At 44.4% G+C, this 288,358-nt stretch overlaps 2 protein-coding genes and 2 pseudogenes across 6 annotated transcripts; 3 read left to right on the forward strand and 1 right to left on the reverse strand.

Annotated features, from left to right (window-relative positions):
- Nucleotides 1-89,266: 89,266 nt before the first annotated feature.
- Nucleotides 89,267-214,363, reverse strand: LOC136115739 (CBP80/20-dependent translation initiation factor-like). Of its 5 annotated transcripts, XM_071801614.1 has the most exons (8): nt 214,194-214,363; nt 185,663-185,875; nt 180,539-180,622; nt 163,409-163,482; nt 161,989-162,093; nt 151,697-151,772; nt 148,888-149,078; nt 138,315-148,653 (listed from the first exon to the last, which is right to left on the reverse strand). In XM_071801614.1, exons 2-8 carry the CDS (start codon nt 185,840-185,842, stop codon nt 148,557-148,559), a joined length of 807 nt encoding a protein of 268 aa, XP_071657715.1. In that variant the 5' UTR covers nt 185,843-185,875; nt 214,194-214,363; the 3' UTR covers nt 138,315-148,556. The 5 variants fall into 5 exon arrangements, with proteins under 5 accessions (XP_071657718.1, XP_071657717.1, XP_071657715.1 ...); XM_071801617.1 differs by lacking the exons at nt 138,315-148,653; nt 148,888-149,078 and adding an exon at nt 89,267-89,586; XM_071801616.1 differs by lacking the exons at nt 138,315-148,653; nt 148,888-149,078 and adding an exon at nt 122,051-123,407.
- LOC139826298 (syncytin-2-like) lies at nt 105,949-123,085 on the forward strand (annotated as a pseudogene).
- Nucleotides 214,364-256,846: 42,483 nt separating the features above from the next.
- LOC136115738 (protein lin-28 homolog A pseudogene) lies at nt 256,847-257,335 on the forward strand (annotated as a pseudogene).
- Nucleotides 257,336-284,050: 26,715 nt separating this feature from the next.
- On the forward strand, nt 284,051-284,965 carry LOC139826304 (syncytin-2-like). The gene is given in 1 exon segment (XM_071801579.1): nt 284,051-284,965. A coding segment is annotated over 1 exon segment (915 nt).
- Nucleotides 284,966-288,358: the final 3,393 nt, after the last annotated feature.

The raw sequence follows: 288,358 nt of genomic DNA on the forward strand, positions 1-288,358 counted from the left end.
TACAACATAGAAACAACCTGTGGCTGTTGTGGGACAGCATGATGAGAATGCAAACAGACTGATACACCTGGAATGGATTTTTTTTCCCAATTCTTTTCGTAAAACTATTACTGAGCCCCTGGAATTGATTGTTACTCTCATCAAAAAAGGCAGAGAACGGATTCAGGCTTTAGTAGGCCGTGATCCATCTGTCATATATGTACCTTTTGTGAAAGCAGATTCTGATTATTTTTTATTCACATCTCTGTCCTTGCAAATTGCACTAGCTGATTTTCTTAACAGCATAGCTTTTGGCATGCCTAAATGTAAACTGCTTCAAAATCTGTGTGTCTTTGATATCAGACCACAGACCGTACTTGTATTCGATCCTATCCCAAATGCTCGCACAGTTTTTGTTGATGGTTCAGGGAAGTCTCATAAAGCTGTAGTGGTCTGGCTTGAAGATAACGATTGGCATCATTCTGTTACAATTGTTGAAGGCTCAACCCAGTTAGTGGAACTTGGTGCAGTTTTGCATGCCTTAGAGCTTTTTAGGGAGGAACCTCTAAATTTGGTTTGTGATTGTGAGTACGTAGTCAAGGTCCTACAGCGCATCCCCTCCACTTAAAGAAATCTCGCAACAGCAACTTTTTGATATGTTTTTATCATTGCAAACTGCATTACAGCTTTGCAAACACCCACTGTTTGTTATTCATATAGGGTCTCATACAACTTTACCAGGTCCCATAACTGAAGGTAATGCAGTTGTGGATTCTTATACTGTACAGTCGGTTTCCAGTCTGCCAGGGCTTCACATGCTTTCTTCCATCAGAATGCTGCTGCCTTAAAAAAGATGTTTGGTCTCACTCTCGAGCAAGCGATAGACATAGCGCGCTCTTGCCCGGAATGTCAAAGTCTGATTACAAGCTCGCCCTCCCTTGGAGTTAACCCTCGCGGACTGTCAGCTAATGACATTTGGCAGTCTGATGTTACACATGTTTCATCTTTTGGCTGTTTGAAATATGTACATGGTTCTATAGATACTTTTTCAGGTATACTTTGTGCATCTGCGCATACAAGTGAGAAAAGCAGAGATGTTCAGCGTCACTGGACCCGTTGTTTTCCCATACTGGGAGTACCACAACAGATTAAAACTGACAACGGTCCTGGATACACTGCTAGATCCACGCAATATTTTTTACAGCAATGGGGTGTTTCACATCTCACAGGTATTCCACATTCTCCCACTGGACAAGCTATCATTGAACGAGCACATTCCACATTGAAACAGATGTTATTAAAACAAAAAAGGGGGAATATGACACCTCAAGAACAATTAGACAATGTAACATATACCTTAAATTTTTTGAATCGTACTATGCCTCCCTCCTCTATCACAGCAGTGGAAAAACACTTCCGTGTTCCAGATTCACTGTCTCAGAGACCAAAGGTTTTATACCAGGATCCCCTGCACAACAGTCAGTGGCAAGGGCCTGTAGAACTAATCACCTGGGGGAGGGGGTATGCTTGTGTTCTTCTTCTAACAGGACCAAAGTGGCTTCCTGCGAAATATGTTAAACCTTTCTACGAGTTGGACAAACATGATGCAGGACCTAATGCCAGAGACAAAGCATCTGTCCCTGCAGCAGAGGGCAACAAAGAAACAGAAGAGACCAAACGAAGAGGCACTAGCATATCAGAATGATACAGATTTACATTACTTGGACTGGGGACTAACTGGCGAAAAAACTTTCAATGCATTTGTTTTCCTTATTAGTATGGCTAACCAGTTTTCTCCAATATTTGTTAATAACTGTAGTTGTTGTAGTTTGTATTGTTCTGTTCTATTGTAGGTTGATTTGCAACAAGAAAATGACACATAAGGTATGATGATCCACAGTGGACATTCAAACTCACCAACAGAATGCCCCCTTTTGACTTTGGAGGCAAGAGGTGACTGCACCACTACTCCAAAGTAGTTTGTCAGATGACTGTGGTCACAGACTGGATTGTGAGGCAGTTACACATTCCCCTGAAATCTGGAGCTTTCAATGAGGAGGTTGATGGCTCTTTAGCACCTTCTGTGCCCCACTGTGCCTGTCCCCACATGTATACACCTAGAATAGTACCAAGGTGTTGTCAATAAACTTCACCTCTACCAACTGATGGGTCAGGAGGGGTGGGACCCTCGGTCAATTGACAGGGTCCTTAACAAAGGAGGTGCCCAGACTAGCTGAGAAGCTTCTGGACTATGTTGTAATGCCCACAGCCACATCTGGCCAAACAATGAAACGGGCTTCCCGCCAAAGATCCCCTTTGAGTGGTTTTCTCGGAGCTGCAGGTCTGTAAACTGGAGTCCTTTCCTTAGACAGGAACACCATCTAAGGAAACTTTCTGGGATTAATGATACCTCACTTCTTTATTTGAGTGAGTGACTATTTCTTGTGAGTACCCTGAAGTAAAAGGCCTCTAGTTTTGTTTCTTGCGAGTGACTACATGCACATTGTGGATCCTCATTATTCTTATGATATTGTCTTTAAATAATCTCCTTAGCTGATATCTGAACCTGTATTTTCTGTTATCAGAGTGTTAAATATGCGTAATACCGTTGAAATTGAATTATAGTGTTTATGAGTGCTATGAAGTAAAATAACAGTCTTAGCTAATGTGTAAGGCCTGATTTAGGATTTAGCCAGTACCCTGCAAAATAATTACATAGTTTGTAAAAATTAGGACTGCAAGACAAAATGGCTAACATTATCTAATAGCATAAAGTGATTAGACCCTAAAACTTCATTTTCAGCTCTCAATCTGCATATATGGGTTTTTGTGGGTATTTGATATGCTTGTGTGATGCTTTTTCTTGTAGTTCTCCGAATCGTCTGGAGAATGGTACAGAATGCAAAGAAGAACAAAGCCGGGGTCGTTACTGCGCTCATTGAGAACCTGATGTTTAAAACAAAAAAGAGGGAAATGTTGGAAAGTAAAATGTGGGAAAGCAAGATGTGCGGTTCCAGCCACCTGGATGATAAAGGAAGATCAATACTAACATGACCATTTGGACGGTCGAAGACATAATACTAACATAATAACATATAAAGGGCCTTGGACAGATTACTTTGAAGTACATTTCCTGTAATTGTAAAAAGTTATAGCCCAGACTCATGAGAATGGTATCTCGGGACGGATAACCGCCCCCAAGTGCGTGGGATGTGTAAATGTCCTTGGGCCTGGTCTGTGAATGAGTGGAAAAACAAGTGAGAGAAACATCACATGAGTTTAGTGTGTTCTTAATAACAATTAGTGGAAAAGCACTTTTTTGTAAACATCTTAGTCCAGGCCTGTACCTGTAAATCCTATAAATCATCAATGGTGAATAAAGAAGGCGGCCTAGGCCTAGGTCAGCTCTCTGCTTGGCCAGGCTCTGTGCTCCTTCCTGAACAAGATCTCTGCCTCTGCGTGAATTTCTGTCTGCGTCCTGGTATGCATCGTTCCTAATCGCTGCAGGTACCTGCTGATGTGATAACAGAAGTCAGTCCTGTTTCACCGACCAAGAGCTCCTGTCTATTGCATTCCAGATATAATATTAGGGTCTTCAGCATTTTAATTATCAAAAAGGATTTACCATCTGTGTGAGAATAACGGAATATTTGGCAAGGAGGAGGATTGTAAATATGTTCAAGTGACTGCAGCTGGGGTGTAGAAAAACATAAATCACAAGTAGAACCTCTGTCTTTAGATAACAGGCCTGGGAAAAAGTCATAAAGGCACCTTATTGTACATCCTTGAGATTCCTGCATGCAAAGATCAAAGCAGTGTGGTAAACTGTACCTGTGTGAATCCCTATATACAGGCCAAAATGAGCAGGCTCATTGATCTTCAGCCAGGGCTGAATTCTGCAGCACCTGCGTCTCCACTTGTGTGACCTCTGCCTGGGAGTTTAAGTGCTGTTTCGGAGATCCCCCAGTAGTGAGGTAACAAAAGTAAATTTGCTCTTTGCTTTGCATCTGTGGCCTCTGGTTGTTCCTGCAATCTACCTGCACTGGCTCACACACCATCTTAATAATTTATCTTTTAATTATACAGTATTTGCTAATCTCTCAACAGCTTGACTTCAATAGTACTGCTTCTATCAAGTTTGAGGAGGAATCCAGATACTTAGGTGAGAATCCCAGCTTGAAAATGAGATGAGGGAGGGTAGTAATAAACAAGTACTAGTTAAAAAAATCTCTAAATTTTCTGTGAAGCACCAGAAATATATGATGCTAAATTTAGAATAATTACACCAGTAAAGACATACAGCTCAGCTAAGCGTTAGAAGAAAATATATCATGCCAGATCCAACAGCCTCCAATGCTGCTGCCACTCAATGTCCAACTAGTAGTGAGGCTAGAGATATATTCCCAGCAGGCACACACACATATACACTACATATATATATATGTATACCTATATATGTACATACTTGGCCAGCCACACATATCACAGACAGACACTCAGAGCACTCACACAAACACAGACAGCACCAATAACCTCATCCTGCTCCCCTCTCTGGTTGAGTAGAATGGAAACCCACTAGTGAGAATACGTATACACCCAAGTACAAGGTGGATCCCTCCAGCAACTGATCTCAGACAGTCAGTCTGCTCAGTAGCTTCCCCTAGATCCCAGTTTCCCCAGTTGCTGGCACTTGGACACATGAACCCCTAAGGCCACAGCCCTACTCCAGTGGCTGGTACAGACTATCGCACGCATGCACACACACACTTGCCAGGATTCCCCTGTGCTCTCACCCTTAGAGATACACAGGCACTCTCACACCCGGAACTGGCCCTTACAGACCCACTCACCCCTTTGCTCCCAGAACGCTTCATCTATTCACCAGTTAGTGTGGTTTGATCTTTGCTAGCAATCACACACTCACTCATGCACTTGCACTCAGTCCAGTTGCTGGTGCCACAGATACACAGGACCTCCAATCTATGGTCTAACTCCAGTTGCTGGCTCTAACATCCCCTTACACACATAGAATATAGAGCTACTCACCCAGGAAAAAGTTAGAAAGGAATTTAATAAGAAATCAGGACATAACGCACTGATCAGGCACAGGGCATAGCCAGACAAGTGTACTGACCAGCAGATTACTTACATGCAACTGGCCCTTTTTGTCCCCTTACCCCTCTATTTTCCCACTCTTGTTCCTCCCCAAATCACCTAAACCACTTCCTTTCTCCATCTTTGGTTCCTCCACTAAACATCCCATAAGTCCTCTGCAGTCCCATACTGCTTTTCCCCTGTATCCCATAATGTGTCCCACCCCTAGGCAGCAAGCCCCAAAAGGTGATCTGGAGAGCTGCTCCCGATGATTCATTGAGATGGGCTTCATGCCTGGACAGTGCGTCTGATGGCTTTCCTGAGACACTCCTGGGAATGGGCCCCAAAAAGGTGATAATTCATTGGGACTCTTTAATTTGGGTTCCTGCCTGTAGTTGTATGCCCGTGTTCCACTGGACCCATGCAGATGGCTCCTGTGATGGGCCTAGAGAGTAGCCCAGCTCATTGTCTCTCTGAGGTCCTTTGTGGATGTGCAGAAGAGCTTTCATCATTGCTCTCTGTTATCCCCTTTACCTCCCACCACCCCTTTCCTTTAGATCGGAAAGATGATAAGAAAGATAAGGGGAAAGGAAGAGAGACTTAGACTTCAAGTTGGAGAGTTTTAAAGGGTTTTACTAATGCTACTAATAAATAGAGAATATATACAAAATATACAAAACCAATCTCAAGTGCTCAATGTGGAGTTGGCGTCACTCCAGCAGCGGCAGAGCTGGGTGTGGGGAGCTGGCGTGGCTCCAGCAGGTGCAGACCAGGCCCCCGGAAGTCATGGGTGGGACTTCACAGCAAACCAGAACCTGGTTGCAGGGATGCAGGCCCTGAGGCCTGTGGATCACAGGCAGACAGGCAGGATCCTCTCTAGATGCCAGCCATGGTCGAAGAGACCTTGACCCTCATGATCACCCTCTTATATAGGGGGTATGACGATTATGGGATGGAATACTTCCGTTGGTCAGTTCTAGTCACCTGTTCCATCCACCCCTCCTCAAACACACCCCTCTCACAATGGGACGTGGGAAAACTTTTCAGTCTTTCTTAGCTACCATAGTAATAAATCTAAACACAAACTTCTTCAGCATTCCGTTGGTCTCTTATCAGCACCATGTACAGCATCCGAGGAAAAATATGCAGGCTAAAACTCAGAAAAGTACAGCCACCTAGAAGAACTTAGCTGAAAGAAAAATCACTAAAAGAGAACCGGTCTTGTTTTTAACAAAACCAGGACAATAACCTAACACTACGAATTTTAAGCTGCCCTGGGAGGAAGCAGAAGTGTCACACACCTTTCTAAAAATTGTTAAGCCATTAAGGTAACTGACCAGTTAACCTTGTCAGTATCCATAGTCCCTCCTAAATAAGTAAAGAAAAATAAGGCACAGAGAGGTTTCCTGTTTGTGCCTGGAGATTTCATACATGTGTTACCATCTTCTAAGTGTTCTTCATCAGTATGGGATTAGAAGCTAAGAAAAAAAAATATGCTGAAATGTAAACCAATATGACATGAACAAACAGATCACGTGTCCTTTGAGTGAGGAGAAAGAGAAATAAGGTAGTACAAACAAAAATTGGCAGACCACAGCTAAACTAAGTCAGTAAGGGCTAAATGAAGAGAAGCTGCTAAATTAATGTATACTGTAACTAAGTTATAAAAGTCGTACACATTATTAACCAATTGACATGAGATAAATGCTTTCTGACCACCTGCAAAATGAGGGGATATTTTTCAAGTTTTAGATCCCTCTACAAGACAAGGAGGAGACAGAAGTGTCAAGGTTTAAAGCAATGTGACAACAAACCATGGCAGATGCTCTCTGTTACCCCTTTACTCTTCCCCCACCCTTTCCTTAGATTGGAAAGATGATAAGGAAAGATAAGGAGGAAGGAAGAAAGGCTTAGACTTCTAGTTGGAAGGGTTTAAAGGGTTTTACTAATGCTACTAATAAATAGAGAAAATATACAAAATATACAAAACCAGTCTTGAATGCCCAGTATGGAGTTGGTGCCACTCCAGTGATGGCAGAGCTGGGTGGGCGGAGGTGGTGTGGCTCCAGCAGGTGCAGGTCAGGCCCCCGGAAGTCATGGGTGGGACTTCACAGCAAACCAGAAACTGGATTTCAGGGACTGCAGGGCCTCGGGCCTAGTACCACAGGCATGCAGAGAGGGTCCTCTTTAGTGCAGCAATTAGGAACGACGCACACCGGGACGCAGACAGAAATTCACGCAGAGGCAGAGGTCTTGTTCATGAAGGAGCGCAGAGCCTGGCCCAGCAGAGAGCTGACTTAGGCCTAGGCTAGGCTTCTTTATTCACCATTTACAATTTTTATAGGACTAGGATGTTTACAAAAGGTGTTTTTCCACTAATTGTTATTAAAAACACACTAAACTCATGTGATGTTTGTCTCACTTGTTTTTCCACTCGTTCACAGACCAGGCCCAAGGACATTCACACATCCCAGACACTTGGGGGCGGTTATCCGGCCCGAGATTCCATTCTCATGAGTCTGGGCTATAACGTTTTGCAATTATGAGAAAGATACTTCAAAGTAATCTGTCCAAGGCCTTTTATATATTATTATGTTAGTATTATATCTTCAACCGTCCAGATGGCCATGTTAGTATTGATCTTCCTTTATCATCCAGGTGGCTGGAACCGCACATCTTGCTTTCCCACATTTTACTTTCCAACATTTCCCCCTTTTTTGTTTTAAACATCAGGTGCAGTAAGGACCCTGGCTTTGTTCTTCTTTGCATTCTGTATCATTCTCCAGATGATTCGGAGAACTACAAGAAAAAAACATCACACAAGCATATCCAATTCCCACAAAAAAACCCATATAATGATATTACACATATTTAGCACAGAAAATACAGATTCAGGTATCAGCTAAGGAGATTATTTAAATCCAATATCATAAGAATAATGAGGATCCACAATGTGCATGTAGTCACTCACAAGAAACAAAACTAGAGGCCTTTTACTTCAGGGTCCTCACAAGAAATAGTCACTCACTCAAATAAAGAAGTGAAGTGTCATTAATCCCAGAAGTTTCCTTAGATGGTGTTCCTAAGGAAAGGACTCCAGTTCACATACTCACAGCTCCAAGAAGACCACTCAAAGGGGGTCTTCGGCAGGAACCCCGTTTCATTGTTTGACCAGATGTGGCTGTGGGCATTACAACATAGTCCAGAAGCTAGTCTGGGCACCTCCTTTGTTAAGGACCCTGTCAATTGACCGAGGGTCCCACCCCTCCTGACCCAACAGTTGGTAGATGTGAAGCTGGTTGACAACACCTTGGTACCATTCTGGGTGTATACATGTGGGGACAGGCACAGTGGGGCACAGAAGGTGCTAAAGAGCCATCAGTCTCCTCACTGAAGGCTCCAGATTTCAGGGGAATGTGTACTGCCTCACAATCCACAGTCATCTGACGAACTCCTTTGGAGTGGTGCTACAGTCACCTCTTGCCTCCAAAGTCAAAAGGGGGCATTCTGTTGGTGAGTTTGAATGTCCACTGTGGATCATCATACCTTATGTGTCGTTTTCTTATTGCAATTCAACCTACAATAGAACAGAATAATATAAATTACAACAAATACAAATATTGGAGAGAGCTAGTCACTCATCCTAATAAGGAAAACAAATACATTGAAGGATTTATTTTACCAGTTAGTAATCTATACAATTCTGATATACTAATACCTCTAATCTAAAAATATCTTCTATGGTTACTTTAGATACCTTATGCATTAAGACCCAAAACGGAAACAAAAGATAAATTACTCTGAACTACACCTCCATCCCCCCATTACTGATAAAACAGACAGAACTTTTCTGACAAACAGTTGTTAATAGGTTTTATTGCAATTTTTTAGCTGTCCCAGATAACATCACTGGCCTCCTTCTTCGGTCTCTTCTGTTTCTTCAATACTCTCTGCTGCAGGGACAGATGCTGCATCTCTGGTACAGGGTCCTGCATCATGTTGGTCCAACTCGTAGAAAGGTTTAACACGTTTCGCAGGAAACCACTTTGGTCCTGTTGGAAGAAGAACACAAGCATACCCCCTCCCCCAGGTGATTAGTTCTACAGGCCCCTGCCACTGACTGTTGTGCAGGGGATCCCGGTATAAAACCTTTGGTCTCTGAGACAGTGAATCTAGAACATGGAAGTGTTTTTCCACTGCTGCGATAGAGGAGGGAGGCATAGTACGATTCAAAAAATTTAAGGTATATGTTACATTGTCTAATTGTTCTTGAGGTGTCATATTCCCCCTTTTTTGTTTTAATAACATCTGTTTCAATGTGGAATGTGCTCGTTCAATGATAGCCTGTCCAGCGGGAGAATGTGAAACACCCCATTGCTGTAAAAAATATTGCATGGATCGAGCAGTGTATCCAGGACCATTGTCAGCTTTAATCTGTTGTGGCACTCCCAGCATAGCAAAACAGCGGGTCCAGTGATGCTGAACATCTCTGCTTTTCTCACTTGTATGCGCAGATGCACAAAACATTCCTGAAAAAGTATCTATAGAAACATGTGCATATTTCAAATGGCCAAAAGATGAAACGTGTAACATCAAACTGCCAAATGTCATTAGCTGAGAGCCCGTGAGGGTTAACTCCAAGGGAGGGCGAGCTTGTAATCAGACCTTGACATTCCGGGTAAGAGCGCACTATGTCTATCGCTTGCTTGAGAGACCAAACATCTTTTTTAAGGCAGCAGCATTGTCGTGGTTGAGACAGACAAATGACATAGACCAAGTTCTTCCAGGATGAAAGTAGTAGATGCCATTTATTGCCACAAGTGCATTTTTATACAGTTTTACCAATTCATGTGTCTCTTCACTATTGGTTACAAGTTACAGCAGTAACATCTCATTGGCTATTTTTGCTATCATCAATGTTACTCTTCTACTCCCTTCTCTCTCACAGGTACACCCTTAACATCTCCGGATACTCCTTTACTCCCATCTTTCTCACGGGTAGGCCTTCATATCTTCAAGGTTAATTTCTGTTCCCATGCCCTCCGTCAGGGAATCCACGGACCCACCGTAGTCCCCCACAATTCCCCCTTTTTGTTTTTGTGCTAAAAAAATTGCCTTCATTGTCCGCTGCAGGGCCCTTTGCAGCAGAGAAATCATGCATGGCAACATCAGTAACATAACCACAACAATCGTAAAAACACTGAATCCCGTTTTCACTACTGATAACAATCATCCTAAAAAACCCCCAAACACAAAGCAATTTATTTAACGAATCCCATCAACATCTTCACACCCATGTCCTTGAGCTAACAACGAAAAGTCTATTGCGGCTCTACTCTGCCGTGTGGCATGTCTTACAGAATCTACATCTAACAGAAGTCCACTTAAAGCCTTAGAAGTTCTATTAGTTTGCTTAACTAGCCAGCATCCTAATTCTTCTAAAGTATTTAAAGCTTTAGCTGTGCCAACACCAGACACAAGAGATCCTAAAACCCTTAACCCTGATCCCCAAAAGTCTACATTATCATCACGTTTTGACTCATATACATGCAAAAAGTGTTTTTCCCGTCTTGCTCTTCTGCGATCTATTATCATAGATACATTGGGCGTTAAGAGAGTTAATAGTCCCAAAATACACAGTCCTCCAACAGCATTAGAAGGAATTCCTGGTCAGGCTTTATCTCCACAGATCAGCAATACACCATACAGGAGGTTTTTGGGGTCGCTGTCCCACATTACCAATGACACCCCTTGGATTCTTCTGCGAGGCGTTACACCATCAAGTTTCATTTCTATAGTCACCAAGGGTAGCATTAACATTTTGCAGTTTATCCATTCATGTTCTCGTGTATTTTTCTGACACTTTTCACAAACCAGCTGGATACAAGTGTCCGTGGGCATAGATGCCAACAATTCCAGTTCCTGTGGTTCAATATCTGCTTCCAGGAGGCAATTAATCCAAAGTGCCATGTTGGTATTATTACAGTTCGTTGAAATGCCTCTGCACCGACCACTATTTTGAAACAGTTGTGTGATGCTGCTGTAGTCATCAAGGGGGATGCCAACCAAGCACGTGTGGAACGGGTTTTCTGGAGATGCCATAGCCAGGCATATGGAGTCCTGGTCAGTCATGTTGGTTGAAGTAATACACGTTAGTCTTTGTCTGTGCAGGCATCCAAAACACAGCAGCTGCAGCAGTCATTGTTGGGAAGATAACACAGTTTTCACGTTTCGTGCCAGCAACCATTGTGGCCCTTGATCTGTAATGACACAAGCATAGCCTCTCCCCCAGGTTATCAATTGATGTGGCCTTTTCCATTGACCATTAACTAGTGATTTGACCACAACTAATGTAGGTTCTTTCTGATTTAGCATGTTTTTGGGTCACACTTGCAAAGTGTTTCAACACAGGGCAAATTTGGGCTGCACCCCTTAGATATAAGTGATTCATCACATACAATGCTTTTGACAATTGGTTTTGTGGTTTTTTCCCTACTTCTCCCCGCTTTTTGTTAAAAAAAAAAAAAACAGAAACAAAAACAAAAAAAACCAGTTCAGAATCAGATACGTGCATTGTACCTTGACTATGTACTCAGAATCACAAATCAAATTTAGAGGTTCCTCCTTAAAATCTCTAAGTAATGTAAAGCTGCGCCAAGTTCTGCTAATTGGGTTGAACCTTCAATAATTTTAACAGAATGATGTCAATCGTTATCTTCACACCAGACCACTACAGCTTTATGAGACTTCCCGGAACCATCAACAAAAACTGTGCGAGCATTTGGGATAGGACCGAATACAAGTACGGTCTGTGGTCTGACATCAAAGACATGTAGATTTTGAAGCAATTTACACTTAGGCATGCCAAAAGCTATGCTGTTAAGAAAATCAGCTAGCGCAATTTGCAAGGACAGATATTGTGAATAAAAAAAATCAAAATCTGCTTTCACAAAAGGTACATATATGACCGATGGATCACAGCCTACTAAAGCCTGAATCCGTTCTCTGCCTTTTTTGATGAGAGTAACAATCAATTCCAGGGGCTCAGTAATAGTTTTACGAAAAGAATTGGGCAAAAAAATCCATTCCGACTATATCAGTCTGTTTGCATTCTCATCATACTGTCCCACAATAGCCACAGGTTGTTTCTGCGTTGTAGCTATAAATAGACAAATCTGCAAATCCATTCGAATGCGGTCAGCCTGTAAGTTTGTAATTTTGTGTGCTACCAGTTCTAATTCTCTCTGTGCCTGCGGCGTTAAAGTGCGAGGAGATGTTAAATCTGAATCTCCTTTTAGCAAATTAAACAGATGCTGGAGTTCATGGTTAGAAATTCCAAGCATGGGTCATACCCGGTTAATTGTACCCATCAATTTCTGTAAATAATTCAATGTCTTAATGTCATTATTAATTGTCAAAGGCTGGGTTTTGATCATAGTTTCTGTTAAAATCCAGCCCAAATATTTCCAGGGGGGCACAGTCTGCACTTTTTCCTGTGCAACTTGTAAGCCATGAAGTTTCAGAGTTTGAAGTAAGTGTGTTACCACACCTTGGAGGTAATCAGATTGTTCAGCACAAACTAAAATGTCGTCCATGTAATGATATATTATAGCCTCTGTAAATGCCTCACGTGTAGGCTGCAGAGTGGTATTCACAACAAGCTGGCAAATTGTGGGGCTGTTCTTCATACCCTGAGGTAAAACCGTCCACTGATAATGCTGCATAGGCTGAGCATTGTTAATGCTGGGAACTGAGAAAGCAAAATACTGACAATCGTTAGGATGTAGTGGAATGCTAAAAAAGCAATCCTTTAAATCAATAATCTGTAGTGTCCAATTACTAGGCAGCATAGTAGGATTTGGGACACCAGGTTGTAAGGCTCCCATAGGTTGCATTATTGCATTAATTGCACGTACATCTTGTAGCAAACTCCATTTCCCTGATTTTTTCAGGATAACAAAAATGTGAGTATTCCACGGACTCGTGGAAGGTAGTATGTGTCCTGCCTACAACTGTTCTTGAACTAGTGAATGAGCCTGCAGTAATTTTTCCCCTTTCAAGGACCACTGGTCAACCCAAACCGGCTTGTCTGATAACCAACTAAGTTTGAGCAGGGGTTTTAGATCAGTGACCCTTAAGATAAATTTGTGTCTGCAGTGGTTAAAGTAACGTGCCATTGCCGTAACAAATCCCTACCCCAAAGGCTGATAGCAGTCTGTAAAACATACGGCTGAATCCAAGCTGAAACTTTATCTGGGCCAAAAACCTGCAATACCCGAGCACTTCTCATCGGTGTTTGACTTCCTCCAATTCCAACAATTGTGGCCATAGCTACTTCCAGGGGCCAGTTTTCTGGCCATTGCTGTTTAGAAATGATAGAAACATCAGCACCAGTATCCACTAGCCCTGTAAAAGGTCTGCCCTGAATTGAAACAGTAAGCACGGGTTGCTGCATAGTAATCTCCTGGGACCACAATACTTGCAGCTGGCCAGAACTCCCAAAACCAGAATCACCTCGTCCAGCTGTAGCTGTCTGAGGGACCCAGTACGGCAAAAGCATCAATTGCGCAATTCGTTGATTAGCTAGAATTTTGCAGGGAATCCGAGTCGCTGTGACCATGATTTTAATCTCTCCAAGATAGTCTGCATCAATTACACCAGTAAGAACAAATATCACAGTATCACAGTATCACAGTATGTTTGGGATTGGAAGGGACCTCAAAAGATCATCTAGTCCAATCCCCCTGCTGGAGCAGGAACGCCTAGGTGAGGTCGCACAGGAATGTGTCCAGGCGGGCTTTGAATGTCTCCAGGGAAGGAGACTCCACAACCTCCCTGGGTAGCCTGTTCCAGTGCTCTGTTACCCTCACTGAGAAGAAGTTCTTTCTCAAATTTAAGTGGAACCTCTTGTGTTCCAGCTTGATCCCATTGCCCCTTGTCCTATCATTGTTTGCCACTGAGAAGAGCCTGACTCCATCCTCGTGGCACTCACCCTTTATATATGTATAAGCATTAATAAGGTCACCCCTCAGTCTCCTCTTCTCCAAACTAAAGAGACCCAGCTCCCTCAGCCTTTCTTCATAAGGGAGATGCTCCACTCCCTTAATCATCTTTGTTGCCCTACGCTGGACCCTCTCCAGCAGTTCCCTGTCCTTCTTGAACTGAGGGGCCCAGAACTGGACACAATATTCCAGATGGGGTCTCACCAGGGCGGAGTAGAGGGGAAGGAAGACCTCTCTCGATCTACTGACCACCCCCCTTGTAATACACCCAAGGATGCCATTAGCCTTCCTGGCCACAAGGGCACAGTGCTGGCTCATGGTCATCCTGTTGTCCACCAGGACCCCCAGGTCCCTTTCCCCTACACTGTGAAGGGGTTTCGTTAGAAGGAGATATGTTGTTGAATTAGTCAGGCCCAAAGGAATCTCAAGGCCACTTCGAGAAACTGAGAACAGAATCTGCTGTGAGAAAGAGGGGTGTTTCTTCATTAACAGGGCCTCAGCACAGCGTGAGTCGTCGGACCTATCATCAGTGGGGCTCCAGCGTGTGGACTGCCCATGATACTCATTTAGCGAATCCATGCTTGGAGCGTGGATTCGTGATTAGAGAATAGTTGCGTATATAAGGAGACGTGTCTGTAATAAATGGCTTTGGCGTGATTCACATTGAATCGGAGTGCTGAGTCCTTTATCGTTCCAACAAATGGTGACCCCGACGTGATACTCCGAACGGCGTCTCACTAAGGTCGGGGAAAAGCCTGGAGCGGCCCAGCCGGAGGCGGCTCAGCTGGACTGAGAGCCGGGCGGAGACGTACGGACGTTCCGCGGATAAATTTTGTTGAAGAAGACCCCGGGAAAGGTGAGCGGCTGGGAGCAGGAGGAGGGAAGAGTGAAGTTATGGGGCAGAATATATCCTCTGAGGAAGAAGCTATAGTTAAAATCCTCCTGCATATTCTCTCTATGAGAGGACTTAAATATGAAGAAAGTAACATACGTAGACTGTTGGTTTGTTGTAGAACTAACGGCTACCCGACAGAAGCTGAGAAAGCTTTTAAAATTGAACTTTGGGACGATATAGGGTAGAAATTATGGGATAAGGTTAGTGACGGAGATAAAGAAGCTAAATCATTAGCGACTACATGGAAGCTTATAATTTCCACCTTAAAAGAATTTAAGGCTGAGCGGGCTGCGGTTACTGGAATTTTTGCAGTGTTACAGCCTGATAAGAACTCTAAAAATAACTGTGAAGCTTACCCAGTTCGTGTTTTCGATACCCTCCTTACTCCATCCCCTGTTGTGCCTTCGGCACCCCCAATGATACAACAGTCTGGGGTGGAGGGAGGAAAATTACCGAGTGGATGGCCTCCTGTACCATCACACGACCCTGGAGAGACCAAGAAGTCCAAAGAACTGGAGTCAGATAATTTGTCAAAAGGACTGGTGAAAGTTGAGAATGCTAAAGTCCTAAATAAGTGTAATATCATTTCTTTTACTGATTTGTGTCCGCCTTCACCGCTTTCTATCCTTCTAACTCCTACAAGAGAACAGAAGGAGCCACCGGATAAGAACTGGGCAAAAGAACTGTGTGAAAGATCAGATCAGCTATTAGCGAGTGAATCCAACAGTCAGCAATATCAAGCTATGAGAGAGGTGCCTGAAACCAACAAAGCAGCCAAATCATTTGCAACTATTAATCAGGGTCCCAATGAGAATTACATGCAATTTATTGACCACCTTCAAGAGACCATCAATAAGCAGATTGAAAACTTAGAAGTTAAGGAAGCACTGGTGTTGAAATTAGCAGCAGAGAATGCTAATGTTTGCTATCAGCATGTTATTTGCGAGTTTTACAGTACATATTAGGTGTTCCTGTGTACCGTCTCTCTGAAAATCAAGCAGCTTGTCAGGAATGTGAGTTAATTGTTTCACTAGTTGTTTTTAAGTGCGCCATAAAACCTTCTGCCTGCTCTTCCCACTCAGGCTGCAAGCAGCCCTGTGCTTCCCCCCTGCCTCCCCCCCGCCCCTCAAGGTTTTTACTTGCAAGATGGGGTCAGGAATGATTGTTTTCAGTTGTGTTCCTAAAAAATCGGTATTAGGAGGTGTTTTAAAACATAGAAAAGCACTCGGACAAGAAATCATTAAATCTTTTCAGACAGTTTTACAGGCAGGGCGATTTGAACTTCAACAAGCTGAGAGAGACTTAACTGATAACACACAGGTCAGAAAACTTGTTAAAGTCTGCAAGATGCTTTCCTTATTAACCTGTTTTCTTTGTGGGTATCTGTTTAAGAATGTTGCAATTTTGATAGGTCTTTGTTACATGGTACGATAAGTTCACAGTCTGTTAAATCATGAGATTCCGTTGACTCAAAATGTGCATTTTGTGATAATACAGAAGAACATGAGTAATTTAGTTCTTTACTGCATGAATGTGATGTCTATCCATGTTTCTCTATTAGGACGGGATGTGTTAGGACAACTAGGAGCAACTCTGGTGACAAAACAACAGCATTTCTAGAAGCGGCCATTGATGATGGGCGACCAGTACTTAAATTACAGTGGAAAAATGATGATCCAGTATGGATAAATCAATGGCCGCTCAGTAAAGAAAAACTCGCCCATGTCGAAGAGCTAGTACAGGAACAGCTTGAAAAAGGGCATTTAGAGCCGTCTACAAGTCCCTAGAATACTCCTGTGTTTACTATTCAGAAAAAATCAAAGAAATGGAGGTTGTTACATGATCTTCGAAAAATTAATGATACCATGGAAGACATGGGAGCATTACAGCCGGGATTACCATCCCCTGTTATGATTCCAGAAAATTGGCAGATCTTAATAATTGACTTGAAAGATTGTTTTTTCACCATTGCTTTGCATCCTGATGACTGTAAACGTTTTGCATTTTCCATAAATTCTGTAAATAAGGCTGAACCTGCGAAAAGGTATCAATGGGTAGTTTTGCCACAGGGAATGAAAAATTCCCCAACTATGTGTCAAATTTATGTAGCTTGGGCCTTGCAATCAGTCAGAAAATCTCATCCTGAGTTAGTGATTTACCACTACATGGATGACATATTAATAGCTGGGGAAACTTTTTCGACTGATTTGTTGATAAATGAAGTATCTGATACGTTGCAGCATAGAGGATTGCTAATTGCTCCAGAAAAGGTACAAATTCAACCAGCATGGAAATATCTTGGTTGGGAAATTTCTCAGTCCACAGTGAAACCTCAGAAAATAGTATGTCGGCCTGTCATTCAATCCTTAAATGATGTGCAGAAACTAGTGGGTGATCTGAATTGGGTCCAGAGCATTTGTGGGATCACTAATGAGGATTTAGCTCCAATTGTAAAACTGCTAAAAGGGGATAGTGACATCAGCTCTCCTAGAACGCTTACTGCTGAGGCGGATGCTGCTCTGAAAAAGATTATGTCCAAACTTGTAAAAGCTTTCAACCATAGGTGGAACCCAGATTATGTAATCAGACTACTAATTGTACACAATACTAACTATCCTTTTGCTCTCATAATGAAATGGACAACTGGTAAGGAGCCATTAAAGATCTTAGAGTGGGTGTTTTTGCATTTTCGACTCAAATGAACCATTACAACCAGGGTTGAGGTCTTTGCTCAGCTAATAATGAAAGGTAGGCAGAGAATAGTCGAAATTTCAGGGGCTGAGCCTGCATATATCATTGTTCCCCTCGTTTCAGAATATTTACAGTGGGCTTTGCAGAACTCCTTACCTTTTCAGATTGCGTTATTAGATTCTCAAGCTTTAATTAAGACATTTTCCCCTCCACACAAGTTAATGTCAGTTTTGAATATGGGATCAATGGAGGAGGGTCCCCCTCTTCTCTCAGAATTTCCTGTTAAAGGACCCACAGTGTTCACTGACGCAGGGGGTAAAATGCAGAAGGCAGCAATTACATGGAAAACAGATGGAAAATGGCACGATGTGATACTAACTGACCTGAAAGGATCAACTCGGCATTTGGAACTCAGGGCTGTAATAGAAGTGTTTATCAGATTTGCTCATAGCCCAGTGAATATTGTTTGTGATTCTTTGTATGTGGTAGGTGTGGTAGCTCGCATTGAAAGATCATTGCTCAAAGAGGTTCAGGATGCACAACTGATGTCTTTGTTCAAGCAACTATGGTTGTTGGTTGAAGAGAGACAACACCGATACTTCATAACACATATCCGTAGTCATCTGACAATTCAAGGTGATTTAGCTGAAGGAAACCGCCAAGCTGATTTTCTTGTATCTCCTGCATGGGTTCCACCTCCAGTAGATAGGTTTGGGCAAGCAGTACGCTCTCATAGTTTCCTCCATCAGTCTGCTCAGGTCTTACAGCAGCAATTTTCATTGTCCGGAAGTGAAGCCTGAGGTATTGTTAAAAGTTGTACAGATTGTCAGCGCATCTCAGTAGGGCTGGGTGCAGGAGTCAATCCAAGAGGATTAGGAGCCTTGGAATTGTGGCAAATGGACGTTACACATGTCCCTGAATTTGGCAGGCTGAAGTATGTGCATATGTCTATTGATACATATTCTTTCGCCATATGGGCCACCGCTCAGACTGGTGAAACTAGTTCACATGTGCAACGACGTTTACGTTCTGCTTTTGCAGCTTTGGGAGTTCCTGCACAGGTCAAGACAGACAACGCACCTGGTTATATCGCCAAAGCTACTGCCACCTTTTTTCAATTGTGGGGTGTTAAGCACATTACAGGGATACCAAATTCTCCTACTGGTCAGGCCTTGGTAGAAAGGATGAATCGAACTCTCAAGCATCAGCTTGACAAACAAAAAGGGGGAACTGACTGTACTACTCCACATGACAGACTAAGCAAAGCATTATATGTCTTGAACTTTTTATGCCTTCCACAAGGATTCAACATTCCACCTATGATTCGTCATGGAACAAGCTTAAAAGGACACTTGACAGACCTTAGAGAAAATCAATGTCAGGTCAAAATACGCAGTGGAGTTACTGGTGAATGGGAGGGTCCTTTCCAATTAATAACTTGGGGAAAGGGTTATGCTTGTGTCATTACAGACCAAGGATCAAAATGGATTCCTGCGAAATGGATCAAGCCATGGCTGAATAAAGACAACAAAGATTCGACAGATGCAGAAGGACAGGAGGGAGATAAGTTGTGAGAATTGTCTCAAATGTAAACCATGAATTCTTATTCAGTGTTATAGATGCTCTTAGACCCAGTGGTCTAAAAGCTTATTAGTAAACAGATAAGGTACCTTCCACAGAGAATGCTAATTTGAACAGATGGTAAGAGTTCCAAAAGGGTGATATTACAATTAGATAATCTATGCATAGATAAAGTAAAAGTATAAGATATTTCTACCATGGTAACCTAATTTAGCAACTGGTAAGGTTTTAAAAGAGATATTGAGATTAAGCTATAGATCTTTTAAATAGGTTAATATAAGTTTTAAGATATTAAGTCAATAATTAGCATATGAATAGGTTAATATAAGTTTTAAGATATTAAGTCAATAATTAGCATATGCTGATGGTAATAAGTACGTTACTCTATAAACTGCACAGTTATAGATCTTTTAAGAATTTAAGAGAATATATTGTATTAAGTTGTCTGACTATTCTAAAATAGTGCGTTGGTAAGATTGTCATAAGTAGAATTAAGGTTTTATATATGATATGAAGGTTTGAGTATAAGCAGATAGTTGTTTAATCTTATTAAGTAAGGTTTACCTACATTATATGTAATTGTAATTATGCTGTTAATCACGTGTCCTATGTTGCAGTGTATTTCAAAGACGATTCAGCATGCTGTTTAAGGGGCCTGACTAGTTCAAGAACAAAAAGGGGGAATTGTGAAGGGGTTTCGTTAGAAGGAGATATGTTGTTGAATTAGTCAGGCCCAAAGGAATCTCAAGGCCACTTCGAGAAACTGAGAACAGAATCTGCTGTGAGAAAGAGGGGTGTTTCTTCATTAACAGGGCCTCAGCACAGCGTGAGTCGTCGGACCTATCATCAGTGGGGCTCCAGCGTGTGGACTGCCCATGATACTCATTTAGCGAATCCATGCTTGGAGCGTGGATTCGTGATTAGAGAATAGTTGCGTATATAAGGAGACATGTGTCTGTAATAAATGGCTTTGGCGTGATTCACATTGAATCGGAGTGCTGAGTCCTTTATCGTTCCAACACTACACTGCTCTCTAATAGGTCATGCCTCAACCTATACTGGAACTTGGGATTGTTCCTGCCCAGATGCAGGACTCTACACTTTCCCTTGTTAAATTCCATCAGGTTATCCCCCGCCCAACTCTCCAGCCTGTCCAGGTCCCGCTGGATGGCGGCACAGCCTTCTGGCGTGTCAGCCACTCCTCCCAGCTTAGTGTCATCAGCAAACTTGCTGATAGTACACTCAATTCCCTCGTCTAAATCATTAATGAATATATTGAATAATATTGGCCCCAGTACTGACCCCTGAGGCACTCCACTAGATACTGGCCTCCAACTAGACTCCGCATCATTGACCACCACTCTCTGGCTTCTCTCTTTAAGCCAGTTTGCAACCCACCTCACTACTCTATTGTCTAGACCACACCTCCTCAATTTAGCTGTGAGGATGCTGTGAGGGACTGTGTCAAAGGCTTTGCTGAAGTCAAGGTAGACCACATCCACCGCTCTGCCATCATCCATCCACCTTGTTACATTCTCATAAAAGGCTATGAGGTTGGTCAAGCATGACTTACCCTTGGTAAAGCCATGCTGACTGCCCCTAATGACCCTCTTATCCCTGATGTGCCTTGAGATGGCACCAAGGATAAGCTCTTCCATTACTTTCCCAGGGACAGAGGTGAGGCTGACCAGTCTATAATTACCCGGGTCCTCCTTCTTGCCCTTTTTAAAGACTGGAGTGACATTTGCTTTCCTCCAATCCTCGGGCACCTCTCCCGTTTCCCAAGACTTGGCAAAAATGATGGATAGCGGTCTAGCAATGACTTCAGCCAGCTCCCTCAGCACCCGCGGATGCATCCCATCTGGACCCATGGATTTATGGACGTCCAGACTACTTAATTGTTCCCTAACCCAGTCCTCATCGACTAAAGCAAACTCCTCCATTAACCTGGCTTCATCCGGGGTCTCAGGGGTACAGGGTTCCCCAGGACAGCCTCCAGCAGAGTAGACAGAGACAAAGAAGGCATTCAGCAATTCTGCCTTCTCTGTGTCTTCTGCCACCAGGGCACCCACCTCATTCATCAGTGGGCCTACATTGCCTCTGGTATTAGTTTTATCTGCTATGTATTTGAAAAAGTTCTTCTTGCTGTCCTTGACCCCTCTCGCCAGCTGTAATTCTAAGGAGGCCTTGGCTACCCTAGCTGCCTTCCTGCATCCTCTAACAGCAGCCTTATATTCCTCCCAAGTGGCCAGCCCCCGCTTCCATGACCTGTAAACTCTCCTCTTCTGCTTGAGCACACCCAACAGATCCCTATTCAACCACGCAGGCCTTCTGGCTCTCTTCCTCGACTTCCTACGTGTGGGGATGCTCTGATCCTGAGCATGGAAGAAGCAATCTCTGAATGCAATCCAGCTCTCTTGGGCCCATTTTCCTTCAAGCAGTCTTGCCCATGGGATTTCCCCCAGCAATTGCTTGAAAAGGCCGAAATTAGCCCTGCCAAAGTCCAGGGTTGCAATTCTACTTGCTATTCTGTTCCTGCCACACGAGATGTTGAACTCCACCATCTTGTGGTCACTGCAACCCAGGCAGCCCTCAACCTTTACTGCTTCGACCAGACCCTCCTTGTTAGTGAGGATGAGATCCAGCAGTGTACCTCTCCTGGTGGGCTCCTCCACCATCTGCATGAGGAAGTTATCATCAATGCACTGGAGGAACCTCCTGGACTGTGGCTGGCTGGCTGAATGGTCCTTCCAGCAAACATCAGGGAAGTTAAAATCACCCACAACAACCAGGGCCTGTGACTGTGAGGCCACTCTCAGCTGTGCATAGAAGGCCTCATCAACTTCCTCAGTCTGATCTGGTGGCCTGTAATAGACACCTACAACAGTATCACCCCTGCCAGCCTGTCCCTTGATCCTGACCCATACACTCTCAACTCGTTCCTCATCCGCTCCTGGGCAGAATTTAGTACATTGCAGTTGCTCTCTCACATAGAGAGCAACTCCACCACCACACCTGGCTGACCTGTCTTTCCTGAAAAGGGCGTAGCCATCCATGACCACATTCCAGTCATGTGAACTGTCCCACCACGTTTCTGTAATTGCCACCAGATCATAATCTCCCGACCGAACATAGGATTCTAACTCCTCCTGCTTATTCGCCATGCTGCACGCATTGGTGTACAGGCATTTCAGGGAGCGAGCAGAGCACACCAATTTCTCCCTAGGGGCACAGGAGGCCACCCGGTCCTCATCTGTTTTAGAATGCTGCCCCACTGGGGCAAGCCCAACTACAATCCCATCCCCCTTCGAGCCTAGTTTAAAGCTCTCCAAATGAGCCCAGCTAATTCCTGCCCCAGCATCCTTTTGCCTCTGCGAGATAAGCCTTTCCTGCATAACACTGTCTGGACTGGAGTCTTATAAAACCAGCCATTATCAAAAAAACCAAAGCCCTGCCTGTAGCACCAGTCTTGGAGCCAACCATTTAGAGATTGAATTTTCCCATTCCACCCCACATCGTCACTTGAAGAGGGAAGGAGTGAAGAGAAGATCACTTGAGCCCCTGAATCTTTCACCATCCTTCCCAAGACCTTGAAGTCATTCTTCATTCCCCTCAGACTACGGGAAGCAACTTCCTCCCCATCTGTCTGGAAGACCAGCAGCGGGTAGTAGTCTGTCGGGTGCACCAGTCTGGGGAGCTCTCTAGCAATATCCTTGATCCGGGCTCCAGGTAGACTACAGACTTCCCTAAGATGAGGGTCAACCCTGCATATTGGGCCCTCTGTTCCTTTCAGAACGGAATTTCCTATTACAATCACCCTTCTATCTTTCTTATCAGAGGTAGTCTTCAGTTGTGTAGTCAACCGCCTCTTCCTATGTGATCTTGTAGGCAGGCTTGGCACCACCTCCTCACCTACTTCTTCTTCAAGATCCAGGGCCTCAAATGTATTACGGAGGGGCACCTGGGGAGGAAAATCAGGCAGGGAGGGGGGCTGCCTGTGATGCCGAACTGGAATAAGCTTCCAACCCTCATCTTCTTTTAGGTCATTTACCTCTGCCCGACAGCGACAAGGGCCCTGTACAGTAGCACTAGAGCATCCAACAATGAATCCAAAAAATCCATTAGGTAAAGGTCCCCATACAGAGGTTCCTACCGTATATACCCGGGAGTCTGTAATTAACAATTCTGTTGTGGTTGCCAAATCCAACCCGGCACTGCCTGTGGTTGCAGGGGTGAGATCATAGACTGTGCGCCGGTTTGCGATACTGCTGCTGCTCCTGGGGAGAGATTGTTCTGCAACTGGGAAGTTAGATTCTGAACCCTGTTGGATTGCAGTTTGAGTGGCGGAGGAACATGCAGGTCAACTCAATATGAGTGATAAAGTATAGTTCAATTTATTAGCCCGAATAGCATATACTTATACAGTTCACGATAATTATGCATACCTGTCACCTACTAATTGGCTTAAGCTCTAACAGTCACATTTGCATGGTTCTCCTACTTGCAGCTGCTAGCTATGCTTATTCTACATTCTTGTGCTGTTGAAAACTGTTTGTGAAACTCTGCCAAGGTCTCAGTGACCTTGCTGATTTTACTGAAACAGTCAGCGGTTCCCACCATGGTCTAACCTTACTAATTGTGCTGAAGTCTTCAGAATGGGCTCTGCTCGTACAACTGGTCCGCAGATCCATGTCCCCCATTTCCAAGCCATTCTCCAACATTGCAGGGCACCGGGTTTCGCACTTTAATGTTATTCTTGAAGAGAGAAGGAAAATGGGATGAAGTTGTGTATGCTGATATATTTTTCACACTGTGAAATCACTGAGAGTGGCAGAAAAATGTGGTATTATTTCAGCACCACAGGATCCTTTTGTTTTAACATTGGAAAAGAAGCGGAACAAAGTGCAGGGGGAGCTGAAACAATGTTGTTCAGAGTGTAGAATAAGACAGAAAACTCCCCTGATGAGTGGGGAGGATAGGATATAAGATTATGTGCCCCCACAGGGTGGGGTAGAATTGAAAATTATGTGCCTTCACCTTCCAAGGTGGCAGATTATGAAGCTTCAGAGAGAGAAGAGGAAAACAGAGAAAAGAAAATGAGTTTTTAATTGATACTAGACCATCTTATTCGGTTTTGAATCGTGAATTGATAACATTAAATAAAGATTTTGTAACTGTAGTGGGAACTACTGGCCAACAAGAGAAAGCTTTCTTTTCACAGCCAATCAAATATAAATTGAGAAAACAAATTGGAATTCATAAGTTCTTATATATGCCTGGGTCTCCAAAACTGTTACTAAGACAAGACCTATTAAAACAATTGAAAGCAGTAATAACATTCAAATGAGATAAAGTGAGATTCAAGATAAAATAATTGAGATTTTAAATTTGGCAATGATTCAAACTTACAAGCAAAGCCAAATTCCTCAGAAAATATTGCATCAAGTATTTCCAAGGGTATGGGCTTCAAGAGTTCCTGGTAAATCAAAGCATGCAGAACCAGTGAAAATTAATTGGAAACCTGGATCTGGACCAATCAGAATCAAACAATATCCTCTGAAATTAACCGTAAAAAAAAAAAAAATCTGTAACTTCCTGCACTCTGGATTGCTGATAGAATGCAAGTAAAGAAACTAGATGATAAAAGCTAAAAAGTTAGTGCAGGATTTGAGAGTAATAAATAAAATTACACCAAAGAGTGGCTAACCCTTACACATTGTTAACCAAATTATGAGACAATCAGAAATAGTTTACTGTGTTGGATTTGAAAGATACCTTTTCTGTCTTGCATTAGAGAAACAGAGTCAGAAACATTTTGCTTTTGAGTGAGAAAATCCCGATACGGGCAGAAAAACCCAATTAACCTGGACAGTGTTATCCCAGGAATTCAAGAACAACCCTATGATTTTCAGAAACCAGTTAGCATGAGAACTTGAAATGTGGAAGCTCTTCCAGGAAATGGGACTTTGTTATCTCCTTATAGACACAAAAACTAAAGAAGATTGTATGCAATGGACTGCAAATTTACTAATTTTCTGAGAATAAGTGACTATCGAGTTTCCCAACAGAAAGCCCAGCTTATACAGCGCCAAGTGACTTATCTGGGATTCAAGATCTCTGGAGGACAGCGAGAGCTGAGGACAGAGCAAAAAGAAGCTATTTGCTGGGCACCAGAACCTGCAATGGTAAAAGAGCTCCGAGCATTTATTGGAATGACAGGTTGGTGCAGACTTTGAATTTACAGTTGTGGACTTTTAGTAAAGCCTTTATATGAACTGTTAAAAGAAAACACCTCCAAGTTGAATTGGATGGGAGAAGCCAGGAGGGCATTTTCACAACTAAAAAAGGAACTGCTGAGGGCCCCAGCCCTGGACCTCCCAGATGTCACCAAACCATTTTGCTTATTCTCACATGAAAGGCAAGGCATTGCTCTGAGTGTCCTAGCACAGCAATTAGGACCCTATAAGCGAGCAGTGGCCTACTTCTCTAAGCAATTAGATGAAGTAAGCAAAGGCTGGCCTGGATGTCTTTGAGCTGTGGCAGCTGTTGTACTCAATATACAGGAAGCTCGCAAGTTTATTATGGGACAGAAAATGACTGTGTTAGCGTCCCATACAGTCACAACAGTACTGGAACAAAAAGTAACCATCATTATCTCCCTTGAGATTCTTGAATATCAGGTGGTATTGATGGTGATGATGTGAATATTGTCATTACTAAGATTGTCAGTCCAGCATCTTTCCTAGCAGATCACTTTCAGAGCCTGTGGTCCACAATTCCTTGGAAACAATGGAAACTGTTTACTCCAGCAGGCCGAATTTAAAGGAACAGTCACTGGAAGATGCTGAAGACTCCTGGTTCACTGATAGAAGTAGCTTTGTAAAGCAAGGAGTACATAAAACTGGGTATTCTGTAACAACTACCCACAAGGTAATTGAAGCTAAACCTTTACCTCCTAGGACTTCTGCCCAGAAAGATGCACTCACACAAGCTTTAGAATTATCCAAAGAGAAGAAGATTAATATTTGGACTGATTCAAAGTATGCTTTTAGAGTGATGCATACCCATGGAGCCATTTGAAAAGAATGAAGTTTATTAACAGCACAAGGAAAACACACTAAACATGATACTCCAATTGTTGGAAGCTGTGCTGTTACTAGAAAAGTTGCCATCATGCATTGCGAGGGGCATCAAAAGAGAAACACTGATCAGAAAATTAGAAATTAATTGGCAGATTATACTGCGAGACAAGCTGTTGAAAGGACAGAGACAGATATGGAAGTGATGCCTCTGATCCTGGATGGCTTTCTCCTCAAACCAACATCAGTAAACTATACCTTGCAGTATGTTATGGGAAATGGTATTAGAAAACAACAAAACTCATTGGGGAGCTGATGCTCTATACTAAGATTTGATTAAAAGGTAAGAGTGAATTTATATACTACTTGGAAACAAATGACCCAGCAATGTGAAAGATGTCTGAAAAACTTAATACTGTAAATAGGATACAAATAGGAACAATTAGAAAAAGGAAATGTTCCAGGACAACACTGGCAAATAAATTTCTTCAAACTCCCTAGAAAAGGGGGGGCATCAGTATTTGCTGGTATTAACAGATCCCTTCTCAGGTTGGCCAGAAGCATTCCCCTGCCGAACTAGTAAAGCCAGAAAAGTAACTAAAGTTTTGTTAAATGAAATCATACCCCAATTTGGGGTACCTACTGTGACGTCCTCTGATAGAGGGCCCCATTTTGTTGCATGGGTAGTGCTGCAAGTCAGTAAAGCATTAGAGATTGATTGGCGATTGCATACTGCCTACAAGCCTTAAGCAAATGAGCAGGTAGAAAAGAAAATGAATCATTTAATCAAACAGAAGTTAAATGAAATTTGTCAGGAAACTATTTAGAAGTAGAATCGAGTACTACCTTTAGCACTGCTCAAAATTCGAGTAAAGCCTCGAGCCAAGGAAAACTTAAGTCTTTTCTTTCAAGCCAAGAGATTAAGTTTATGTTAAACATTTTTCAGGTCCACCTTTAGAAGAAAAGTGGAATGGACCGTTCCAGGTGTTGCTGATGGCCTTTACTGTAATCAAGATTAAAGATCGACCTGCCTGGATTCACTATTCAAGAGTGAAGAAAGTACCAGGTAAGAAACAGAGGTCGTAACCAGTGGACCTACCGCTTTACAGATCTCCAGTCTTAGTGAAATAAATAACTTACGCTTTTTCTATGGATAAACAACGTTTAATCCAATTCCTTAACTGTAATCCTTAAACACGTGTTCATTAGAGCATAAGCAAAACAGCGCTGGGTGCGCAGGGGATTCACTCTGCCCATCATGCACACCTTTTAACAATAAGAAGTGTGCTTAAATACAGTAAGGTATTACATATTCGTAATGACCCCAGGAATGCCTATACATATTCATAAAGTGAGTCTCAGATAACCATTTCCATAGTCCCCTCCTTGACCCTCCCCTGTTGTGCCTGCGCAGTGTCACTTGGTGAATTTGAGGAGGGGTCTTTGGGGGTCTTTGGATGAAGGTTCCTTCAGCTTCGTCACAGTGAACTTTTTACCTTTGGCTCATTATGTTGAATTGACTGGGACCCAAGCCGCCAAGTCGATTGAAACCAGACTGGCGCCCTCTTTTGCTGTAAATCTTCGTTATCTTGTCTCCTCAAGTTTACGGCTAGGTGCAGTAAAACTTCTTATCTTGGCATCCGATGGGGTGCTGTTTTTCTTAGCATAAGTTTACATAAAACTCTAAACTAAGCATTTATTGTGTGGCTAAGCCTTAAAGTGTTAGTTCATTAGTAGGCACCCATTATATGTTTAGTTAACCCTTAAAATGTTAGTTCCCTCTGTCAATATAACTTCATAAACAAGTTTCATAACTTTTTACATTGAACTTAACCACCTTCCCTTTTTCCAGGTTCAGAGCCTGTGCCTCATTTGGTTATATCTGTAAACATTAAACATTTCAGCATGAATCACAACTGCATTTCTCACATTAGTAACTTTAAACAGTATAACTGCAGTAACAAATGTTTTTACTCCTATTTAGCTTTTACATGAATCTTTAGTGAAAACTATTATAGCCCAAAATGAACAAAAATAAATGTCTGAACAGGTCAAATCTGAAACTGCAAAATATACCTTGTTAGCATTATTGGTGATAATTATAATCTTTATGATAGTGAATTTTGGTTTTGTTACAAACTAAAGACTCTTACAAAGTGAATTTGGGCTTTGTTTACAGTATTGAAAAAATTTTAATGTGATTAAGTTATAGAAGATGTACCCATTATTAACCAATTGACATGCTTTCTGACCACTGTGCTGCCATCCAGCAGGACCTGGACAGGCTGGAGAGTTGGGCGGGGGATAACCTGATGGAATTTAACAAGGGAAAGTGTAGAGTCCTGCATCTGGGCAGGAACAATCCCAAGTTCCAGTATAGGTTGAGGCATGACCTATTAGAGAGCAGTGTAGGGGAAAGGGACCTGGGGGTCCTGGTGGACAACAGGATGACCATGAGCCAGCACTGTGCCCTTGTGGCCAGGAAGGCTAATGGCATCCTGGGGTGTATTACAAGGGGGGTGGTCAGTAGGTCGAGAGAGGTCCTCCTTCCCCTCTACTCTGCCCTGGTGAGACCCCATCTGGAATATTGTGTCCAGTTCTGGGCCCCTCAGTTCAAGAAGGACAGGGAACTGCTGGAGAGAGTGCAGCGTAGGGCAACAAAGATGATTAAGGGAGTGGAGCATCTCCCTTATGAAGAAAGGCTGAGGGAGCTGGGGCTCTTTAGTTTGGAGAAGAGGAGACTGAGGGGTGACCTTATTAATGTTTATAAATATATAAAGGGTGAGTGCCACGAGGATGGAGTCAGGCTCTTCTCAGTGGCAAACAATGATAGGACAAGGGGCAATGGGATCAAGCTGGAACACAAGAGGTTCCACTTAAATTTGAGAAAGAACTTCTTCTCAGTGAGGGTAACAGAGCACTGGAACAGGCTACCCAGGGAGGTTGTGGAGTCTCCTTCCCTGGAGACATTCAAAGCCCGCCTGGACACATTCCTGTGCGACCTCACCTAGGCGTTCCTGCTCCAGCAGGGGGATTGGACTAGATGATCTTTTGAGGTCCCTTCCAATCCCAAACATACTGTGATACTGTGATACTGTGATCTACTTTTTATTACGTGGAAAAAATCTGAGCAAGTTGGCCAAGTTCAGGCTTTTACATGTTGAATGAGAAGTGATTGAGTCAAGAGAACACATGTTCTTTTCCATTCTCCTCTCACTTTCTTGGGGAGTGGTAAATCAGCCTTATGCTAATTTAGTGAAAGACCACTTTAGCTTGTGCTGCAAGTCTCTGTCCTATGGATCTAATTCAGAAAGAGACATCTCTAGAGCCAAATGACAGTAGGTATGGAGTGTCAGCCTTCACATAGACAGTTATCAGGCTGCCATGTAGAAGGGCTTGTATCCAAACTGAAGATTTTAAAGGATTACTAAGACTTCTGGAACAAACTACTGCCTCTTCTGGAAAAAGCATGTTTTTACCTACCCTGATTTATTCATAGGAAGTAACCATTTAGAGAAAACACTGGAAGGTAAATATCCCCAGTAGCTTTCTCTTTCAAAGGCAGTAATTCTTTAGGTAATGGCATATGGATGAGAAGACAAGTAAGAAGTCAGGCTTGCTTCCTCCCCTTGTGCTGAGCACCTCTGAAAACTCACAGTAATAAGAGACTCTTGCAAATGATTTAATGAGCAGAAATTAATATGTTTCCTCTTGTTAGATGAGTCGCATTAATTGACTGTACTCCCTAGTTCCTTGCCTGTGGCAACTGCAAAATAAAACACATTAGTTTAGGCTACCTTCATGAAGGTACACAGTTGCCACAGGTAAGGAATGCACAGATGATCAGTTAATGCAGCTCAATGAAAAGGTAACTTAACTGCTTGTAGTTGCTGGTCTACATCTTCACTGAGTTGTATATGGCTACACCAGTGTCCTGGTTTTGTTAAAAAACAAGTTTCTCTTTTAGTGAATTTGCCTGTCAGCTAAAGCCTTCATATTAGCTGCATTTTCCTGGAGAACAGGATACATGTTTTCGTAAATATAGCAATGGAATGCAAAGTTACTGATAAGCATGGATGGACATCTTGCGAGAGGGGCAACGAGAAACAGGTGACCGAGAAACAGGTGACCAAGAAACTGACCAAATGTGTATAACATTCTATTCACGTGAATACTTCATATAAAAGTGGGAGATCACGAGGATCTCAGCCCTTTTCCCTTTTCCTTATGGCCGACATTAGGAGAGGACCTTGCGAGTTGTCCCTCCGAACTGAGGCCTAGTGACAGACTGAATCCAGCTCCAGTTGGCTGCAGAGTCCAATCCAGGACTTTGGGTGCCGGCTCTGCAGTTGCTGAGACTTTCAAGATGGTTTTTGTATATTTTGAATTATTTTCTCTATTCTTATTAGTAGCATTAGTAAAACATCTTTAATTTTTCCAACTCTCTTCTCTCTGTCCTTCTTTTCCTCCCAATCGCCTGTCCTGAGTGGGAAGGGGGAAGGGGGAGGGGTAAAAGGGGGGAAGGAGAGGAGGTTAACAATACATCTGCCAGGGTTTTATTGTCACCCCACAATCTAAACCCTTGACAGATAATTGGCGCCCAACGTGGGGCAAGAGAAAGGGGTAAATTTGAAGATTTTTGGCTTTTCTACTGCTCTGACGTACCTTTCAATTTTCTTGGCACGGTGCCAACTCATAGAGTTGTGATACTTGTGCGTCTGTTTGCTTCGGACACTATTTAGTGGTATTAAGGCAAAGTGAATTACACTGATTTAAAGATGTTATGGCATAAGTTGTATCAGTTATTTTCTACATTGTACTTGGTGATACCATACCTGTGTTGGGTCTTCTTCCTGAATCGAAGTATTAATCATATAACAACAAGAAACTGGACGATGGTTATGATGATACTGTGTGGTTTGGCACTGGTTTATTTCATTATACTGCAGCCGCTAATGAATTTCTACTCGTTTCTGTTTTACCTTGAAAAACCTCCAGGAGAGATTAAAGAGCAATACGGCTATGTGTTTGCTAATTGGTCGAGCAAATCTTTAGAAAGGCTGACTAACAATACTTTAATTTTTTCGCTAGGACAGTTTGCAAATGTTTTAGAGAGCTTTGAATATCCTTGGAGCTTTGATAGAACTGTGATGGTGTTATCTGGTTTGCTGAATGTGTGTCAGTTTGTGTTACTGTTAAGAGAAATGAGGTTCAATAGGAGGTTTGCGTCTCGTTTTAGTTCTGAGATTTGCGGTGCGTCTTTGGAAGCTTTAGCAAAAAGCGCTCCTAGCCACTCGAGAAAAGGCAAAACAGCAAAAGCTGCCGCTGCAGCCACTGCCCCCCCAATCCCGGCTTCACAGGCTGAAGCTACAGCTCCTACGCAGAGCTCCTCTGCCAAGGACGCTGCAGATAATGTTACTTCTCCAGCCCCAAAGGCTAACAAGGCAGCCCCCACTCGCTCACACACTGGACACTGTTGCTGCTGTAACCACAGCAATCACTGTGACAGTCATTCAGACTCTGAAAATGAATCAAATGATGGTGAGCCCATATCAGCATCAGTTGCTGGTTGTAAGAAAGTCACTAGAAAGACTACTCGTGCAGCAGGTGATGGCACAGGGGCCACAGGGGCAACATCAACCCAAGAGGCATCATCAGTGCAGGGAGGATATGAAGTGACCACCACTAGGTCCTTTTCTCCAGGTGAGCTGAGAGATCTGCAAAAAGACTTCAGCCGTCGTGAAGGCAAGAATATTTTAACCTAGCTGCTCTGATGCTGGGACAATGGGGCAGAAACAATTGAATTAGAAGGTGGTGAAGCCAGGCAGCTGGGATCTCTGTCAAAAGATTCCACCATTGATAGGGCAATTTCAAGAGACCCTAATGCCACTCCTCTCTGGACCCGACTCCTGGCAGCTATGAGAGTAAGATTTCCCTACAAGGAAGATTGCATATGCACATTAGGGAAATGGAATACTATGGAGAGAGATATCCAGTTCCCGAGAGAATTAGCTGTGCGAGAGCATCTATTTTGGACCAAACAGCCAAGAGGGGACAGACCCAGATAGAATCAAGTGTACACGACCTCTGTGGCGCGGATTTGTACAAAGTGCACCACCTGCATATGCTAAGTCATTGGCAGGAATGGTCTGGTCATCTGGAGATGTACAAAATATTACTGAAGTGATTGAGCAGCTCCAGGACTTTGAGGACAGCCTTCCTGGTTCCCTACAGGCTTGTGTCTCTGCTGTGGAGAAACTGTGTGAAAAATCTGACGACTGGTTTGAAAAGCTGTTGCAAGAAATCAAAGAACTCAGAGAAGACACATACCATTCATGACCTGCACAAAGCTATGTTTCAGCTATTAGGAGAAGGCGTTTCCTATCTCGAAAGAGAGGACGGAAGCCATCCACAAAAAGAGGTTCACTGTGGTTCTTCCTACGTGAGCAGGGAGAAAACACGGATAGATGGCATGGTGTGGCAGAATGCAAACCCCCCTCTCTCCCTCCCCCCCTCCTTCAGTATGGAAGGAGTAGGCACATCCCCCTCTCTCTCTGTGTGAGGCTAACAGCTTCTTTTGTTTGTCCCAGAGCACTCTGGCCAGGGCCATTAGGAGAACGGAGTGCCGAGGCCCAGTGAGCCACTGGGCACCTGTGACCAGCGTGGGGGATGTTTGGAGGCTTCAGGGGCACCCCACACATGGTGTGGGGGTGCAGAGAAGCTTCTAGAATGCCTACAGTCAAGTCTGATCAGTCAGTATAAAAACGGGACTCTCTCGTCGAGACTGGGCCCATTGACACCGGTCTCTCGGAGCGCAAGCTGAAGATGCTGCCGCCGAGAACCCCCCCTCCCCGGGACAGAGACTCCGCTTGCCTTGCCGCCACGTGTGTGAGTAAAACTTCTCGCAAGATTGCGAGTATATTTATCCTTTCCGTGCACATATGCACGTGTAACTTCCCGTGCTTAATACAAGCACGTATAAAATTATTTCCTCGCACAATTGCGAGTGTATTTATATTCTGTGCACATTTGCATGTGTACTTTAAATTATTTCCTCGCACAATCGCGAGTGTAACTTTATGTCCTCGCACAATTGCGAGTGTATTATCAATTTATCCTCGCACAATCACGAGTGTATTTTCCTCCCATGCTTCCATATAAGCACATGTAGTATTTTCCGTGCACATTCGCACGTGTAAGTAAATTAACCCTCGCAGGATTGCGAGTGTATTATAAATTTACCCTCGCGGAATCGCGAGTGTACACTTTCCGTACTCACTACGAGTACCTATATCTCTTTAAGAATAATCCCGCACCGTGTTCAGGCAAGTGTGTACTCCTCTGGGACTCAGGGGTGGTTCCGCAATTGTTTTGGGTGAAGCCACGTGCATGCACACTGTGGACCTCCTGTTGTACTAGTTGTTGCCCTTTAATAATTTTCCTCAACCAATACCCGAACCTATATTTAAGTCACTTTGGGAGTGCTAAAACCCTGTTTCTCACCAGTTTAATAAAAGTTGTTTTGGACCCTGTTGTCCCTTAAACTAGCCTCGGGGTAGCTCCGTGACACATGGAAAACCTACCTCAGAACTTCAAGAACGAGTACGTGGGATAAAAGGAAAAACTCTTAGGAAAATGGCTGCTCCAGTTTACAAAAGAGGCAGAAGAGATTCTGATGTTCTTGAAGGAACCTCTAATTCACACCCAGAGACTGTGCAAAACAGGAATTAGAGGTGCCCTGCCTCCAACCAGGTGGAGGAAAGGGATAACAGAGTTTATTGGACTGTACAAATACGATGGCCTGGTATAACACACCCCCAGGAGTACAAAGCTTTAGTGGATACTGGTGCTCAGTGCACAATAATTCCTTCTAACTATAAAGGAACGCAATCCATCAATATTGTTGGAGTGACTGGGGGATCCCAGGAACTGACTGTTGTAGAGGCTGAAATGAACCTAACCGGAAAATACTGGCAAAAGCATCCCATTGTGATTGGTCCAGATGCTCCGTGCATCCTTGGCATAGACTACCTCAGGAGAGGGTATTTTAAGGACCCAAAAGGGTATAGGTGGGCATTTGGTATAGCAGCTGTGGGCCCTGAGAAAATTGAACAACTGTCTGATTTGCCTGGTCTTTCAGATGACCCTTCTGTTGTAGGACTGCTGATGGTTGATGATCAGCAGGTGCCAACTGCTACCATGACAGTGCATTGCTGGCAATATCGCACCAATCGAGACTCTTTGATTGCTATCCAGAAGTTGATCCGTCAATTGGAAAGCCAGGGTGTGATCAGTAAGACTCGCTCACCTTTTAACAGCCCAATCTGGCCAGTGCGTAAGTCTAGTGACGAGTGGAGACTAACTGTAGACTATCGTGGCCTGAATGAAGTTACGTCACCACTGAGTGCTGCTGTGCCTGACATACTAGAAATGCAATTTGAACTGGAGTCAAAGGCTGCTAAGTGGTATGACACAACTGGCATTGCTAATGCATTTTTCTCTATTCCTGTAGCAGCAGAGTGCAGACCGCAGTTTGCTTTCACCTGGAGTGGCATCCAGTACACATGGAGTCGCTTGCCTCAGGGATGGAAACACAGTCCTACCATCTGCCATGGACTGATCCAGACCACGCTGGAACAAGGTAAAGCTCCAGAACACTTGCAATATATTGATGACATCATCGTATGGGGTGACAGAGCAAAAAAGTCTTCGAGAAAGGAGAGAGAATGATTCAGATTCTTTTGGATGCTGGTTTTGCCATAAAACGAAGCAAGGTCAAGGGACCTGCACGAGAGATGCAGTTTTTAGGAATAAAATGGTAAGATGGCCGTCGTCAGATCCCAATGGATGTGATCAACAAAATTACAGCAATGTCTCCACCTGCTGATAAAAAGGAGACACAGACTTTCTTGGGTGTTGTAGGTATTTGGAGAATGCATATTCCTGACTATAGCCAGATTGTGAGCCCTCTCTATCGAGTGACTCAGAAAACGAACCAATTTGAGTGGGGCCCGGAACAATGACAAGCCTTTGAACAAATTAAGCGTGAGATAACTCATGCGGTGGCCCTTGGACCAGTTCGGACTGGACTAGATGTTAAAAATGTGCTCTACACCACAGCCAGAAATTACTGACTCACCTGGAGCCTCTGGCAGAAAGCACCAGGAGAAACCCGAGGCTGACCCTTAGGTTTCTGGAGTCGAGGATACGAAGGATCTGAGGCCAACTATACTCCAACTGAAAAGGAGATACTAGCAGCATATGAAGGAGTTCGAGCTGCTTCAGAAGTGATCGGTACTGAAGCACAACTCCTCCTAGCACCTCGACTGCTGGTGCTGAGCTGGATGTTCAGAGGTACGGTTCCCTCTCCACATCATGCAACCGATGTTATGTGGAGTAAATGCATTGCATTGATCACGCAACGAGCTCAAATTGGAAGTCCCAATTGCCCAGGGATCTTAGAAGTGATTACAGACTGGCCAGAAATCAAAGACTTTGGGATGTCTGCAGATGAGGAGGAAATAACACGTGCTGAAGAAGCACCACACCGTAAAATACACTTTCAGAGACTGATAAGCAGTATGCACTGTTCACAGATGGATCCTGTCGTCTTGTAGGAAAACATCGAAGGTGGAAAGCTGCTGTGTGGAGTCCCACACGACAAGTTACAGAAGCCACTGAAGGACAAGCTGAATCTAGTTGATTTGCAGAAGTGAAAGCCATCCAGCTAGCTTTGGACATTGCTGAACGAGAGAAGTGGCCAATAATTTATACTGACTCATGGAGGGTAGCAAATGCCTTGTGGGGGTGGCTACAGCAATGGAAGAAAAGCAACTGGCAGCGCAGAGGTAAACCCATTTGGACTGCCACACTGTGGCAAGACATTGCTGCTCGACTAGAGAGCCTGCCTGTGAAAGTTCGTCATGTAGATACTCATGTGCCTAAAAGTCGAGTCACCGAGAACCATCTAAACAACCAACAAGTCGATCAAACTACTAAGATTAAAGTAGCTGAGGTGGATTTGGACTGGCAACATAAAGGTGAACTTTTCCTAGCTCCATTGGCCCATGATGCTTCAGGGCATCAAGGTAGAGATGCAACATATAAATAGGATCGCGATCGAGGGGTGGATTTAACTATGGACACTGTTTCACAGGTTATTCATCAATGTGAAACTTGTGCCAAAATTAAACAAACTAAACAGTTAAAGCCTATATGGTATGGGGGGGCAATGGTTAAAGTACGGAGAAGCTTGGCAGATTGATTATATTGCACTTCCACAAACACATCAAGGTAAGCGTTATGTACTTACAATGGTGGAAGCAACCACTGGATGGTTGGAAACATATGCCGTACCTCATGCTACAGCTGGAAATACTATCTTGGGCCTTGAAAATCAAGTCCTTTGGTGACACGGTACGCCAGAAAGAATTGAATCAGACAATGGTATTCATTTCAAAAACAGTATTATAGACAATTGAGCCAAAGAACATGATATTGAGTGGGTATATCATATTCCATATCATGCACCAACCTCTGGGAAAATTGAAAGGTGCAATGGTCCTGGTTTTGTTAAAATTAGGAGAATGGTCATTATTTAATCAGGAGGACACTAAATGCTTGGAAAGTAGTAAAGGCAACATGACTGTGCTCTTGAGGAACTAGCTGTAATAAAGCAGAGTAAAAACTGTTGATCAGAGCACATTTGTCCAATTCACTGCAATCTATTGATGGTTTCACTGATTTTATTACAAGTATGGCTGGTGTTGGAAAGTAAAACGTGGAAAAGCAACATGTGCGGTTCCAGCCACCTGGATGATAAAGGAAGATCAATACTAACATGACCATCTGGACGGTCAAAGACATAATACTAACATAATAATATATAAAGGGCCTTGGACAGATTACTTTGAAATACGTTTCTCATAATTGTAAAAAGTTATAGCCCAGACTCTCAAGAGTGGTGTCTCGGGCCGGATAACCACCCCCAAGTGCATTGGATGTGTGAATGTCCTTGGGCCTGGTCTGTGAATGAGTGGAAAAACAAGTGAGACAAACATCACATGAGTTTAGTGTGTTTTTAATAACAGTTAGTGGAAAAACACCTTTTGTAAACATCTTAGTCCAGACCTGTACCTGTAAATCCTATAAATTGTCAATGGTGAATAAAGAAAGTGGCCTAGGTCAGCTCTCTGCTTGGCCAGGCTCTGTGCTCCTTCCTGAACAAGATCTCTGCCTCTGCGTGAATTTCTGTCTGCGTCCTGGTATGCATTGTTTCTAATCACCTCAGCTGGCTCTATACACAGTTTGCTCTCACACACAACATGATTAGCACTTTTTTGGTAACCATGTAAGATAAATATGCACCATCCCCATCAAAAGTAACCTGGCACATGACTGTCTTTTGACAACTATTTGGCGTGTTCTTTTGTAATACAGATGAATCTCATGACTGTGCTGCTGGACCTGGTTTGGAGAGGTTGGCTTCTTATGGGTTTATGCTACTGGGGCTACTCTGTGTGCCTTTTGGCACCCTAGTGCGTTAGGAAATTTTTATTGTACCCCTGAGGTGGTTGCCAGATAGACCAAAAGACTTGACCATGAGGCCTACTAGAAAGTTAATATTAGACGAATGCTGTATGGGAATTGCACAAGTATGGTGAGAAGGTTAAATGTAAATACGCTCAAGTGAATTGCAGTTGTGGTGTAGAAAAAGCACATACATCACACTAATTGTTTTACTGACTTTGTGTGCTTGACAAGTAGAACCTCTGTGTTAGGTAACATAGGTCTGTGAGAAACTCTAAGGCACCTTATCATTGTGCCTGAGATTCCTGGATTGTTGTGAGAAAGAGCCATCCAGTGAAACCTGGATAGGCTGGAGAGTTGAGCGGAGAGAAATTTAATGAAATATAACAAGGGCAAGTGTAGACTCTTGCATCTGGGTAGGAACAACTCCAGGTTCCAGTATAAGTTGGGGAATGACCTGTTGGAGAGCAGTGTAGAGGAAAGGGACCTGGGGGTCCTGATAGACAGTAGGATGACCAAGAGTCAGCACTGTGCTCTTGTGGCCAAGAAGGCCAATGGCATCCTGGGGTGTATTGGAAGGGGTGTGGTTAGTAGGTCGAGAGAGGTTCTCCTCCCCTTCTACTCTGCCCAGGTGAGACCGCATCTGGAATATTGTGTCCAGTTCTGGGCCCCTCAGTTCAAGAAGGACAGGGAACTGCTTGAAAGAGTCCATCTCAGAGCCACAAAGATGATTAAGGGAGTGGAGCATCTCCTGTGTGAGTAAAGGCTAAGGGAGCTGGGTCTCTTTAGCTTGGAGGAGACTGAGGGGTGACCTCATTAATGTTTATAAATATGTAAAGGGTGAGCGTCGGGAGGATGGAGCCAGGCTCTTCTCAGTGACAACCAATGATAGGACAAGGGGCAATGGGTGCAAACTGGAGCATAGGAGGTTCCACTTAAATATGAGAAGAAATTTCTTCACAGTGAGGGTGACAGAGCACTGGAACAGGCTGCCCAGGGGGGTTGTGGAGTCTCCTACTCTGGAGATATTCAAAACCCTCCTGGACACATTCCTGTGTAACCTCATCTAGGTGTTCCTGCTCCAGCAGGGGGATTGGACTAGATGATCTTTTGAGATCCCTTCCAATCCCTAACATTCTGTGATTCTGTGAAGGCTGCACCTACTTGAAGCCTTGAAATACAGGCAAACGCAGCAGGCCTAGTGATCTACCAGGGCTGAATTCTGCAGCACCTGCGTCTCCACTTGTGTCACCTCTGACTGGGAGCTTAGTTGCTGCTTCGGAGATCCCCCGGTAGAAAGATAACTAAAATAAATTTGTGCTTTGCAATTGCGTTCGTGGTCTCTGGTTTCTTCTTGCAACATGCCTGTGTTGGTTCACACATTTGGCATTAGTTGGCAGTCGCTAGAAACAACCATGCTGTGGTTTGCAAAAACACCAGGGACAGGAGAGGTCTCGAGGGTGGCTCCTCATATTCTGAGATGGCCCAGTACAGAGTACTGGGCCTCCATGGCTGCTCTACTGTCTGAAATGGCTCTGTTGGAGGCATGACCTGAGATTGATGATGGGGTGGTGATTACTCCCCAAATAATTGAAGTGGCTATCCTAAAGTTTCCATGGAGAGCAGTGTCTACTTCTTCTTACAAATTAGCGAGGAGATTGGGATGGTTATTTGTTATTGGTCTTAGAGCTCTTGACCACGAAGTTGTTGCACTGCAGAATAAAATAAAAGAACTGAAAAAGGAGGCTGGGATTTTACAGGATGCAAAGGTGTGGTGGATGCACTTGACCCCCCCAGTCAAACCAGCAGCAGTTTGGTCCAGGCTCCAGAGGAGGTAAGGGCCTGAGCCTCAGCCAGGACAAGAACTCCTTTCAGGAGACTCACAAGGAAGCAGAACGGCACACTTGAATGCCGGTGGCTTGTGGGTGCGGGGAGTCTTGTGCAGACTCTTCCTACTGTATGCAATCTGACTATGAGTCAGCCAATTCATTCTACGAATGCAACAGCCTGGATGCGCCCACTTTGAGCTCTCCCTGCTAAATAAGTGAGCTGTATGGCAATGGTTTTACTACTCAGAGGTCAGTGGATGAGTCCAATTCAAGTTCAATATTAGTCATTTAGCTTAAGTAGATGCACACCAAATGTAATGGATTGTTTAGAGATATAAGGTTATATGATTTTTAATATACTCTTTGATTCACGTTACTTAGTAGACTAGATTTGCTAAAATTTTAAGCTGTAAGGTCCTACTTGTATTTACCAAAAGTAACTGCAGACTACACTAAACGCCTGCAAGATAAAGTCTAGCTTGCATTTTGCTGGGAAAAACGGAATTGACTGGGAAAACAATGATCCAAGGCTAAGGCAGAGACATCACAGACATCTGCAAAGTGGCACCTATTTTGCAGTTTACTGAGAAGAAAGGATTTATCCAGACAAAATGGCACCTTCAAGGATATGGACCAAAACCAATGTCTACAACTGAACAAAACAAAGGCCCACATGGAGTCAGAGAAAAAGTGTCTCCCCTGAAAGTTTGCCTTCGGAGCTCTAAGTACAGGCTCCGGAGTGAATGGTTATCACAGTATCACAGTATCACATTATGTTTGGGATTGGAAGGGACCTCGAAAGATCATCTAGTCCAATCCCCCTGCTGGAGCAGGAACGCCTAGGTGAGGTCGCACAGGAACATGTCCAGGTGGGCTTTGAATGTCTCCAGGGAAGGAGACTCCACAACCTCCCTGGGCAGCCTGTTCCAGTGCTCTGTCACCCTCACTGAGAAGAAGTTTTTTCTTAAATTTAAGTGGAACCTCTTGTGTTCCAGCTTGATCCCATTACTCCTTGTCCTATCATTGTTTGCCACCGAGAAGAGCCTGGCTCCATCCTCGTGGCACTCACCCTTTATATATTTATAAACATTAATAAGGTCACCCCTCAGTCTCCTCTTCTCCAAACTGAAGAGACCCAGCTCCCTCAACCTTTCTTCATAAGGGAGGTGCTGCACTCCCTTAATCATCTTTGTTGCCCTACGCTGGACTCTCTCCAGCAGTTCCCTGTCCTTCTTGAACTGAGGGGCCCAGAACTGGACACAATATTCCAGATGGGGTCTCACCAGGGCGGAGTAGAGGGGAAGGAGGACCTCTCTTGATCTACTGACCACCCCCCTTGTAATACACCTGAGGATGCCATTGGCCTTCCTGGCCACAAGGGCACAGTGCTGGCTCATGGTCATCCTGTTGTCCACCAGGACCCCCAGGTCCCTTTCCTCTACACTGCTCTCTAGTATGTAATTTCCCAACCTATACTGGAACCTGGGGTTGTTCCTGCCCAGATGCAGGACTCTACACTTTCCCTTGTTAAATTTCATCAGGTTATTATCAGGGAAATTATCTGGGAAAATTGAAAGGTACAATGGTTTGTTAAAAACTACACTAAAGGCACTTGGTGGTGGAACCTTTAAAAACTGCGATTCACATTTAGCAACAGCCACTTGGTTGGTCAACACTAGGGGATCAACCAATTGAGCCGGGCCTGCCCAATCAGAAATTCTACGGACCGTAGAAGGAGATAAAGTCCCTGTAGTACACATGAAAAATATGTTAGGAAAGGCAGTCTGGGTTACTCCTGCCTCAGGCAAAGGTAAGCCCATTCGTGGGATTGTTTTTGCCCAGGGACCTGGCAGCACCTGGTGGGTGATGCTTAAGGATGGAGAAGTCCGGTGTGTACCTCAAGGGGATTTGATTTTAGGTGAAAATATGCAATACTGAACTACATTATGTGAATTGCCATGCTAACAATGTTTAATAAGTTTTTTTCAGATCAAGACAGTGACGATGAAACCAGAGTTAGCTTCTTTGAGTGGCGCCTGACAACTTCTTCAAAGTTGGTGTCTTTAACCCACAAACATTGGTCATGAGATGTACTTGTACCATTTTTCTGCCCTGGGAGACTGCTGTGACAAAATGAACTTAATGAACTTTTCAAAGGATTAAGATCAATTACTCCTGTGTATATATGTACATATGTATATATATATATAGTAGTAGTGATTAATTAGATTGTATAAATAGATTGTATTGATAAGGTTTAAGTATTCAGTGAATGGCATATTATAAGGGGTGGAATGTCCTGGTTTTGTTAAAAACCAAGTTTCTCTTTTAGTGAATTTTTGCTTGTCAGCTAAAGCCTTCATATTAGCTGCATTTTCCTGGAGAATCAGACACATGTTTTGGTAAACCTAGCAATGGAATGAATACTTATTGATAAGCACGGATGGACATCTCGTGAGAGGGGCAACGAGAAACTGGTGACCAAGAGACTGACCAACGGTGTATAACATTCCATTCATGTGAATACTTCATATAAAAGTGGGAGATCACGAGGATCTCGTCCCTTTTTCCTTTTCCCTTCTGCTCATGGCTGACATTAGGAGAGGACCTTGCTGGTTGTCCCTGCGAACTGAGGCCTAGTGAGAACCTTCTTTTCCTCCCAATCGCCTGTCCTGAGTGGGAAGGGGGGAGAGGGAAGGGCAAAAGGGGGAAGTGGGGGGGAGAGGAGGTTAACAGTACATCTGTCAGGGTTTTATTGTCATCCCCGCAATCTAAACCCTCGACAGGTAAACAAGGTTAACTGATAACAGAACATATTTGCAAGGAGGGGCAGACACAACAGGTGACTAACACTGACTGAGTATTCCATCCCATCCATGTCATACACCCTATAATAGGGGGAGATCACAAGGGTCTCACCCTCTTCGACCATGGCTGGCATCTAAGGAGGACCCTGCCTGTCGTGCCTGCGATCCGAGGCCTGGTTCCAGATCCTGCATCCCTGAATCGAGTTCCAGTTTGCTGTGAAGTCCTGCCCAGGACTTTTGGGTGCCTGCCCTGCAGCTGCTGGAGCCACACCCCAGCTCTGTCACCGCTGGAGGCACGCCAACTCTGCGTGGGAGGGGTTAAACGCTGCTCTACCCTGGGACATTCAAGATTGGTTTTGTATATTTTGTATCTTTTCTCTATTTATTAGTAGCATTAGTAAAGCCTTTAACACTTTTTCCAACCTTGCAAGTCTAAGCCTCTCTTCCTTCCTCCTTATCCTTCTTATCACTTTTTCCTATCTAAGGAGAGGGTGGGGGGAGGGCGAGGGGGTAACAGAGAGCATCTGCCATGGTTTATTGTCACCTTGCTTTAAATCTTGACAAAAGGTGATCACGCAAGAAGTAACTACTGTTCAAGCAGAGCGGTCCTATGAGCTGCAAGCTAATGTAGAACGGTTGGTAGCGCATATTGCTAAGAAGCAAAGGGATAAATATGGAAAAAGTGAGTTTTTGAGTTCTCAGATTTGTGCTCTCACCACAAAACAATCTTGGAATCCCAAGGAATGGGATGGAAATATTTGGAGTGAATCCTCATACTCAGTTTGAATTTGATCCTGACTTAAATGGCAGGGACGTGGTGGGAGCACAGCCCCCCATACACATGATGTGCCAGCAGGAACAAGCAGATGAGGGGAGGCAGATCATGGTGTACTCACACTCTGAAAGAGTTAATGATATTTTTGGAGATCTCTCAGCAGAAGAGTGGGGAAGGAATACCGGCACAGATTTTTCCAGCTTGGGATAGTGAAGTTGCATCAATCCATTTATTAACAGATGAAAAAGATTTATTAAGTCCTATAGCCAGTGATGATCAGATACAACAACGATATGCTCATCTGTGAAATATCAGAGATCCTGACAGGCAAGATATTATTGCGCCTACGCTATATCAGTGGTCATGTGCAGCAGTTTTAACAGCATATGCTGAACCCGTTGAATTTGTGTTGTCCCTTGGAAATTGGTGTATAATGGAGAAAGGTATTGATTTAGTGTGGCAGATGGGGATGGTTTATGCATTGATTATGGGGTCTGATCTGGATGGGGTAGCAGTGACAAGAAGTAATAAATGCAGCTTTTGAAAAGAGTGTCTGCCTTGTTGGCAAACAAGACATATAACCATGGACATAGTTATATGCGGTGCTTTTATTTCAGCACTGGGAAACCAGGGGTTCGCACCCAAAGCTGGTTTCTAACAACTGATTCAAACTACACCATGTTTATACAATTTGGTCACATATTCATTACAATTCTTGAAAACCATTAGCATATTCCACACCTATTCTAACACAAACTGTCTATCTAAGCGATGCTAAGTAACATTTGCATGTTTATCAGTTATTTCTAAGTTACCTGTTTTAAAAGAATATATCATAAATCTATGTCAATTTTAAGAATAGGGTTTGGTTACTAAATACAAGAATTCTATGGTTACAAGGTCTGCTTATACAAAGATTCTATGATTGCAAGGTTGGTTGCTACCTTAATGTTCTCCTAAACTTGGTAAGAACCCTGGATACAGCGTCTTAGATTCAGCATCCCAGATACAGCATCCTAGATACAGCTTACAAAAATTAATTCAACTATAACAGCCTCACTAAAACACATGATTCTGTCAGTGGTGACAAATGCTACAGGTAATGCAAGCACTCTAGCAAATACCTTGAGGGAAATTTGGGCTGTAGTTTCAGAATCCTCTGTTTGGGTGGTGCATAAAGGAAAGCTGGCAAAATTGAAAGGAGTTACAGCACAGGTGATGCGAACATAAATGTGGAATGATCTTGTTCAAACTGGTATCCCATGATTAGAAATAGGTGGGATCACACCATCAGAAATGTTTTGCCACTTTCAAAAGTTAATGCTTATGCAAAAAAGCTAATCAGCCCTAGCCCCACCACCAACACTGCACCTACCCTCCACCCCGCCTGTCACCTCAATGCAAGAGCAGTTTGCCTTTACCTGGCAACAAAAGCAATATACTTGCTGAGTATTGTCTCAGAGATACAAACACAGTCCTTCCATTTGCCACCAAATGACAGTAGCTGATATAGCACTATGGTCGGGTACCATTACTGATTGCCATTGTACTGATGATCTGTTGATTATGGCAGTGTCATGTGGGGGACTACGGTGGGTCCGTGGATTCCCTGACGGAGGGCATGGGAACAGAAATTAGCCTTGAAGATATGAAGACCTACCTGTGAGAAAGATGGGAGTAAAGGAGTATCCGGAGATATTAAGGATGTACCCGTGAGAGAGAAGGGAGTAGAAGAGTAACACTGATGATAGCAAAATTAGCCAATGAGATATTACTGCTGTAACTTGTAACCAATAGTGAAGAGACACATGAATTGGTAAAACTGTATAAAAATGCACTTGTGGCAATAAATGGCATCTACTACTTTCATCCTGGAAGAACTTGGTCCATGTCGTTTGTCCATCTCAACCACGACATATGGTGACCCCGACGTGATCCTGCCTGAAGAGGATCTCGCATGAAGAGGAGACAGCGTGAAACTGTGACAGCCGAAGAAGAGCTGTGGAGACGGAACCCGGTACGGCTGATAGAGCAGCCGAGGAGAGCTGCCAAAGATTCGGATCATTGAAAAGACACCACACTAAGAGTTGGTGAGCTACTGGGAACAGGGGGGGTGGAACTTATCTAAAGAAGAGGGTATTATATTATTTACATGAAAGTTGCTTCTGAAGAAGCAGGGTATTAGCCCTCTGGAACTGACTTTACGAAGGAAGGACTGTGTTACTATGGGGCAAAGCACTAGTGAAAGATGCAAAGAAACAACTGAACTATTAACAACATGTCACTTTTTGCTAGAGACTTTGAGAGGATTAAAAGAGCAACGGGAACATGCAGAGACAGCGGGGAGGGATGGTCTTCCTGGCTCTCCTGGGCCAGATTCGGAGGAAAAGGCGAGATTAAGTACTACTCCAACCTCCCCTGTTACTAAAGGTTCGTCAACACCGCCCAAGTCCATATTATCTGATACGGATAAGGATCCGCGACACTTTCTTGGAAAGTTAAAAGGAATAGAGGAGGAGCGTACGTATGTGTGGTCCTGAGATCAGATAAAAGCTATGAAAGACTCACATGAAAAAACAGCGTTGGGTTACATACGATCTCGGGAGGGGCCCCCGGAGCACCGGTCAGAGCAGTGCGTTCAACCGACTGCTCTGCCGTCATCAATCCTGGCTCAAATGTCTGCTCCACCATCATCAATTGCGTTTCCGCCGTCTGCGTCACCGTCATTGGTCACAGTTCAACCTTCTGCCCCGCTGCTATCAGTCGCGGAAGGAAAAAGTGGACATTTTTTTTCCTATCCCCCCTTGCCTGGAGATTTAGGTGGGGAAGATCCTCCCGTGGTGAGCCAGACTGAGCCAAATAACGTAATTTCTATAAATTTGGGTCCCCCCAACCTGCCCCCGCCCCCCTCCCACGCTGCTGCAGAGCAAATTCCTGAGGGTGGGGATAGAGTTGCAGAGCGTAAACCGAACTTACCAAAAAGCTGGGATTTACCCCCCAACTCTTGGAAGAGACACTAATTGGCATACCACAACTACAGGCACGAAAAATTCTTGAAATCCTGAGGCAGTCAACAGACCTCGCATATCAAACTATGATAAAGGTGCCTGAAACCGACAAAGCAGCCAAATCATTTGCAACTATTAATCAGGGTCCCAATGAGAATTGCATGCAATTTATTGACCATCTTCAAGAGGCCATCAATAAGTAGGTTGAAAACTTAGAAGCTAAGGAAGCACTAGTGTTGAAATTAGCAGTAGAGAATGCTAATGTTTGCTATCAACATGTTATCTGCGAGTTTTACAGTACATATTATGTGTTTCTGTGTGTTGCCTCTCTGAAAATCAAGCAGCTTGTCAGGAATGTGAGTTAATTGTTTTACTGGTCATTGTTAGAATTTTGTGGTATAAGTGCACTGTAAAACCTTCTCCCCACTTTTCCCACTCACGCTGCAAGCAGCCCTGTGGTTTCCCCCCCTCCCTCCCTCTTCTCGTAGTTTCTACTTACGAGATGGGGTCAGAAATGACTGTTTTCAGTCATGTTCCTAAGAAATCGGTATTGGGAGGTGTTTTAAAACATAGGAAAGCACTTGGAAATATGAGGAAGGAAGATCTTGTGAAATATTGTAATAAATGGTGGCTGCTGTGTAAGTTTGATGATTGGGAAAAGTGTCTGGAGAATAGAACCTTGAAGTATAACTCTTTGTTGTTTCTAAAGCGAGAAGAGCAGGACAAAAATAAAACTCTACAAGAGATCATTGAATAATTTCAGACAGTTTTACAGGTGGAATGGTTTGAACTTCAACAAGCTGAGAGAGAGTTAACTGATAACACATAGTTCACAGTAAACTTGCTGAAGTCTGCAAGATGCTTTCCTCATTAACCTGTTTTCTTTGTGGGTATCTGTTTAAGCATGTTGCAGTTTTAGTAGGCCTTTTGTTGTGTGGTCCAGTGATTTCACAGACTTAAATAATGAGAATGAGACTCAAAATGTGTGTTTTGTGATAATACAGAAGATCATGAGTAATTTAGTTCTTTACTGCGTGAATGTGATGGTAAAATTTTGTGTGTAGTAGCTGTTATTTTTCTTTCTAGCATGCTAACTTTATTCCAGCATTCAGACTTGCACAACTCTGTGATTGGCTGTGTTTCATCACTATGTACTAAATTTGGCTCTTGTGTATGCACACCAATTAAAGAACCCTGTTTTTGGGATAACAGCTGTAGCCCACCAGATGAGACACTGATAAAAGCCTTGCCCAGTCCAGCTTGTGTGGCGGCGAGGGGGCGGGTGCTGAAGGGGCTCCAGCGCGCACTGACCTGTTTTGTCAGGGAGACACAGCGGCACCGCTACCTGGCTGGGCAGTAAGCGGTCCAAAGGTGCAATGCAAAAATTGAGATATTGTCTTGAATAAGTGTAACTCTGATCTATCTGCATATTTGAACTTGGTATTTCGTTTTCATATCTGAGCTCAGTATTTTAATTTGCATATTTATATTTGGTACCAAAAGAATTTTGTTCGGGGAGATAATTACAAAATGGGAACCGGTTCCACTGCTAAAATTCCACCTTGCTCCCCCTTAGGATGCATCCTTCCACATTAGAGTAATTGCTTCTATTGGTATCTAGTAATTTTGAGACCAGAAAATAATTTAAATTGTTCAACTCTGCTTTGCATTGGGGAAAAAAAAAAAAAAAAAGAAAATAAGACAAAGACTTAAATGCTATGATGGATGTGAACTTGGTATTGTATGAAGATGTATTTAAAAGTTGCTAGAATATGAACTGATTTGGATCTAAGAAAATGGAATAATGGATTGATGTTTAATATACTGGTTTTTGACATCTGTAACTTGTGAAAGGTAAATGGGGCTGAGGAATGTAACTATTGCTGAGCTACTTGGAATTGCATATGAAGTGTATTATGTTTAGAATGAAATGGGAAAACAAAAAAGCAAAACATCCCAGGCTTGTGTCGAGCTGCGAGGAGTTTGCCAGAACCTCCTACTTCATACCAGCGATTATGTCAGCTGCGTGGTCTTGGTACATCTGAACTGCAGCAAGAAAAAAAAAAAAAGGAAAAACCTGTTTTCCCACTGCTAAACAGAGAAAGGGGGGCTTTACTCTCCCCGCTCTGTCTTTTTTTTTTTTTTTTTCTTGGAGTATTGTCATCCATCCTTGTTGTGGCACTGCGTTGCTTCTCGGCTTTGAATCAGGGGTTGTTGGTGCTGTTTATTTTTGGTTCTGTCTTGTTTCTTAGGTTTTGGCACATCTGAGGAAAGAGCTCATCATTTTACCTCCTTGCTGAAGTCAGTCTTTTCACACTGGTCAACTTTTGGGGGTCAGAGCGCTCAGTGCTTCTTTGGGTCAGACTGGTACTGATTTGGGTGTGGAGTGGAGCCAGGCTGGTTTAATGTGGAGTTCAAACTGATTCGTTTTCATGCTGAGCTGGACGTCTTGCCATCTCAGATAGGGGTGAGAGGGAGGTTTTATTCCCCCCCTGCGCCCCTCCCCTAAGCAATGTTACTGCTAGAGACCTGTAATGCTGCATGAAGGAGTCTGAGGGTGAAATTTAAAGGCATCACCAGTGGATCTATAGTTCTAATGAAGCTGGGAAATTAAAAATATTATATATATATATATATATGTATATATAGACTCATTTTGTGGTAACTGGTTGTAAGAGACTTCTTAGTAAATTCACTGTGCTAGTTTTTGAGGTCATGGGAGAGAACGAAAGAAAAGCTGTGTTTTGAGACCAATAGAATGCCAAATTTGAAACAAAGTTTTAATACATGAATTCTTGTATTTGCCAGAAAACCCTGTACCTTTCTTGGGTCAAGATCTGTTAAGTAAATTGTAAGCTGAAGTAACGTTTTCTGAGAATTCTGTTTAGTTGCATGTCCTACAAGAAGCTGCTTAGATGGTGCAGATGTACTTGTGTAAGTGAGAAATCTCCAAGGAAATTTCGAATGCTGTATTTCCACTAATATTAAGAGCCAATGTTTCGATAAAGCAAACACTGCACTGATAGATCTGGAGCAGGACTTCGATCCGGTAAGGGAAAACAATATCCAATAAATATGACAGCCAAAATGGAGTTAGAGGAATAAATTTATGACAACCTTACAGGCTGACTGCATTCGATTGGACTTGTAGATTTGTCTGTTTATAGCTACAACATAGAAACAACCTGTGGCTCTTGTAGGACAGTATGATGAGATTGCTAACAGATCGATACACTGATTGTTACTCCGATCAAGAAATGCAGGGAATGAATTTAAGTCTTAATAGGCCATGATCCTTTTGTCATACATGTACCATTTGTGAAGTTTAATTTTGATTTTTTTTTATTTGCAATCTATGTCTTTGTAAATTGCACTAGCTGATTTTCTTAACAGCACAGCTTTTGGCATGCATAAATGTAAAATGTAAATTGCTACAGAACTTGCAATTCTTTAACATCAGGTCATAGGCCATACTTGTATCTGGTCTGATCCTACATACTTGCACAGTTTTTTGCTGATGGTTCTGGGAAGTCTCATAAAGCTGTAGTGGTTTGGTGTGAAGATAACAATTGGTATCATTCTGTAAAAATTATTGAAGGTTCAACCCAATTAGTAGAACTTGGCGCAGCTTTACGTTACTTAGACCTTTTTAAGGAGGAACCTCTAAATTTGATTTGTGATTCTGAGTACATAGTCAAGGTCCAACACACATATCTGATTATGAACTGTGTTTTTATTTTTTTCTTTTTTTAAACAAAAAGGGGGGAGAAGTAGGGAAAACACCACAAAACCAATTGTCAAAAGCATTGTATGTGATGAAACACTTTGCAAGTATGACCCAAAAACATGCTAAATCAGAAAGAACCTACATTAGTTGTGTTCAAATCACTAGTTAATGGTCAATGGAAAAGGCCACATCAATTGATAACCTGGGGGAGAGGCTATGCTTGTGTCTTCACAGATCAAGGGCCGCAATGGTTGCCAGCATGAAATGTGAAATCTGTGTTATCTTCCTGACAATGATTGCTGCATCTGCTGCGCTTTGGATGCCTGCACAGACAAAGACTAACATGTGGATTACTTTAGCCAACATGACTGGCCAGGACTCCATATGCCTAGCTATGGCATCTCCGGAAAACCTGTTCCACACGTGCTTGGTTGGCATCCCCCTTGATGACTACAGCAGCATCACACAACTGTTTCAAAATAGCGGTTGGTGCAAAGGCATTGCAATGAACTGTAATAATACCAACATGGCACTTTGGATTAATTGCCTCCCGGAAGCAGATATTGAACCACAGGAACTGGAATTGCTGGCATCTATGCCCATGGACGCTTGTATCCAGCTGGTTTGTGAAAAGTGTCAGAACAATATACGAGAACATGAATGGATTATCTGCAAAATGTTAGTGCTACCCTTGGTGACTATAGAAATGAAACTCGATGGTGTAATGCCTCGCAGAAGAATCCAAGGGGTGTCATTGATAATGTGGGACAGCGACCCCGAAAACCTCCTGTATGGTGTATTCTTGATCTGTGGAGATAGAGCCTGACCAGGAATTCCTTCTAATGCTGTTGGAGTGTAGTAATAATTAATTCAATGAATGCAGACGCCGGCATAAGCTCTTTGATCGAACGGGCGGGCCAGGCGAGAGTAGGGAGTCTCATTCAATATAAATTTATCATCTGTACTCTTTAATGAACTCTTAACAACACTGAATATGAATGTCCCCGAGACCACATTTTTCCAAGCCTTATATACTCTATACCAAAAGACCATGCGGCAAGCGCAGGTTACAGTTGGTTACACTTACAGTCACTCATCCCCCCCCACTATGGTGATTAGCTGCAGGGCACTGTTCACAGACTATTCATGCGCAGCAGCGACGCCCCTCCTGCAGCCTGGGTCGAGGGCAGAGCAGTTTCTGTTTACTTTCCTTCTGTCTTTGGTGTCTCAGGGAAATCCTTCCGTGTAACACAGTCGCATCAAACTCTGGCTTGTTCACAGCACACAGCCAGAAGCTCTCCACAATTCCTCCTTTTTTTTTTTTTCTTTTTGGACAAGCCAGGATTGATTAGCTGTGTGTTCTAATCCTTCTTTGATATGTGATAAAAAACAACTTATACATAACATATCAATAACAACAACAATCAACTTAAACAGTGCACTTTGCAATAAACCTGAGGTATTCCATTGCCATTAAATATCGCAATGGATTGATTAAGCAAATTCCAAGAACTTTGGTTTAAAGATACTCAACTTATAAAAAACAATGTGCTGGGTGTTGATAAACTTACTCAAGAGGTAGTGGTGTTTAAAGATCTACTTATATAACTATAGTACACATACATGTCACAGCTAAATCAATGCAAAGGTTACGCCTCACTCTGTGACCTCTGAAGGTTCTGCTGCAGGGAGTTGACTTGGTTGAGTTTGTCTCAACTCTGGCTTTACTGCTCGACTTGGAACCCATAATGGACCTTGATCTGTGCAGAGACACATATACCCTCTACCATTAAAAATAACAGGTACTGGTCCCTTCCACAATCCAGTGGTGGGATCACGATATCTCACCATGAATTCCGGTAAAGTGTTTTTCCTTCCTAGTCTGATCTGATAATGATGAATGATCACAGGAGGCTCCTCATGATCTCCAGTTAAACATAAATAATTCAAGGTAAACAACACCTTTGCTAAACGCTGTTGACAATCTAACTCTTCCTGCTTCTGTTTGTTCAAATACCCTTTAATCATTTGATGTGCTCTCTCGATGATTCCTTGGCCCATTGGGGAATAAGGTATGCCTGTAACGTGTTTCACTCCCCATTTCATTAGAAAAGTTCTAACTTTCTGGTTAACATAGGCAGGGTCATTGTCTGTCTTAATCTTTTCTGGGACACCCATTACAGCAAAACAAGCTGTGAGATGTTTACATACATGTAGTGCTTTTTCCCCTGATAAAGCAGTAGCCCATATCATTTTTGAAAAAGTATCAATTGTGACATGTACATATTTAAGTCTTCCGAGTTCTGGCACATGTGTCACATCCATTTGCCATACTTCTAAGGCTTTTAAACCTCGAGGATTGACATCAATTCCTATACCTAACATCTGGCTTCCACACTGAGGACATGCCTGTACAATACTTCTTGCTTCATTTAAAGTTAAATCGAATTGTCTTTGGAGACCTCTGGCATTTTGATGAAAGCTCTCATGACTTTGTCTCGCTTGTTGGAATTTATCTGTTGGAGGCATGTGCTGTACTGAACTTACTAAACTATCTGCAATTTTATTTCCTTCACCTAGACCAAGATTCCATTGATGACTGCGGATGTGAATCACACAGCAGGGTTCTTTTCTTTGATTTAAAATGGCTCTCAATTGTATAAACAATTTTCCTAATCGAGGATTATTCGATTGTCTTAGCAGAGCATTTTCCATTCTGGGTATTACACCTGCTACATACAAAGAATCTGTGACAACATTTAAAGCAGATTTCAGCCAATTATTTAAGGCCCATATTACTGTTGTGAGCTCTAAAGTCTGCAATGAATCCTCTTTTGAACCTTCAATTAAATGCTGTTTCTATTGACTATTCTCTTGCCAGACACATGCTGCCTGGTGTCTTCGTTTTCCTGCATCTGTATATACTGTAAGGCCTTCAACAGGTTTTGCTTTTACTTTGCTTCTCTCTAACCACTGATTTGTTCTAAGGAATTGCCATAGTTTACCTTTTGGTTGTCGTGAATATACCTTGCCTACAAATCCTAATAGTGCATTCTGAATAGGCACAGAATGTCTCAGCCACCATTCTAAATCGGCTCCATTTATCGGAATACTGATGTCATCTGGTTCCTGACCGCTAATTTCTAATATTCAAGATCTTCCTTTTCGAATCAATTCTCCAATTGCTTCTGGTCTCGTTTGAATACTGAATTTTGGTTGGACACTGAGAAAAATCCACTCTAATAATCGTAAATAATTTTCTGTTTTCAATCTGACAGTGGCACAAACGGAAGAATCTGTAGCAAGATCTATGGGGAATTCCCCGTCTTTGTTTTACCACTGGCAGATGATTGCACACGGATGTTCTAGATTGCTAATAAGAAGGGAAATTGGTCGATCAGAAAGTCTTCGGCTAGACCAATTTGTCTGTACTTTTTGTATAATATCAGAAAGACATTTGAGATGCACGGACTCTAAGCTTATTTTCTTAGCTGGATCACCTCCTTTTAGAAGTGAAGTAAGAGGTGCTATATCATTGTTAGTAATGCCTACGCAATTTCTAATCCATTGTATGTCCCCTAACAATTTTTGGACATAATTTAATGTTTGTAAATCAGTATGTAATTCAATTTTTTGTGGACGAATCTGTGCATCACAAATGGACCAACCAAGGTATTTCCAAGGTGCAGACTTTTGAACTTTCTCTGGAGCTATGACCAACCCCTTTTCTTTGAGTCTGATCGTAATTTGGACTATGGAACTTTCTGTGAACTCAGCTTGTTGACAGAACAGAATATCATCCATATAATGATAAATAATTGTTTGTTTCCATGATGCACGAATAGGTTGAAGTGCCCATGCAACATACATTTGGCACAGTGTAGGAGAATTTTTCATACCTTGCGGTAGCACTACCCACTCATACCTTTTAGTTGGTTCCGCTTTGTTTACAGAAGGCAGTGTAAATGCAAAACGCTGTGTATCTTGTTCATGTAAAGGAATGGTAAAGAAACAATCCTTTAAATCTACAATTAGAATATGCCAATTTTCTGGTAACATTACAGGTGATGGTAATCCAGGCTGTAAAGCACCCATGGCTTGCATTTGATCATTTACCTTTCGCAAGTCATGTAATAATTGCCACTTTCCACTCTTTTTTGGTATTACAAAAATCGGGGTATTCCATGGACTAGTAGAAGGCTTGATATGACCTGCAACTAATTGCTCTTCTACTAATTCACGTGCTTTTTGCAGTCACTCTTCCGTTAATGGCCACTGGTCAACCCAAACTGGGCTATCTGTTAACCAGGTCAATGGAGGGTTGGGCAACTGCTTTCCAGTGACCACTAAGGAAAAGGTGAAGTAGTTAACATGGCACCAAGTTGCCCCAAGACGTCACGGCCATAAGTGCCTCAAGGCTGCTTGGCAATTCCATTACATACACCCTAAGGGTAACACATTGACCTTCAGGGAAACTAATGGAAATGGGATCAACACTTATATTTGGAGTAGTTTGACCCCCTACTCCAGCTACAGTGGAAGAGATTGATTTTTGAAGTTTCCAATTTCGTGGCCATTTGAATTGACTAATGATGGAGACATCAGCTCCAGTATCAAGCATTGCATTTACATCTACAACAACAGTAGAATCAGATCGAAATAGTTGCACAGGTAACATGGGACGCTGAGTCATTGATGAGGTGAAGCAAACTGCAGGACCTGTCGATCCAAATCCTTTATCACGCCTTTCTGTTGAGAATGCTGGAGGAACTCCTGGAAGCATTGGTAGGCAGTTTTTCAATGCTACTACCTGAGCTATTCTACTCCCAGAAGAAATAAAAATTGGCGGATGCAGAGTGTAGGCCAAGATTTGAACAGTTCCTGTGAAATCTGCATCAATTATACCTGGTATTACTATAAGACCTTTGATACTAGCAGAGGAACACCCAATCAATAGGCCTCCAATGAGACTATCTTGTCGAAATAAAGGTCCTTTAGCATTAGTTGGTATTCTATGAATTGCATTATTGGTCAATGTTATATCTACTGCTGTCTCCACATCAACTCCGAGGCTTCCTGCAGTGCTTGGCTTGTTGAGGTGAAAGAAGCCTGGTTCATGGTTGGTCACTGATTGTGATACAGGTTCGGAGATGTTCTTTGTGTCCGCGCGCGTACTCCGTTCGCGCTCACTTGACCGTTTCCCGATCTCTGGTAAATTTTTGTAGCATGAGTGTTAGACTGGCATCTGTCACACGAAACTGCTGCAGTACAGTTCGTTCAGACGTGTTCTTTACTTCCACAGCGATGACAGGAATTGTATGATGATTTATAGAATTTATTTGTTGATCGCTGAACTGCTGCTACAACTGGTTGCATTGTAGATGAGACTTGCTGGCTAACTTGTTGAAGAGATCTCTGCATGACCCCTTCAAAAGTGGCAGCCATCACCTCTGCACTTCGGTGTTCTTCTGATCTGGCTACTCGTGTCAGCATTTGTTCTACTGATGATCCTGGTGGCAGAGTTGCTAATATTTGTTTAGTCTTTGAATTTACATTATCAAAAGCTAGCAGCCGAAACATTTGATTTTTCATTTCTTCTGATAAGTCCGGATTTTGCATTACTCCTTCATGTAGCCGGTCAATAAAATGCGAGAAATCTTCTGTGGTGCCTTGGCGTATTCCGCTGAATGAGGGAGCTAATGGTCCTGGTAAGGTTAAGAAGGCATCTAGGGCAAGTTGTGCAGCTTTCCGGTGAATCTCAGCTGTAAATCGCAGTTGAACTTCTATGGTAGCATACTGTCCACGACCTGTATAGGCATCAGGTACCACATTGGTTAATGGGTCATTTGGACTGGTGTGTTTTGCTGTTTCTTGCTGCGCTCGTTGATACCAGGCTGATTCCCACAGGAGGAATTGCGCTGGAGTTAATAATAGGCGCATTAAATTTTGACAGTCCATGGGACACAATAAATCAGCGGTAAAAATCCAATGCAGTATTTGTCTGGTCACTTCTGAACGTATACCATAGTTGGTGATTGTTTGTTTTGCTTGTTGCAAAATTTTCCAATCGTGTGGTTCCCATACCGCTGTCTGAGTGTTCATGTTTTGAATCACCGGTAGGGCTAATTTTGCTGGAGACCAATCACCTTCTAGAATGGCATCTTTGATGACCCCTGACCATCTGCCACGTCGGGGCTGTGGCTGGTCAGTAGAATCTATAGGTACCTTTGATTGCATTGTTTGTGAAGGGCAAGCTGGTTTTCGAAACTCAATTTGTTCCTTATTTTTCTCTACATTTGACACTCTTAAGTTGTTCAAGCTTGTTGGTAATAACTTGCAGTAACTGCTCTACTGCTTGGGGTGAGCCCAATGATGTAGAAGGAGGCTCACAAAAAACTTCCGCGGATGCTTGCGGAGGCAAAGTTTGAGGCGGCCCCGGCGGTGGCGGCGGCCTGGCCGGTCGGGGCCCGGCCCTCACGCTTTTCTCGGAGGGAGAGGGGTGTCCGGTTCGGGGCAGGGTAGAGGCGGAGCGGTAGGAGGAGGGCGGCACTCAGGGCCTCCCGCATCCGGACAGTCGACTAGTTGCACTTCCACTTTCTTGGCACATTGCCCCAGAGACTCGGAGGGGGAAACTTCTGGTTCTTTGTTTAACGGCCGCAAGGTTTCCAGTTCGCACTGGAGATCGGATTGTGAAAGTATTGGCTGAGCCGGGACCCCGCGACCACCCCGAACGGCAGGCAGACCCCACAGAGTAGCCCACAGGCCCCTCTTTTCTTTTGGACGACAAGTTTTATCAGTCCAGGTTTGTTCTGGGACAAGTGCCTGCGCGGTTCTTAGGGCGGCACGTTGTTCCGATTTCGTAACTTCTAATGATTCTAATACGGTTTTCCACAATTCTCTCAAAGCTTTAATTTCTTTCTCTTCTTCCCCTCTGATAGTTTTGTCCCACATAGTGTCCCCCACTGATCTCCATTCCGTTGGGGAAAACAAAAGTGGAACTTCTCCAAAGTGTCCCCACTTCTGAGCTAAAAAAATCAATGTGATTAGCTTTTGCTGTGACGATTCAATACCTCTCTTAGAGAGAAGAGTTGTCAGCAGTCCCGTGGCTGTTTCAATATCCATTATCTTATCAGCGCGGTCTTAAAGCAGGAGGTGAGTGGCCAGCTCGTCTGGTGCTTGTTTTTTTTTTTATTTCGGACTGAACACACACTCCCACACCCCGGCTTGGCTCCGTTTTTATGGACGCTGCTTACCGCAGTAATTTCGATCCAGAGCCTTATGCTTTGCTAACGATCCATCCTTCTGCTACCATTTGTAGTAATAATTAATTCGATGAATGCAGACGCCGGCATAAGCTCTTTGATCGCACGGGCGGGCTGGGCGAGAGTAAGGAGTCTAATTCAATATGAATTTATCATCTGTACACTTTAATGAACTCTTAACAACACTGAATATCAATGTCCCCGAGATGGAGGACTGTGTATTTTGGGACTATTAACTCTCTTAACACCCAATGTATCTATGACAATAGATCACAGAAGAGTAAGATGAGAAAAATACTTTTTGCATGTATATGAATCAAAATGTGATGATAATGTAGACTTTTGGGGATCAGGGTTAAGGGTTTTAGAACCTCATGTATCTGGTGTTGGCACAGCTAAAGCTTTAAATACTTTAGAAAAATTAGGATGCTGGTTAGTTAAGCAAACTAACAGAACTTCTAAGGCTTTAAGTGGACTTTTGTTAGATGTAGATTCTGTAAGACATGCCATATGGTAGAGTAGAGCTGCGATAGACTTTTTGTTATTAGTATTGCTTAGTGGTTGGGGGTTTTTAGGATGGTTGCTATCAGTAGTGAAAACGGGACTGATTGTTTTGATGATTGTTGTGGTTGTGTTACTAATGTTGCCATGCATGATTTCTCTGCTGCAAAGGACCCTGCAGCGGACAATGAAGGCAATTTTTTTTAGCACAAAAACAAAAAGGGGGAATTGTGGGGGACTACGGTGGGTCCGTGGATTCCCTGACGGAGGGCATGGGAACAGAAATTAACCTTGAAGATATGAAGGCCTACCCATGAGAAAGATGGGAGTAAAGGAGTATCCGGAGATATTAAGGATGTACCCGTGAGAGAGAAGGGAGTAGAAGAGTAACATTGATGATAGCAAAATTAGCCAATGAGATGTTACTGCTGTAACTTGTAACCAATAGTGAAGAGACACATGAATTGGTAAAACTGTATAAAAATGCACTTGTGGCAATAAATGGCATCTACTACTTTCATCCTGGAAGAACTTGGTCCATGTCGTTTGTCCGTCTCAACCACGACAGTGTCACAACAAGAAACTGAAGCAGCTGCTGAGTTTCTGAAGGTGCATTTGCAGGATCAAGGCTGGGCAATTAATCTGACTAAAACACAGGGCCCTAGTGCTACTGTACTATTTTTAGGAATAGTTTGGCATGGACAGCTTAGAGAAACACCAGATAAGGTACAGCACACAGTCCAGCAGTTTTCTGTACCAACTGCAGTAAAAAAATTTCATGCCTTTTGGGGATTTTTAGGGCATTGGAGAACTTTTATCCCTACATCTTATGTGGAGGAGGATTCCCCTTGTGAAGGGTTAATAGAAGAGCACAATAAAGTTGATTCACTTGAGTCACAAAACAGTAAGGAAGTCAATAATATGACCTCTGCCAAGCTGCATGCTCAAGCTCTAAATGTGCATATAGCTTGTGGACATGGATCAGCTTATACTGCACACACATGGGACATGGCTTACAATCAAACTCCTTTGCTGTTATATACTTATAAAACATGCGCACGTCATTGTGCTTCTTATACACAGTTACATTTACGGGCATTATGTAGGCCATGGGGAAAGATAAAATGGGGTCAGTGGGCCTTGAATATCTGTCAGGTTGATTATATTGGCCCCCTACCCCCATCTAGGGGGTGGCAATATGTATACACTGCCTCAGGCTACCTGCCTGTGTTGGTTCACACAAATACTAAAGAGATGTCTAGCAGCAATTAACTTCTAATTGTACAACACAACCCATCCCAGAATTGAGCAGTCAACCATGAACAATTGATTGAGTACCTAGTGATTATCACCAAATTTTGTGGACATGCTTAACCTAAAGTAAACCATGCTCATTATAATATCATTTTAATACAAAACCACAATTCCTTGTTGAAGGCTACACCCCTCCAGGAGAAGCCCACTACTCACTGAGCATGCATACTAAGAATAGTGTTATATGACTTGTATGCAAATACTGTAACCAATCAGCCCTACAGGATTCGAGACAGTCAGCATGGCTTCACCAAGGGCAAGTCCTGCCTGACCAACCTAGTGACCTTCTACAATGGTGTAACTACATCAGTGGACAAAGGAAGGGCTACGAATGTCATCTATCTGGACTACTGTAAAGCCTTTGACACAGTCCCCAACAACATCCTTCTCTCTAAATTGGAGAGGTATGGATTTGATGTTTGGTGGATGAGGAAGTGTCTGGATGGTTGCACCCAGAGAGTAGTGGGCAATGTCATGGTTTAACCCAAGCTAGCAATATAACCACGATAGCTGCTTGCTCACTCTCCCCCTCCCACTCGCAGAGAGGGGAGAGAATCGAAAGGGAAGGGAGAAACTTGTGGACTGAGATAAACAGTTTAATAAAATAATAAAATAACACTAATATACTACTTCTACTACTACTACTAATATATTTAAAATGGAAAATACAATATAAAATAAAAGATACTGAATGCAATTCCTCATTAACTTCGTCTGCACCAAGCAGCCAGTCCCAGAAAGTAGCACCCTGGTCCCAAATAGCCGATCCCAGAGAGAGAAGACAGAAAAGAGCAGAAAGGCCCAGAGGCCTCTGCAAAATGGCAGGATGGTCAAAGGTCAAATCAAAGAAAGTCCTGAACAGAACTCTCCTGAACAGGTCTCCATCCCGGCTCTGAAAAAAAAGCTAGCTGTAAGATCCCAACTCTCCTTAAATATGAATCATGATGCTAATGGCATGGAATATTCTTATTGATAAGTCTGGATGACAGCCAAGGTCTGCCCCATCTATGCCCCCCTTACTAGCTGCCTCACACCTGTGTGCAGAGCACTCAGAAGTCCTTGGCTCTCAGACCAGAGCAATTAAAAACATTAACTCTGTCCCAGGGTGTTATCTTACAATGTCTGGATGGACACCAGTGACAAGTGGTGTCCCTCAGGGGTCCGTTTTGGGACCAGTACTGTTTAATATCTTCATCAATGACATAGACAGTGGGATGGAGTGCAGCCTCAGCAAGCTTGCAGATGACACCAAGCTAAGTGGTGCATTTGACATGCTTGAGGGACATGATGCCATCCAGAGGGACCTGGTCAGGCTTGAGAAGTGGGCCCATGTGAACCTCATGAGGTTCAACAAGGCCAAGTGCAAGGTCCTGTATCAATACAGGCTGGTGGATGAAGGGATTGAGAGTGGCTCTGCAGAGAAGGACTTGGAGGTACTGGTGGATGAAAGATTGGACATGAGCCAGCAATGTGCACTTGCAGCCCAGAAGGCAAATAATATCTTGGGCTGCATCAAAAGGAGTGTGGCCAGCAGGTAGATGGAGGTGATCCTGCCCCTCTGCTCTGGTGAGACCCCACCTGGAGTAATGCAGCCAGCTCTGGAGCCCTCATTACAGGAAAGACATGGACCTGTTGGAGAGGGTCCAGAGGAGGGCCACCAAGATAATCAGAGGTCTAGAACACCTCTCCTGTGAGGACAGGTTGAGAGAGTTGGGGTTGTTCAGCCTGGAGAAGAGAAGGCTTCAGGGAGACCTTATTGCAGCCTTTCAGTATTTAAAAGGGGCTTATAAGAAAGATGGGGACAGACTTTTTAGCAGGCCCTGTTACAATAAGATGAGGTATAATAATTTTAAACTGAAGAAGGGGAGATACAGGCTAGACATGAGAAAGAATTTTTTTACAATGAGGGTGGTAAAATACTGGAATGGGTTGCCCAGAGAGGTGGTAGATGCTCCATCACTGGAAACATTCAAGGCCCGGCTGGATAGGGCTCTGAGCAACCTGATCTAGTTGACAATGTCCCTGCTCATTGTAGGGGGGTTGGACTAGGTGACCTTTGAAGGTTCCTTCCAACCCAAACTGTTCTATGATTCTTTGCTCGACCGTGAGGCCCACAGACCTTGTGGCCACCCCGCCCCACCCCACCCCATCCCATCCCATCCCATCCCATCCCATCCCATCCCACCGCCGCCGGCAGGGCTCCTGCAGTTACCCACCAGTGCCGACTGCCTCTCCAGCTGCTGGAGTCGCGGCTATGTTTGGCGGTTGTTTGAAAGTGTGGCAGCGGAGGAGCGGATTATTTATAAGGGCTGACAGGCTAGAGCAACTCTTCTAGTTGCTGCTTGGTCTCCTTTGTTCTATGTCTTTCTCGTCGTGCTGAGTCCAGCCGGTAGCGTGGAGTGAGCCAGCCTGGTGGATCTGTTTCCACCGTTGCACTAGCGCCACTGAGGTCGCCATTTTTACCTCCTTCCTACCCTAGACCCTTTCGGCCGGGCTCGCTGCACCACGGAGTGAAGGCGCTTCGGCGGTGGCAACAGGCAGTGTTCGGCGCTCAGCTGCGGCAGGGGAGTCGGCCGGAAGGGCAAAGAGAGGCTAATGCCGCTCCTGTTTGTTGCGTGTGACTACCCGGCCATCACCAGCCTCCTCCATTGATTTCGTCTTCATTCTCTTCTACCCCTCCCCAACGTTGTGAGGAAGGGGCACGGGACTCCCAAAAGGAGGGGAAGAAGGTGCTGAGGAGAGGTAGACGAGGAGAGACTGCCACTGCGGACAGCGGTGAGTGACGGGGGACAGGGATTTGGGTTCCCTGGCGGCCCAGTCAGAGTAACCAGTGTCTTTTACCGTGACTTGCCCCCCCCCCCCCATTTTAAAATAATGGTATAGCTTATTGTACAACGGTGTGAAATGCAGAACGTCACTCTGAAGAAGAAAATCCTTGAAGCTACCCATTAAACCAAGTGTCTAAATGCCACTGGGGATGTAACAGTGATAAACGAATTTTATATCTGAAGAGCTAAACTCTTATTTTAACATGGTGGCTTGAAATGTGAGGCTTGTCTTGGTTAAGCATTTAATTTTTAGTCTGTAGTATATGTAATTTAATGCTTTTTATCAAAATTACAAATATTTCATAGGCACATCAGTTTTTGAGACTTCTAACTCTGAAGTCAGATGTACAATAAATCATAAGTCTTCTGATCTTGTTTTTGAACTTGGATGAATGGAGTAATTTTTATTTTTACTTTTTTTGTTTTCAAAATGAAAAACTTTTTACAAGCAATTGAAACAAAACCCTGAACAGACCTTTCTCACACTCCTTCCAAATATCCTTCCTGTCCTGTCATAACTGCTTAAAAAAACCCAAATCCTAAAACTAAATATGTTTGTAAAGTTGGGGAGGTTGCTCTAGTTTTATTTCTTTTCTGTGTATGCGAAGGATCTTATTTATCATGCAAGGACTGAGGTGTGGGTTTTGTTTTTGTTTTTTTTTTTCCCAACCTGAATCAGTGTATAAGGAACTCTTGTAAATATAAGGTAACATTAGTATTACAGTTGAAAGAAGTTATTTGGGTTAGAATTTGTTCTTTTTGCACTCAAGGCATAGAATCATAGAATGTCCTAAGTTGGAAGGGAGTTACTGATATTTACTTAAGTCATCTGATTAATATTAGCTCAGTGGAGATGTGGATCTGTTTCTGAAAGTTCCATTTTTCACTTTGTCAAAACAGATACAACAGTAATTTATTTATTTTAATGTGTTTTTCAAAATTGTAATGATTGATGTGGTTTTTTGAGGGGAGAAAGGGAATATTGAAGATGAAATTACAGAAAGTGATCTTGCAAATACTTATGAATACTAATGAATTAAGTAGCAATTCAAATAAGCAATGAGGTTCTTTTCTGTGTATAAATTCTAGTATGTTGTATTTGGTTTACATGACAAGGTTTTGGTAGTGGGGGTGGGGCTGCAGGGGTGGTTTCTGGGGGAATGCATTTGGAGCTGCCCCCATCTCAGACAGAGACAGTTTAGGCCAGCTCAAAAACGGACCCACCACTGGCCAAAGCTGAGCCGATCAGCAACTTAGGTAGTGTTTCTATGAAAACATTTAAGAAAGAGTAAAAAATGCTGAAGAAGGAGGGGGAGGAGGTACTCCAGATGCTAGAGCAGAGATTCCCCTGCAGTCTGTGGAGAAGACCACGGTGAGGCAGGTTGTCCCCCTGCAGCCTGTGGAGGACCCCATGCAGGTGGATGGAGAGCCCACACTGGAGCAGACTCCTGGCAGGAACTGCAGCCCATGAAAAGGAGCCTGTGCAGGAACAGGCTTCCTGGCAGGACCTGTGACCCCATGGGAGATCCCACTCTGGAGCAGTCTATTCCTGAAGGACTGTACCCCATGGAAAGGACCCATGCTGTAGTGGTTCATGAAGGACCCATGGTGGAGAAGGGAAGGGTGGAGGGAAGGTGTGTTTTAGCTTTATTTCTCACTATCCTACTCTCTTACAATTAATTGGCAATAAATTAAATGAATCTTCCCCCAGTCAAGTCTGTTTTGCCCATGATGGTAATTTGTGAGTGATCTCCCTGTTCTTTTCTCGACCAATGAGCTTTTTATTTTTTTTTTTCCCCCCTGTCCTGCTGAGGAGGGGCAGTGAGAGAGCAGCTTGGCAGACACCTGGCATCCAGCCAAGGTCAACCCACCATGCATGGGCATAAATTTGTGTGTGAATATTTGCATTGTCCTCTCAAATTTAGTTTACCCTATTAGGTTGGGTAAGAAGCTATAATATGTATATACTTGCCTGGATAACTAACTTTTTTTTTTTTTTTTTTTTGGCTAATGGGTGATTGTTTTCTACATGCTTTCCACTTTGATTTTTTGCTTGGAAAGGAGACCACTCTTGTTCAATTATGCTATATTGAAGGTACTTCCTGGTGAAGTTTATGTAACTCTATACCAAAGATGCATATATCAGACATATAAAAAAGTAGCGTATGATCTGTGAAATATTTTAATTCATTTGTACACCAGCTGAATGAAGAACACTGAAGCTGTAGTTTGTAGTCCAGAAATGTTGCAGCTGTATTGTATGTTATCTTTGATTTAAAGGGTGTTTCAAATGGTTTGGTGACAAACTATCATATAACAAGGCAAATTAAATTATTTTGAAGCATGCTAGTAATTCTGATTGTGTCAGCTCTGTGGTGGTTTGCAGTGTAGCAGTTTGAGCAAAGCTTGTGGAGGAGGTGGCTTTTTACAGGAGAGAAATGAGATGGAGATGTTTTGAACATCCTTTCATAGTTACTTCTGTCCAAGAACAGTTGAGTTGCTTTAGAAACTGGAAGGAGGGAAATTCAGAGTGTGTGTGTTCTGAGTGACTTTCTACATTTTTTTGTTGCTTTTTTTTTTCCTAGGTATCAGAGCATTGAGTGCACTGATTGAATCATTACTCATAGAGTATATCAGGTCATATAGAGGTGTCACAGTAAATAAGAAATGTTAAAGGTGTCTTTTTTTTGGTCTTTTTTTTTTCCCTCCCTAACAAGAAGTGTAATTAACTGTTTTACATCTCTAGAAGGTGTAATGGTTTGTGGTGATGAAATAATGTTAATCAGCATTTGCTGCTATAATTCATTGCCCACTGAGGAGCACTTAGTGTAATACCTGTTAGGCTGAGCAAACCTTTAAGAGGTTGTGAAGTCTATATACCAGACCTTTTGACCCCCCCAAAGGTGGTGCATATGGGGTTGTGGTGGATGGTTAGCTGCCAGAGGCTCACCCAGATATTCACACTCCCCAGGATGGGGGAGAAAATAGGATGAAAAAGCTCCTGGGTTAAGACAAAGAATCACTTATCAGTTACAGTCACAGGCAAAATAGACTTGGGGAAAATTAATTTAATTGGTTGCCAATTGGAGGGAGAAAAAGAAGGAAAATAACACTTCCCCCTGCCCACCCCCTTTCCCTAGGCTCAACTGATGGACTCCCTGCTTGCCTGCCCTCTCCCCCCAGCTGTGCAGGGGGAATAGGGGCTGCTGTCCTTGAACTGTAGAATGATTCAAAACTCTGCTCAACCTGACCTTGAACACTTCCAGCAATGGTGAATCCACAACTTCTCTGGGCAACCTGTTCCAGCATCTCACCACACTCATTGTAAAGAACTTCTTCCTTACTTCCAATCTAAATCTACCGTCTTTCAGTTTAAAATTGTTACTCCTTGTCCTGTCACGGGCCCAGGTAAAAAGTCTCCATCTTTCTTATGAGCCCCCTTTAAGTATTGAAAGGCTGCAATGTGGCCTCCCTGGAACCTTCTCTTCTCCAGGCTGAACAACCTCAACTCTCTCAGCCTTTCAGTTTTCCTCTTTCTCTCTCTCTCTGTCTCTTTTCTTTTTTTTTTAAGGGAGGCTCTGGTATCTTTCTTTACTTACCTCAAATATTTGGTGGTTGAAACTGTCCTGCACCACTGTCTCACAGACTGTCAATGCATCTAGGCGATTCCCTGCTGCCTCTTTGTGGAGAACCCTGCAACTTTTCCCTCCTCTGCCCCCTTGTAATTGTGTGGTTGAGCTTCCCTCTTCGGGTAGCCAAAGTATAGCTGTTTCTTGTCATATAATTTTGACCACATGGTGGGTGGATGTGCTTAGTCATGTGAAGGTGGTTCTACATTACAGTTACTATATTCCTCATCTAGCTTTATGAAATATTGATAAATGTTCTTCCCAACTAATGACAGCAAACTTGGAACAATCTGAAAAAAAGATAAAAATAGTTTTTTTCCTAAGTTTTTGTTGTACGTTAGCCCCAGTAGGCAGCTAAGCACCACACAGCTGCTTGCTCACTCTGCCTGTAGTGGGATGGGGAAGAGAATGGAAAGGGTAAAAGTGTGAAAACTCATGGGTTGAGATAGACAGCTTAATGGTTAAGCAAAAGCTGCATGTACAGACAAAGCAAATTTTAAGGAATTCTTTTGCTGCTTCCCATTGACAGGCAGAAGATAGTTAGCTGTTTCCAGGAAAGCAGAGCTTCATCACATGTAACAGTTACTTGGGAAGACAAATGCCGTAACTCCAAACTCCCCCCTTTCCTCCTTCTTTCCCTCAGCTTTTTATTGTTGAGCATGATGTCATATGGTGTCTAATATCCCTTTGGTCATTTGAGGTCAGCTGTCCCAGCTGTGTCCCCTCCCAACTTCTTGTGCACCCCCAGCCTACTCACTGGTGGGGTAGCATGAGAAAGAAGGCCTTGATGCTGTGTAAGCACTGTTCAGCAATAGCTAAAACATGGGTGTTATCAACACTGTTTTGGTAACAAATGCAAAACATATCACTATATACTGCTATGAAGAAAATGAACTCTGTCCTAGTCAAAACCATTACACTTTTCCATTCTAATATCACTACATATCACTGCATTCACTAAAGGTCTAGAGTACTGGGGGGGGGGGAGGAAGGTGGAAAAACTTTTTTCTCTCTCTTCTGGAGATAAATGCTTTTAGACCAACAAACAAGTTTATTGAGGAAACCCTTATTCTGTTCACTTCTGGTACTGAAAGCTTCTCTCATATTTCTGCAATAGTCTTACTGCCAGAAGCATTAGCCTAAGATGTTAGCAGATTGTGTTCATGGTTGTGTTTGTTTCTGGATCACAGAATCACAGAATGGTTGGGGTTGGAAGGGACCTCTGGAGATCACCTAGTCCAAGCCACCTGCTAAAGCAGCTGCACCTGGAGTAGGTTACACAGGAATATGTCCAGGCGGGTCTTGAATATCACCAGAGAAGGAGACTCCACAACCTCTCCAGGCAATCTGTTCCAGTGTTCTGTAAAGAAGTTTTTCCTCATATTCAGATGGAACCTCCTATGTTTCAGTCTGTGGCCATTGCCCCTCATCCTATCATTGGGCACCACTGAAAGGAGTCTGGTCCCATCGTCTTGACATCCACCCTTGAGATATTTATAAACATTGATGAGATCTCCTCTCAGCTTTCTCTTCTCCAGGTGGAATAGACCCAGCTCTCTGTCTTTCCTCATAAGAAAGGGGCTCTAGGCCCCTCATAATCTTTGTAGCCCTCTGCTAGACTCCCTCCAGTAGTTCCTTGTCCTTCTTAAACTGGGGAGCCCAGAAATGGATGCGGTACTCCAGATGCTGCCTCACCAGGGCAGAGCAGATGGGGAGGATAACCTCACTTGACCTGCTGGTCACACTCTTCTTAATACACCCCAGGATACTGTTGGCCTTCTTGGCCACAAGGGCACATTTTTGACTCATGGTTAACCTGTTGTTGACCATGTTAGCAATCAGGACACATAACCACGGACGTAGTTATATGCGGTGCTTTATTTCAGCACTGGGAAACCAGGGGTTCGCACCCAAAGCTGGCTTCGAACAGCTGATTCAGACCATACCTTATTATACGAGTTAGTCACATACATATTCATTACACCCCTGACAACCATTAGCATATCCCACACCTATTCTAACACAAACGTCCTATCTAAAAGATGCTATAATTATCAGTTTTTTCTACGGTACCAACTTTAAAAGAATATATCATAAATCTATGTCCACCTTAAGAATAAGGCTCGGTTACAGTTACCTGCCTTATAAGAATATACCATAAATCTATGTCAGCTTTAAGAACAGAGTTTGGTTACTGATTACAAGAGTTCTATGGCTACACGGCTGGTTGTTATCCTAGTATTAATTCAACTGTAACAGATCCAGCGATATTCAGGGAAGATCCATTCTGTCCTGTTCCATGGAAAAAAACATTTTGTAAGGTTGATTACTATCAACCAGAACTCCCAAGTCCTTCTCTGCAGTGCTGCTTTCCAGCAGGTCAATCCCTAACCTGTACTGGTGCCTGGGGTTATTCCTCCCCAGGTGCAGGACCCTACACTTGCCCTTGTTAAACTTAATTAGGTTCTTCTCTGCCCGGTCCTCCAGCCTGTCCAGGTCTCACTGAATGGCAGCACAGCCTTCTGGTGTGTCAGCCCTTCTTCCCAGTTTGGTATCATCATCAAACTTGCTGAGGGTGCACTCAGTCTCTTCATCCAGGTTGTTGATTAACAGGTTGAACAGGACTGAGCCTAACACTGACCCCTGGGGAATCCCACTAACTACAGGCCTACAACCAGACTCTGCACTGTTGGTCACAACCATCTGAGCTCTGCTATCCAGCCAGTTCATGATCCATCTTGCCCTGCATTCATCCAGTCTGCCCTTCCTGAGCTTACCTATGAGGAGGTTGAGAGAGATGGTGTCAAAAGCCTTGCTGAAGTCAAGGTAGACAACATTCACTGCTCTCCCCTCGTCTACCCAGCCAGTCATGCCATTGTAGATGGCTATCAGGTTGATCAAACATGATTTCCCTTTGGTGAACCCATGCTGACTACTCCTGATAACCTTCTTTTCCTCCACGTGCTTGGAGATGACATCCAGAGTGAGCTGTTTCATCCCCTTTCTAGGGATGGAGGTGAGGATGATGTCCTGGCAGTGTAGAAATTAACCCCATCTTGACCAACCCAGTACAGAAGTGTAATTAAAAATACATCTGCATCATGTTCAGTTAATGTAGTCTGAAATATTGAATATATACAGTCTGAGAGATCTTCCATTTTTATATTTAGACTTCTTAAGTAGCTATAGAATGTATTTTGTCATGATATTATAAGTATCTCTAACGGATGGGAAAGTTCTGCTTTTTCTTTATGAATGTAGGGTCCTATGCCACAATTTTTCTCTTAAATTGGCTAAGATTATATATAGTGTGAAACATGACATCCTGAAAAAAACCTGTACATTTTCTGCTCTTTTTTCCCACAGTGTTCTTTGCAATCATTTTTTTTGTGTCTTACATTTATTTTTTGTGAAGGAAAAAAGTCTGCCATTTTGTAATCAAGCCACAAAAATTTGGGAAGCCCAAGAGTAATTCTGGCTTCTACTACCATGAATAATCACATCCACAAAAAATGCCCCAAGTGTATGTGATGTGTAATGTTCAGGACAAAGTGCCATCTGCAATTAGAATGCTGAAGAAGAATGTACAGAGACTGCTTCAGTGCTGACATCCTGTTTTCTGGGAGAGGCTGGGGGGAGTGTTAATAGTCCTTTAAACAAATTTTTTAGTGCTTGCATCCAACTACTGATGCTAGGATTGCTCCAGTAACTGACACAACAGGCCTGAGGCTACTGTGCCCCCAGTCTGATTTCAGTTGCTGGCCCCATATCCCCTCGAGCTGGTCCCTCCAGTAGCTGACACTTAGTCCTTGCAGCACACACACACAGGACAGAGAGTGAGATTACGCAGGGAGAGAGTAAAGAAAGGATTTAATAAGAAATATAAGATAGGACAGACAAGCATACTGACTGACCTTATTTTACATGTGACCAATCCCTTTTATACCCCTTTCCTTCTATTCCTCCTTCGTTCCTCCCCAGTCCCTCTTCCCCTGCACATTCCCTCATCAGTTTGCATAGGTCCATCCACTCCCCCCCATCCTGGACCCTCACATTTGTATCCTTATCAGTTGCAAAGTCTTGGTTTGCTTTCGGTTACTTGATAGCCCATCAATTAGTGATTTATGAGGTTTGTTTCTTGTCTTTGTCTCCATTTTGTTAGCCTGTTAGATTTGTGTATTCTGTATATTTTGTTTCTGGATTTTCCCTTTTCCTTAGTATCCTGTTTAACAAGGTTCTCTAGATAATTTACTGAAATAAACATTACCACATATCCTTATCGATTAGTGTGACTGACCAGGTTTTATAGGAAACTATCATCCTGCCAATAGGTTCAGGCAGGACCTCTTAGCAAAGCATATTTTATTAACGATTTTGCAAAACCGGGTGTCCTACCTAATGGTAAGCACACAGAATAGGGCAAAAAGCCCCTGCTTATATTGCCCTAATCCTGTCTGCAAATTCCCTCCTCTGTTCCCCATTGGTTGAGTACTGCAGGGTTTACAGACTACCTGACACCTGCCTCAGTTTACCTATCTCATGAATCTAATTCTAACAACTCCCTCCCCTTGTTGATTTATTTCTACTTAAAGTATGGATTCCTGGTGTAATAGACTTAACAATATATTTGTTAATCAAACCGGTCTAAATGGATATGTTATCAGCGGCTGTGAAACCTGAGCATATAACATGATATTAGTACATGCTGCCATTAAACAATGCAACCTGTATGTAGTCTTTGTAAAAAAAACTTGTTCCACAGATATGTGTAAAAGCCTAATTTAGTGTACCCTGCAGAACATTCAGGAAGAGACTGACAGAGATAAGGGCCCAGTTGCATCCTTGTGTGAACGAGATAATGGGGGTCTTCAACACAAAGTGGAAGGAAAACCAGCTCAAGCCGTTGGAGCCTTGGCCAAACCCAGCGTGCTAGGCCAAAGATAAGAAATGCACAACAAAATAGACTGCAGCCTTCATCCAAAAGACCCCTGCCCGTGACCACCCAGAGACACTGCGCGGGCACAACAGGAAAGAACCAAAGCTGAAGACTATAGATATAATTCTTTGGAACTCATTTTAATAAGAACGGCCTTTTCGAGGAAAAGTTATGAATATGTATAGGCGTTCCTGGAATAACCATGAATATGTAATCCCTTACCACATTTAACCAAGCTTGCTGCTACTGGAAAGGTGCACCGTGGTGGAGCGCAGAGTCCCCGGTCGCCCGGCGCTGTTTTGCCCGCTTGCTACAATAAATTCTAAGCAATTTATTCTGACGAGTGTGTGCTATTTATCGTGATCGTTTATAACACTGGCTCTCTGGCTACCCTTCCCCCAGCTTAACTTGTTAAACACATGAATCAGCTTGCATTCTGAGATTAGTTCAAAGAGACTTTGTTTTACATTCAAGATTGATAGTCAGATGTCTCTCAGTCCTCCCCCCGTCTCTGGGGTCAGGCACCAGGTCCCCAGTTGTAAAAACAACGTTCTTCCTTCAATGGCTCCTTACAGTTTGGTTCTTGGCACTGCCTTCCCTTACCATTTGTCTGTCATGGTGTCTCTATATGTTCTTGTTTATGCTTTTCCCCTTTTTTTATTATCCCTTTTTGCATTTAAAAGGCTCTTGACCAGATACCCTTAAAGGAGCAGACACTCTCCTTCCACATACCCTTACACTGCATAGCCTGCTTCTCAGAAATCTGGCAGGCTTTGAGGGAAGTTGGGTACTTGGCACTTATGTTTTGAGAAGCTTCTGTCATAAGGCTCCAAATGCTGCAAGAGACTGGATGGTAGATAGATACCTTCTTTGTCTTGGAACGACCTATGATAATTGCATGCAATTTTGTAAGGCCACAGGATTCCTTGTGCAACTGTTCATATGTAAAAAGTCATGACTGTGTGGCTGGTATTGTTGAAGTACTTTCTGGTGGGTGTGTGTGGGAATGCTCTATTCTCACTATATGTGCTCTGATGAAAAAGATAATTGAACCATTTATGTCCCTCTCCAAAGACTCATGTTTCAACAGGAGTTGGCCATGCAGCTGTAACCCTAGCAACAAGGCCTTGGGGAGAAGAATTAGGGCAGCTTTCCAAAAGAGAGAATCTACACATTTGGAGATGATCAAATGAAATTGGTAGCATGGTATTTAGAAATTAAAGGAAGTATAGAAGAACATATGTATCTGGTTTTGTTCCTAGGTTTATTTTTGGAATTATAACATTTGAACTGAAATCCCCATTTATTTATTTATTTTTTTAATAAACAGGTAAATCAGTGACTTAAGACTTGGCAGGGTCTTTATTGTTGTTACATTTAACTGTATCCTAATTTCTGGTACTGAACATAACACTGTAGGTATGTTTTCATAAAAACCAGTAAAAATACTTAATTTTTTTTCAACTTCAGAGTCTTCACTTGAGAGTGTATTTGCTGAAGCATTCATAGTGTTGTTTGATACAGTACATAATTCATTGTCACCAGTTGAAATAATATGGAGGATTTCAGTTGGAACTGATTTTTGTGGTATGCATGCACATTTCAGTGCATTTCAGAAACTAATTTATTGTAAAAATTTGCAAGACTATTTAAGAGACTTGTATTAGTGCTTCTGAAGGAGTTATACTTATTGTAATGCGAGAAATGCAGTTGTGATTCGTGCTGAAATGTTTAATGTTTACAGATATAAGCAAATGAGGCACGGGCTCTGAATCTGGAAAAAGGGAAGGTGGTTAAGTTCTATGTAAAAAAGTTATGAAACTTGTTTATGAAGTTATATTGACAGAGGGAACTAACATTTTAAGGGTTAACTAAACATATAATGGGTGCCTACTAATGAACTAACACTTTAAGGCTTAGCCACACAATAAATGCTTAGTTTAGAGTTTTATGTAAACTTATGCTAAGAAAAACAGAACCCCATCGAATGCCAAGATAAGAAGTTTTACTGCACCTAGCTGTAAACTTGAGGAGACAAGATAACGAAGATTTACAGCAAAAGGGGGCGCCAGTCTGGTTTCAATCGACTTGGCAGCTTGGGTTCCAGTCAATTGAACGTAATGAGCCAAAGGTAAAAAGCTCACTGTAACGAAGCTGAAGGAGCCTTCATCCAAAGACCCCTCCTCAAATTCACCAAGTGACACTGCGCAGGCGCAACAGGGGAGGGTCAAGGAAGGGACTATGGAAATGGTTATCTGAGACTCACTTTATGAATATGTATAGGTGTTTCTGGGGTCATTATGAATATGTAATACCTTACTGTATTTAAGCACACTTCTTATTGTTAAAAGGTGTGCGTGTTGGGCGGAGCGAATCCCCTGCTTATGCTCTATTGAACACGTGTTTAAAGAATACAATTAAGGAATTGGATTAAACATTGTTTATCCATAGGAAAAGCATAAGTTACTTATTTCAGTAACAAATGTTTTCTAGAAAAATTAACCATAAATGTTTGATTTGTAAGGTGTGGCAATCTATTTGCATGGAAGGTACTGAATGAGTTGGGGGTAACACTACTGATGTGACTGCTGTGGAAAGTGATTCAGCAACCACAGTTCTCACTGCTTATTTGGAAGAGAAGGGACGTTTGAGACTGAAAAATGAATACCTTACACAAAATGATCTATGACTGAGTGGTAGACAAAGAGGGCTTTGGGGAAGTAACTGCTTATTGTGTGTGAAAGGACAGCAGTGACATCTGACCTTCACACTGAACATATCACTCCTGTTTTCTTAGGAGAAACAGGGGAAATCAAATCCATATAGGAAGCAAGTATACCTTGCAAGTGAAGGTGCTGTTACTATATCATGTTTATCTAGTTGCTGAAGAAAGGTGACATGAAAAGATTGGTTATTTCAGTTCCGTTTTCCGGCATTTTGATAAATGCAGTACCCATTTTTTGGCAAGATATTTACCAAATTTCTTGGTTTTTCTTCTGCTCTCTTACCTCTTATATGCAGTCTCTAACATCTATGCTACAATCTGATGGTAAGTCAGAGCCCATAGTAGCAGATCTTATGATTCCTGGATGTTCTTTGGTTTGACTAATATGCTGACCTGGGGCAGCAAAGTCAGGAGCACATTCCCTTCTGCAGGCTCTGCTTACAGATGCAATGATGTCATGCACAGGAGCAGAGTGGAAAACTGGAACAGCAACATCTTAAATTGTTTGAGCAAGATTTAATGGAGTTTGATTGTAGATGGGATGAGTTACTAATTTATTGTTTGGGTGTTGTTTTTTGTTGGTGTTTTTTTTTGTTTGTTTGTTTGTTTTCTTTTAAAACCTCATCCTTGGCTTGTTCTGTACTAAGCCTGTTGTCCTGGTTTTGTTTAAAACAAGACCAGCTCTCTTTCAGTGAATTTTCCTTTCAGCTAAGTTCTTCTAAGTAGCTGTATGCAGTGGCAGGGCTCCTTCTGGGGGGATGGGGTCGTCGCCAGCCTGGTTAGGAGGTGAAGCTGGAGACAAAAGGAATCCTATAAGAAGGTACCAGCCAATGAGCAATCGCCAACACACGCGTGCAGAGCATGTGGACAGTGCATGCAGCCAATCATGTTACTGTATAGCGTGTGCTGTAACCAATCATAATGTTGCAAGGCTGTGGAGGGGTTTCGTTAGATGGAGATATGTTGTTGAATTAGTCAGACCCAAAGGAATCTCAGGGCCACTTTGAGAAGCTGAGAACAGAATCTGCTGTGAGAAAGAGAGAGGGGCGTTTCTTCATTAACAGGGCCTCAGCATGGCGTGAGTCGTCGGACCTATCATCGGTGGGGCTCCAGCGTGTGGACTGCCCATGATACTCATTTAGCGAATCCATGCTTGGAGCGTGGACGTGTGATTAGAGAATAGTTGCATATATAAGGAGGCTTGTTTCTGTAATAAATGGCTTTGCATGATTCACATTGAATCGGAATGCTGAGTCCTTTATCGCTCCAACACAAGGCGAGTGGACAGAGCAGCTTTTGGTATAAAGCTAGCTCGGTCGGACAATAAAGTTGAGCTCTGTGAACATCGTATTGGTGTGTCAGGTTTCGTCTCTCGCATGGAAAGCAACAACTGTACTTTCCTGAATTTGGCTGCATGTTTTTTCAGACACTGTTCGCTCTGGAGCTGATAATGGCAACAATGGTATGCAGAAGAACCCCAGGTTTAGACTTATTGCTATGGCAGCCAAGGTTACTGATAATTTTGCACATTCCGTACATGAGAGGGGTGTATTTGCAAGGAGGGGTGAACAGAACAGGTGAGCAAAATTGACCAACTAAGTATTCCATCCCATACATGTCATACACTCTATAAAAGTGAGAGATCACGAGGGTCTCGCTCTCTTTGACCATGGCCAGCATCTGAAGAGGACTCTGCCTGTCGTGCCTGTGATCTGAGGCATGGTTCCAGACTCTGTATCCCTGAATTCAGTTCTGGTTTACTGCAGAGTCCAGTCTAGGACTTCTGGGTATCAGCTCTGCAGCTGCTGGAGCAATGCCAGTTCCACTGCAGGTCTTTGCACTACACTGGAAAATTCAAGATTGGTTTTGTATATTTTGTATTATTTTCCCTATTTATTAGCAGCATTAGTAAAGCATTTTTAATTTTTCCAACTTGTCTTTCTCCCTTTTCCTCCTATTGCCTTTCCTAGTGGGGGAGCAGGGGGTTAATAGAGAGCATCTACCACGGTTTATTGTCACCCTGCAGTAAACGGTGACAGGTTTATTGGTGCCTATATAGTGTGGGGCAAGTGAGAAGGGCTAAGAGTGGTCTCTGACAGTTTGCCTAAACAGCTTCCCAGGTAGTGCAAGTGAGAGAACATCAGATTCCTGATTTGAGCAGTCAGAGTTCTAATCCTCTGGTGGGAGGAGACCTTGGAAAACTCACTTGAGAGAGTATCAGCTTTTTCTTTGGAAGTTTCAGAGGGGTGAGAAAAAGATAGATCTGTGTGCTTCATGGGTCATATGGTGATGATAAAGCAGATTGCAGTTATCTTGATTTGAAGGATGTTGTTGCAAATCCAGTTTTATTTGTATTATTTGCTCACTTGGTTTTATTCAATGATGCCTTTTTTGGGGTCGATGCTTCTTGTTAGTGTTTATGTGCAGAACATCATCTCTGGAAGTTGGGATAAAGTTGGTATAATAGTTTTGATGCTGGGTTGTGTTGCATTGCTCTGTATAGTTATAGATAAGCTGATGGTGTATTTCTATTAATTGTTGTCATATTCAGGAATATGTATTTTTGGAGCCCCCTGGTAGAAGCAAAAGAAATTAAAGAGAACTGTATCATTTGTTTTTTCAGTTGCAGAAGTGATCTTTTAGGAGAACTATTCAACTACTCTTTGCCTTTTTCATTAGGGCAAATTACAGATGCTTTTGGGAATTTTGAATCATAGAATCATTTCAGTTGGAAGAAACCCTCAGGATCATCGAGTCCAACCATAACCTAACCTAACTCTAGTACTAAACTGTGTCCCTAAGAACCTCATCTAAACACCTTTTAAATTCCTCCAGGGATGGTGACTCCACCACTGCCCTGGGCAGCCTGTTCCAATAACTGACAACCCTTTCCGTGAAGAATTTTTTCCTAATATCCAATCGAACCCTCCCCTGGTGCAACTTGAGACCATTTCCTCTTGTCCTATCATTTGCTATTTGTGAGAGGAGACCAACACCCTCTGTACTACAACCTCCTTTCAGGTAATTGTAAACAGCAATGAAGTCTCCCCTCAGCCTCCTTTTCTTCAGGCTAAACAGGCCCAGTTCCCTCAATCATTCTTCATAAGACTTGTGCTTCAGACTCCTCACCAACTTCGTTGTTCTCCTCTGCACTCTCTCTAGTACCTCAGTGTCCTTCTTATGAGGGGCCCAAAACTGAACACAGTATTCAAGGTGTGGCCTCACCAGCGCCGAGTACAGTGGCACAATCACTTCTCTTGAATATCCCTGGATGATTGAGTGAAACTTGTTGGTATTACTGGGTCTCTGGAATGTGTGTTAGTATTTACTGGTGGTAAAACTATTCAGGAGGATTGTAGAGATTCTAACTTCTACGACAGGTGTTGTGGCTATTGAAGCCTCAGCAATGTGCACTGCAGCCACTCAAACTCCCTTGACAGATTCTGCAGCCACGTCAATTCTGACAACAGATACAACAGCTACTGCAACCCCCTTGACACGCACTGCAGCCACTCCAATTCCCATGCTAGTGCCCATGACAGTTAATGCTGCTGTTGCAACTCCAACAGCTGGCATCGCAGCCACACCAATGCTGACTACAGCTACTGCGGCCACTACAACTTCAAACAACTGTCACTGTAGCAATGTCAACTCCAAAACCAGTTACCGCATCCACTCAAACCTCCACAATACGTGATGTGGCCATTCAGACTTCAGCAATATTAGTTGCCACTTTGAGGAGGAAGCAAAAGGAAACACAGTTGTGAAACTGTGAAGGAACAATGTATGAAAGAACAACCATGATGAAAAAACATGTTAAAGAGCAACTATGACAGTGATCTAAATGCATGTTTCTTACACCTTAATCTTTTAGGTAAAAATTGGTATTCCAGATAAAGGAATTTGTTTGTGTTTTGTGTGTGTTTCCCGACCCCCCCCCCCAATGTGTGTATCTTTCCTTGAATCTGCTGACAAAGAAATCCCATGTACATTTGGAAACAAGCAGTTGTGTGGCATTAGGACGTGATCTCAATTAGGAAAACATTGCATAGTAAACTGAATTGTCACATGATAGCTGTTTGACAATTTACTCAAAGTAGTTGCTGCTCACTTTTCATTTGAGTTGACTTAAGTTGGTTCTACAGGCAGGTTTGATTGTACCCTCCAGCAAAACCCTAGTGACTATCTTCAGACCTTTAATTGGAAAAGATTATACAAATGAAATATTATGTTATTAAATTATTTACAAAAAAACAGAAATAAGAAAAATATGAAGGTAACACAGACCTTTTTTTAGCAGAGAGGATTTCATTGAATTTTACAGCCTAAATTTTCAGTAATTATGGAATTTTCCAGCAGTTCTGTAGTGTGCAGAAAGACTCATCAGAAATTTGTAAAGGTCAGCATGAAGACATTTGCTAAGTGTATATACTTGAAAGCAGTTACAGTGTCTTCTTTAAATGTGGCTGCAAAATTCTAGGAGCTTGAGGTAACTGGGGAAAGGGGCAAAAGTATCCATAGGACCTGAGGAAACAGTGCATCTTCGCTCAGAATCCAAAAATGTGCAGTTTTGCCTTTTACAAAATCAGAGTGCTAGTTTGGGCTCTCTTTATTTCTCTAAAACCTTTTTCTGCTTCTTAGTCATTTACCACAGGAAACTGTTTCTAAAAGGAAATGAGGCTGTTGTACTGATTATTGCTTAGGGTCTCCAAATCGTTGCGATCCCTGCAAATGATAAAGTCCTGCTGTGTTTAAATGAGACCATGCTTGCGTGTTGAAGTGAAATATGTTCCAGACCATGCTTATGTTTTAAAGTAAAATCGATACCAGGATGATCCTTCTGAATAGCTAATGTATATTTATCTTGTGGTGTAGGGAATTAAGTACTTGCCAGAACAAATAACTCTGATAATTAAGTTTACCTGTTAGAAGAATAGAATAAGACAATAGGCCATGGAGAATGTCTTAGGTGATGTTGGCAAAGCAATTTGCCAGGCTTAAACTGGGAAGCATCTGATGTTAAATCTATCGTGACCTATGCCTTGTAATTCATTTCACTGTGTTGTCTGTGGCTTGTTTTGCAGTCTTCATCAGTGTAGTTCACAAAAGTCTTGGAGGAACCCGAGGATACTTCCTGATGTAAAGAGCTACAGTGGTTGCTGCTGCCATTTTCCTTATAAATTCTTGTGTGAGTAACAAAAAGATTGCTGCTTGTGCTGGCTGTCAAGAAAACTTCTGTAGCTGATCTTGAAAAAGAAACTTGCATTTCTCTGTTTCAAGTAAACAAATGGTTTTAAGCAATGTGAGAAACACTTGAGTCTTCATGCTTATATTTATAGAAAATCTTGTTTGATGTGGCAGCAGCATTCTTTTCATATTGAGGAAACATAAATATTGCATTTGATGTATCTGTGTTATTCAGGACCTTTAAAGTTTATCAACAGAAGTACTGTATGTTTAATGATTGTTTTAACATGAGAAATACCATGCTTACAGCATTGTTTATTTTTCATGTTTCCTTAGGTTTCTGGCTGCCTGCCTTTAGGATAGAAGGTTGAAGAGGTAGAGAGATGCAGCCAGTATTTTGATGTGTGTGTTTTGGTTTTGTTTCCCACAGTGTATGAGAGCTTGCTTGGAGATAATGCCTCTGATCTGTACCGCACTTGTTGACTTCTTGTGATATTTCTTTGGGGATTAGTAATTAGGATCATAGCAGTATATTAGTGTGTTGCCAGAGGTTCCAAGTACCTTGCCAGTCTTGTACTGAAGTTTGTAAAGCTGTTGATAGCCAGCTTGCAGTCTGGTTACACCAGCTTCAATTTCTCCCAAGAATGACAATTTATTTGCTAAGGATTCAACCTAAAATGAGTTAAATATTCCTGTTCCTGTACCAATTCCACCTAACAAAGTTCGTATGATACATCTTTTAGTTCTATGTCCTGTTGTTCTATGACTCTGTAGCTACTTATCATAGAGAGGGGTCACTGTAAACAACACACTGGAGTTTATGGGAAAAATTGTCATATATTATTCTGTTGTTCTCATTGTTTACAGTTAGAGTGTAATTCTTATGAGTCACTAACATATGATTAGTTGCCTTACATGTCTGTGGTGCTCATTTCATTTTATTGTTAAAACCATTTGTGTTTTCCCATCTGGTGTTATTACATATAGTTAAAATCAAATTAACTTTAGATCTTAAAGTTAGTGTAACATTACCTACTATCAGTCCTTGACCTCATGCTAATACAGATGATATTCCTTCTGCAGTTTCAAAGATGGCTTGTGACTGATGTTCAGCACCTGAGTTGTTCCATAGACAACATGAAAAGGCAGATCCTGTTAGGTATAGGTTTAGGATGCATGTTCCTATGGTGATAAGGTAACACCACATTTTCCTGTAAGAGAAGACACCTAGGTCTTGGACATAATCCAAGCCTCAGTTATGGTTAACTTGTTCCCCTTAGTGTCTATAGCATGCCATATTCCCTTTCTGTAACAACAGTGACCCAGATCTCAGAGTTGGATGTTTAACCACGACCTAATCTCCAGGATTTAGATAGGGTTTCACCTCTGTTTTAACAGGAATTTGTGCAGCCATTGACATGAATCACTTATCTATGGGCCTTCCCATGGGGGTTTGTTACTTAGTTAACTGACTTAGAACTTCTCACAAATGGGATCCCCACTTAAAAGCAATAATTAACTCTTGTGTAGTAGTTGTTTTAGTAGTCCATTCCACCTTTCTACTGTCCTTTGAAGTTGATATGGTAGGTGGAAAGTCCATTGTACTCCATTTGAAGCACACCAAGTTTGCACTTATTTATTTTTAAAATGCAATCCATTATCAATTTTTATTTCTCTAGGCAAGGGAAAAGGAGCAAACAACTGGTTTAAACCAGCAATGGTTGTTAGACCAATTGCAGCCTGGGTGGAGTGCATGTTCCTTGTACCACCAACTATTTGTACTCCTGTTACCAGCCTTCAGATGTTTGCTTTAGAAGATCCACACAATCTACTTGCCAGGTTTCCCAGAGTAGCTTACTTTCCCTGATATTGACACTGTTGTTCTTTTAACATATACTGTACCATTGTTTGACAAAAATTGCATGAATCTACAGTTTGTTTTGCCAGAGCTTTTGTCACGGGCCATCCTTTCCTTTGCAGCCTGTTGAAACAAATCATAACTCCTGGTGTGTCCTAGCTGTTTCTGTAACCACTTACATAGCCATTCTGAAACAAAATTTCATAATACATCTAGCCAAATGATAAACCATCTGATACCACTTTGCCTCAGGGTTTTGGTAGGTAGATACGTGCCCTATGGATATGCTCTTAGACTGAGTTATATCATAAATCTTCTTTCAGTCTATTTTTCCCCATGCATGTCTACCATTTACTTGACAATTGTTTTTCACCCAATTCTTTAGCCACTGAGTGGCACCAGCTCACACATTTCAAAAGCTCTGAGCTCTGCCAGTTGTGCCAAGCCATTGATTGATTTCATCTGTGAAAGCTTTTCTAGCTGCAGCTTTACCTCTCTATAGTTTCTCCATTTGCTTGGCACTCTCATCCGTGAACCAAACTCATCTTGCTGTCCCAGGGTGAGGCATCAGTTATCAGGGAGGAGGGTGTCACGGTCCATTCGGTGATGGACTCGTGATGGTTCTTTTACCTTGATCTTGAAGTGCAAAATTAAGGCAACCAAAATGCCAAGGGGTTATAATTCAATCAAGCAGTGTTACTTTATTAATTTGCCTGTAAAGCAGCACGCGACAGAGAGAGTAAGAAAAAGAAAAGGGAAAAGAAACAGGGAAAAGTAAAAGTAAAGATGAGAAATGAGGTTGTGTTTATCACCAGTCCAGTTCCAGAAGCATCCCTCTGGTCTCTGGTCCCATGGAGTCCTACCGGTCCTCCGTTGTGGGTGGGAAGATCTTCAATGGTGTCCATTCGGGAGTCATCTCTTATGCTTCTTCACCCCCCCTCACTCCCATTGTTTGAGGCCAGTCTCCGCCTTGATTTCGCAATCCAGGTTTGTACTGCGCAGGCTCAAAAGATTCACGTTTTCTTTTGCCAATGCTTACGTGTCCAGCATTCAGGGGTCTTTCTCTGGTCCATTGAGTGACCTCAGGACCCTTGGCAAGCTACTGGGCATGCTCCTTTTTGTTGCCCATTGTTTGGGGGAGCAGGTGAGGGACACGTGTAACTGAGACTGTAGGTGAGAACACATCTTCTGGATGGCAGCTGTTGTTCCTGGGTCGAAGAGACCCTCATAACAATAACAATAATTTTCAGGAGACAGGGGCTGGTTTGGCTGAAGCTGCAGGCGAAGTCCACACAGCAGCCATTGTAAGCAGCAGCGCCCCCCCCCGTATTGGAGAAACCAGTGCAACACAATGCTTCTCTTCGGGCCTCTCTCCAAGTCATTGTCCATATATTTCTGTCAGGGCCTCAGTTCTCTAAGTTCTTGATGGAGCAATATTTGCAGTATTTGCCCGAATATCGCCATTTTCAGACTGACTCTCACAGAGGGCAAATAGGAGTATTCAATAGACATCCCAGTTTACTCTATGCTCTCTGATAATTTGTTTTCTGTATTCATCCCATCACTTGTTAATTGGTGATGTATAGAGAAAGCCCATTGCTGCACAGTAGTTTTCTGTGCTACCCTTAAGGGTAACAGCTTGCTAGCTAAAATTGTTTTTAAAGAAGGAATAGGCACACATAGCTTGATTTCACTTCGAGTCTGCTTTTTTTCTTCAGCAAATCATAGAGGTGTTGCCAGATACTGAATCCAGGAATATGACCTCCAAAACCCAAAAGTTCCTAATACAGTTTGCAATTCTTTCTTATCAGAAAGTGCTGGAAGGCTGTATAACTCTTCTAATGTAGATTGTGATACAGTTTTACATCCTCCTATCCATCAGTAACCTAAAAATGTAACCTCTTTACTTGCCATTTTGAGTTTGGGATGTTAAGATACAGTTCTTGTAAATGCTGGACAATAGCATTCACATTTTGGGAAACCCTTTCCTATTCTGGTCCTCCAATTAGAATACCATCTAAATATTCTAAAATTGTTACTTCAGGTGGGAGGATGATTGATTCTATTTCTTTAGCTAACATGGCATGTGAGGGCGAAAACTCATGGACTCCACACAATTCAATATGAATTCAAGCGAAGCCATTTATTACAGAGACAAGCCTCCTTATGATGCATGGAAACAACTTTACAACCTATAAAGTCATAAAACTTTATAACTCACAAAGTGATAAAGCAGGTATGTTTATTTCGACATCGGGCGCAAGGAGGATCGTTCCACCATTCATGTGCAACTTCTAACAATATGAGGTGTGTTTAAATACAGTAAGGTGTTGCATATTCATAATGACCCCGGGAACACCTATACATATTCATAACCTTTCCCCGCTAATCATTTCCATAGTCTCCGCCTTGACCTCGCCCTGTTGCACCTGCGCAGTGCCATCTGGTGGTCTTGAGGAGGGGTCTTTGGATGAAGGCTCCTTCAGCTTCGTCACAGTGAACTTTTTACCTTTGGCTCATTATGTTGAATTGACTGGAACCCAAGCTGCCAAGTCGATTGAAACCAGATTGGCGCCCCCTTTTGCTGTAAATCTTCGTTATCTTGTCTCCTCAAGTTTACAGCTAGGTGCAGTAAAACTTCTTATCTTGGCATTTGATGGGGTTCTGTTTTTCTTAACATAAGTTTACATAAAGCTCTAAACTGAGCACTTATTGTGTGGTTAAGCCTTAAAGTGTTAGTTCATTAGTAGGCACCCATTATATGTTTAGTTAACCCTTAAAATGTCAGTTCCCTCTATCAATTCCCCCCTTTTCAGGAAGGTTAGTAAATTCTTTTACTAATATGATGATGCCCTATTTAACATTTTCTCTGACCACAAGTAAGACGGCTACTTCTACCTGAGAAGACTTATCTTTCTCCCTCAAAGAACAAACAAATTTTAAAGTTCAACAAAACATTCGAGTTACTCTTTTGGGGCAGCTGATGACCAGGTGGCTGGTGTCCTGGCAGAAATGGCATCTTTTGGGCTGCAGTGGGAGCTCGCACTCTTTGGCATGGTGACCCCGCTCACTGCAGTTATAGCACTTTTCTTTTGGGTTTCTTCTTACCAATGTGATAAGCACCACCCAGGCTGGTCACCCAGAAGGACCAAAAGGTGATTGTGAAAAATATAGTTTTCCAGGTTGCACCCGGGTTACCCTCCATGGTGTTTCGCAGGCTTTCTTCACTCTAGAATGGTGAATCCAGGCATTCTGTTCTTTAATATTGGTAGCAGTGAAGGATATCAGGAGGTCTTGAAACGGACCTTCCTATTATGGTTCCAAAGTTCTCTGCAAAAGACTTCACATACACATAAATAAAATGTGGCCCTCTATCAGAGGATATAAGAGCTGGAACTCCAAACCTTGGTGTTATTTCATGTATCAATGTTCTAGTCACCTCCTAAGCTTTTGCTGTCCTGGTAGGGAATGCTTCTGGCCAACCTGAAAAAGTGTCAGTTAATACCAACAAATATCGGTACCCCCCTTTTCCTGGGAGTTCTGAAAACTCAATTTGCCATTGTGGTCCAGGCCCATTCCCCTTCCCCATTTGACCCATTTCTAGCTTGGGCATATTTTGGGATTAGTCTGGAGGTAAAGATCACACTGCTGTCACCTGTTTTACAGTGATATACAAATTTCTAGTTCCTGTTTCTCTAATCAAATGTTTGCATAGTGGTTCTACTCCCCAAAATCCTTTCTTATTTTCTTCCCTTATTAAAGGCCAAACTAGATGAAAGGGGACAATAAGTTTTCCCTGGGGGGTATGAACCCACCCTTCCTTATGATATGATTCCTCTAAATCTATGATGAGTTTCAATTCTCTTTAGTATACTCTGGCTTACCTTTTAAAGAGACCTGCTCGCCAAGGACTAGAGCACTTTCTGTTTTTACCTTTTGCTCAGCCATTTGTTTTGCCACTCTGTCCGCCAGCCTTTTCCAATTCTGAGCTCACTTTCTGGTGTGCCTTAATATGCATGATTGCCATTTTTCTTAGGAAGTTGAACTGCTTCCGGTAGTTTCAGTATCTCCTCCGCACGTTTGATATGTTTGCCTTGAGAGTTCAAAAGTCCCTTTTCTTTCCAAATTGCTCTGTGCACATGCACAACCCTGAAAGCATACTTGGAGTCAGTATAGATGCTAACAGTTTTACCTTGAGCTAGTTCCAGAGCAGAGTAAGGGCAATTATTTCTGCCTTCTGTGCGAAAGGATTTTTTAAACACAGGTCCGGATCACTTCATGGCTAGCTGCTTCTGTCCATAAACCAGTTTTTAGCGTTTTCAATAGCAATGTCTTTTAGATCTGGTCGACTGGATTATGTTGCTTTGACGGTCTCCAGGCAGCCATGATGAACTGGTTCTCCAAAGTTACCACTGAGGAAAGAAGCTGGGTTGACAACGTTAGTGACGATAATTTCTACACCATCTTGTTAGACACTGTGTGGGATACTAGCACAGTCATTTTCTGACCCATGGTAAATCTCCAGGCCTCCTGTATGTTCAGTACCCCTGCAGCAACTGCCCGCAGGCATCCAGGCCACCCCTTTGCAGTTGCCTCTAACTGTTTGGAGAAATAGGCCACTGCTCGTCAATATGGGCCAAGATCCTGTGCCAATATACCCAAGGCTATTCCCTGTTTCTCATGAGAGAATAGGAAAAATGGTTTATTCACATCTGGGAGTCCTAGAGAAGGGGCTGACATCAAAGCCTTTTTAAGTTCTTTAAAGGCTCGTGTGGCTTCCTTATTCCATTGCAGGTGTTTCTGGTCCATAGGGTCCAGGTCATGCACGTCTCCTTGGTTCTAGTAGCGATTAAAATGTCATCCACATATTGTAGCATCTGCCCCTCATCAGATGAGGTTTCCCAGTATTCAGAATCTTTAGCAAGCTGATTTCCAAATATTGTCGGGCTATTCGTCAATCTTTGTGGCAACACCATCCATGTGAGCCGGGTTTTACATTTATTTTTAGGGTTCTCTCATTCAAATGCAAATATTGTCTGGCTAGCTTCATGGAGAGGGAGGCAAAAGAAAGCATCTTTTAAATCTAAAATGATAAACCAAGTCAAATTAGGTGTTAATACTGTCAGAAGGGTGCATGGGTCTGCTACCACTGGGTAGAGGTCCTCAGCTATTTTGTTTATAGCTCATAAGACCTGAACCGCCCAATATGACCCATCTGGCTTGCAGACAGGCAATATAGGGGTGTTATAACTGGACTCACATTCCTTTAATAACCCTATTTGCAGGAATTTCTCTATTACTGGCCGAATTCCTTCCCTGTCCTCTTTTTTCAAAGGGTATTGTTTAATCCTTACCGGCTGCTGTCCTTCTTTGATTTTTACCTCGACTGCTGGGGCATTTTTGGCTCTTCCAGGTATGTCACTGGCCCATAATCTGGGATACACTTGGTTCACAACCTCTTCATTAATTGTGCCCTCTGTGGGAACAGTTACTAAAAGCAAGCTCATTATTTGCACATATTGCTGATCATTTGCCTCCAGAGTAATTTCTCCTTTTTCAAATCTTATAACTGCGCCCATTTGTTCCAATACGTCTCTCTCCAAAAGAGGATTCATGGAGTTAGGCATATACAGAAATTTGTGAATGCCTACTTGTTTATCCAATCTGTATTCCAAGGTTCACAAAAATATGCTCTTTCACTTTGGCCAGTGGTTCCCTTTACTACTATGTAGTCATTACTTATTGGCATTGAGAACAAGAATCTTGCTTTCAGTTTCTGTAACTTCCTCCGAATATCATTTGCTGACTGACTTGTAAATAACAACACTAACTGCTGTATCCCTCCTTCTGAACCCGGCTCCAAAGGTGTATATCTGAGGGGAAATCCGGGTGCTCTGTGCGCGTTACACACAACAAAGCAGCCCAGCAGGAACGGGCCAGGCAGCGGCGACTGCCCCCCCGCTTCATCCCCCACGGGCGGCGACCCCGGAGGAGAGGAGCTGCAGCTCCAGCTCCAGCAGCCGCCACTCTCCCCCCCCACCTTTTTCGCCGCTTATGGAGGGGGCGAGACATTTATGTTCAAACTTCACAGCATAGGCTTGCCTCCTCTTGCCCTTTTTCTCTCTTCATTTAATTCCTGCAACTATAAACTTTATATGCAATTTCAATTAGCTGAGCAATAGTTACATCCCTCAGCTCATACCTTTTGTAATTTCTTACAGATGTCAATAAACAGCATATTAAGCATCAGTCCCTTGCATTAATTTTAGATCCAAATCAGTCTATCCACAGAACAACACTAACTGCAATACAGCTAACCCAGAATTTCACGTTCAGATCACTTCCCCCACTAATTTACTCTCGTGTACAGATGCATCTTAAGGGGAAGCAAGGTGGTACTTTAGTAATGGAACCGGTTCTCATTTGGTAATTATCTCCCCAAACAAAATTCTTTTGGTACCAAATATAAATATACAAACTAAGATACTGAACTCAGACACGCAAACCAAATACCAGCCTAAAATATGCAAACAAATCACAATTACATTCATTCAAGACAATATCTTGATTTTAGCATCGCACCTTTAAGCCACTTACTGCTCAGCTGGGTAGAGGTACTGCTGGGTCTCCCTGACAAAACAGGTCAGTGCGTGCTGGAGCCCCATTGGCACCTGCCCCCCCGCTTCCTTCAGCAAGCTGGACTGGGCAAGGCTTTTATTAGTGTCTCATCTGGGGTATTACTACTGTTATCCCATAACAGGATTTCCTACCTGGTGTACATACAAAAAGCTAAATTTGGTACACTGAGATGAAACACAGCTTATCACACACAAAACCTTCTCACCACATGCACACAGTCAAAAGCTAAATTGCTCATTGTACAGATGGTTGTACTCTAAAGATTATTACAATAGACATGGAATGCCTGGGCACTTATAAAGATAACACACATGATTACCAAGCTAGCTATTAGTTCAACACACACTTATCATTCGCTTCATCCGTCTCTGGTCGGTCTCCTCGCAGAGAACACGGAACTGCGGATTGGGACTCCATCCTCGCTTCGCAGTCAGACTGCGTCTCAGACACTCATTCACACAAAGCACTCATTCACACAAAGCACGGTACCGGGCACAAAAACTTCTTGATCATACAACACGTAACTGTCACCATAAGTATTCCAGTTACAGCTACAGCAATATAAATTTCAATTCCCATGGGTTAAGATGTTATAAGGCGTCAATTGCCATGGGGACTCGAACCCCTGACTGGAAACTCTGTTTTACCCTTCTCCCGCTTCCATAACAGTCATTAGCAGGTCCATCCTGGCTCCCATAATCGAGACGCAACAGAAGTCTCAGGGTTACTCGATCTACCCCCAAGATCGCTAGAGGCTGACCCCCTTCTGGTCGAGTCAAGTCAGTAACCCCCTTAGGTACCCATTTACACCAATACAGGGAATTTGGCCATGCGCAGGCGTCCCTTGCGAGTTACTGGCCCCTCATGTTACAGGCCCGTGTTACAGTAAAACATAAACATACCTTATCCGATTAATGCAAAAGGTCATTGTCTGCCCCCGTGGTGACCAGCCGGAGCGGAGCGAAGCCCCTCCATAACAAAAGGTTCGGGACGCGTCTAGGAGGTCCATTTCTCTCAGGTGGTCCGCACAGCCGGGCAGAGCTTGTCCCTTCGTGGTCGCCAAAATTGACGCGCGGAAACAACTTTACAACCTATAAAGTCATAAAACTTTACAACTCACAAGGTTATAAAGCAGGTATGTTTATTTCGACGTCGGGTGCAAGGAGGATCGTTCCACCATTCATGTGCAACTTCTAACAATATGAGGTGTGTTTAAATACAGTAAGGTGTTACATATTCATAATGACCCCGGGAACACCTATACATATTCACAACCTTTCCCCGCTAATCATTTCCATAGTCTTCGCCTTGACCCCGCCCTGTTGCACCTGCGCAGTGCCATCTGGTGGTCTTGAGGAGGGGTCTTTGGATGAAGGCTCCTTCAGCTTCGTCACAGTGAACTTTTTACCTTTGGCTCATTATGTTGAATTGACTGGAACCCAAGCTGCCAAGTCGATTGAAACCAGACTGGCGCCCCCTTTTGCTGTAAATCTTCATTATCTTGTCTCCTCAAGTTTACAGCTAGGTGCAGTAAAACTTATCTTGGCATTTGATGGGGTTCTGTTTTTCTTAACATAAGTTTACATAAAGCTCTAAACTAAGCACTTATTGTGTGGCTAAGCCTTAAAGTGTTAGTTCGTTAGCAGACACCCATTATATATTTAGTTAAACCTTAAAATGTTAGTTTCCTCTATCACTTATATACGCAGTTATTTCTTGATCATGTGTCCACGTTCCAAACATGCATTGGCTGATCGGATATTGTCCATGTTCAGGTCTTGTTATTATAGGATTACCTCACTCTCATAACAGGTGTTGTTGTTCAGCCTTCGCGTCGGCCTTGGAGTTACTTTGTCTAGTTCAGAAATAAATCTCTATCTAACAGAAACCCATCCACACAACAACCTTATGAAAATCCCTCAAATCTCCCACAATTCCCCCTTTTTGTTTTTGAACCAGCCAGGCCTTGTTTACAACGCACAGAATCATCTTTGAAATACACTGCAGCATACAACATATGATTAACAACAATGATTACAGTTACATATAATATAGCTAAGCCTTATATAATAAGATCAAACAACTACCCACCATTTGTCAAACCCTAATTCTACTATGACCATCTTATTAACGTGCTGGGTTAGTTTGTCTAAAGTACTATGAATAGATCCAGAATGATTAAACAAGTTAAACAAGTTAATACAACATCTTTCTCTTAAGTTCATCACAACCATATCCTTATGATAGCAACAAAAATCTATAGCAACACAATTTTGAAGTGTAACATGCCTAATACCATCAATATCTACTATTAATTGAGTTAATATCTCAGAAGTTAGATTAGCCTGTTTAAAAGACCAATAGCTTAACTTTGATATGTCTCCTAAAGCTTTACCAGCTGCTAGACTAGGGAGAATACTAGATACTAGAGATACTATGGTAGGAATGTCTCATAATTTTACCTCATTTTTGCATTGACTCTCTAAGCGTAATATCACCCTTTTCACTCTCCTGCTGTTTGCTCAAATTGCCATTCTCCACAGAAGGTACACCACCTGCTTGCTAATGGGCTTCTAGACCACCATGTCTGTGAGCATCTATAACACTGAATTAGGATCCATGGTTTACATGTGAAACAGTCCTCACAACTTATCTCTCTCCTGTCCGTCTGCATCCGTTGAATCTTTGTTGAATCCACTTCAATCCTCGGCCTGTAATGACACAAGCATAACCTTTTCCCCAGGTTATCAACTGATGTGGCATTTTCCATTTACCATTAACTAGTGTTTTGACCATAACTAATGTAGGTTCTTTCTGATTTAGCATGGTTGGGGGTCATACTTGCAAAGTGTTTCATCACAGGGCAAGTTTGGGCTGCACCACTTAGATATAAGTGATTCATCACTTACAATGCTTTTGACAATTGGTTTTGTGGTGTTTTCCCTACTTCTCCCCCCTTTTTGTTTAAAAAAAACAAAACAAAACCAAAAAACAGTTCAGAATCAGATACGTGTGTTGGACCTTGACTACGTACTCAGAATCACAAATCAAATTTAGAGGTTCCTCCTTAAAAAGCTCTAAGTAATGTAAAGCTGTGCCAAGTTCTGCTAATTGGGTTGAACCTTCAATAATTTTTATAGAATAATGCCAATTGTTATCTTCATGCCAGACCACTACAACTTCATGAGATTTCCCAGAACCACCAACAAAAACTGTGCAAGTATGTAGGATCAGACCAACTACAAGTATGGTCTGTGACCTGCTGTTAAAGACTTGCAGGTTCTGCAGCAATTTACATTTAGGCATGCCAAAAGTTGTGCTGTTAAGAAAATCAGTTAGTGCAATTTACAAGGACACAGATTGCAAATAAAAAATCAAAATTAAATTTCACAAATGGTACCTGTATGACAAAAGGATCATAGCCTATTAAGACTTAAATTAATTCCCTGCATTTCTTGATCAGAGTAATCAGTCTGTTAGCGTTCTCATCATACTGTCCCACAATAGCCACAGGTTGTTTCTATGTTGTAGCTATAAACAGACAAATCTGCAAGTCCAATCGAATGCAGTCAGCCTGTAAGGTTGTCATAAATTTTTTCTTCAAAGTTTCTAACTCCATTTTGGCTGTCATATTTATTGGATATTGTTTTCCCTTACCGGATCGAAGTCCTGTTTCAGATCTATCAGTGTAGTATTTGATTTATCAAAACATTGGATGTTAATACTAGTGGAAATACAGCATTTGAAATTTCCTTGGAGATTTCTCACTTGCAGCAAGCAGATCTGCACCGTCCAAGTAGCTTCTTGTAGGACATGCAACTAAACAGAATTCTCAGAAAACGTTGTTTGAGCTTACATTTTTCTTAATAAATCTTGACCCAAGAGAGGTATAGGACTTTCTGGCAACTACAAGAATTCATGTATTAAAACTTTGTTCCAAATTTGGCATTCCATTGGTCTCAAAAAACTCCAGAGAAAAAAAAAAGACAGAACGGGGAGAGTAAAGCCCCCCTTTCTCCACTTAGCAGCAGGAAAACAGGTTTTTTCCTTTTTTTTTTTTTTCTTCTTCTTGCTGCAATTCAGATATAGCCAAGGCCACGCAGCTGGCGTAATCGCTGGTACGAAGTGGGAGGTTGTGGCAAACTTCTTGGTTACAATGACCTGAGTTTATCTGGCAACTTCACACAGGCCCGAAATCCATGTTCAGGCACAGGCCTGGGATATTTTGCATTTTTGTTCTCCCATTTCACTCCAACCATAACACACTTCATACACAATTCCAACCAGCTCAAGAGATGCCACACTCCTCAGCTCCATTTGCCTTTTACAATTTACAGATGTCAAAAAACAGTATATTAAGCATCAATGCATTATTCCATTTTCCTAGATTCCAAATCAGTTCATATTCTAGCAACTTTTAAATACAACCTCATACAATACCAAGTTCACATCCATCATAGCATTTAGGTGTTTGTTTGTTTGTTTGTTTGTTTTTGTTCTTTTTCTCTTTTTTTTTGTTTTCTCTCTTTTTTTTCTTTTTTTTTTTTCAATGCAAAGCAGAGTTTAACAATTTAAATTCTTTTCTGGTCTCAAAATTACTAGATAACAATATAAGCAATTACTCTAATGGATAAGGATGCATCCTAAGGGGGAGCAAGGTGGAATTTTAGCAGTGGAACCGGTTCCCATTTTGTGATTATCTCCCCAAACAAAATTCTTTTGGTACCACATATAAATATGCAAATTAAAATACTGAGCTCAGATATGAAAACCAAATACCAAGTTCAAATATGCAGATAGATCAGAGTTACACATATTCAAGACAATATCTCAATTTTAGCATTGCACCTTTGGGCCGCTTACTGCTCAGCCAGGTAGCATTACTGCTGTGTCTCCCTGACAAAACAGGTCAGTGCGCGCTGGAGCCCAGTCGGCACCCGCCCCCCCGCCGCTGCAGCAAGTTGGACTGGGCAAGGCTTTTATGTGTCCCATCTGGTGCACTACAACTGTTATCCCAAAACCAGGATTCTTTACCTGATGTGCATACAAAAAAGCCAAATTCAGCACATGGAGATGAGACACAGCCTATCACAGAGTTGTGCAAATCTGGATGTTGGAATAAAGCTAGCATTCTAGAAAGAAAAGTAACAGCTATTACACACAAAATCTTATCATCACATTCACGCAGTAAAGAACTGAATTACTCATGATCTTCTGTATTATCACAAAACGCACATTTTGAGTCAATGGATTCTCATGATTTAACAGTCTGTGAACTTACTGTACCATATAACAGGCAAAGACTTACCAAACTATAATATGTTTAAACAGATACCTACAAAGAAAACAGGTTAATAAGGAAAACATCTTGCAGACTTCAGTTTACTGTGACCTGTGTGTTATCAGTTAACTCTCTCTCAGCTTGTTGAAGTTCAAACCGTTCCACCTGTAAAACTGTCTGAAATGATTTAACTATATGTTGTAGAGATTTATTTTGTCCTGCTCTTCTCGCCTTAAAAAACAACATTAATTGCAAAAAAGTGTTATACTTCAAGATTCTATTCTCCAGACACTTTTCCCAATCATTTGACTTATACAGCAGCCACCATTAATTACAATATTTTACATGATCTTCCTTCCTCCTATTTCCAAGTGCTTTCCTATGTTTTAAAACACCTCCCAATACCGATTTCTTAGGAACACGACTGAAAACAGTAATTTCTGACCCCATCTCATAAGTAAAAACTGTGAGAAGAGGGAGGGAGGGGGTGAAAGCAAAGGGCTGCTTGCAGCATGAGTGGGAAAAGTGGGGAGAAAGTTTTACGGTGTACTTATACCACAAAGAAACAATTCTAACAACAACCAGTGAAACAATTAACTCACATTCCTGACAAGCTGCTTGATTTTCAGAGGGGCAATACACAGAAGCATATAATATGTACTGTAAAATTCGCAGATAACATGTTGATAGCAAACATCAGCATTCTCTACTGCTAATTTCAACACCAGTGCTTCCTTAACTTCTAAGTTTTCAACCTGCTTATTGATGGCCTCTTGAAGATGGTCAATAAATTGCATGTAATTCTCACTGGGACCCTGATAGTAGTTATAAAAGATTTGACTGTTTTGTTTGTTTCAGACACCTCTACTATAGCTTGATATGCAAGGTCTGTTGATTGCCTCAGGATTTCAGAAACCAATAGTGCCTGTAATTGTGGTGTGTCAATTAGTGTCTGTTCCAAGAGTTGGGGCATACCTGCCCCTTTCAACGGGTCCCCATTGTTCCATCCTAAATGATCTATAGCTGTTACATTGCATAGGTCTAATTTTGCTTGAGTCTTTCATGGTTTTTATCTGATCTTGGGGCAACATGTACACATACTCTTTTTCCTGTTAACTTTAAAGAAAATGCTGCAAACCCCCATCCTCATCCGAGTCATCAGATAACGCGGATTTGAACGGCGCTGGAGAATCATTAGTAACAGGGGGGTTCGGAACAGTGCACAGTCTCGCCAATACTTTCTAGCATCATAATTATTCGTATTACCTGAGTCCCCAGGAGCATACCCTTTCCCGTCACGATCATCATGACTGCATTGCCGACTGTTGAATTCACTCGCTGTTAGCTGATCTGATCTTTCACACAGTTCTGTTGTCCAGTTCTTATCCAGTGACTCCTTCTGCTCTCTCGTGGAAGTTGGAGGGTTAAAAGGTGGTAAAGGCAGATACAAATTGGTAAAAGGACTGAGAGTACACTTGTTTATGACTTTAGCATTCTCAGCTTTCACAGGTTCTTTGGGCAAGTTGTCTGACTCCAATCCTCTGGACTTGCCGTTCTCACCAGAGTTGGACAATGGTACAGAAGGCAACCCGCTTGGCATTTTTCCTCCCCCCGCCCTGGACTGCTGAGCTATCGGGGGTGCTGAAAGAACAGCAGGGGATGGAATAGGGAGGGTATCAAAGACACGAACCGGATAAACTTCACAGCGACTTTCAGGATACTTATCAGGCTGCAACACTGCAAAAATTCCGGTAGCAGCAGACTGTTCAGCCTTAAGATCTTTTAAGGTAGTGATTATAAGCTTCCACGTAGTTACTAATGATTTAGCTTCTTTATCTCCATTGCTGACTTTATCCCATAATTTCTGCCCTATATCGTCCCAAAGTTCAAGTTTAAGTTTTGAGTCACTAATGCTCGTAACAGTCTTTTCAGGTTTTAATTGCTTCACTGTAGTAATTACCAGTTTCCAGGTGGTTACAAGGCCGAGAATATCTTTTTCACTGTGACTAATTGCCTTCCACAACACAGTTCCCACTTTTTCCCAAGTCTCTATTTGAAAAACTCCTAACAGGTCAGCAGGAAACCCATTGCCTCTGCACCAAATTAATAGTCTTTTGAGGTTACTTTCCTCATACTTCACCCCTCTCTTAGAGAGAATATGTGGGAGGAGACGCAGTATTTCTTCTTCTTCTTTAAAAATATTCTGCCTCATCTCCTCTCGCCCCCAGCTGCTCACCTCTTTGGGCGTCCATTGCAACGATATCAGATCCTTTATCCCTCCTCTGTTGCTTCTGTAGCGATCAATCGGGAGTCACGCAGTTTGCAGACTGTGTCCCGGTCACGGTCCAGCCGAGCCGTTCCAGCTGGGGCTCGCTCCCCGCAGCAGTCATCCGCCTTCCGTAAATTCTCCTTATGGATCACGTCGGGGTCACCACTTGCGAGGGCGAAAACTCATGGACTCCACACAATTCAATATGAATTCAAGCAAAGCCATTTATTACAGAGACAAGCCTCCTTACATATGCAGTTATTTCTTGGTCATGCATTCACGTTCCAAACACGCATTGGCTGATCAGATATTGTCCATGTTCAGGTCTTGTTATTATAGGATTACCTCACTCTCATAACAGGTGTTGTTTTTCAGCCTTCGCGCCGGCCTTGGAGTTACTTTGTCTAGTTCAGAAATAAATCTCTATCTAACAGAAACCCATCCACACAACAACCTTAAGACAATCCCTCAAATCTCCCATAATGGCATGAACAACTGTAGGGCTATGTTTAAAACCTCGGGGTAGGTGATTAAAGGTACTTTAAGTAAAATGAAACTTTGATTTGTCTTGCTCTTTCAGTACTTAAAGAAGAGTAGCTATGAAGAGGATGGAAACTCTCTGTTCACAAGGAGCCAATCAATCACTGGAACAACCTCCCCGGGGATGTGGTAGAGCCCCCATCACTGGAGGTTTTCAAAATGCGTTTGGATAGGGCGCTAGATAAACTAATCTAGACTCCCTTTTCCGTGAAAGACTGGACCAGATGATGTTTTGAGGTCCCTTCCCACCTGGGCTACTCTATGATTCTAATTGTTTGACTAATTCTGTCACAGGTTTTATGGCACAAGTAGATAGCTTATACTGAGGAATGTTAACTGTTTTACTATTAGACAGGGGAGGGACTATTTGTAGCAGACTAATAGATTAAATCATATGGGCATTAGTTTTCCCTGTAACTGCAGGACTGCTCTACTGGGTTTACATGACAAGGTTTTGGTATCAGGGTGGCTTCTGTGGCAAGACACTAGAAGCTGCCCCCATGTCAGATGGAGTCAAGATGGACCTGCTGCTGACCAAAGCTGAGCCAATCACTAAAGCTGGCAGTGTCTTTTTGATAACATATTAGGTTGGTGCAAAATTAATTGCAGTTTTGGACTGTGAATTTTAAATCATTATAACTAGGATCAAACACGTCTTTATTAATCAAAATAGGAACCATTACAATCAACACGGTTTTGCCAATTAGAAATAAGTTATTCCTGTAGTGTAAAAATCTGTGCTTCGGGATTCAACAAACTCTTGGAAAGCATTTTCTGCATCCTGCTGGTTGTGGAAGTGTTTTCCCTGCAAAAAGTTGTCAAGGTGCTTGAAGAAGTTGTAGTTGGTTGGCAAAAGGTCAGGTGAAGATGTCAGATGATGGAAAACTTCATAGCCCAATTCATTCATCTTTTGAAGCATTGGTTGCGTGATGTGCGGTTGGGCATTGTCGTGAAGAAGAATTTGGCCCTTTCTGTTAAAGGATGCTGGCTGCAGGTGTTGCAGTTTTCAGTGCATCTCATCGATTTGTTAAGCATACATTCTCAGATGGAATGGTTTTGCTGGTATTCAGAAAGCTATAGCAGATCATACTGGCAGCAGACCACTAAACAGTGACCATGACCTTTTTTTTTGGTGCAAGTTTGGCTTTGGGAAGTGCTTTGGAGGTTCTTCTCAGTCCAGCCACTGAGCTGGTCGTCACCGGTTGTCGTATAAAATCCACTTTTTGTCGCACGTCACAATCCAATTGAGAAATGGTTCATTGTTGTTGCATAGAATAAGAGAAAATGACACTTCAAAATGATTATTTTTTTGATTTTCGGTCAGCTCATGAGGCACCCACTTCTCGAGCTTTTTCACCTTTCCAATTTGCCTCAAATGCTGAACGAGAATAGAATGGTTGACGTTGAGTTCTTTGGCAACTCCTCATGTAAGAGGATCAGCTTTGATTGCTCTCAATTGGTTTTTGTCAACTTCTGATGGTTGGCCACTATGCTCCTCATCTTCAAGGCTCTTGTCTCCTTTGCAAAACTTCTTGAATGAGCACTGCACTGTACATTTGTTAGCAGTTCCTGGGCCAAATGTGGTGTTGATTTTGCAAGTTGTCTCCACTTCTTTATGACCCATTTTGAACTCGAATAAGAAAATCGCTTGAATTTGCTTTTTGTCTAACATAATTTCCATAGTCTAAAATAAACAGCAAGTAATACGTCAGTAACAAAAAAACCCATAAAGCCAGAAAAGTGCATTAAAATTATGTGTAACATAACCACATTTATTTAAGAATGTATTCCAGTATCAAATGGCAAATTTAAACAATGCAAAAAACGCAATTCCTTTTGCACCAACCTAATTTTTAAGAAGAGGAAAAAGTGCTGTGCAGCAGCCATGAGAAAGAGGAGTGAGAATATGTGAGAGAAACAACTATACAGACACCAAGGTCAGTAAAGGAGGGGGAGGAGGTGCTTCAGAGGAGCTGAAGCAGAGATTCCCCTGTAGCCCATGGTGAAGACCATGGTGAGGCAGGTTGTCCCCCTGTAGCCTGTGGAGGTCCACAGTGGAGCAGATATCCACCTGCAGCCTGTGGAGGACCCTATGCCAGAGCAGGTGGATGTGCCCAAAGGAGGCTGTGACCCCATGGAGAGCCTGTGCTGGAGTAGGTTCCTGGCAGGAACTGCAGCCCATGGAAAAGAGACTGTGCAGGAGCAAGGTTTCTGGCAAGACCTGTGGCCCATGGAAGACCCACACTGGAGCAGGGGAAGAGCGTGAGGAGGAAGGAGCAGCAGAGATAAAGTGTTATGAACTGGCTGCAATCCCCATTTCCCCTTGTGCCACTTGAGGAGGGGAGAAGGTAGAAGAGTTAGGAGTGAAGTTGAGCTTGGGAATTAGGGGTGGGGGGAAAAGTGCTATTAGTTTTGGTTTTTACTTCTCACTATCCTACTCTCTTACAATTAATTGTCAATAAATTAAATGCATCTTCCTCAAGTCAAGTCTGTTTTGCCCATGACAGTAATTGGTGAGTGATCTCCCTGTCCTTATCTCAACCCATGTGCCTTTTGTTGTATTTTTCTCTCTGGAGGATTTTTGCCTTTATTTTTGACTGGAATCAAGGGTGGGGGGCATTGTGGCTGGCCTGTATGTTCCTAACCTTTACCTTAGAGCCTGATGCTTCATATAAGGATAAAGCAGACAGCATCTGCTGCGGAGCTATCTCCCATTGAGTAGCTGTGTTTATTATTTAAGGGTGAGTGGTTTCAGTACTCAGGCTGCTCACTTTAGGAGAATCCCTGGTCCTAGTAGTAAACCTTGAGCCTCATCCATGGTGAGGGTAACATAATTTGCTCCTTCCTCCCATTTATGGGTCATCCGTTCTAGTGGTATTTCTGCAGGCTTAGAGGAAAATTTAGTTTGAAGATCAGTTAACTCCATGAAGGTAAAACTTCTTACAGTTGTTTGATGGGGCACACCTGGTGTTTGCTTCCATGAGAAAAGTAGAACAACCACTTTCACATTATTTTCTTCTCTTGGATTACCTGAATCATCATTGTGAGGAAAGTCAGGAGGGTCAGGATCAAGCCAGATATATCTCCTGACCATTCACTGTTCTTGGTATATATAACAACCATTGCTTTAACAGGGTCTATTTGAATAGACTGTAGTAAGTGATCCCTACACATGTATTTGCTATGATCTAAGGCTGCAATTTTGATTCTAAGAACCTATTCTGATTTTCTATGTACATTGTGTTTTATACATCATATTATCTTTTATAATTGTTTATTTCTCTCTATAGAATGTTATACTTGCATGTTTCTTCCTCTAACTTCTCCATTACTGCTCACAAGCAACTTCCTACCAACCAGCACAAGCCTGCTTTCCCCTTTCCTTTCTTCAAATTGCTAGAACCTTTCATTTTTTCAAATTAATTCTAAATATCTCTGGGGTCAGTGCAATGTTGTTCTATCCATGAAAAATCTCAGATAGGATTTCTCCATCTCTCTTTTTCAAATTTATTGCCTAGCTTTTTTCAGTCTTCATTAGCACTAATAATGATTTATACCCTCTAAATCGTAGCAGTCCCATCTGCAGCCAGTCTTATCACTACCTTTCCTTACAGTATGTGTTTTCTCTCTTAGGCTCTTATTCATGGCTGTAATGCTAAATCAGAAATCCCATTATTGCTGAATCATTAGTAAATAACATGCACCCTTAGGAATATCCTGTGATACCAATTAGTATCAGAGTCCAATAATATCTGACAGGTACTTTTAGTTATTCCACATGAGAAAGGTTTAATGTTTAATATCAGATTTACTTATTTTATGTATTTGGTGTCACATGAGATTTTTATTTAGTAGAGTAATACAGCAGTATACTGAAATCACAACACAAGCATATTGCACCAATTGCAATATACAGTTTAATTGCAATACAAACATGATTCCTATTACTGGTCTCCATGTGCTCACTGTCATGATACTGGGCATCCTCGGTTACTGGGGAAGAATACATGGGTTGAAGCCAGCTCAAGTCTCTTGCTCTATTCAAAGCTCATTTTGTTGTTTGCTTAGTTTTTATACTTTATGTTGAGGTGAGCCATGTATATGCTTCCCCCTCATGCTAGTCTGTCTAGCTCAGGAAGACATTAATGTGTGCACAAGTACAGGCACGTCGCAAGAAGAGCCAGAGGCCATGAATGCAATTGCAAAGAACAAGTTTTATTTTAGTTACCTCTCTACTGGGGGATCTCTGTAGCCACACCTAAGGCAGAGGCGATGTAAGCAGGGACGCAGGTGCTGATAAGTTTAGCCCTGCTGGAAGATCGTTAGGCTGGCTACGCTCGCCTATATTTAAAGGCTTAGAGCAGATACAGCCTCTTGCTGTGCTCTGCTCTTTCTCACAACAAAGCAGGAATCTCAGACATGATAAGGTACCATAGGGTTTCTCTCAGGCCTATGTTATCTCACACAGAGGTTCTACTTGTCAAGCACACAAGGTCAGTAAAACAATTAGTGTGATGTATGTGCTTTCTTTATACCCCAGCTGTGGGTCACTTGAGCGTGTTTACCTTTCTCCTCCTCGCCCAATCTTCCACAATTCCCATACAATTACTCTCTACTAGTAATATTAGTGAAGGCCGATTATATTACCTGATGACTATATATATATGGTATATCCATATATCTAAACAAAGGTTATCCACTGTGGGGATGTGAGCATTGGTCACATTTTCTTGTAAATAATCTAATTTCCTCCCTTCCCCTTTGCTCCTTTCCCAACTAATTCTCCTAAACTAGGTCTTTGTGCTATTAACTCAGTGTGAATAAGCAAATACTGTAGGGCAACGTGATGGCAAAATTTAAATGTTAACAGTGTGAAAACATGTGACTTCATTACTGTGTTAGTTTACAGTAATAAGATTTTATTTCGCACTGTTGTTATCTGCTGTAAGTAAATACTATGCTGGTCATTTGAGAATGCAATACTAAGTGAGCCTTTTCTTCCTCACCATATGTGCATGGAGAAGTATAGATATTCTTGAGGAAGGGATGAGAAAGCAAGAGGTAAATAGGGGAAGTGTCTGAAAACTAAGCCAGGCTAGCATAGAGACCTGGACAATGCAAGGGCAAAAGCAGGAAGCATAGCTTCCCCTCTCAACAAAATGCCTAGGAATGGGAGTATAAATGGAGCTCTCTAGTAAGAAGAGCAGTGCTTTTGTCTTATTAGTTGTGATGGGTTGACTTTAGCCAACTGCCCAGTTGTTCTCTTACTCCCCTCCTCAACAGGACGGGGGTTGAAAATAAAATGAAAAACCTCATGGATTGAGATAAAGACAGTGATCACTTATCAGTTACCACCACAGGAAAAAACATACTCAGGGAAAATTTTAGTTATTAATTTATTTTGTTGCCACTTAAAATAGATTTGGATAGTGAGAAACAAAGACAAATTAATATAACACATTCCCCTCCACCCCGTTTTTCCCAGACTCAACTTCATCATTCCCAAATTCTCTACTCCCTTCTGCCTTAGAGCAGCAGTTTCTCTCTGCTGCTGCTTCCTCCTCACACTTTTCCCCTGCTCCAGCAAATGTCCTTTCCACAGACTATAGTCCTTCAGGAGAATCTGTTTCAGTGTAGGCTCTCCACAAGCCACAACTCTTTCAGGAAATATCCACCTGCTCCAATGCCTGGAGCACCTACTCCTTCTCCTTTTTCTCTAACTTAGGTATCTGTTCTTTCTCACACTTTTTTTTTTTTCCCCTTCACTGCCTGTGCAGTATTTTGCCCTTTCTTAAATATTTCACAAAGGAGCCAATAGCTTGACTGATTGGCTCAGTTTTGGCCTGCAGTGGGTCTGTTGCAAAGACAACTGGAACTGGCTCTGTCTGGCACAGGGCAGCTCCTTACCTCTTCCTACAGAGGTCACCTCTGCACCTCCCCCGCTACCAAAACCTTGCCATGGACACATTCATACTGGTTGATAACTATATTGCTATCCAATCACCTAGTTCAAATCACTGATATCCACAGTATGGATGAGGTGGATGCAGCAGAACATAATCAATTGGTTTGCCTGTGTCACCTTCTCTTTCTAATTTCTTTTTTATTTTTTTAAGTTCTGTCTCCTATCTGCATTGCTCCCAGGGTTCTACATACTCGCTTCACAGTGCAGTACTGCACGGAGAGCAGAGGTGACAGAAAGAAAAAGTACAAGAGCTTGAGTATCTGTCAGCTTGACACACCTTGAGGGTAATTCCTTTGTTTGTTTTAAATATGGCAGTAAGATGAAAAGTGCACAGAACTCTAGCTAATATCAACTTAAGCTTTAACAGCAAATAGCACAAGTTTACTGAATTAATGGGAGCGAGATGTTTACTGGCTTGTGGTTCGTTTCTTCCAAGTTACTTACTCCTCCCTTCCTCCCTATCCTACAGAAGCTAGATAAACAGACAAGACTGATTTTTTTTTTTTTTTTTTTTGTTAGCAAGTTGTGGCAGAATGCAAACCCCCCTCTCTCCCCCCCTCTCCTTCAGTATGGAGGGAGTAGGCACATCTCCCTCTCTCTGCTACTTGAGGCTAACAGCTTCTTTTGTTTGGCCCAGAGCACCCCGGCCAGGGCCATTAGGAGAAGGGATTGCCAAGGCGCCAGTGAGCCGCTGGGCACCTGTGACCAGTGTGGGGGATGTTTGGAGGCTTCAGGGGCACCCCACACACGGTGTGGCGGTGCAGAGAAGCTTCTAGAATGCCTACAGTCAGGTCTGATCAGCCAGTATAAAAACGGGACTCTCTCATCGAGACTGGGCCCATTGTCGCCGGTCTCTCGGAGCGCGAGCTGAAGATGCTGCCGCCGAGAGCCCCCCTCCCCGGGATGGAGACTCCGCTTGCCTTGCCGCCACGTGTGTGAGTAAAACTTCTCGCAAGATTGCGAGTATATTTATCCTTTCCGTGCACATATGCACGTGTAACTTCCCGTGCTTAATACAAGCACGTACAAAATTATTTCCTCGCACAATCGCGAGTGTAACTTTATTTCCTCGCACAATTGCAAGTGTATTATAAATTTATCCTCGCACAATTGTGAGTGTATTTTCCTCCCGTGCTTCCACATAAGCACATGTAGTATTCCGTGCACATTCACATGTGTAAGTAAATTAAGCCTCGCAGAATTGCGAGTGTATTATAAATTTACCCTCGCGGAATTGCGAGCGTACGCTTTCCGTACCTGTATCTCTTTAAGAATAATCCCGCACCATGTTCAGGCAAGTGTGTACTCCTCTGGGACTCGGGGGTGGTTCCGGCATTGTTTTGGGTGAAGCCACGTGCATGCACTCTGTGGACCGCCTGTTGTACTAGTTGCTGCCCCTTAATAATTTTCCTCAACTAATACCCGAACCTATATTTAAGTCACTTTTGGAGTGCTAAAACCCTGTTTCTCACCAGTATAATAAAAGTTGTTTTGGACCCTGTTGTCCCTTAAACTAGCCTCGGGGTGCCTCCGTGACACAAGTATTTGAAACAAGAATATGTGGATGACAAAAACATCAAAGTAGACTATAAAATAGCAAAAGTTTCTATCAAACCTTGATTAATTTATTTTAAGCAGCCCACAACAGAATATTTTGATTGTAATCTTGGAATACCATACATAATGAAAATAATAGTAAAACACAGGTGATGTTTGACTTTTCCCCTCTGGATGCTTTCTCCTACTGAAAGGATTAAAGAAGATACTCTTTCTGCTGTATCTTGCCTTTGGAAAATTGAGAGAGCTGTGAAAAAGTTGTTTGAGAAAGGGGAGGAAAAAGTTAACCTGGTGGGGGGGGATAAAGTTTATATACAACCCTGCTCTGAGTTATTACAGAAATAAAGATGCATATCTTTGACACTGAAATTAATTAATCAACAGAACAAGTTCCTAAAGGAAGTAATGGACTCCACATAATTCAGTATCTTCAAGGTACATTTGGGTGGCTATTTAGGAAAAGATTCCAAATCACACTAGAGATTAACTATCTTCATTTTCATTCCACTATAACTTTGTGTTTTGTGTACAATACTGGACAACAACATTGTACAGGTCTCATTAGACTAGAAAACTCTCAGTCCACTTATCATAAATGGTGTTTTGCATCTATAAGTTCTAGTTCTTGTTTAATTCAGCTGGCACTCGTCCATACAACAAACTTTCAAAATTCAAATTTTTTTTTGTTGAAGTTTAGAAACAAAACAAACACAAAGAAAACAAAAACAAGCAAGCAAACAATCCAACCAAAACAAAAAACAAAACAACAACAACCAAACAAACCCCCCCCAAAAAACCCAAAACAAACAAACAAACAAAAAAACTACAAAAAAAAACAAAAAACAAAAAACAAAAAACCAAAACCAAACAAACAAAAAAACCAAACCAAAAACCACCAACCCACAACTTGAGTTTGGCTAAATTAGAAATAGGAGAAGCATTTCAGTAAGGTCACTGATTAATGACTAGTATATATTTTTATTTGTTATTTTGACTGACTAAAAATAATAAACTACTTTCAACTCAGCAGTGCTTGACAAAGAGCAATCTTGCAAGGAAATGCAGATTTGCAACATGGTGACATACTTAAAAACATTTATATTCGTAAATAGGATGGTGGTGTTCATCCAGGTGTGGTGGGTTGACCCTTGCTAGCAGCCAATCACCCACACATCTGCTTGTTCACTCCCCGTCCAGTGGGATGGGGAAGAAAATTGGAAGAGCAAAAGTAAAAAATTTTTGAGTTGAGCAGTTTCACAGAGTCACAGAATGTTAGGGATTGGAAGGGACCTCAAAAGATCATCTAGCCCAATCCCCCTGCTGGAGCAGGAACACTTAGATGAGGTTACACAGGAAGGTGTCCAGGCAGGTTTTGAATGTCTCCAGAGAAGGAGACTCCACAACCTCCCTGGGCAGCCTGTTCCAGTGTTCTGTTACCCTCACTGAGAAGAAGTTTCTTCTCAAATTTAAGTGGAACCTCCTGTATTCCAGTTTGCACCCATTGCCCCTTGTCTTATCATTGGTTGTCACCGAGAAGAGCCTGGCTCCATCCTTGTGACACCCGCCCTTTACATATTTATAAACATTAATGAGGTCACCCCTCAGTCTCCTCTTCTCCAAACTAAAGAGACCCAGCTCCCTCAGCCTTTCCTCATAAGGGAGATGCTCCACTCCCTTAATCATCTTTGTGGTTCTGTGCTGGACTCTCTCCAGCAGTTACCTGTCCTTCTTGAACTGAGGGGCCCAGAACTGGACACAATATTCCAGATGTGGTCTCACCAGGCCAGAGAAGAGGGGAAGGAGAACCTCTCTCCACCTACTAACCACATCCCTTCAAATACACCCCAGGATGCCATTGGCCTTCCTGGCCACAAGGGCACAGTGCTGGCTCATGGTCATCCTGTTGTCCACCAGGACCCCCAGGTCCCTTTCCCCTATGCTGCTCTCTAATAGATCATTCCCCAACTTATACTGGAATCTGGGGTTGTTCCTACCCAGATGCAAGACTCTACACTTGCTCTTGTTATATTTCATTAAATTTTTCCTTGCCCAACTCTCCAGCCTGTCCAGGTCTCGCTGGATGGCGGCACAGCCTTCTGGTGTGTCAGCCACTCCTCCCAGCTTGGTTTAATAGGTGAAGTAAAAGCTGCACATGCAAGCAAAACAAAATAAGGAATTTATTGATTGTTTCCCATCAACGGGCAGATGTTTAGCCATTTCTAGGAAAGCAGGGCCTCAGAACACATAACAGTTCCTTGGGAAGACATACACTGTAACCACGAAGGCCTCTTCTTCCTTCTCCTTTCCTTGAGCTTTTATTGCTGAGGTATGACAGGGTGCAAGTGAAACGTATTGGTGCCCAAGTTATCTTTTCTTCCATTTTACATGTTAGAGGAAGGGGTGCAGCCAGAAATAGACATATAATGCAAATCAATTTGTGGCTGATGCTGTCATGAGGGTTTTGGCTTTTATGACAATGGGATAGTCTATGATGACTACAGTCTGTTAGGGAGGGATGGGATTCACCTGTCAAGAAGAGGTAAAGGAATCTTTGGCAGCAAGCTGGCCACCTTGGTGAGGCAGACTTTAAACTGAAGTACTCAGGGGGTGAGGTTCAGAGTGGTAATGCTCACAACATTGCAACCAACTGGGGAATAAACCAGAGCAGAGACAAATGTTCCTTAGCTGCCTCCCAAGAGGATAACCAAAAGGCCAACCACCTTAAGTGTATATATATAAACGCATGCAGCCTGGGGAACAAACAGGAAGAACTAGAGTTCTGTGCGCAGTCAGAAAGTTATGATATCATAGGAATAAATGAAACATGGTGGGATGACTCGCATGACTGAAGGATCACGATGGATAATTATAAGCTGTTCCCTAAGGACAGGTAGGGAAGAAGAGGAAGAGGAGTCGCACTCTATGTTAAGGAAAACCTGGAATGTATAGAAGCTGACTACAGTGATTGTGGAAGCCCTATTGAATGTCTCTGGGTTATCTCCAAGGGGTATCTTACAGTAGGCATCTGCTACTGACATTCAAACCAAGACAATAAGGCCGATAAATCAATATTTGAGTCACTTAAGCGAACTTTGGGGCAACAGAACCTGATTCTGATGGGTGACTTCAACTACCCAGACATTTGCTAGAAGAACAATACAGCAGCTCACCTGTCATCCATCAAGTACCTAGAATGTGTAGAGGACTGCTTCCTCACACAAATGTTAGATGTGCCAACCAGGAATGAGGCACTGCTGGACTTGCTACTCACAAACCAAGAAAACCTGCTTTTTAATATCTTGGCTAGTGATAGCCTTGGCTGCAGTGATCACAATATTGTGGAGTTTGGGATCCCACTGAGCACACTGATGGTTAGTACTAAGACAAAGGTTTTAAGTTTTAGAAGAGCAAACTTCAGCTTGCTCAGAGCACAGTTGGGAGGGATTCCGTGGAAAGCTTACATGGAGGATAAAGGAGCTAACGAGTGCTGGGAGTTCTTCAAGAATGCTCTCCTGGAAGCACAAAAACAGTTCATACCTTTTAAAGGTAAGGGAAGCAGATGGAGCAAGAGACCTCCTTGGCTTAACTGTGAGCTGCTGAGTCTGCTTAAAACCAAAAGAGAAGCATAACAGAGGTAGAAAAGTGGATGGATAATCATTGAGAAGTACAAGGGCATTGCCAGGGTGTACAGAGATGCAGTTAGAAAAGCAAAAGCTCAGCTCAAATTGAAATTGTCCAGAGATGTCAAAAACCATAATAAAGGGTTCTTCAGGTGCGTAAACAACAAACAGAAACAGAAGGAAAATATTGCCCTGCTGTTAAACAGCAGAGATGAAGTAGTTGCCAACAACACTGAAAAGGCAGAGGTTCTTGACACTTCTTTCACCTCTGTTTTTACCAGCACTGTTGGGCCCCAGGCCTTGGGAACAAAAATCTAGGTTGATGCTAACACAGACCCACTGTCAGTGAAGGAAGAGTTGGTAAGGGAACTATTACAGGAGTTTGTCCCCTACAAATCAATGGGCCCTGACAATGTCCACCCAAGCGTGTTAAAAGAGCTGGCTGATGTCATTGCGAGGCTGCTCTCTTTGTTGTGGAGATCTGGGGATGTCCCAGAAGACTGGAAGAAGGCTAATGTCACCCCTATCTACAAGGGCTTAAAGGAGGATCCAGGAAATTATAGGCCCATCAATCTTACTTCAGTCCCTGGGAAAAGTATAGAATGAATCCTTCTAGGGGCTATCACAAGTCAGTTGACACATGTGATTTGGAATGACCAGCACGGATTCACCAGGGGCAAGTCGTGCTTGATAAACCTGATCGCCTTCTATGACAAAGTAACATGCTCATGGATGTTGTCTACCTGGATTTCTCCAAGGCTTTTGATATGGTTTCCCACAGCCTCCTTCTAGGGAAACTGACACATTACAGTCTAGACAAGTAGTTTCTGAGGTGGGTGGGGAACTGGCTGACAGGCCACACCCAGAGGGTGGTGGTAAATAGCTCCTTTTCAAACTGGCAACTTGTCACGAGTGGGGTCCCCCAGGGATTAATTTTTGGGCCCAACACTGTTTATCATCTTCACAAGTGATCTGGATGATGGTACCAAGCGTACCCTGATGAAGTTTGCTGATGATACCAAACTGAGTGGGGAAGCAGACACTTCAGAAGGAAGACCTGGATAGGCTGGAAGAGTGGGCTAACAAGAACCTTATGAAGTTCAACAAGGACAAGTGTAAGGTCTTGCACCTGGGAAAACATAATCCAGGGGTGCAGCACAGGCTGGGATCTACCCAGCTGAGGAGCAGCTCTGTAGACAGGGACCTGGGGATCCTGGTGGACAACAAGCTCAAGTGTGCTGCTGTGGCAAAGGCGGCCAAGAGGATGCTAGGCTGCATTAGCAAGGGCATCACCAGCAGAGACAAAGAAGTCGTTATCCCACTCTACTTAACGCTTGTCAGGCCACACCTGGAATACTGGGTTCACTCTCGATTCCTGCTATGCAAAAAAGATGTGGACAGGCTGGAGAGGGTCCAGAGAAGTGCCTCAAAGATGATCAAAGGACTCAGAAGTCTGCCATGTGAGGAAAGGCTGAGAGAACTGAGCTCGTTCAGCCTTGAGAAAAGAAGGCTTAGGGGAGACCTCATCACTATGTTCCAGTATTTAAAGGGTGGCTACAAAGAAGATGGAGACTCCCTTTTTACAAAGACTCACATGGAAAAGACAAGGGGTAATGGGTACAAGTTACTCCTGGGGAGATTTCAATTGGATACACGAGGGAAATTTTTCATTATGAGAACAATCAGCCATTGGAATAATATCCCCAGGGAAGTAGTGGATTCCCCAGCGTTGGACACTTTTAAGATTCTGCTGGACAGGGTTCTGGACTGTGTTTTTGCCAAGAAAGGTTGGACCAGATGATCCTTGATCTCCCTTCCAACCTGATGTTCCTATGATTTTCTGATATGGTATTGAATATCTCTTTGGTCAGTTGGAGTTAGCTGTCCCAGCTGTCCCCTCTCCCAATTTCTTGTGTACCCCCACAGCCTACTCACTGGGGGGGGAGGTGATGGGGAAAAAGAGGAAGCCTCCACACTGTGTAAGCACTGCTCAGCAATAGCCAAAACACTGGTGTGTTATTAACACTGTTTAATCACAAATCCAAAACAGCACCATGTGGGCTGCTATGAGGAGAGTTAACTCCATCCCAACCATACCCAGTATACCAGATAATTGCTGTAGATTAGCATTGGTAAGTCAGCTGTCTTTCTAAATTGTAGTTTGTATTTCTTTAGCTTATTTTTTTCCACTGAATAATTTGTCTAATCTGTGAAGCGTTCACCTCTCATCTCATATAAAGTCCATGTCTTTAGAGAAAAGTGATTAGGCTTTTAAAAATCATGTTATGTGATAGGAAAATCCATTCAAAATAAAAAATGAAATTCCTAGTGATTTATGCAAACCTATTATGTATTAATTTTGATTGAGTAAGAAATGCAGTGCTATCTGGCATTGTTAGTCCTGTGTTGTTGACTGCTTTTAGTAAAGAAGGCAAATCTGTTTAGAGTATATTATCTGACAAGTAAACATTGACATATATAATCACTACATGTGGTATACTAATATTTTACATAAATAAAATTATTTAAAACCTCTAGTAGGTACAATAAAAGGTTGTACTTTTTTTTTTTTTTTTTATTCAAGAGCTGCTGAGTATGCTGCAGAACTTTTATAAATACAGAAGGCAATTCTGACATGGGTAAATGAAACTAGTGAAAGTACATAAATCTCAGTAGGTATCCCACACTAACTACCCATGTGGATACTAGAATTTCACATTTCTAGTGGAGAAGTAGCACTTGTGGATACTATAACCACTGTACATTATTTTCACTCCATATTTTATTACATTCACATAGCTGACTTCACAAATAATATCAATGAGTCACCATGGCCCAAGACAAAGAGTTATGCCTGTATTAGTGCAAAGGAATGCATTAAGATCAGAATGCAAAGTTGTGTTTCTTTTGCCTGTTTGATACTGATTCTCCACTAAATATTTTGTCCATGTCTTTAAATCGTTATTGAATTGGTTTTATTTTTTGTTAATATATATGTTTTTAAAGTACGGTAAAGACTATTAGATTTATTTTCTACAGAATCATGAAAAACAGGGATGGAAAAGAGCTGCTCATTCATCTGTTTTGTTTTTTTTTTTTTTTCTGAGGGTTCATCTGTCCAGTTTAGTGTTAAATTACTCACATGGTTGAACTTCCCTACTTGCCTTTTGAGACTGTTCTATAATTTAGAAAAAAAATAGGAAGTGTTTTCTGTAAATTATATATTCATTTAATTTAGGTTAAATTCATTAAATCTGTGTTAGAGAAGGAAGGGGCTATGGAGGCTGGGTGTCAGAGTACAAAAGTGCTCATTGGTAAATGTATCTTCAGAAGTGTAATTGCACAGTTCTGTTAACAATTTGATTTGTATTTTTGGACATAAGAAGTATTCTAATTAAAGGTCTGTTTTATGCTTCCATCTATCTTTTCAAAGTGTGACCATGCAAAGAAAAACCTTTTGTATTTGATGCATGTTCAGTAAATAAGCTAGATTAGTTGATCTCATTTATTTCTTGTTATTTAAATTGAATTTTAATTAGCTGATGAAAATGATGCATTGGTGTCTTAGTTGCTTTCAGTGATTAAAAATATTGACTTAATGGGTTTGTGTTGGGTTTAGCTACCATCAGCTAAGAAACTCACATCTATAGTAAGCGTAGGCACCTGTCTTTCCCTTCTAAAGTAACAACACATATATACCCTTTACTTAGTGGTCACGCGACAAACACAGGCTATGATTGGTTACTCTCTGCAGTCACGCATTCCACCCCCCCCATGGTGATTAGCTGCAGGGCACTGTCCACGAACTGTTCATGCACAGTGACGACAGCGCCCCTCCTGCAGCCTGGGTCGAGGACAGACCAGCTTCTGTTTACTTCCGTTCTGTCTTTGATGTCTCCAGAAAAACCCTCCGTTCAGGTCCTAGCCTGCACCACAGCCACATCATGCTCTGGCTTGTTCACAGCACACAGCCCATGTCCTCTTTCTTCCAAAAACTCTCCACACTAAAGACAATAGAGTCTTTCTGTGAAATAATTGAAACAATACTGTCATACAAAAAAGTCTGAGTTGCCTTGGAGCTTTGCTTGAGGTAGTATATGTTGGTTATTGGTAAATAAGTAAATGTTGTGGAAAAACACAGTACCCATTGATTATTTCATGCATGAAATTTCTAGAATAAAGAGGGGGGGAAGATTCAAGTCCAGGATTTTTTAGTTACTGGAACCTAGATATAGTTATTTTAGCTTTGACATGATGCAGCTTTGATTCCTTTATGAATTAGAGCAATATACAGCATTTTAGGGTGTGTCATAAAAACAAGGATAGTTGCAATTCTTGGTGCCATAGTGCATAAACACCCTTTACACAAAGATGCCCATGCAGAAGGATGAGGTACAAAGCACATGAGAGACAGATGGTGACATCTGGTGAAGGATTGTGTTCTGAGATTAGGTGAATCTGGGTCATGTCTATGTATGGAAGATGCAATAACTAGTCCACACTAATTCTTTGTAGTATGTTCAAATAATCTCCGGGTTGGGTACCCTATACTACTTGTGAAAGTTAGCTCCCTTGCACGTGGACACCCTCAACACTTCATAAAGTGTCTGCATGGAGGTGGATTAAGTGCAGAGTTGCTATTATGCAGTGAAATAATATCTCGGATGACAGCACACCAACCTCCTTGTGTAGACACAGTGTATGTGATGAAGGACTAATTCAGTTTCATATCCATTTGGTGGGGAACCAGTAAGCCGTGGAGAGACGTCTCACGTGTGGCCAGAGTTTCCACAGTGGGAAAGGTACCTGAATGGGAGTTGCTGTCTGTTTGTGGGTCAGCCACAGCCGCTAGCGATCTTGGGGGTAGATGGAGCAACTCCAAGATTTCTGTGTCTCAGTTCCGAGAGCCAGGATGGACTTTTGCTAATGACTAATCTTAAAAAGAGTGAAGGGTAATGCAGAAATCTCTCTTTTTGCAGCTGCTGAAAAAGGTAATAGTGAAAAAGGAATAATTGGTCTATAACTGCATGTTATCTTTTTTAAGTGCCCAGGCATTCCATGCATACCATTCTAAGCACTGTGTGAGATAGCTATCTGTCCTAAAACTAACTAGCCGGTAAAAAGTGTCTGTGTGTGTGCTGTGTGTGTGCGTGAAAGGCAGCTTGAATCTAACTTATTTTTATTGTTGAATCAGTAATTACTGTTTAAATTACTGGTACATTTTAGCCAGTGATTTGTATAAGGTGGAAAACGAACTTAAAACATCACACGGTGTGGTTCTTGGTTCCGGGACACGTTACTGAATTTTTTTCTCTTGCGAACTAAAAGATTTATTGATTGAGAAACAGTAATGGGTAACACTCAAAGTGGAGTACTAAAGAAAATCCCCCTTGGTTGCATATTAACTCACTGGAAGGAAATCATTGGGACAGGGGGTATGGAAAGCAAAATGACCCTAATTAAGTATCGTAATCACTGGTGGCCACTCTATAAATTAGAAGATGAGGAAAAATGGCCCATCAATGGAACTTTAAATTATAACACTCTACTACAATTAATGTTATTCTTAAGAAGGGAAGGAAAATGGGATGAGGTCACATATACAGATATGTTTTTCACCCTCAGAAATCACCACGAGTATCAGAGAGACTGTGGGTTAAAGCCTCCCCAGGACCCTATGGTAATAGCTTTAGAAAAGGAAAATAAGAAAAAAGAGAAAGCCAATAAGCCCCAGAAATGTTGTTTAGGATGCGATATAGGAGAAAGACGTGTAAACCCAGAAAAAGTAAGGAATCCTGGATCGGAGGATCTGCTAGAGTATTACAAGCCTTCAGTGGGGTGGCGGGAGGAACGCGGAGCGGCGGGGGAGGACGGGACCATGGGGGGATAGCCAGATACCTCTCAGGATATAGCACTGTATCCTCTCACACCGGAAGCAAGGAAACATTGCAAGCTCCCCTCAGAGAGGCAGTGGGACCAGAGGGGGAGCCAGTCTTAATAAGAGTACCCTTCTCTTCATTTGATCTTGAGACATGGAAAACAGTAGCCAAGAACTATCGGAGTGATTCTGTGGGGGTCGCTAGGCATTTCCAGTTTTTGATCAAACAACATAACCCCGATTGGAACGATATACAATTGTTATTGGACCATATGACAGAAACTGAAAAACAGCTAATATTGAAAACAACCCAAGATTTGGCTATTAACCAAATTGGCGATGCAGGAAGAGATGTGAAAAACTACTTTCCCTTACAGGACCCCCATTGGGTTCCAAATAGAGGAGCACACATGGGATTATTAAGCCAATATAGAGACTGGGTTGTGAAAGGGATGGAGCGAGCCGTCCCGCAAACGATTAATTGGTCAGCCTTGTACGCTATCCGGCAAGGGCCTAAAGAAACCCCCACAGAATTCCTGGATAAGTTGTGAGATACCATGAGAAGACACACACCTCTTGACCCAAGTTCAGAAGTAGGGATACAGCAATTAGTGTCATTATTTATAGGTCAGTCAGCAAATGATATTCAAAGGAAGTTACAGAAACTGAGAGTAACAGAAAGTAGAAATTTGGAACCATTGCTAGATGAAACTTGGAGAGTATTCAGTAACAGAGAACAGGAAGATCGTCGAAAGGATAGGCGTATGATAGTAGCAGCACTGCAAGAGAGTAGGGAAATTGAAAGGGTTGGAAGACTTCGAAAGCCTTTAGAGAGAGATCAATGTGCATGGTGTGGAAAAAAAGAACATTGGAAACATGAATTTCAGGAAAGACACAGAGGAAGAAGGCAGAAGGGGAATCGGATAGTAGCAAATGTTGAAAAAGATTGATGGGGACCTGGGGAATCTACCCTAGCAGATCCACTGGTTATAATGAAGCTAGGGAAAGAACAAAAACAAGTGGAATTTTTGGTAGATACAGGAGCAACATTTTCAGTCCTCAATCAAGCATTAATGCCAATAAGTAATGATTATGTAGTAGTAAAGGGAGCTACTGGTCAAAGTGAAAAAGCATATTTTTGTGAACCTTTAAAATACAAATTGGGCAAGCAAGTAGGTATTCATAAATTTTTATATATGCCCAATTCCCCGAAACCTCTTTTGGGAAGAGATCTGTTAGAACAGTTGGATGTGGTAATCAGATTTGAAAAAGGAGAAATTACTCTGGAGGTAAATGATCAGCAATATATGAAAATAATGGGCTTGCTTTTAGCAACTGTTCCCACAGAAGGCAAGATTAATGAAGAAGTTGTGAACCAAGTGTATCCTGGGGTATGGACTACTGATATACCTGGAAGAGCCAAAAATGCTCCACCTGTCAAGGTAAAAATCAAAGAAGGAGAAAAACCGGTAAGGATAAAACAATACCCTTTGAAAAGGGAGGACAGGGAGGGAATTCAGCCGGTAATAGAGAAATTTCTACAAATTGGGTTATTAAAGGAATGTGAGTCCAGTTATAACACCCCTATATTGCCCATCCGTAAACCGGACGGTTCATATCGGGTGGTTCAGGACTTACGAGCTATAAACAAAATAACCGAGGACCTCTACCCAGTGGTAGCAAACCCATACACACTTCTGACTGTATTAACACCTGATTTGACTTGGTTTACTGTTCTAGATTTAAAGGATGCCTTTTTTTGCCTCCCTCTCCATGAAGCCAGCCAGACAATATTTGCGTTTGAATGGGAAAACCCTAAAAGTGGACATAAACCCCAGCTCACACGGACAGTGCTGCCACAGGGATTTAAGAATAGCCTGACAATATTTGGAAATCAGCTTGCTAAAGATTTTGAATCTTGGGAAGCCCCACCTGATGGGAGACAGATGCTACAATATGTGGGTAACATCTTGATCACCACCCTAACAAAGGAGACGTGCATAACTTGGACTGTAAGTTTACTGAATTTTTTGGGGCTCCAAGGATACTGGTTATCACAGAAGAAAGCCCAGATGGTACAGCAACAAGTAACTTATTTGAGCTATGAAATTAGTGCAGGGCAGAGGACCCTGGGACAGGCTCAAAAGGAGGCTATATGCCAAACTCCAAAGCCTCAAACTGTAAAAGAATTACGGACCTTTTGGGGCATGACAGGGTGGTGCCGGCTGTGGATCTATAATTATGGATTGCTTGTCAAACCACTGTATGCACTAATAGCCACAGATCAGAAACACCTGCAATGGAATAAAGAAGCTACAAGAGCCTTTGAAGGACTAAAAAGAGCTTTGATGTCAGCCCCCGCTTTAGGACTCCCAGATGTGGGTAAACCATTTATTCTCTCATGAGAAGCAGGGAATAGCCTTGGGTATATTGGCACAGGATCTTGGCCCATACTGATGAGCAGCGACCTATTTCTCCAAACAGTTAGATGCAACTGCAAAAGGGTGGTCTGGACGCCTGTGGGCAGTTGCAGCAGTGATACTGAACATACAAGAGGCCCGGAAATTTACCATGGGTCAGAAAATGACTGTGCTAGTATCCCACACAGTGTCTACAGTCCTAGAAGCAAAAGGGGGACATTGGCTTTCCCCACAAAGATTTCTCAAATATCAGGCTATAACAGTGGAACAGGATGATGTAGAAATCATCATCACTAACATTGTCAATCCGGCTTCTTTCCTCAGTGGTAACAATGGAGAACCAGTTCATCACGATTGCCTGGAAACCATTGAAGCAACATATTCCAGCCGACTAGATCTAAAGGACAGTCCTATGGAAAATGCTGAAAACTGGTTTACAGATGGAAGCAGCTATGTCCTGAATGGTGAAAGGTGTGCTGGTTATGCTATAACCACTAGCCATGAAGTGATGGAATCTGGACCTCTACCTAAAAGTACTTCAGCACAGAAGGCAGAAATAATCGCCCTTATTCATGCTCTGGAACTAGCTCAAGGTAAAATGGTTAACATCTATACTGACTCCAAGTATGCTTTTCGGGTCATACATGCTCATGGAGCAATTTGGAAAGAAAGAGGACTCTTGAACTCTCAAGGAAAACATACCAAACATGCAAGTGAGATATTGAAATTACTGGAAGCAGTTCAACTTCCTAAGAAAGTGGCAATCATGCATATCAAGGCACACCAGAAAGTGAGCTCAGAATTGGAAAAAGGGAATGAGCTGGCGAACAGAGAAGCAAAATGGGCGGCTAAGCAAAAGGTAAAAGTAGAAAGTGCCCTAGTCCCCGATGGACAGGTTTCTTTAGAAGGTAAGCCAGAGTACACTAAGGAAGATTGGAAACTCATTATAGATTTAGAGGAATCATATAATGAGGAAGGGTGGGCTCACACCCCACAAGGAAAACTTATTGTTCCTTCTTATTTAGTCTGGCCTTTAGTAAGGGATGAGCACAGGAAGGTACATTGGGGAGCAGAGGCACTATAAAAATATTTGATCAGAAAAATAGTGGCTAGACAGGTGACGCAGCAATGTGATCTTTGCCTCCAGACTAATCCTAAGAATATACCTAAGCCAGAAATGGGTCAAATTGGGAAAGGAAATGGACCTGGGCAACAATGGCAAATTGATTTTTCGGAACTCCCAATAAAAGGGGGGTACTGATATTTGTTGGTACTAACTGATAGTTTTTCAGGTTGGCCAGAAGCATTCCCTAACAGAACAGCAAAAGCTCGGAAGGTAACTAAAACATTGGTACAAGAAACAATACCGAGGTTTGGAGTTCCAGCTGATATATCCTCCGATAGAGGGCCACACTTTATTTCAAAAATTGTACAACAAATCAGTCAGCACTTGGGAATAGACTGGCAACTACATACTCCTTATCATCCTCAATCTATTGACCAGGTAGAAACAATGAATCATCTAATTAAACAACAAATTGTATAATTGGGACAGGAGATGAACTTGGCTTGGCCTAAGTCTTTGCCTTTGGCCCTTTTGCATATACGAACAAGGCCAAGGGCAAAGGAAAGGTTGAGTCGTTTTGAAATCCTGTATGGGAGACCCTATAGTGTACAGAAAGGGATATCTGCACAAGTAGGGGATGAAATTATGACTTCTTACATGGTGGCATTGGGTAAACAACTTAACAAAATTGAGAAACGTGTTTAGAACTCGGAGTAGGGGTTTGCATGGGCCAGTACATAACATCTAGCTGGGAGATTATATGTATGTGAAGTCTCTTGCAGAAAACACTTTGGAACCACAATGGGAAGGTCCATTTCAAGTCCTCCTGACATCCTTCACCGTTATCAAGATTAAAGAACAGAATGCCTGGACCCATCATTCTAGAGTGAAGAAAGCCTGGAAAACACCATGGAGGGTAACCCAGGTGCAGCCTGAAAAATTATATTTTTCATGATCATAGCTTTAGGACACGGTTGGAATGCAAAAAATTGGCATGTAAAGCTCACCCAAATGATTTGGAACAATTTGAACCTTTCAGACTGTTGGATATGCACGGTCCTCCCAAGAGGAATGGAATTTCCACTGTTGGGAGTACCCCATCCAGACTGGAGTAGAGAAGGGGGTGGAGGGGGAAAGCTGGATGCGAACCAGAAGCAAGCCTGTCTTTATGGACAGGATCTGAATAAAACGATAGGAAGACATTTCAAATTGGTACCTTGGAATCAAACTGAAATTACAATTTATTCTAGATGTATGAACTCCATAGATAAAAGTTTCAAAATGGCAGTGAATGTAGTCAGTCACAGGGTATTGGAATCTTTGATATAACTAAGCTGAAAGAACTGGGGTTTAATTACAGCATGCAAAACATAGAAAACTTTAACTTCCCTTCCAACATAGCAACAAATTGTAATCTAGCTCCTGGGTGGTGGTGGCTTTGCAGAGACAGACGAGCCAGGAAAAGCCTACCCAATAATTGGCAAGGCCATTGTACAGGCAGATACATAGTACCTCAAGAAAAGGTATTTAACCATTCATACCCACCGCCAGGTATTGTTAGGACATTATGGAGAAAAACGCGTTCAGTGCCGAATAACCCTGTTGTAAAGAGGCCCTTGGGATTTCATAGTTTTGCTAGATGGTTGATTCCTCAACTAGGAGTTAGTGAACTAGAAAAGCCATAGTAAATATATCAGCCACAATCGAGAAAATCGAAAATCCCCCTCTTAAGGGGCTCCAGGAAGAGATATCATCACTAAGCAAGATAGTCTTGCAAAATCGCATGATCCTAGACCTCCTGACTGCAAAAGGAGGAGTTTGTGTGGTGATAAACCAAAGTTGTTGCTCATATATTAATCAGGAGAAACGGGTAGAAACAGATATTCAAAAGATATGGGAACAATCTCAGATCCTCCATCAAGTTACTAGAGACAATACAACATGGGGATTCTCTAATTTATGGGAAGGCCTCACTTTCTGGATTCCCAAATTAACCCGGTTACAATCCTTATTTGTAGCTTTAGTGGGAATATTATCTTTAGGGATACTGGTCTGTCTGATGATGAGGTGTTTATTGTGGTGTTGCCAGAGTACCAGGAATACTTATAGCAACTGGAAGAAACATCAACTAAGGCAGGAGCTAGAATCTAATAGGTACTTTGTAAAGACATTAGATAAAGAATCATCATATTAGTAAAAGAATTTACTGACCTCTCAGAAAAGGGGGGATTGATACAGGGAATTAACAATTAATTAACTAACAATTAACTAATTAACACTTAAAGAACACATAAATAATAATTAACTAACACTTAAAGACACTTAGAGAACTAACCCTTTAACCTACATCACTATTGCCTAGCCTTGCTTAGTTTTGTGTAACATATTGTACGAGAAACAGGACTTCACTGATGCCTTGCAAAGATAATAATCCTTGGGTGCATCCTTGATGAATCCTTGGGTGAACTAGATAACAGAAACTTGGGCACAGGACAGGAGATACGCCAGTTTTAACCAACTCAGCAGTCTGAGACCTAACCAACTCATCACACTGGACCAAAGGTGACCGTGTACAGAGAAAGAGGACCCAGGTTCACGATCACTGCGCAGCTGCAACCAGGAGGAGCCGGAGGTGGAGACTATGGAAATGGTCTCCCGGAACTCATTGTAACAAGAACCGCCTTCTCGGGGACAGGTTATGAATATGTATAGGCGTTCCTAAAAACTTCGATGAATATGTAACACTTTATTGGATTTAACCAAGCTCATAACTACTGTAAAATACACACCATTTTGGGTGAATTTATTCCCTGTGTGACCGACATCGTAATTGCATACCTTCCTTACAACCTTAAGGGTTGTAAGGTCATTTCTGTGCCTCATCAGTGGCAGTCTGTACCATCTTTGCTGTTAGATGCACTGGGTGAATTGAGATTGGAGCTTCAAAGTTAGTTTCCTTTTGTGTGACTCTTAGTGTCTTTTGATGTACTTCCCCCCCAAGTTTATGTTTTTTAGAAGGAAAAAATACAATTCTAATTAATTTTCAAGTAGGTCACATTGAATAACTGACACGAGACTGCAAATTTCATGTAGTAGTTCTGCCTCTTAATGAACATAATTTTTATTATGTAACATAAATTTAGTCTAGTATGAGGAAGAGAATAGGAAAGGTGTTTCCAGTGCAAAATATATTTAAGAGCAAATAAAAAGCAGTGATTTTAGGGAAGAGAATTAACAGCAGCAGATGCATGGGTACATTGAAGCCAACTGGCTGAAGCAGTTTCACAATCAGAAAAAATGAGTAAAATGTGCTGTAGGTGAATCGTTTTTTTACTGGGGAGTAAAAAGGAAATGTTAGTAATCTAAGTATCCATATGTTATCTCCTCTAGCTTTTAAAAAAACTTTCACTTATCTGTCAAATAGACAGTGAAATGGGCACAACTGAGAAGGTGAATAACCCATGAGCCAATTGTTCACCAAACATATTATGTACTTGTCTAGCTGTATGCTGGACATTTTGTCCAGAAGGATACTGTCAGAAAGTATTAAAAGCTTTGCTAAAATAAAAAAATACACATCTACTGGCTTCCTTTGGCCAACTAGCTGGGTGACCTTGTCATAAAAGGAAAAAAAAAGTTAGTTAAGCAGAACTTTCCCCTTGTTATGACCAATTACTGCATTGCTTCTCAAGTGTTTTTCAGTAACTCCCAGAATAACCTCCATAGGACATAGGAGATTGACAGGCCTGTAATTCTCAGGGTCTTCCTTCTTACCCTTCTTGAAAATTGGGACAGCATTTGCCAGCTTCAAGTCAACTGGGACCTCTCCAGACTCCCAAGACTGTCGAAAAGTAATGGAGAGAGGTCCCATGATGACATTGGCCAGCTCATTTAGTACCCTGGGATGAATCCCATTGGGCTCCATAGGCTTATGTGCATCCAACTGGAGCAGCAAGTCTCAAACAAGTCCAGAGTCGGCTGGGAGTTTATCATCCCTTCAGTTATGGTGTTCCAACACAGGGCTCTGGGGGTCCCAGGGCCTCATCATCAGTGTTAAAGACAGAGACAAAGACAACATTAAATGTCTACATCCCTATTTGTGAGGTGATTGACCTCATCAAGTAGCAGACCAATGTTATATCTGATCTTCCTTTTATTGTTAACATATTTTTAAAAGTCACTTTTTGTTGTTCTTCACAGTGCTGTTCAGCTTTAATACAGCTTTGGCCACACAAATTTTCTCCCTCCAGTGACAAACAGCATCTCTGTAGTCTTTCCATGTTGCCTGTCCTGGTTTCCAATGTCTACACACTTTCCTTCTCCACCTAAGTTCTAGAGTTCATCCAAGCTGGCCTTCTGCCCCACTTGCTTGATTTCCAATACTTTGGAATTGCCTGCTCATGAACTTGTAAGAGATAGTTCTTAAAAAGAAATAAGCATGTGACTTGTTTGCTAGTGTCTCTCCACTCTGTAGTTCAAGACATTATCAAGAAATCACAAGTGTGGGTGGCTGTCTGTGAGTATGAGATTTTGTATCTTCTTTCTTTCTGATGTAATGTACTTCTTTCTTTTCAGGTTCACATAACGCTAGGGATCAAAGAAGCATATGTAACACTTGTGTGGTGCTGGGACCAGTCTTCTGAAAGAAGACTCAGAAATAACTCTTCAACCTGTTTATTCTGGGACTGACTTTTCTTAGGAAAAAAGCTCAACAGAGAAACTTTTCACACTGGAACCATTATAAATAAATCTGTCTAAAGAACTTGCTACCTGGAGACACTTTTGCAAAGACTGAATCCTGTTTTTCATCTGTGTTTGCACTTCAGACTGTAAACAATGAGTGAGTTCTGGTTGTGTTTCAACTGCTGTATTGCAGAACAGCCTCAGCCTGTAAGTATGAGTATTGGAACTGTTTTGTGTATTATTTAATACATTGTTAATTTTTTTTTTTTAGCTTCTTAAATTAGTGCTGTTGGACTAAGCCCAGTGAGAATTAAGGAATTAACTTCCATCTTGGTTTAGCTGTAAAAGAAAAGAGTCTGATCTAGACGTCATAGAGCCATTTTCTTATCCTTAATCTTAAATCTGTTTGAAGCCTTTGAAAAGAACCTTTATGTGTTTGACCTGTAGAGAGGGAGAAAGGAAGGGGAAGGGGAATGTGAGAGTGAGGAAGACCTAAACTGTTGCTCTAACATCTGCCAAAAAGCAGATGGAAATCTGGAAATGTCATGACATCTGATACTGTTTTAAGGAGCTTTTCCTGTGTGGCTGGACAACGCTGAAGGAAGGAAATACAGGGTAAAATCCATTTCTCCTCTGCCTTTCTTAGCATTCATTTAAATGAAGTCAGAGAGAGGCTGGGTGAGAGGGAGAGCAAGAGAATGAGGAGGCAGGGGGGAAGGAAGAAGCACAAGCCAGAGAGAGCGGGTGAGACTGAGAGACTGGGAACGGGAGTGAGGGCAGGACAGTGGGAAAAGGAGCAAGGGATGGGGGAGTATTGTGTCCAGTTCTGGGCCCCTCAGTTCAAGGACAGGGAACTGCTGGAGAGAGTCCAGTGCAGGGCAACTGAGAGGGCGAAAACTCATGGACTCCACACAATTCAATATGAATTCAAGCGAAGCCATTTATTACAGAGACAAGCCTCCTTATATATGCAGTTATTTCCTGATCACGCGTCCACGCTCCAAGCATGCATTAGCTGATTGGATATTGTCCATGGTCACGAGCTGTCCATGCACCCGAGTCTCACTGCTGTTTTTCAGGGTGCTGTTTTTCAGCCTTCGGGCTGTCCTTGAGATTCCTTTGACTAGTTCAGAAATAAATCTCTATCTAATAGAAACCCATCCACACAACAACCTCAAGAAAATCCCTCAAATCTCCCACAGGCAACAAAGATGATTAAGGGAGTGGAGCATCTCCATTATGAGGAAAGGCTGAGGGAGCTGGGTCTCTTTAGTTTGGAGGAGACTGAGGGGTGACCTCATTAATGTTTATAAATATATAAAGGGTGAGTGTCACGAGGATGGAGCCAGGCTCTTCTTCTTCTTCTTCCCTCCTTGTTAGTGAGAATGAGATCCAGCAGTATTCCTCTCCTAGTTGGCTCATCTACCATTTGCATCAGGAAGTTATCATCAATGCACAGGAAGAACCTCCGGGACTGTGGATGTCTGGCTGAGTAGTCCTTCCAGCAAATACCAGGGTAGTTAAAATCTCCCACAATAACCAGGGCTTGTAATTGCGAGGCTGCTCTCAGCTGCCTGTAGAAGGCCTCATCAACTTCCTCATCCTGATCTGGTGGCCTGTAATAGACAACAGTATCACCCCTGCCAGCCTGCCCCTTAATTCTCACCCACAGACTCTCAACTCGCTCCTCATCCGCCCCTGGACAGTACTCAATACATTGTAGTTGCTCTCTTATGTAAAGAGCAACTCCACCACCTCACCTGGTGTCACGGTCCATTCGGTGATGGACTCATGATGGTTCGTTTACCTTGATCTCGAAGCGCAAAATTAAGGCAACCAAAATGCCAAAGGGTTATAATTCAATCGAACAGTGTTACTTTATTATTTTGCCGGTAAAGCGGTACACGTCAGAGAGAGTAGAGGAAAAAGGGAAAGGAAAAAGGAAAAAGAAAGAAAAAAATAGAAAAAGAAAAAGGGGGAAAGAGGATTCAGTTACCGTCAGAACGAGTCCCAAAGGCATTCCTCTGGTCTCCGGTCCCGTGAGAAGAGTCCTGCCAGTCCTCTGTCATGATCCAGGATCCTCTGGTGGGAAGATCTTTTGGTTTGTTTCCAGGAGACAGAACCCTCATCTCGAGTTTGGAGTGCTCTACGCCAAGGTGTGTGTGGTGTGCAGGAAATCTGAATCTTCCCCCTTGCGTTCTGGACACTTCTCACCGATCATGGTGTAAGGCCAGGTGCGGTTAAAGCGAAACGTCCTTCCCCTGATGCAGACCAAACACTACCTGCACCCCACTGTTTCCCAGAATCCTGTCCGTGATGCCAAATAAATGTCACAGTCCATTCGGTGATGGACTCGTGATGGTTCGTTTACCTTGATCTCAAAGTGCAAAATTAAGGCAACCAAAATGCCAAGGGGTTATAATTCAATCGAACAGTGTTACTTTACTATTTCGCCAGTAAAGCGGCACACATTAGAGAGAGTAGAGGAAAAAGGGAAAGGAAAAAGAAAGAAAAGAAAAAGAAAAAGGGGGAAAGAGGATTCAGTTACCACCAGAACAAGTCCCAAAGGCATCGCTCTGGTGTCCGGTCCCATGAGAAGAGTCCTGCCAGTCCTTCGTCATGATCCGGGATCCTCTGGTGGGAAGATCTTAATGATGTCCATTCGGGAGTCATCTTTTATGCTTCTTCACCCCCCCTCACTCCCATTGTTTGAGGCCAATCTCCGCCTTTGTTTCGCAATCCAGGCTTAACTGCGCAGGCCTGAAAAATCCCCGCTATGCTTGCCAGGCCCCATCTGCGCCTGCGTGGCCTCACATTCAGGAGTCTCTTTCTGGTCCATTGGGTGACCTCAGGACCCTTAGTGAGCTTCTGGGCATGCTCTTCTTCGTTGGCCTTTGTTTCAGGGAGGAGATCGGGGGCAGGTGTGACTGAGGCAGCAGGTGAGAATCCATCTTCTGGATGGCAGTTATTGTCCCCGGGTTGGAGAGACCCGTATAACACAATCCCTTTTAGGAGGCGGGGGCTAGTTTGGCTGAGGCAGCAGGTGAAGTCCATATAGCAGCCATTGTTACCGGTAACCTCCCGGGTCAGAGAGACTTGTGCAATACAATTCTTCTCCTCAGGCCTCTCTCCAAGTCATTGTCCATCTGTTCTTTCTGTCAGGGCCTCAGTTCTCCTAGTCCCTGATGACTATGTTTCAGGCAAATACTGTTCCATCTTCACACCGACTCTTCACCTGGCTGGTCTGTCTTACCTGAAACGGAAATAGCCATCCATGACCACATTCCAGTCATGTAAGCTGTCCCACCATGTCTCTCTAATTGTCACCAGATCATAATCTCCTGACCAAACACAAGTTTCTAACTCCTCCTGCTTATTCCCCATGCTGCATGCATTGATGTACAGACATTTCAGGGAGTGAGCTGAGTACACCAATTTCACCCTAGGGGGGTGGGAGGCCTCCCGGTCTTTATCAATACTAGAGCGCTGCCCCACTGGTGCAAGCCCAGCTACAACCCCATCCCCCTTCGAGTCTAGTTTAAAGTTCTCCAAATGAGCCCTGCTAATTCCCATCCCAGCATCCTTTTGCCTCTGCGAGATAAACCTTTCCCATGTATTACTGTTTGGACTGGTGTCTTAAAAAACCAGCCAGTATCAAAGAACCCAAAGCCCTGCTGTAGCACCAGTCTTGTAGCCAAGCATTTATGGACTTCTTCTATTCCATCCCACGTCATCACCCGAAAATGGGAGGGAACAGAAAATCACTTGAGCCCCAGACTCTTTCACCAACCGTCCCAAGGCCTTGAAGTCTTTCTTCATTTCCCTCAGACTACAGGATGCAGCTTCCTCCCCACCTGTCTGGAAGATCAGCAGTGGGTAGTAGTCTGTTGGGTGCACCAGGTTGGGGAGTGCCCTGGTGATATCCCTGATCCGGGCTCCAGTTAGACTGCACGCTTCTCTATGATGAGGGTCAACTCTGCATGTTGGGCCCTCTGTTCCTCTCAGAAGGGAATTGCCTACTACAGTTACCCTTCTTTCTTTCTTATCAGAGGCAGTCTTGAGACATGGAGTCAACTGCCTCTTCCTATGTGACCTCATAGGGAGGCCTTCCACCACATCCTCACCTACCTCTCCTTCAAGATCCAGGGCCTCAAACCTATTACAGAGGGGCACCCGGGGAAGCAAAGCAGGGAGGGAAGGGGGTTGCCCACGATGCCAAACTGGGACTTGCTTCCAACCCTCCTCATCTTTTTGGTCCCCTGCCTCTGCCCAACAGTGACAGGGCAGGGGCTGTCTCAGGTCTCCCCCCTCTACCTGACAGGGTGGGGGGTCCATCATCTTTTGGGGGGTATCTCCCTGGTGCCTTTCTGGCTGGAATGCCAGGGAGTTACTCCACCAGTCAATCTCCTTCTCACATTCCCTGATGGTCCTCAGTCTCTCAACCTCCTGCTTAAGTTTTACCACCATGCTGAGCAGATCTTCCACCTGCTCACACCTCATGCAGGTGGAATGCCAGCCTCTCTCCCCTGGCAACAGCAGGCTCTGGCACTCCCTGCAGCCAGAGACCTGAACAAGCACATGAAGCTGCAATGCATAGTCAAAGAGCGATCAAAAGACACTTCAGGGCCTTGGGACAGTTGGAAAGGGAATCTGGAGCACAGGTTATTTTTTCCTCTATCCTTCCAGTTGCAGGCAGCAACATTGGAAGAAACAGACCGACCCCTTCTATGGCTCTGTGACTGCAGTCACTGCCACAGTTTTGGGGTTTATGATAGTGGGATGGTCTACACAGCACCAGGTTTGCTGGCTTCAGATAGGATTCACCGTTCTCAAAGGGGGAAGAGGGTCTTTGCTCATGAGCTAGTGGGGCTTATTGACAGAGCTTTAAACTAGACATGATAGGGGAGGGGGACAATATCAGGCAAGCTGTGGGACAAGACATCAAGGTTAGAGGGGCAGAGTGCTAGTGACATGGCCCTGAGACGTGCTGGTCACACTGGAGCACACTTCAAGTCTTACGGAGACAAACCAGGGGCTCCTGAGGTAACAGAAGTCAACAGTGAAATGCTGAAAAGGAATTATGGGGTCTTCCTCTGAGATGGTGACAAGAGCGACAGCTCAGCTGAAGTGCCTCTACACAAACCCATGCAGCATAGGCAACAAACAGGAGGAGCTGGAAGCCACTGAGATGCTAGAAAGCTATGACCTAGTGGCCTGTCACCGTTTATTGCAGGGGGACAATAAACCATGGCACATGCTGCCCACCAGGTGCAGAGAGGAGCAACCAGCTTGTGCAGCGGGTGTGGTAGCTTGTGCAGCAGGGTGCAGAGAGCACTTGTTGCTTGTCAGTCCCTCTAACTTATTGCCAGCGTCCCTGACTGCTGATGACCATGGTCGTCTCCAGAAGGAGAGCTTGTCTCAAAAAGACTGTGGCAACGCAGAGTGAGGTTCTGTCCCGAATGGTGGCTGTTTAGGTCTCCGGCTGCAGGGAGTACCAGAGCCTGCTGCTGCCGGAGGAGGGAGGCCAGCATTCCACTTGCGTGAGGTGTGAGCAGGTGCAAGATCTGCTTGACATGGTTGTGAAACTTAAGGAGGAGGTTGAGATGCTGAGGTCCATCAGGGAGTGCAAAAGGGAGATCGACTGGTGGAGTAACACCCTGATGTGCCAGTTGGAAAGGCCCCAGGGAGGTACCTCCGAAAAGGAGATGTACCTCCTGCCCTCTCGGACAGAGGCGGAAGTCCTGAGACAGCCCCACCCTTGTCGCTGTCGGGCAGAGGTAGGGGACCTAAAAGACGACGAGGGTTGGAAGCGTATTCCAGTTTGGCATCACGGGCAGCCCCCCTCCCTGCCTGCTTTGCCTCCCCAGGTGCCCCTCTGTAATAGGTTTGAGGCCCTGGATCTGGAGGAGGAGGTAGGTGAGGAGGTGGTGCTAAGCCTGCCTACAAGATCACGTAGGAAGAGGCGGTTGACTTCACAACTTAAGACTGCCTCTGATAAGAAAGAAAGAAGGGTGATTGTAATAGGAAATTCCCTTCTGAAAGGAACAGAGGGCCCAATATACAGAGTTGACCCTCATCTTAGGGAAGTTTGTAGTCTACCTGGAGCCTGGATCAAGGATATTGCTAGAGAGCTCCCCAGAATGGTGCACCCAACAGACTACTACCCGCTGCTGGTCTTCCAGACAGATGGGGAGGAAGCTGCTTCCCGTAGTCTGAGGGGAATGAAGAACGATTTCAAGGTCTTGGGAAGGATGGTGAAAGACTTAGGGGTTCAAGTGATCTTCTCTTCGCTCCTTCCATCTTCAAGTGATGATGTGGGGTGGAATAGGAAAATTCAGTCTCTAAATGGTTGGCTCCAAGGCTGGTGCTATAGGCAGGGCTTTGGATTTTTTGATAATGGTTGGTTTTATAAGACTCCAGTCTGGACAGTGTTACGCGGGAAAGGTTTATCTCGCTGGGGCAAAAGGATGTTAGGGCAGGAATTAGCTGGGCTCATTTGGAGAGCTTTAAACTAGGCTTGAAGGGGGATGGGGTTGTAGCTGGGCTTGTCCCAGTGAGGCAGAATTCTAAAACGGATGACGACCGGGTGGCCTCCTGTGCCCCTAGGGAGAAATTGATGTGCTCTGCTCGCTCCCTGAACTGCCTGTACGCCAATGCACGCAGCATGGGGAATAAGCAGGAGGAGTTAGAATCCTATGTTCGGTCGGGAGATTATGACCTGTTGGCAATTACAGAAACATGGTGGGACAGCTCACATGACTGGAATGTGGTCATGGATGGCTATGCCCTTTTCAGGAAAGACAGGCCAGCCAGGCATGGTGGTGGAGTTGCTCTCTATGTGAGAGAGCAACTACAATGTACTGAGTACCGTCCAGTCATGGATGAGGAACGAGTTGAGGGTGTATGGGTCAGGATCAAGGGACAGGCTGGCAGGGGTGATACTGTTGTAGGTGTCTATTATAGGCCACCAGATCAGGCTGAGGAAGTTGATGAGGCCTTCTATGGGCAGCTGAGAGTGGCCTCACAGTCACAGGCCCTGGTTGTTGTGGGTGATTTTAATTTCCCTCATGTCTGCTGGAAGGACCATTCAGCCAGCCAGCCACAGTCCAGGAGGTTCCTCCAGTGCATTGATGATAACTTCCTCATGCAGATGGTGGAGAAGCCGACTAGGAGAGGTGCACTGCTGGATCTCATCCTCACTAACAAGGAGGGTCTGGTTGAAGCAGTAAAGGTTGAGGGCTACCTGGGTTGCAGTGACCACGAGATGGTGGAGTTCAGCATCTCGTGTGGTGGGAACAGAATAGCAAGTAGAATTGCAACCCTGGACTTTAGCAGGGCTACCTTTGGCCTTTTCAAGCAATTGCTAGGGGAAATCCCATGGGCAAGACTTCTTGAAGGAAAAGGGGCCCAAGAGAGCTGGATTGCATTCAGAGATTGCTTCTTCCATGCTCAGGATCAGAGCATTCCCACACGTAGGAAGTCGAGGAAGGGAGCCAGGAGGCCTGTGTGGTTGAATAGGGATCTGTTGGGTATGCTCAAGCAGAAGAGGAGAGTTTACAGGTCATGGAAGCAGGGGCTGGCCACTTGGGAGGAATATAAGGCTGCTGTTAGAGGATGTAGGAAGGCAGCTAGGATAACCAAGGCCTCCTTAGAATTACAGCTGGTGAGAGGGGTCAAGGACAGCAAAAAGAACTTTTTCAAATACATAGCAGATAAAACTAATACCAGAGGCAATGTAGGCCCACTGATGAATGGGGTGGGTGCCCTGGTGGCAGAAGACACAGAGAAGGCAGAATTGCTGAATGCCTTCTTTGTCTCTGTCTACTCTGCTGGAGGCTGTCCTGGGGAGCCCCGTACCCCTGAGACGGGATGAAGCCAGGTCAATGGAGGAGTTTGCTTTAGTCGATGAGGACTGGGTTAGGGAGCAATTAAATAGTCTGGACATCCATAAATCCATGGGTCCAGATGGGATGCATCCGTGGGTGCTGAGGGAGCTGGCTGAAGTCATTGCTAGACCGCTCTCCATCATTTTTGCCAAGTCTTGGGAAATGGGAGAGGTGCCCGAGGATTGGAGGAAAGCAAATGTCACTCCAGTCTTCAAAAGGGCAAGAAGGTGGACCCAGGTAATTATAGACCGGTCAGCCTCACCTCTGTCCCTGCGAAAGTAATGGAACAGCTTATCCTTGGTGTCATCTCAAGGCATATCAGGGATAAGAGGGTCATTAGGGGCAGTAAGCATGGCTTTACCAAGGGTAAGTCATGCTTGAGCAACCTCATAGCCTTTTATGAGAATCTAACAAGGTGGATGGATGATGGCAGGGTGGTGGATGTGGTCTACCTTGACTTCAGTAAAGCCTTTGACACAGTCTCCAACAGCATCCTCACAGCTAAATTGAGGAGGTGTGGTCTGGACAATAGAGTAGTGAGGTGGGTTGCAAACTGGCTTAAAGAGAGAAGCCAGAGAGTGGTGGTCAATGGTGCGGAGTCTAATTGGAGGCCAGTATCTAGTGGAGTGCCTCAGGGGTCAGTACTGGGGCCAGTAGTGTGGAATTAGAAGTCAGGGAAACTAAGCAACTAGGATCCCTGTTTAGCGAAAGGGGCATTGACAAGGTGATTGGAAGAAGACACAAACCCTCAACCTCTGGAGGTGACTTCTGTCAGGTGTGAAGGAAAGGTATCCCTTCAAGGAAGATGTTACCTGTCACCCAGGCAAGTGGACCACCATGGAGAAAGGTATCCAGTACCTGAGGGAGCTAGCTGTTCTGGAGGTGATTTATAATAACACCAATAATGACAATCTACCCACTGCTACCAATGAGATCCAGTGCATGCAACCCATGTGGTGGAGGTTCCTGTGGAGTGCACCATCATCCTACGCCAGCTCATTGGCAGTAATGTCATGGAAAGAAGGCAAGGGTCAAATGGTGGATGAATTGACTGGCCAGCTCTGTCAGTACAAGGGAAGTCTATCTCCCTATGGGCTTGTGTCTCAGCTGTGGAGAAACTGCCCGACGTACTAGCTGAAAAATTGTCCGAAGAGTTCCAGCGTTTTGAAGAAAAGTTCTGCTCCACACCTGCATGGCCTAGGGTTTCAGCTATTCAGAATGAGTGTTTCTCTGATCAAGGGAGAGAATACAGAGGATATACAAAATGGGGCATCCTTTGGTTTTCCTGTGTGACAATGGAGAAGACATGAGGAGATGGGATGGACAACCTATCTCAGTCCTAGAGGCATGGGTACATGAGCTGAAAGGGGAGACAACCACAAGAGGACATTATGCCAGGAAAAATGCTGCCCCAGTTTCCAGCAGGTAGTTCCCCAGACAGAGTAGAAGAGCTGACCTTGCCTCTGACCCTCTTGAAGGAGCTTCTAATTCATTCTTGCAAAAAGGAAGCAATGAGTACCATGACCAGGACTAGGGGGCCCTGCCTCCAGACAGGTGGAGGAGAGGGATAATATAGTTTATTGGACTCTGTGGATTCAATGACCTGGAACATCAGAGCCACAGGAGTACACGACTCTGGTGGACACTGGGATGGAATGTACTCTAATTTTATCAAACTATGAAGGGACAGAACCCATCAGCATTTTCTAAGGTGACTGGGGGATTCCAACAGCTAACTGTATTAGATGCTGAGGTGAGCCTGAATGGAAAGGACTGGCAAAAGCACCCCATTGTGACTGGCTCAGATGCTCCATACATCCTTGGTATAGACTACCTCAGAGGAGGGTATTTTAAGGACCCAAAGGGGTACAGGTGGGCCTTTGGCATAGCAACCGTGGAGTCAGACAATGGGACTCATTTCCGGAACAACCTCATAGACACTTGGGCCAAAGAGCATGGCATTCAGTGGGTATATCACGTCCCCTACCATGCACCAGCCGATGGAAAAATCAAATGGTACAATGGACTGTTAAAGACTACACTAAGAGCAACGGGTGGTGGAACTTTTAGAAATTGGGATTCAAATTTGGCAAAGGCCACCTGGTTGGGTTAACACCAGGGGATCTACCAGTTGAACTGGCCCTGCCCAGTCGAAGCCTCCACACACTGTGGAGGGGGATGAAGTCCCTGTGGTGTGAATGAAGAATATGTTGGGGAAAACAGTCTGGGTTACCCCTGCCCTGAGCAAAGGTAAACCCATCCGTGGGATTGCTTTTGCTCAGGGACCTGGGTGCACTTGGTGGGTGATGTTAAAGGATGGAGGAGTGTGATGTATACCTCAGGGAATTTGATGTTAGGTGAGTATGCTCCCATTACATGAATTGTATGATGGTAATTACTGCATAATACTATTCATAAGATTAACAGTATTCAATAAGTGTCTTTCAGGTTAATGAAGAATAACCTTCAACAAAATTCAGCAAAGTGCGGCAATGATGGAACCAAAGCTTGCTCCAACAACTGGTATTCAGCCACCTGCTCGAGGTCAGCGCTTCTGGCATGCAGGCTGTGAACAAGAAATAAACATTCCAAATGCAGCATGCAGCAATACAACACTCCAACATGGCACTCCATCTTTCCTGCTTGTCCTGATGGAATCCAAAATAATGGACTGTCCTGGTTTTGTTAAAAAACAAGTTTCTCTTTTAGTGAATTTTGCCTGTCAGCTAAAGCCTTCATATTAGCTGCATTTTCCTGGAGAACCAGATACATGTTTTGGTAAACCTAGCAATGGAATGCAAACTTATTGATAAGCACGGATGGACATCTCGCGAGAGGGGCAACGAGAAACCGGTGACCAAGAGACTGACCAACTGTGTATAACATTCCATTCACGTGAATACTTCATATAAAAGTGGGAGATCACGAGGATCTCGTCCCTTTTTTTCCTCATGGTCGACATTAGGAGAGGACCTTGCTGGTTGTCCCTGCAAACTGAGGCCTAGTGAGAGACTGAATCCAATTCCGGTTGGCTACAGAGTCTAATCCAGGACTTTGGGTGCTGGCTCTGCAGTTGCTGAGACTTACAAGATTGGTTTTGTATATTTTGTATTATTTTCTCTATTCTTATTAGTAGCATTAGTAAAACATCTTTAATTTTTCCAACTCTCTTCTCTCTGTCCTTCTTTCCCTCCCGATCGCCTGTCCTAAGTGGGAAGCGGGAAGAGGGAAGGGCAAAAGGGGGAAGTGGGGGGGAGAGGAGGTTAACAATACATCTGCCAGGGTTTGATTGTCACCCCGCAATCTTAATCCTCGACACTGTGACATCATTCTAGACAACTTTAGACATTCATTTAAGTTTTCAAGTGTTAATTGTAACATTGTACTAAAAATTCAAATTAAGTACATTTTATAAATTTAGTGTGTCTTTAAAGCTGATGTGCAAGCATTTAAATTTCCCCACTAAGAACATGACAGAGAGGTTTTGGTTTCCAGCTACAAATCTAAAAAAGTAAAAAAGTTGAAAGAAATACATTATAACTGAGAGGCTTAATATGCCCTCTTTGGAATCATTAAGGCAAAAAGTTTTGAAAAACCCACTCCCAGGTATCTACCTTTCTGTCTTTCCCAGTTCTGTTTTGCTGCAGGATTCATTTTCAGACCACTCTTTTTTGAGCTATTTGAGACTGCATAATTACAGGACACTATTGTTTAGGAAACTGAAATAAGTAAATTTGCATAAACACAATCTAAACCAGATATGGTTGTTTATTTACCTGGGGAACAGTAACAGCATAAAATGTACCAAATTTAGTGTCTCCTGCAACATTTCTTCCCTTAAACATTGCAAATACAAATGTCTGCCGAGTTTGGTCAAAAAAATTAAATTGTTAGTAATATTTCCCCCTATACTGCCTGCAGAGTCAAGATAGCTAAGAGTATAAGTTGATTTCTATTCATTCTTGAGACCAGCCCTGCAGAAAAGTACTTGAGCGTACTTGTGGATGTAAAGCTGGACATGAGCCCACAATGTGCACTCACAGCCCGGAAAGCCATCTGTATCCTGGGCTGTATCAAAAGAAGCATGGCCAGCAGGTCAAAGGAGGTGATTCTGCCCCTCTACGCTACTCTGGTGATAGCCCAGCTGGAGTATTGCATTCAGCTCTGAGGTCCTCAGTATAGGAATCTCAGAATCATAGATAAGTTTGGGTTGTGTCCTGGTTTTGTTAAAAACAAGTTTCTCTTGCAGTGAATTTGCAACAAGAAACAGGTGACCAAGAAACTGACCAATGGAGTATAACATCACGTTCACGTGAATACTTCATATAAAAGTGGGAGATCACGAGGATCTCGTCCCTTTTTTTTCCTTATGGCTGACATTAGGAGAGGACCTTCCTAGTCATCCCTGCGAACTGAGGCCTAGTGACAGACTGAATCCAGTTCCCGTTGGCTGCAGAGTCCAGTCCAGGATTTCGGGTGCCGGCCCAGCAGTTGCCGGGACTTTCAAGATTGGTTTTGTATATTTTGTATTATTTTCTTTTATTTTATCAGTAGCATTAGTAAAACATTTTTAATTTTTCCAACTCTCTTCTCTCTGTCCTTCTTTTCCTCCCAATAACCTGTCCTTAGTGGGAGGGGGGAAGAGGGAGGGGCTGAAGGGGGAAGCGGGGGGAGAGGGGGTTAACAATGCATCTGCCACGGTTTTATTGTCACCTCGCAATAAAAACCTCAGCAGGTTGGAAGGAGCTTCAAAGTTAATTTGGTCCAACCCCCCTGCAATGAGCAGGGACATGTTCAACTAGATCAGGTTGCTCAGAGTCCTGTCCAGCCTGGTCTTGAATGTCTCCAAGGATGGGGCACCTACCACCTCCTTTCTGGGCAACCTGATCCAATGTTTTACCACCCACATCGTAAAAAAATTCTTCCTCATGTCTAGCCTGAATCTCTCCTCCTTTAATTTAAAACCATTACCCCTCGTCCTATTCCAACAGGCCTTACTAAAAAGTTTCTCCCCATCTTTCTTATAAGCCCCCTTTAAGTATTGAAAGGCCACAATAAGGTCAATCTCACTGGAGTCTTCTCCAGTCTGAACAACCTCAACTCTCTCAGCCTGTCCTCACAGGAGAGGTGTTCCAGACCTCTGATCCTCTTGGTGGCCACTCCTCTGAACCCTCTCCAACAGGTCCATGTCTTTCCTGTAATGAGGGCTCCAGAGCTGGCTGCATTACTCCAGGTGGGGTCTCACTAGAGCAGAGGGGCAGGATCACCTCCATCGACCTGCTGGCCACACTCGTTTTGATGCAGTCCAAGATATTATTTGCCTTCTGGGCTGCAAGTGCACACTGACAGCTCAAATCCAATCTTTCATCTACCAATACCCTCAAGTCCTTCTCCAAAGGACTGCTCTCAATACTTTCATCCACCAGCCTGTATTGATACTGGGGGTTGCCCTGACCCAGGTGCAGGACCTTGTACTTGGCCTTGTTGAACCTCATGAGGTTCACATTGGCCCACTTCTCAAGCCTGACCAGGTCCCTCTGAATGGCATCCCATCCCTCAGGCATGTCAGCCTCACCACTCAGCTTGGTGTCATCTGAAAACTTGCTGAGGGTGAACTTGATCTCACCGTCTATGCCACTGATGAAGATATGAAACAGTACTGGTCCCAGTACAGACCCCTGAGGGATACCACTTGTCACTGGTGTCCATCCAGACATTGAGCCATTGACCATTACCATCTGGATGTGACCATCCAGCCAGTTCCTCATCCACCAAACCATCCACCCACCAAATCCACATCTCTCCAATTCAGAGAGAAGGATGTTGGCGGGGACCATGTCAAAGGCCTTACAGAAGTCCAGGTAGACAACATCCATAGCCCTTCCTTTGTCCACTGATGTAGTTACTCCATCGTAGAAGGCCATTAGGTTGGTCAGGCAGGACTTGCCCTTGGTGAAGCTGTGCTGGCTGTCTCAAATCACCTCCCTGTCCTCCATGTGCCTTAGCATAGCTTCTAGGAGGATCTGTTTCATGGTCTTCTCAGTCACTGCTGTAGTTCACTCTGCAACATAAGTGTCCTGGTTCAGGGGTCAGTACTGGGGCCAATATTATTCAATATATTCATTAACGATTTGGATGAGGGAATTGAGTGTACTATCAGCAAGTTTGCTGATGACACTAAGCTGGGAGGAGTGGCTGACACGCCAGAAGGCTGTGCTGCCATCCAGCGAGACCTGGACAGGCTGGAGAGTTGGGCGGGGAATAACCTGATGAAATTTAACAAGGGAAAGTGTAGAGTCCTGCATCTGGGCAGGAACAACCCCAGGTTCCAGTATAGGTTGGGAAATTACATATTAGAGAGCAGTGTAGGGGAAAGGGACCTGGAGGTCCTGGTGGACAACAGGATGACCATGAGCCAGCACTGTGCCCTTGTGGCCAGGAAGGCCAATTGCATCCTTGGGTGTATTACAAGGGGGGTGGTCAGTAGATCGAGAGAGGTCCTCCTTCCACTCTACTCCGCCCTGGTGAGACCCCATCTAGAATATTGTGTCCAGTTCTGGGCCCCTCAGTTCAAGAAGGACAGGGAACTGTTGGAGAGGGTCCAGTGTAGGGCAACAAAGATGATTAAGGGTGTGGAGTATCTCCCTTATGAAGAAAGGCTGAGGGAGCTGGGTCTCTTTAGTTTGGAGGAGACTGAGGGGTGACCTCATTAATGTTTATAAATATATAAAGGGTGAGTGCCACGAGGATGGAGCCAGGCTCTTCTCAGTGGCAAACAATGATAGGACAAGGGGTAATGGGATCAAGCTGGAACACAAGCGTTTCCACTTAAATTTGAGAAAAAACTTCTTCTCAGTGAGGGCGACGGAGCACTGGAACAGGCTGCCCAGGGAGGTTGTGGAGTCTCCTTCCCTGGAGACATTCAAAGCCCACCTGGACATGTTCCTGTGCGACCTCACCTAGGCGTTCCTGCTCCAGCAGGGGGATTGGACTAGATGATCTTTCGAGGTCCCTTCCAATCCCAAACATACTGTGATACTGTGATACTGTTAACCCCCTGCCCACCCACCCCCCCATTAAGGAAAGGGAATAGGAGGAAAAGGGAGAGAGACTTACAAGTTGGAAAAGTTCAAAATGCTTTGTTAATAATATTAATAATGAGAGAAAAATAATCTGAAATAAATAAAACCAATATTGAATTTTCTGGTGTAGCAAAGCGGCTGCAGACATCACTCCAGTGGAAGTCCTGGGCTGGAATTGGCAATAAACTAGAACGGGATTCAGGGATGCATTACCTGGAACTAGGCCTGGGATCGCAGGCAGAACAGGCAGAGTCCTCTTCATACCTGGCTTCTACAGGTATGTCAATCAGAAAAGGAAGATCAAAGGAAGTGTGTCGCCCCTGATGAGCAAGACTGGTAAACTGGTAACAACAGACGAGGAAAAGGCTGAAGTACTCAACAACTTTTTGCCTCAGTCTTCACTGGCAAGCTCTCTTCCCATGCCTCTTGAGTGGATGAACTGACAGACAGGGACTGGGGGAACAAAGTCCCTCCCACTGTAAGTGAGGATTTGGTTTGTGACCACTTGAGGAACATGAACAGATATAAGTGCATGGGACATGATGAGATACATCCCAGAGTCCTGAGGGAATTGGCTGATGTAGCAGCCAAGCCCCACTCTCAATGATATTTGAGAAGTCATGGCAGTCAGATGAAGACCCTGATGACTGGAAAAAGGGAAACATTGCACCCGTTTTTAGAAAGGAGGACCCCAGGAACTACCGACCTGTCAGTCTCACCTCTATGACTGTTGGTAGTTAGGGTCTTGCGTTCGGAAGATCTCACGCTGTACGGGAAGATAGTGGCCCCTCCCCTGATAGGTGTAGTGTTTCGTGTGTTATCTAAGCAGACGGATGTGACGTTGTAAAACTCAAGGTATATATTGCTTTATTACCTACCAATAAACGCCATTTGCCGTCCACCACATTGGTGTCTGCAAGCTGATGGACCGAGCGACCTGAGGGTGGTTGCCGTGCCGTTCCTGAACCAGGACACTTATGTTGCAGAGTGAACTGCAGCATATTCTGGTGCCGGAAACTCGGGAATATCTCCTGATTTCAGGTGTGAACAGTGGTCGAGGCAGCTGGACTTGCCATGGCGGAGGAGGACGCTGCCATAGCCACTAGGAAGATGGAAGCCCTAGTGAAGGTTGTATCTCAATTACATAAGCAGTGGGGAATTGATTGTAGGCCTAAAGATTTTACTCTTGCAGTTGTGAGGCTTTTGGAAATTGGGGTAATTGAACAGCCGGTGGAGATTCTCCACCCGGAGGGGTGGGACAAGTTCACCAAAGCACTGGCCGAGGAGACAATGTCCTCGGGTTGTGGGAAAAACCTGAAGTCGTGGGGGAAAGTCGTGCAAGCCTTGCAAAAAGCTATGCAAGCACAAGAGACTTGGAAAGTGGCTAAGGCTTGTTTAATGACCACCCCACAACTGGGAGTCGGGGCTACCACGCAGACCCCGCACCCCTCAGATAATAACAATCCTGTTGAGTCTAAGGATTTGCGAGAGGGCGACCCCCCTCCTCCATCCCCGAACCATGACCCACTCACGGAGGCGCAGGAGCGAGCTGAATCCAAAGATCAGCGGGAGGGCGACCCCTCCCCTTACTCCTCTGACTCCGTTTCATTCGCGGAAGCACGGGAGCGAGCTAAAACTTTCTGGGGCGGGCTAGCCGAGGTGGCTCGCGCCGCTGGGAAACCAGGGTCCGAGGGAGTCTGGGCACAACCCCCCCCATATGCGCTCCAAGATGGCCCCCAGGGAAAAGGCGAGGGGCGGGGGGAAGATGCCTTCGCGAGAAAGGAGAGATAGTGATGGATCAGGAGAACAGTAGAGCGGGGGATTGGGGGGGCGGTGGAGGCAGGGGCGAGGGGCGGAGAGCTGATGTGGGCGTCCATCTGGGGAGGTGCTGCTGTGGGGGAGACTCCTCCCTCAGCAGAAGGCAGGGTGAGCCAAGAGGGCGGGAACGGCCCGCCCACAGGGGTAACAGGCGGGGCCGGAGCAGAGAGTGGCCCGCCCGCAAGGGTAGTGGGCGGGGCCGGAACTCGTTTAAAAGGCACTGGAACCCGGAAGTAACCAGTCAGTCAAGTTCCGGTTCCGGATCAGATACGGAAGTAACTGACCACTCAAGTTTCGACTCCGACTCAGATACCGATTCAAATTCGGAGGAGGATGCAGGATCAAACAGAGTTAAAAGCAAAAATATCCGCATCCGAAATAAAGCGGAATCGCAAGGGGGAGAAATTCCTCTCACGGATTGGAGGAAAATTAAGATTGCGTGTGCCTATTAGGCTCCATCGACCGCGCTGGCGTTCCCGGTCCGAGTGACGGACGGGGGACAGAGGGTTCACACACCAATAAACGCTAAGGATGTGCAAGCGATTGTTAAAGCCATCGCGGATAAAGGGATTAATTCAGCCATGGTCTCCACCCTCATAGATGGTGTTTTCAGGGGAGACGACATGCTCCCGTTTGATATAAAACAAACTTGTAGGTTGATCTTTGACGGGGCAGGGATGATTGTTTTGAAACAAGAGTGGGAGGACAACTGTGCAAGACAACTAGTCCAAGTGGCTGGGGCGGATCACCCACTGCATGGCTCCAGCCTGCAGCGGCTCATGGGCACGGACCCAGCAATGATCACCCCCCAGGCACAGGCCCAGGGCCTGCGGGCCCATGAAGTTATGACAACCACTCGTGCGGCCAGAGAAGCCATTCGCACAGCCTCCAGAGTCATTGCCAAACCATCGTCCTGGTCAACAATAAAACAAAGCGATAGTGAGAGCTTCACGCAATTTGTAGATCGTCTCCAGGCAGCGGTCGACTCTTTGCGACTGCCTGTGGAGGCAAAAGGCCCAGTTGTGGCAGAATGCCTAAGCCAGCAGTGTAATTCGGCAACTAAAGAAATCTTGCAGTCATTGCCAGCGGGGTCCAGCATTGCGGACATGATTAAGCATGTCTTGAAAGAAGAGCACTTGGCCCCGATCCAGGTAGCTCTTCGCACCGCAATAGCTAGCGTGATGGCATGCATTAAGTGTGGCCAAGCAGGCCATGTCACATCAAATTGTCATCAGTATGGTGTTGCGGTTCACCCTACAACATAGGTGTCCTGGTTCAGGAACGGCACGGCAACCACCCTCAGGTCGCTCGGTCCATCAGCTCGCAGACACCAATGTGGTGGACGGCAAATGGCGTTTATTGGTAGGTAATAAAGCAATATATACCTTGAGTTTTACAACGTCACATCCGTCTGCTTAGATAACACACGAAACACTACACCTATCAGGGGAGGGGCCACTATCTTCCCGTACAGCGCGAGATCTTCCGAACGCAAGACCCTAACTACCAACATTTCCCCCCCCCATGCACAACTAAATTAGCTAAGATATAAAAGTCTTAAAAAAGATATATGCTTCTTAGTGTAATACTGTGTAAAAAATCTTTAGAGGTAGACTTCATAACATAAAATATAAGGCACAGTGAACAGGTGAAAACTATGAGGTAGTTATTAATAATGAGGTGTTAGTAGGGATAACTAGGGATAAGATTAGTAAATACTTTTCTTAAAGTAGTTGCTGGCGTTCAAGCAAAAGGATATTAACTTGCTCTAGCCGGCTCTTAACAAACAACATCAGCCTATTCAGTATGCAGGGTCCGAAAATCAGTGTTAGAACGATCATTATGATCGGCCCTGCTAGGGTGGATATCAGGGTTGTTAACCATGGCGAGTGGTTAAGCCATGAATCAAACCATCCTTGTTGGGCTTCTCTATCTCTTCTTCTCTTTTCTAGACCCTCCCTAAGTTTGGCCATTGTGTCTCTGACAACCCCTGTGTTATCTGCATATACACAACATTCTTCTCCTAAAGCTGCACAAAGTCCGCCTCGTTGTAAGAACAAGAGATCGAGTCCTCTACGATTCTGTAAAACAACTTCGGACAATGATCTCAATGACTTTTCTAAGGCGGTGATCGATTGTTCAATTCGAACCAAATCTTCATCTACTGCTACTCTGAGAGAATGAAATCTTTGGTTTTGTCCGACTAGCGAGGCTATTCCTGTTCCAGTCCCCGCGGCTCCTACGGTTAGCAGGGCAGCTATGGTCAGAGCAGTAATGGGTTCTCGTTTTTGTATGTGATTAAAAGTAGAAGGGGATAGATGTTCATATATGTATTCCTCTGGATGGTATATGATCCTTGGAACAACCATTGCTTGTATACAGAATTCATTGTTTTGATCAAATATGTTAAGGGATATGCACGGTGTGACTCCAGTTTTTGAACATATCCATTTGGTATTGCTAGCAGGAACTAACCATTTGGTTTTCGATTCTTTTTCTAGCCTGATCTCATTTGCGCATAACGCCTTTTTCCCAGGGGGTACCTTACCGACACAAGAGCCTTGCCCTGATATGTATTGCATTGTAATTCCTGGGATGTTGGTGGTGTTCCAAAGGCATTGCAATGGGTTAGGCCCGTTTACTAGTCCTGGTTTAGAGGGTACACCTACTGCTTCATAAAAGGGTGGCCTTATATCGAAGCAAAGCCAACAATTTGCTGTGATATTTGGATTGGTAGAATTCAATAGCTGGTATGACGAGTTCAACAACCTCCATAGGGGAGGCATTTCAATTTTGAAAGTATCGAGTGTCTTGGCGTTATTGGGAGCCGCAACCTTGGCATTGTTCTTGGTATTGTCTACCACAGGTTTAGATGTCTGTGGGTTAAGAACCCGGTTAGGTCCAAGTGTCTGAGGTGTTTGTAGCCTGACCTTGGTGATTTGTATTAGTGTTCCTGGATCCTTTAAGGTCTTACAAAGAAATACTGACCACGTTTTCCCTAAAAGCCAACCCACATTAGTCGGGTTTCTGATCTCTACGTCTAGACCGACACAATCACCTCTCCGATCCAGCATTTCATTGTACGCAAATATTGGAGGGATACATTGCACGACAAGGTGTCCACTCACACACTAATGCTCGGGGTATTTTTTTACCCCCTTTGCTCTTTCTGGCTGAAATCCCATTTTAGTGTGAGTTTGATCCCTCGCCTTTCTGTGTATCAGGGTGGAGACCTGTTTTGTGGGGACGTTGTTGTCACCGGGCAGCGATGCCATGGGGAGCACGGGGACCACATCGGCTCCCGAAACCTTAATGCACACGGGGCTGATTTGCACCGAAAGCAAAATAAAGCCCAAGTGGAAACATTTCCCTAGCAATCCAAGTATTAGAACCTATCACTGGGTTTCCAGATCAAAATTTGCATGCAAAGAGATGATTTTTTAGCACGCCGGTTGCATCTACAAGTCAAACCTTGATCCATGGTGACCCACCTTGACCCCAGGTTCTCTGCAGCCTTTGGGCTGAGGTGGTTGCATAATCACAGGCAAACCTATGCCTGGGGAAGGTTAGGTTGCACATGAGGAAAAGGTTCTTCACCCAGAGAGTGCTGGACACTGGAACAGGCTCCCCAGGGAGGTGTCACAGTCCCAAGCCTGACAGTGTTCAAGAAGAGACTGGACAACATCCTCAGACGCATGGTGTGAACTGTGGGGTTGTCCTGTGCAGGGACAGGAGTTGGACTCGATGATCCTTGTGGGTCCCTTCCAACTCGAGACATTCTACAATTCTGCGATTCCTCCATCCTTGACATCTCTCAGCACCATCTACACCAGAGATCTTAGCTGCAGGGCTGAACAAACCCCATGGCCACAGTGGTATGGACACAAACAACCCAAACGAGAAGAAAGTTTTAAAAAAGCCCAGCCTAGCCCTCTGCTTTTGGAAAACCAAGCTTTCATTGACTACAGACCAAATGGCTGGAGCAGACCAGCCATTGCCACCATGCCACAGCATGACCAGAAGGTCCAGCAGCAGTGATGGGACCTGCTGGTACCATCAGGCTGGAGACCTGGAGATCATCCTGGGTTCACATTTTCTTTTAAACGATGACAAATACAAATTTATGCTTCATATGTGAGTCTTAAAAACCAGCATCGGTCCAGATTATCGTTGCAGAGCAACCATGAAACAACAGGCTGGAGTGTCTCTCCTGCTGCTTTTTCAAACCATGTCCATGCAACTACCAACCCCAAACCTTTTCATTCTTATCTAGTAAACATGCAGCAACCCAAACTTGAAGAATACGTATTTTTATGCTGTATTTATTCACAGACCCAAGAGGAAGGTTGGACAAATTATGGCATATGCAGCTTTAAGGAATAATGTCACTCATGGGCACGTGATGTAAGGGTTGGCGATTCCCTCCCTAGCGCCAGCACGCAGAAGCAATTTATATTTTATGAGATATCTGCTTATTATGCCTAGCCAAGGGGTCTTATTTTGCTCAGGCAAAGGGAAACAAGCGGCTCCTATAAGCATAAGTATTTTCTTTCTGTTCGGACAAGGCGCCTAAAAAGAATATACAATGAGAAACTAAATAATCAAGAGGGTCACAAAAGCAGGAAGAAATGAAGCCTTATCATTCTCCAGTGGGTTCTCTGTTCATACGTTACAGGAATTAAAGACAAAAACAACAAAAAGCACCACAAAAGATAAAAATTAGAAAGCATGCCAACAATGAGGAATTTCCAGTAGATGAAGGGCAGAATAACCCTGAGAGAGAAACATGGACACCGGGGCAGCATCATGTGGCCAAAGTCATGGAGACCACGTTCACAGAACCACAGAATGTTAGGGATTGGAAGGGATCTCAAAAGATCATCTAGTCCTGCTCGGGCAGGGGGATTGGACTAGATGATCTTTCGAGGTCCCTTCCAATCCCTAACATTCTGTGATTCTGTGTAGTCCAATCCCCCTGCTGGAGCAGAAACACCCAGATGAGGTTACACAGGAAGGTGTCCAGGCGGGTTTTGAATGTCTCCAGAGAAGGAGACTCCACAACCTCCCTGGGCAGCCTGTTCCAGGCTCTGTCACCCTCACTGTGAAGAAGTTTCTTCTCATATTTAAGTGGAACCTCCTGTGCTCCAGTTTGTAGCCAATGCCCCTTGTTCTATCATTGGTTGTCACCGAGAAGAGCCTGGCTCCATCCTCCTGACACTCACCCTTTACATATTTATAAACATTAATGAGGTTACCCCTCAGTCTCCTCCAAGCTAAAGAGCCCCAGCTCCCTCAGCCTTTCCTCATAAGGGAGATGCTCCACTCCCTTAGTCATCTTTGTTGCCCTGCGCTGGACTCTCTCCAGCAGTTCTCTGTCCTTCTTGAACTGAGGGGCTCAGAACTGGGCACAATATTCCAGATGTGGTCTCACCAGGGCAGAGTAGAGGGGAAGGAGAACCTCTCTAAACCTACTAACCACATCCCTTCTAATACACCCCAGGATTCCATTGGTCCTCTTGGCCACAAGGGCACAGTGTTGGCTCATGGTCATCCTTAAGTCCACCAGGACCCCCAGGTCCCTTTCCCCTACACTGCTCTCCAATAGGTCATTCCCCAACTTATACTGGAACCTGGGGTTGTTCCTACCCAGATGCAAGAGACTACACTTTCCCTTGTTAAATTTCATTAAATTTTTCCCTGCCCAACTCTCCAGCCTGTCCAGGTCTCGCTGGATGGCAGCACAGCCTTCTGGCATGTCAGCCACTCCTCCCAGCTTGGTGTCATCAGCAAACTTGCTGACAGTGCACTCGATTCCCTCATCTAAGTCACTGATGAATATATTGAATAGTACTGGTCCTAGTACTGACCCTTGAGGGACTCCACTAGAAACAGGCCTCCAACTAGACTTTGCCCCATTGACCACAACTCTCCAGCCTGTTCTTCTCACTATTTCTATTAACCCTGATTAAATCCTTCAACCCCACCATCCAGCAAATGCATTTTGGGGATGGCACGGAGTATTTTTTTTCACTGACCAGCACATGTACAGCTCAGCGCTTGCCATTTTTACAGCTGGTGGAGAAGTTCATGGAGTATCTTCAAAAAACCCAAACAAACCCCAAAGGTATTTTTTTAAAAATCATAAAATGAGGGACAATATGAAGGTGGGACTAGGAAGGATCTCTGGTTTACAGAGCTACTGCAGGTGAGAACATAATTTAATTCCCTTCATAAACAGCCTTTATTTTCCCCATGGAAGAGATGTCCAGGCGTTGTGCGCAGCAATAAATTTCCCACTTAAAGGACGATCTTTGACCGAACCACCTTGAATTGCAATAAACACTTATCCTGTCACTAAATACCTATATTTACACCCACAGCTATATATATATCTCCCCAGGCTGGACAGGATTGACTTATCTGCTGCCTCCAGGCAGGAAATTTGCATTTTAAGAACTTCTGGTCTCATTTATTGTATCAGTTTCTATTCCCCTAACATCAGAGGAAAGGTGGGAGAAAGGGAGGGGAGGAGCATCTTGTGTTTAAAAAGAAATTTTTAAATGTGACAGGAAACATTAACCTTATAATTTGTCAGACAAGCAATGAGGACATCCCCCCTTCGCAGGATTTTTAGAGCGATGTGTGTAGGTCCCTCCACCAATGAGGACATTTGCACGTCTCTCTTCTCTGGTCCTGTGGTATGTCTATTTTTTTAGAGAGAAAATTCCTTCCTTCCCCTGATTTTATTAAAAATTCAGGTCTTTCATGGAGAGCGGGGAAGAGGATTAGGATGTGGAAATAGCCAAGCCAGCAGAAATAGCTGCTTGATCAAAGAGACATTGAGGTTTTATTCAGGATCTTTAGAAATCTGGATTTTTTTTCCTCTGCTACTTTTAATAACTTTTTTTTTTAACTTAATCATTACCCCACAATTGGCTTCAGGAAAATATTCAGCAAATTCAAGGGAGTGCAGCAAAAGCCCTCTCAGATTTCTAATGAATCCTCTGGGAAAACGAGGGAGAAAAAGATGTAACACTATTCAGAAGTTAAAATTCAGGCAGAATTTGGGGTGTCTGTGTGTTACAGTCTATAGAAAGGACTAGGAAAACAAAACAAAAGAAAACAAAACCTTTCAAGGCTTGTTTTAGCTACACAAAAGCAATTTTTTTTTTCAAAGGGAAGTCAGTTATAAGGCTGAGAAAAGCCCGTGTTGTTCTCTGGTGTGTTTAAGCCAAAGCTCAATGCAGTGACATTTCTGAGACTCAAATGTCTATTGAGTTATTATTTGTTCCCCATACCCAAATCAGTTAATTCTCCAGAAAACTGCTCTTCTCCAGTCTAAAACTACTTGTGAACTCCTTAAAAGCAAAATAGAGGATCTTTCTTCATCATCCTTCCAGGAACCGCCTTACACATCCAGCTCTCCCATTCTCTTGTCTCATCTCCTTGTGGTCCTAGGTCATAAGCCCAAAACCAACCACCTTCTAAGGATAATCCCAGCCTAGTCCGGCCACTCAGCTGCTTTGTGTCCATCCCTCCATCAGCCTGGCTCAAGGAAAAGCTGCAAAGCAGCCAAATTTCCATTCTTCATCTTTTTTTTTTTTTTTTTTCTTTGTAGCACAAACCAGTTCCTGGTAAACTGGGGTGTAAGGAACAGAGATGGTCCAGCGGTGGACACCATCATGGTCTTCATCTCCCTCCTGCTGAGGTTGGTGTGTCCTTCAATGTGGGGTGGGGACAATGGGGTAGATGGGGGACAGATGGACAAATGGAAACGTGGGTGTTCAGAGGAATATCCTACATTTGATGGGGTAGCATCTTCTGGAGAAAGGAAGGACCCCATAGCACATCTGACACCGCTCCTTGGTGTGAGGAGCATCTCTTCAGCCTGAGCCCTGCCAGAGCATCCCATAGGATGCAGAGTTAAGGATTAATTGTGCAAAAGTGGGATTTCCAAGAGGAGTCGGGGAGGTTTCAGGACATAAGGAAGACCTGGGCTGTGGGGCTTGTCCAACCTCTAGGAACCAGCTCCCCTCAGGGTTGTGCAGACAATGCAATGGTGATGATGACGGGAGCTTCACAGACACCTTCAGTTTTAACCCCACTCTGCTCAGGGTCTCCATCTGCTCTGAGGCACACAACAAAGCATGGTCCTAAATAAATTCAGCCCTGGGTGCAAATACCTTTCTCCTCCGCAAGCCCAACATCTCCCACACTTGATGTGCACCCTGAGGGACAGAGAGCAACATGAAGGAGGGTGTGAGACCAAGTCACCACCCAGTGAGGTTTCTGCTTGGAAAAAAGCCTTTGGAAAAAGCTTCCTCGGCACGGAGCTGTGTTTTCGGGGCCGTGCAACGAGGCTGCAGTGCCCTCTAGTGCTGTTGGAGGTTCCTCTGCCACCAGCCCTGTCCCCTCGGTCACCGAATGTCAAGCCCACCTTGAGAGCTGCAATGTTAAGTCATCCTTGTCCAACCCTTCTTGGACATCCCAAATCCATGTCTCTGAACCCAGCTGACCCAACCAGGGTGTGAGAGAACCCAAACACCTCCCATCCTGCCAGAAGGTCATCACACTCCAAACAACAGGGCAGCCTGGCCCTAACCTTGCTCACCTGACCAGTACCAGCTCCAGGAACCACAATTAAAAAAGCATCTCTGTGCCTACTGGGTTGGGAAGACACCCCCATAAATTACGAGTCAACATCGCTAAGTCTGCTTGAACTGGGTGACAGCCAGAAAAATAAAACCAGCTCTGAGAAGGGAGAGTCTATCTCATTTGTTACAATCAGAAACCAGCTCTGAGTAATAATAATAATAATAATAATAATAATAATAATAATGGAAATGTCAAAGCTCTTGGCCATTTCCCTGGTGTTTCCTTTGTGCAGTGATGTCTATCATATGATATGGAAGACCATTATAATCTGGAAAACCCACGCAAGTCTCATAAAAACCATCGGGTTTGTAACCTGGTTCGGGGCTCACAGCAACTGTGCTCTACTGTCAGAGCCCAGGCTTGGACTTTATAAAAACCTGTGAGCTGGTGACCTGCATGGAAGATAAGCCAGACTTAGTCTGGACCTCTCCTCTCCAGTGCTTTGGAGATGGCAACTGTCCCACCTGTCTTGGTCAACAGCAGCCTTAACTCTAACATGGGAGTGATACTAAAGGAGTCACAGGTGATCACAGCAATTTGCCCTCTCAGCCCAAGGTCACTGTCAGTTGGATTAAATGCAACAAAAAACAGGCCACAGCAAGACCATATTTTACTGAAAGTCACGGCAGAACAAAAGCTTTTTACTCAGCAGTGGAGATCTGACTCCCAATATGTTGTGACCTATACTCAAGTAAAGCTTGGCTCTTCGACAGGGGCTTTCCACAGTGGTTTTCACAGTTAAAGGATTGGAAAGACCCTTGGGATATGGGAAGTTGGCTTGTTAGATGAGAAACCTTCTCTGAAAGCAATGCTTACATGCTCTGGATGGAATCCAGCAGGATCTGGGGGTGGGGAGAAGAAATCCCCCTAGTTTGGGACTCCTGGGAGTCACCCCAACTTGTTCAGAAGTGTTTGGTAGACACGTAAAGGATGTCAGGGTTGTGATGCCACTATGAGAGAGGAGGGATCTGGGGTGGCTAAAATGAGAACTATCCAACCTTGTAGTGAAGAAAGAGAAGGCAAGAGAGGATGTGGAGACAATTAGGACTCTGTATGGTGATGGTAAATAACATCACCCCACCAAAGAGCTGTCCCTGAGCTCCAAAGAGACCTGTCCCTCTGACACCACTACTCTGGAAGGGTCAGTAGGATCCAGGACCAAACCCTCACATCAGCGCTGGTCACTGACCTCCTCTCCTTGCATGCAGAGTGACAGCAGAGGGGATGCTTACCCACAATCCACCTTTCTCCTCCTGGACACCTGGGTTGGTTTCATCTCTCTTTAGGCACCTCCCATGACTGAACAATCCACGTGTGAGCTGGTCCCTCTGGGCTCCTTGCAGAACCAACAGAGAAAGGACATGGGTGTCCTCATAGAATCATAGAGTCATTTTGGTTGGAAGAGACCCTCAAGATCATCGAGTCCAACCATTACCCCAACCCTGGCACTAACCCATGTCCCTAAAAACCTCATCTCCGTGTCTCTTCAACCCCTCCAGGGATGGTGACTTCACCACTGCCCTGGGCAGCCTGTTCCAATGCCCGACAGCCCTTTCCACGGAGAAATTGTTCCCAAGATCCAACCTCAACCTCCCCTGGCGCAACTTGAGGCCGTTTCCTCTCATCCTGTCGCTTGTTCCTTGGGAGCAGAGCCTGACATCCCTGGCTCCAACATCCTTTCAGGCAGTTGCAGAGAGCGAGAAGGCCTCCCCTCAGCTCCTGTTCTCCAGGCTGAACCCCCCAGATCCCTCAGCTGCTCCCATCGCACTTGTGCTCCAGCCCCTTCCCCGGCTCCGTTCCCTTCTCTAAACTCGCTCCAGCACCTCAAAGGCTTTCTTGGTGCAAGGGGCCCAAAACTGATCTCAGGATTCAAGGTTTGGCCTCCCCAGTGCCCAGTAAAGGCAAAAAAAATGATTCAGATGAGAATCACTCAGCCTTCTCTAGACCTCTATGCAAGACACAACAAATCACACCCCAATATGTTCACACCTCCCCTACAGCAGGAACCACAAGCAACCAACCCACATGCAGACCCCACCTTTACTCGCACGATCTCTGCACTGAATTTTAATGTCTGACTTGCAAGCACTTGTCAATGAGGAGAGGTTGCAAAGAGAGTAGGCAAGGACACCTGTTAGGTGCCTAAATTCAGATGGGATGCCAGCATGGTCAGGAATCCTGGTGCTTCTAAGCCTGTTTGGACAAAGTCAGAAGGACAATGGTGCTAAGAGGAACGTGAACGATTTACAGAGTCTGCCTTTTCCCTAAGGCGCTGCTCCCTTGTTTCTCATCCAACGAGGAAGCTGGATGACAACTGTAGCCAGAAGAGAAACAAGCACTTTATTGTAACTCTGAGCATATGATAAAAAGGGTCAAAAATGAGTACGGAAATGGAAGGAGATGAGCAGCAAATTATAAGACGCCAAACAAAACAATATCAATACAGTCTTCCAAGTTTATCCCATAGCACCAGTAAAGCCCAGTATGCCTTTTAAAAGTGCCACGTAATTTCTGTCTCCTAAAACACATGATAAGGAGCAGTTGGCCAGCAAAGTCACGGCCACACCATTTGGAGGAGGACGGACTCACCCTGAAGGCACAAATCCAGCAAATTGAAAGCAAAAAACTGCAAAATGTCAGCCAAGAAACCACTTGGGATGTGTCCCAAAACTCTCCGCTGGTGTCGAGCAGCATTCACGGTGTGAAATGCAGCCTCCTGTGCCCTTTGTGAGCTATAGCAGCTTCACAGGAAGGATGGGGGATATCTTGTAGGACATCAACCTTTGGGTTGTCTTCTCTGGTAAGGAGAGTTTGCCAAGGGCTTGCAGTCTGAAGACCATATGGGGTATTCGGCTGTGACACATCCAAGCCTGAAAATCTTCCCAAGCGTTTGCCAAAGGGAGCAAAAGCAAAATGTACTGACTCAGTCCTCCCCGTGATGTCCTCATGACATCAAGATGGTTACATGGTCTCCAACAACCCAGCTGAGGTGAGGATGATGAAGATGGGCTCTGCATCTGAGCTGCGTCTCTCTAATGTGGCAGACAACTGATCCTCCCTGGCATGCAATAAAAAAATCAGATCTTATGAATGGGGAATACTTATCTTCAAAAGATTATTTTTTTTCTAAACTCTATTTTTTTGGCAGCACTTAGGGGAATTAGTGTCCAAATCCAACTACAGACTCCTATGAGTAAGGAGAGATGAAGAGGTCACGGCTCACGAGTTGAGCCAAAGCAATGACCTCATGAGCTCCTAGCCATGAAGATTTCAACAAAAAAAGCCTATTTACCAGTAAAAACAAGCATCCCAGGTGAGATTTGAGACAGGGCAGGAGGAACCTTCAAAATACCAGTTGTCCCAAAGGAATTGTGTCCAGTGCTGAAGCGGAGCCGAATTCTCCTGCCTGTGTCCAGAAGATGGCAGAACACGCCATGCCACAGATCTCCATGCCACAGATCTTCGGAGTGATGCAAACATTCTCTAATTTCAAAATAAAAGTCTGCTGATGAGCATTTTTCCCTCATTTATAAAGAAAAAGGGATTTGGGGGAGGTTGTTTTTGGTTTTTGTTAATTTTTTTAACCTTTTCATTGCCAAATAGTCATAGGCTTTCCTTGCAATATTTTGTTAAAATCCTATTGATAGATTCCAGCAGCAAAACTCAAGTATATATATTAATGTCCAGATATCCAGAATATTCTGCTTAACCCATTAGGGGGGGGTCACTGTATCTTTCTGTAGAGATACATACGCAGAAATTAGTGCTAAATTAATGTCCTGTGTCCATCACACCATCAAAGGAACCTACATTTCCAAAGCAGCCTGCATGTAAGACTCATTAAATCTCTCAAATTTGGTGGTCTGAACCCAAAAAGCCTCTTCCTCAGGATATGCTGCAAACATAACCGCAATGTGGGAAAGCCCCATGGAAAATGATTTTTTCTTCTGTATGCTCAGATGAATATTTTCCCTTATGCCTCCACGCACTGTGCTCCACAGAGACATTTAAAACGAGGGATAAAGACCAGCAAAATCACTGTCGGCATCGCACGATCGTGTTTAAATCCAGTTAACAATATGTCAGGATTAAACCAGCTGTCTGCAAGAATTTCACTTGTCAATGCCAAACGAGACAAATCCTCACCCAGAACTACCCAGCTCCTCATTCCTACACACAAAATAATGTAGTATAAGCACAAATAAAACACCAAATCCAGCATTCCCACCAGGTCTTCCAGCTTAGAGCTGCCACACTAAGAATTAAGCTGGATACTAAGATGTATTTTGGAATTAATTCGCTGGAATCAATGGACTCAACCTGGTGTTACAACAGGACGAGGAGACAACCAGACCAAGAGGACCTGGCGTATTTTGTAGCTATCAATTATAAAAGACAAACCCTAGAGGAAAATGTCAGTTCCTCGCACCAAAGATTCATAGAATCATTTTGGTTGGAAAAGACTCTCAAGATCATCAAGTCCAACCGTTAACCCAACCCTGGCACTAACCCATGTCCCTGAGAACCTCATCTCCACATCTGTTCGACCCCTCCAGGGATGGTGACTCCACCACTGCCCTGGGCAGCCTGTTCCTGTGGGAGATTTGAAGGATTTTCTTGAGGTTGTTGTGTGGATGGGTTTCTATTAGATGGAGATTTATTTCTCAACTAGCCAGGCCCAAAGGAATTTCAAGGCCACTTCGAAAGCTGAAAACAGGACCTGCTGTGGGAGTGAGGCAGTTCTACAATAACAGGGCCTCAACATGACGTAAATCAACAGACCCATTAGCAGTGAGACTCGGGCGCGTGGACAGCTCATGAACATGGACAATATCCAATCAGCTAATGCATGCTTGGAGTGTGGATGCGTGATCAGGAAATAACTGCATATATAAGGAGGCTTGTTTCTGTAATAAATGGCTTCGCTTGAATTCATATTGGATTGTGTGGAGTCCATGAGTTTTCACCCTCACATGTTCCAATGCCTGACAGCTCTTTCTGGGAAGAAATTTTCCCTCTTATCCAATCTAAACCTCCCTTGGTGCAACTTGAGGCTATTTCCAATTATTCCTCAGGGAAGATAACCTTATTTTGCAGAATTACTGGAGTCTGTATCAGCTGACTGATGTTTTCTCCCTGTGACCTAAAGTCCAGACATACCAAGGATGCTGCCAAAATCAGCAACTCTTCTCCACTCCTTCCACTGGTTTGTGTATTTAGTGCCAGCTACCTCATCCAAAAGAAACAGTAAAGCGGATCATCACATGGTTTGCAGGACGAGCAAAGTTTTTCCTTCACACAGTGCATGAGCAAGAAGCCCAGTGAGCTCTTTGCTCATCACAGAAAAAGGCGATGCTGCCGCAGCATGTGAGACATCTCCATCCTTTCCTTCTGCAGGCAAAGGGGAGAATTCAGCAAAATCGTGCCGAGCACCCTCAGAAACTTGCCCATCAGCTACTTTGAGGACTAGGGCTCTGGAAAGTGAAAAATTATATGATTCTGACAAACTGACCTATTCAATAGGATTTCTTAACTGAAGGCCTCGTCCTGTCATTCCCCAACTTTCGAGCACCAAATGTCATTTAAGCAGAATTACTAAAATCAGGTTGTAGAGACAGACTTGGAGAAGAAACAGGATAGAGAAAACTTACAAGTCGATGAGCACTGCATATAAACATACACACACCCCATAGGGGAAACATATGGATCAGCACATCATCACCACTGGCTTCTTGGCCACAATTTATTTTGGAGCTTTCAGGAGCCTTGATGGTTTTCAGAACCTCCTTTCCTAAAATATATGAGCCCTGTGTCCATGTATGGGTATAAACATATGTATATTTGTCTGTATATATATACTGCCTTCAACGTTTTGCCTCCCAATGAAGTCTCTGCAGTAACTACCCTTGCCCAGTACTTGCTGAAATCACCGCAGAATTATCCATCACAAAGCCCAAAGAACCACAGCTCAGAGCATCCAGCCCAGGTTTTCCCACTTCGGGGAAAGGTTTTCCACTTCTGGGAAAGATTTCCTAAAGAAAAGTAAGGCAGAAAAGCTTCTGGTCTCCACCGTACTGTGAGGAGACGTCCTTGTCACCTACCTGCCACACTGGAAGGACTTTCTCTATGTCATTCAAGTTGATGCTGTTGCCGTCCTCGTATTTCCCTTTTCCAAGCCTGTGGCAGGAAGAAAACAAAAAGAAAACTGAGTGAAACCTCGCTGGAGGCAAAGTTCATTTTCTATTATGGCACATGAGGAAGATGAGTTCATCCTGCAAAGGACTCTCTTGAAAACAAAGTAGCTCTCAGAAGTGAGCGAGCTGTCTCTCTAAAACAGTCCCACGTGAGTGTAAAGCCATTAATACAAGATTAAATGTTTTTCCCAGTCCTCTCCATCTACACCATCCACCACAGCATTCAAATGCTTTGGGTAATAGTAGCAGTGAGAAAATCAAAAGCAGTTCCAAGCAGAAGCATTGGGGGATTTGATTCTCAGACCAAGTAAAACTGAAAGCTCAACCCACCTGGAAAAAACCAAAACAATACAATACAAAACAAATGAGGACACAAAAATGTAATGAAAACTGTTTCCTTTGAAGAATTGCTCATTTGTTAGTCTCCACGGGAGCTCCTGTTCCCCTGCTGAGAAAGGTGTCGGTGAAAAAGCACAAATGTCCATTGCGGACAGCAAACAGTGATCGATATAAAATACAAACATACAGTTTGAAATGTGAAAAAAAAGGGGGTGAGAAGCCGAGCACTGACAGACCAAACACATAGCTAGTAGATGAAGGATTTTCTTGTAACAAGAAAGGAAAAAAAAAAAATCCGAAGATAACTACTAGCTGGATGCAAGGAGTTTGTAATGATACAGAAGAAAAAATAGTCAATAAATACCCTTCTACATTTATAAACTATTTTTATAATGCAAGAATGATAATGTATTTTTTGGTCAATTAGTGACATATTATTAAATAATATATATTAGACAGAAACTTTGATAGCAGCAGGTCCAGGTAATTAGTGCCTTGAAGTCAGAGAACAACAGATCTTGGTGGAATTACAGCAAATGGGGTAATAAAAAAGGCAGAAAAATTGAATATGCTGAGGTACCAGGCTTGAAAAACCACCAAGCTGAATGGAAACGCTTAGTCTAACTAGTACTCTAATCAATTTATTGGAAATCAAAGGTGTTCAACGGTGGACTTGCCCTCACAGATGAAACAGTGACTTTGATTTGCAAAGACAAAAATGTCTGTGTGTATATGTGTGTATATATAGATATGTGTGTATATATATATATATATATATATATGTAAAGAAAAAAAATATATATGAGGGGGATGAGGAGGCACAGCTGAGCCTGAACTCAAAAGAGGTGGTTGAGAAATTTAATCTTAGAGTCCTGGGAAAAACTAAAGTGATAAACGGGGTTTGGGAGATATCTGGAATGAAGAGAAAAATATCAGCTACAAAAGCTGGTTTGAACTGGAAGAGGTAAATTACAGCAAGAGCTAATGCTGGAAATGAAAGGTGGATAAATTCAGGTCAGAAATGAGGTAAAGTTGTCTTGTTTTCCTTAACCACTCCACTTCATAGCACCAAACTCAGTATCTGCAAATAAAATCTAATGTTTTTCTGGAGGAAAATGCTTCAGCCCAGCAAAAGACACTTGAGGTCAATCAGCTGGATGCAATTACTGGCTGTCCTGGTTTTGTTAAAAACAAGTTTCTTTTTTAGTGAATTTGCCTGTCAGCTAAAGCCTTCATGTTAGCTGCATTTTCCTGGAGAACCCAACACATGTTTTGGTTAAACCTAGCAATGGAATGCAAACTTATTGATAAGCACGGATGGACATCTCGCGAGAGGGGCAACAAGAAACTGATGATCGAGAGACTGACCAACGGTGTATAACATTCCATTCACGTGAATACTTCATATAAAAGTGGGAGATCACGAGGATCTCGGCCCTTTGCTCTCTTTCCCTTTTTCCTCATGGCTGACATTAGGAGAGGACCTTGCTGGTCGTCCCTGCGAACTGAGGCCTAGTGAGAGACTGAATCCAGCTCCGGTTGGCTACAGAGTCTAATCCAGGACTTTGGGTGCTGGCTCTGCAGTTGCTGAGACTTTCAAGATTGGTTTTGTATATTTTGTATTATTTTCTCTGTTCTTATTAGTAGCATTAGTAAAACATCTTTAACTTTTCCAACTCTCTTCTCTCTGTCCTTCTTTCCCTCCCGATCGCCTGTCCTGAGTGGGAAGGGGGGAGAGGGAGGGACAAAAGGGGGAAGTGGGGGGGGGGGGGAGGAGGTTAACAATACATCTGCCAGGGTTTGATTGTCACCCCGCAATCTTAACCCTCGACAGATAATTGGCGCCCAACGTGGGGCAAGAGAAAGGGGTAAATTTGGAGATTTTTGGCTTTTCTACTGCTCTGACGTACCTTTCAATTTTCTTGGCACGGTGCCAACTCATAGAGTTGTGATACTTGCACGTCTATTTGATTCGGATATTATTTAGTCATGATGATGATCCTGTGTGGTTTGGCACTGGTTTATTTCATTATGCTGCAGCCGCTAATGTATTTTTACTCGTTTTTGCTTTACCTTGAAAAACCTCCAGGAGAGATAAATACGGCTCTATATTTGCTAATTGGTCAAGCGAACCTTTAGAAAGACTGACTAACAATACTTTTGTGTTTTCGCTAGGACAGTTTGCAAATGTTTTAGAGAACTTCGAATATCCTTGGAGCTTTGATAGAACTGTGATGGTGTTATCTGGTTTGCTGAATGTGTGTCAGTTTGTGTTACTGTTAAGAGAAATGAGGTTCAATAGGAGGTTTGCGTCTCTTTTTATTCCTGAGATTTGCAGTGCGTCTTTGGAAGCTTTAGCAAAAAACACTCCTAGCCGCTCGAGAAAAGGCAAAACAGCCAAAGCTGCTGCTGCAGCCACTGCCCCCCCAACCGCGGCTTCACAGGCTGAAGCTACAGCTCCTCCGCAGAGCTCCTCTGCCAAGGTCGCTGCAGATAACGTTACTTCTCCAGCCTCAAAGGCTAACAAGGCAGCCCCCCCGTCTTCACACACTGGGCACTGTTGCTGCTGTAACCACAGCAATCACTGTGACAGTCATTCAGACTCTGAAAATGAATCAGATGATGGTGAACCCATATCAGCATCAGTTGCTGGTTGTAAGAAAGTCACTAGAAAGACTACCTGTGCAGCAGGTGATGGCACAGGGCCAACATCAACCCAAGGGGCATCATCAGGACAGGGAGGAGATGAAGTGACCACCACTCGGTCCTTTTCTCCAGGTGAGCTGAGAGATCTGCGAAAAGACTTCAGTCGTCGTGAAGGCGAGAATATTTTAACTTGGCTGCTGCGATGCTGGGACAATGGGGCAGAAACAATTGAATTAGAAGGTGGTGAAGCCAGGCAGCTGGGATCTCTGTCAAAAGATTCCACCATTGATAGGGCAATTTCAAGAGAGTCTAATGCCGCTACTCTCTGGACCCGACTCCTGGCAGCTATGAAAGTCAGATTTCCCTACAAGGAAGATTGTATATCCAAGTTAGGGAAATGGAATACTATGGAGAGAGGTATCCAGTTCCTGAGAGAATTAGCTGTGCGAGAGATCATCTATCTAGGACCAAACAGCCAAGAGGGGACAGACCCAGATAGAATCAATTGTACAAAATCTATGTGGCGCAGATTTGTACAAAGTGCACCACCTGCATATGCTAAGTCATTGGCAGGAATGGTCTGGTCAGCTAGAGGTGTACAAGAAATTAATGAAGTGATTGAGCAGCTCCGGTACTTTGAGGACAGCCTTGCTGGTTCTCTATGGGCTTGTGTCTCTGCTGTGGAGAAACTGTGTGAAAAATCTGATGACCGGTTTGAAAAGGTGTTGCAAGAAATCAAAGAGCTCAGAGAAGACTCGTACCGTTCACGACCTGCACAAACCTATGTTTCAGCTGTTAGGAGAAGGCGTTTCCAATCTCGAGAGAGAGGGCAGAGACAGCCCACAAAAAGAGGTTCACTGTGGTTCTTCCTACATGAGCAGGGAGAAAACATGAACAAGTGGCATGGAAGGCCTACCTCAGAACTTCAAGAACGAGTACGTGAGATAAAAGGAAAAACTCCTAGGAAGGTGGCTGCTCCAGTTTACAAAAGGAGCAGAAGAGATTCTGATGCTCTTGAAGGAACCTCTAATTCACACCCAGAGACTGTGCAAAACAGGAATTAGAGGTGCCCTGCCTCCAACCAGGTGGAGGAAAGGGATAACAGAGTTTATTGGACTGTACAAATACTATGGCCTGGTACAACACAACCCCAGGAGTACAAAGCTTTAGTGGACACTGGTGCTCAGTGCACAATAATTCCTTCTAATTATAAAGGAACGCAATCCATCAATATTGTTGGAGTGACTGGGGGATCCCAGGAGCTGACTGTTGTAGAGGCTGAAATGAGCCTAACTGGAAAAAACTGGCAAAAGCATCCCATTGTGACTGGTCCAGATGCTCCGTGCATCCTTGGTATAGACTACCTCAGGAGAGGGTATTTTAAGGACCCAAAAGGGTATAGGTGGGCATTTGGTATAGCAGCTGTGGACACTGAGAAAATTGAACAGCTGTCTGATTTGCCTGGTCTTTCAGATGACCCTTCTGTTGTAGGACTGCTGATGGTTGACGATCAGCAGGTGCCAATTGCTACCACAACGGTGCATCGCCGGCAATATCGCACCAATCGAGACTCTTTGATTCCTATCCAGAAGCTGATCTGTCAATTGGAAAGCCAGGGTGTGATCAGTAAGACTCGCTCACCTTTTAACAGCCCAATCTGGCCAGTGCGTAAGTCTAGTGACGAGTGGAGACTAACTGTAGACTATCGTGGCCTGAATGAAGTTACACCACCACTGAGTGCTGCTGTGCCTGACATGCTAGAACTGCAATTCGAACTGGAGTCAAAGGCAGCCAAGTGGTATGCTACAACTGACATTGCTAATGCATTTTTCTCTATCCCTGTAGCAGCAGAGTGCAGGCCACAGTTTGCTTTCACCTGGAGGGGCATCCAGTATACATGGAATCGCTTGCCCCAGGGGTGGAAACACAGTCCTACCATCTGCCATGGACTGATCCAGACCACGCTGGAGCAAGGTGAAGCTCCAGAACACTTGCAATATATTGATGACATCATTGTATGGGGCGACACAGCAAAAGAAGTCTTCGAGAAAGGTGAGAGAATAATTCATATTCTTTTGGATGCTGGTTTTGCCATAAAACGAAGCAAGGTCAAGGGACCTGCACGAGAGATCCAGTTTTTAGGAATAAAATGGCAAGATGGCCGTCGTCAGATCCCAATGGATGTGATCAACAAAATTGCAGCAATGTCTCCACCTACTAATAAGAAGGAGACACAGACTTTCTTGGGCGTTGTAGGTTTTTGGAGAATGCATATTCCTGACTACAGCCAGATTGTGAGCCCTCTCTATCGAGTGACTCGTAAAAAGAACCAATTCGAGTGGGGCCCTGAACAACGACAAGCCTTTGAACAAATTAAGCATGAGATAACTCATGCGGTGTCCCTTGGACCAGTCCGAACTGGACTAGATGTTAAAAATGTGCTCTACACCGCAGCCGGAGATAATGGACTTACCTGGAGCCTCTGGCAGAAAGCACCAGGAGAAACCCGAGGTCGACCCTTAGGTTTTTGGAGTCGAGGATACAAAGGATCTGAGGCCAACTATACTCCAACTGAAAAGGAGATACTAGCACCATATGAAGGAGTTCGAGCTGCTTCAGAAGTGATCGGCACTGAAGCACAGCTCCTCCTGGCACCTCGACTGCCGGTGCTGAGCTGGATGTTCAAAGGGACGGTTCCCTCTCCACATCATGCAACCGAAGTTACATGGAGTAAATGGATTGCACTGATCACACAACGAGCTCGAATTGGAAGTCCCAACCGCCCAGGGATATTAGAAGTGATTACAGACTGGCCAGAAAGCAAAGACTTTGGGATGTCTCCAGATGAGGAGGAAGTAAAACGTGCTGAAGAAGCACCACCATATAATACGCTTTCAGAGACTGATAAGCAGTATGCACTGTTCACAGATGGATCCTGTCGTCTTGTAGGAAAACATCGAAGGGGGAAAGCTGCTGTGTGGAGTCCCACACGACAAGTTACAGAAGCCACTGAAGGACAAGGTGAATCCAGTCAGTTTGCAGAAGTGAAAGCCATCCAGCTGGCTTTGGACATTGCTGAACGAGAGAAGTGGCCAATACTTTATCTCTATACTGACTCATGGATGGTAGCAAATGCCTTGTGGGGGTGGCTACAGCAATGGAAGAAAAGCAACTGGCAGCGCAGAGGTAAACCCATTTGGGCTGCCACACTGTGGCAAGACATTGCTGCTTGGCTAGAGAGGCTGCCTGTGAAAGTTCGTCATGTAGATGCTCATGTGCCTAAAAGTCGAGCCACCGAGGAACATCTAAACAACCAACAAGCAGATCAAGCTGCTAAGATTAAAGTAGCTGAGGTGGACTTGGATTGGCAACATAAAGGTGAACTTTTCCTAGCTCGGTGGGCCCATGGTACTTCAGGGCATCAAGGTAGAGATGCAACATACAAATGGGCTCGTGATCGAGGGGTGGATTTAACTATGGACACTATTTCACAAGTTATTCATGAATGTGAAACTTGCGCCGAAATCAAACAAGCAAAACAGTTAAAACCTGTATGGTATTGGGGGCGATGGTTAAAGTATAAGTATGGAGAAGCTTGGCAGATTGATTATATTACACTTCCACAAACACGTCAAGGTAAGCGTTATGTACTTACAATGGTGGAAGCAACCACTGGATGGTTGGAAACATATGCCGTACCTCATGCTACAGCCCGAAATGCTATCTTGGGCCTTGAGAAGCAAGTCCTTTGGCGGCATGGTACGCCAGAAAGAATTGAATCAGACAATGGTACTCATTTCAAAAACAGTATTATAGACAATTGGGCCAAAGAACATGGTATTGAGTGGGTATATCATATTCCATATCATGCACCAGCCTCTGGGAAAATTGAAAGGTACAATGGTTTGTTAAAAACTACACTAAAGGCACTTGGTGGTGGAACCTTTAAAAACTGGGATTCACATTTAGCAAAAGCCACTTGGTTGGTCAACGCTAGGGGATCAACCAATCGAGCCGGGCCTGCCCAATCAGAAATTCTACGGACTGTAGAAGGAGATGAAGTCCCTGTAGTACACATGAAAAATATCTTAGGAAAGGCAGTCTGGGTTACTCCTGCCTCAGGCAAAGGCAAACCTATTCGTGGGATTGTTTTTGCCCAGGGACCTGGCAGCACCTGGTGGGTGATGCTTAAGGACGGAGAAGTTCGGTGTGTACCTCAAGGGGATTTGATTTTAGGTGAAAATATGCAATGCTGAACTGTATGATGTGAATTGCCGCACTAACAATGTTTAATAAGTGTCTTTCAGATCAAGACAATGGTGATGAAACTAGAGCTAGCTTCTTCGAGTGGCGCCCGACACCTTCTTCGAAGTTGGTGTCCTTAACCCACAAACAGTGGTCATGAGATGCACTTGTACCATTTTTCCTGCCCTGGGAGACTGTTGTGACAAAAAGAACTTAATGAACTTTTCAAAGGATGGTCCACTGATTAATTACTCCTGTGTATATATGTACATATATATATATATAGAGTAGTAGTGATTAATTAGATTGTATTGATAGATTGTATTGATAAGGTTTAAGTATTCAGTGAATGGCATATTATAAGGGGTGGAATGTCCTGGTTTTGTTAAAAACAAGTTTCTTTTTTAGTGAATTTGCCTGTCAGCTAAAGCCTTCATGTTAGCTGCATTTTCCTGGAGAACCCAACACATGTTTTGGTTAAACCTAGCAATGGAATACAAACTTATTGATAAGCACGGATGGACATCTCGCGAGAGGGGCAACGAGAAACTGATGATCGAGAGACTGACCAACGGTGTATAACATTCCATTCACGTGAATACTTCATATAAAAGTGGGAGATCACGAGGATCTCGGCCCTTTGCTCTCTTTCCCTTTTTCCTCATGGCTGACATTAGGAAAGGACCTTGCTGGTCGTCCCTGCGAACTGAGGCCTAGTGAGAGACTGAATCCAGCTCCGGTTGGCTACAGAGTCTAATCCAGGACTTTGGGTGCTGGCTCTGCAGTTGCTGAGACTTTCAAGATTGGTTTTGTATATTTTGTACTATTTTCTCTATTCTTATTAGTAGCATTAGTAAAACATCTTTAACTTTTCCAACTCTCTTCTCTCTGTCCTTCTTTCCCTCCCGATCGCCTGTCCTGAGTGGGAAGGGGAGAGAGGGAGGGACAAAAGGGGGAAGTGGGGGGGGGGGGGAGGAGGTTAACAATACATCTGCCAGGGTTTGATTGTCACCCCGCAATCTTAACCCTCGACACTGGCCAACCTTGGGCAAGCGATCAGGAACAAAATGGTCTCTGGTGTTTGAAGGGTCAAAACATGTTCTGAACAGCATCTTTCCCTTTTTTTTTCCTATTAAATTTTTCATTGCACAGTTAGTATGTTAAAAAAAAAAAAACAGAAATAACTTGAAAAGTTAAAAAATAAAAAAATTGGTTGTGTTCCCTCTATTCTAGTGTAAGTTACATACATGATCTGCATTTAGGAAGACACGTTGCTTGTTCTCGTGGCATCTGTTTAACTTTTCTGCACATACACTAATTATTATTGGATTTTTACAGATGTAATATCTAGGAATGATTAAGTATCTCCTCTCTGTCCTGCTTTTTCTATTTGTTTGCACCCTGGGCATTCACAGTACCCAAGAACCAGAGGCAGAACATAGAATTATAGAATCATTTTGGTTGGAAGAGACCTTCAAGATCATTGAGTCCAACTGTAACTGCCACTAAACTGTCCCTAAGACCCTCATCTCCACATCTGTTCAACCCCTCTAGGGATGGTGACTCCACTACTGCCCTGGGCAGCCTGTTCCAATGCCCAATAACCCTTTCCGGGAAGAAATTGTTCCCAAAATCCAATCTAAACACAAAGCAGACCCTGCTGCATCCTCCCTATACATAGCAGGTGTTGCTGGTAGGATCACCTGGCAAGTGCCATCAACCATGGAACACATTATATCTTATCTTACGGAGAGCCTTTCATCTCATTTTTCATCTGTAGAAATGGGAGCAAACATGACTAAGGCACTTAAGAGAGTTGGAAATTTAGCATTGTTTAGTTGTTCCAAATAGCCTGAAAATTGCTGTTTATGTACCTGCAGTAAATACTTATAGTGGAGAAAAAAAAAGCCTAATACAGTCAAGCGACCCTGCCTGTCCCTGTGCAGTACAGGAGCCTACTGCAGATGCTGAAGTTTTGGAAAAAAAAAACAACTTACCAACAGAAAAAACTTCTCAGAGAGAAAATTTCTAACCCTACATACAACATGACATGAGAAGTCACCTGCAATCTTCTCAGCCTCATCTTTTAGAGCTGTTCTGATTTATTTTTCCTTCCTCCACGGGCAACAAATGATCAATGATGAGGAAAAAATGTCAAAAATTTGATGGGGTAAAATGTGGTTATGTTGTTCTTATTCTGTTTTTTAGCAGAGATTTGGAGTGAGTTACATCAGGACCAAATTGAAGCCTCGTCATAACTTGGGATAACAGGACTGGTAATATTTGCCTGCAGCCCTGAACAGGCGCTGCCAGTGCATTAACCACCAGGATTGAATAATAAAGAGAAGAAAAAAATGTATTATGGTTGATTCGCAATCTGCAGAGAAATGGTGATGTCCATCTAAGCAACACTGGTGAAGGTCTTGCTCCCAATATACATTTATTTGGCTTGACTAAGCAACAACCAAAGAGGAATCTCCAGCTGTCACCACCAAAAGAAGCTGTTTAATATTTTCATGATTTTCTGGGTAGCAGATGGGGATTGAACACTTGGATCTACATGGATCATGTTGATGTTCTCTCCTTCCCTGAAGTCTTGCTGGAGAGAACTTGTGGGAACTGTAACTGGGATCAGCACAACACCAGGATCTTTCCTCCAGTATTCAGAGATATTTAAATCTAGAGGACTTAGATCTAAGAGACTTGGATCTAAGAGACTTAGAGCCAATGTGGTTTAAAGAATGAACCCTATCAAGCAATGCAAAATACAGCAAGCAGCTCTGCTCCAGCCCAAAATCAGATGACAGAAGAGCAAGACAGACTGATCGTGGCATCCTCAAACCCCAGACATGGTCCACAGCCTCTTCCCCATGTCCTCCATGAGCCATGAGACCAAGCTGGTGTTCCTAGAGCAAGGGAGAAGTTAGAAATGTTGCCAGAGAACACAGTATCTCACGCATGACACTCACCCTTCTCTGTCTATGTGAGGCAATGGGTGTTTGGAAGTGTTCCGCAGCTTCCTGTGAAACTGGGTGAAATCGAGTTTTTCAGGCTGCGAGTCCCACGTCACGCCACTAGGAGAGAAAAACAGGGAAAAAAAAAAACAAAGAAAGAAAGGGAAAAACAAAGCAAGAAGGTCCACTAGTGATTAAACACCACTGAGGTGAAGAGCAGAGGGCACACTGGAGCCTGTAGATGAGGAAAGCTGGTGCTTCTGGAAGCACCACTGCCTGCTGCAGAGCACATGAATGTGGAACTCTAACCTTCACGCTGCTGTATCGTGTTTCTTTTCATTTCTTCTGGGTTTTTTTTTTGAGATGCTGAGCTCCTGCTGCTTGCTCTAAACCCCAAGTTTTGATGTCTCATGCAGCACACACTTTGCAAGCTCTACATGCTCTCTGTAGCAAGGAGATATTGCAACAGGTAGAGGTCTGGTCCATGCCATGGAGATGTTCTCTCTGGTCCTGCACAACCTGCCCACTCCAACGGTCTGGAACAAGTCCCAGGTGGGAACTAAACCCCTGTAGACTCTTGCAGGCACAGAGAGATGCATAAAACTGGACAAAAAGCATATTCCACCACTTTCCCCACATCAGAGCAGCAGTTGAAGAGCTCTTCCCAGCAGCTGCAAAGCCAACACGTGATTGCACGGCCAATTAATGGAAGAGTAAAATCATAGAATGGTTTGGATTGGAAGGGACCTTAAAGATCATCTGGTTCCAACACCCCTGCCATAGTCAGGGACACTTTCCACTAGACCAGGCTGCCCAAAGCCCCGACCAACCCATCCTTGCCTTAAGTCTTGCCTGGGCAGCTACAAGTAATCATATTGATACTGTAAATCAGCTAATTAAAAAAAACCTCAACCTTCTAAAACCAAATCAATTTACAATTTTAGAAGCAAGCATCCTTTATTGATGCGTCGGCTCCCATGGGAATCGTTTTTGCCTAGTGGAGGCCCCGAACAATGCCCAGGCACAGGTTATATCCACACGGATCATACATATTCATTACATTTCCAATAAATCTTTTGCATCTGCATCACATCTCTTTGTTATTCGGCTTGTAACCTACTTGCATTGGTGTCACCACCTTGTCTTCTGAGAACAAAGGCATTGTCTTCTAACCTTCTCCTGCTTATCTTAACAAATACCATCCTTGTGACTTAACTCCTAGCAAGTGCCTAACACCTAAGAGCTGTGAACCTTATTCTTATTAACTTAGTAAATGCCTAAAATCTATGACCCTTATTCGCATAGACTTATTTTATTACTAGTTGCTGATTTTAGGTTGCAATATCGGTACTGGTTTCAGATGTCTGGACTGCAAACCCATCCTAAGCATGTAGGATGCTTGAAGTAGATTGATCGTGTTTTAAACCTGGCTTACCTGAAGGAGTCAAAGGTGTTGGCAGCCCAAATGTCTGTGCCCAGCATGTCAAGGGACGTCTCCTTGTTGCTGTTCTAGAAGGAAGGGAAAGGTGGTTACTCATGGAAGGTACGTGGCGCGATCCGGACCACGGCACAGCCTCTCCCACTGTCAGCCATGGAGATGTCCCAGCTCTGCTTCTCTGGGTGAATCCACACTCACTGCAACGCAAAGTCCCCTCACCCTCTGCAAAAATGCATCGTGAAGGCAAAGGGTGACCCAGTTTCAGCCTTGGGGACACAAAGCTGTGGACAACACGGAGCAGACAACATGTAGGTTCAGCTCTGATTCCATCCCTGTTCTCCTACCCCACAGTCCACAACTTCCAAGACCCACCAAGGTCTGGTGGGCAAGTTGACATCCCCATCATGAAGATGCCCAACTTCAGAGTCACACACCAATTGAGGTAGGAAGGAACCTCTGGAGCTCTTCTGGTCAAACCAGGTGCCCAAGATCACATCTAAATGGCTTTTGAATGTCTCCAGGGATGGAGATACTCTTTGCCAGCAGCTCCCAGAGCCTGCTGTCACCAAAAAGGATGGGGAAAGCCATCCTACTTCTTCAAGGAATCATGGTGGCATGACTTCTCCTTGCTCTAACAGGCAGAAGACATCAGAACCCCGCACCGTGCCATCTCAGTCATGTACACCAGCAAATGAGCTCACACGGTTATTCTGATACACGTCCCACCAACAAGAAGGTAATGGTTCCTTCCCCTGAGAAGCAAAAGCATTGTGGTATAATCAGGTAGGAATTCTGAGAAGCTTCCAGCCAACTGCAAAGCACCTTGAATTTTCCCATGGAGACTTGACTCATATGGGACAGACACATAAATGCATTACAAATAGGAAATCCTGTATTACCAATTTTCCCCAATATTTCTTACACATATTCAGATTATTAATAATCTTGCACATATTCAGATTATATAAGTATTTCTACCCAAAAGGTCCCACTCTGGCGAAACATGTGCTGGGGAAGGTGGCTTCTGTATACTCCCCATCCTATAATTACTGCCATTTTCAAACATTATTAATAGTAACCAAGACACTAAAAACTCATAAAAAATTGATCGTTTCTGACTGAAGTCCCAGAACTCAATCTGCCCATAAAATGAGCAATATTTTCCCAACGAGCAGGACGTATTATACATCCTCGCTGCACCCTACAGATGGTCACACTTCGCAGACATTCCCAACACAACAACAAATTTAGACACCAGATACTCCAAACACAACCACATTGATCCTTTTTTGTCTCCTCCAAGGGGTCTATGGATGATGAGTTTAACCTCTGAGGATCTGCAGGTCAACATGTCTCTGCAAAGAAACAAAATATCTAAAATTCTCATGATCAATCACTGAAAATTAGATTTTTCTTTGAGGCAAATGGAAGGGAAATTTTCTCCCAGCAAGGAGAGAAATTAGTTTTCTAACTCCTTAGAAGCATCCTTGTGTAGCATAATGAAAATAAACATGTGTAGGTCTTCATAGCTATAATCCAACAAAGAGATACCTCTTCTTGCAGACAAATCCATCTCTTTTTCTATTTCCTATGGATACTGGATATTGTAAGTACCCATCAACGAGCCATCTAAAATAGGATTTCCTAAGAATAAAGTATTTGGGTTCAGGAAGAAAGACCGGGAACATGTAACCAGTTGCAATGAAGATAAGCCGAATCAGCAATAAAGATATTAAATAGCAAAAATTTAAGCTAGCGTAGGTTCTTAATGCATCAGGTTGCATCCTAAAATTGTTGCTTAAATTCAGCTCGGTACAGGACTTCTCCATCAAGACGGCACCAGGACCAAACAATAACACCTTGTCATTAAGTTGCGAGTCACTACGGTAATTTGAAGATTTTTTTTGTCTTTGATGACCTGTTTTTATAACCAGTTTCTGTCTCAACACACAAGGCAGGAGGACGCTTGCTGCCCAAGTGAAGCTGCACAGCGGGGCGTACGCTAAAATGCTCACAGCACTATAACGAAACTTATTATTAAGACTTAAAAAAAAACAATTCTCATGTTTGGGGCTAAAAAAAATAATTTCATGTATTTAAGATAAGAAGTGACTCGTTTCAGTTCCCCCAGGACCTCAATTATAACCATCAGCAGTTTTAATGTGAAGCTCCCAATGACCAACCCTCAGCTTTAGATAATTATTTTTACCACGGAGGGGTTAGTACTGTTGAAAATTAATTAAGTCACTAGGAAAGATGATTAAGAGACACACTGACAAGAATAACAGCAATACTCAGAGAAATTTAGTTTTAGTTTGTTTAGTTTTTGTTCAGTTTTATGGTTTAGGCTACTATAGCAAGGACTTTAAATTATTAAGCTGGTCATCTCATTTTCGTTTAAGTATTAATGGTTATTTTATAGATGTCTTAGGAAGCATCATTAACTCACATAAAAGGAACTTACTGAAAATATCAAAACACAGAACTGTGTCATGCATCAGTTTGCTATGATAACATTATGGAATATAAATTTCATGGTATATATGAATATCAGTAACATTACGAATTGTTTTAAATGCTTTACAGAAGGTACGTTCAAGGTGAAACTGATGTAATAAATACCAACACTTCTCCATTTCTGAAACTTTTTTATACTCTTCCATGCATGTAACAAATGTTTCAGCATAGAATGGACACTCTCAACTTTTTATGTCACTATGGAGATACTGAGAATATAAAGTATTTTAAGATATGAGCCCTAGACAAAGGTTACATTGAGGAAAGATAGGAAATACACTCAATTTATTCTGGGCTTGATTACAAATAGTATAATAAAACATATAGTCTGTGTGTAGGAGAGATCAGAGATTGGGTAAAGCAGATCCTACACACAAATATGGTTTAAATTCATGTCCATAACCTCTGTCCTCCAACCACGTCATCTCCATCCAACGTCATCCAACCCCTGGAGTTGCCCCTGCAAACAGAGGGACGGACAAGGCCACTGGCCGCAGGGACTCTGACCGTTCACCTGCATCTGCAGCTTCAGCAAATTCCTCACCAAGGCAGCATTTGCAGCTTTGCAAAGCCCAGCTCAGCATCCCACCGGCTCCTCTCACCGCTCTTCGTTACCACTCTCCAGCAAACTGCTACAAATATAAAATTGCGCTCTTCATCGCATGATCGCAGAAGCGTTAGCTCATCACGGTGCTTAGAATTAATATAGAACAACATCAAGTGTTTGACTGAGTCCCTGGTATAAATTCAGGGATAATCCTGTGTCATGTGTTACTTGTTAAGCATTTTTTGCTTCTACATTTGAGAAGATTCCGCCAACTTTCCTACTTCTCAGCTGCCTACACCCCCCAGCTGCACTTTGGTAGAAAACAAAAAAGATAGATACCAAAGTGTCTGAAAAGGTTCCGATTAAAGCGTTTCTTGTTGAAAACTGCAAGTTTTCGTAAGAAAAATAAAGCTGTTTTGAGAAAAACAGTATTATCCCTGCTCAAAGAAAGAAAGATACGGTGAGTCTCGTTCCTACCAGAAAAAAGCGTCACTTTTCAGCAATGACACAGTTCTGTGGGTCCTCTCCCACCACAGCATTGCTCAGGAGGACAAATTATTTCTTCAGGATCTCCAGAATGGATGAGATGGATGAATGGACCAGGAATTTGACCACTGGATCCAAATCTCTCATAGTGTGTCCACCACTTGTGACCCAACCAATGCTCATGTGGGCAGAAGAAGAGGTCCCTGGTCTGAGTTTAAGGAATAGACCTAAAACCAAATCAAATCCAAATTCTGATAGTCTTCTGCAGGGGGGGAAGGTAATTCCTCATCTAGTCCTGTTGATGGTTCCCACAGAAAGCACTTGGACTCAAGGTCAACATTTAACACCACCTATGTGGTGTCCACTCATTTATCAACTTCTAATGAAGACTTGCCAAAAAACAATTAGAGACAGCTCTATTTCCTAAAATTAAAATACTAAGACTTTAAAAGAAGAAAAAAGTTAATTTCCTTTGCACTATATCAGCTGACTAGGGACTTCTTTCCCAATATTAAGGCACTCAGCACATCTCAAGAGAATTGTTGAGGCTGAAGGACAACTACAGCCACGTTACCATTTATGCACTAATTAAGTAGGTCTTTGAGGTGTCCTTCATAACTGACATGCACTCACACCGTACATGTCGACACACGCACAGAACATGTCATTTGGAGGATGCCTCCGGTAAACAGCAAGCAAAGGACACGACTTCAGCACGTGGCTACCAGACAGATATACCTTGGTCAATTGCCTGAACTGGCTGCTTCTCCCACAGCTGCCGGACCTGGATCCAGACCCACGTCTGGAGCCTGAACCCGGCCAGGATCCTGCGCTCCCACTGCTGCTGTGATCCCACTCTTCCTAGAAACAACAGACAGGTCACTTTAGTCAAGGGTAACGCCATCCCACACCCACAAAAAACACTGATCCGGTGAACCAGGAGAGCTCCAGCTCCCAAACCAAATGTGCAAGTTCCTACAAAACTATGTCCATTCACGGGGCTTTCTTGGAGTCTTTTAAAATGTTCTATTTACATGTTGCAAAGGGATGACATTGTGGGAGGTTTCAGTGAAGATAAGATTCAGCTCTAGTACTGTAGTCATAGAATGATTTGGGTTGGAAGGGACCTTCAAAGTTCATCTAGTGTGTAAAAAATTTCTTCCTCATGTCTTGCCTGAATCTTCCCACATGTGTTAAGGTCCGTGCTGGACCACCAGGTAGCATCACCTTAGGTGGCTTCATGTCTGCTGTGCAGTTGTGTCCCTGCCCCATCCAACCCAGGTGGCACTGGTGGAGCTGGGCCCTGGTCTGTGCCCCAAGATTAGTGACCTGGACTTGGTCATTGTGTGCAAAGAGGAGTTCACACCTTGTTCGACTTGGCTCTTGAAGTTCAAGGTGGTTCTGCCCTTGCCTTAGCCCATGGCAGTGTCCACAGAGACTCACATAGTCCTACAAGGACGTCTGAGACATGAGAAGTCCTCTTGAAGTGTCAACTCTCACGCCAGTCCTGAAACACTTGCTCCCCTTGGTATTTCCCAAATTTTCATAGTACTTGAAAGAGTCGAATATTCTGCGCTCCGTGATTTCATTTTTTTTTAATCATCTTAGGTCACTTCAAAGGCCTTTCCCAAGCCTCTGAGCAAAGTTTTTGGAGCAATTACCCTGACAATATTCACCTTACTCCCCAAGCACTTTGTGGGATGTTTGGGTAGATAGGGCTGGCTGGGTGAGTTATTCTGGTTTTCAGAGGACTCATCTTGCCCTGAGGGCTGCCGGTTGAACAAGAAACCTGCAGGTTGCTTGACAGCAGAACAAGTGTTAGGAGAATAAAGGAGAAAATTTGGACCAGTTCCATAATAGGTAAAAATAGTTATTTGTGTAGTATGTCTTCTGGTAAAATCCAATTGTTTTCAGGTACAAGCAGTTTCAGAGGATGTGGCATTGCTGAATATGTGTAATTAATCCTCATGAAAATAGAGGAGGTAAGTTTTATTTTTCCCCATGCATAGACTAGAGAAGAGAAGGCTCAGGGAGAACTTATTGTGACCTTTCAATACTTAAAAGGGGACTATAAGAAAGATGGGGACAGACTTTTTAGCTGGGCCTGTTGCGATAGGACAAAGGGTGATGGTTTTAAACTAAAGGAGGGGAGATTCAGGCTGGACATGAGGAAGAAATTGTTGCCCCTGAGGGTGGTGAGAGTCTGGCCCAGGTTGCCCAGAGAGGTGGTGGATGCCCCCTCCCTGGAGACATCCCAGGTCAGGCTGGATGGGGCTCTGAGCAACCTGATCTGGGTGAAGATGTCCCTGCTCATGGCAGGGGTGGGACTGGGTGAGCTTGGAAGGTTCCTTCAACCCAACCTGTTCTATGACTTTATGATTCTACATGTGAAACGTGGAAGTATTCACCCAACATGAGGGGCTGGAAGCAAAATGCATCAGTACCAGTTTCTGTGTTGCTCAAGCTTGACATTCTCCATCCTCAAACCTAGCAAGTCTCAAGTAAACTCAGTATTCCATGGTTCCTACAGCCTAAAATGAGTACTGACTTCAAAAGAGGAGGTCAGCTGGTTTTCAAATTATATATCGATTAAATTTGAGAGGTTGAGGTTATTCCTACACACCAACGGCAGAAAGCACCTTCTTCTCTCCTTGCCACACTGCGACTTGAATCTTCCAAAGAGAAATACGAAGTGGTACAAAGTTAAGGGAGTTGTTAAATTGGTGTGGAAGAAAAAAAAAACTTGATTGATGCCACTTGTTGGAGGTGGTTGCTTCAGGAAGCCTTGGGAAGAGCAAGTCTTGCAGGCATCCCGAGAAGCGCAAATAATCTTTGACATGGGAAAAGACGCACATCAACTGAAAAGGTGGTTGGGAGAAATGAACCTTCACCACCCAGTTGTTTAAAAGATTATAATAATCACCAATTTGCTCTGTCCTACACACTGAACATCTCGTTTGTATGGGAATATAGTGGAAGATTGGCAAGGAGGTTGGTTAAATGTAAATACGCTCAAGTGACTTGCAGCTGTGTGTAGAAAAAGTGCATATATCACACTAATTATTTTACTGACCTTGTATGCTTGATGAGTAGAACCTCTGTGTTAGATAACATAGGCCTGTGAGAAACTCTAGACAACTTATCACTATGTCTGAGATTCCTGCTTTGTGGTGAGAAAGAGCGGGAGGCTGTGCCTGCCTGAAGCCTTGAAATACAGGCGAGCTCAGCAGGCTCAGTGATCTTCCAGCAGGGCTGAACTTACCAGCACCTGCATCCCCGCTGGTGTTACCTCTGCATGGGAGCTTAGGTGCTACTTTGGAGATCCCCCAGTAGAGAGGTAACTAAAATAAAACTTGCTCTTTGCAAATGCATTCGTGGCCTCTGGCTCCTCTTGCAATGTACCTGCACTTGTGCTCACATTGTTCTTCTATGCATGGAAAATTTCTGTGCCAATGCTACCATGGGACCAAGTCAGTGTCTGCACCATTCCCTTTTAAAAAGACATTGAAAATAAATATCACTATTCAGTTATATTTGGTTGACCCAACTTTTGGTCGTGGTCACCTGCACACAAGCTGAGGCCACGCAAATTCCAGAAACATGGCTGTCCACAACAAAACCCTTGTGAGAAACGAGGAGATTGGTACCACCATGTATCAACATCCAAACTCAATGAGACAAGCCAACAGGTACGGCATGAACCAGTTAGATAAAAATCAGGGCTATCACTTTCATTAAATCAGTTTGTGTCATTCCCTGTTCACGTTCCTTATCTTTATCACTCCCTGTTAATATTTATATTTAAAAATAAATTATTTTAAAATGAACACTGTTGAACTAAAAACTGTTGAAACTTCTGTTGAAGATGAAACGGTCCAACCAAGTATGACCTAAATACACGCATGTTCAAACTCATCAGCACAGCCAGATGGTTGTGGTGCCTTTGTTTCGTCTAATAAAGCCCTTTTTGTGCTAAAATGACCCCTCTCTGCAGACTTCCTGTGGCACCGAAGCTCACACCAACCTCACGGGTGATGCTGGAGGAGTGGGCAAGAGTATGCAGGTAATGATCATTCCTTAAAAAAAACAATCAAGCAACAAAAACCCTCCACCAGCATCATCATAAAAACCCTGTCATCTGGCCCTACTCCATTGGGTCCTCAAAAGACCAAGACTCTCTTAGTCTCTCCCAACACCCCCAAAAATACCCTTGAACTCTTATTCCCAGCTCTTATTTGGGTTCATCCACCATCCATTCATGGTTTACACTCACCAGCAGGAGATGAGACCTTTGTGGCTTGGATGGAAATGTCACCCTCTCCAAAGATTGCTTCCTAGCAGCTCCTCTCATCCATGCCAATCCTCCTGGCCAAGCTCTTCACCCTCTTGGGAAGAGTGAGGCTTGTGCATGTTAACACTAGGAAACTTGCTGTCAAATCACACATTTGCATTTTAATTAGCAATAACCATCCGTTTCGCTTACACTGCAATTTTCACCTTCGCGGCTACCAGCTCTTTGCAGCGTGAACTAATAAATCTTGCTCCCTTCGCCAGCTCAGGAGCAAATACGTTCTGTTGCTTCAGTGCGAGTTCGAAAAAGATGATTTGTGGAAAAAGGAAATCGCTTTCCCCGACGTGCAGGCAATAAATGGAAACGTGGTGACCACCTATGTGGTTGCTCTCAGTGATGATAAATATGGATGAAGTTGGTAGAGGTCTAGACCAACTGTGGCGATACTGCAAGTTTTAAGTGGTATGAAGACATCAGTGGATTCTTGATGGGATTCACATTCGATTGTATGGAAAACAAATCTCAATATTCAATGTACAGTGTTCATAGGCAGAGGAAAAGGAAAGTCAACAGAAATCTAGAGGATTTCTCAGGACACAAAAGCCTCTGAGATATCCCCTAACATTAACAACTGTCCCACCATAGCATCTACAAGAAGTTCCCTGGAGTGTACTTCAAATGACTCCCAACATTTGAGTCTTAATCCTGGTCAGAAGAGAAGACAGCTACCATGTAAAAAGTCCTTTTTGAGGTTTTTCTGCAGCAGAGGTGGTTTTCACATGCCCACTTCATGCTGCAGCTAAATCTTCTAGTTATGCAGAATTTTGACGCTAGACTCCGAGCATTTGATGCCAAATCTTCCTGCTCTATTCAATCTATTCTAGAACAACCACTCAATATTTTCTATGGAACTATTTCTATAAAACCAGTTATTTTAATGATTTTAAAGTACCTTTTACAAAAAAAAAATCTAAACATTTTAGTAGGGGCATAATTCCAGCTTTTCTTCTCAATGTATTGCATAAAGCTATAAGAAAAACAGAAAACTTACCCTTATAAAAACATTATGCAGAAAAAACAAATAACTTTGACTCTGCTCCTTCCCTCCCCAGGTCCATGTCCACCTTCCCCAACCCTCTCCAATCTGGGACGGTATCTCCTCACTGCTTTGGTAAAGGAACAGCAGAAGAGACACCAAACGGGGCTCTGAGCAACCTGATCTGGGTGAAGATGTTCCTGCTCATCCAGGGGGCTGGACTAGATGAGCTTTGAAGATCCCTTCTAAACCAACTATTCTATGATTCTATGATTGGAGCTCTTGTCCCACCAGGAGAAGTAAGGTCTTACCCATACCTGTGTAACAGTTGTCAGAGACTGGAAAGAATTGTCTCAAACATTGTGCCAAAAACTGGTTCCTCCAGCCCCAGGATTGTCAAAGTCTAAAAGGAATCATGCCTCAAACATTGTAGCAGGAGACGGGTCACTCAGGATAAGGTGATAAGGTGAATTGCAATTTACATACCAACAACATGCTAAGGGGCCACAGACATAGGCCAGTTGGCTGGCTGTAGAGAGGTGGGGGACGTGCAGGGGGGCACATAGTTCCACCTTCTGACACACCCAGCATGGCACAAAAGGAAAAGACTAAACTCCTCAAAATGGCCCGAAACTTGCCAATTTTTCGCAATCACCAGCCCCCCAGACTTTTTGCAATAACACCTCTGCAAAAGACAAAAGAAAACTTATGCAAGCAAGTGACCCAGAGGGCTATAAAAAGCTCACCTAAACCAGCACTGGCAGGGAACCCACCACCCTGAGGACCTCTCTGCCCACCAGCCTCACCATGGGAACTGGACCAGATAGCGGAGGATGCTGCACTTCAGAACTACAAACCCCAGCACCCTCACTGCAGGACACCGGAGGCCACACATCATCAAAGTCCCATCATCCACACTGTGGAGCCATAAGAGTGGCTGGATCCCTCACTTTCTCTTTCTTCCTTTCTCTTTGCTCTTTCCTTCTCTCTTTCTCTTTTTTTTTTCTCCCTGTATCCCTATTTCTTTGTCTCTCCTTCTGTGAGTGGTATAATAACATAAGGTTCACAACTCTAACTGCGCCGCAAATTCCTTTATGTAAATCCATTCTCTGTTAAGCTATTCACTAATTAGACCTAAGTAAGGTAAATCTTTCTGCTGCCAAATCATCTATAAATTGAGCCACACTGCAAAATAAAAGGTGTTGCTTTTTTCTTGGGACCTTAAGTAATATGTGTACTGTTTTCCAACCGAGGGGGACCTACGAACCTGAGTCACCTTTCCCCCCCCACTCATAGCTCTGGGTGGGATGTGACAACAATACAGCACCAAAGGACCTAATGGGTTTAGAAGTACAGAAGATTAAGCTTACAAGATCTTCTGGACTCCACACAAAAAGGCCCAGTCTGTGTGGTTGTGTTCTCTTTGGACAACCTCAGAAAAGATGTGTTAGCCACGGATGTGTTAGATATCTCATTTATGCGCATGGATGAGGATGAGAAGGGGCACCAAGAGCACCCAGAACGGCACTGAGAACTTCAGACATGCCATAGAAACCCAGCAGTGATCCTCTGCCCAAACCTTGGAGGAAATCATAGAATAATTTTGGTTGGAAGAGACCCTTAAGATCATAGAGTCCAACCATAACCTAAATCTAGCACTAAACCATGTCCCTGAGAGCCTCATCTATACATCTTTTAAACACCTCCAGGGATGGTGACTCCACCACTACCCTGAAATGGTTCATATCATCCCTTTTCTGCCAAGAGCTTCAGCACTTGTTGACCTATTCAACCAAATATGGAAGAAAAAAGGATGGAGACCTCAAAGGTAATTTGGCTACTGCGAGTTTCACAAAACTAGAGCATGGGAGACTGGCATCTCCTTGTCTACTCTACACAAATTGAAACTGAGGGTGATGTGATGTTCTCCCACGTGAGTCACTAGTGACACCAGGCCCAGAAGATATCTTCCTCCATCCTCTGTGAGCAACAACAGTTCTAAATCAGGCAGCAAAGCAGTGAAGCATCTCACTCCCAGATCTTCAGACATCAAAGCTGGTGTCTGCTTCACAAGGGGTGGTGGTTCTTCATGAGATGTATCCCAAACAGAAGCCCCAGAGAAAGTTAAACCTATGTATTATCTAAAGGACTTGATTTCTTTCTCAGTCCTCTCCAACCATAATTGAACAGGAGGGGGTGACACCCAGCAATCACAGGCAGAAAACCATTAAGTGACTGGTTTTCTCAGAGCTGCTCTTTGACTGTGGGCAGGTCACCCCACTTGAAAAGATTTAATTTCGTCCTCCATCAGGCAGGGCTACACCAACCTGTATTCATTGGCAAGGCCTCAAAGTAAGTCTCTGTTTTTCACTTTTTCTTTTGGAAATGAGACAAAGGCGACTGCAGCATCTATCGTCACCCGCTTGTCCCAACAGGTCTTCATTGTGGTGGTCAACCTCAACTAAATTCAGTGTACAGACTGGTCCTGGGCTATGGCACAAGCAGATTGGTGAGATGGAGAAAATCGAACTGTTCCCGGGATCATCCTTCATGTTTTGCTGAGCAAGAAAAGTGGTGGAGTCACCACCCCTGGAGGTGTTTAATAGGCACGTAGATGAGGTTCTTAGGGACATGATCTAGAGGTGGACTTGGCAGTGTTGGGTTAACGGTTGGACTTGATGATCTTAAAGGTCTTTTGCAACCAAAACGATTCTATGATTCTATGGAAACCACCATGCTTCAGATTGGACCCAAGGATGAGCAACTAAAGCCAGACATGGGGAAATTACTTACATCTTCAGTGGGGAGATCCTGCCACCCTCTTCACAAACATCACCCACCCACTCTCCAGCGTTGACCTGGTTAGCAAAGGATTTGGGGTATTACACACTGCTTGCTGATGGCAGCGGATTTAAGCTGGCAAGCAGACCCCTTATCATCTTCGTAGCCCGCTGCTGGACTCCCTCCAGTAATTCTTGTCCTTCTTAAACTGGGGAGCCCAGAAATGGACACAGAACTCCAGATGTGGCCTCACCAGGGCAGAGTAGAGTGGAAGGAACAGCCTCCTTCGATCTGCTGGTCATACTCTTCCTCATGCACCCCAGGACACCATTGGCCTCTTAGCCACAAGGGCACATTGTTGGCTCATGGTCAATCTGTTGTCCACCAGATCTCCCAAGTCCTTCTCTGTTGAGTAGGACGGCAATAAGGATCATCAACCGGAGAAGACTCCGAGGACCAGCACTCATGCAACATGTTCCTTCTACACCTGGTGGGACATGGATATACATGCAAATCAGCAGTAAAATAAGTTGCAGTCCCATTTAGAATCATAGAATTATTTTGGTTAGAAAAGACCCTCAAGATCATCAAGTCCAACCATTAACCCAACCCTGCCAATAACCCATGACCCTGAGAAACTCGTCTCTGCATCTGTTCAACCCCTTCAGGGATGGTGACTCCACCACTGCCCTTTGCAGCCTGTTCCAATGCCTGAGAGCCCTTTCCACGGAGAAATTGTTTCCAAGATCCAACCTCAACCTCCCCAGGTGCAACTTGAGGCCATTTCTTTGTGTCCCTGTCTCCCCTCAGCCTTCTGTTCTCCAGGCTGAACCCCCCAGGTCCCTCAGTCGCTCCCTTCACACTTGTGCTCCAGCCCCTCAGCCTTTCCTCATAAGGGAGATGCTCCACTCCCTTAATCATTTTGTTGCCCTACGCTGGACTCTCTCCAGCAGTTCCCTGTCCTTCTTGAACTGAGGGGCCCAGAACTGTACACAATATTCCAGATGTGGTCTCATCAGGGGCAGAGTAGAGGGGAAGGAGAACCTCTCTGGACCTACTAACCACCCCCCTTCTAATACACCCCAGGATGCCATTGGCCTTCCTGGCCACAAGGGCACAGTGCTGGCTCATGGTCATCCTGCTGTCCACCAGGACCCCCAGGTCCCTTTCCCCTACACTGCTCTCCAACAGGTCATTCCCCAACTTATACTGGAACCTGGGGTTGTTCCTACCCAGATGCAAGACTCTACACTTGCCCTTGTTATATTTCATTAAATTTTTCCCTGCCCAACTCTCCAGCCTGTCCAGGTCTCGCTGGATAGCAGCACAGCCTTCTGGCGTGTCAGCCACTCCTCCCAGCTTGGTGTCATCAGCACACTTGCTGATAGTACACTATTCCCTCCTCCAAATCACTGATGAATATATTGAATAATACCGGCCCCAGTACTGACCCCTGAGGCACTCCACTAGATACAGGCCTCCAACTAGACTCTGCCCCATTGACCATGACTCTCTGGCTTCTTCCCTTCAGCCAGTTCGCAGTCCACCTCACTTATAGAGGCGATATGAGAGTATCTTGTGTACATCAATGGAGTGTTCTCCATCCCAGAGCTTCACATGGTGCTAAAAGATCTTCTGAGGGGTGTCACTGAAATGCCGTGGGGTTTAGTGGAGCACGGAGCAAACTCAAGTGTTCACAGTAGGAAACAAAGAGAATTATAAATGAGACAACAAAATTGGAAAAACAGCAATTTAGGACTATCTTGGACTGCAAGTTGCATCAAGACACCTTATTATTACCCTTAAATTGCACATTATCCAGGAATTGTTCTCAGCCTCACGCTTATACAACATCCCATGGATGCTTATATACACACATATTACATATAAATGTCTATATAAATATACACAAAAAATAAAAATATTTCTTTTACTTGCCTTAATCTCACTGGATCCTAAAGACAAGAATCTCAGAGGCATCGGGTTCTTAGGGATGCAGAGAAGGATTTTCAGCTTCACTCAGGCTCCTTTATAACCTTTAGGAAGCCAATTATTTTTGAAAATGTGGCCCTGGACTATTCTGCTTTCACAGAAAAGGAACCAGACACTGAATATATTTGCAGGACTAACCTGGATTTCCATTTTTCTGATCATCAGGTTAGAACTGTGTGAGGCATATCAGGGTTATCGATACGTAACTCACGTTTTCACAGCGGCTGACGCCAGCAGAAATCTCACATCTGAGTATTTTTCAACTAAGACCGGTGCGTATCGCACAACCGGCAACGCGGAAATCTCAGCTGGAAATAAAATGGGAAAAAGAGGAATTCGATTTTCCAACCAAACCCCTCAAAATCCATAAAAAACATCACAAAACAAAATCCCTTAAACATTCCTTGGGAAATAATTAACCATTTTTTTCCTTAGCAGGTTCGAAGAACGATTTATAATTTATGTTCAAGATAAACACCATATTAGTGATTTAAAAAAAAAAAATTAAAGCTACTAGTGAAAAATCAATACCCAGAAATGGTAATAAACTGAAGCTAATTCTCACCAGCGGCGTTTCACTCATATATCAGGGACGGAAACAGAAATTTTAGCCCAGACAGAAGAACAGTAGCTTGCAACTCTGCTTTGGTGCCAAGGAAAATTTGTTACTTGCTGTTAAAGGAAGCCCAACGTGGAGAGAGAGAATTCTGAGCTCTGCTGCGGGCTGGGAAAGAGCACAAACGCAGAGAAAAGAGATTGGGCATTGGCGAATGTTGTTTGTGTGTAGAAAACAAGCGCCATGCTGGAGGAGATCGAATGGGTTTGATGTGCAGGATAAAATGTAAAAATAAAAATAAATAAAAATTAAAATTAAAAAAAGAGTAAAAGTAAAATTTAAAACAATAAAAAGTAAAAATAAAATTTTAAAAATATAAAATAAAAAATAAAAGGAAAAAAGAAAAAGAAAAAGAAAAAGAAAGAAAAAGAAAAAGAAAAAGAAAAAGAAAAAGAAAAAGAAAAAGAAAAAGAAAAAGAAAAAGAAAAAGAAAAAGAAAAAGAAAAAGAAAAAGAAAAAGAAAAAGAAAAAGAAAAAAGAAAAAGAAAAAAGAAAAAGAAAAAAGAAAAAGGAGGAGAAGGAAAAGAAAAAGAAGAGGAAAAAGGAAAAGGAAAAGGAGGGAAAAAAAAGACAAAAAGAGAGAGAAAGAGAGAGAGAAAAAGAAAAAGAGAAAAAAGAAAAAAGAAAACCGCCAGAAGTTGAAATAAAAGAGAGCACAGTACAGGGTAGGTGGAAGCTGTCAGGGCTGCATTGACTGGAGCCAGGAAAGCATCACTCGTGGGTGATTCCTGTACCTTCCTGTGGTACTCACCAGAGACAGGCCTGTCCGCTGAGCCCTTGGCTGAAGAACCAGGGACCTTCTTCTCCAGGGAAGGTCCTGCACAAACATGCCAAGGAGGCTCAACGGAAACGACCAGCCACCCAGCTGAATTTCAAGCAGCCGGCTGGGACGGTGGGAAGGAGCCCAGTTGGGATTTTGCCACCGAATATGAGCAGATCAAAATGAGGAGAAATTAAATCCCCAAACCCATCTGGCACCTTCAGAAACTCATCTAAAGCGGTGTTTCCGTACAGCGTGTACCTTGTTACACAATGAGATCTTGTCTTTAGTGTGTGCAGGTGTTTGTACAGATGCTCCCAGCATCTTTGCATAGAATCATAGATCATTTTGGTTGGAAAAGACCTTCAAGCTTATCAAGTCCAACCATTAACCTAACACTGGTACTAACCATATCCTTAAAAACCTCATCTATGTGTGTTTTAAACCCCTCCAGGGATGGTGACTCCACCACTGCCCTGGGCAGCCTGTTCCAATGCCCAACAGCCCCTTCTGGGAAGAAATTGTTCCCAAGATCCAACCTCAACCTCCCCTGGCGCAACTTGAGGCCATTTCCTCTGATCCTGGCGCTTGTTCTTTGGGAGCAGAGCCCGACCTCCCCTGGCTCCAATGTCCTTTCAGGCAGTTGCAGAGAGCGAGAAGGCCTCCCCTCAGCTCCTGTTCTCCAGGTTGAACCCCCCAGGTCCCTCAGCCGCTCCCATCACACTTGTGCTCCAGCCCCTTCCCCAGTTCCGTTCCCTTCTCTAAACTTGCTCCAGCACCTCAAGGGCTTTCTTGGCATGAGGGGCCCAAAACTGACCCCAGGATTTGAGGTTTGGCCTCAACAGTACCCAGAACAGGGGGATGGTCACTGCCCTGGGCCTGCATGGATAGGCACACAGTGGGAGGGGACACGAGTCCCCATCCCACAGCCCAGCAGCTCCCAGCACGAAGTCGTGCTCAAAACGGGATGCAGGAGCTGCAATACACACCCCTAAGACTGGCACAGACTCTTGTACCACCCTGCAAGGGGCTCCCAGGCTTCTTCTCATGGATCCCACATGTGGGACTGAAGCCTGGAGGACATCAAGCAGGGCAAGAGCACCAAAACCATCAGCCTGAAGCTCCTTCTCCAGGTGGGACATCCATCGGTCACAGCAACTGCAAATGCCACTTCACACCCTTTCCTCCAGTCGGCTCGGTCTCATATCTCCTTGGGTGAACGTTGCTGTTAGAGGGTTGATGGTCTCATGGTGGCACAGCAGCTCCTCAACTACGTGACTGGTCCAACCCATGCCTTCACCATTGCCAACCTTCTCCCATGTCAGTGCTCGCACAGAGGAGGGACAGTCACCTCCAGAGATTCCAACTACTCTTCACTGATGTTCACACTCCGTACAACCACCAAAACCGACTCACACCTGGTTTCTGACATTGCAAACCCAACATGGGCTCTAAGCACATGCAATTTGGCTTCTTCTCCCAGTTCAACTTCTCAGCCATTTGATCCTCTTCCCTCCAACACCATCCTTGTGTGGCAGCACGTAACCAAGAAGCACAGCTACACAAGAGCATAGAATCATTTTGGTTGGAAAAGACCCTCAAGATCATCAAATCCAACTGTTAACCCACCCCTGGCACTAACCCATGTCCCTGAGAACCTCATCTATATGTCTTTTAAACCCCTCCAGGGATGGTGACTCCACCACTGCCCTGGGCAGCCTGTTCCAATGCCCGACAGCCCTTTCCAGGAAGAAATTGTTTCCAAGATCCAACCTCAACCTCCCCTGGTGCAAGTTGAAGCCATTTCCTCTCATCCTAGATCCCTCATCCCATCCTTACATCATACTTCCAAGTCAGCTTTGATGCTCCAAAGATGTCCCTCACACAGGTGGCAATAAGAAGCTCTTCAGGAATAAACAGGACACGCCATATTTATTTCCCTGTTATCCCAGAGCAACAAACTCCTGGTCAAAGCATCCACCCGCGCATCGGGATGTTGTCCATCTCCCATGGTTTCGGTGGGAGAGGGAAAGGGAAAACTGAAGCCACACAAGCATAAATGCAAAGTTTTGGGTGAGAAAGAGCAAAAAGCAACCCTTACCTGATTGTGTTCGTGAGACGATGAGCCCTTCCCTCGAGACGGGGAACAGCTGCCATCAAGCTGCTCACCACAATCTGCCGTCCACTGCAAAAGGGATAAAAAAAAGGGGATTGCTTAAAATAACAACCGAGCTGGGGAAAACTGCTGTGTCAGTCTGAAGCACACAGAAAACACTATCTGGGCACCGGCATCGGCATACACGTGCAGGTCACCCCTTTTTAGTGACGATCTCAAAGGCTTTGGCTCAAAAACGTTCCACCTGCTGACGGTGAGCAGAGGGAAGATGTAGGAATAATTTCAGGAAGGCACCTGAAATGATGCTTTGCAATAAAAAAACATCTCCGCTATTTCCTTACAGACTCCAAGGGCATTGGGTATCTCAGGTGTGTGGCAGATACCAGGGCGGCTCGAATCAATTACTCTTTTCCATAGAGTTTTCCATGAAAAGTTGGGAATTTTCTGCTTTTCCCACCTGTGTTCACTTCAGGGATAGGTATGAGTCCTGAGCTGCCACAAAACTGTGTTTTTATTTTAAAGAAAACAGAGCTCAAAGCTGCAGGTTTGGTCATTGCCACAGCTGTGACGTGCAGCCTGGTGGCAGCCCTGCTGTCACCCCACGGTGAAGGACATCAGGGGACTTCCCAGACTTAGGGGATCACAAGCTGTTTCGGTCAGCTTCCCCCAACGTTTGACAGCAAGGTGCTTCCAGAAAATAATTAAATTTGGAGTAATTTGTTGGGTTTTTTCCCCCTCAAAGAAACAAAGGGCTGCATCATACTGGGGGGAAAAAAGAAAAATTAGAAAAAGCAATTTTCACTAGGCAAATGTGAAAGATGCTGCTTAATCCTAAAGTCATTTTGTCACCCCCACAACAAAGTTGAGCCTGAACCTTGGTGACCAGCCCCATTACTGAGGTTTTTCACCCTGGAAGTGTTCAGTTGCTCCATGGACACTCACTACTAGGATTCCACCACCAAGACGGATGTTTTGAGAGAATGAAAAGTCAATTCCATACAAACAGCAACTACCTGAGAACTTCTTGGCAGGATGAGGCCACAAAAGAAGAGGAAGAGTCATCACTAGAACTGTTCACCATCTCTACGTAGCTCAACCAGATGGGAAACCTCAGCCTCACCTTTAATTAGCTCTTTAACGAGTTGCCTATCATTCTTCTGCCACCTCTGCTGACCTACCTGGAGAAGCTCATGGTTCTATCATGCTTGAGAACCTTATATTAGACCTTTGCATGTCTCCTTTAACAATTTTGAGTGTAGACCACATACTTGGAAAGGTCTCCCAAGGTAAATATCACCTGTTCTTACATCCACAGCCAAAGAAAATTGCATTTTCTCTCTTTTTTTTTTTTCTGGTGGGAACAAGGCTGGAGACACCCCCATCATGGGAACATCTGCACTTTGGGATTCTCTAACCTGGTGATGGATTCAGGTAAAAAAAAAAAAAAAACAAAACCACATTATTACGGCCATGAGGAAACAAAATAACTTGGCCAAAGTTAAAGATTACGTTGGTGGCAGAACCTCGCAGTTAAAACCAATGTTCTTGGTCTCAGCCTAGTGCCTTCACCATAAACTCATCCTTTTTCCTTCACTTCTTATTAAAATGAACATTCCACCTTCAATTGGGCTCGTTTCCACCAGGGTTACTCCAGTGAGCTGCAGGATATGTGCATGTTTATGGCTTTGATAGGAAGTGATCAGGAAGAGAAAACCAGAAATAAAAATTCCTGATTATTTCTTCTATAAATTTGAGGAACGAGGTGGGACAATTAATATCTTCGGGAGACGACAGATAAATTCTTCTTAACGTATCCTTTAAGACATGGCTCGATAAAAGTCGGTGACCTATCTAAAAGCCCATCCTCACTTCTAGTCCCACATACAGCCCTAAAAATCTAAAATATTGCATTTTGTTGGAGTTTCACATAGAAATCCTAGTTAAACTTAAACACCTATGGTCTGGGGTACAACCACATTTAGCTGCTTAGATGCCTCTAAGAGGTTTCGATGTTCAGATCTTTCATTATTATTCCTTTTTCTTTTAAAATGCAACCTAACCATCTTTAGAGGAAGCATCCCCAGAATTGACATAAAAAAACCCAGCAGCTCCTTTTTTTCAGGGTAGGCCAGCCAGGAAAGTTAAAATCCCATTTCCACAAGTGGAAGATGGATTTGGTTGTTGTAATTAAAGATCTTAAAGCAAAAATTGTACACAGGCTACCACGAGAATTAGAAGCTTTTGTCCTGAAGATGTGCAGAGGTGAGGACAGACTGCAAGGGGTTGCAAAACTCTGACTATTAATTTATTTCTATTTCTACTTCAATAGTATTTCTATTGCAGGGACATCTTCACCCAGCTCAGGTTGCTCAGAGCCCCATCCAGCCTGGCCTGGGATGTCTCCAGGGATGGTTCATCCACCACCTCTCTGGCCAACCTGGGCCAGGCTCTCACCACCCTCAGGGGCAACAATTTCTTCCTCATGTCCAGCCTGAATCTCCCTCCTTTAGTTTCAAACCATCACCCCTTGTCCTGTCGCAACAGGCCCTGCTAAAAAGCCTGTCCCCATCTTTCTTACAGGCCCCTTTTAAGTCCGGAAAGGCTGCAATAAGGTCTCCCAGGCTGAACACCCCAACTCTCTCAGCCTGTCTTCCCAGCAGAGCTGTTTCAGCCTTGGATCATTTCTGTGACCTCCTCTGGACTAACAGGTCCATGTTTGTCCAATTTGTCACCCACCAGTGTCCCCAAGCCCTTTTTTCCAAGGCTGCTCTGAACTCATCCATCCCCCAGTTTGTAATGATACTGAGGGTTGCCCCAACCCAGGTACAGGAATCACAGAATCACAGACTGGTTGGGGTTGGAAGGGACCTCTGGAGATCATCTAGTCCAACCCACCTGCTAAAGCAGGTACACCTAGAGCAGATCACACAGGAATGCATCCAGGTGGGTTTTTAATGTCTCCAGGGAAGGAGACTCCACAACCTCTCTGGGCAGCCTGTTTCAGGGCTCTGGCACCTCACAGGAAAGAAGTTTCTCCTCATGTTCAGATGGAACCTCCTGTGCTTCAGTCTGTGTCCGTTGCTCCTCATCCTGTCGTTGGGCACCACTGAAAAGAGTCTGGTCCATCCTCTTGACACCCACCCTGGAGATATTTATCAGCATTGATAAGGATAAGATCCCCTCTCAGCTTCTCTTCTCCAAGCTGAACAGACCCAGCTCTCTGTCTCCAGATGCGGCCTCACCAGGGCAGAGTAGAGGGGGAGGAACAACTTCCCTTGACCTGCTGGTCACACTTTTCCTAATGCACTCCAGGACCTTGGACTTGGCTTTGTTGAGCTTCATGAGGTTCACAGACAACTTCTCTCTGCTGGACTTGGGGACATAGGTTTTTGCATGCTAGGGTGCACAGGGCAGGAGACTTCTGGAACTAGTAGGAGAGCACCGTGGCCTCCTACCCCAACTACTACTCCTAATTTAAAGACAAAAACAAAGCCTTATGGAGGCAGGGCCTCATTTGTAAGCAATTAATACACTTATTATTCTTATTTCATCCTTGTAACAAGGCTCTAACCTAAATATTTTATCCTACCAGGAGCCCTGCAGGGTAGGAAAGCACTTCTGTCACAAATGGAAGATCACGGCAGCCTTACAAGCCCAAGGGCATGGAGCAGAGCTCCCTGTTCCCTGAACCATGGGCTCCTTATCCCTTTAACAGTTCACATCTTCAGCACACCATGGCACCAGAATACAAACCATTTCCCTCTGAACAACAATGACAGTTCAGGAGGTTTCATTTCTCCTTGTGTTGGACCTAAAATGTCCATTTTTAGGAACAAACCTAACTAGGACCACGTCATTCCTCATGATAACACCAAACCATATCCTCCCTAAAACCATCCCTCTGTTTGCTGGGTGTTCACATCCTCTGAAATACAGCACAAATAAAATCATAGAATCATTTTGGTTGGAAAAGACCTTAAGATCATCAAGTCCAACCATTAACCCAACCCTGCCAATAACCCATGTCCCTGAGAACCTCATCTCCGTGTCTGTTCAACCCCTCCAGGGATGGTGACTCCACCACTGCCCTGGGCAGCCTGTTCCAATGCCCAACAGCCCTTTCTGAGAAGAAATTGTTCCCAAGATCCAACCTCAACTTCCCCTGGTGCAACTTGAGGCCATGAACAACCTTCATGGCAAACAGTTTATCATATGTATTAAAATGCCCACAAAAACCACACTTTTGGGGAGAGAATTTGGGGTTTTTATTGACCTTCTGGTCTTGGTTGTTTCATGGACACCCCTGTGCATATGGATGGGAACACATCTCACTACCGAGCACCTCCCCACTGCGGCTCTTCCCAATCCCTCCAGGATTTTTCCACTCTGGAGAAGCAGCATGCTGTTTGGGATGGAGAGAGGTACACTTTATTTACAGATGAAATGTCCTTCATGTATAGGATCATAGAATCATCAAATCATTTTGGTTGGAAGAGACCCTCAAGATCATCGAGTCCAACCATAACCTAACTCTAGCACTAAACCATGTCCCTGAGAACCTCATCTAAACGCCTTTTAAACCCCTCCAGGGATGGTGACTTCACCACTTCCCTGGGCAGCCTGTTCCAATGCCTGACAACTCTTTCCAGGAAGAAAATTTTCCTAATATCCAATCTGAACCTTCCTTGGTGCAACTTGAGGCCATTTCCTCTTGTCCTATCACTTGCTACTTGGGAGAAGAGACCAACACCCTCCATGCTACAACCTCCTTTCAGGTAGTTGTAGAGAGCAATGTCTCCCCTCAGCCTCCTTTTCTCAAGGCTAAACAGCCCCAGTTCCCTCATACAACTTGTGCTTCCATAAATGGGAACCTTGGAGAACTCAAAAAGCTTCAGGGCACACACATTGAGACCATGAAAAAACAAAAAACAGTTGGCAGGAGACCTCTACTAGCCTCTACCAACCTCATGCCTGGTTGAACAAACAAGCTGCCCCAAATTTGCTCTTTTATGTCCCGGCTTTACACTCCAACACTAAAAAAGCTGCTTCAGCTGAATGTGCATCCCCAGCCTAGCCCTTTTCCCACCCCGTGCTATTCCCTTAGCCCACCTGCAAGATGTGGGACTGTGTCTTCTCGCTCTCTCTGTCCCCCTCGGTTTTATCCATCAGCAGCCCCTGGACCTGGTACTCCAGGACGTAGCTGTCGATGAAACGCTCCAGCTCCTCAATTTCCTGAGAACGGCTGCTCCCCGCCTCCGAGGAGGCCGATGCCACCGATGAGTTCTCCATCCCTTCAGGAGAGACACTGAGAACAGAGGGGGCCTGAGAAAGTAAAATTAAAAAAAAAAAAAGTCAAGAAATTATTTCCCAGTATTTATAAAAAGGTTTATAAAACAGTAGCCAAAGCTACTGTTATCATAGGTGGGATGCTTTTGCTGTACATCTAATAACATTTATCATAAACCTCGGTGGTCCATGTGTGTACAAACAAAAGTCACATTTCAGTAATATTCCAACATCTAAGGACAACACTGGACATTTTGCTTATCTTCCTTCTTAAAACCCAAACTACTGAAAACCTTCAGACACATGCATAAGAGGAAAAAAAAAACCATTTAAAAAGCTGCATTTAAAGAGTCCAAGGCATTAACTTGTGCTGGATAAAGAGTGATAAGCTTGGGTTGATGGACAAGAGTGTGAGGAAGAGGATGAGAATTGAAAATCTTGTCTAGGATGGCAGCGATAAATGATGATGCAGCAACGGTGCAGCTGTAAATGGTCCAGCGAGGTCTGCACGTGGGGGAAACAGAAAATCTATTTTCAAAACCTCTCTGTCTGCAGGAGAACAGTTCTAAAGAAGATTTACAGGCTTTATGATGTTATCCTCCTCCTTATTTCTCCATGGTTGAACGTCAATCACACCTTAAAGAAAATAAACCATCAGCTCCTGTACCTGGGCATGTTTGCACATGAATTAAGCTTTGGATTCAGTGTTTTGTGGTAAAACTCATATTCCTTCTTCCCTGCGCTTGGGTGGGAGAAGACACAAGACCTCCCATCATGTTGCAGGACACCAAGATTTCATCCTTCACCAGAAAAATTGTATTTACAGTCTGTTTTGAGACAAGTATAAAATTACCAAGCAAATTCTGAAGGGAAGGAGAAAAAAAACCCAAAAAATCTGTTCCCAGCTCGTGTAATTTCCAGCTCCTGAACTATTTCTCATCTGTCATTTCTGAACAATTGTGGCTTCGTCTGGAAACTGCCAAGAACGAGCAGTTCTGGCCTCAGGATTTCATCTGCTCAAGGATTTATTCCCAAATGTGCCCAGACTGTCAAAAAGGCTCATTATTTAGATCAATATCACACATTAGCTCCTGAACAAAAAATCATGTGGCGTATTAAAAGGGAGAAAAAAAATATAGAGAAGAAATAAAGAAGAGGAGCCCCAGAGAGCATGGAGCCCTGGAGGAGGGCATGCTTCTCCCTTTTTTGTTAATTAGTGCCAATTAGCAAATGCAAAGCACTAATTATTAAACAAAAAGTGCTAAAGAAAGAGCTAGGAGAATAGGTGGTTGCAATAAGTCCTGGACCATGTGAGGAAGGGGACAACTGATACAGGTGGATGAAGCATCTCAAGCATCCTCCATCCCTTGGGGCCAAACAACACAAATGTAAAGTCTTTTTTGCCTATTTTGCTTTTTTTTTTTATTTGAAGAGGAAATCAAGGCCAGGGCACTTTTTGGGGTGCTCACCCTAAGCCCAAGGAGCATTTGAGGATTAAGCAACAGGATAGACGGTGGACTGGAAAGGAATGGGTTTGTCAGAAGTCACCAGGTCCATCAAACGACCACAAACCATCTATTTGAGATATTTATGGATCTCTAGTAGGAAACTTTAGAACCAAATTGCCTTGTAGTACCTTCACCTCTCTCTAAAGGAAACCAAAACTCTATTTTTAAGCGTGATGAGTTCCCACATCCACCTGAGATAGGATCATCATCAGACACAAGGATCTCTAGAGCAGACATCCAAGCATGGACAACAAGTTGGTTGACATCCAACCCTCATAATAAGATAAAAAATGAACAAGTCATGGTCTGTAATTTTTATATGCTTAGTCGGTGTGAATCATGTAATGACACAGAGACTGGACAACCCATCTGTGCTGAGGCCACTGCCAATATGTCACCATCACCCAACCCAGGGCATCAAGAAAGAGGCTCAACAAGTAACATCTTGGCTTTGGGGCATCTCCTGGTAGCGACCAGCTCTGGGTTTTCTGAATTTGTCCTTTGAATTCCCCTTTCTGACCACACTCCTTTCCAATATCGGGGTTCATGGTTAGGACCACACGTGCCTGATGGCTACGGCAGCAAGGTGATGTCCAAACTTGATGTTGACACTGCTTTGGACAAGTGGTTGGAAGACTTCTCCAACCTGAATGGTTTTAGGATTCCATGAGATGATGTTCAAGCACTCATTGCTTAAAAAAGCCTCCTCTGCTCTCAGTTGACTTTCCATACTTCTTTCTGAGTAGTCTCATCCATTTTAGATGAGTCTCTCCCACTCATCATGCAACTGCCTTCTCCAATTCCACCAGCCTGCCCAGAGATGTCCCAAAGCTCAGATGAGGGTTGTTTTGGTCACCATCCTTTTTCAAGGCAAAGCTTTTTGAGCTATTACCCATTAATTTCTGGGCTCTCCCTAATTCTACCAAGTGTGAGACACATGTGCTTGACCAACCAAAACCATCACAGGCAAAACTGAGCATCAAAGCGGTTGTCTTCCTAAACTGAGCAAACACATGTTCTTGAGAGCTCTTCAGGGAGTGGTCAACCCTTGGATCTGTGTTGGCACAGCATCTACCACCAAGGATTCCCAGACCACAGATACATTCCTTAATGATAATTAATAGAGATCAACCTCAAATCTTTTTTTTTTTTTTTTGCTGATCCCTCCTCCCCCTGCTTCGTCAAAGCACAAAGTCTGTAACTCTTGGGGGTTTGAAAATCACCTTTCAAATGTTTCCTACGAAGCCCATGCCGTGCCCATTACTATGACCATAAAACAAAGAATCAGTAGCAGAAAAAGCCGATAGATGTGCGAAGTGCTTATTATAACTTAATAAATATCAGCATTACTGTAATGTGTAATTATTATTAAGAGTTGTTATGTTAAAGAGTGATCTAAATGGGGTTCTTGCTCTAGCAAGATTATACAGTTTATGGCAATTACACAGTTTTACCTTTAATCAGCAAATAAATTCAATAAGAATAAGCATTTTTAATGACATTTCTATGTTTATTCCCCTTCTCCCAAAGATGCTCCAGCCTTGTTGAACTTGTGGAGCCAAGTGGTGAGCCTGATACGTGAAGAGCAGCAATGGAGAAGGAACCCATTTGGGGCAAGATGAGTGAGAGGCAACAGCATAGGGGGACTTGCAAACAAAACGATGGAAGAAAATATGAGCTCATGATGAGAACGAGAGATATGTAGGAACAGAAATGTATTTCCATCAGCTCATTGAAGTCTGTGTGAGAGGACCCCATTCTTATGTCCTTCCTACAGGGAAGATGCTCCAACCATCTTCTCTCTATCACTCCAAGACAAAACTTCTCCAAAACCTGGACTGAGCAGCCCAGCCATGCCAGGGTGGGACCCACAACCATCCCAAGGAGGCAGAGACTCCAGCCACACACAAATATCATTCCCTGAAGTGAAGAACGGAGGTTTTCGGTCCAAAATATGCTGATCTGGCAACCTTGTCAGCAAGACTGCTGGTCCACAAAGTGATCTTCTTAAAATAGTTCTTGTTCCAACTCAGCAAGACAAACCAACATCCTAACCTACCATTAAGCCAATGACTACACAACTCCTCACTTCCACTCAAGGTCCAACCTGCTCAGGCATCAGTAAAGGAAACAAAATCAAGAGGTTGCTTTTGCCGTGTTTTCATTTCCATTGGATGGATGCTGAAAGGCGAAAACACTTTCCCACACATGACAAGTTTCTTTGAAGGTTGTGGTCCTCAAAGACAGGAGAACCACCCAAATATCAAAAGTTGGAAGTGGATTTAACTGACAACTACATTGCCAGGAGCTAACACTCAATGCTAACACTTAGGTAAGATGATTGGAAAAGATCTCTAAAATACAGAGTTCAGGCAGAAACGCAGCACTCAGCATCAGGTTTCTCCAATTTTAGGCACCTATATAAAAATTCAGTGATCAAAAGGTCCAACAGCCATCAAATTCCAATAAATGGCAAGCACCTAAGCCAATCTTTCCAACCACTTGGACTCCATCATTTAAATAAGGGTTTAAATTACTCACTTAAGGCATCCCAGTTGGTAAACCCGCATCTCTTCCTTATTTATCCTCCAGATAAACACTGAAAAAGTTCCCATGCCAATCCTCCCATGCGTTCCTCCGTAATTCCAACGTAGGGCAGGAGGAACGCAGAGCAGCCTCTCTCTGCAGAAGATTTATTCCCCAGAAATAAAGGCTGTGACAGGCTCCAGAGCTACCCTGACAAATCCTTGTAAACATTTTTCTCACCATACAGGATTTATGATCCCGTGTTTTGCTAAGAACAAGAGATGCTTCCTAGACAAGGCGGTCGCAGCACAAATTCTTCACATACCAACGAGGCCACCTCCTTCTGTGGTGGGTCGTCCAGCGTCCCTCTCGCATTTGCTCTCCCCGGGGAGTTTATAACAAATACATTTTAAATACTGCTGTAATCCAGCAGGTTCCTTCTGCTCTAAGACACTCAGGACATAAACTGAGAAGCACCTGAGTAGCCCACAGATTTATTTATTTGTGCCTGCATGATGGGATGATGGCAAAATCAAACGAAAAAGACCTCTAGGAGACCCAAGGAGAGGCTCCAGCCTGGTCCCATGAGGAACTATCATCAACTTTCACATCTCTTGTCCAGCCTCCAAAACCCAACCCATTGCTCTCCGCCCCCTCCAGTGAAGACCCGTTGGACATCACATCCCACTGAGATGACACCTCCTTCTGCTTGGTGCCTTCTGGGGCTGTGCAGAGAGGAACAGAACATAGTCATAGAATCATAGAATCGTTTTGGTTGGATGGACTTCCAAAATCAACAAGTTCAACCATTAACCCAACTCTAGCACTAAACCATGGCCTTAAGAACCTCATCTCCATGTCTTTTAGACATCTCCAGGCATGGTGACTCCACCACTGCCCTGGGCAGCCTGGTCAAACCCTCCATCAAGCCAACGCTTTGGCAGCAGGAAAGGCAGAAGGACCTTTGACCATCTACATTTGGGGTTTGAACTCCTGCTGATCAGCACAGCCACTTCCCCGCATCTCCTTTTAATGAGCTCCTGCAGCAGTAATATTTTCTCTCTCCTAACCCAGACGATTTCCAACAAGTAATTAGTGATGTGTCTTTCTAAAGCAGTAAATGAAAGGAGCGGTTTATTGCCAGTAGCCGCCTTTTGTACCCAGAAAACTGTTTGGACAATAACTACAGAAAACCTAAGCAATCGAGATGAACCACGACTCCCCCCATCCAGGTATTACTGTGAGCACATGTGGAGAGTTTTTGGAAGAAAGAGGACATGGGCTGTGTGCTGTGAACAAGCCAGAGCTTGATGTGGCTGTGGTGCAGGCTAGGACCTACACGGAAGGTTTTTCTGGAGACACCAAAGACAGAAGGGAAGTAAACAGAAGCTGGTCTGCCCTTGACCCAGGCTGCAGGAGGGGCGCTGTCGTCACTGCGCATGAACAGTTCGTGGACAGTGCCCTGCAGCTAATCACCATTGGTGGGGGGAGAGTGACTGTAGAGAGTAACCAATCGTAGCCTGCGCTTGCCACGTGGCCATTGGGTAAAGAGTATATAAGGGTTGTAAAAACGTGCTCTGGCAGACATTGATATTCAGTGTTGTTAAACGTTCATTAAAGGGCATTGATGTTAAACTCATACTGAGTCCGATTCTTTACCTTCGCCGGTCCGCACGTCGCATTCAAAGAGGCCTACAAAATTCTTCATTCTCCCACAACTGGTAGCAAGAGGATGGTTCGCAAAAGTAGGATCTCCAGAGTGCCATTTACTGTGGTAAGCAGCATTCATTAAAAGATGGAGCCAAATCGGGTTGTAGGAGAGTGTGCTTTGTCCAGTAACAAAAGACAAGCACCAGACGAGCTGGCCACTCACCTCCTACTTAAGACCGCACTAATTAGATAATGGAACTTGAAACAGCTGCGGCACTGTTGACGCATATTCTCTCTAAGAGAGGTATCGAATCGTCACAGGAAAAGTTAATCACATTGATTACATTAGCCCAGAAGTGGGGACACTTTGGAGAAATTCCACTTTTGTTTTCCCCAATGGAGTGGAGATTATTGGGGGACACTATGTGGGTAAGACTATCAGAGGGGAAAAAGAGAAAGAAATTAAAGCTCTGAGAGATTTGTGGAGAACCATGTTAGAATCATTGGAAGTAATGAAGTCAGAACAACACGCTGCCCTGGGAGCCACGAGGGCGCTTGCCCCAGAACAAACCTGGACTGATAAAAGTTGTCGGCCAAAAGATAAGAGCCTGTGGGCTACTCTGTGGGGTCTGCCTGCTGTTTGGGGTGGTCGAGGGGTCCCGGCTCAGCCAATACTCTTGCAATCCGATCTGCGGCGGGAGTTGGAAACTTTGCCCTCCTCAAACAAAGAACCAGAAGTTTCCCCGTCTGAGTCTCTGGGGCAATGTGAGAAGAAAGCGGAAGTGCAACTAGGGGACTGTCCAGATGTGGGAGGCCCTGAGCGCCGCCCTCCTCCTACAGCTCCGCCTCTGCCCTACCCCGAGTCAGACACGCCCCCCTCTGAGACTATCGCATCAGCCGGGCTGGGCCCGGCCGGGCCGTGGCGCCAGGGGCCGCTCCCCAACTTACCTCCACAAATACATGTGGAGGGATCCTGTGAGCCTCCTTCTACATCATTGGGCTCATCACAAGGAGTAGAGCAGTTACTGCAAGTCATTACCAGTAAGCTTGAACAACTTGACTTGCGAATGTCAGATGTAGAGAAAAATAAGAGACAAATCGGGTATCAAAAACCAGCTTGCCTTCCTCAAACAATGCAACCAAAGGTACCCATAGAATCTACTGACCGGCCCTCGCTCTGACCTGGCAGATGGTCAACGGTCATCAAAGATGCCGTTCTAGAAGGTGATTGGTCTCCAGCAAAATTAGCCCTACCGGTAATTCAAAACATGAACACCCAGACAGCGGTATGGGAACCACATGAATGGAAAATTTTACAGCAAGACAAACAAACAATCACCAACTATGGGATACGTTCAGAAGCTACCAGACAAATACTGCATTGGATTTTTACTGCTAACTTATTGTGTCCCATGGACTGCCAAAATTTAATGCGCTTATTACTAACTCCAGCACAATTCCTCCTGTGGGAATCGGCCTGGTATCAACGAGCGCAGCAAGAAACAGCCAAACACACCAGTCCAAATGACCCATTAACCAATGTGGTGCCCGACGCCTATACGGGTCGCAGACAGTACGCTACAATAGAAGTTCAACTGCGATTTATTGCTGAAGTTCACCAGAAAGCTGCACAACTTGCCCTAGATGCTTTCTTAACTTTACCAGGACCCTTAGCTCCCTCATTCAGCGGAATACGCCAAGGCACTACAGAAAATTTCACGCATTTTATTGACCGGCTACATGAAGGAGTAATGCAAAACCCGGATTTGTCAGAAGAAATGAAAAATCAAATGTTTCGGTTGCTAGTTTTCGATAATGCAAATTCAAAGACCAAACAAATATTAGCAACTCTGCCACCGGGATCTTCAGTAGAACAAATGCTGACGCAAGTAGCCAGATCAGAAGAACAGCAAAATGCGAAAGTGATGGCTGCCGCTTTCGAAGGAGTCATGCAGAGATTTCTTCAACAAGTTAGCCAGCAAGTCTCATCTACAATCCAACCAGTAGTGGCAGCAGTTCAGCGAACCAACCACCGGAATGTGGAAGGGACCGGTACCTGTTATTGTTAATGGTAGAGGGTATATGTGTCTCTCCACAGATCAAGGTCCATTGTGGGTTCCAAGCCAAGCAGCAAAGCCAGAGTTGAAGCACGTTCAACCGAATCAACTCCCTGCAACAGAACCTTTGGAGGACACAGAATGAGGCGAAACCTTTGCATTAATTTAGCTGTGACATGTATGTGTAATATAGTTATACAAGTAGGTCTTAATGATAAAGTGTTAAGCATGTGGAAAGTTTGTATCTTTTTCATTCTCTTGAGAAGCAGTCTAGTTCCTGGGTTTTTGTTAAGGACTGCTTTTGATCCTCGTCAAAATGTATGGTAACGTTAGGAAGGTCTTTAAACACCACTACCTTCTGGGCAGATTTATCAACACCCAGCACACCATTTGTTACATGTTGAGTAGGAGTACCGTTAAAGAAAAGTTCTTGGAATTTGTTTAATCAATCCATTGTGATATTTAAACAACAATGGAATACCTCAAGTTTGCTAAGAGGAAAAATATTAGCACATGGTTTGACAACTATGACAATTGCAATGATCGCCTTCCCGTAGGGCCAGAGCCACAGGAAATCGAACCGATTGATTTTTGGTTTAGAAAGTTTAACAAATTGGCTTGGCCTAGGGGAGTGGATTAAGGGTTTATTGCAAAGTGCCTTGTTTATGTTGATTGTTGTTGTAATTGATATGTTATGTATAAGTTGTTCTTTATCACATATCAAAGAGGGATTAGAACGCACAGCTAACCAAGCCTGGCTTGTCCAAAAAGAAAAAAAGGAGGAATTGTGGAGAGTTTTTGGAAGAAAGAGGACATGGGCTGTGTGCTGTGAACAAGCCAGAGCTTGATGTGGCTGTGGTGCAGGCTAGGACCTACACGGAAGGTTTTTCTGGAGACACCAAAGACAGAAGGGAAGTAAACAGAAGCTGGTCTGCCCTTGACCCAGGCTGCAGGAGGGGCACTGTTGTCACTGCGCATGAACAGTTCGTGGACAGTGCCCTGCAGCTAATCACCATTGGTGGGGGGAGAGTGACTGTAGAGAGTAACCAATCGTAGCCTGCGCTTGCCGCGTGGTCATTGGGTAAAGAGTATATAAGGGTTGTAAAAACGTGCTCTGGCAGACATTGATATTCAGTGTTGTTAAACGTTCATTAAAGGGCATTGATGTTAAACTCATATTGAGCTTTATCCTCGCCGGTCCGCACATTGCATTCAAAGAGGCCTACAAAATTCTTCATTCTCCCACAACAAGCAGTAAATGAAAGGAGCGGTTTATTGCCAGTGGCCACCTTTTGTACCCAGAAAACTGTTTGAACAGTAACTACAGAAAAACTAAAGCAATCGAGATGAACCACGACTCCCCCCATCCAGGTATTACTGTGAGCACAGATGAAGCATCATGTCTACCATTTGGATTTGCTGCTCTATAACTGGTATTTTTCCAGATTCCAAACAATTCCAAGTGCAGAAATGTAAATTATTATATCCTGGATCTGACCCTTTTCTCATTAAAATGTAAACACCTTTGAAAAGTGACTGCTGCTGGATTTAGCCTTGGGCTTTTCAGATACTGATGCATCCACGGCTGGCTGAACATTTTATATATTTCATCGTTTTTCCAGTCTCAAGTCTGGTTTCTGGTGATGCAGAAAAGCCCAAGTGACAGGACGGGAGCCCAACAACTGCTACATTGCGGTGCCGTCCACGAGCCTGACATGCCACAAAGCAGGTAAACGCCACTCTGCATTGAAACAGAGCCATTTAAATAGACACAAAAATAAATCAGCGAAGAAAAAAAAGATAGGAGAGAGCCAGGAGACAATCAAGTGCAAAAGGCCACAGAATCAGACCCAAACCAGCTGCCTTGACAAATTTACCCAGCAAGGAAGGGAGAGGAATAACCGGAAAGCCAGAAATCCCTCATTATCAATCAATAATCAATAATCAGACAATAATTTATTACGTAGCTTGCTTCACTGCTACAAGGATTTTTTTGCGGTTGGGAGGTGGATTTGTTTTTTTTTTCTTTTTCAAAAAACCAAAAACCTCATCACCTTTAGAAACACAAATTCTTTCAGTGTGTCAAATCCGTGCATGAGGTCGTAGCAGTTTCCCAACAGATGGAATTCCTTGCCGGGGGGGGGAAGATGTTATCTTTGGTGTGTGATGCATGTTGCCAAGAAAAAGAAAGGAATAAATGAGAATACGACTAAGAAAACTACTGTCTCAACTTTAGGAGGTGCGTGGGGGTGGGTTTATGGCTTATCTGATGGATATCAGTCCCACAGGATGCCAGGGCAAAGGAACATCACTCTGGCTGCAGAACAACAGTAGGTACACTCCCCATCCCCTGATTTTTATATAAATCCAATATATGGAAATACATCAGCATTTTTAGAAATAAAACCTGAAACCGATCATAAAAAAACCTCTAACCATCAACCCCTGAATCAAGAACAGGTTTTATAACCTATTTATATAGCAGCTGATACTACAAACTGTGACTTAAGTCGGCAGAATCCATTTTCGCATTCCCCTGCTTCTACTAAAAGCTAATGGCATGAGAACCGACGTTACATCTTATCCTCATTATTTTTCACCTTTCCGAAGGAAACGTCACCAAATAAAAATATGTGAAGAAACAGTAAAAAAAAAAAAAAAGCAGATTGCACACATACTCCACGATCTTCTCTTCGGAGCTGCCATGTTTCTCCTCCAAGAGCACACGGCATCGCACGGGCAGGCTGGATAGGACGTGATGGTTACAAAAATTATGCTAAAAGACAAGAATTAAGGATGTTCTCCTGCCAAAAGAGCTTGCACACATCCACCACACAAACACGGGTGCCTCAGTATGATGCACACAGCGAATAGCAATCCTAAGGAAAAAAACACGTGGATTTTGACCGGTTCCTCTGCAATCCCAGGGGATGAGCCCTGATCCCATGAAAGCAACAGCCCACGTCCTCAGTAAAAGCATTAGAATAACCAGCTGATCCACACGCTTTTCAACCGCACAATTCGACCACAAGCTCGTGCCGTCGCGTTCCACCTTTTGCAAATAACCAAAGGGAAAAACCATTCTCAGAAAGGTAATCTTTTCTTTCCAGGCACCCAGGCAATATAATGGGCACTTGGGCTATGAAAAGCCCCGTAATGCTAAAAGACACAACCAACTTTGAGTTGAGATGTCAACCCGCTGAAGTAATTCATCCTGCGAGTCGGAAGGGATAGGGTGGGAGCAGCATCCCCCGGTCAGCAGCAGGACAAGCGCGCAGGGTGTTTAATCCCTGTTAAATCATGCCCGTGGTTTGCTGACAAAGAACATTTTTGCACCCCTACGCTGGCTTTTAGCAGCATTCAGAGGACAGAGCTGGGTCGCCAGCCAAAACGCTGGAGCTGCCACTCTGGATGGATGGACGGAGAAGGTTTTATGCGAGGAGGAGACAGCTGGTCCTCTCCTCATAGAATCATAGAATGGTTTGGGTTGGAAGGCACCTTCAAAGCTCATCCAGTCCAACCCCTGCCATGAGCAGGGACATCTTCACCCAGATCAGGTTGCTCAGAGCCCCAGGAATGGACATAGAACCATAAAATTATTTTGGTTGGAAGAGACCTTCAAGATCATCAAGTCGAACTGTTAACCCACCCCTGGCACTAACCCATGTCCCTGAGAACCTCATCTCTGCATCTGTTCAACCCCTCCAGGGATGGTGACTCCACCACTGCCCTGGGCAGCCTGTTCCAATGCCTGACAGCCCTTTATAGGAAGAAATTGTTCCCAAGATCCAACCTCAACCTCCCCTGGTGCAACTTGAGGCCATTTCCTCTCGTCCTGTCGCTTGTTCATTGAGAGAAGCTATAAAACAAGATTAGTTCAGAAGGGTTTATATTTGTTGGTGACACCAAGCTGAGTGGTGCAATTGACATGTCTGAGGGATGGGATGCCATTCATAAGGACTTGGAGAAGCTTGAGAAGTGGGCCTGTGTTAACCTCATGAGGTTCAACAAGGTCAAGTGCAAGGTCCTGCACCTGGGTCAGGGCAACTCCCAGTATCAATCCAGATGAATCCAGTGCCACCCCTGCCATGAGCAGGGACATCTTCACCCAGCTCAGGTTGCTCAGAGTCCCATCCAGCCTGGCCTGGGATGTCTCCAGGGAGGGGGCATCCACCATCTCTCTGGGCGACCTGGGCCAGACTCTCACCACCCTCAGGGGCAACAATTTCTTCCTCATGTCCAGCCTGAATCTCCCTCCTTTCGTTTAAAACATCGCCCCTTGTCCTATCGCAACAGGCCCTGCTCAAAAGTCTGCCTCCATCTTTCTTACAGGCCCCTTTTAAGTACAGAAAGGCTGCAATAAGGTCTCCCCGGAGCCTTCTCTTCTCCAGCTGAACACGCCAACTCTCTCAGCCTGTCCTCCCAGCAGAGCTGTTCCAGCCTCAGATCATTTCTGTGGCTCCTCTGGCCTCTCTCCAGCAGATCCATGTCTGTCCTGTGCTGAGGACCCCAGAGCTGGATCAGCACTGCAGAGGAGTCTCACTAGAGTGGAGCAGAGGGGCAGAATCCCCTCCCTCCACCTGCTGCCCACGCTCCTTGTGATGCAGCCCAAGATAAAATTGGTTTCTGGGCTGCAAGCACACATTCCCAGCTCACGTCCAATCTTTTATCCACCAGTGTCTTCAAGTCCTTCTCTGCAGGGCTGCTCTCCATCCCTCCATCTCCAGCCTGTGCTGATAACCAGGGGTTGCCCTGACCCAGGTGCATGACCTTGTACTTGGCCTTGTTGAACCTCATGAGGTTCACATAATGAAATCTCGCCTCCAGCCCCACTGATCGCTTCCCTTCATCATGGTTTTTCTCTCTTTTGGCAATGAAACTCTTCTGTGCTACAAGGTTGGGGACAGGAGAGCCACAGGTGCCTCCCATGTTCAAGGGCTTAGAAAGATGAAATGGGAATGAAGAAGCAAGATGTTTTTTGCAGCATCAGCCACCTCCTGTACCATCAGGAGTGGAAAAAAGCAAATTATCCCTGGGTTTCTGCTGCTCCAACCAAGCAGAACAATCCTTCCCAGCCACAAATTCGGTGTTTTGAAGCTTGGGTTACATGAGCAAAGTAAGGAGCAGATTTCAAGGAGAGATAATTCCCTCTGTCCCAAGGCTGGTTCACTCATAGATGATCTCTGAATTCTGCCTAACGTGAGCTGCTCAACTGGAACTGGAAAGAAAAATCATCCTGTAAACCTTTTGCTACTTCACAGAGGAAAAGGAAAATAACTTACCATGTCCCTCTCTGAGCTAGTTAAACTCATCTGAAAGACTCCATGCACAGATTAAGCATATTCAGAGATTTGCTGAATCTTTAATTACCTTCAGTGTTAAAAACCCCCACAAAAACTAAAATATCCCCACTCAGCAACACCCACAAACAAACAAAATTTCCAAAACCTGCCTCTGGATCCTGGACCTGAGCTCCTCCACCACATTCAAATGATCAAGTTATAAACTAAGCAGCAGATTGGCTTTTATTATACATCACAGACACCCCAGGAGCATCAGTCATGGACTTTATCAGTTACCATACAAACAGCAGCCACGGCACCACCACCAATGAGATCTTCTAAATATTCTAGTAGAAAAAAAACAAGAATTTTGCAAATTGGCTTCTTCCAGATTTAAACATACCCATGTAAGAGCTTCAGCCACTTGCAAAGACATGGAAAAAGCATCATCCCCCGTGTCCTATGTACTTTTTGAACCTTCTGCTTCGGAAAGGATGGAGCCCAACACAGACCCCAGCAAGGCATCAAACCCGCACACATTTAAGGACAGGTTTTTGACCCAGGACTGAGTTGATTACCAAAGCTTTCCCTTCACCTGGGGCTGCACACAGTATCCTCCTCAGCTCCTCCTCTGTGGACTGGATGTGGTCCAGACACAGCTTCCATCCAGCAAAGTGACTGTATTATGGAGAAGTGATTCTCATGCCTAACACAGGGACCATTTGAATTAAACCCGACTCCCTGAGACCACTGTGGGCAAAGGGCATCATCTAAGACAGCTCTCACAGCTTGGCAAGATGCCTTTGCAGACTTTAAATCCATTTTTTCAGCCTACAATGATCTCCTGCATGTTCTCCCATATGGTTTCCCACAAAAATTAGGAGAGAAAATGCGATACCCAGCCAGGTTTTGCACTGGGCTGACAGTAGTTGCCCTGGGAAGGGACATAGAATCATAGAATTATTTTGGTTGGAAAAGACCCTCAAGATCATAGAGTCCAACCATTAACCCAACCCTGTCACTAACCCATGTCCCTGAGAACCTCATCTCACGTCTGTTCAACCCCTCCAGGGATGGTGACTCCACCACTGCCCTGGGCAGCCTGTTCCAATGCCCGACAGCCCTTTCTGAGAAGAAATTGTTTCCATCTCCCCAAAAATCTTTTTTGGGTAACCCCCACTCCCTGTTCGGTTACTCCTCCCTAAATCATAGCCAGTGAGGGGTGATAAGAAGCCAGCGACAGGAAGAAAACCAGCCTGACAAACCCCAGCAGGGTAAAGATGCTGCAAGAGTTTGCACAGCTCCATTTATCACCCAGGCGATCGTGGGGTTTGATTAATAAGAGGTAAATGAAGCAGTTCCAGTCGGCTGAGCCCTGGCAAGCAGGAGGATGACAGGGAGGTTTTCATTAATACAAAACAAACGGAGAAACACGTCCTTCCAGGACACAATACCTGACCTATTTTGAGATGAACATGAGATCAAGAGAGCTTGGGGAGTGTCTTATTTACCTCCACCAGCAGCAATGACAGTCTAGATGAACTGGCCCAGAACAAAACAGTTGATGTTCAGCCATGGAATCCACCAACCCCATGTCCTCACATGCCCTGTTGTCAGTGTCCTTAACATCAGTCTCTTCTGCAAACCCCAGGTCTCAGATGTCTTGAGGAGCCCCAGTATCGCTGCTGGTGTACTGGGAACAAGAACCTCAAGTTGGTCCCAAAATGTCTTTGAGCTGCTCCTTGTGTCCAAGTGTTCCACCCATCGTGGACCACACTTGGGTCCAACCATCATGGACCCAAGTGATCAAGCGCTGTGCATGTGGTTGGGATGTATCGCTGGCTGCTTCACCGTGCCTTGCTTCCCTCTCTTGGAAAACACAAGAAGTCTTGTTAGGACTTAACTTAAATGCTTAGCTTTCCTGGTGTGGGGAGGAGGAAAGAGGTCTTGGAGCTTCCAGGTGCTACAGCAGGGAAGGCATCCCGGATCTAGAAGGTCTTTGATGAACATCAGAAGTTTGGCCTTAGTTTTCAGACTGCTTGAGGGGTGATTGCGTTGAGTAAATATCCAGCAGCTCAGGAAAAACAGGACAAGAAAGCACCAAGAGAAGCTTTTTCTCCACAAACACAGCCTGGGAAGGGATAGGGCTGGAAATACTTATTTTGTTAAGTTTGCCTCCTGATCCAAAAGGAAACACTGTTCCTACAGTGCTGAGTGATGACTAGAGGACCCAGGACCACCTGCAAATAAAGATCCATCTTTCAGGACACCTGTGTCCACCCCAAGACCCCATTTGCAGTGGAAAACCCACCAGCCATGCCCAGGACTGAACTCCCAGCGACTGGGGGACCTGCAGGCATGAGGACAACCCAGAAACACATCCACAAATGAGTTTTATGATATTTTTTTGTTATTTTGTTGAAGGGTCCTTCATGTTCACGTTCATTATGAAGGTCTTCCCATGATGATCTCCAGCATATCACAACCCCACTGAAAGCACCTGCAGGGACCAAAGGAGCTTGTTCTAAGCCACGTCAGCATCCGAGAATGTCCCATCCTGCACCGGCCAACCTCTGCTTAGACCCAGGGAATTAACAGCCCCAAAGTTAATCATAACGAGAACATGGAGGGGAGGACTCTAAGGGAGCAGCATCAGCAGTTTCATCACAAACATCATAGCAGGATGCCTGCTACTCACATACCTTTGACCTCAGAGATGCAAATTAAAAGCCCAAACTATTTAGTTTTGGGGGAAAAAAAGACAAGAAAAGAGGTAAGGAAGAATTTGGTTAATCAAGAGATGGTGTAACCATACCAGTATCTCACATGAAAAGGCCTTGCAGGTGGAAGCCCATTGTTGCCAGTTCTTGGTGGCCTGTCCAGGTCAGCTGAGGGCATCTGAGGGATCTTTACGACCCACCAATTATGTAGCTGAGCTGAACAAGGGACTGGAAAAGGCACTTCTGGAATAAATTACACAATATGAATGATGAAAAAAAATAAACTATGTGCCTAGCCCTGAGTTACTGCAAGCACTTGGAGACTTCAGAGGAAGATGCAACGAATGTTAACATGACCACAAAGAACCAAGGCTTGGGACAGGCTTTCCCTGCTCCTACTAGAGCTTTTTTCAGGGCTTTTCCCTCCTGGAGGGACCTTGAAGAACCTTTGTGGTTGCTGAGGATCTCTGGTCCACAGGGCCACCCCATTGCTGGTGAGCATCCCCCCATGTCCAGAAGAAGCTCAACGTCTTCCAGCAGCAGGAACCAGAGGTGACACCTGGCACTCAAGCCCCACATGTCCCCTCCTCTGACAACGGACATCAGGCACTCGAGGAACTGAATCCATCTTTGCAGAAACAAAAGGCTGAACCCATCAAAGAATAATAATAATGATTTTTAAAAATCACTTGTTTGCCAGCAACCCGGTTTTGGCTTGGTGAATTTGAAATAGCTTTGGTCAAGTCACTGCAGCCAAAACACTGGGAAGAAAATGCTGGAAAAAGTTTTTTCTTTTTTTTTTTTAGGGTTTGGTATTTTTAAACAAAGGATTTTTACTTTTATGTCACAGTGACGTACACTAAATTTCCACAGCTCTCCATTACAGTGTAAAATACTTAAAACCAGATTTCATTTTGGATTGAATGAAGCCTCTTTGACTTGACATTATTTTGTTTCCTTTTCTAACAAAATAAAACAAGCTGCCCAGGGAAGTGGTAGAGTCACCATCCCTGGAGGGGTTTAAAAGATGCAGAGATGAGATTTTTAGGGACATGGTTTAGTGCTAGATTTAGGTTATAGTTGGACTTGATGATCTTGAGGGTCTCTTCCAACCAAAATGATTCTATGATTCTATGAAAAATACCTATTCTCATTGACCCCAGCTAAAAATCCTCTTATTCTCCACAACTACCACGATTTTGCTATAGGGTAATTAACTGAAAAATAAATTAAAAAAAAATACAGTTACCATCTACTATTTGTTCAGTGGGCTGATATTTAGGAGTCTTCAGAACACCTAAGGATAATTTGGGGTACCAACCCAAAAGATGCAGCAGGACACTAGATGTAATTCACATATCTATCAGAAACTCATAGGAAGCTCAGTGAAGTTCACATATATATACATACTTTTATATTTTTTAAGATGAAGGAAATATTTTCTGCTCAAGGAGAAAATATTTACTCTCCAGAGATTATCGGGAATTGCACAAGTTAAAACCCGGGGCTGCAAAAACCCCAACACAGATAAAGCCTCACTGATGCTCAGAGGATGCATCCTCTCCTGCTCCCTTTCAGGTCAAACTGGATCTTGTACATGACAAGGGAATTTAAAAACAAACAAACAACAACAACAAAACCAAACAAACAAAAAACAGGTTTTGAGGATAATGCTGCTGACTTGTTTTTCAAAACCTCTGTCATCATGTCCCTGCAGTGCCACCAACCTCTGCTGATCCTATCAGGTGGTTTAATCAGGGAACTTAGCAGTAAAGCTAAGGAGGCACCAAGTTATATCAAGTTATTTTTTGCCTGACAGGGACCACAAAGGTTTTCAGACAGCACAGGGATAATTCCCCAATCTCAATTTTCAGGAAAAAAAAATAAGTTTATGAATAGAGGAACTCACCCCAACATCCAATGTTTTGTTGTTGGGTTGGATTTTGGCTTTTTTTTTTCCCTCTCCCGGGCTTTATTTATGGTGAAGCAGCTGTTAAATCCTGTTAATGTGCTGTAAATCCCTGTCTTGCTGTGAAAAAAAAAAAATTGGCACTTTTAAAAGGTAACTGGTCTATATCTGTACCCAAATAAACCCCTTATGGAAAAGAAAGGGAGCAGGTAGGGAAGGCAGGGAGGGCAGGGGGGTCTGGCAGAAGGAAGAAATAAATGGGATAGGGAAAAAAAAAATGGGATAGGGAACAAAAAAAAATAGGGAAGAAAAAAAAAGATAGGGAACAAAAAAGACTGGGACCACCAAACCCAGCAGGAGAAGTTCACAAATATTGCACTATATCTGGCTACAAATCTTAAACTCAGGCTTATCCAGCCTGAGCAAATGAACAATATTAGTGAAAGACAGACGAGAAATCAAAGAGCAGCTTGGAGAAACCAGGGAAGCCTCCTGAGAGCCAAGGAAACTGCACTATCTAGGGAAGAGCAAGATTACAATAATTAGGTCAGTTGGTGCTGAGCCTTCTCAGTGAACATGGGCAGACACAAGCTGCTGCCTGGCTGGAAAGTGATGTCCCTAAGGAGCTCAGAAACCCAACGGGTACATGTCAGGGGCATGGACAAGACCAGAAGTCTTCTCCAGCAAACCACCTGAACGTCTGAGGATTGGTAGCTGCGGCACAGGAAACTCTGATGGACATAATAAAAAATTCCTTTGGTGTGAGTGACACCAAGGGGTGTGTGGTCTCCATCCTTGGAAACAACATCAAGACTCAGCTGGATGAGACCCTGAGCAACCAGGTTTGATGGAGAAGCTGGTGCTGTGCTGCACAAAGGGCTGGACCAGAGGATCTCCAGAGCTCACTTCAATCCAGACTAACTCCAGGATCTTGCCTAGGCGGGCTTGTCCTTAGCCCAGACTTCCAGGACAAAGCCACCAAGTCTGAGGTTCAGCTTAATCCAAACTAGAAGAAATTTTTTTCCCAGCAGCAAGTGGTCTGGAAGTCCAGGTTGATTTGAAAGAGCCCCAAGAGCAGGAGCTGGACCGAGCTCATGTCCAGATGTTCGACATCGGATCAAAAAACAGGAAAGGGAGATCAAAGAGGAGAATGTGCTCACCACCATGACCCCTCCTTCTCTTTTCCTCTCCATCTGCACCATGCAAGAGCCATCATCTGTCTCCAATTTGGTCGCCCAATACCGGGGTCCAACCTCCAATCCAGAAGAAACCAGTCACTTATTGCTTGGTCTTCAGGTTCTCCCTTTGGATGGTGACTTGAATCAAACCCCCACCTTCCAAAAGCCACTCGCTTTTGTTAATAGTGGAGGCAGATACTTCACCTGCTCTAGGTGGACCTGCTTTAGCAGGGGGGTTGGACTAGATGATCTGCAGAGGTCCCTTCCAACCCCAACCATTCCATGATTCTGTGGTCTCTCCAAAATTTTTTCTAAGCTGCTTCTTTGTGAACACCTCCCCAATATTCCAACTTGCTACTACAACTCACATTAGCTCCCTGGATTTCTTCACTAATTCATAGAATGTCTCAAGTTGGAAGGGATCCACAAGGATCATCACATCCATCTCCTGTCCCTGCATAGGACAACCCCACAGTTCACACCTTGTGTCTGAGGACATTTGATTCATACCAGTTAAACCAAATCTTCACACAAGAGCATCCTACAGACCCAACTATCCTGTACATGCTTCATGCAACCATGAAGTTCCCGCAGTCACTAGAGTTCACCAGCCAAAAACCATTAGCCCCCCTTAAATGCAAAAATTTTTCCATGTCCCTTGGTCATGCAGAAGACCTCACACATGACGCTCACATTCAGCCGGCAAACTCTTCTTCATTAGCTTCCCAAGTGACATTCTCATTTGGTTACGTTCTCCAATCTCCCTCCAGCACATGAGAAAACAGCAGCCACAGTTTATCACGTACTTTGAATCAAAGTTAACTGCTTTTTTGTTAAAATAATTAGCTAATCAAAAGCACTCCTTCCAAACTGATGTTCCTCCTAATGCTTTAATCAATAGACAGAGATGCTCAGAAGAGAGCTAATATGGCCTGAGTGTAGGTGCTGCAAGGACAACGCTATTCATTCATTATTACTCATGAGAGTAATAATTTGAGAGAAGATAAAATTTGAGAGAAGAATAATTTGAGACAAAGATCCAAAGATCCAACTGTATAAAACAATGTAGTAAGTGGCTCACGTTGGAATTTCCTGAGCAGATCAAAATTGTTTTCAGGGTTTGAGCCTCCGGGTTTTGGAGGGGGACAGGAAGGGGTTGGGGGGTGGGGGGCTTGGGAATTTCTTCTTTTTATTTTCTCTTCTCCCCTTTAAAAAAGAAGCAGAGGTTGCAGCCTGCTGTGCTGGCTTCCAGAAGAGAATAATTAACCTGAATGTAATGCACTTGTTTTTAATATAGTACATAGCCAGCCAAATGCCTGGTGTTGCTTAAAGTGGCAGACAATTTAGTGACTCCCTTGCTGAGCAGCGGCGCCTGAAAGCTCCGGGGAGAGCAAGAGATGCTTCTGCCCCAGCATTTAGCAAACAGTTCAGCTCTGCCACGAAAGGCAAGCTGGCAGCAGTCCTGCATGAAGCAAGCATGAGCATCCATCCGTCATCCACGCAGACAGCTCCCATCAGTGCCTGGGCGAGCATGGCGTCCTTCATCATTCTTCACTTTGCTTGGAAAAGACCTTTAAGATCGAGTCCAACTGTTTAACCTACACTGGCACTAACCTATGTCCCTGAGAACCTCATCTCTGCATCTGTTCAACCCCTCTAGGGATGGTACTCCACCACTGCCCTGGGCAGCCTGTTCCAATGCCCAATGCCAAGAAGAAATTGTTCCCAAGATGCAACCTCAACCTCCCCTGGTGCAACTTGAGTCTGTTTCTTTGTGTCCCTGTCTCCCCTCAGCCTCCTGTTCTCCAGGCTGAACCCCCCAGGTCCCTCAGCCGCTCCCATCACACTTGTGCTCCAGCCCCTTCCCCAGCTCCATTCCCTTATCTGAACTCGCTCTGCTCTCCCTGGTGAGTCCATGCCATTAAATTTCATCAATTTTTTTTACTGTATGACTAGGCTAGCCCCTAAAATTTCATTTGGCTGGACTCGCCTGCCTCTCCACAGATGTCCATGCTCAGGGATGGGGAGCAGAGCAGATGTGGAGCTGCTGCAGGTCTGGCAGCGTGTCCTCTTCACCGCGTTACAACCCTCCTGGCACAGAGAAAGCTCCTGTTGATGGTTCATTCTTCCCCACTGACACATGCAGCGAGGAGGCAGCCAGGTTCCAGCTGAATGAAGCAAGAGTAACTGGGGGTGCTCAAGGAAAACCTCAGCAAAGGCAGCAAGAGACGAGTGTGCAAACCAGGGCAGGGGAAAGGCTGAGTCACTTCCTCCCCTGGAGCCCAAAATAGAGAATAGGGTAAAGAAAATCATTCAAAAAAAGGAATAGAATCCCCATTAAAATAAATAAATAAATAAGGATGAAAGCATATATAGTGACAGCAGAAGGGGAACAGATAGAAGAGCAGCCTCGTGCTGCAGTTGTAACAAGAAAAGCTGTCAGGAGCAGAAAGGGGCCAAGCATTACTCCTGGCTCCTTTGGGAATAGGGGTTCCCTCGTCACTTTTACCAGCAGCTCCAGCTCTGGGGCGAGTTCATAGACCACCAGTGGTGCCAAAAAGCCACCGTGCTGGTGGCTCGTCTCCTCCAGGAGATGCTGCCAGCCATGACCTCAGGTTCGGTGGGAAAGCGCAGTGAGCCTGGCCAAGCTTTTGGAGACAAATTTTCAGATTTTATCCACTCCCTGGTGTGCAAACATGCTACATGAGCTTCTAGGTGGCAGCACATAAAATCATAGAATCATTTTGGTTGAAAGAGACCCTCAAGATGAAGTCCAACCATTAACCCAACACTGGCACTAAACCATAAATGCTACTATTAGGAGCCGTAACAGTATAATTAATACCTGATTATCCATCCCAGCGGGTCCATGGAGTGGTCAAGCTCAAGGCTGGAAAACCCTTTGGAACTGCAAAATATTGGTACAGACAGGAGAACCTGGACAAAAATCAGCCACTGGCTGGCTTTTCACTGCAAGCTTGGTGGTTGCATGGGACCAACAGTGGGGCAGCAAAAAAATTGAATAATTTGGCTTGGAAGGGACCTTAAAGATCATGTAGCATAATCCCATCACACCCTTCCAGGCAGCATCTCTACAGCCGGCTCCTCCTTCCCCACGTTCAAGGCAATTTGGGTTATTTCCTTAAAAAAAAATATTAATTAATTACTAAAGCCACTTCTGAATTAACTGACCCACTTGCACCCAGACAGATAATATTTAAGCTCATGATTGCTGTAGCCTCTCCTTGTAGGCAAGAAGAAATCTGGATTTCCCTTTTCCACCCTCTTTTCAACAGCCTGTAAGTTCTTATCTTTGAGACCTGCACTCCTCTGTCAAATTTGGCTGAAATTAGACCCCTGGTTAAAAAAGCTTCTGGAGAAATAGCAACTGACAGCTAGTAGTGCATAAGCCTCATTTCTGTTAAATAAAAACAAAAAAACCAAAGAAATCTAGAGAAGCAGTTTCAAAGTGGCCATTTGCAGTCGATAAATCAATCTTTCACCTTATATAATGGGAATATATATTAAAAAAATTAAAAAGATGTGCAAGTATCCTTTCTCTGAGCTGATTCTGAGAAAGATGATGTGTGCTCCACAGATGCTGCAAAACCCAGGAGGAAGGGAGAGGGACCAGCACCCTGGGGTGAATTTTTGCATTAAAAGCATCCGAGGGGGAAGGATGTTGCAGTTCCGAGCATCCTCATAGGCAGGAAAAAACAAAAAAGCTGCTTTTGCCAGACCAGCAAAGGGATGGACAAAGCAGGGATGCAGGAAGGGATAGAAACCTCGCTGGTCACCAGAAGAGCTTTCCAGAAGCATGCATTTTCTTTCAGAGCTGCTGGCGGGATGTGAGAAACTGCTGGTCCCAAAACAAGGGGAAAAAAAAGCCGTGGGAGAAAGGTATCCAGCACCTCATCATAACTGGTCCCTGCAGCTTTTCAGCCTCTTCATCCACATCTGTGGCCTCCTCTTCCTCTAGAGGCATCTGTAGCCATAATGAGACCTCACGGCTCCTGAAAACTCCACCTACCTCCTCTCCTAGAAGTCATTTCCAAAAGCACTCTGAGCTTCTACCTCCTGCTATAAAGCCTCCAGCTGCAGAAATTATTGCTGCAAGTTTTATGACCGCCAGCCCGCCTTCCTGAGCCAGAGAAAAATGTCACCAAAGATGCCTCCAAGCCCATCGTTGGCTGGGAAGAGATTTTTCTCAGGTCACTGGTACGCCCCGGTTTAAGGGAATATGGCTCCCGGGGGTGCAGGCATCCACCCCTGGCTCTTCTCACCACACAAAGCAAATGCCACCTTAAACATAAACCATTTCTCTGTTATTAAACCCAGCTGACAAACGCAACCCTTCCTGCTTGCTTTTCCTCTCTTGCCCTGACACTCAGGATGGGGAGACCTTATTGCACCTTTCTGGACTTAAAAGGGGCCCGTGAGAAAGACGGTGACAGACTTTTGAGCAGGGCCTGTTGTGATAGGGCAAGGGGTGATGGTTTTAAACTAAAGGAGGGAGATTCAGGCTGGACATGAGAAAGAAATTTTTGACCCTGAGGGTGGTGAGACACTGGCCCAGGTTGCCCAGAGAGGTGGTGGATGCCCCATCCCTGGAGACATCTTAGGCCAGGCTGGACGGGATGGTGAGGGACAAGCAGGGACATCTTCACCCAGATCAGGTTGCTCAAAGCCCCATCCAGTCTGGTCTTGATTATTTATCATTTATTGCACAATTATTCCTGCAAGATCTCCTATTAGAAAACACTCAGATGTGTTTTCATAGACCTGAACAACCCTTAAAGCCACCTGCAGAAGCTGGTGGCCCCAAAACGACATCTGCATGGACCATGAAGTAGAAGGAGCAGTTTGCAGCCATGGCCACGGCTGAGTCCAGCTCTGCAAAGCCTCAGCCCTGATCTTGCCCAAGGCTGTGTCACCCACAACCAGTTCCATGCTGGTTGGCAAAGCTCAGGCTTCACAAACAAGATGCTAAACACTCATGATAGCCGAAACACATAAAACATCCACGATGCGTTTCTGTTCTAGCTCAAAAGCATTGTGCTTGCAAAGATCAGACTTGTGAGATTTAATCAAATGATACAAAACACTTGGGGTCCTACCTACTTATTTGCAGAAGACTTTGTCAATGCTAGCTTGGGGATGGACCAGGTGCCATCTTTGCTCCTGGTCTGTCCCCCACTGACGGCTGTGGCATGTCACACTGTCCTGCCACAGCCTCCCGTGCCACCTTTCCTGCACCAACCCAGCTGCTCACCTCCTGTGGAGCCACCACCCAACGCAACTGGCAGCAGAGGGATGGTGACAACCTGGTTGTCAACACCAGCTTCTCCTGAGGTCCTGGTGAACACAAGCCAAGCAACACAGCTCCTCCAGGATTTTATGAGTTCAAAAGCATTTTTCAGAATTAATTACGAATGCTGTTAGTGGCACCTGGGGAAGCTGGTGGCAGCTGTGTCCCCCCATGTAGCTTTTGCTTCAGCACAGGGCCAAAGCCTTCCCAGGGCAGCACAGGTTGTACAAACCAGTCCCAGATCCAAAGGAACAGGGAAGGTTGGTTGGGTTGTGGGGTTTTTTTTTGCATTAAAGCCAATTAAAATCACTGATGAGAAATGAGAAGCTTGTAGGCACCCACATGCGTCCTCAGGTCACCTGGACATGATGTGACACCAAGGGATAGAGCACACCACACAGCTACTCACCTCCACTCCCCGTTCCAGGGACACGGACATGTCATCCCACCTACAACTCCTTCCGTCCTGCTGCCCGAGAGATGCAGGTGACATCCACCACCACTCAATGGCGTGGTGGATGCAACCATGCTGGAGAAGAAGACAAAGCTGAGCTGGTGTTGGTGGCCACAAAAGGAGACGCCCTCGATAAATTGCTGCGTATTATGAAATACTCACGCGGAACACTCCTGGCCGACAGGCATGGCAGGATTTGGTCCTGCAGAGATAGCAGAGGCAGAAGTTTAGTTGTGTCACCACGGGTTCTCCTACCACATGAGAAAACAGGTTTTTCTTCTCCTGTACCACGACTGCTATGTGCCTGAGGGACACGGGAGGCCAAGGGTTGAAAAGGAAAGATCTCAAGTCCATTAGAGAGACGCCACCCCCATTCCTGGCCACTTTTGGAGGATCTTTACATTGCAAAAAACAGACAATGATGATGCAGAGTCCAGCAAGACAAGACCCACCATGGCACAGCCCAAGGAAGACGTGGAAGAAACAAAACCTCTCTTTTCGGTGGGAAAGTTGATGGTTAAATGCACAAAATTTTTGAGAATATGCAACGTCATCCTCATTTCAGGCTGAACTGAGCAGGAAACATATTTCTCTTTGGATCACCAGCATGGCATCTATGTTGTAAATTACTCTCTCTATATATATAAATATGTATATACATATATATAAATAAATTAAAATAGCCAGTCTCTCACACAAACAGAAAACGATTAACGAGCTACACTAGCCCTTTATTTCGGATGACTCGCTAATGCGCTAATTACACTCAGACAGCAGAACTGCACCTTCTCCAAGGAGTTTCACCAGAACATCCCAAAGCATTTATGGAGATTCCTCATGCAGAAGCCTCAACACCTCTTGATTTTCAAGACAGAACAATTGTCCTTTCCCTAGTCTAAGAGCATGAGCTACATCAAATGGCGCAGCAGTCTGTTAATTCTGAAACTTAATGACAGCATGTGTAATACTGAAGAACAATGAAACCATTAGCAATATTTAATTGCTCCATATTTTAGCAGAAATAGGCAACATGCGAAATGTGCCACAAACACCTCCTGAAATAGCTCATCTGCTGCCTCCAGCTTCCATAGAGGCCATAGGGTCCCACTCTACTTTTAGGAATAGCTCCTCACAAATACACTGGACCCCAAAGACTCACTTGAGCAGCAAGAACGTGAAATTAAATAAGGTCCAGGAGGGTTTTCTTGCTGCTCTGCAGAGCAAAAACTCAACCAGTAGTAACTACTGCAATTTCACACTGTTCCTGCTGGGAAAATATGGAGCAACAGCAAAGACAGGAGAGAGAGACCCAAAATGAGAAGGAGAGAGCTGGCGTAGCAAAATTTGTCCTCACCAGGAGACCACAGTAGAGTGAACTCAACAGAGCACTTCACCCCAAAGTGAAGATGCTCAGAGAGCAAAAAAAAAAAAGGAGCGTTTTATTCTTCCAAGACAGACTGCTGAAGAAGGGACATCTGGAGATAAAGCTCAGCATCTCATCATCTTCCCTTCCACAGTTTGGATCAAGGGTTAACAACTATCAAGTATGTTTTCATGCTTTGCACATTATTTTTCATGACCCCTAGGAACCCTCCGTAGACCATTCCCACCCCATTTCTGCACCAGGCTGACTCAGTTACAGGAACGAAGGTCTCCAGGTAGCTCCATCCTCTCCCAAATCCCCCCGCAAAGACAGAACTGGTGTCCAGTTCATCTCCACAAATGGTTTCTCCAGTCTCCCGTTGGCCGGGGAGCTCCTGGGTGCTGGGCTTCCCCACATCGTCTTCACCTGCAGCATCCAACCGCTGCTCCTCTGCTTTAAGCAACCTGAGATCTTAAAAATGATTAAAAAAAAATGCTTCTTAAGAGCTGGACAAGTCCCACTGCACTCTAACCACCACACCTTAAATTCACAGAGGCCTCCAGTGGGGAAACCATGTTGCAAGGAGGGTTCAGACAGAGCTCAGAGGGAGAGTTTCACATCCAAGCACAGGCTGAGCTTCCCAAAACAGACAACGCTCGTCTCTCTGCCAAAGATTACATGCTTAACATGGGGAAATAACAGCCTACACATTTTACTTGAGGCTTGAGGGAATAAAATCCAGCACAAGGTTTTGCTCTTGGACCTCAGGATGAGCAAGGGCAGAGCAAAGCCCTTACAGGGAAAAAGAATGTGGATTGACACAATAAAATGTTGGGTTGTTGGTTTTTTTCCATTCACTGGAGACAAAGTGTGAATATTTGCTTGTCAGGGTCACAGAAGCTGTAAGTGGAGCAGGATGTTTCCCTCTCTATCCCATGGGGCACCCCCTTGCCTGCATCTGGATGCTCAAGGGATGGTCCACCATCAAAAAGCCTTCCTAGATTTTGGAGAGGAGGGACTATTAAGTCACCTGGTCTTATTTTGGTGTCTTTGGGTTGAGAGAAACAACCTGGGAGCTCAATGTATCTCCTGCTTCCTCCCATTTCCTTTAGTTTTGGTAACAAATCTGTGATTTTTAGCTTCATCCCATACCCACCTGAACGCTGGAGGAAGAGTAGCATGGATTACTGGAGCAGGAGCACAGGTGGCACAGTCAGACATGTGGAAATGGCCTATTTTAGAGGACCCACCATGTCTCCAGAAAGGCCCAGGGCACTCCAGCCTTGCTGAGAAACAAAATCTACCTCTTTCCAACATAATGAGACTGCAGCCTCATCCAGTGTGGGGTCTGACTGGTGGGGGTGTCACCCCTTCCAGAGGAGCCTGACACAGGGACATGAAACAGTCTCATTTTATGGAAAAAAAAAAAAAAAAACAACACTACTCCAAGGATAGAGTTTTGGGGCATTGGGATGCCAGGGACACCCAGCAACGGTGCTTCCAGATTTACGGCATTGCTGGGGGCAGCTGTGGCAAAAAAAATATCCCGCGACCGCCGGCTGCTCTGCTGCCACTAACATCTGTTGTCCCCTACTGTCACCCGAGGTCCTTGAGACCATGTGCGAGCAGAGTGACTCTGCAAGAAAAAAAAAAAACAATAATAAGAAAATAACAACAAAATTCAGTCCCTGGTTGAGCCCTCACTTGCTACACCCAAACCCAACCCTGCATCAAGGGCAGGGAAAGCACCTCTGGGAGGTGGGAGATGGACCACGCAGCAGAGGACATCCCACCAGGGATGTCCCCCCCTTCTGAAGATGCTGAGGGTTAAAGCAGGTGACACCTTTGTCCCCCCTCACACTGCCACCACCCTCGTCCTCCCGTAACAGGGATAACAATGACCCACGCTAATTGCTACAGGAGCTCTTACACCCCATGGTTTCCATGTCCTTTTTGTCTGGGGCGGGGGGACGCTGGAGGAGATGGAGGGAGAGGCCGGTGTTGCCCTTCGTTAGGGCTAACGAAGGTGCCCGGGAACCTTCCAGAGGACGAGAGCCAGACCCAAATCCAACTCTAGACCTCCCTGTCCCTGTCACCGACGGACATATTGGGGGGTGGGTGCTCCCCGGCCACACACGAACTGTCATACAGGGCGGGAAAACCCCGCGGGACGAGGCCGCTCCCGCAACGCGAAACCAAACACCCCCCCCCCCCCCAAAAAAAAAAAATCACATTAAAACCCACGGTGGCCCAGTCAACCCCGTTCTCTACAGCCCAGCGCGCACCCACGCGTGGGTTGGATTTTTTTTTTAATTAATTCTGAGGAAAACAAAAGGCGGGACGTGCCTCCCCTCCACCGCACCGGCTGCTGTGTCATCGACCCCCCTCCCCGGCCTTACCGTGCGGCGGTGCCGGGCGCTGTCACAGCCCCTCGGGGAGGCTCATGGGCTCCGTGTGAGGCAGGGAGGGGACACCGGGGACAGGGAGGGGAGAACACCCGGGGCGCTGCCCGCCCGTGAGGAGACACCCGGGCTCCGGAGGAGGGACGCGCCGGGGCGGCCGGAGAGTGACGCTGCCGGAGAGTGACGCTGCCGACGCTGCCCCGCCCGGGCCGACCCAGGCCGGCCCCCGCCGCCGCCGCCTCCTCCGCCGCCGCCTCCTCCGCCGCCCCTGCCGGGAGATGTAGTTCCTCCTCCCGGCCTGGCTGGGGGCAGCTCCACAAAGCACCCAAAACTCGGGGACAGCCCCCTACCCCCCCGGCCACCAAGCCCTCCCACCCCGGTGACACTACCTGTTAAACCGCCCGGGTTTCAGAACAGCTCGTGTGGTGGTATATTTTTATTTTTTTTCCTCCAGGTTGAACACTGTTAATTCTCATTTTTCCACCTCCACCTGGCCAACCAGGCTGTATCCTTCAGGATTCAGCCCCAAAACCTTGTCCTCTCCCATCCTTCCTCTTCCACGGTCAAGCCATGTCCATCTGGGCTTTACGGAGGTGGGTTTTAAGCTGAGCTTAAAAGAAGAAAACTGCAAGTGTTTCCATATAAATCAACATTTCCACCTCAATACACAAAACTCTGCATCCAAAAATGTAAAATACAGAAATTAAACGCCTTTTAAACACCCTCCTAGCCAGTTGGGTCCATTTAGCCCCTTCAAATCTGCTCAAAGCCACTGGAAATGTTCCTATGAGCGATTTAAACCACCTTCTCCTGACCCCATCTGGCTCCCAAAAACACCAACCCACCCAATAATTCCTCTTTTTTCTTGTTTGGGTTGTATTCAAGAGGTAACTTTATTTCCAGCCATGGATTCTTTGTTGTTCTCCCTCTGGTTCTACCAGAACATCCACCTGGACAAATGGATTGTGTTAATTAACGTCAATGGCAAAACCATGGCCGTTAATTAACCGGGAGAACCAGCCTCTGGATAAACCTTCATTCCACGTTGACGGCAAAAGCAAATTCAAAAGATCTCTCTCCCTGCTGTGTTTTATTTTTGGCCATGTCGTTTGCTGGGCAGGTTGCCATGACAACCTCGTATTCATTGGGGGGTGGCTATAATTGGGAGAGCACATTGTTAATTTAGCTCTAGATTTAAAAAAAAAAAAAATTTGTTTCAGCGTATTTTAAGCAAGGGGAACTGCCTGAATTTTTATATTTTTATCGATGATCATACTACAGTTTAATTATTAAGCCAAGCGCCCATAGCATTGCTCCAGCTGCCGGCTCATCTCCTGCATCCCCCCAGGACCAGGATTTCCTCAGGATGCTCCTGGTGTAGGAGAGCAGCATTGAGGGAAAAAAAAAAAAACAAACACAAAATGATCTGTTCTTGTGTTAACGTGCATTTTTTGAAATTCTGGAGTGATTTGGATTGATATATATATGACATAATATGTATTATATCATATATATGATATAAATAAATCATCTTTAACCTGATAACAGTTAATCTCAGCTACTAATTAACAGCAAATCACCCTTGTTTGGATAACACTGGCCTGTAGGAGTGATATTAATGGTGTGAATGTGTAAAGTCCTGATCCTGGGGGGTCACGTCATGTCCTGGCCCCTCATGGTGGGACCTCTCTGAACATCCTACTCCTGCCCTGAGCTGCTCCAGGCATCCCTGACCTGGTGACATTGCAAAATAGAATACAGAATAGTTTGGGTTGGAAGGGACCTTCCAAGCTCACCCAGTCCCACCCCTGCCATGAGCAGGGACATCTTCACCCAGCTCAGGTTGCTCAGAGCCCCATCCAGCCTGGCCTGGGATGTCTCCAGGGATGGAGCATCCACCACCTCTCTGGGCAACCTGGGCCAGGCTCTCACCACCCTCAGGGGCAACAATTTCTTCCTCATGTCCAGCCTGAATCTCCCCTCCTTTAGTTTAAAACCATCACCCCTTGTCTTGTCAAACGCCACCAAGCTCCATGGGCACACTGGTCATGACGTTCATTATTAACGTGTCACAGCGGGAAAAATGAGCATCTTTAGAGTAATTTGGGACTTTTCTCCAGGAGCTGGCACAGCTTTAGGTCCATAGAGCAAAGTGGAACTGCTGGTCCCATCCCCATGGAGGTGCAACCCTGCTTGGCCTCCTCCTTTTATCCCTCCTTCCTGGCTTAATCCCATTGTAGCTTAGAAAGGAGGGAAATTGGGAAAGAAGAGGGTTTCCACTTAAAAGAAAAAAAAAAAAAAGTTGTGAAAAGCCAGGAGTGGAGGAGGGGATGGAAAAGATGCTGTGGCTGCTGTTCTGGGTACAACACACCAGGTAATAACACGAGATGACTCGGCGCTTGGGAAATTAAATTGTTTCTTTATTAAAAGTGTGGATCTGGGGAGGTGGTGAGGCATCAGGGGGTGTTCCTCCATCGCCTTAGCAGAGGGAATTGAGACAGGTTTCTAAGCTCTCACCTAATTCAGTGAGAGCTGGTAAATCTCTTCCAGTGAGAAACACTCCAACCTCAAGATTTTTGTCCCAGGAAAATCACAATAGATGGAAAGAGCAGCCAGGGGGTGCAAAGATATTTGAGAGCACAAACTGCAACCAAAAAGATGCCATGCCAAACCCTGCCCTCACCCTGGCACTATGCTTTAGAAAGGGTTAGCAATCATGGGAGCCTGCTGCTTCGAAGGGGAAATATAGATTATTTACAAAGTACCTTGCTCGGAGCTGTGGTGTGCCAGCAGCTCGGTGTTCCCTCGCTAGCTTGGAGCAAATCTTGGCTTCAGAGAGTGTAGCTTGAAGGCAAAATTCGACATACTGTGTTCTGCTCAAATTGTACATCCCCTGTGTGGAAAGCTCAGTTATATATACAGATAGGTGTTGAAAAAAATAAATTAAAGAAGAAGATAATTCCTTTTGTCTTCCCCAAATACTTCTGGCATAGGTGGGATGATGGGGATGTCTCCTGGGACAGAGACACAGTGTTGCCCTCAGTAGGTTTTGAAGTGACCATCGAAATACCATCAAGTGCTTAGATGCTCCATCAGAGCCTCCCACAGGAAAATAAACCCTTGAAATAGTTGGGTCAACAATTTTCCTGCCAGAGTCGGAGAGATCATTATTCTGGCCAGGCTGCAGTTGAGTTGAAAGCAAACAGACCTCCTTTAAAATCTAAATAATAGACCTACTATGGAAGCAAGTACTGGAGACAAACAAGGTCTTTATTCCCATCCTGACAGAGCCCGAGTGAGTGGTTCTTCCCTCTTTCCCGAGCACAGAGATGTCTGTCTGTGCCTGGAGGGGCTGACACTGGACATGACATGGAGCTCCAGAGGTTCCTCCTCCACCCAAATCTTACGGGATGAGACATCCTGGCTGCAAAACCAGAGAGAAACTGAGGTGACAGGACGTGAATGTGGCAAGCCAGGATGTTCATGGCAAAAGAGATGGCACAAAGCTGTCAAAACTCTCTCCTAGATACATATATAGATGGAATTTCAGAGCAGGGTACCCATGGGTGAAACAATGCTTTGCTGTGGCAAGAGGAGAAGCTGGTTTTGAAATGTTGAGCACTGGGACAGTCTCCTTCCCCCATTTCTCAGTTATTTTTAGAAGGGCATTTGTATGCAGTGGTGCCAAGGCTATTTTCAAGTCAAGACTAAATTTGCTGGTATTCAATGGAGCTCTGAAACAGGATGGGTCCTGCAGAGCCAGGCTGATGAAAACAGCTTTGCTGAAGATAGGTTAAAATCCAGCTCTGATCCAGATTTCCATACTGCAGATAAGAAGATGCAAGTCGGAACATTTGGATTTTCTCCTTGACCTGCCGTGTTGCTTAAAATAATATCCCTAATTTCTGGTATTTCACATAAATCAGCTGAATAATGAGGCTACCTGGACATAATTCATTACTTTCTTCCCCTAATTTAATTCGCAGCTACATATTTGGATTAAAGAGGCCTTAGAAACACAAAGTATGATTACCCAGGTAAGAGCAAATTACCAGTTTGAAGGACTGCCACTATTCCAGCCCCAAGGAAAAGGACAAGCTGCTGAGGCTGCTGAGATGGAAGCTGGCAGAGGCATCGCAAGGACTTGGGATGGGTGATGAAGGATGTCCTTCCACACCAGGCAAAGGAGATCGTCAGATGCCTCCTCAGGGTGACAGAAATCATCTCTGACAAGGACATTGATAACTCTGGGTTTGCTGGAGAACAAATTCAAATAACCCGTTGACAAGCATGTTTTGCAAAGGCACGGCCGGACAGGAAATATCCCAGTAACCCAGAAATATCTCTGGGTTTTTTTTCCATAATCCCTTATTGTGGATATTAATTGCATCAGAAGATTGAGATGCCACTTAGAGGGGTGGAGCGGGAGGGAATCGCTCATTGTTGGGGTGGGAGAAGAAGGAAAAAGCAGGAGAATTTCACTGGCATTAGGATGAGGGGTTTGGACAATCCCCTACAGCCAAGGAGCTGGATGGAGGACACCAGCAAGTTTGAGCCTTCCACTTTGACTCTCTGGGAAGACCTTATTGTGGTCTTTCAATACTTAAAGGGGGCTTAAAAGAAAGATGGGGACAGACTTTTGAGCAGGGCCTGTTGCGACAGGACAAGGGGTGATGGCTTTAAACTAAAGGAGGGGAGATTCAGGCTGGACATGAGGAAGAAATTTTTGCCCCTGAGAGTGGTGAGAGCCTGGCCCAGGTTGCCCAGAGAGGTGGTGGATGCCCCATCCCTGGAGACATCCCAGGCCAGGCTGGATGGGGCTCTGAGCAACCTGAGCTGGGTGAAGATGTCCCTGCTCATGGCAGGGGTTGGACTGGGTGAGCTTGGAAGTTCCCTTCCAACCCAAGCTATTCTGTGATCCTATGGCTTGGCTATTTCGTAACTCAGTCTTACATTCCATACAAGCAATTTATGGAAACCATTGACTTTAAGCAAGCTGTAGCCCCAAAAGACTACTTGGGAAGAGGTAGTACCAAGGAGGAGAATAAAACTAAGAGGTTTTGGAGGAAAACTGTGCTTTAGACAAGCTGGAGAGCTAGCACTCTAGTCCTGGGAACATTTTTCATTAGAAACAAGGCTGAAGAGAGCAGGCTGGGCACCACACCGAGCTGTGATGGCTGCTCTATAAGAGCCAGGACGGGTACGGCCATGGGGCTGGTAGCCCAACCCTTGGCTGGAGATGGGTGGAAAGCACCCATGACTCAATGGGCTTCGGTTTGGATGACCTTGGCTTTGCCGCTGGTGACAATAGATGAAAACGTTCTGTTCTCAGTTTCAGTTTCCCTCCCCTCAAATGGGTACAGCTCTACTTACCCTGTTGGTAAAGTACTTTGTGAGTCGGGTTCTACCAGATGTAAATCACCACCTGTGTTTGTAGAGCTGCCAGCAGCCCTGGGTTAGCAAGGACCGAGAAGGACACTTTGAACATGTCTTTTGTCCTCAGGACAAAGTCCTAGGAGAAAATCTTCCTCTTTGGGAAAATGAGAAGTGTCTCGGGGTATTACTGTCCTGTGCCTCATCTCCTTCGGGGTGGTGGCAGATTCCTTGTCCAACCCTGGGTTACTCTGGGATCTGGTGGGGAAGTGTGTGGAGCCCACCAAGGAGGCTTTCACCACACACCTACTCACATCACCAACCCAACTGCTTGCTTCTCCTGCTCCTGGGAGCCTATATCCTCTGCAGTCACCTTCCTGCAGCCTCTGTTGTCTCCCACTCATCTTCTCATGGGACCTTTCCTGGTCCTGTCTCACCTGCTTAGTATGCAGATCCTCCCTTTCCCCCAAAATCCAGCAGAGCCACCACAAACAAGAAGGAGACTTGGCAGCAAATGTCACTCCAGCACCCACCAAGCATGGGTGAGCTTGGAAATTAGGTATGTTTTTGGCAGAAAAGTTTAGTTTCTATATTACACTCAACAGAGAAACCATCAGGGTCTCTTAGACTCTGTTCCTACGATGGGAAGGACTTACAGACCTACCTTCATCAAGGAGATGTGATGTCTCGGAGCACCCAAGGCTTTAATCTTCTTTTTCCCACTGGGCATCTCCATGCTATGAAATTATAGTCCTTAATCACATAATAAAACTCTTATCTGGACAAGGCAGCTTGTGCTTTCCACACACCAACAGCTCAGGCTGAGCAATTACGAGATCCCAGGATCTATCCGTGGTCTACTAATAAAATAAACAAGCTTATCATCACGTGGGCTTTTTATCACTTGGCTTTGGTAAAAATACACTTGGCTGAAGTCCCCACCTCCCTTCCCCAGCAGCTGCCATGGCCCAGTACCCCGGTTCAGACCCTTTTGCCTTCCCAGTAAGGTGACTGGGGAGGAAAGGGAAACATTTTTATTCCCCGGATGCTGCAAAAGCTTTTGGAAGGAAAGGGCTTGACACGCTCCCTCTTTAGACAGGGAAAAAGAAGAGATAACAGCATCAAACCACAAATACGCTGGGCATGCAACAGGGTTTTTATCATGCTGTGGCCTTCAGAAACCGGCAGGGCAGATTTGTATTAACCACACTGGGACAGAAATACATGCATTGCAGGTATCCTCATAGGGTAGGAAGGCCATACAGAGGGATCTGGACCAACTGGATCATTGGGCTGAGGCCAATTGCATGAGGTTCAACAAGGCCAAGTGCCGGGTCCTTCACCTGGGTCACAACAACCCCATGAATGCTCCAGGTTTGGGGAAGAGCGGCTGGAAAGTGCCCAGTGGAAAAGGACCTGGGAGTGTTGGTGACAGTGGCTGAACATGAGCCAGTGTGTGCCCAGATGGCAAAAAAGGCCACCAGCATTCTGGCTTGTACCAGCACTGGTGTGGCCAGCAGGTCCAGGGCAGTGACCATCCCTGTGCTGGGCATTGGGGAGGCCAAACCTCGAATCCTGGGGGCAGTTATGGGGCCCCTCACACCAAGAAAGCCCTTGAGGTGCTGGAGCGAGTTCAGAGAAGGGAATGGAGATGGGGAGGGGCTGGAGCACAAGTGTGATGGGAGTAGCTGAGGGACCTGGGGGGTTCAACCTGGAGAACAGGAGGCTGAGGGGAGACAGGGACACAAAGAAATGGCCTCAAGTTGCACCAGGGGAGGTTGAGGTTGCATCTTGGGAACAATTTCTTCCTGGAAAGGGCTTTTGGGCATTGGAACAGGCTGCCCAGGGCAGTGGTGGAGTCACCATCCCTGGAGGGGTTGAACAGACATATAGACGAGGTTCTCAGGGACATGGGGTAGTGCCAGTGTAGGTTAAATAGTTGGACTCGATGATCTTGAAGGTGTCTCCCAGCCAAAATGATTCTGTGATTCTGTATATACACACAGAATAGCATAGACATGAGATGGGAATCTGTAGCTACAACAGGAAGGTACCTACTGACCCACACAACACAAGTTACTCTTTTTGCTGTATCTTTTCTCTACCACTGATTTCTTTGCAATAAATACATCAGGAACCCTGGTTTAGTTCTTACTGAATTCCATGCCACCAGGAACAAGCTGTGCTTTCCACAAGGATCTCTGTGCTGTTCCTGATACTTTGGGTACATCAGCCCCTCTGGGATAGGCACTGGTTAAAGATTTGGCTGTTTGAGAGCAAAATTTCTATTTATTTGCCACAAAATCCACAGTGCATGAAGTCTGAAATGACAGAAAAAAAACCAAAATATCTTTTCACCTGGGTCCAACCAACACTTTTCTTTCTTTATTTTTCCTGGTTCTTCCTCCAAAAGCCTCATTTGATCCCACACCATGAGTAACACCCAGAAAGGAAACTGAGGCATTTATAACAGCACAAGAAAAAAAAAAAAGTTCCTGTGGCTTCTTCCTTCTCCAGGGTGGTGGGTAGGTTTTGCCCCGGAGACTCAGCAATTCATAAACATATCATGCCTTAGCTAAATCATGTTGTTTTACCTGAATTTTTTTGAACCTTCCCATCGTGCTGACTGGAGGAGATGGGAGGAGCTCTGTGCCTGGAGGATGGTTTCCAGAATGCTGGGACTTCCTAGGAACATGAGGATCACCAGGAGCCTTAATCTCCTGCTACTTCTTCTTCATCTCTCTCCCCATCGGCCAAGGTCATTGGATGAACTACAGGTATCCAACAGCAAATCCATCAACCCCAAGGCTTTGTCATCCTTGAAATTCATGTCCAAGAATGCACTCATCCCTCCTCCCCTCTCCTGCCTCTCCATCCATCACCAGCACCTCCAAGTTGCCCATTTTCCAGGTTTCTTGTAAGAAAAAGACAGTCAAAGGTCCTCGGCCATAAGAGAGCTGCAAATCAACATCGAGGACATCCCTTGTGGGGAGACATGTTCATGGGTGAGAGCACCGAATGCCAGACCCCGGGTTGCTACAGGCTCCCAAATTCCCATGCTTTCTCCTGAAAAGTCACACAAATGCTATAAAGCAGAAGTGAGGTTTTTCAGAGCTTTGGCTGTAAAATAAATTTGCTTTTCTAATATGTCACTACAGTACGGTGGGTCTCTAACCCAGCTGGGGACACCTGGGCAAGGATGGTCCTTCAGCACCTTGGCTTTCCAGGGTATCAGGAAACAACCTTTTTCCCCAAGGATGGGACACAAAGAGATGTTTTCTTGTGTTTCCTCCCTACCGTATGTGAGGAAATTCCCTTAATTTCAGAAGTGATGGTAAAATCTGGGAAGATGCTGAGTTCATCTCTCCTTAGTTTCGCTTCAATGAATAAATATTAGCAGGTCTTCGGAGCTAGACCAGGGATAAACAGGCTCAGCAGTTATTCCAGTGTCCCCTCTTCTTCCACCACCGAAAGAAAATGTTTAATTCAGCTTAATTTCCAAATTATCCTAATTAAAAAGGGCTAGCAACACAATTAAGTGCATGCCGCAGAGAGAAACTGCTTTCTTGAAAGGAAAGTAACCATGAAAAAGTTGCTTTTGGACTCCAGATAATATAATTTATAAGCAGATAATGTTTAATTTCTGCATAATAAACTTGTGTTCCCCAGTTGTGTTTCATTCACAGGAGCTGAAGTGCCAACAGTTGTAGGTACAGTAGACTCAAACCTTGGTTAGCATCCTATTGATGGAACGTTCATGAAGTCTGGGAGGCACTTCAAGCCATTTGGATAATGTTGTAAACCAAAGAAACTCAAAATCCTCAGCACCTTCTGGAAAACCATGAGATTTTGGGTTCTAGGAGAGAACAATCCAGGTGGCAGAGATCTACAACTTCTCTCTTGCCCAAGTTCTGAGCATTGATGGAGCACATAGCAATCATAGCAGATAAAATCCTTTATTAATGATATATCTGATCCATTTCTGGATTCTAGCAAGTTGTTGCAGAAGGCATCAGATCTTGCCAGAGTCACGCTACAAATCATGGGAGAACAAGATGATGGGAAATTATTTTCTCCGGTTTTAAAGAACAAAAAAGAACCAACATGGTTACCTCTCCCAAATGATGTGTTTTCCTAGGAGGGATTTGACTTCAGAAAGGGCTGAACTTAGCTACAAAGACAGCCCTGAATAAATCACAGAATCAGAGAAACATTTTGGTTGGAAGAGACCCTCAGGGTCATTGAATACAACCATTAACCCAACTCTGTCACTAACCCACATCCCTAAAAACCTCATCTACATGTCTTTTAAAATCTCCTATTCATTCTCTCCAGGACACAGTGATTATAATGGATGAGAAATTATAATACAAGAAATACAGGGATTCATGACAGGACATGAAAGATGGACAAATTTATTCGCAAACGTTTGACAGCAAAGGTAATTAAAGGTGTGGGACCCAGGGCTGTGGTTGGATTCCTCATCAGCTGGAGTCTTTAATCAAAATGGGTTTTTTTTGTTGTTTTGTTTTTTTGTGTATTTAATGTATTTAATAGAGGCTTCTAAAAGAGTGTGCTAGGTCTTAAATAAACCAGTGGACATTGTATGTGGATTACTGGGTGCAGTGTTTTGGGCATCAGAGGAGAACGTACCTCCTGGCCTTGAGCTCAGCAAGTCTGTTCCTGCTCATCTTGGAAAATATCTACACGCAGACATCGCCTCGTAAATCCTGGATAAATTTTTTGGTGTGCTTGGATGCAAAGGGAAGCGTCAAACCTTGTGGCATCCCTGGCTGTGACCACCCTGCAAGGGAGAAAACACACGAATGAAAATAATTCTATTTGGAGAGACAATTTTTTTTAATAGATTTGAATTTGTATTAATTAAACAGGCTCTTTGCAAAGGATTTATCCATCAGCCAGATCACAGGCACTGGGAGTACCGACATCCCTCACAGTGCTGCAAGCCTGAAGATCAGATCATGTATCTGATGACGCCAAGTAGCTAAAATATTTCTAATGTATATATAAGGACGTTTCTATTTCCCATCTTAAGCATTAAATTATTGTCTGTGCATGCCATTGCTTTCTGCTGCCTGGCTCCCATGAGGTCAGAAGTCTTGATAAACCACAGCCACATAATATGTGGGAATATATTATTCCCTATAATAATGGGATTATGTGTTTTCCAAAAAATATGGGAATTGTGGGAGGACATCTCAGAGCAGCAAAGGTCCTTTCTGTCACTGAGGCAACAATATCTCTACCAAAGACCAGACTGAGGAGCTCCTCCTTGGGCTCACTGGACTCCTTCACTAGTTCCACGTCAAATATGTCATATAATCATAGAATCGCAGAATGGTTTGTGTTGGAAGGGACCTTCAAAACTAATCCAGTCCCACCCCTGCCATGAGCAGGGACATCTTCACCCAGATCAAGTTGCTCAGAGCCACGTCCAGCCTGGGCTGGGATGTCTCCAGGGATAGGGAATTGACTGCCTCTCTGGGCAACCTGGGCTCACCACCCTCAGGGGCAACAATTCCTTCCTCATGTCCAGCCTGAATCTCCCCTCCTTTAGTTTAAAACCATCACCCCTTGCCCTGTTGCAACAGGCCCTGCAGAAAAGAGCCAGGAATTAGCTGCATCCCCAGCCCCAGCTGCACCACATCCCAGCCCACACCCATCGGCAGCTCCAGCACTGAATGCCAGCACAGACAAAGATGCCGTCAGCCTTCGAAACCACCACCCTGGGCTCCTGTTGCAGTTCATGGCAGGTGAAAAGTGGCAATAAAGTTGAAATAAAGTGTAGTCAGAGCTGGGTTTCTGCCCTTGAGCTCTTGGCTGCAGCAGCCGTTATTTTGTTGGCTTTCATGCGATAGTTGTTCACATGGAGAACGAGTTATAGGAATGCTCGCAACAATGGTGAGGACAGGCTCTCACTACTGTGACTGATATACCAGTAGCCTCCTCTTCCCAGTCCTTTTCCCACATCTGAGCCTTTGCCAGGAGTAGCCAAGCCCCAGAGGAACCTGAGTCAGGTCCTGAACGAGTCCCAAGAGATGTGTTTGCATCCCTGTACCTTCCCCTGTCTTGCTGCTCCCCATCCTGGTACAGTCCATCCCAGTGTTCCTGCATCCCAATGAGGTTGCACCCCAGTATCTCCTCACATCCTGGTACCCAGCTCATGCTGGTCCCCATCTCTGTACCTCCCTCCCCCATCCTGATATTCCACTTCCTGATATCCCACATCCTGGTGCTCCTCAACCCAGTACCTCCATCCCAGTACCCCCATCCCAGTACCCCCATCTTGATACCCCCATCCCAGTCCTTCCCTCCTGGTGTCCCCATTCCAGTACCCCATTCCAGCATGCCCACCACCATGTTCCCATCTCAGCACCCCCATCTTTGTTGCCCCCATCCCAGTACCTTCATCCTGATACCCCCATCCCAGTCCTTCCCTCCTAGTGCCCCCATTCCAGTACCCCATTCCAGCATGCCCACCACCATGCTCCCATCCCAGTACCCCCATCCTGGTGCTCCCATCCCAGTACCTGCATCCCAGTACCCGCACCCCAGTACCCCCATCCCAGTACCCCCATCCCTGTGCTTCCATCTCAGTAACCCCATTGCAGTGCCCCCATCCCAGCGCCCGCATTCTGATAACCCCATCTGGGTGCCCCCATCCCAGTACCTGCATCCCAGTACCCGCACCCCAGTACCCCCATCCCAGTACCCCCATCCCTGTGCTTCCATCTCAGTAACCCCATTGCAGTGCCCCCATCCCAGCGCCCGCATTCTGATAACCCCATCTGGGTGCCCCCATCCCAGTGCCCCTATCCTGGTGCTCCCACCCCAGTACCTGTGGGAACAGCAGGATGTGCGGTTCCAGCTAAATAGTCTTGGACAGGTTATACAGAAGTATGCTTTTTATGAGTGTAAGGAGTGATAGCCCAGGCCAGTGAGAATGATATCTCGGGCCGGAAAACTGCCCCCATATGTATGATGTGTGAATGTTGGGCCTGAGTGTGTGAATGAGTGGGTCGGAACACCACCCACAAGATATGCATGGGAACGTGACTGAAAACAGTCACAACATGAGTGTGGTGTGTTTGGGATAACATTTTTTCAAAAAACGCCCAGGCCCATATCTGTAAACCTATAAATTGAGAACTGTTAATAAAAGTGAGCTCAGCCTGGCTCAGCTCTGCTCAGCTCTGCCTGGCTCTGCTCTGGTTGCTAACAAGAACTCTGTGCCTGTGTGACTCTGTCTGCATCTGTATGAATCGTTCCTCATCGTCGCAAATGGTGCCCTGTGTGAGTGACTCCTGTGAGGCTTTTCATCGAGCAGTGTGTGTGGCGGCAACCATGCAATCTGACGGGTGAGTAAATTTTTGTGGCCACACTAATCCCTGAGTGTAACAGGGAAAAGCAGTTCTCGTTGAATGAGAGATCTGCAGGATTGCATTAGTAATGGAACAAGTTGCTTCCCCTGTACATAAGCTATATTAGTGAGTTTTACAATACATATTACGTGCTTCTGTGTATTGCCTTTCTGAAAATCAAGCAGCTGGTCAGGAATGTGAGTTAATTGTTTTACTGGTTGTTGTTACAGTTGTTGCTTTGTGGTATTGTTTGTGTAAGTGCACTGTAAGCCTTCTCCCTCTACTTCTCCCACTCGTGCTGCAAGCCGCTCCGTGCTTCTTCTTCCTCCCTCCCTCCCTCCCTCTTCTCATGCTTTTTACTTATGAGATGGAGTCGGGAACGACTTTTCAGTCGTGTTCCTAAGAAATCGGTATTGGGAGGCATTCTAGAACATAGGAAAGCACTTGGAAATATGAGGAAGGAAGATCTTGTGAAATATTGTAATCAATGGTGGCTGCTGTGTAAGTCAGATGATTGGGAAAACTGGCCGGAGAATAGAAATTTGAAGTATAACACTTTGTTGCAATTAATGTTGTTTTTAAAGCGAGAAGAGCAGGACAAAATAAATCTATACAAGAGATCCTTAAATCGTTTCAGACAGTTTCTGTCGGGTACATTCCACACTGAAATGTTGTTAAAAAAGGGGGAACATGACGCCTCAAGAACAATTAGACAATGCAATATATACTTTAATATATACTTTAAACTTTTTGAATCATGCTATGCGTCCCTCCTCTATCACAGCAGTGGAAAAACATTTCCATGCTCCAGATTCACTGTCTCAGAGACCAAAGGTTTTGTGTCAGGATCCCCTGCACAACAGTCAATAGCAAGGGCATGTAGAGTTATCCACCTGAGGCAGGGGGATATGTGTGTGTTCTTCTTCCAACAGGACCAAAGTGGCTTCCTGCAAAATATGTTAAACCTTACTATGAGTTGCAAAAATGGCACAGACCAAATGCCAGAGATGCAACGTCCCTGCAGCAGAGGGTAACGAAGAAACCAAAGAGACCGAAGGAAGAGGCCAGTGATGTTACCTGGGGGCAGCTAAAGAAGTTACAACAAAATGCAAGTACTCTGATGGCAGCTGCAGGCGCCTCCTCACTCCAATTAATACATTCTTAGCCTATTCGGCTATCATCTCCTGCAACAGTGCAGTAACAATGACACACACTGGGTAGGTGGCGCATGGATAACACCAGAAGGTAAGTTGCTAGAAAACAAGGATTGGATTAAATTTAATCAAATGCAACAGTCCATCCCAGTGTTCCTGCATCCCAATGAGGTTGCAGCCCAGTGTCTCCCTAGTCTGTGCCTGTCTTTCTCATAGGCCACTTTTAAGCACTGAAAGGTGGGATAATGTCTCCCCAGAGCCTCCTCTTCTCCAGTGTCCTCTCGCTGCAGGTGGAAGCTGTGGGTGTGCAGACTGGGTGACAAGCAAGGACCTCCCAGGTCCCACATGTCCTGTGTAAGGGGCAGGATGGGGGTGGGAGGGACAGTAGGGCTAGATGGCGGGAGTTGCAGGTAGGGCATTTGGTGGGGGCAGGCAGGGGTTCAGGGGGTGCGGGCAGGGGTTTGGTGGGGGCAGGCAGGGGTTCAGGGCGTTCAGGCAGGGGTTCAGGGGGTGCAGAGGGTGCAGGCAGGGGTTCAGGGGGCAGTCGGTGCTCATCGCCACCAGGGGGCGCCGCAGTGCTTCTGGGGGGAGGGGAGGCGTGGAGCGCGGTACTGGGATGGGCAGACTGGGATGCAGATACTGGGATGGGAGCACCAGGATGGGGTTCTGGGATGTGGGCACCAAGATGGGGATACTGGGATGGGGGTACTTGCAGCGATGAGGAACAATTCATACAGACGCAGACAGAGACGCACAGGCACAGTTCTTGTTAGCAGCAAGAGCTGAGCCAGGCAGAGCTGAGCCAGGCTGAGCTCACTTTTATTAACAGTTCTCAATGTATAGGTTTACAGATATGGGCCTGGACGTTTATGTTATCCCAAACACACCACACTCATGTCGTGACTGTTTTCAGTCACGTTCCCATGCATATCTTGTGGGCAGCATTCCGATCCACTCATTCACATGCTCAGGCCCAACATTCACACATCATACATACGGGGAGAGTTTTCTGGCCCAAGATATCATTCTCACTGGCCTGGGCTATCACTCCTTACACTCATAAAAAGCATACTTCTGTATAACCTATCCAAGGTTATTTAGCTGGAACTGCACATCCTGCTGTTCCCACATCTCCCCCTTTTTTGTTTTTGAACATCTGGTTCACAGTGAGCACAGCAAGGACCCTGGCTTTATTCTTCTTTGCATTCTGTATCATTCTCCAGATGATTCAGAGGACTACAAGAAAAAATATTACACAAACACATCCAATTCCCATAAAAACCCATATATGCAGATGGAGGCCTGAAAACCATGTTTTTGGGTCTGATCACTTTATGCTGTTAGATAATGTTAGCTATTATGTCTTGCAGTGTTAACTCTTGCAAATCATGCAATTGTTTTTGCAGGGCACTGACTAAATCCCGAACCAGGCCTTGCACTTAAGTTGAAGATGTTCTCCGGAGATGTTGTTTCACTTGAGTCCAGTCATAAACACTATAATTCCATTTCAACAGTGTTACACATAAATTCTTTTGAGTATATTCCCAATCACAATGCAGTTTTATTCTGGTAGCCAAAGTGTTCTGTCCATCTCCTATCCACAACAAGGCTGCTTCACATATATTTATCGCAGAGGTGTGAAGAGTTGTCGAGTTTTATTCTTCCTCTTAGATGACTGCTCTCCAGTCTCAGCAGAAACTGTCTTTACAGAAAGAAGTTTGACTTCTTTATCTGTGTCACGGAGGCACTCAGAAGTTAGTTTTAGGTGGACAACAAGTTCCAAAACAGACTTAATTCTAGCTGGAAAAGTGTAGCCAGTAAACTGACTAGAGACAGTGCTTATAAAATAGTTTATCACTCCAACAACAGATAATACAGGTTCAGATATCAATTGAGGAGATTATTGGGGTACAACAACATAAGAATAATGAGGATCCACAACGTGCATGTAGTCACTCACAAGAAGCAGAACTAGAGACCTCTCACTTCAGGGCACTCACAATAAATAATCACTTGCCTAGATTAGGCGAAGACTCATTCAAGGATATACCCAGTATATAATCACTCACCCAAATGAAGAGGTGAGGCACTCTCAGTCCCAGGAAGTCTCCTTAGACGGTGTTCCTGTCTAAGGAAAGGGCTCCAGTTCACAGACCCGCAGCTCCGAGAAGACCACTCAAAAGGTGTGTTCAGTGGGAACCCCGTTTTACAGTCTGGTCAGATGTGGCTGTGGGCATTACAACATAGTCGGCTGATCGGAGCCAGCCCAGCGAGAGCCAGAGCCAGCGAGGTTCAGCCAACCACGAGGTTCAGCAGAGATTAGGAAGCTCAGAGGGAAACGTACAGGGACAGCGTGATTCCCGGCGTGTCCCAATCCCCGAAGCCCCGGCAGCCATTGCGAGAGAGCGGCTGACGGGGGAGGGGGGGGGCGTTCCCACGGTAACGGCGACCACACCCCCTCCCCTTGCCTTGAAAAAGCCTTTGGGAGGGCAGAGACTAGTCGCTGCCCATCAGCTGCAGAAAGGAGCAACCAGCTTGTGTAGCAGGTGAGTTCCACCCACACTGCGCTGCAGCAGCGGGTGTGGTAGCTTGTGCAGCAGGGTGCAGAGAGCACTTGTTGCTTGTCAGTCCCTCTAACTTATTGCTAGCGTCCCAGACTGCTGATGACCATGGTCACCTCCAGAAGGAGAACTTGTCTCAAAAAGACTGTGGCAACGCAGACTGAGGTTCTGTCCCGAACGGTGGCTGTTCAGGTCTCCGGCTGCAAGGAGTGCCAGAGCCTGCTGCTACCCGAGGAGGGAGGCCAACACTCCACTTGTGTGAGGTGTGAGCAGGTGCAAGATCTGCTTGACATGGTTGTGAAACTTAAGGAGGAGGTTGAGACACTGAGGTCCATCAGGGAGTGCGAAAGGGAGATCAACTGATGGAGTAACACTCTGATGTGCCAGTCGGAAAGGCCCCAGGGAGGTACCCCTGAAAAGGATATGGACCTCCTGCCCTCTCGGACAGAAGCGGAGGTTCTGAGACAGCCCCACCCTTGTTGCTGTCAGGCAGAGGTAGGGGACCTAAAAGATGATGAGGATTGGAAGTGTATTCCAGTTTGGCATCACGGGCAGCCCCCCTCCCTGCCTGCTTTGCCTCCCCAGGTGCCCCTCTGTAATAGGTTTGAGGCCCTGGATCTGGAGGAGGAGGTAGGTGAGGAGGTGGTGCTAAGCCTGCCTACAAGATCACGTAGGAAGAGGCGGTTGACTTCACAACTTAAGACTGCCTCTGATAAGAAAGAAAGAAGGGTGATTGTAATAGGAAATTCCATTCTGAAAGGAACAGAGGGTCCAATATGCAGGGTTGACCCTCATCTTAGGGAAGTTTGTAGTCTACCTGGAGCCTGGATCAAGGATATTGCTAGAGAGCTCCCCAGACTGGTGCACCCGACAGACTACTACCCGCTGCTGGTCTTCCAGACAGATGGGGATGAAGCTGCTTCCCGTAGTCTGAGGGGAATGAAGAACGATTTGAAGGTCTTGAGAAGGATGGTGAAAGACTCAGAGGCTCAAGTGATCATCTCTTCACTCCTTCCATCTTCAAGTGACGATGTGGGGTGGAATAGGAAAATTCAGTCTCTAAATGGTTGGCTTCAAGGCTGGTGCTACAGGCAGGGCTTTTGTAGTAAAAATTAATTAGATGAATCCAGACGCCGGCATAAGCTCTTTGATCGAACGGGCGGGCCGGGCGAGAGTAAGGAGTCTAATTCAATGTGAATTTATCATCCGTACCCTTTAATGAACTCTTAACAACACTGAATATCAATGTCCCCGAGACCACGTTTTTTCCAAGCCTTATATACTCTATACCAAAAGACCATGCGGCAAGCGCAGGCTACAATTGGTTACACTTACAGTCACTCATCCCCCCCCTCTATGGTGATTAGCTGCAGGGCACTGTTCACAGACTGTTCATGCGCAGCGGCGACGCCCCTCCTGCAGCCTGGGTCGAGGGCAGAGCAGCTTCTGTTTACTTTCCTTCTGTCTTTGGTGTCTCAGGAAAATCCTTCCGTGTAGCACAGCTGCATCAAGCTCTGGCTTGTTCACAGCACACAGCCAGAAACTCTCTACAGGCTTTGGATTTTTTTGATAATGGCTGGTTTTATAAGACTCCAGTCCAGACAGTGTTACATGGGAAAGGTTTATCTCGCAGGGGCAAAAGGATGCTGGGGCAGGAATTACCTGGGCTCATTTGGAGAGCTTTAAACTAGGCTCGAAGGGGGGTGGGGTTGTAGCTGGGCTTGTCCCAGTGGGGCAGCATTCTAAAACGGATGAGGCCCGGGTGGCCTCCTGTGCCCCTAGGGAGAAATTGGTGTGCTCTGCTCTCTCCCTGAAATGCCTGTACGCCAATGCGCGCAGCATGGGGAATAAGCAGGATGAGTCAGAATCCTATGTTCGGTTGGGAGATTATGATCTGGTGGCAATTACAGAAACATGGTGAGACAGTTCACGTGACTGGAATGTGGTCATGGATGGCTACGCCCTTTTCAGGAAAGACAGGCCAGCCAGGCGTGGTGGTGGAGTTGCTCTCTATGTGAGAGAGCAACTGCAATGTACTAAATTCTGCCCAGGAGCGGATGAGGAACGAGTTGAGAGTGTATGGGTCAGAATTAAGGGGCAGGCTGGTAGGGGTGATACTGTTGTAGGTGTCTATTACAGGCCACCAGATCAGGCTGAGGAAGTTGATGAGGCCTTCTATGTGCAGCTGAGAGTGGCCTCACAGTCACAGGCCCTGGTTGTTGTGGGGGATTTTAACTTCCCTGATGTTTGCTGGAAGGACCATTCAGCCAGCCACAGTCCAGGAGGTTCCTCCAGTGCATTGATGATAACTTCCTCATGCAGATGGTGGAGGAGCTGACTAGGAGAGGTGCACTGCTGGATCTCATCCTCACTAACAAGGAGGGACTGGTTGAAGCAGTAAAGGTTGAGGGCTGCCTGGGTTGCAGTGACCACGAGATGGTGGAGTACAGCATCTTGTGTGGTGGGAACAGAATAGCAAGTAGAATTGCAACCCTGGACTTTAGCAGGGCTACCTTTGGCCTTTTCAAGCAATTGCTAGGGGAAATCCCATGGGCAAGACTGCTTGAAGGAAAAGGGGCCCAAGAGAGCTGGATTGCATTCAGAGATTGCTTCTTCCATGCTCAGGATCAGAGCATCCCCACATGTAGGAAGTCGAGGAAGGGAGCCAGGAGGCCTGTGTGGTTGAACAGGGATCTGTTGGGTATGCTCAAGCAGAAGAGGAGAGTTTACAGGTCATGGAAGCAGGGGCTGGCCACTTGGGAGGAATATAAGGCTGCTGTTAGAGGATGTAGGAAGGCAGCTAGGATAGCCAAGGCCTCCTTAGAATTAAACCTGGCGAAAGAGGTCAAGGACAGCAAAAAGAACTTTATCAAATACATAGCAGATAAAACTAATACCAGAGGCAATGTAGGCCCACTGATGAATGGGGTGGGTGCCCTGGTGGTGGAAGATACAGAGAAGGCAGAATTACTGAATGCCTTCTTTGTCTCTGTCTACTCTGCTGGAGGCTGTCCTGGGGAGCCCCGTACCCCTGAGACCCCAGATGAAGCCAGGTCAATGGAGGAGTTTGCTTTAGTCGATGAGAACTGGGTTAGGGAGCAATTAGTCTGGACATCCATAAATCCATGTGTCCAGATGGGATGCACCCACGGGTGCTGAGGGAGCTGGCTGAAGTCATTGCTAGACCGCTCTCCATCATCTTTGCTAGGTCTTGGGAAATGGGAGAGGTGCCCGAGGATTGGAGGAAAGGAAATGTCACTCCAGCCTTCAAAAAGGGCAAGAAGGAGGCCCCGGGTAATTCTAGACCGGTCAGCCTCACCTCTGTCCCAGGGAAAGTAATGGAACAGCTTGTCCTTGGTGCCATCTCAAGGCATATCAAGGATAAGAGGGTCATTAGGGGCAGTCAGCATGGCTTTACCAAGGATAAGTCATGGTGACCAATCTCATAGCCTTTTATGAGAATGTAACAAGGTGGATTGATGGTGGCAGAGCGGTGGATGTGGTCTACCTTGACTTCAGTAAAGCCTTTGACACAGTCTCTCACAGCATCCTCACAGCTGAATTGAGGAGGTGTGGTCTAGACAATAGAGTAGTGAGGTGGGTTGCAAACTGGCTTAAGGAGAGAAGCCAGAGAGTGGTGGTCAATGGTGCGGAGTCCAGTTGGAGGCCAGTATCTAGTGGAGTGCTTCAGGGGTCAGTACTGGGGCCAATATTATTAAACATATTCACTAACGATTTGGACAAGGGAATTGAGTGTACTATCAGCAAGTTTGCTGATGACACTAAGCTGGGAGGAGTGGCTGACATGCCAGAAGGCTGTGCTGCCATCCAGCGGGACCTGGACAGGCTGGAGAGTTGGGCGGGGAATAACCTGATGGAATTTAACAAGGTTAAGTGTAGAGTCCTGCATCTAGGCAGAAACAACCCCAGGTTCCAGTATAGGTTGGGGCATGACCTATTAGAGAGCAGTGTAGGGGAAAGGGACCTGGGGGTCCTGGTGGACCACAGGATGATCATGAGCCAGCACTGTGCACTTGTGGCCAGGAAGGCCAATGGCATCCTTGGGTGTACTACAAGGGGGGTGGTTAGTAGATCGAGAGAGGTCCTCCTTCCCCTCTACTCCGCCCTGGTGAGACCCCATCTAGAATATTGTGTCCCGTTCTGGGCCCCTCAGTTCAAGAAGGACAGGGAACTGCTGGAGAGAGTCCAGTGCAGAGCTGTTAGCAATCAGGACACATAACCAGGGATGTAGTTATATGCGGTGCTTTATTTCAGTGCTGGGAAACCAGGCGTTCGCACCCAAAGCTGGCTTCGAACAGCTGATTCAGACCATACCTTATTACACAAGTTAGTCACATACATATTCATTACACCCCTGACAACCTTTAGCATATTCCACACCTATTCTAACACAAACTTCCTATCTAAAAGATGCTATAATTATCAGTTATTTTCTACGGTACCAACTTTAAAAGAATATATCGTAAATCTATGTCCACCTTAAGAATAAGGCTCGGTTACAGTTACCTGCCTTATAAGAATATACCATAAATCTATGTCAGCTTTAAGAACAGAGTTTGGTTACTGATTACAAGAGTTCTATGGCTACAGGGCTGGTTGCTATCCTAATATTAATCCAACTGTAACAGATCCAGCGATATTCAGGGAAGACCCATCCTGTCCTGTTCCATGGAAGAAAACATCTTGTAAGGTTGATTACTATTATCTTCCCCCCCTTTGAAATTCCTTTTATTTAGAAAATGGGTTTTCACTTCAAACAACTTCTTCAATTATTGATTTGATTGGTGATTTGGCAAATGTGACAGTTCATAAGCTGGAGGGCTAGCTGGATGGCTATCAAATACAGGATTAGCATAATTCCTACTCAGGACACTGAAAATGCAATTATTCTTAGCATCTGGTTGATTAATCATGTATTTAATACCTGCATATAATAAACAAAGAAGTATAATCACAATTGTCAGTACAACTAAGCTTTCTAGTAGTGAATGTACCTATCCTCCTAAATTTAAACCAAATGAATCCAACAGAGCTCCTATCTAGCTCTGTTCTGCATCCTGCTTTTCCTTTTGCAGCTCTGTTTGGGTCAGTTGAGAAATGTCCTTCTCGACCTCCAGAGTTACATTTGGAATATGGATGCAGCAATGATCAATTCTGTCTTTCAAATATCCACAGATACCATTTTCTTTCAATAGCATTATGTCGAGTGCCATTCTATTCTGCAAGGTCATTTTAGTCGTAGCCTGTAATTGTATATTAAGTTCCAAAAAACTTTCTTAGTTATTCTAGCCAATCGATCCATTTGCCCGATCAATTTATCAATCATTTCTCTGTTTCTGTATGCCGCAATTGGTGCCAAGAAAGATTCTAGTGCCCAGCCGAATTTAACACTGCTTGATGGTTCGTGCCACACATCATCTTCATCTATTTCCCATTTGTACCTAACATGTAGAAGTTCTTGCTCATTTTTCAAGGGAGACTTTTTCCAAATAGGACATAGGGTTGGCAGTCCCAAAGTAATTTCCCTTACTGGTCCTGCTATTGGTAAATGCGTTGTCCAGGTCCCAGCACTTAAGGCCCAAACCAGATGTCCCACACTACCTATAACGCCTCTACAATCAATTCTATCTCCATCGATACCTACCTTGGTTCTTTCCTTTGGGTCCAATTGTTTCTGACAAATGCAACCTGCAATTACTGCAGCCTTAACGATGGATGTAGGTATCTCCCTCATATCTGTCTGGCAAGTTATTACTCGTGAACAATTCCACCATGGTACTATTGTTCTTCCTGTTACATTGGACCACCATACACACCATGGAAATGCTTCACTATATTGGTATTGTTGTACAATACTCAATGTCCACATGTTACTCTATGATTCAGTTATATTTTTGTTATCTTGATCTTTGCATTCCCAGTAGGTCCGTTCAACTGTTTGGTTTACTATTTTGGTGGTCCACTTGTCATAATAACACCAACTTATATTTTTGAATTGTCCTATTTTAATATATTCTGCCCCAGGTAGTTTTAAATAATCCTCCCTTGGCCCTGGTGTTTTCCATTTTCCTTGTTCTTTTACCTTTTGTTCTGTTGGGACGACTTCTTTTCTAGTGCGGGATTCGCATGCTATTTCACCAGTTCTATTTATTTCTGGTAAGGTGGTAGATATTATTCCCTACTGTATTGGGTCTTCGGCTGATTTTGGAATTGAAAGGCAAGCAGTGATGCTACTGGTATTCTGAGTCAGTGCGAAATCTCGAATTAATCCTATCATCAGATTCTCTGCCTGATTCTGTATGCTCTGTACCACCTGTGGTATCCGGGTACTTTCGTTATTGCCTACTACTCTTCGTGGCCTAATTTGCAATTTCGTTTGAATAGTCTCATTTTCCCACTGTTTATCACAGGCCTTGTGGAATAGAGTGGCACTTCCCTCTCTAGTTTTCAAAAGTACAAACACTCTAACCAAGATCAGAATTCGGTAATGCAAACCAGACATTATTGTGATGTAATCTTGAGCGAGGTAGGACCCACTATCTGCGATTTCCACAGTCTTGGGACTTTTTTCACTCGGGTGTAGTGTATCCAGGAGTCTACTCCAGCAACTTTGACTGCGGTGAATGTAGTTAGGAGTACTTGATAGGGTCTGTCCCAACGCTCTTTTAAGGGTTCTTCATTCCAAGTTTTTAGATACACCGTGTCTCCAGGCTCTATATCATGTACCGGATTCTCGAGCGCTAGTGGGCGATTCCACACTAGTGCGGATCTGAGTCGATTCAATGTCCTGCCAAGAGACAACACATAATTGTACAAGTCCTGATTTCCTTTCACATGTACCTCTGGGTTTGGGTTTGGTGCTTCATATGGTTTGCCATACAACATCTCGTATGGACTTACTGACATTCCACTCCTAGGTTTAATCCTAATACGCAACAATGCTATTGGCAATGCCTGAGGCCATTGAATTTTTGCTTCCTGACAGATCTTGCTAAGTTGCCTTTTTAGGGTTTGATTCATTTTCTCCACTTGTCCACTAGACTGGGGTCTCCATGGGGTATGTAACTCCCACTTAATTCCCAAACATCTGCTGATTTCTTTTACCAATTGTGCAACAAAGTGTGGTCCCCTATCGGAGGATATCCCCAGTGGTACCCCAAATCTAGGGATTATTTCCTTTAGTAACCATTTTACAGTTTCTTTCGCCTGGTTGGTGCAACAAGGGAAAGCTTCTGGCCATCCTATCATTCCTAAAAAGGATGTTAATTCATGTAAGTTTTGTGGTTCTGAAATAGCACAGATAGCATGCACACGGTTTGTACCTAATTTCCGCTGTCCTTGAGAAAGCTCGCATCCTAAATAAATCACAGTCTCGGATGCAATCTGAGCTTTACTTTTCGATACTTTGTACCCATTCATTCCCAATTGGTTCAGTATTTCAATCGTTACCTGGATGCAGAGTTCTCGTGTCTCAGTCGCGATCAAAATGTCGTCTACGTATTGTAGCAACAGGTACCGTTGTCGAGGGATCACGATGTGGCCTTTCGTAGTCCATTCCTCGAGTTCCTTGGCCAACTGATTTCCAAAAATAGTTGGGCTATTCATGAATCCTTGCGGAAGATGTGTCCAGGTTAACTGAGTTTTCCTTCCATTGTGTGGATTTTCCCATTCAAAGGCAAATAGCTTTTTGCTTTCCTGGTCGAGGGCTATGCAGAAGAAGGCATCTTTTAAATCAGGCACAGTAAACCATTTATATTTCTCCTTCACAGATGTTAACAAGGTATATGGATTTGCAACTACCGGATAAATGTCCTTAGTGATCTGGTTTACAGCCCGCAAATCTTGGACTAATCGGTAACTACCATCGGGCTTCTTTACTGGAAAAATTGGAGTATTATATTCTGATTCACATTCCTCTAGAATTCCATAGCTCAAGAATTTTTCAATTAGAGGAACTATTCCTAACCTAGCTTCTAATTTCAGTGGGTACTGTCTCAACTGTACTGGCCTGGCATCTTCCTTTAATTCCACTTTTACGGGCTGGGCTGTTTTTGATTTCCCAGTATGTCAGTCTCCCATACCGTGGGGATCACAGCCTCCTCCACAGCTTGTGGTATTTCCACTACCGGCTTTTCTTTTAATAACAGAATTTGTCCTACCTTGGATTCTGGAATTTTCATTACCAGGTTTCCATTCTCGAATGTTATCACAGCATCCAATTTGGTCAATAAATCCCATCCTAGAAGGGAAACTGGACAATCTGGAACATATAAGAACTCATGGGTTAATTCCTTTTCTCCAAAACACAGATCTAAGGGTTGCAGGAATGGCCGTACTTCTTCCCTCCCTGTGGCACCAACAATCGTTGTCATTTTATGACCTATTGTTCCCTGTAATGAATTTAGCACAGAATAAGTAGCCCCTGTATCCCCTAAAAATCTCACATCCTGGTCCCCCACTTGTATTGTCACCAGGGGTTCCTTATTCTGGGTATCTGTTCTTGTGCTGCCATATAGTCAGCTGTTGTTATACTCCCCCAACACCATAGTTTGTATTGCATTCCCTGCTGCACTTGGTACCTGACTCGTGGAGCCCGGACGGTTCGGGCATTCATTTTTCCAGTGTCCTTCCTCCTTACAATAAGCACATTGATTTATACCAAGCTTTACAACAGGTCTTAAAGGAGTTCCCTGAACATTCCGAAAACCGCGCCCTCGGCCGCCGCTAGTTCCTCTGCCACGGACTTCCATTCCTATTCCCCTACCTTGCCCTTGGACCAGGGCCAACAAGTCTTGCTGAGAACGCCTTGACTGTTCCTTTTCTCTATTATTATAAACTTTCCAGGCTGTTTCTAACATAACATCCAGATCTCGTAATTGTGCCCCCTCCAGTTTCTGTAATTTCTTCCGAATGTCATCCTGAGACTGTCCCAAAAAGATTAAAGCCAACTGAACCCTTGCTTGTTCTGTTTCAATATCTAAATCCGTATATCTCTTTGCAGTTTCCTTTAATCTTTCTAAAAAGGCTGAAGGGGATTCATTCTTTTCCTGCCTAACATTATACAATTTTGACCAATTCATTTGTTTTGGCATAGCAGTCTGAACACCGATCAATAACCAGTCCTGATACCTCTGGAGGCGAAGCTGACCACCTTCAGCATTATAATCCCACCGGGGATCCTCCTTTGGAAAATTTTCATCAACATTGCCACCCACTCTTCCATTCCGAATATCCTCCCTTACTTTCTCTCTTGCTACCCGTATAACCATATCCTTTTCTGTAGAATCCATTAATGTGTCAAGAATCACTTGTAAATCATCCCAATCAGGATTCTGCGTTTTAATTATCATTTTAATTATCCTTGCAACCTAGTCCGGGTTTTCCCGTTAAGGACCAGCTGATTGTTTCCAGATCATTAAATCTCCTGGTGAAAACGGGATTTTTTTACATAAACTGGCTCTCCCCCCACTCCTACCGCTTGTCTCAGGGGTGCTATTACATTAGGCGGTCCACCTCCCTTCTGGGCTTCCTTTCCTGTTCCTAGTCCTGTGGGATATTGGTGTAGTTGTTACTCCTTTTACACCAGTTGCTGCCCCCTCATCCCCACTGGAATCAATATCACTTTCAGTAAGACGCACAGGTGCCGAGGGTTTAAGGGGTTTAGGTGCAGAGGGTTCAGTTTCTGAAGGCGCAATGTCAAGACACGGCAGATCTAAGGTGTTACCGCGGCTGCTTTCTGTTGTCAAACACGTCATGCATTTCTTTTGTGCCGTACAGCCCATACATTTATCATTAGTACCGCTCCTCTGGACTAACGTTAACCCACATTCCTTCCTCCAGTCCTGGTTTTGTACAAGATAGAAAAAGAGATTCACGTACTGTACCTCATCCCATTTACCTTCCCTTTGACAAAACCTCATTAATTCACTAATAGTTCCAGGTTCTAAAGTACCCTCCGGCGGCCACCGTACTTCATTAGGCAAGTCATATTCGGGCCAGCAGTGAGTACAATATTCAGTTAACTTCTTTTTACCCATTGATTGTCCAAATCCAGCCTCCTTCCAATGTTTCAACAAACAGTCCAATGGTGACATCTTTGTATCACTCATATCAACACAAAAGGGTAACACACAGATGATTAACACAGAAAGGTAACACACAGGTAACTTTACCAGAACAACAGTAAAGACAGATCAAATCACCAGTTCCAACAGCAAACACAGATTAAATTACTAGAGCTATAGACCAGGTGCCGAACCTGCAGAGGTTTCCCTCTGTCTAACGGACGGCTGCTTAGGCAATACCTCGGGAGCTCCCTGCCCAACTGAGCGTGGCTTTCGCCACGTCTGACCGGCAGGCTACCAGACCAGATAGGTACCCAATAATCCAGGTAAAACAACAGATAAAGCACCTTCTTACCAATCAGAGGTCCATCATGAGCAGCAGAGAGCCGGCCGCGTCCGATGCACTCCCCAAGAATACCTCGGTGCTAGCCGGAGCAGGATCGAGACGCGATCTGTCTCAGCAATGCTCGCGAAGTCCCATTTGGGTTGCCAAAATGTTAGCAATCAGGACACATAACCATGGACGTAGTTATATGCGGTGCTTTATTTCAGCGCTGGGAAACCAGGGGTTCACACCCAAAGCTGGCTTCGAACAGCTGATTCAGACCATACCTTATTACACAAGTTAGTCATATACATATTCATTACACCCCTGACAACCATTAGCATATTCCACACCTATTCTAACACAAACTTCCTATCTAAAAGATGCTATAATTATCAGTTATTTTCTACGGTACCAACTTCAAAGAATATATCGTAAATCTATGTCCACCTTAAGAATAAGGCTCGGTTACAGTTACCTGCCTTATAAGAATATACCATAAATCTATGTCAGCTTTAAGAACAGAGTTTGGTTACTGATTACAAGAGTTCTATGGCTACAGGGCTGGTTGCTATCCTAATATTAATCCAACTGTAACAGATCCAGCGATATTCAGGGAAGACCCATCCTGTCCTGTTCCATGGAAGAAAACATCTTGTAAGGTTGATTACTATCAGAGCCCTAAAGATGACTAAGGGAGTGGAGCATCTCCCTTATGAGGAAAGGCTGAGGGAGCTGGGGCTCTTTAGTTTGGAGAAGAGGAGACTGAGGGGTGACCTCATTAATGTTTATAAATATGTAAAGGGTGAGTGTCAGGAGGATGGAGCCAGGCTCTTCTTGGTGGCAAACAATGATAGGACAAGGGGTAATGGGATCAAGCTGGAACACAAGAGGTTCCACTTAAATTTGAGAAAAAACTTCTCAATGAAGGTGACAGAGCCCTGGAACAGGCTGCCCAGGGAGGTTGTGGAGTCTCCTTCCCTGGAGACATTCGAAACCTGCCTGGACATGTTCCTGGACCTCACCTAGGTGTTCCTGCTCCAGCAGGGGGATTGGACTAGATGGTCTTTTGAGGTCCCTTCCAATCCCAAACATACTGTGGTACTGTGATAGTCCAGAAGCTTCACAGCTGCTCTGGGCACCTCCTTTGTTGAGGACCCTTTCAATTGACTGAGGGTCCCACCCCTCCTGCCCCACCAGCTGGTAGAGGTGAAGTCACCCTTCCCCGAGGCAGGGGAGGATGTGACTGCTAGCACCTTGGTACCACCCTAGGTGTGTAAGTGGCACAGTGGGGCACAAAAGATGCTAAAGAGCCATCAACGGCCCCATTGAAAGCTCTGCATTTCAGGGGGATGTGTAACTGCCTCACAATCCAGCCTGTGACCACAGTCATCTGATAGGCTACTTTGGAGTAGTGGTGCAGTCACCCCTTGCATCCAAAGTCAAAAGGGGGCATTCTTTTAGTGAGTTTGAATGCCCACTGTGGATCATCATACCTTATGTGTCATTTTCCTGTTATGTATTATCATTACAAATCAACTTACTAATAAATAATGGAATAGTGCAAATTACAACAGTTACAGTTATTATCAAATAGTGGAGAAGGCTGGTTAGCCATACTAACAAGGAAAACAAATGCATTGAAAGATTTTTTTTGTGTTGTGGTTTTTTTTTTTTTTTTGTTTGGCTGATTTTTTTTTTTTTCTGTTTGTTTCTTTTGTTTTTTACAAGTTAGTAATCTGTACAATTCTGATATGCTAGTGCCTCTAAATTACGGGGGGGCCAGTACAAACTCAAAACATCTTCTGTGGTTACTTTAGATACCTTGTGTGTTAAGACCCAGAATGGAAACAAAAGCCAAATTGCTCTGAACCACCCCTCCATCCCCCATCACTGGTAAAACAGATGAAACTTCTCTGACAAACACTTGTTAATTGGTTTCTTAGCCATACATACAGGAGGGGTCTCAACAAAAAAATGGACAAGGAGTGATGGTTTAAAACTAAAGGAGGGGAGATTCAGGCTGGACATGAGGAAGGAATTGTTGCCCCCGAGGGTGGTGAGCCCAGGTTGCCCAGAGAGGTAGTCAATTCCCTATCCCTGGAGACATCCCAGCCCAGGCTGGACGTGGCTCTGAGCGACCTGATCTGGGTGAAGATGTCCCTGCTCATGGCAGGGCTTGGACTGGGTGAGCTTGGAAGGTTCCTTCCAACCAAAACTGCTATATGATTCTATGACACGGAGTGTCCTCTGCACCTCCACCCACAGGGCATCTCCAAACCTTCCCCTACAGTGTGGTGGGAGCTGGTACAGAGGGGCCCAGCAGCATTCTGAAGCATCCCTGGGCCAGGGATTCAGGAGGGATGCTGAGGGTGGTGGGATGGGACATCATCAGCAGGTGGCTCTGCAGGGAAGGACCACGTCCAACACCTGCTACGGTGCATGTAGCCCACACACCGCATCTCCTGCACCCCACAAAGCACCAAGGAAGCCCCGACAGCCACATCCCGGGAGGAGAAGAATGGGACCATTGTGTTCTGCTTCCAACCCTGGCTGTCTCTGAGCTGCCACCAGGGACCATCTGGGCCAGGTTGTCTCATTGCATTTTATTCTCCACCATGTTCCCCCACTGTCCTTCATGCTCAGCACCTGTCCTGCTCTCAAACCAGATGCATGACATCCACTCTTTCTTCAGGTCACCCATCCCTCCCTGCCCACGCTCTTGCACAAGATGAAGTTTTTTTCTTTTGCACCTTGCAGCCAGTGAGGATGGATGGCATGTTCCTGGCTGTCCTGAGGATGTCCCTTCCCCCAGGGACCCACTGCAGGGCTTCATGGCTGTGACAAGCAAGAGGGTCCCTTTGCCACCTCAGTGGCAGACCGTCCTGGCAGGGTTCATATATGAAGAATTAAGATTGTATGCTCAGAGCCTTATGAAGCAGCTCCACTTTGGGAAAAAAATTGAGAAAGGAAATGTTCTGCAGGGGAAAAGTACTGGCTGATGGTAGGGATGGGGACACCAGAAACACTGTTTGTCATCTGGGCTGGACGTGCTGCCTGACGAGGGTGCTCTGATCACTGCAGAGATCACAGAATCGTAGATCATTTTGTTTGGGAGAGACCTTCAAGATCATCGAGTTAAACCACTAACCCAACCCTGACACTAACCCGTGTCCCTGAGAGCCTCATCTCCACGTCAGTTCAACCCCTGCAGGGATGGTGACTCCACCACTGCCCTGGGCAGCCTGTTCCAATGCCCAAGAGCCCTTTCTAGGAAGAAATTGTTCCCAAGATCCAACCTCAACCTCCCCTGGTGCAACTTGAGTCTGTTTCTTTGTGTCCCTGTCTCCCCTCAGCCTTCTGTTCTCCAGGCTGAATCCCCTTAGGTCCCTCAGCTGCTCCCATCACACTTGTGCTCCAGCCCCTTCCCCAGCTCTGTTCCCTTCTCTGAACTCGCTCCAGCACCTCAAGGGCTTTTTTGGCATGAGGGGTCCAAAACTGAACACAGCCAGAGGTCGCATTCTCACTGTGTCCCTACACATGGCCCAGGAGGGACTGATGTCTGCAAGCACCAGCCCTGCCCGTGGTCAGCACTTGTCCAGAGCCAAGAAATCTGGGTCCTTCTTCTAACCCAAACAGCTCTGCGAGTTGGGTCTAACCTCTCTGAGTGCTTCCCCCACTGCACCCAAGAGGCATGAAGAGTGGTAGGAAATGTGATTGGGGAAAATCCACCTTTCCTGAGTTTCCAGGGAATGGAAATTCAATTAGGGGAGCAGCTTGGAGAACAAATGTAGTGAGAGGGTTGGGTTAAACAGGAGGATCTGGTGGCCAGATGAACGAGGGTGGAAGGAACTCCCTGTTACTTGGGGCACCACGTCCTCCGAGCCAGGTGCTAAGGGAACAGGCTCTCTCACCTGCTGGGATCTGGTGATGGGGTGGACTGGGAAGGGACTGGGAGGTCTCAGGGACCCTCTGACCTTGGATACGAGCAGGGGTCTCAGCGCTCTGCAGAGCCCCTCACCCACAGCACCCAGCTGTGCTCCCCCATACTGGTCTGGGCATTGTATTTTCTGTTATTTTCTCAGCTGTTTTACCAAAGAAATAATTTGGGGGGGACAGGCAAGAGAGTTAAACCCAGCTCACAGTATCGCTGCTGCACCATCCAGAGACTTATAACACCAGCTTTCTGCTATTTAACTCAGATGACAGCTGTCACCATCAGCTCTCTGTGTAGATACAGTTTCACTATTCACTGATAGAAGTCAATCAGCACTAAAATAACTAATTTTCTTGCTCTATGGCTGAGAGGGTTGCACCCTGGCTGTGTCCAGGCATCCAAACCCCAAAGCCTTGTCCCTTCCTTAACACTTTGCTCCAGGTCCATAAGGACCTCCTGGTTCTGCACGGAGGAGCAAAACACCCGGGCAGGAGGGTCCCATCCTTCTTAAGGACTTGCTGGCTTGACAGGCAGGATTTAATTTTCCCTCTAGACCACAGAGAGAAAACACCTTTTGGGAGTTCCCTATGCACAGAACAAATGGGCCTTGCTGAACAGAGCACAGCATAGTTTTTAAAATAAATTTGTTCTGCCTGTTTTTCTCTGAGGTGTTTATAATTTTACCAACTGTATGTTGCATTATTACTTGATGCCAGCATTTCCCTCTTCTGCTTGTGCTAACAGGGATATTTGAAGTGGATGATCGGGTAATGAGGTGGACTGTGAACTGGCTGAAGGAAAGAAACCAGAGAGTTGTGGTCAATGGGGTAAAGTCTAGTTGGAGGCCTGTTTCTAGTGGAGTCCCTCAAGGGTTGGTACTAGGACCAGTACTATTCAATATATTCATCAGTGACTTAGATGAGGGAATCGAGTGCACTGTCAGCAAGTTTGCTGATGACACCAAGCTGGGAGGAGTGGCTGACATGCCAGAAGGCTGTGCTGCCGTCCAGTGAGACCTAGACAGGCTGGAGAGTTGGGCGGGGAAAAATTTAATTAAATATAACAAGGGCAAGTGTAGAGTCTTGCATCTGGGTAGGAACAACCCCATGTTCCAGTATAAGTTGGGGAATGACCTATTAGAGAGCAGTGTAGGGGAAAGGGACCTGGGGGTCCTGGTGGACTTAAGGATGACCATGAGCCAGCACTGTGCCCTTGTGGCCAAGAGGACCAATGGAATCCTGGGGTGTATTAGAAGGGTGGTGGTTAGTAGGTCCAGAGAGGTTCTCCTTCCCCTCTACTCTGCCCTGATGAGACCGCATCTGGAATATTGTGTCCAGTTCTGGACCCCTCAGTTCAAGAAGGACAGGGAACTGCTGGAGAGAGTCCAGTGCAGAGCCACAAAGATGACTAAGGGAGTGGAGCATCTCCCTTACGAAGAAAGGCTGAGGGAGCTGGGGCTCTTTAGCTTGGAGGAGACTGAGGGGTGACCTCATTAATGTTTATAAATATGTAAAGGGTGAGTGTCAGGAGGATGGAGCCAGGCTCTTCTTGGTGACAACCAATAGTAGGGCAAGGGGCAATGGATATAAACTGGAACATAGGAGGTACCTCTTAAATATGAGAAGAAACTTCTTCACAGTGAGGGTGACAGAGCCCTGGAACAGGCTGCCCAGGGAGGTTGTGGAGTCTCCTTCCCTGGAGACATTCAAAGCCCGCCTGGACACATTCCTGTGCGACCTCACCTAGGCGTTCCTGCTCCAGCAGGGGGATTGGACTAGATGATCTTTCGAGGTCCTTTCCAATCCCTAACATTCTGTGATTCTAGTTAATTATTGCTTTAACATCCTGTTTCAGGTCCTATTTTTAAAGACTAGATCCTGTTCCTAAAGAATATGTTGTAAATCTCTAGTAGAAGGTCTGCTTATATAGGGAACTTAAATTTAACTATATGGTTAGCTTTAAGGTCACAAAAGCCCTAACAATCAGCAACATTTTTCTAAGCTGTACATGTCCTATAATATCTTAATATTCAAAAATACATATATCTCCAAGTCTTTTATCTTTTTCTCTAGAGCTCATTTTTCTACACCAGTCAGCATTTTTAAAGACTACTTGTACTGAAAAATCTTTTATACATTTGTGGTAAAATACAATTAAAAAAACCCCGCAAACATTTGCTTCTGAAACCTCTTAGGCAAATGTTAAACCTCTATTTTGAGTACCTATTCCAACAATTCAGGCTAGACCAATTTTCCATTTCCAAATAAAGAAGCAGGACTTTAATATATTTATTTCATAACTGTGCTTATCAACATATTTTTATTTTAGGGAGATGCAGTCACACACAAAACCTGTACACAAACTTTGGCCAACATTACCATCATGTCATCCTCTCAAATGGTAAGATAACAAAAGGGGAGGCCTTGTATAGAGGACACCTAAATGAGAAACTGGAAATTATGATATAAAGACTGAAGAGAAAATTTACTTTTGCCTTTTCATAGACTTTTTACCAATTCAAGTTACTCTACAAATCAGTTTTTAGAGACAGCATACAGAAGCTTTTTACTTCATGAAGATGATATACTGAACATTTTCATTGTGCCAAGAAACACCATAAATCACAAAAGCTTTTTTCCCGCACAAGAATTTAGTGGTTCAAATAAAGGTTTGTTGTGAAACAGATTTAATCAATCCAGGGCAAGTAACATATGGATAATTTCACTGTGATTCATTCTGGTTTATTTTAGGCAGAAAAAATAAAAAGTATGCTCTCGGGTTAAAAGAGATGCCCATATGCAATTTATGTTGAGCTAACTAAATCTCTTTACATCTGCATTTGAATACTTGAAATCACCTTACTTTTCAAATGACAATACTGGTATAACTAGTTTTTTTTTCATTCACTTCATACAATTTATAAGACCAGGCACTCATTCCTCACAGGCAAACTTACACTTTCTGCATTTTCCTGACACTACCATGTAACAGTAACAAGTAAATCTACCTTATCCTTTAACTGGAACACTTTTCACTATCTAATTTGCAAATGGATCATCTGTCAGCACTGAAAATAGCATCTGAAATTATTACTTTTCCTCTTGAGAATACCACTTAATAATCTTATGCAAATTATGTACCTTTTATTTACGGCCCTAAACAAATCTAAAGAGACCATTACAGCTCCATCCTGCAATCATATTGCCAACCGACTTATTAAGGTGGAACACTTAGATTGTCATTCAACAAATAACAAAATAGGGAACTACAGACCTGTCAGTCTAACCTCAGTGCCAGGGAAGGTCATGGAGCAGATCGTCCTGAGGAACACCACACAGCATATAGAAGTAAACCATGTGATCAGGCCCAGTCAACATGAAAAGCAGGTCCTATTTGACCAACCTGATCTCCTCCTATGACAAGGTGACCCACCTAGTAGAGGAGGGAAAGGCTGTGGATGTTGTATACTTAGAATTCAGTAAAGCCTTTGACACAGTATCCCACAGCATTCTCTGAAGGCCTGGCCTAAAGAGTTGTGGTGAATGGAGCCAAATCCAGTTGGCAGCTGGTCACGAGTGGTGTTCCCCAGGGCTCAGTATTGGGGCCAGTTCTGTTTAATCTCTTTATCAATGATCTGGATGAGGGGATTGAGTGCACCGTTAGTAAGTTTGCAGATGACACAAAATTGGGTGGGAGTGTTGGTCTGCTGGAGGGTAGGAAGGCTCTACAGGTGGATCTGGACCATCTGGATCATTGGGCTGAGGCCAATTGTATGAGGTTTAACAGGCCAAGTGCCGGGTCCTGCACTTGGGTCACAACAACCCCAGGCAACGCTACAGGCTTGGGGAAGAGTGGCCGGAAAGCTGCCTGGCAGAAAGGGATCTGGGGTTGTTGATCAACACCTGGCTGAACATGAGCCAGCAGTGTGCTCAGGTGGACAAAAAGACTAACAGCATCCTGGTGTACATCAAGAATAGTGTGGCCAGAAGGGCTAGAGAAGTGATTGTGCCACTGTACTTGGTACTGGTGAGGCCCCACCTTGAATGCTGTGTTCAGTTTTGGGCCCCTCATTATAAGGACATTGAGGTACTAGAGAGAGTGCAGAGGAGAGCAATGAATCTGGTGAGGGGCCTGGAGCACAAGTCTGATGAGGAACAGCTGAGGGAACTAGGGCTGTTTAGCCTTGAGAAAAGGAGGCTGAGGGGAGACCTTATTGCTGTCTACAACTTCCTGAAAGGAGGTTGTAGCACGGAGGGTGTTGGTGTCTTCTCCCAAGTAGCAAATGATAGGATAAGAGGAAATGGCCTCAAGTTGCACCAGAGGAGTGTTAGATTGGCTATTAGGAAAAATTTCTTCATGGAAAGGGTTGTCAGGCATTGTAACAGGCTGCCCAGGGAAGTGGTGGAGTCACCATCCCTGGAGGTGTTTAAAAAGTGTATAGACGAGGTTCTTAGGGACATGGTTTAGTGCTAGAATTAGGTTATGGTTGGACTCGATGATCCTGAGGGTCTCTTCCAACCAAAATGATTCTATGCTTCTATGATTATATAAATGAATTGGTTCAGAAAACCACTACCAGGTGGATTAAGTATTTGGTTTCATGTTCTATAGGGGAGGAAAAAGTCTGGTAAAAGCTACCCAGCACCAAAACAGAAATTTGTCCAATGGATGAACTTTGCTTGTTATAATCTTATTATAATACCAAAACACACCTCCATCTCAAAGGATACCTGCCTGCAGCCTACCTTCAAGCATGCTTAGTGAGGTTTTTACCTTAAAAATCAAAGCAAGGATTTCTAAACCAATCAACAACAAAGGTATGTATGACTAGAGTCACTCAAACTCCACCTAAATGTAGAAAGTAATATAAAATACCCTAACAATAGAGGAATGGTGGGGGGAAGACATCCTCACTGAGAAGTCAAGGGAACAGCATAACAGGACTTCTGGGATCAGTCAACGGGCTGAGCCTATCTTCCCCACCCTCAGGAGGACGCTCTTGAGTAAGATTTGCACACTTAGTTATATCAAGTTTTCCCGGGGACACTTAGACTTCAAGCTTGTATTTTGTAATCACATTAATAGCACTATATAGTCATATTAGAATTTATATATAGATGGTACCAATACTTATTTCTTGCAACTAACTTTTTATTTCAACTAAAGTGTGTTTTTGCAGACAGTGTATTTATCAATGGCATCTAAAAGAACTTGCACCTGTTGCTTTAATAAACCTAATTATTTGTGGATCTAGTTGTGAGAATTTCTCATTGAATGCGCCCAGACCTGTAGTATATGCTATTCATGCATCTGTGCAGCGTGTATATTATACTATTCATGCATCTGTGCAGTGTGTATGTTATACTATTCGTGAACCTGTGCAGCACAAAGATTCAATGATCATGACTGGCCTGCACTATTCGTGAATCTAACTGGGTGAATTCAACGTTACTGTGCCCAGACCTATAGTATATATTACACCATTTGTGAATCCATGCGCCAGACTGGCCGTTGAGCATGATCAGATTTATAGTGCCGACCTGAGGTTATTTGCATCACTCAGGAGTTCAACAGAGCCACTTCTGCTAAATTAGTTATCTTAACGCAACAACTGGGAAAGACTTCTTGTCTTGCAGCACAAACCCTTGCCATGGAATTGCACTCCAGAATTTGAAGTTTCATTTTAATTGTGATATTTCTGCAAATAAATACTTAAAATACATGCGAGAAATTGAATGAAAGGCATATTGCTACTTAAAGCCTAAGAATGTGTTTTCAGTTCAGCCATGCCTGCTTTGGAAGCTGTTGGTCCATGGATATTTGTCCCCAGAGCTAAGCTGCTGATTTTTTCTTATATGATTATTTTTAACCTATGCCAGTTCCTTGGTTTCATTAACTTGTGACTTCACAAACAGTTTCACAAACTTCAGAACTAGCTAAACTGGGGGAGGGTATGGTTTCACGAGATAATTTTTTGCCTTTATGTGATCAACAATTCAGTCCTATCTGCAAGGTCTAAGTCAACAGGTTATTTGGGAATGTGACTGGTTTGACCATCCAGGAAAATGAGAGTGATGTCTCACAGGTTTGCAGCTGTAAGCCAAAATATGTCAAGGTCAGCAAGTCAAAGAACTCAGAGAAGCATCACCAAATTGTTTCAATTCCCATGTCAGCGTAGTGTTGTTACTACGTAGTATTTTGAGATTTACTGCCAACAGAAAACTTCTAAAACAAAGATCCCTGAGTCTTATCATTATGTAATTCTAAAAACCATAACAAAACTTTTCATAGTTTTTGTCACTCTTCTGCCTGGAGCTAGCAAACAGCAGGTTTGGGAAGTCTGCTTTCCTCACAATGATTTAGGACAGGACATTTGAATTATGAAGATGCTCAGATGCCATAAAGAGAAAGGAAAGGGTTTTACTTGGACAGACATGCTTACTGTCACGGGCATACATCTCTTTTTATTGCTTTCCTCCTGTTAAGATACTATTATCCTGCGCAAACCAACAGGTTCTTTCTGAACAGCATCTGGCTGCTCTCATAGTTGTTGCAGTATATAATTGTTTCTGGCACATCTCCCGCTGTTCCTTGGCAAGAACCTACCTTTAGTGGGTTTGTTCTTTAGTGGAATGATTAAAATGTATATGCTCTTGGAAAGGCATATGTAATGATAGTCCAGGGAGACGCCTGATGGTAGAGGACTGTTCCCCCTGTCCGTCCCTCCCCCCGTGTTTCATGAAATCAGTAGTTTCTGCTAATTCTTAAATGTTGTGACATATTTGGTTAGCAAAAAGGAAATTGGTGGATCAAATTTAATTCTGTGAGCTTTTCTCTGAGAACCTATGTGTATAGAAATAAAGGATCTACCATCTTCACTATCAGAACCACATTGATTACTAACTCTGTTCAGAGCTGCTCAAAAAATTTGCTGTCAAAAGTCATCTCGGTTTTATGAAGACAGTATATGCTGAGTGAAAAGAAAGAATTGCTGTGAGGGAAAAACATTTAATTTCCCCATTTTTATATTTCATGTTGAAAATAAAAACTCAATTTTTAATTGTGCTGCTGGGGATTCACAATAAGACATCTTTGGGGAAAAATATCACTGTTTTTTCACCTATTGCGCATGACCTTAACCCAGAAAGCTGATATATTCAAAGATGCAATAACTCAGTGTTTCTCATGTTGTCTGACCCACATTCTTTTTATTATTCTGTTACCAAGTAGGAATCAGATACCCAGATAACCAGTTCCTGAGGAATTGTTGTCATTAGATGTCACAGAGTTGTTTTCTGCCAATAACACAGCAAATCTAGTAACTTACTGTAGCTCAAGACTTAGAGCAGTGTTAGAGAATAGACTGCCTTCGTTTACTGAATTATTGGGACTACCGCTTCTTATAGAACTTGTTTAGAAACTGCTTATATAGAATTCATTTAGCAGAAGTAAGTTTGCTTCGCATAACTTCTGCAAGCTGTGAAACTTTGAACTTTCTGTTTCATTAACTAAAAAAAGCCTCTTCAAGCTAGAAGGTAAGGGGAGCTGTGTCCCTGGAGATAAGTAAAGGAACAGAATGGTATCTAACAGAAGAATGTTTTGGCTATTGTCAAGAACTTATTTTCTCTACCTGTGGGTGCAAAATAGCAACTTAAAGCCAGAACTTGAATTGACACCCTGCCTGATGAAAATTAAGAGACCTAATGAAGAACGAGGAGAGCCCAGACCCTATTTTTGCAATTGGCCTGGAGTGTTGTGCAGGGAATGGGGCCTTGGATTGTTGAGGTATAATTGTCCAAGTTTTATTTCTGCTGAGAGTCCCTCTGCAAGAGGCATCTAGCTTGAGCTGCTCTACACTGTACCTTGCAAATAAATTATTTATTTTAGAAGAATTTAAGGAATCCATGCCTGTTTCTCTGCTACTGGAAATCTATGAAAAAAGGAACTTCTCTAAAAAGCAGCTAACTGAATTTTGGCAAAACGACATAGTTTGAGTTACTTCTAATAAAATTACAGAATCACAGAATGTTAGGGATTGGAAGGGATCTCAAAAGATCATCTAGTCCAATCCCCCTGTTGGAGCAGGAACACCTAGATGAGGTTACACAAGAAGGTGTCCAGGCAGGTTTTGAATGTCTCCAGAGAAGGAGACTCCACAACCTCCCTGGGCAGCCTGTTCCAGTGTTCTGATATCCTTACTGAGAAGTTTCTTCTCAAATTTCAGTAACTCTGCCTCCTCTGTATCTTCTGTCACTAGGGCACCCACCTCATTCATCAGTGGGCCTACATTGCCTCTGGTGTTAGTTTGATCTGCCACGTATTTGAAAAAGCTCTTCCTGTTGTCCTTGACCCCTCTCACCAGGTTTAATTCTAAGGAGACCTTAGCTTTCCTAGTTGCCTCCCTACATCCTCTGACAACAGCCTTATATTATTCCCAAGTGGCCAGCCCCTCCTTCCATGATCTGTAAACTCTTCTCTTCCACTTGAGCTTACCCAGCAGTTCCCTGTTTAACCAAGCAGGTCTCCTGGCTCCCTTCCTTGACTTCCTACATGGCGGGATGCTCTGATCTTGAGCCTGGTAGAAGCAATCCCTGAACACTAACCTTCAAGCACCCTAGCCCATAGGATTTCCCCTAGCAATTGTTTGAGAAGGCCAAAAATTGCCCTGCTGAAGTCCAGGGTTGCAATTCTGCTTGCTATCCTGCTCCTGCCACACAATATCCTGAACTCCACCATTTCATGTAATGTATATGTAATAATTATGTGAATATAAGCAATGAAATCGCATCCAGTCTTTGGAGCGCTTATGGAGGATGATCCCCAGAGCTCCCCAGTGCTGTCAATAAAAGAATGCTGCTTCACAGTATAATTGACTCTGCTGTTAAGTTTATTTCTTCATTTCACCCATAATAGGGCAGAAGGTATTCTGGCCAAAATACGTATCTGATCACGATTGGCTATGCCAAGATCTAAATCAGTACATAAAAAACTGTAGAGGGTTTAAATCCTGTGACAACCTTGAAGCGCTCCCCCCATCCTTAGCAGAACAAAGGGCTATGTTATTCTGGTTTATAGTGCTGTATTGCTGTCTGATTTGGATCTAGAAAAATTAATGTAATGAATTGATGCTTAATACACTGTTTATTGACATCTATAAGAAACTGCAAAAAGTAGAGGCTGAGGAATGTAACTGTTGCTCAGCTAATTAGAATTGCATATAAAGTTTATAGTTTCAGGAATGAAATAAAAAAAAAAAAAAAAAGGAGGAAAAAAAAAGAACCCAGGCCCACGCTGTTGAGGTTGAACATAAATTTCAGGCCTGTGTCAAACTGCAAGATAAACTCAGCTCATTGTAACCGAGGAGTCTGCCAGGGGCCGGCAGCTCCCACTTGGTAAACTGCAGTGAGAAGAAGAGGGGGGGAAAAAAAAAAAAAAATGGAGAAAAGCTGACTACCTGCTGCTAAAGTGGCAAAAGGGGGGCTTTCTTCCCCCACCCCCACTGCAGTGGTATTGCTGCTAGAGAGCTGTGATACTGAATGGAGACTGGGAGCAAATTTAAAGGCATCCACAGCAGAACCCTGGTTCCAATGAAGCTGGGAAATTAAAACACAATTTTAAATTTTTAATAGACCTATTCTGTGATAACTAGTTGTAAGAGACTTTTTAGTAAGTTCACCATGCTAGTTGTTGGGTCATGGGAAAGAAAAAGTTAAGGCTGTTTTGAAACCAATAGAATGCCAAATCAAGAACAAAAATTTCTGTATATGCCAGAATGCCCTGTATCTCTCTCTTAGTTTGAGATTTGTTAAGTAAATTGCAAGCTCAAATAATGCTTTCTGAGAATTCTTTTCAGCTACATATCCCACAAGAAAATGCTTGGAAGGTGCAGATCTACTTGCTACAGTCAGAACAGCAAAGTAAGCAAGATGAGCAGCTGAAGTACCTGGTAAAGCACACACTACACCGATAAACAGAACTTTGAGCTGGTAAGGAAGAATATAATACTCTCACTTCACCAGTAAAGAAGACACATTCAATAGAATACCAGTTGGTACAAGATTTGAGAGCCATCAATCAGATTGTGATGAATGTGTACCTGGTAGTGCCAAACCCAATACACTCTTTTGATGTGCTCGTTGGGGTAAAAATAGTATCAAGACTACTTCTAGCTGGAGCAGTATCACAAGCAACTGGGGAAAACACAGTAGAAAAGTTAAAATCGCAGTTTAGTTTCTTTCTGAAACCCAAATCAATTGAATCAGACAACAGAAGCCACTTTACTGCTGGGGTGGTCCAAGAGTAGGCAAAAATCTGAAAGACCATTGGGGAATCAACAGATGTCCTCAGATTACTGCTTTTGCCCTAAAATCTCCCTGGGGTAAAAGAAACTACCCCCCCCCCCAAATCTTCTCAGTTATCCCGGACAATCTGTCCTAGTTGAAGTCCCCAAGGTGGGGTAAGTCCCCCTGGTACTAAACACCCATTTCAATAAGTATACCTGAGTAGCCACTGAGGCTCATGGCGGGGAACACAAAAAAATACTAGGTGGATTGCTCCCTTTTTCTAAAGCCGGTCCTTCAGACCGAGTTATTCTTTTTTCTTTCCTTGCAGGAAGAAGAGAAAAGAAATAGATCTTCACCTGTCAAAAGTTCCTGCTTCATCAAAGCATATGTAATTGGCTGATTGAAGACACCATATTATATGGGGTTTATAGAATTTTTAGTTGTTATAAGCATGTTAATTTTTGTGATTGGTTGCATTTTTATTAGAAGTGTCCTTTTGGAGACCTAAATCTTTATAGAATTAGACAAGAAACACCTATGGTAAATTAAAGAACAGAGAAAATGGCCTGGAGCAACTTGTGGATATATACTGTATGGATGCATTGCTGAACAAACTCCTGAAAATGGAACTAACTGAAACCTAGCCTAAGAAATAATGCAAGGGTTTGTTCACCTTCAGAATCAAATCACAGAATGTTAGGGACTGGAAGGGACCTTGAAAGATCATCTAATCCAATCCCCCTGCCGGAGCAGGAACACCTAGATGAGGCTACACAGAAAGGTGTCCAGGTGAGATTTGAATGTCTCCAGAGTAGGAGACTCCACAACTCCCCTGGGCAGCCTGTTCCAGTGTTCTGTCACCCTTACTGAGAAGAAGTTTATTCTCAAATGTAAGTGGAACCTCTTGTGTTCCAGTTTGAACCCATTACCCCTTGTCTTATAATTGGTTGTCACCGAGAAGAGCCTGGCTCGGTATATGTGTTACATTGCCTGCTTCTGCAGGAGAAAGTTTTAGGTTTGCAATGATTAACCTAAACCTTTCTGAAATTCTATCAAAGAAATTAGATTATACCCACCTTGATAAAAATAGTACGTTTTGGTCCTTCCGGACCCGATTCGTTCTCCCAACAAACTCTACTTGGATTGATTTATGGAACAAAAACACATTGCAAATGGTTATCCTTTAACAGTGGGACAGACCCATATAATTGCAGTTGTACTTCTAAGAAGGTTAGTATATGGTGTACCTACGTAGAATGGTGGACCCCTTACAATTGAGAGCGATTCTTATGATACTGAGTTTATTATTGAATGAGATACTGAATAGTGCATTGAAATCCCAGACACAGTAGGTCCAGAAATTGCCAATTGTGGTGAACGCACCAGCTATAAATGACCTTGGACTTGGAAGGCCTACCTAAGTATGGAAATCAACTCCAATGATGTACCTCTCTCAACGTGTACCACAACCACCATAAAAGGGGTGGTACTTCTGATGTTGTCTTGTCTGCACTCGGGGATGATGGTGGCAATCAGCAGAGGCAGAAAGCATGGCAGCTCTCTCTCACCAGCTGTTTGCAAGTGAGGACCTAGTCGCAGTCTCACCTAAACCTGAGAATGAGTCCCAGCACCCGCATGGCTCCGGCACCTGCAAATGATTTAATACTCGTCTGGGTTTCAGCTTCCTCACCATTACTACCATGGGCAGTGTGACCCTGGACTCGCCCATTGAAGTCTTTGTGCACTGGAGCAAGCTCCACATGAAGGGTTTCCGCAGCCTGAAGGATGGTGAAACTGTGGAGTTCACCTTCATGGAGTCACCCAAAGGCTTAGAGGGCATTTGGGTGACTGGCCTGGGTGGCACTTACTGCATCGGTAAGAAAAAACCCAAGAGAAAAGACAAATGCTACAACTGCAGTGAGTGGGGTCACCACACAAAAGAATGCAAGCTTCCTCCGCAGCCCAAAAGATGCCATTTCTGCCGGAGCACCAGCCACATGGTCACCAGCTGCTCCAAAAAAACTCAGCAGGGCAGCTGACAGCCACCGAGAATCTGACTTGTGCATTACACATTTGAGTTATAACGTTGTTAACTCGAATGTTGTGTTGAACTTTCAAAATTTGTTTGTTCTGTGTGCATGTTTTATTGCTTGGCTGTCGAGGGAGGGAGATGGGTTTTCTCACATAGAAGTAGCCTTCTAACCCATGGACAATCCATACATGCATGCTGTTTAGCCAGTTAATGCGTGTAACTATCTTAGTCCAATCAGGTCCCCACGTGTTTTTTGCTATACAATTAAACTTTGCCTTAAGTCAGAATCACAGAATGTTAGGGATTGGAAGGGACCTCGAAAGATCATCTAGTCCAATCCCCCTGCTGGAGCAGGAACGCCTAGATGAGGTTACACAAGAAAGCGTCCAGGCGGGTTTTGAATGTCTCCAGAGAAGGAGACTCCACAACCTCCCCGGGCAGCCTGCTCCGGTGTTCTGTTACTCTCACTGAGAAGTTTCTTCTCATATTTAAGTGGAACCTCCTGTGTTCTAGTTTGTACCCATTGCCCCTTGTCCTGTCATTGGTTGTCACCGAGAAGAGCCAGGCTCCATCCTCCTGACACTCACCCTTTATATATTTGTAAACATTAATGAGGTCACCCCTCAGTCTCCTCCAAGCTTCTCCTCTACCGGGACCCCCAGGTCCCTTTCCCCTACACTGCTCTCCAACAGGTCATTCCCCAACTTATACTGGAACCTGGGGTTGTTCCTACCCAGATGCAAGACTCTACACTTGCCCTTGTTATATTTCATTAAATTTTTCCCCGCCCAACTCTCCAGCCTGTCCAGGTCTCACTGGATGGCAGCACAGCCTTCTGGCATGTCAGCCACTCCTCCGAGCTTGGTGTCATCAGCAAACTTGCTGACAGTGCCCTCTATTCCCTCATCCAAGTCATTGACGAATACACTGAATAATACTGGCCCCAGTATTGACCCTTGAGGCACTCCACTAGATACAGGCCTCCAACTAGACTTCGCCCCATTGATCACAACTCTCTGGCTTCTTCACTTCAACCAGTTCATGGTCCACCTCACTACCCAGCTGTCCAGACCACACTCCCTCAGTTTAGCTGTAAGGATGCTGTGGGAGACTGTGTCAAACACTTTACTGAAGTCAAGGTAGACCACATCCACTGCTCTGCCATCATCTATCCAGCTTGTTATGCCCTCATAAAAGGCTATGAGGTTGGTCAAGCACGACTTGCCCTTGATGAAGCCATGTTGACTGACCCTAATGACACTCTCATCCTTGATATGCCTTGAGATGGCACCGAGGATAAGTTCTTCCATCACTTTCCCAGGGATGGAGGTGAGGCTGACCGGTCTATACTTACTCGAGTCCTCCTTCTTGCCCTTTTTGAAGACTGGAGTGACATTTGCTTTCCTCCAGTCCTCAGGCACCTCTCCTGTTACCCAAGACCTAGCAAAGTGTTGGTAGTTAGGGTCTTGCGTTCGGAAGATCTCGCGCTGTACGGGAAGATAGTGGCCCCTCCCCTGATAGGTGTAGTGTTTCGTGTGTTATCTAAGCAGACGGATGTGACGTTGTAAAACTCAAGGTATATATTGCTTTATTACCTACCAATAAACGCCATTTGCCGTCCACCACATTGGTGTCTGCGAGCTGATGGACCGAGCGACCTGAGGGTGGTTGCCGTGCCATTCCTGAACCAGGACACTTATGTTGCAGAGTGAACCGCAACAGCAAAGATGATGGAGAGTGGCCTAGTAATGACCTCAGCCAGCTCCCTCAGCACCCGCAGGTGCATCCTATCCGGACCCATGGATTTATGGATGCCCAGATTTCTTAATTGGTCCCTAACCAAGTCCTCATCAAGCCAGAAAGACTCCACCATTGTCCTGACTTCCTCTGGGGTCTCAGGGGTACAGGGCTCCTCAGGACAGCCTCCAGCAGAGTAGACAGAGACAAAGAAGACATTCAGTAACTCTGCCTTCTCTGTATCTTCCGTCACTAGGGCACCCACCTCATTCATCAGTGGGCCTACATTGCCTCTGGTGTTAGTTTGATCTGCCACGTATTTGAAAAAGCTCTTCCTGTTGTCCTTGACCCCTCTCACCAGGTTTAATTCTAAGGAGGCCTTAGCTTTCCTAGTTGCCTCCCTACACCCTCTGACAACAGCCTTATATTATTCCCAAGTGGCCAGCCCCTCCTTCCATGATCTGTAAACTCTTCTCTTCCACTTGAGCTTACCCAGCAGTTCCCTGTTTAACCAAGCAGGTCTCCTGGCTCCCTTCCTTGACTTCCTACATGTTGGGATGCTCTGATCTTGAGCTTGGTAGAAGCAATCCCTGAACGCTAACCAATTGTCTTGGGCCCCTTCACCTTCAAGCAGCCTTGCCCATGGGATTTCCCCTAGCAATTGCTTGAAAAGGCCAAAGTTTGCTCTGCTGAAGTCCAGGGTTGCAATTCTGCTTGCTATTCTGTTCCTGCCACACAAGATCCTGAAGTCCACCATTTCATGCTTGCTGCAACCAAGGCAGCCCTCAACCTTTACCACTTCAACCAGACCCTCCTTGTTCATGAGGATGAGGTCCAGCAATGCACCTCTCCTAGTCAGCTCCTCCACCATTTACAACAGAAAGTTATCATCGAGGCACTGGAGGAACCTCCTAGACTGTGGCTGGCTGAGTAGTCCTTCCAGCAAACATCAGGGAAGTTAAAATCCCCCACCACAACCAGGGCCTGTGACTGTGAGGCTGCTCTCAGCTGTCTGTAGAAGACTTCATCAACTTCCCCATCCTGATCTGGTGGCCTGTAATAGACACCCACAACAGTATCATCCCTGCCAGCCTGCCCCTTAATTCTCACCCACAGACTCTCAACTCGCTCCTCATCCGTGGTTGGACAGTACTCAATACATTGTAGTTGCTCGCTCACGTGAAGAGCAACTCTGTGGATGGGTTTCTATTAGATGGAGATTTGTTATTGAACTAGCCAGGCCCAAAGGAATTTCAAGGCCACCTTGGAAAGCTGAAAACAGGATCTGCTGTGGAAGTAAAACAGTTCGGCAACACTACATAAATCAACAGACCTATTAGCAGTGAGACTCAGGTACGTGGACAGCTCGTGAACATAGATGATATCCAATCAGCTAATGCATGCTTGGAGCGTGGATGTGTGATCAGGAAATAACTGCATATATAAGGAGGCTTGTTTCTGTAATAAATCGGCTTTGCTTGATTCACAATGAATTGGAGTGCTGAGTCCTTCTTTCACACCAACACAACTCCACCACCACGCCTGGCTGGCCTGTCTTTCCTGAGAAAGACAAAGCCATCCATGACCACATTCCAGTCATGTGAACTGTCCCACCATGTCCCTGTGATTGCCACCAGATCATAATCCCCTGACTGAACACAGGTTTCTAACTCCTCCTGCTTATTCCCCATGCCGCACACATTGGTGTACAGACATTTCAGGGAGCGAGCTGAGTACACCGATTTCACCCTAGGGGGGTGGGAGGCGTCCCGGTCTTCTTCAACTCCAGAGTGCTGCCCCACTGGTGCAAGTCCAGCTACAACCCCATCCCCCTTCAAATCTAGTTTAAAGCTCTCCAAATGAGCCCTGCTAATTCCTGTCCCAGTATCCTTTTGCCCCTGCGAGATAAACCTTCCCCACATATCACTGTCTGGACTTGTGTCTTATAAAACCAGCCATTATCAAAGAACCCAAAGCCCTGCTGTAGCACCAGTCTTGTAGCCAAGCATTTATGGACTGAATTCTTCTATTCCATCCCACATCATCACCCAAAAATGGAAGCAGGGAAAAAAAAAAAAAAAAAAATCACTTGAGCCCCAGACTCTTTCACCAACCATCCCAGAAATCTTTCTTTATTCCCCTCAGACTACAGGATGCAGCTTCCTCCCCACCTGTCTGGAAGATCAGCAGTGGGTAGTAGTCTGTTGGGTGCACCAGGTTGGGGAGTGCCCTGGTGATATCCCTGATCTGAGCTCCGGGTAGACTACAAACTTCCCTATGATGAGGGTCAACTCTGCATGTTGGGCCCTCTGTTCCTCTCAGAAGGGAATCACCTACTACAATTACCCTTCTTTCTTTCTTATCAGAGGCAGTCTTGAGACATGGAGTCAACTGCCTCTTCCTATGTGACGTCATAGGGAGGCCTTCCACCACATCCTCACCTACCTCTCCTTCAAGATCCAGGGCCTCAAACCTATTACAGAGGGGCACCTGGGGAAGCAAAGCAGGTAGGGAAGGGGATTGCCCGTGATGCCAAACTGGGACTTGTTTCCAACCCTCCTCATCTTTTTGGTCCCCTATCTCTGCCTGACAGCGACAGGGCAGGGGCTATCTCGGGTCTCCCCCCCCCACCTGACAGGGTGGGGGGGTCCATCATCTTTTGGGGGAGTATCTCCCTGGTGCCTTTCTGGCTGGAATGCCAGGGAGTTACTCCACCAGTCAATCTCCTTCTCACATTCCCTGATGGTCCTCAGTCTCTCAACCTCCTCCTTAAGTTTTACCACTATGCTGAGCAGATCTTCCACCTGCTCACACCTCATGCAGGTGGAATACCAGCCTCTCTCCCCTGGCAGCAGCAGGTTCTGGCACTCCCTGCAGCTGGAAACCTGAACAGCCACGGTTTGGGGCAGGGCCTCCATCTGGGTTGCCACAGTCTTTTTGTGACAAGCTCTCTTTCTGGAGGAGACCATGGTTAGCAGCAGTCTGGGACACTGGCAATAGGTGAGAGGGTCTAACAAGGAAGGAGTGACAATCTCTGCCTTCTGCTGCACGAGCTACCACATCTGCTGTTGCAGCACAGTGTGGGGTGGTACTCACCCACTTCACAAGCTGGTTTCCCCTCCCAGCGCCTGGTGAGCAGTAACGCATTGCTGCCCTCTTGGAGGCTTTTTGAAGGTGAGGGGCGGGGCTGTGATTTCCCTCACCGTGATAATGCCACTCCAGGTCAGCCACTCTTGCAAGGGCTGCCAGGTGCTTACTGGTGAAGTGAGAGTGTCTTGAGGTTGGCCAGAGTGTGTGCAAGCTGCAGCAGCAACCACACTTCTGGTGGAAGAAAGCAGGAAGTTAACTTTTGGAGGAACTTCAGTTGTGAGCACTCCCCATCAAGTAAAAACAATCCTGACCCAAAAAGTCTGGGAGGTGGCTAACTGACTCAAGAATCTTAAAGCATGAAGCTATATTAATTGAAAAAGATTATTTGATCTTAACAACAGAATCATATCTAACCCCTGCTGCTTTCCTATGGAGAGGTGACAATGAAGATCGAGATTTAGACCATAATTGTTTGGACTTGATAGAATACCAAACTAAAGTAAGACTTGATTTGAGAGACATACCCCTACATGTAGGGCTGCACCTCTTCATAGATGGGTGTTCAAGGGCAATTCAGGGGAAAAGACACAATGGGTATGCCATCATTGAAGGTCTAAGTGATGAAATAAGGGAAATGGGAAGGATACCTAATAACTAGAATGTTAGAAGGAAAAGAAGGTACCATTTACACTGATTCTAGATATGCATTTGGAGTAGTGCACACCTTTGGGAAAATTTGGGGAGAACAGGGTCTTTGGGAAAGAACTGGTTCATGAAGAACCAGCTGGAAAATTGTTACGTAACCTGACATCACCAATAGAGGTGGCTGTAGTACACATTAATGGACATCAGAGGGGAAACTCCTTTTGTGTCAGGGGAAATCAGATAGCAGATGAAACGGCTTGAGAAGCAGCCTTAAAACCTGGAGTAATAACTATATCTATTGTCTCAGGCCTGAGGTCCTGGCCCTGCAAGAAATTCCAGTTTTCAATGAAAAAGAAGTCCTCCAAGAATTAGGAGCCAAGGAACAGAATGGAAAATGGGTACTCCTAGATGGCAGAGAAATGTTAAATGAGCAAACCATGAGGGAGGTATTAGCAATTTTACATCAGGGAACTCATTGGGGAACACAATCCATGTGTGACGTAGTGTTATGAAAATATGGGTGTACTGGAATTTATACTATAGCCAAGAAAATTTGTGAAAGATGGTGGTTTGTAAAGAAAGTAAATAAAAAGGCACTTAGAAAGCAGCCTGTGGGAGGGCGGAGTCCAAGTTTACAACCCTTTCAAAACATTCAAGTTGATTTCATGGAATTACCTGCAGTTGGTTGAATTAAATACTTACTAGTGTTGGTAGATCACCTTACCAAGTGGGTAGAAGCTTTCCCTCTGAGCACTGCCACAGTGGCAGTGGTAACAAAAGTGATTCTAGAACAAATTATTCCAATATATAGAATAGTGGAAAATATAGACTCAGATCAAGGGGGACATTTTAACTCTAGGGTACTGCAAAGACTAATGGACAGTTTGGAGATATCTTGTGATTTTCATACCCCCTGGCATCCCCCTTCATCTGGAAAAGTAGAAAGGATGAACCAGACCTTAAAGAAGCAATTGTCAAAATTAGTATTAGAAACTAGATTACCCCGGACTAAATGTCTACCTATAGCCTTGCTGAGGATCAGAACTGCTCCTCGCAAGGATATAGGAGTTTTGCCTTATGAAATGCTCTTTGGGCTACCATACTTAGGCAGAAACAACAGACCACTCCAATTTGAAACTAAGGATATGTTTCTCAAAAACTATATACTCGGGTTGTCCTCTATCTTTTCTCAGGCAACAAAGGCTTCTTGCACAAACCCCACCATTAGAGTTTGCAGCTCACAAGTTTCAGCCTGGAAACTGGGTCCTGGTCAAGTCCTGGAAGGAAACTAAGCTTCAGCTAGATTGGGAAGAAGCATTTCAAGTTTTACTGACCACTGAGACAACAGTACAAACAGCTGAGAAAGGGTGGATTCATTACACATGGATCAAACGGCTAATTGAACCTCCAAAGGACAACAGTGAGTAGCAACTACAGACAACTGACAACCCCCTTTGACTAAAGATGCAGAGATGAAAATGAAATGGAACATTTGGGGATCATTAATCTCGTGTTATGTAGAATTTACAAATGGGTTACTCATCATTAACATCACTGAAACTGAAAGTTCCCTAACAATTCAAGTAGATGCTTGCCAGATCCTTAATTGTGGAGATGTACAGAGCCAAAGAGAATCGAGTTATGAAAACAAATACATGTGTCCAGGGGAACCGAGTCTAAGGATGATTTAAATAAGTGCATAGTTTTTGTTGCTGTCTCTCCTTGCCCCTCCTGGTACACTGTTTTCTGGACCGCAGAGTTTAGGGGATGGACAATGAGTGATGAACGGTTATAGAGTTGAAAATAAAAATTACCCTATCCAAAGGACAATCTCTCCCAGGATGTGAGTCCCTGCAGTGCAACCCTTTACTAATTACAATACAGGGAGTAGATGATTCAGTAAGTGGGGTTTATGGATTAGGAGCAGACATTAGTGGAAAAGACACCCTAGGAAGGTTCAAAATATAAGTGTTAAAGAACAATAGTAATGAAGAAGCAACAAGATCACCTACTGAAAAACTTCTAATAGAGCCTTGGGTCCTGTTGAATGACCCTAAAGTGGTCACTGTTGTAGAAATATCAGATTTAAGAGAAACCTTTGAAATTGAAACAGGATATGGAGATACAAATGCCTGAGTAGAATGGATCAAATATACAGTGCAAAGCCTAAAGAAGAGCAATTGCTATGTGTGTGCATCAGGAAGTGTAGTGGCAGAGCCCCCCCCCCGCCCCAGGGGGATGGGGTTGTCGCCAGCCTGGCTGAGAGGTGAAGCCAGAGACAAAAGAAACTAAAGGAGCACCATTAGAAGGTAATAATGAGTGAGCAATCGCCGGACACATACGTGCAGAGCGCGTGGACAGCACATGTAGCCTATCATGTTATTGTATAACACGAGTTACAACCAATCACGTTGTTGTAAGGCGCGTGGACAGGGCAGCTTTGCTATAAAGCTAGCCCGGTCCGACAATAAAGCGAACTCTGTGAACATCATATTGGTGTGTCAGGTTCCGTGGCTCGCATGGATAAAGCAACACTTTGGTGACCCCGACGTGATACTTCGTATCGAAGCAAGATCGCCGGAAGTGAAGACGCGAGGACGCCACCTGGGGGCGACACCAGCCCAGCGCTCAATCATAGCGGAAAGTAGGCCTACGAGGAAGCAGGTGGCATGGGAAACACGGCATCCGTGGAAGAAAAAATAATAGTGAGAAGTATTCTGCAGCTGGCTGCAAGAACAGGAAGAATTTTGGAAAAAGACGCGGTGGAGCACCTTTTACTATTCACCCAGCGTAAGGGCTGTGTTCATTCGACGGACGAATTTTTTTCTCCCGGTACATGGGAGAACATAGGGACCGAACTATGGGAAGCGGTTACAAGGGGGAGCCGCGAGGCTTGCGATCTCGCCGGACCCTGGCGGGAGGTCAGGCAGCTAATGCAGGAAGTCTCAGAGGAGCCGGAGCTGTGTGCCGTCCCCTCGGAGCCGCCCGCCGCGAGCTGCCCACCCTCCGAGAACTCCGAAGAATCAACACCGCTGGTATGTCCCGTATCAGATCTGGAGTTCTGGGGCGGAGAGCAAATTATACCCTCTGCGCCCGTTGAGCCATTGCCTGGCTCCGACAACGAATGGCAGCAACCGGCAAGTTTCAACAAGCCAGGACAAGTTAATCCAGCCGACGTGCCTTTGCCGGAGGACCCGATGGAACACCAGGACGGAGCACCGCAGAATCGCCCTGACTTCCAGGAGGAGAGCCACGTGCAGAGCCTGAAGGACTTACTGAGACAGCAGGAGAGCCAGATGCACGAAGTTCTAGAAGCTATGAAACGACTAGATGGCGGTAACAGTAAAACTTCGCGGTTAATAGCATATAAAAAGGCGTCAGATGCAATTAAGGACGGGCTGGAGGCAATTGGCAGGGAATGTGAAAAACGGGGAAAACAGGAAAGGGAGGGGGCGGAATTAGACCTCACTCCGGAGGAGCTCCGTATCAAAAGGGAGCGAATACAAAAATGGACTAGACAATGTGTTGAAGATGGGATGTGGTCTGTAAGAGAAGCAGATGAATATTTGAGAGCGCGATATGGAAAAGGGCTGGAGACTGGGTTAGTAGATCGGTTTGCAAATATGCGTCGACTTACTGATCCACAGGGAAACACAAGGGAATTGTATAGCAGTGATAATAATGATAATTTGGGTGCTGCCCCTGTGCATCAGGGTAGAGATATTCCTCAAGATCATTCCTATAATGCAGGGCAACGTTGGCAAGGGGTAATCAGAGATGCAACTATTGAAGGGATCATGTTACCTGGTAGTATTACAGCAGTGCCAGTGCACATAGATAATAGAGGACAAAGGCAGTGGTCGCCTTTTGATTGGAAAACGGTTAAGCAATTGCAAAGTGCAGTTATGCAATATGGTATGGATAATAAGCATGTGATGCAGCTAATCAATTCATTTTTCAAGGGGCAAGTACTAACTCAAACAGATATTAGGGCATTGATGGAGTTATTGCTTCCTCCAACGGGGTATTTGCTGTTCTTGGACAAGTGGCAGGGGAAAGTGGAATTGGCAGTATTAGAAAATGTTCGTTTACCAGCTGATGATCCGTTGCGGTTAGCTAGCATGGACCAGTTACTGGGTCGTGGGCAATATGCGGATGGTGCTACTCAGGCAGCACTTCATCCAAGGATTTTGCAGCAAACGCAAGGGCTTGCCTTGGCGGCAGTGAAAGAATTGCCAAATAGAGGTAACCCTGTGCCACCCTATTCTACAATAGAGTGGGATCCTGGGGAACCATATATGACATTTGTGGATTGTTTAAAAGAAGTGATAGATGCCTCTCCTAACATGACTCCAGAGGCAAAAGCTGCTGTGGGGAAAGATTTGGCTATGATGAATGCAAACACCCAATGCCAACAGATATTAGCCGGTTTGGGAAAAACTGCTTCTTTAGCAGAGATGGTGGAAGCTTGCACACAGGTACCGATTATGCAACAGGAGGTAGAAAAAGCAAAAATACATGCTCAAGCCCACGCTGCGGCCTTGGCTGCAGCACTTAAGCCTCCAATGAAAGGCCGAAGCCCTTCTTCTTGTTCTTGCATGTTTTACTTGCGGACAGACAGGACATATTAAAAGAAACTGCCCTCAATATGCTTAGCAGCATTGCAAAAATGGCATAACTCTCCAGTTAATCTGGTAACAGATTCTCTTTATGTTGTGGGAATTGTACAAAGAATACATAGAGCACTTTTGCAGCGAGTTTCCAATTCCTTATTGTTTGAATCATTGTTAGATTTGTGGAACGTATTAGATTATAGGACAGCACCAGTATTTATCATGCATATAAAAAGCCATACTAACATACCAGGTGGTCTAGTAGAGGGAAACAGCATTATAGACAAACTTGTGGCAGTAGCAGATATATCCCCTTTTGAACAAGCCAGACAAGCTCACGAATTCTTTCATCAATCCTCAGCAGCACTCCGAAAGCAGTTTACAATTACAAAGGAACAAGCTCGAGCCATTATTGCAGCTTGTCCTGATTGTGCCCGCATAGTCCCTCTCCAACAAAAGGGAGTAAATCCTCGGGGCTTGCAGCCAGGTCAGTTATGGCAAACTGATATTACTGAATTTGCACCATTTGGCAGACAAAAGTACATTCATGTCTCCATAGATACCTGTTCAGGACTGCTGTGGGCTACAGCCTTGACCTCAGCAAATGCAAAGGCAGTAAAACGTCATTTACTACAAGCTTTTGCTGTCATGGGTGTCCCTACACAAATCAAAACAGATAATGGTCCTGCATACCACTCTGACAGACTTGCAGCCTTCCTCACCCAGTGGAAGGTACAACACCTGTTTGGAATCCCTTATAATTCTACTGGCCAAGCAATTATTGAGCATGCACACCGTACATTAAAAAATCTTTTTTGTCTGTTTTGAAAAAACAAGGGGGAATTGGTGTGAGCCCAGAAGAGGTATTGATGAAGGCATTGTATGTGCTGAACTGGCTTAATCCTTAAAGTGAAACTGAAATGGAACCGGTTGTTATGCACCATATCAAAAATGTCAAAGATTTTTCCGAAAATGTGCCTAAGGTTAGTGTGTTTAATCCGACAACACAACAATGGGAAGGTCCTATGTCACTAATAACCTGGGGAAGGGGATATGCTTGTGTTTCTACAGGTAACCACAAAAATTCATGGATCCCAGCAAAGTGGGTGAGACCTTGGCTAGCTAACAGAGAAGAAACCGATTGCAGTGATGACAACCCTTAACCTCAGACATGTTATCGCTTTAAGCAACGAATGTAGCCAATGTTGAGGATACCACTTTGTAAAACAGAGCAGCAATTAATGTTTTGTTATTGGACATGTTCACAGTTATGAAGAGTTTGATTGTATGTGTTGTTTGAACTTAAAAGTTAAAAAGATAGAAGATTTGCAGAACAAGAAAATAACAGAAGATATTGGGTTTTTTGGGGTGAATGCCTTGTTTGGTTAAAAGGAATATTGAAAACAGGTTTGTTCTTGTTAATTGTAATTGTATTAGCCTTAATGTTCTTACCCTGTATTTCACACTGTATTTAAAGCATGATACGGTGTATTGTTAATATTAAATAAAAGAGGGGGAGATGTAGTGGCAGAACCCCCCCCCGCCCCAGGGGGATGGGGTTGTCGCCAGCCTGGCTGAGAGGTGAAGCCAGAGACAAAAGAAACTAAAGGAGCACCATTAGAAGGTAATAATGAGTGAGCAATCGCCGGACACATGTGTGCAGAGCGCGTGGACAGCACATGCAGCCTATCATGTTATTGTATAACACGAGTTACAACCAATCACATTGTTGTAAGGCGCGTGGACAGGGCAGCTTTGCTATAAAGCTAGCCCGGTCCGACAATAAAGCGAACTCTGTGAACATCATATTGGTGTGTCAGGTTCCGTGGCTCGCATGGATTATGCAACAAGGAAGGCCTGCAGCCCAGGTGGTACCCTTCCCTCTGGGATGGAGTAGAGATCAGCAGGGGATGGAGTGCATCTTAGCCTTATACCAAGACTCTACGGCGTGGGGAAATAAGTCATGTCATACTCTCTCCCTACTCTTTCCAGCCTTAAGGGAGAAAGATCTCAGAATTCCCCTGGCATTTTCAGGAATAATTGGAAATCATACTGCCTGTCTCTCACAATGGGGCAGGAATGATACCAGGTTCCTAGGAAACATGAGTAGGTGTGTAGAGACACAGAAAGTTGATCCTCATGAAAGCAATTATGCTTCTTTAAATGTTTCCCGAGGGGATCTTTGGTGGTACTGTGGGAAGATGACACTTCATTCCATTTTACCCCCACATTGGGAAGGTACCTGTGACGTTGTTCAATTGGTAATTCCTTTTACACTGTAATTCATCAGGGCAACAGAAAAATGAATTTAGGGTTTTCCTTTGATGACAGTGTTTATCTCGATTTGATTGGGGTTCCCAAAGGAGTCCCCAATGAACACAAAGCAAGAAATCAAGTAATGGTGTTTTTTTAATCCTTTTTATTCTGGTGGGTAACTATAAACAAGAATGTAGATTGGATAAATTACATCTATTATAATCAACAATGATTTATAAGTTATACTAGAGAAGCAGTTAAGGGAATCACTGAACAATTAGATGCTACTAGTAGAATGGCATGGGAAAATAGGATGGTCCTAGATGTGATGTTAGCAGAGAAAGGTGGTGTATGTGTAATGTTAGGAGATAGGTGTTGCACCTTTATCCCAAACAATACTGCCCCCAATGGCACTATAACCAGAGCTTTGCAAGGACTCACAACTTTAGCAGAAGAATTAGCTGAGAATTCAGTGATAGATAGTTCACTCACGGGATGGTTAGAATCTTGGTTTGGAAAATGGAAATGAATGATATTGCATTGCTGTGCAAGAGATCTCTCAGCTTTTTTAAATCCTTAAACAGAGCAATGTAAAACTATCTTATACTTTGGTGATTTAATCAAGTAAGCAATAAAGCTGCAGCAAAGCAATGTTTTGTTTGAATTTTTCTTCATGGATCCTCCTTCTTCAGATCCAATGCTCTAGTACATGGGTGTCAAACTCATTTTCACTGGGGGCCACATCAGCCTCATGGTTGCCTTCAAAGGGCCGAATGTAATTTTAGGACTGTAGAAATGTAACTACTCCTACATTTGACACCCCTTCTCTAGTGAGTCTGACACCAGAGACTATAAACACAATAAGGAAATGTGGAGGGAGTGTACCACCCCATTCATGGAGTGGGTTTAAAAACTTTAACATTTCACCAAGCTGATCATCACAGCATGTTCTGTTGGCCTTCAGAACAAAAGAAATCTGAATGTAATCAATCCATTTCAGAAAATAATCTAATTGCTACTAGGTCAATGCTTTCTAGCAGGACGGTGGCTTCCAACTCCTGTTTGTTGCCCATGCCAGATGCTTTGGTGTAAAGGCACTTCAGCTGGGCTGTTGGCTATGCCACCTTCCTAGAGGAACACCCCTTTCAGGTATTTCACTGGTGTTTCCCTGTTGGCTCCTATTACCTCAGGAGCCCCTGGCTCATGTCCATAAGGCTTCAAAGGTGCTCCAGTGTATCCAGCATGTCTTGGAGCAACAGGCTAAGAGCCCTCACTAGCACCCTGCCCCTCTAACCTTGGCATGTCACCCCACAGCTTGTCACGGGGCAATCCTGATATTGTTCCCCTCTCCCATCATGTCTGTTTTAAAGCTCTATCTATGAGCCCTGCTAGCTCATGAACAAAGACCCACTTCCCCCTTTGAGAAAGTTGAATCCCATCTGATGCCACTATGCCTGGTGTCATGTAAGCCATCCCATTATTGAAAAACTGTTTCTTCTAATCACAGAATCATAGAATCATTTCAGTTGGAAGAGACCCTCAGGATCATCGAGTCCAACCATAACCTAACCTAACCTAACCTAACCTAACCTAACCTAACCTAACCTAACCTAACCTAACTCTAGCACTATACCATGTCCCTAAGAACCTCATCTAAATGCCTTTTAAACACCTCCAAGGATGATGACTCCACCACTTCCCTGGGCAGCCTGTTCCAATGCCTGACAACCCTTTCCATGAAGAAATTTTTCCTAATATCCAATCTAAACCTCCCCTGGCACAACCTGAGACCACTTCCTCTTGTCCTATCACTTGCTACTTGGGAGAAGAGACCAACATCCTCCTTTCAGGCAGTTGTAGACAGCGATAAGGTCTCCTCTCAACCTCCTTTTCTCAAGGTTAAACAGCCCCAGCTCCCTCAAGCGCTCCTCATAAAACTTGTGCTCCAGGCCCCTCACCAGCTTCATCGCCCTCCTCTGCATTCTCTCTAGTACCTCAGTGTCCTTCTTATGATGAGGGGCCCAAAACTGAATACAGCATTCAAGGTGGAGGCTCATCAGTGCTGAGTACAGTGGCACTTCTCTAGTCCTGCTGGCCACACTATTCCTGATACAAGCCAGGATGCTGTTGGCCTTTTTGGCCACCTGAGCACACTGATGGCTCATATTCAGCTGACTGTCAATCAACAACCTCAGATCCCTTTCTGCTAGGCAGCTTTCCAGCCACTCTTCCCCAAGCCTGTAGCATTGTCTGGGGTTGTTAAGACCCAAGTGCAGGACCCAGCACTTGGCCTTGTTAAACCTCATACAATTGGCCTCAGCCCAATGATTCAGCCAGTCCAGATGCCTCTGTATGGCCTTCCTACCCTCCAGCAGGTCAACACTCCCACCCAATTTTGTGTCATCTGCAAACTTACTAAGGGTGCACTCGATCCTTTCATCCAGATCATTGATAAAGAGATTAAACAGAACTGGCCCCAATACTGAGCCCTGGGGAACACCACTCGTGACCAGCCGCCAACTGGATTTGGCTCCATTCACCACAACTCTTTGGGCCCAGCCCTCCAGCCAGTTCTTTTTCCATCGAAGAGTACACCCATCCAGGCCATGAGCGGATGGCTTCTCCAGGAGAATGCTGTGGGATACAGTGCCAAAGGCCTTACTGAAGTCTAAGTACACAACATCCACAGCCTTTCCCTCATCTACTAGCTGGGTCACCTTGTCATAGGAGGAGATCATGTTGGTCAAATAGGACCTGCCTTTCATAAACCCGTGTTGACTGGGCCTGATCATATGGTTCTCTTTTAAGTGCCGTGTGATGTTACCCAAGAGCATCTACTCCATGACCTTCCCTGGCACCAATGTTAGACTGACAGGTCTGTAGTTCCCTGGATCATCCTTCTGGCCCTTCTTGTAGATGGGAGTCATATTTTCCAACTTCCAGTCAACTGGGACCTCCCCAGTTAGTCAAGATTTCTGATAGCTAATGAAAAGTGGCTCAGTGATCACCTTCACCAGGTTCCTCAGCACCCTTGGTTGTATCCCATCTGGCCCCATAGACTTGTGGGTGTCCAAGTGGTGTAAGAGGTTGCTAACCATTTGCCCTTGGATTATTGGGGCTTCATACTGCTCCCCATCCCTGTCTTCTGGCTCAGGGGGCTGGGTACCTGGAGCACAACTGTTCTGACTATTAAAGACTGAGGCAAAGAAGGCATTTAGTACCTCAGCCTTCTCCTCATCTTCTGTCGCTGTTTCCCCCCCCATCCATCAGGGGATGGAGATTCTCCTTAGCCCTCCTCTTGCTGCTAATATATTTATAGAAACATTTCCTGTTGCCTTTTACAGCAGTAGCTAGGCTCAGCTCAGCTGATCTCAGCTCCCAGAATTCTTGTATTCCTCTTGACTAGCCCCCTCCTCCTTCCAAAGGTTATAAATTCTCTTTTTATTCCTAAGTTCCAGATGCAGCTCTCTATTCAGCCAGGCCGGCCTTCTTCCCCGCCAGCTCTCCTTTCGGCACACTGGGACAGTCTGCTCCTGCACCTGTAAAATTACCTTCTTCAAGAGAGACCAGCCTTCCTGGACTCCTTTGTCCTTCAGGACTGTCTCCCAAGGGACTCTGCCAACCAGCCTTCTGAACAGGTCAAAGTTTGCCCTTTGGAAGTCCAAAGTAGCAGTTTTGCTGACCACCCTTCTAACTTCTCCAAAGATAGTAAACTCAGTCATTTCATGATCACTATACCGAAGGCAACCTCCAACTGACACGTTGCCCATGAGCCCTTCTCTGTTTACGAACAACAGATCCAGTGGGGTTCCTTCCCTAGTAGGCTCACTAACCAGCTGTGTTAGGAAGTTGTCTTCCATGCACTGCAGGAACCTCCTAGACTGCTTCCTCTCTGCTGTGTTGTACTTCCAGCAGACATCTGGTAGGTTGATAAGAACAAGGGCTAGTGATCAGGAGACTTCTCCCTTCTCTGCTTCTTCATCCTGGTTGAGTGATCTGTAACAGCCCCTCACCAGGATGTCTGCCTTGTTGCCCTTGCCCTTGATTCTCACCCATAGGTACCCAACCCTATCACCACTATCATCAAGTTCCAGACAATCAAAACACTCCCTAACATATATGGCTACCCCACCTCCTCTCCTTTCTCGCCTATCCCATCCATTGCAGCACTCCAGTTATGAGAGTCATCCCGCCATGTTTCTGATATGGCAATTAAATCATAGTTTTTCTGCCTCACAATGGCTTCCAGCTCCTCCTGTTTGTTGCCCATGCTGCATGCATTCGTATATATGCACTTCAACTGAGCCATTGTGTTGGAGAATGGCTTAAAAATAAGGGACATGGGTCTGCAGAGCAGTTGTACGAGCAGAGCCTGTTCTGAAGGCCTTAGCATAAGTAGCAAGGCTAGGCTGCAGTGGGAACCGCTGACTGTTTCAGTAAAATCAGCAAGGTCACTGAGACCTTGGCAGAGTTTCACAAACAGCTTTCAACAGCACAAGAATGTAGAATAAGCATAGCTAGCAGCTGCAAGTAGGAGGACCATGCAAATGTGACTGTTAGAGCTTGAGCCAATTAGTAGGTGACAGGTATGCATAATTATCATGAACTGTATATGCTATTCGGGCTAATAAATCAAACTATGCTTTATCACTCATATTGGGTTGACCTGCGTGTTCCTCCACCGCTCAAACCATTGATTCCACTGGAACGGCAGACTAAAGGGCTTCGTTAGCATTACCCTCAGATGCTGGCATGTTACCCTTGGGTGTGCCTCTGCCACACCTTGTTTCCTTCCCCATCAAATCTAGTTTATAGCCATCTCACTAAGTTCTGCTAACTCTTGCCCCAGGATCCTTTGCACTTTTGAAACAGGTGCATCCCATTTGTTGCTAGCAGGCCAGGTGCCATGTAAGCCATGTTGCTGCCCACAACTGAAAGGATAGAGGAAAAAAAAACATGTGCTCCTGATTCCCTTACCAACTGTCCTAAGACACTGAAGTCTCTTTTGATTGTCCTTGGACTATGTGTTGCGGCTTCATCGCAGCCCACATGGAAGAGCAGTAATGGGTAATAATTTGATGGCCATGTCTGGCTAGGAAGTTTCCTAGTGATGTTCTTAACCTGGGCCCCAGGGAGGCAGCAGACTTCCCTAAAAGGAGGGTCTATTCAGCATATTGGATCCTCTGTTCCTCTCAGAAGGAAGTAATCTACAACTATAACCTGTCTTCCTCATGGAGGTGGTTGTGATACAGGGAGTAAGCCTTTTTGACCTTGGCAATACCTCTGGTGCAAATGGACTGTCATTCACGTCATCCATGCTCTGGCCTTCTACATCCAGAGCCTCATACCTGTTGTACAGAGGCACCTGGGAAAGTGAGGTGGGCAAGGAGGGGGATCTCCTGCTGCCCCATATGCATGTTTGTGTTAGCAAGTTGTGGCAGGTGCACCTCCCTCAACTCCTTGAAAGCATGAGAAACTTTTAGACCGATGGAGCACTATGGTCATGTACATGCTCCTCGGTCAACAGACAGGGCCCTTGGCTAACGAAACACCTTAGTCAAGAGAACTTTCTAGATCACTGATTATATATGACCACAGTTCAGATTAAACTAGGGTATAAACAGGGCCCCCACCAGAGATCTCCTTTGAGTTGATCTCCTTGGAGCAGTGGGTCTGCAGTTGAAGACTCTCCCATTAGGTCATGGATCCTGCATAAGGAAACTCCTCAAGGTTGAGAGCCTCATCTCATATAGGTGACTGCACATTTTGAATCATCATTCTAAAGTTCTGGGGACTGTCTGAGTCAACTGTGTAGTAATTGGATTCCCCTTGGTATCTTGAACCTGTGGTTTACTGAATGTTTGTTGGAGCATAAAGTAATTTTGCTTAAGAGCACATTTTATTATTTTCACTGATTAAATAATTTTGATTGCCTGGATTGATTTTTTGTGCCTTCACAACACAAGAAGTATCAATCTAAAATATGGAGGCTCTTGCACCTAAAATAAACAAACTCCAGCAAATGTAAGCTTGATTGCATTAGTAGGTCAGTGCCCATCTTCTATATGAAAACTTATGTAGGATATATACAATATATACACCTGCTAAAAAGCAGGTATAACAGAATTGTAGGCTGACAAGGTGGCACTCTTTCTGAAGCACTCTCCTTTTTAGGCAGTCTAAACTACAATGAAATGCTTTATTTTTTTTCTTTAAACATACCATTGCCTTCCCTATGATGATACATAATAATAAATGTTATTTTCTCTTTTACATCTAATTTAGATAGGATTCAAGAATTTTTGAAGGGATCACACCAGTTAAAGATCATACAATCTGTTTTGTTGCATATCTAGTTAATTAATTTCTTCCCTCCCCTTTAAAATCAGGAAATAAGTCCCTGAGAGAGTAAATAAGAGAAAAACTAAGAAAATAATGGAATACATAAAATCAAAGGATAAATTGAGGATGATGAAGCAGTAAAAGAAAAGTGAGAGACTTTGCCATGGAATACAAAGATACAATAGAAAAGGGTGATGGGAATGAGAAGGGAACAGTGCGCAGCAGGTTCCTAATGTATAACTTTACCTTTGAAAAAATAGCAAGGTTCTCTACAGAGAAGGCAAACAAACCCAAAATATTTCAGTAGTCAGAAGCATGAGGTTATATAATAAAGAACGATGCTGATGAAAAAGGTGCAGAGCAGAAATTGAATTTATTCCCAAATTTATATGGGAAAAAGCTAAGGAAATTGCAGGAGGTCTTCCTAAGGTATTCAGAAAAGAGAAGGCAGAAGTTCACCAAGTAGTGTAACACCCATACTATAAAGTCATGCAGCAGAAAAACACATGAAGACTGTGATGTTGGAATTTATGTTGTCAAGAATTAACACAGAGACTGGATGAAATATTACCACAGTGAGTCACCAAGGAAGAGGTGGGAAAATAGGCAAATGTGAAAAAGTAGAGATTTGTGATTATAAAAAGAGAGAAAAGGATTATTTTTTTGCATACTGTCTCTTCTTATCTGGGATCAGAAAAATCACTCTAGTCATTGCAGCACATTAACCAAAAGAAAAAAGAAACAGAGATACAACCAGCTATGAGTGTTAAAATGAAAGAAAAAGTCCATGTAGAGAGGCAATAATGATTATCTACTATCTGGAGATGAGTTGGGTATTATGCAAGGCAAAGGTGAAGGCAAGTAGGGGAAAAAGTCTGAGGTGAGAGAGTAAAGCTTCAGGCAACCAGCACAAGCCTCCCGTGAGGCTGCTCAGCTGTGAGAATGAGAAAGGTTTTCACAGGAAGGGCAGCAAACATCTAAAAAGCAAAAAGCCATGCATTTTTAAAATTTTATTAATAACATCACTCAATTATTTCAGTGTTGCTTCAGGGAAATTCTGGTACTTTGCCATGTCAGATTTCCCAGATTTGTACTTCCCCAATGACTACTGAGTTATGAAAGTCTTTTCTGATCACAATAAGCTGTAAAAAAATCAAACTAGTTTCTAGGAAGCTACAAATGACCTCACTTGTCTACATTAAAACTGACTTTTTCTTTACAGCTCTATTATTTACCCTGACAGAACTGTCTCCCCCTTTGCTAAAATCTACCATGGAGAAACATTTTTCCTTTAAAGGGGATTATTAAGGTTAAGAAGTATTTTTCATCATTATTTACATGCCACCCTTTTCTTAGGTCATGTATTACTGACCTTAAAAATGTATTGACATTTCACAGAAGATATGAATTAGTACAAAATAAATCTGTTCTCATAAGGTCACTTTCAATATCTATCTTCATGTATTGGATGTATGTGGCAAGGTTTTGGTAGCCAGAGGGGCTGCAGGGGTGGCCTGTGTGAGAAGAGACCACCCCTGCAGGGTGGGCAGTGACCTTGTGCTGATACCTAAAATCAGCAATTAGTAATAAAATAAGTCTATACGAATAAGTGTCATAGATTTTAGGCATTTACTAAGTTAATAAGAATAAGGTTCACAGATGTTAGGTTTTAGGCACTTGTTAGGCATTAAGTCACAAGAATGGTATTTGTTGAGATGAGCAGAAGGATAAGAGACAATGTCCTTATAGATAAGATAAGGTGGCAACGCCAGCGTAAGCAGGTTAGAAGATGAATAACAAAGGAATGTAATGCATTTGATTTATTGGAAATGTAATGAATATGTATGATCTGTGTGGATATAACCTGTGTCTGGGAACTGTTTGGGGCCCCACTAGGCGGAACCATCCCCGTGGGTGCTGGTGCATCAATAAAGGATGTTTACTTTTAAAACTGCAAATTTTGGTTTTAGAAGTTTCTTCAGTTAGCCAATTTACGGTATCAGTGCCAGATACAGTGAGTTCCAGCGGGCTCCACAACAGCCCCACTGCAGGTCATAACTGAGCCCATGAGCAAAGTTGGTAATGCCTCTGTGAAAACATATTTAAGAAAGGGCAAAACTGCTGGAGAGAGGGAGGAGGGAACAAAAAGAGTGAGAAACATCAGAGGGAACACCAAGGTCAGAGAAGGAGGAGGTGAGCCAGACACCAAAGCAGATACTCCTGGCAACCTGTGGAGAACCCACACTGAACAAAGATTTCAAGTAGACTCAGCAGGGGGAGGAGATGGAGTTTTGAGCAATGGAGAAGAACCAGGGGCTGCTGATGCCTTAGGAACTAACAGGGGAACACCTGAGAAATGCCTCAAATTAATTAGGGCTTCATCCTCCAAAAAGGTGACACAGTTGACAGCCCAACTGAAGTGCCTCTATGCCAATGCATGCAGCACCAGTAACAAACAGGAGGAGTTGGAAGCCACTGTGAAGCTGGAAAGATATGGCCTAATTGCTGTTAAGGAAGTTTCTTTTCCCTAGGTTTCCTATAGCAGAGACTCAGGCATGGATTCGAGAAATTATTCTAAAATAAATAATTTATTCACAAGGTATAGCATAGAGCAGCTCGAGCTGGGTGCCTCTTGAAGAGGGACCCTCAGCAGAAAAAACTTGGACAACTATACCCCCACAATCCAAGCCCCCACCCACCCACCCGTGTGTTGCTCTGGGCCAATTGCAAAATTAGAGCCTGGGGTCTCCCTGTTCTTCATTGGATCTCTTCATATTTGTCAGGTGGGCCATCAGTCAAAGTTCTGACCTTCAGTTGCTATTTTGCACCTGCAGCTGGAGAAAAATAAGTTCTTGGTAATGGCCAAAGCATTGTTCTGTTTCATCTCCTGTTAGACGCAGTTCTGTTTATTTACTTATCTCCAGGGATGCAGCTCCCCTTATCCCCTTTTCTTCTAGCTTGAAGACTCTGAGGCCTTTTTTTCTTAATGAGGCAGAAAGTTCAAAGGTTCACAGCTTGCAGAAGTTATGCTAAGCAAACTTACTTCTGCTAAATGAATTCTATATAAGTAGTTTCTAAACAAGTTCTATAAGAAGTAGTATACCAAATAAGCTAAGGCAGTCTATTCCCTAACATGGCTATCACTGAAACTTGGTGGGATGTCTCACATTACTGAAGCACTGCAATGTGATGGCTATAAACTCTTCAGAAGGGACAGGCAAGGAAGGAGGGGTGGACACGATGCCCTCTATGTAAAAGAATGAATTGACTGCACAGAGCTGTCTTTGAAACACAACAATGAACTTAAATCACCATGACATCTGCTGGAATAGCAGAGCAGTAAGCTGTACACTGTCCAGGAAACAGGATAATTTTCTAATCCAGGTGGTAGACAGCCCAACCAGAGAAGCATTACTGAACCTGTTGTTCATCAACAGAGACAAACTAATTGGAGAGGTCAAGATTTGTGGCAGCCTGGGCTGCAGTGATCATGCACTGGTGGAATTCACGATCTCGAGGGATATGGGCCAGGCGAAGACTGAAGTCAAGACCCTGAATTTTAGGAGAGCGAACTTTCAGGTGTTTAAAGAACCCCTGGGAAACTGACCTCAGGGATAAATGAGTAGAAGGGAACTCTTTAAGGACATTTTTCTTAGAGCACAAGAGCTCTTGATTCCCATGTGTAAGAAATCAGGCAAGGAAGGCAGGAGACCAGCATGGCTGAGGACCTTTTGGTGGAACTGAATCGCAAGAAGGAAATATGTGGAGGGGTTGCTGTTAGATGGAGATTTGTTACTGAACCAACCAGGAATTTCAAGGCTGGGAACAGGACCTGCCGTGGGAGAGAAGCATCTCCGAAATAACAAGGCCCCAACGTGGTGTAAATCAACAGACCTATCAGCAGTGAGACTTCAGCATGTGGACAGCTCGTGAACATAGATGATATCCAATTAGCAAATGCATGCTTGGAGCGTGGACGCATGATCAGAGAATAGTTGCATATATAAGGAGGTTTGTTTCTGTAATAAATGGCTTTGCGTGATTCACATTGAATCGGAATGCTGAGTCCTTTATCGTTCCAACAGAAATACATAGGCAGTAGAAGCAGGGTCACACATCCTGGGAAGAATATAAGGATGTTGGGCCAGGTGCGTAGGGATGGGATCAGAAAAGCTAAGGCACAGCTGGAGCTGAATTTGGCAAGGGATGTGAAGAATCATAAGAAGGGTTTCTACAGGTGCATTGGTCAGAAAAGGAAGACTAAAGAAAATGTACACCACCCCCCCTCCAGTAAATAAGACAGGAGATCTACTGACAACTGACATGGAGAAGGCTGAGGTACTCAATGATTTTTTTCTTCCCTTTTCACTGGAAATCATTGTTCCTGCATCTCTCAAGTCCCTGAACCTCAAGGCAGGGACTTGTGCAACAAAGTCCCTCCCATCATAGGAAACAATCCATTTTGAGACCATCTGAGGCATCTAAACATACACAAGTTCATGGGACCCAGGGTCCTGAGGCAACTGGCAGATGTAGTTGCTAAGCCACTCTCCCTCATATTTGAAAAGTCATGGCAGTCGAGCAAAGTCCCCAGTGACTGGAGAAAAAGGAATATCACACCCATTTTTAAAAAGATGGACTCTGGGAACAACTGACCAGTCAGCCTCACCTCCATGCCAAGTAAGATCATGGAGCAGATCCTCCTGGAAGCTATGTTGAAGCATATGGAAGACAGCGAGGTGATTAGAGACAGACAACATGGTTTCACCAAGGGCAAATTGTGCCAGACTACTCTAGTGGCCTTCTACAATGGAGTGACTGCATCAGTGGACAAGGGAAGAGCAACTGATGCCCTCTGCCTGGACTTCTGTAAGACCTTTGACATGGATCTCCACAGCATCCTTCTCTCTAAATTGGAGAGAAATGGATTTGATGGATAGACTATTAGATGCATAAGGAATTGGCTGGATGGCCGCATCCAAAGAGTTACAGTCAACAGCTCACTGTCCAAATGGAAACCAGTAATGAGTGGTGTCCCTCAGGGATCCATACTGGGACTGATACTGTTTAATATCTTCATTAAAGACATAGTGTCCTCAGCAAGTTTGTGGATGACACCAAGCTGAGTGGTGCAGTTGATATGCTAGAAGGACAGGATGCCATCCAGAGGGACCTTGACAGACTGGAGAAGTGGGCCCATGTGAACCTCATGAAGTTCAACAAGGCCAAGTGCAAGGTCCTGCACCTGGGTCACAGTATCACAGTATCACAGTATGTTTGGGATTGGAAGGGACCTCAAAAGATCATCTAGTCCAATCCCCCTGCTAGAGCAGGAACGCCTAGGCGAGGTCGCACAGGAATGTGTCCAGGCGGGCTTTGAATGTCTCCAGGGAAGGAGACTCCACAACCTCCCTGGGTAGCCTGTTCCAGTGCTCTGTTACCCTCACTGAGAAGAAGTTCTTTCTCAAATTTAAGTGGAACCTCTTGTGTTCCAGCTTGATCCCATTGCCCCTTGTCCTATCGTTGTTTGCCACTGAGAAGAGCCTGACTCCATCCTCGTGGCACTCACCCTTTATATATTTATAAACATTAATGAGGTCACCCCTCAGTCTCCTCTTCTCCAAACTAAAGAGCCCCAGCTCCCTCAGCCTTTCTTCATAAGGGAGATGCTCCACTCCCTTAATCATCTTTGTTGCCCTACGCTGGACCCTCTCCAGCAGTTCCCTGTCCTTCTTGAACTGAGGGGCCCAGAACTGGACACAATATTCCAGATGGGGTCTCACCAGGGCGGAGTAGAGGGGAAGGAGGACCTCTCTCGATCTACTGACCACCCCCCTTGTAATACACCCAAGGATGCCATTAGCCTTCCTGGCCACAAGGGCACAGTGCTGGCCCATGGTCATCCTGTTGTCCACCAGGACCCCCAGGTCCCTTTCCCCTACACTGCTCTCTAATAGGTCATGCCCCAACCTATACTGGAACTTGGGATTGTTCCTGCCCAGATGCAGGACTCTACACTTTCCCTTGTTAAATTCCATCAGGTTATCCCCCGCCCAACTCTCCAGCCTGTCCAGGTCCCGCTGGATGGCAGCACAGCCTTCTGGCGTGTCCGCCACTCCTCCCAGCTTAGTGTCATCAGCAAACTTGCTGATGGTACACTCAATTCCCTCGTCTAAATCATTAATGAATATATTGAATAATATTGGCCCCAGTACTGACCCCTGAGGCACTCCACTAGATACTGGCCTCCAACTGGACTCCGCACCATTGACCACCACTCTCTGGCTTCTCTCTTTAAGCCAGTTTGCAACCCACCTCACTACTCTATTGTCTAGACCACACCTCCTCAATTTAGCTGTGAGGATGCTGTGAGGGACTGTGTCAAAGGCTTTGCTGAAGTCAAGGTAGACCACATCCGCCGCTCTGCCATCATCCATCCACCTTGTTACATTCTCATAAAAGGCTATGAGGTTGGTCAAGCATGACTTACCCTTGGTAAAGCCATGCTGACTGCCCCTAATGACCGTCTTATCCCTGATGTGCCTTGAGATGACACCAAGGATAAGCTGTTCCATTACTTTCCCAGGGACAGAGGTGAGGCTGACCGGTCTATAATTACCCGGGTCCTCCTTCTTGCCCTTTTTAAAGACTGGAGTGACATTTGCTTTCCTCCAATCCTCAGGCACCTCTCCCGTTTCCCAGGACTTGGCAAAAATGATGGATAGCGGTCTAGCAATGACTTCAGCCAGCTCCCTCAGCACCCGCGGATGCATCCCATCTGGACCCATGGATTTATGGACGTCCAGACTATTTAATTGTTCCCTAACCCAGTCCTCATCGACTAAAGCAAACTCCTCCATTAACCTGGCTTCATCCGGGGTCTCAGGGGTACAGGGTTCCCCAGGACAGCCTCCAGCGGAGTAGACAGAGACAAAGAAGGCATTCAGCAATTCTGCCTTCTCTGTGTCTTCTGCCACCAGGGCACCCACCTCATTCATCAGTGGGCCTACATTGCCTATTGTATTAGTTTTATCTGCTATGTATTTGAAAAAGTTCTTCTTGCTGTCCTTGACCCCTCTCGCCAGCTGAAATTCTAAGGAGGCAATCCCCAATATAAGTACAGACTGGGTGATGATGGGATTGAGAGTAGTCCTGCTCTTGTGAGACCCCACCTGGAGTACTGCATCAAGTGCAGGGAGGGTGAGCAGGAAGGGCCCTGACACTTCAAACGGAGGCTGCAACCCACCTGCAAGGAACTGAGAACAGCAGGAGCTATGGTATCCACCCAGCAAAAAGCTGTGCCCTCAGTGTCCTTTGCAGCCCCTCCAGCTGCAAAAACTGATGCAGCCACCTAAACAGAGCTTTCAAGAGAACATGCAGCTGTCCAAGTCCCAGGCTGCAGGGTGTGTTTCTGAGTTTCAGGTCAGTGTCTGATGGCAGCAGTGAGATCACCTGTGGGAGATGTGGCCAAGCAAAGGAGCTGCTCAGCCTGGTGACAGAGCTTTGAGAGGAGGTGCCCAGGCTGAGGAGTATCAGGGAGTCAGGGAAGGAGACTGACTGGTGGAATTGTACTCTACCATCCCTGAGACAGATGCCTGCAGAAAAGGACTTTGGAACCACAATAGCAAGGTCCATTTCAAGTCCTCCTGACATCCTTCACTGCTGTCAAGATTAAAGAACAGAACGCCCGGATCCATCATTCTAGAGTGAAGAAAGCCTGGAAAGTTGTATTTTTCACGATTATAGCTTTTGGACACAGTTAGCATACAAAAAATTGGCATGTAAAGCTCACTCAAATGATAGGGAACAATTTGAACCTTTCAGACTGTTGGATATGCACGGTCCTCCCAAGAGGAATGGAATTTCCACTGTTCGGAGTACCCCATCCAGACTGGAGTAGAGAAGGGAGTGGATGGGGAAAGCTGGATGCAAACCAAAAGCAAACCTGTCTTTATGGGCAGGACCTGAGTAAAACAATAGGAAGACATTTCAAATTGGTACCTTGGAATCAAACTGAAATTACGATTTATTCTAGATGTATGAACTCCATAGATAAAACCACCACTTGGGAAAAATTTCCAAATGACAGTAAATGTAGTCAGTCACAAGGTGTTGGAATCTTTGATATAACTAAGCTGAAAGAACTGGGGTTTAATTACAGCATACAAAACACAGAAAACTTTAACTTCCCTTCCAACATAGCAACAAATTCTAATCTAGCTCCTGGGTGGTGGTGGCTTTGCGGGGATAGATGAGCCGAGAAAAGCCTACCCGATAATTGGCAAGGCCATTGTACAGGTGGATATATAGTACCTCAAGAAAAGGTGTTTAACCATTCATACCCACTGCCAGGTATTGTCAGGACATTATGGAGAAAAGCGCATTCAGTGCCAAGTAACCCTGTTGTAAAGAGGCCCTTGGGATTTCATAGTTTTGCTAGATGGTTGATTCCTCAACTAGGAGTTAGTGAACTAGAAAAAGCCATAGTAAATATATCAGCCACAATCAAGAAAATCAAGAATGCCACTATGGATGCTCTTAAGGGACTCCAGGAAGAGATATCATCACTAAGCAAGATAGTCTTACAAAATCGCATGGTCCTAGACTTCCTGACTGCAAAAGAAGGAGGAGTTTGTGTGGTGATAAACCAAAGTTGTTGCTCATATATTAATCAGGAGAAACGGGTAGAAACAGATATTCAAAAGATAGGGGAACAATCTCAGATCCTCCATCAAGTTACTAGAGACAATACAACATGGGGATTCTCTAATTTATGGGAAGACCTTACTTCCTGGCTTCCCAACTTGACCTGGTTACGATCCTTATTTCTAGCTTTAGTGGGAATATTAGCTTTAGGGATACTGGTCTGTATGATGATGTGGTGTTCCTTGTGGTGTTGCCAGAGTACCAGGAATACTTACAGCAACTGGAAGAAACATCAAGGCAGGAGCTAGAATCTAACAGGTACTTTGTAAAGACATTAGGTAAAGAATCATATTAGTAAAAGAATTTACTAACCTCTTAGAAAAGGGGGGAATGATACAGGGAATCGACAATTAACTAATTAACACTTAAAGAATTAACAATTAACACTTACACTTAAAGAACTAACCCTTTAACCCACATCACTATTGCCTAGCCTTGCTTAACTCTGTGTAACTTATTGTATGAAAAACAGGACTTCACTGATGCCTTGCAAAAATAATAATCCTTGGGTGCATCCTTGATGCATCCTTGGGTGAACTAGATTACAGAAACTTGGGCACAGGACAGGAGATACGCCAGTTTTAACCAACTCAGCAGTCTGAGACCTAACCAACTCATCACACTGGACCAAAGGTGACTGTGTACAGAGAAAGAGGACCCGGGTTCACGATCACTGCGCAGCTGCAATCAGGAGGAGCCGGAAGTGGAGACTATGGAAATGGTCTCCCGGAACTTATTGTAATAAGAACCGCCTTCTCGGGGACCGTTTATGAATATGTATAGGCGTTCCTAAAACTTTCATGAATATGTAACGCTTGACTGCATTTAATCAAGCTCACAGCTACTGTAATTTTACACATGTATTAGGTGAAATGATTCCCCATGTGTCCGGCGTCGTAAATAAATACATACCTTCCTTATAACCTCAAGGGTTGTAAGGTCATTCCGTGCCTCACCTGAGACATACGTTGCATCTGCTCTAACCTCAGCGACAGGCATGGCAGCTACTGCAGCTCCCAAGGCAGCTGCTGCAACCATTTCACTCCTCACATCAGGCAAGGCAGCTCCAGCTCCTAGACAGAGTAAGGCAGCCAAGGCAGCTACTTTAACTCCCACATCAGGCAAGGCAGCCAAGGCCACTGCTCCAGCCTGTACAGCCACTGCCCCCCTAACACTGCCACTTCTCCAGCCTCAGCGACAGGCAAGGCAGCTACTGCACCCTCCATACTGGGCACTGCTGTTTCTCCAGCAAGAGGCACTGTAACTACTCCATCCCCCCACACCAGGCACTGCTGTTGCTACAACCTCAACAACAGGCACTGTAACTATGCCGATGTCAGTGACAGTCACTTAGACTCTGGAAATAAATCAAGAGATGATGAGCCCATGTCAGCATCAGTTGCTCCTGTAAGGAGAGTCACAAAAAAGACTACTCATGCCATGGACGATGGCCAGGGGGCATCATCAACACAAGAGGAAGAGGTAACCACTCGATCCTTTTCTACAAGTGAGCTGAGAGATATGCGAAAAGACTTCAGTCATCTTGAAGGTGAGAAAGTTGTAACCTGGTTACTCCTACTCCAATGGTGGGATAATGGAGCTGATGGTCTGGAACTAGATGGTAGGGAATCCAAGCAGCTGGGATCTCTGTCAAGGCATGCCACCCCTGATAGAGCAATTGCAAGAGAGACAAAATCCTCCAACCTCCAGCCATTTTATATATATTATTAGTAGTAACAGTATATTAGTGTTATTTTGGGTTTTTTTATTAAACTATGTTTATCTCAATCCACAAGTTTCTCCCTCCCCTTTTGATTCTCTCCCCTATTTGGAGGGGGGGAAGTGAGAGAGCGGCTATCGTCATTATATTGCTAGCCTGGGTTAAACCAAGACAATAGGCCACCCAGCCAGGATGACAACACTGATGAGTTGTTCTTTAAGGAACTAAGTGATGTCTCCAAGTCATCTGCCCTTGTCGTTATGGAGGACTTCAACTTGCCAGATGTCAACTGGGAATATCATACATCTGCTACAATCAGGTCCAGAAGATTCCTAAACCATCTGGACGATAACTTCTTGCTACAGGTACTACGGGAACTGACCAGGAAAGGTGCCTTCCTCTATTTGTTGCTTATTAGCAGAGAGGATCTCATGGGTCAAGTGGCGACTGGTGGCTTGTTGGAAAGTAAAATGTGGGAAAGCAAGATGTGCGGTTCCAGCCACCTGGATGATAAAGGAAGATCAATGCTAACATGACCATCTGGACAGTCAAAGACATAATACTAACATGATAATATATAAAGGGCCTTGGACAGATTACTTTGAAGTACGTTTCTCGTAATTGTAAAAAGTTATAGCCCAGACTCATGAGAATGGTATATTGGGCCGGATAACCATCCCCAAGTGCATGGGATGTGTGAATGTCCTTGGACCTGGTCTGTGAACGAGTGGAAAAACAAGTGAGACAAACATCACATGAGTTTAGTGTGTTTTTAATAACAATTAGTGGAAAAATACCTTTTTGTAAACATTTTAGTCCAGGTCTGTACCTGTAAATCCTATAAATTGTCAATGCTGAATAAAGAAAGCAGCCTAGGCCTAGGTCAGCTCTCTGCTTGGCCAGGCTCTGTGCTCCTTCCTGAACAAGATCTCTGCCTCTGCGTGAATTTCTGTCTGCGTCCTGGTATGCGTCGTTCCTAATCGCCGAAAATGGTGCCTTGTAGTGGCAGAGCCCCCCCTGCCCCAGGGGGATGGGGTTGTCGCCAGCCTGGCTGAGAGGTGAAGCCAGAGACAAAAGAAACTAAAGGAGCACCATTAGAAGGTAATAATGAGTGAGCAATCGCCGGACACATGCGTGCAGAGCGCGTGGACAGTACATGCAGCCTATCATGTTATTGTATAACACGAGTTACAACCAATCACATTGTTGTAAGGCGCGTGGACAGGGCAGCTTTGCTATAAAGCTAGCCCGGTCCGACAATAAAGCGAACTCTGTGAACATCATATTGGTGTGTCAGGTTCCGTGGCTCGCATGGATAAAGCAACACTTTGGTGACCCTGACGTGATACTTCGTATCGAAGCAAGATCGTCGGAAGTGAAGACGCGAGGACGCCACCTGGGGGCGACACCAGCCCGGCGCTCAATCATAGCGGAAAGTAGGCCTACGAGGAAGCAGGTGGCATGGGAAACACGGCATCCGTGGAAGAAAAAATAATAGTGAAAAGTATTCTGCAGCTGGCTGCAAGAACAGGAAGAATTTTGGAAAAAGACGCGGTGGAGCGCCTTTTACTATTCGCCCAGCGTAAGGGCTGTGTTCGTTCGACGGACGAATTTTTTTCTCCCGGTACATGGGAGGACATAGGGACCGAACTATGGGAAGCGGTTACAAGGGGGAGCCGCGAGGCTTGCGATCTCGCCGGACCCTGGCGGGAGGTCAGGCAGCTAATGCAGGAAGTCTCAGAGGAGCCGGAGCTGTGTGCCGTCCCCTCGGAGCCGCCCGCCGCGAGTTGCCCACCCTCCGAGGACTCCGAAGAATCAACACCGCTAGTATGTCCCGTATCAGATCTGGAGTTCTGGGGCGGAGAGCAAATTATACCCTCTGCGCCCGTTGAGCCATTGCCTGGCTCCGACAACGAATGGC

This window comes from Patagioenas fasciata, chromosome W (assembly GCF_037038585.1).
Source record: "Patagioenas fasciata isolate bPatFas1 chromosome W, bPatFas1.hap1, whole genome shotgun sequence".
NCBI classification, from domain to species: domain Eukaryota; kingdom Metazoa; phylum Chordata; class Aves; order Columbiformes; family Columbidae; genus Patagioenas; species Patagioenas fasciata.

What these genes read in the sequence shown, in the direction of transcription:
- LOC136115739 (XM_071801614.1), bottom strand. Translation starts at nt 185,842, where the DNA reads ATGGAGAACTCATCGGTGGCATCGGCCTCCTCGGAGGCGGGGAGCAGC. An exon ending in CACAGTCCCACATCTTGCAG is followed by an intron (nt 180,623 to 185,662) that starts GTGGGCTAAGGG and finishes TCCCTTTTGCAG; the next exon opens with TGGACGGCAGATTGTGGTGA. An exon ending in CGTCTCACGAACACAATCAG is followed by an intron (nt 163,483 to 180,538) that starts GTAAGGGTTGCT and finishes CCTTCCTTCTAG; the next exon opens with AACAGCAACAAGGAGACGTC.